General features: G+C 43.4%; 2 protein-coding genes across 3 annotated transcripts; one reads left to right on the top strand and one right to left on the bottom strand.

Moving 5' to 3' along the window:
• The first annotated feature begins 15,398 nt into the window (after window positions 1-15,398).
• CHORDC1 (cysteine and histidine rich domain containing 1) lies at window positions 15,399-90,645 on the top strand. The gene is made up of 11 exons (XM_030200167.1): window positions 15,399-15,723; window positions 21,275-21,324; window positions 28,201-28,257; window positions 47,421-47,578; window positions 52,208-52,308; window positions 61,119-61,174; window positions 63,023-63,093; window positions 66,622-66,727; window positions 78,841-78,960; window positions 80,785-80,847; window positions 89,819-90,645. Exons 1-11 carry the CDS (start codon window positions 15,660-15,662, stop codon window positions 89,972-89,974), a joined length of 1,002 nt encoding a protein of 333 aa, XP_030056027.1. The 5' UTR covers window positions 15,399-15,659; the 3' UTR covers window positions 89,975-90,645.
• Window positions 90,646-101,316: 10,671 nt separating this feature from the next.
• On the bottom strand, window positions 101,317-229,381 carry LOC115468446 (N-acetylated-alpha-linked acidic dipeptidase 2-like). 2 transcript variants are annotated; one of them, XM_030200165.1, is made up of 20 exons: window positions 229,261-229,381; window positions 212,387-212,517; window positions 204,600-204,711; window positions 178,898-179,084; window positions 174,294-174,395; window positions 169,352-169,477; window positions 166,643-166,829; window positions 164,944-165,037; window positions 158,941-159,039; window positions 155,513-155,598; window positions 149,959-150,078; window positions 142,305-142,387; window positions 132,556-132,619; window positions 127,022-127,089; window positions 123,534-123,625; window positions 118,033-118,123; window positions 116,490-116,754; window positions 112,261-112,342; window positions 107,957-108,049; window positions 101,317-102,093 (listed from the first exon to the last, which is right to left on the bottom strand). In XM_030200165.1, the coding sequence occupies exons 1-20, from the start codon at window positions 229,311-229,313 to the stop codon at window positions 101,904-101,906; spliced, it is 2,325 nt and encodes a 774-aa protein (XP_030056025.1). In that variant the 5' UTR covers window positions 229,314-229,381; the 3' UTR covers window positions 101,317-101,903. The 2 variants fall into 2 exon arrangements, with proteins under 2 accessions (XP_030056025.1, XP_030056024.1); XM_030200164.1 differs by lacking the exon at window positions 229,261-229,381 and having other exon boundaries at window positions 212,387-212,677.
• Window positions 229,382-257,402: the final 28,021 nt, after the last annotated feature.

Below are 257,402 nucleotides of genomic sequence, written 5' to 3'. Positions count from 1 at the left end.
TGAGGCCTCACGAGCAAAAGAAATCCACAGCCATGTCCACCGCTAGTAGGAAGACTGACTGGAGTTGGTCCCTCCATTTCCTGCTGCTCCATCTCATTATAGAAGCGCTTCACAAGTGTATTCATTATTCATGTGTGGCATTTCCTGATACTGATCTCACAAGTTCAGCATTGGTAAGTGCCACCTGCAAATACTACTACTACTACTACTACTACTACTACTTAACATTTCTAGAGCACTACTAGGGTTACGCAGCGCTGTACAAATTAACGAATAAGGACGGTCCCTGCTCAGAAGAGCTTACAAGCTAAAGGACGAAATGTCAAGTTGGGGTAGTTGAGATTTCCTGAGAAGAGGTGTAGTGATTAGGTGCCAAAGGCGACATTGAAGAGGTGGGCTTTGAGCAATGATTTGAAGATGGGTAGGGAGGGGGCCCGGCGTATGGGCTCAGGGAGTTTGTTCCAAGCATGGGGTGAGGCGAGGCAGAAAGGGCGAAGCCTAAGAGTTGGCGGTGGTGGAGAAGGGTACTGAAAGGAGGGATTTGTCTTGAGAGCGGAGGTTACGGGTAGGGACGTAAGGGGAGATGAGGGTAGAGAGGTAAGGAGGGGCTGCAGATCAAATATTCAAATATTGAATATTCAAATATTCAAATATTGAATATACTCACTTTCTGGCCCTCTAGACGCAAAGATAGAGCTATGGGGAGTAGAGGGATTAGCTCCTTCAGGCTAGTTAATATGAGAGGGACAAACTTTTAAAAGAGAGGTTGGTTAAGAGGTGGTAGGGAGGGAAGCAGGGGAAGTGGAGAAGCCAGGGAGAGATGCTGGGCAAGGGAGAGGAAACAGCAAGGGGAGGATGCTGAGGCAGGGAAGGAATTGAAGAGGTAGGGGACATATACTATGGGAGGGGGCAAGGCGTAGGGAAACGTTGTGGAGGAAGGGTGGACAGGCAACGACAATTTCTGGGAAATGGTGAGAGAGAGTTTCAGAGGGAATCGATGCTGGAAAATAGAGAGACAGAGGAAATGGGTGCTGGAAATGGAAGCAAGGGGCAGATGGGGGACGGAAGGTAGAGAGTAAGGAAAAAAAAAAAGAGAAGAAAACCTCAAACAACAGTCACAATACAGAACTAAAAATAAAAGAAGTGGGTAGACCAATGAAATTCCAAACCAGTGATTTATTAAAAGCAATAAAAAAAAGACTCAACGCAGTCTGCGTTTCAGCGCACAATACAACAGTGTCAAAAGAATAAGCTAACAATTGTGTCAAGTCAATCAGCACCGATAATTGCTAATTAACAATTATTGACACTGACATTAATTAGAATTCACATGCGCAACTGTGTAAGCATATTCTATAAAAAAAATTCTAAGGAACCTACTTGACAAAGGGGTGTGGCAATGGGCATGGAATGGGCGGGTCATAGGAATTTCTAAAAACTATGGGGTCTTTTACTAAGGCACGCTAGCATTTTTATAATGCACTAAAATTTGGGCGCGCTAAAAGTTAGAGATCACCGTATATTCCTACGGACGTCTCTAACATTTAGCGCTCCCTAAATATTAGCATATGCTAAAAACGCTAGCGCACCTTAGTAAAAAGAGGCCCTATGTGTGTTGTTGTAGAGTCCACCCAGTCCACCCCTAATTTAGGCATAGGAATTTACACTAAGTTTTACTTGGCATAACTGCCTGCAACTAAATTTAGGGCCCTGTTTACTAAGGCATGTTAGCATTTTTTTTTTATTTATAAGAATTCAAATTTACAAGCAATAAAATAACTTGCCAGAAATACAGAGAAAGTAATACACAAGAATTATTTCAATCAGGTAATTCTATACTCTTCCTTAGACCACAAAATAGGGAGAGTGAAACAAGACAAGGAGATCAATTAAACAACAGTAAACAGAAAAAAAAAACGTGGTATTAACCTGATTATCCCCAGTTATTATTTATCTGAATCATTATTCCACATTGATCATCTGGTTGGCTTCTTCAAACCCAAAACGGCATGTATTCAATTTATTTAATTGGAAACATACTTATTGTGCAATATTAGTAAAAAGTAATACACCTAATTTCATTTTTTCTCTTTTAAAACCAGAAATTATTTAACAATGCGAACACTTGAGTCTCTAATCCAATTCCCACTGACTAAAATAATCCCTGTTTCACAGGCTTCACTCCTTTTGAATTAATATTACTTAAGTAATAATTTATAGGCGTGTTAGCATTTTTAACTCGCCTACAATTAGCACGTGCGCTGTGTAGGCACCTATAGGGATATTGTAGGCACATACACAGTTAACATGCGTACATAGTTAACATGCGCTAAAGGCTATAACACGGCTTAGTAAACAAGGCCCTTAGTCACGCAGACAAGCTCTAGGCATATTCTATAAACCATGCCCAGGATTGTTTATAGAATACACTTAGGCATTTTATTTTTGGGGGGAGGCGCTGATTATTTAGGTGTGATATATAAAATGTAGCCCTATATGCCATTATTTTTGCTTAAATTATTTTTACCTCTGGGTGGGTCCAGGGGGGTGAGGAGACTCTCGTTGGTGCCTGAGGGTAGGGGCTGCTTGAGATGTGGTCCCACCACAGGTGCTCATGCTCTGGAGCAGCGGAGTTGTTTCTGGAGCTGCGGAAGTCCCCACCAATTGGTCTCGAGGCTCAGGCAGAGCTGGGACCTTTCTTAAAGCTGCCCCCTACAAAAATCAAGCCTTCTGCAGCTCCAAAAACTAGTCTGCTGCTCTGGAGTACCCACACCCGTGGCAGGACCGTGGCTCATGTGAGCACCAATGGGATTCTCCTCACCCCCACCAGAGGTAAAAAAATAGATAACCTTGGATTACACTTTTGACAGTTCCTCTGTGTACATCCATATGCTGATAGTTTGTTTGTCTAGGGTGCACCAATATGGCAGCTGCATGAGGGAGATGGCTTCAACTTGTTGATTCTAATAAATACAGGGCTTTTTTGAGGGGGTACTTGGGGGTACTGAGTACTGGCACCTTTTCCATTGTCTTCTAACATTGACCCATGGTCCCTAAGTTTTAATGAAAGAGCTCAGGCTCTACACACCAGTTCTGCCTTGTCATAGATTCTGTGACTGGTTGCAGGGAGCCTGGCTATTGTGGGGTGGGTCCCTCAGTGATCACCCCCATCCCTGAAGGATGGTCTGGCATTTGAGTACCGGCACCTTTTTTGCACTGAATAAATATAACTAAATTGTTTAATGTGCAGGGACTTCCATCATGTCTTTTACCTTTATAAGTATCCCAGGCAGCTATGGTCTTATATACAATGCAATAGCAACCATATGTACTTATGCCAATTCTTTCACACGATATAATAATGTCAGTTCAACAGATGTATATATAATTCTCAGTAGGATCCTCAGAGTTCACAGCATCAGTGTTGCTTAAACTGGATTGTGCCAGAGCAACAATGTGCAAATCTTCATTGATCCAATTCATTTAAAGTCATTCTTCTATCCATTTGTAGCTTTTGTTATTTTTACTTAAAAATCAAACAGCTTTCACCACTTTCAAATTTTAATAGACATATAATGAAATAGTGCCACTTAACTTGCAGCTGATTTCAAGTCTGTAAGAACTTGAAGATTTGCACATTGTTGCTGTGGCATAATCCAGTTTAAGCAACGTCGATGCTGTGAACTCTGAGGATCCTACTAGGAATTATATATACATCTGTTGAATTGATGCTAGTATATCATGTGAAAGAATTGGTATAAGTACATATGGTTGCTATTGCATTGTATGTAAGAACATAGCTGCCTGGGATACTTATAAAGGTTCAACTTTTTGATGTCATGCCATCCCTTCTCATAAAACCTCCTTGACTGGAAGCATTGCAGGCAGCAGAGCCAGCTCCCGCAGTCATGTCAGCAGCAGCCCCGCTGTCTCATTGAGCACAGGAGTTGAAAGCCAGCCTTCACAGTGATGTCAGCAGCAGTCCCACTGTCTGATTGGGCACAGGAGTTGAGTGCTGGGACTAGGGAAGTGCATCTGGATAAACCACACCCCCTGCCAGCTGAAACCAGGTTGGGAGCATTTTACTAAGCTGCGTAGGTGCCCACGTGCGCCCAACATGTGTCAATTTGGAGTTACCGCCCAGCTACCGCGTGGCCCTTGCGGTAATTTCATTTTTTACATGCATCCGCTACGTGCGCTGGAAAATAATTTTTATTTTCTTGTTCATGGCAGAAACCGGGCGGTGATTGTCATTCTACGTGCATAGACGACACGGTTAATGCGTGAGAGCTTACCGAAAAGTCAATGGCTGGAAGTAAAGTCTCAGACCCAAAATGGATGCATGCCAATTTAGATTTTGCCGCATGTCCATTTTTGCCACAAATTTTTTTTAAAGGCCTTTTTTACCAGTGTGCTAAAAAAATGGATCTGCGCGCATCTAAAACACACGCCTACACTAGCGCAGCTCATTTTTCAGTGCACCTTAGTAAAAGGACCCCTGAGTTTGGAGACTGCAGACAATGAGAACCAGTGAAGTGGATGATGTCAAGGGACAAAGGCCAAGATTCTATATATCACACCTAAAAAAATCAGCGCCAAGAAATATATACCTAGGCGTATTCTATAAAGTATGCCTAAATTTAGGCATACCTTATAGAATAAATAAAGTTAGGCATACTTTATAAATAAAATAATCCTAAATTTCTGTGCAGTTTATAGAATACACCTACACTTAAAATAAGCCTAAATTTCCACTCGGTTTATAGAATACACCGAGCACCTGTCCGCGTGACTAAATTTAGTTGCAGGCAGTTACGTCAAGTAAAAACTTGGTGTAAATGCCGACACCTAAATTAGGCACTTACCGTATGTATTCTATAACAATGCGCATAAGTTTTAGAAATGTCCATGATTCTCCCATTACAAGCCCATGGCCACACGCCCTTTGACTTAGAATATATGCACATCACATTACAGAATACATTTGTGTGCATAAATTCTAATTAATGCCAGCTAATGTCAATAATTTTTTATTAATTGGCAATTATCGGTACTGATTGGCTTGTTAACTAATTAAGATGTGTGCACAAATCCAGAATATGACCGGATTTGCGCACGCAACTTACATCACGCTATATAGAATCTGTGGGTAAATGTGCAGCAGTGGTCATTGATGAGCAGTGTGAATCTCTTTTGAAGCCATTGAAACAACTAATTTGCAAAGTTTGTTTTTGTTACATTTGTACCCCACGCTTTCCCACGCATGGCAGGCTCAATGCGGCTTACATGGGGCAATGGAGGGTTAAGTGACTTGCCCAGAGTCACAAGGAGCTGCCTGTGCCTGAAGTGGTAATTGAACTCAGTTCCTCAGGACCAAAGACCACCACCCTAACCACTAGGCCACTCCTCCACTGTTGCTACTATTGGAGATTCTACATGGAATGTTGCTATTCCACTAGCAACATTCCATGTAGAAGTCGGTCCTTGCAGATCACCAATGTGGCCGCGCAGGCTTCTGCTTCTGTGAGTCTGACGTCCTGCACGTACGTGCAGGACGTCAGACTCACAGAAACAGAAGCCTGCGCAGCCTTCTACATGGAATGTTGCTAGTGGAATAGCAACATTCCATGTAGAATCTCCAATAGTAGCAACATTCCACCTAGAATCTCCAATAGTATCTATTTTATTTTTGTTACATTTGTACCCTGCGCTTTCCCACTCATGGCAGGCTCAATGCGGCTTACATGGGGCAATGGAGGGTTAAGTGACTTGCCCAGAGTCACAAGGAGCTGCCTGTGCCTGAAGTGGGAATCGAACTCAGTTCTTCAGTTTCCTAGGACCAAAGTCCACCACCCTAACCACTAGGCCACTCCTCCACTGTTGCTACTACTTGACATTCTACATGGATCACCAATGTGGCTGCGCAGGCTTCTGCTTCTGTGAGTCTGACGTCCTGCACGTACGTGCAGGACGTCAGACTCACAGAAACAGAAGCCTGCGCAGCCTTCTACATGGAATGTTGCTAGTGGAATAGCAACATTCCATGTAGAATCTCCAATAGTAGCAACATTCCATGTAGAATCTCCAATAGTATCTATTTTATTTTTGTTACATTTGTACCCCGCGCTTTCCCACTCATGGCAGGCTCAATGCGGCTTACATGGGGCAATGGAGGGTTAAGTGACTTGCCCAGAGTCACAAGGAGCTGCCTGTGCCTGAAGTGGGAATCGAACTCAGTTCCTCAGTTCCCCAGGACCAAAGTCCACCACCTTAACCACTAGGCTCATCATCTACACTGTAGTTTTGCAAGCTGTAAGGTCTTTGCTCCTATACCTAAATAACTTGTCTGATGATGGAATAAAGAAAATGTTGTCAGATACAGTGAAATCTGTGACTGACAGTTTTTCTTGTCTTTTTGAAGCTGATTTTCTTACTGTTGCGATTCGCATTGACCCAAGGTTTATAATACAGGCAATAACTGATGACCTAAAACAAATGGAAGCAAAATTGAATTTTTTTTTTTCATTTATTCTTCCAAATCATCACATGTCAGATAAGCAGGACAACCAGGATTTGACTGAAGACAAAGCTGCTGAACCTCCCAGTAAAAAAACAGAAGTTTCTTCTGCTGATTTTGACTTCTGGGCTGCAAGGGACTGCTCTAATTCTCAAGTGTGCTATGATGATGGCACAAGTTCAGTTCACCCCTTTCTGAGACTGAAACTAAAATCAACAAATTCATTGCAGAACCCTGCTTACCTCGGACTGAAAGCAGGTCCTCTCTAGTGGTATAACTTACTCTTAAAATCAGTTTGAGGAAACATAATCAAAAATATGTTTGACTCTAACCAAGGAAAAGTCAGCAGCTTAACCCTCACAAATAGTCTTGCATTTTCTGGGCTGCATTATGAAAATGTCATTCCTGCAATCTTCAGGGCTTCCATCCTTTTCCTGCTACTGATTTTATTTACATATCATTATACTAAGGAAATTGAAAAGAGAACTCGCTCCTGCACACCTACCTTGATGTCTGCTAGTTTTTCCATGTTTCTCTGATGAGTTCATGGTCCATTCCATGCATTTATGCATTCAGACATCCTGATATATTTAAAATAACTATGAGATGGCAGCAAACACAATTCTCATTTATTTGATATGGATGAAAACCTTGGCCTGTATATTTTTTGCACAAAGTCATATTCACTAGATACTTACCTGAGGAGATAAAAAGCCCTATTAAAAAAAAAAAAGGAGAGGAGAATTGAGATGTCTAGGTCATGATGTGTTCAGTTCCCCCTGTATTTTATAAAAGGCTCTGCTAAACATGGAGCCTTTTGTAAAATATGTATACGGATGTACAGGAATGAATATACATTTGCCTTCATGTCCAGTAGGAGCAGCAATTTAAAAATGCTGCACGTGAGAGTCCTGCTCTCCCAATTGTGCTTCAGCTTTTACAGTCACTGTTTCCATCAGCATCAACCCTTCCCCCCCCACCCCTATACATACACACCCTTACAACATCAAAAACCCCTCCATCCCCAATCTCCCCCTGCCCGAGTGTATTGCCCTCTCTCTCAGTCCCACCCCTAGCACCAAGTGGTTGCTTTCCTAATTACCAAAGGTGGCTGCAGGAATGATCTCTGGATGCTGTTGCCTCATGGACACTGGCATTCAATATGGTGCTGGTCAACCTCTAGTTATAGTACTGTGAAACTACTGCTAGGATTGCTGGTATCATTTTGAACCCCAGCCCCCACTGGGTAGGGCAGTCTGGGGATATCTCCTGTCCCTGTCATTGGCCACCAGGGAAATCCTCAGGGCAGGTGCAAAAGCCCACTGGTAAATATTTTCATATAGATGTGTTTTCCCGTTGTAAAATGAGAAATTTACATCTGTGTGTGGGGATTGCCCAAGCCAGATCTTGATCGCACCTTCTAGAAAACTGCATTCCAGATAATTACATGCATAAACAGCAGCATTATAAAATTGCTATTTGCACACATATGCAATCTACACATGTAAATGTTGCTATTTACACATGCAGGGGTGAGGTTATCAACGTGAGCTACTATTAAAATGTGTTATTTTACCACTGGTCCATTTTATGCAATGAGACCTAGGGGTTCTTTTACTGAGGTGCACCGAAAAATGGCCTGTACTGTTGTAGACGCATGCATTAGACGCATGCAGGTCCATTTTTCTGCGCACCTGCAAAAAAGGCCTTTTTTTTTTTTTTTGCTGAAAATGGACATGCAGCAAAATGAAAATTGGCACGTGTCCATTTTGGGCCTGAGACCTTACCACCACCCATTCACTTAGCGGTAAAGTCTCACGTGTTAACCGGGCAGTAATCGTCAGTTTGCGTACAATGCCGATTACCGCCCGGTTAGCATCATGCGCAGGAAAATAAAATATATTTTCTAGTGCGCGTACTGGATGCACATAAAAAATGAAATTGCTGCCCGGGCCATGCGGTAGCCAGGCGGCAATTCCAAATTGCAACGCGTTGGGTGCGCGTGGGCACCTATGTGGCTTAGCAAAAGGGTCCCCTAGTTACTAATAACTGGGGTTAACAGTAAAATAACACATCTTAATGGTAGCCCACATTGATAACTTCCCCCGTCTACTGTCTAGGTGGCAAAGGCTCATGCGCTATTCCTGTGCTAATCGGTTAGCGAGCAGCGATACACCTGTGCTAACCGATTAGTGCAGAACACACCTACTCTCTGCCCCCAGTGCTAAAAAATAGATTCTATTTTTTAGTGCGTGGGTAGCACGTACCAATTCCAAAACTACCATGGGATGCCTGATCTCCACAGATCTCCACAGGTCAAAAATGATGTGTTAGAACTTCATCAGAGCAAATCAGATTCAGAAGTTAAAAGAATCTGACGGCAGTTTCCCATCTGAGGAGAAATTTATTATACAGCAACTGTCAATGGACATCACCATGATAGCTGGAAGCGTCAAGGTTGTACTGCTGCTGAAGAGAACAGCTTTTGCTAAAAAACAACAGTGATAACTGAATTGCTCAGAATCTCAGATCACCCTGTTCTTTGCCTATTCTTTCTTGGTTTTCTTCTTAAGGGGCTCATTTTCGAAAGAGAAAAACATTCAAAGAGTGTCATATAAAGCACCATTTGGACGTTCTTCCTCTCAAAGCGTTCAAATTGGTATTTTCAAAACCTATTTCGCAGACGTTTATTCAATTTCTCTGCAGTGCGTCCAAATCACAAGGGGAGCATGTCGGGGGCACTGTATGTTTTATACCCATAATGGAACAAAAAAAATGTCTAGGACTGAAACTTCAACATTTTGGTGTAGATCTGTTTTCAGAACAAATAAGGTACAAAAAGGTGCCTTAAATAGCCAGATGACCACTGGAGGAAATCAGGGATGACCCCTCGTTACTCCCCATAGTAGTCACTGGCCCCTTCTCCTACTCCCCAAAAATGTGAATAAAAATAGTCTGTATGACAACCTCAGATGTTATAGCCAGGTCCATTACAACAGCATTCAGATCCCTAGAGTAGTCTAATGCAGTGCACTGTAGACAGGTGGACCCAGGCCCATACCTCCCCCTACCTGTTACACTTGTGGTGGAAACTATGAGCCCTCCAAAACTAACTAAAAACCCACTGTACCCATATATAGGTGTCCGCTTTACCCATAAGGGCTATTGTAGTGGTGTACAGTTGGGTTTTGGGTGGGTTTTAGAGGGTTCAGCAGACAAGGGAGCAACGGTGAGGTGTGTACCTGGGAGCATTTATTTGAAGTCCAGTGCAGTGCCCCTAGGGGGTCCCATTGCTCTCTTGGCACATCTGGGGAACCAGTCTGCTAAAAATACTGGCCCCTCCTACATCCCAATGGCTTGATTTTCTGCATTTTTAACTTGTGCATTTTTTTCCGAAAATATCCTAAAAAGATAAACACACAAAGCACAAAACCTTGTTTGAAACGGTATTTTTGAAGAAGAAGATGGACACTTTTCTTTTTTCAAAAATGGGTATTTTTCCTATTTGGATTTTGGCTATTTAGCGTAAAACGTCAAAAGTCTGAGTTAGATGCACTATCAAAAATACCCCTTCACGTCTCATTTCTGTTTGCTCACCAATGGCCCAAAATCTCATTTCTTTTTTTTCTCTCTCCAAAGGCCAGAAAATCAAAAGCAAGAATGCAGGTGGCTTTAGGGGCCCTTTTACTAAAATGCATTAATAGCATGGGACTTTCCCACACACTAAGCCTATTTTTAAGGCTTTTTTTCTTTCCTTATTTTTTGCAGGTCTCATGCTAATTTTTACACTAGCACAAGAGACCTACAAAAATATTAACATGGGAGGCACTAAGGGTAGAATTCTATAAATGGTGCTCAAAAATTGGCACTGGTAAAAATCGCAATGCCATAAAGGGCACTCTGGGATGAGGCCCTTTATAGAATAGTACTCACAGCTGATTCCCACACCTAAAGTTTAGTGCTGGTATTTACCCCAACTGAAATCTGGTTTAAATGTCGGTGTCCAGCTCATGGTATTTTGGTGCATAAATAGCGATATTCTATAACACTACGCACAAATGTTTAGAACACCTTGACCTGTTCATGCCCCACCCACTGACCCTTTTGGGGTGTGTGCTATGGGATTTAGGCACCCAGTGTTACAGAATAGCTAATCCAAATTAGCCCCAATTTACTTCAATATAACAGGTTGTTGTCCTGGACAGTTTTGCCTTCGTGATAGTGTTGTACAGTTTAAAAAAATTGTTGAAGACTAAGTTTTTTGTGGTTGCGTTTTTTTTTTTTTTTTTACTATTTTGCTGCTGTTGTGGGGAATTTGTTGTAGCGTATTCTGCCATGTATTGTCCGGTGCTATGATGTGTAATGGATTATGAATGTATTATTGGAAACCACTTAGTTTTAGGTGGTCTATAAATTTTTAAATAAATAAATAAATAAATAATGCCAATTGATAGTTAATGGTTCATTAACCAATTTAGTTAGCACACGCTAATTGGAATGCACTAGCTGGTAACCACAGACATGCCCATTCCCCACCCATGGCATACCTCCTTCCAAAAAATAATTTCAAATATTCATTAGCATGCACTTAGCATGCAGAAAATGCAAAATTTCCACAAAATGCTTTAGTGCAATTTGTGGTAAGCATTTTCCCACATGCTAAGCCTGTGTTAGGAGAGATATGATGGAGGTTGATAAAATACTGAGTGGAGTGAAACGGGTGGACGTGAGTCGCTTGTTTATTCTCTCCAAAAATACTAGGACTAGGGGGCACGCAAAGAAGCTACTAAATAGTAAATTTAAAACAAACTGGAGAAAATATTTCTTCACTCAATGTTTAATTAAACTCTGGAATTCATTGCTACTACAACTACTACTTATCATTTCTATAGTGCTACTAGACGTACGCAGCGCTGTATTGCCAGAGAATGTGGTAAAAGCAGTTAGTTTAGCAGGGCTTAAAGAGGTTTGGATAATTTCCTAAAAGAAAAGTCCACAAGCCATTATTAAGATGGACTTGGAACAATCCACTGCTTATTCCTAGGGATAACGAAGGTTCCTGGATGCTCCTCATTACATATATAAGAGATATAAGATAAGTTATTTTGACAATTGATCAAGTGGTAGTTTAAATAGTTTCCTTCCTACCATTATAAGTGTGTGCCCTAAGTACCTTTTATATGAATATTTATTTTCACTAAAATTTGGATGGAGGGGGTGGTCAATGATTAAAGACTGCTATGGCTGATAGACAAGAGTATTTTGTCATAACACACAGCCAAATCATTATCTATGAGACATCCCCAAAATTCATGTAATATTGTACTGTGTGACACTCACTTTTCTATTTTTCTACTTTTTGCATATGTTTGCTGAGTTTTGATAACTTAACAAGTAGAACGCCTAATTCGTTTTGACAGTATTCCTAGGATAAGCAACATAAAATGTATTGGACAGAAAAAATATTTATTATACCTGAATATACCTGCTTCAATAACTTGCAAGCGGTATATACTAAATTAAGGGGCCTTTTTACTAAAGGATGTTAAGCCATAAGAGCATAAGAACATAAGTGTTGCCATACTGGGACAGATTGAAGGTCCATCAAGCCCAGTATCCTGTTTCCAACAGTGGCCAATCCAGGTCAGAAGTACCTGGCAAGATCCCAGAACAGTAAAACAGACTTTATGCTGCTTATCAAGTCTGTTTTACTGTTCTGGGATCTTGCCAGGTACTTCTGACCTGGATTGGCCACTGTTGGAAACAGGATACTGGGCTTGATGGACCTTCAATCTGTCCCAGTATGGCAACACTTATGTTCTTATGCTCTTATGGCTTAACATCCTTTAGTAAAAAGGCCCCTTAATTTAGTATATACCGCTTGCAAGTTATTGAAGCAGGTATATTCAGGTATAATAAATATTTTTTCTGTCCCTGGAGGCTTGCAGTCTTAAGGGTATGTATGTTTTCTAAAGGGAGTTACTCCCTTAACGTGTGTTAACAGTGTTACCACATAAGTGCGTTAAGGTGTTGTACAGTAATATACCTGTTAGCACGCACGTTCGGAAACTTTTCTGGGAGGGGTGATGTGGGGTGAATATCCACAGTTAGCGGCTAGCCACTAAGGAGGAGATTCTATATGTGGCGCCTAAACAATTGGCGCTGAAATCAGTGCCAACTGAGGGGTTCTTTTACTAAGGTGTGCTGAAAAATGGCCTGTGCTGGTGTAAACATGTGTCTTGGAAGCACGCAGATCCATTTTTCAGTGCACCTGCAAAAAAGGCCTTTTTCTTTTGCTGAAAATGGACGTGTAGCAAAATAAAAATTGGCGCTCATCCATTTTGGGTCTGAGACCTAACCGCCAGTCATTGACTTAGCAGTAAGGTCACTCACGTTAACCATGTGGTAATTGTCTACACACGTCAAGTCAGAGTTACCACTTGATTTTTGCCGTGTACCAGAAAATAAAATAATTTCCAGGCACGTGTAGCGGACGCGCGTCAAAAATGAAATTACCCAAACTGACACACATTGGGCATGCGTAGGTCCTTGCGTAGCTTAGTAAAAGGGACCCTAAGTGTATTCTATAATCAGCACCTAGATTTAGGCGCCGATTATAGAATACGCTTAGTTAATATTTCAGCACCTAAATCTGCAAGCACCCATTTACACCAATGAAAACTTGGTGTAAATTTCTGCATGCAGATTTAGGCGCACTAGGCCATATTCTATAACTGGGCATATAAATTTTGAAGCACCCATTTCCCCACCCATAACCGTGCCTCTTTTTTCCTGCACACATTAGAAGTTTGGCGCATATCTTTACAGAATACTCTTAGGGACTTGTGCACCTAAATTCTAATCAGTGCCAATTAGTGCTCATTGCTTGTTAAGTGCTGATATTAGTGCTCATTTGCTTGTTAAACCAATTAAGTTACGCATGGTGTTATAGAATCCGCGCCAATTTCGGTGCCTAAATCTAAGTGCACTATATAGAATCTGAGGGTAACTGGCTATATCACATTAAATAGCTGGTTAGGAGCGGATATGCAGCGCCAAACCGGCTATATTTAGTGGGTTAAAATAAGCTGCATAATTAGCAGGTTTTACTCCTGACGGAATTCTGCATGACTGTGGAGTTCAGAATTCACGATATCGCTGCAGAATGCTGCTCACCCGCCCTGGTAGTGTAGTGGCCTCAGGGGCAGGAAAGAACCCCACTCTCTACTGCCACTGCTCTCTGACTTATGCCATGCTTTTTCAAAATGGCCACCAAGACTTGAAGCAGTAATCTCGTGAGATTACTATTTGAAGTCTCGGCAGCCATTTGGAAAAAACATGGCACCAACAAGAGAGTGGTGGCAGTGGGGCAGGAAAGAGTGGGCAGGCCTTTGCGGCCGAAACACAATTCGTGTCGAGTCCATTTTACTTTGAATAAAGCATCTAATGTGAACTTTTTAGTCCATTGGACACTTTTTTCTGCATTATCCTTCGTGTCACCCCCGCTGTGTTTGCTCATCTGGTTTTATTTGTGCGGAGGACTTTTGTTCTTATTAAACAGTATTTAACCAGCTAACAGCTAATTTTCAGCAGAAGATTACTGCTGAATTTTTGCAGTTAGCGCATAGGGCTAGATGTCTTGATGGGTGAGAGTCGTGAGACAGGTCAGATTAGCGGCCTGAAATTTGACTGGTGAAGAGGAGGCGGGGGCATGAAGGTTCGCCTAGGACACGCAATACTGTTGCACGCATAAGTAAGATTGTCCAGATTCGCCATTTGATTGGGGTGAAATCGGGGATATATTGATTCTGTTTAAAAAAAAACAACTGATTTGTAAACGAGACTTATAGTCTACAGCCAGGTAGGAACTCAACCTCAAGCACTTAAAAGGTAACTTGAAAGGAGGTTTGATAAACAGGAGTGGAAGTGAGCCTATCTAGTCCACTGTAAGCAAGGAAGCCAATTAGGACAATCTAAGTTTCCCCTTCCCAGCGCAGCCGTCATCCCCATTCACTCAAAAAAAGCAAGTAAACCTATGAGCTGATGCATCCAACTTGCCGTTCTTTATTGTTGGTAGCATTTTTAGTTAATCTCGTTTATATTTTCAAACATGCCAGCTTGTGCAGCACACGGATGTACACAGAGGAAGTATAATAACGGCATAACTTTTCATAGGTACAGTAGTAATTTGTTATAGAAGAGATTTGCAAGGCTGCAACAATGTGGTCTTCAGTCCACACATTCACGTCACACTACTGCCTTGAGCAGGACACCCGGCGCGACAGTCAGTTTGGGCAGTCGGTGCTGCAGAATCTGTTCAGGGTTTAGAATCCAACTGCAGCCCCCTAGACACTTTTTTTTTGTTCTGTTCCAGGCCTACACCCCTTCCCGTGCACTCCGCTCCATGGATAAATCCTTCTTATCTGTTCCCTTCTCCACTACTGCCAACTCCAGACTTCGCGCCTTCTGTCTCGCTGCACCCTACGCCTGGAATAAACTTCCTGAGCCCCTACGTCTTGCCCCATCCTTGGCCACCTTTAAATCTAGACTGAAAGCCCACCTCTTTAACATTGCTTTAGACTCGTAACCACTCGCCTCCACCTACCCTCCTCTCTTCCTTCCCGTCCACATTAATTGATTTGATTTGCTTACTTTATTTATTTTTTGTCTATTAGATTGTAAGCTCTTTGAGCAGGGACTGTCTTTCTTCTATGTTTGTGCAGCGCTGCGTATGCCTTGTAGCGCTATAGAAATGCTAAATAGTAGTAGTAGTTATAAATCTTAATCAGTGGTCAGCAGTTTCAGCCTTCTGACGTCACCATCTCCAGTCTATTAAAACCCGAGCTCTCCTTAAACTTGGTACTTGACAGCCGATCCCATTTCAGCTCGCGCTGTTCGATGACGTAGACAGCTCAGTAGAAGTAGAAGAAGAATCTGATGCTTGGCGAAATTTCCCGAAAGCCGCCGGCGGTTTCCGGAAGAGGCAGGGCAAGCTCGGACGGGGCGCTCCGCTCACTCTTCTTCTGTCTGCATTGCTTCGGTTCCTTCCAGGCTGGAAGTCTTGGGTGCTCCGTAGGCATCTGGGGTAGACGTCGTCGCACTCGGGCGCGGATTCTGCCGGGCTGCTGTTGCTTCTTTCATTATGTCCCTGCTGTGTTATAACAAGGGCTGCGGGCAGCGCTTCGATCTGGACAAAAATGCGGATGGTGAGGATCTAGGGCACAGCTCTGAAGAGAACGGGCATTACAGGCGTAGGAAACAGTTGTGTAGTTATAAGACTCTGTAGACGCCGAGATGTGAGGGTAAATCAAATGGGCAAATCCTTAAGGCAGCAGGAGTGGCCGGAATAGATGGGCCTCTTGTCCTCCTTATCTACTGTCATTTTGTTTGTTCCGTATGAGTGACTGGGATTAGGAATTTCTATATTTGTTCATGAATATCCTGGGGGGGGGAGGGGGTTGCTGTGATCAAAATATGATCAACGCAAATATATGTATCCTTCGACCTATTATTACATCTCACAGGTTACTAAAGAATGTTAAAGGTGCGTTAGGTCCCGTTGCATAAGATGAGGCGTGAAGTAAAGACACATGGTAATGAACGATCCTGTGCTGTAAATATGATTGTATTTACCAGTGAATCTATCGATTAGAGGGAAAAGGATGATCTCTGTCAGGCTGTGGAATGGGTTGCTGGTGGCCCTCATCGAGGCTATTACCATGGGTTGCAAAAGTTTGGGCATGAAGTCATTAGAGTAGTACACAACTAGATTTGGGAAAGCAAGGCTATCCCTGGAAATGAGCTATAAGAAACACCAGGCACTTGTGATCTAGACTGGCCACTGGATGGGCATCAGTTACACCCCAGGTAGTGGTTTGCCAAAAAAGTTGGGAACTGCAAGGTTATGTCAAAGAACTATTTTTACACACTATAGTAAATTGGACCGTGAGACAGTTTTTTGAATTTAGGATCCAGCCTTAATATCTTTCAAGCCCATTGTTGAAACTTCCCTTCCTACTACAAATCATTTCTATAGTGCTACCAGTCGTATGCCGCCTTCCTGTAGTTATTTTAGGGTCTTATTCAGATTGTTGGCCAGTCTGTGGTAATAAGGCCTTAACAGTGCTGCACAGTGCCAGCAGCGTATGCTGGTGATACCTGTTCCTGAGTCAATTACTTTTGTTCCACATATCACCGTGGCCCAGGTTCTGATCAGTTCTTTACCGTTTTCTTGTTCAGTCTCCCACCTCCCAGTCTTGAACTCCTTACTCTGTAATAAGCCAACCGGCCACCTTGCTTTCTTTTAGACAGTGAGCTTGATGTGCCTACCCTTCTTAATACTACTCTTCTGTTGCTAGCACCAAAGAAATTAAGGGGTCCTTTTGAAAAGGTGTGCTGAAAAATGGCCTGCGGTAGTGTAGGCTCAGGTTTTGGGCGCACACAGAATCATTTTTCAGCACACCTGTAAAAAAGGCCTTTTTTTTTCTGCCGAAAATGGACGTGCGGCAGAATCAAAATTGCCGCACGTTTTGGGTCTGAGACCTCGCTGCCAGCCATAGACTTAGTAGTAAAGAATTTGGGTGATGGTGACCTACGTGTGTCATATGCCACTTGGCATGCATCCCAAAAAAACCAAAACTATGTATATTTTTCAGACGCGTGTAGTGGACGTGCACCAAAAAAGAAATTACCGCAAGAGCCATGCGGTGGTCAGGTGGTAACCCAATTTTGGCGCACGTTGGGCACGCATAGACTCTTACGTGGCTTAGTAAAAGGATCCCTAAAGTTATACATTTGCCTGCACAGCTCTTGGGTACGAACTCGAGTTCTTGTTTTGATCTCAATTCATGCTGACCAGCACTGGATTTCCTGACCTGTGCACCTTAAAGTTAATGAGAATGTAGATGTAAAGATCACTTAAGTAGTCAAATTAGGGGCGCACAATCCTGGATGCCAAGGTTGAATTTTTAGACAACACGGGGGTTTTGTGGAGCCTTTTATTATGTAGAATGACTTTTTTCAGTTGCTGTGTGCTCTGCTGAAATTGCCCCAGGATCCCCAAAAAGTAGCTTAGCTACAGGATGGCAAGTACTTTCCCTCAACAATTGCTATCTCAGCCTTGTGCTGTCACCTCTACCCTATCTGTTTTATGTTTCTGCTGCTTCCTCCCTTTCTACTCCATTATGGGGACATCCACCATTTCAAACTTGGGACTCTGTGCATATGGAATTGCAGTGCAATTCAAATATGGCAGTGACAGGAAAACAGTCCAGACATCCTGTGTACCACCCTTTTCGGCAAATCCAAAGTACCATTTTGCACTTCCTGAGAAGTGTAAGGCAGACTCTCCAACTCTCTTCTGATAATCGGAAAACTCAATTATTGAGTGCATCACTTTGGCTTTATATTTCCTCTGCGCTGAGGGTTGGAGATGACGCAGCAAGTAAAGAATAGTTGATAATAGGAAGCAAGGGAAGTAAGACTAGAGAATGGCAAAGGCTAGATAAGGAGGGTAATAAAGTGAGAGGATAGCAAAAGACATACTCTTCATTTGAAAGAAGCAAAGCATCTAGAGTAGTGGAATAAGGTAATTAAAATATAAAAGTGAAATGAAGAACAAAAGAAAAATCAAATGCACAAAGTTGTTGGCAATATTTTGATTTTAAATTGAAAATATTTGATTGTAATATCTCTATATATAAAAGGCACCACCAACGTTCTAAATGAAGCCTCCAGCCAGAAGTGTGAAGGGGGAGAGATATCCGGTTTCCCCATGAGTGTCTGCCCCGCCCTCGCTCTCTGTGTAACACAAACAGTGAAGGAAAACACAGCAAAGCACGAAATCAAATCGCTCTCTCTGTAACAGTGAAGGACTCAGAGGGGGGAGGGGAGAGAGGGCAGAAGCCCTCACTATCTGTAACACAAACACAGCAGGAAACTTAACACTGAAGGACTCGACTCCGAGGGGGGAGGGGACAGAGAGGACAAGACAGCACAGGGGAAGGGAGAGAGGGCAGAGGGCAGGGACACACACACTCCCACATGCACACAGAAGAAAACCTTGCAAGCCCCCGTTTTATTTGCATCAGAAACGGGGCTTTTTTTTACTAGTTACCAATAAGCTACTTTGGTATCTCAAAAATTAAAACTCCTTGAAGTTAATACTCAAAACTGTAGTGGAATTGTCTAAGCCTTGCTGCAGCATTTATGTCTGTGTTGCTACAGGAAATGTAGAACCAAGTGTGGTGGTCTTTGGAATTGAGGGGAATGAAGAATTTTGTCAGTTCCTAAGTTTAACTTGAGCAATGCACCTTAGTAATTAAAACACAAAAATGTGATCTTTGAGATTGATAGCACATCTGCTATGTACTATAATCTTAATCAAAGTGCTTTGCCTTGTCTTTGTGTTCTTGATTGTGTGCAGAAATTTGTAACTGGTTTATCTTGCTCTAAATGGTGCGTATATATATATATATATATACACGCACATGGTGTCTGGAAAAAAAAAACAAGATCCCAACATTTTTCCAAATAACCCAAAAATATCCCATTGCAGCAGAAGTTTCTGCCTAAAATTCGAGACATTTGAGATGGAGCTCCAGTGCATCGAGCTAGTAAAACAGGTGGTCTCTTAAAACCACAGAATTCATTGAACCAACAGCTCAGTGGCGTCAAAGACTTCATCAGTGTGTCAAGGCTGAAGGAGGACATAGTAAAAACATTTTTTAGGTATATTAAAAGCAAGAAGCCGGCAAAAGAATCAGTTGGACCGCTAGATGACCAAGGGGTAAAAGGGGCACTCAGGGAAGATAAAGCCATAGCAGAGAGATTAAGTGAATTCTTTGCTTCGCTGTTCACTGAGGAAGATTTGGGAGAGATACCAGTGCCAGAAATGGTATTCAAAGCTGACGAATCAGAGAAACTGATTGAAATCTCTATAAACCTAGAAGATGTAATGGCGCAATTTGACAAATTGAAGAGTAGCAAGTCACCTGGACAAGATGGTATTCATCCCAGAGTACTGATAGAACTGAAAAAACTATTGTTAATAATATGTAATTTATCCTTAAAATTGAGCGTGGTACGGAAGATTGGAGGGTGGCCAGCGTAATACCGATTTTTTTTTTTTTTTTAAAGGTTCCAGAGGAGATCTGGGAAATTATAGACTGGTGAGTCTGACGTCGGTGCCGGGCAAAATGGTAGAGACTATTAGAACAAAATTACAGAGCATATTCAAAAGCATGAATTAATGAGACAAAGCCAACATGGATTTAGTGAAGGGAAATCTTGCCTCACCAATCTTACATTTCTTTGAAGGGGTGAACAAACATGTGGATAAAGGTGAGCCGGTTGATATTGTGTATCTGGATTTTCAGAACGCATTTGACAAAGTACCTCATGAAAGACTCCAGAGAAAATTGGAGAGTCTTGGGATAGGAGGTATTGTCCTATTGTGGATTAAAAATTGGTTAAAAGATAGAGAGTAGGGTTAAATGGTCAGTATTCTCAATGGAGAAGGGTAAATAGTGGGGTTCCCCAGTGGTCAGTGCTGGGACTACTGCTTTTTAAACTATTTATAAATGATCTAGAGATGGGAGTAGCTAGTGAGGTAATTAAATTTGCTGATGACAAGAAGTTGTTCAAAGTGTTGTTAAATCACAAGAGGATAGTGAAAAATTACAAGAGAACCTTATGAGAGTGGGAGACTAAATATCATCTGCCATTTGGATGCCCAATGTGAGCAAGTGCAAAGTGATGCATGTGGGAAAGAGGAACCCGAACTGTAGCTAAGTAATGCAAGATTCCACATTAGGAGTCACTGACCAGGAAAAGGATCTAGGTGTCATCGTTGATGATACATTGAAACCCTCTGCTCAGTGTGCGACAGCAGCTAAGAAAGCAAATAGAATGTTAGATATTTATTAGGAAAGGAATGGAAAACAAAAATGAGGATGCTATAATGCCTTTGTATGGCTACATGGTGCAACCGCACCTCGAATATTGTATGCAATTCTGGTCCACCGGATCTCAAAAAAGATATAGTGGAATTAGAAAAGGTACACAGAAGGGTGACGAAAATAATAAAGGGGATGGGACAACTTCCCTATGAGGAAAGGCTAAAGCGGCTAGGGCTCTTCAGCTTGGAGAAGACAGCTAAAGAGAGCTATGATAGAGGTCTGTAAAATAATGAGTGGAACGGGTTGATGTGACTACAAAGTAGTAAATTTAAAACGAATTGAAGAAAATATTTCTTCACTCAACGTGTAATTGAACACTGGAATTCTTTGCTAGAGAATTTAGTAAAAGAACTTAGCTTAGTGGGGTTTTTAAAAAGGTTTGGATAGCTTCCTAAAAGAAAAGTCCATAAGCCATTATTAAAATGGACTTGGGGAGGAAATCCACTGCTTATTCCTAGGATAAGCAACATAAAATGTATTGTACTGTTTTGGGATCTTGCCAGGTCATTGTAACCTGGGTTGGCTACTGTTGGAAACAGGATGCAGGGCTTAATGAACCTTTGGTCTATCCCAGTGTGGCAATACTTACGTTATTATGACACTTTCAGCGTAAATCATGAATCTATACTAATGTATTTTCAAAGGTCATACTAAATGTTTTTAAACAAAGTATTTTGAAACTATGTAAGGGATCCCGTTTTTTTCTGGACACCGTGTCTATTTTTAATTGCAGCTAGTTTCTCCTGTATAATTTTTCATAGTAAATTAACTGAAGAACTGTTTTTTTGTCTTTTTCCAGATGCCTGCACCTATCATCCAGGTGTTCCAGTTTTTCACGATGCACTAAAGGTGTGTATAGAGAGAGCCTTGTTTAGGTCTTCGACTGGATTTAAAGCTTCTCTATAGAGGCTGACCAAAACGGAAACTTACCACCTGGTTTCTGCCAAAACTGAAAATGTAAGGTTTGTTGTGTGAATGTGAACCAGTGAGGCTCACTGAGGATTGTCAAACCCCACAGGAGACTATTACCCTCCAGTCCCCTGCGAGCACAGGCTGAGAATTGGGAGATCCATTTTAACAAGGACTTCTCAACAACAGTGCCGTAGTGAGGGTGGCTGACACCCGGGGTGGGTCGCCGCTGCGCACCCCCCCCCCCCGGGTGCAGCACGGTGCACCCCCCCCTCCGGCGAGCACCCTTCCCCCCCCCCCCCAGAGCGCATTGTTACTTTAGAAGCGAGGGGCGGGCGGGAGGGCCGATCCGCCCCCGAGTCCACGTCGCTGGGAGCTGCGTCGGCTCCATTGGTTCCTTGCTCTCTCTGCCCCGGAACAGGAAGTAACCTGTTCCGGGGCAGAGGGAGCAAGGAACCAACGGAGACGACACCCCCCCCCCCCCAGCGGCGTGTACCCGGGGCAGACCGCCCCCTCCCCCTTCCTACGCCACTGCTCAACAAGTCTGGCATGTTTAGTTTCCCAAGTCAATCAGATGTAGTTAAATATCTTCTGAGACAGGAACTTTGTGAGCATGTGCTTAAAAGATGATTACCAGCTTTTTATGCTAACCCAAACTTTGCACAAGAGAAAACATTGACTTAGTTACAAAACTGATTAAGGATAAGCATGATGTAGATTCTTACTAAAACAAGATAAGAGTCCAGACACTGGACTACACTGCAGCCGTTATACCAGCCTGATACGTGGTCCAGAACTTAAAAAAAAAAAAAAAAGCCCATTGATGTTACTGAATAGAAGGACTATATGCTCTGAAAAATAATTTCTCAAATATATAAACTTCTCTTCGTTGTAATTTCAATTCTCTACTAACACTATAAGCTGACCAGTACTTGTGTTAGAAAGGAACGGTTCCTTTCTCAAAGAATCTAGCTTCTGCACACCACAAGTTTGATTAAAATGCCACATCTTCCTCATATCCAGCAGAGCCTGGAAATTCTTTAGAATCATCTAAATGGTATCTAAACCAGAATATATATAATAATTTAAATAACCTCATGTTCAGTTCTCTTTAAATTAGTTACCTTATTTTCTAACTCCTCTTACTCTTACCTATCTATATGTTAACCATCTCTGTGACCTGATGTGCAACTTTTTTTAGTCGCCTTACTTTCTAACTCTTCTTACTGTTACCTGTCTATGAGCCCTGTTTACTAAGCCACGCGGTAGGTGTGTAAACTTTTTAGCACATGCTAAAAATTAGCGCTCACTGATGCTAGAGACACCCATAGGAATATAATGGGTGTCGCTATCGTTAGCATGCGCTAAAAAGTTAGCATGCCTACAGCACAGCTTAGTAAACAGGGCCCTGAATGTTCCATCTTTGCTTATACTCTACACTGCCAATTAAAATGTTCTGTTATGTATTGTTGACTTTGTAAGTAGTATACGATGCCATATTTTGTATTGTTGAATATTTTTGCTGCTGTAATTGTTTATTGCTCATGTTTAATTTATTCTTACAATACAGCACCTTGACTGAATTCCTTCAAAAAGGTGGTAAATAAATCCTAATAATTAATAAAATATATTTTAACTCCAAGCAAAATAGCCTTCATACACTTCAAACATGGACCTCTGCTAATAAAAACTGAAACTAAAAGCCTCCGTGCCTTTACAATGGCTGACTTTGTGGCACATTTGGAATGACAGCTGATCTTATATCTCCATATAAAGAGGCTAATTCCTAAAGAGCTTATCCCAGATTTACAGTCTTAAATTCCTGCTAAACCTTTGTATCAAGAGCATTTATTTGGTGCATACTGTTTACATCAGAATGCAAGATCATACCTGCATTAGTTGCAATCGCATTATACAAAAAGGAATGCAAAGAGTAGCCCCTTCCTCCCCCCAGACTACCTTACAATTCCTGGTAGTCTAGTGGTGTAATCAGGGATGGAGTGAACCCCAGTTGCTCTTGCACATGGTCAGCTGTACTCTCAAAGTGGCTGTTGTGATCTCTTGCGGCAGTCTTATGAGATTGCCACTAGAGATCTTGGTGATCATTTTGAGTGCAGGGCCAACATGGTCAGGAGCGATTGGGGATTACTCCAGCCCTTATTACACCCCTAGACCATAGAACCCACGAGCGAGAAACGGTGATTAGAAATTCAGTAAATTATGATTTCTACAAACACGCTTAGAGGCTCATTTTCAAAGCACTTAGCCTCCCAAAGTTCCATAGAAACCTATGGAACTTAGCCTCCCAAAGTGCTTTGAAAATATGCCTCTTAGTGTTATCACTGTGGCTGAAATGTACCAAACATATATGGAGAAAATGCTGGAGTAGTGCTGTGGTCTTACAACTGGATTTCCCCTGAAGCAGCTAGGTGAAACAGGGTTTCCCTGTTGAGATGTAATGCGACTGGCTATGCTATATGCAAGTGTAGAAGACTGGTGATTCTTTGACATTTTGGAAGGGACAATTTGAAGAAGTGTCGTTTATATCTTGGATTCCTGTTGGACTGCTGGTGTTTTTCACTGTGCTTTATTTGTTTTTGAGAGGAGTTTTTTTCCTTGACCTATGATGGGTGTTTTCCTTTAGCTCTATAGAATTGTGAGGAGCTAAGATATGTTCAGTGAGGTCTTTTTTTTTTTTTTTTTGCCCTCCACTTTTCAGCCAGCGTGATAACACTAAGCATATTTGTAGAAACTATAACTTTGAATTACACATCTAGACTGCCAGGGATTGTAAGATAGGCCCAGGGGTATATCCATAGTTAGGCGGCTGGGGGAGAAAGGGGGGGAGAGAGGCAACTCCTGTTCAGAGGGGGCAGGGAGGGAGACACAGGACAAAAGCACAAATTTTCGGCTTCCACTGAAAACACATGGTTAGTTTTCAGCAGAAACAAAACCATGGCCGTAGCCTTTTGGCTGAAACCAAAACCAGGCCAGTTTCAGCACTGAAACCGAATTCGATTGGCCTTCGTTTCAGAAAGTTGAAGTAGATATTTTATTCACCTAACAGTTCTTTAAAAAAAGATGTTTTATGTGTATATGTGTTAAATATATATTTGGTTGGTGGTATGTGTATGTGGTGTAATATTGGTAATATAGAATATCTGGAACAGAGTTCAATGTTTAAAGGTCTGTTATTTTCAGGGAGTGGAGGAGTAGCCTTGATGGTTAGTGCAGTGGGCTAAGAACCTGGGTAACTGGGCTTAATTCTCACTGCAGCTCCTTGTGACCCTGGTCAAGTCACTTAACCCTCCATTGACCAGGTACAAAAACAGATTATGAGCCCAGTAGGGACAGAGTAAATACCTGCATAGAATATGTAAACTGCTTTGGTTTACCACCGAAAAGGCGATATATCAAGTCCATAACTCATAACCCTTCATCCTTTCCTTTTGAAATTTCAGTGGAGTACAAAATCATAATACTTGAAAGATCATGTTACTTGAGCAAGCAGGGAAGGATGACCTCAACTCTCTGTTTAGAAGCAGTTTTGAATAAATCCCATAAGAGATTGAAACTGTTTAATCTAACTTGGTACCTGTTTTAGTGGAAAAGGAGGCCACACATTTCACAGCTGTCTGTCAGGACTTTATCTGAGCAGTTCTGAACTAGAAATGGATGGAAATTGGATGAGTCCTACTAGAGGTTAATCGATTTGAACATCCTGAACTGTACAATATCTCTGTTGCAAGAAGAGATTGGGAGATGTTCGTAACAATAGATTTATCTTCCTTCATTGGAAGAAACATTGTTTATTTGAGAGAGTTTCTGGAGTTTTATAAGTAGATCATGTGGTCCTCTCGTTTACCTTTTTTTTTTTTTTCCTTTTTCCAAAAGGCGGCAGTGGCGATCCCCATAGGTTGCCCTGCTGCCAGCACCGACCTCTTCTCCCTATAGTCACCCGCCTCTTGACATAACTTCCTGTTTCCTTAGAGGCATCGTGGCAGGGCAGCCTGTGGGGAATCACTGTTGCCTTTGGGAAAAGAAAAAAAATAAGGTAAACACAGGGAAGAGGGTTGAAGAGGGAAGGGGGGAGAGATGCCAGACTGGTGGGGGCGGCATCATTTCATCCCTGCGGCATATTGCCTTGGGCCGCCTCTGGCAATCTGCATATCATCATTCAAATTGTGGAAGCTTCCTTTGTCCAGTGTATATTCACAAGCGTAGATTGAGCTAGGAACTATTCTAGCTGAAATAAATGACCTGTCTTATGTTCTCAGCTTTTGACGTATTCAGTACTTCTTGGAAGATTTCAGCTTTTACTGTTGCCACTAGAGATCTTGCATGGTTTGTTTATCCAGCCTGTAAATTCTTCTCAAATTTTTTGCTTTTCAATCCTTTGTATTTAACTTGCCTATGCATGAGGTCTGCCTCCTTGCACCATCAGCTGTTCAGCTATCTATATTCCTAATGATCAAATTCCCAGTTGCAGTGGCAGTCCAAATCCTTTCCTTCTGTGTGTGTGTTCCTGGAGACGCATTCTGGATGCGGGAGGTTAGTGCATCACCTTGAGACCAGGCTGTAGTTGCAGAATCACTTGCTATAGAATACCTTCCACCAAGGTGGTGATTTTTTTCAGGCAGTCTTTTCCCTTCCAGGACGGCACAGGAACTGCCGGAGTGGAGATGGGATCATGGGACTACTATACCATAATTCTTGGAAAGGGGTGGGAAGGTGTTTCTCTATTATACCCCTCTGTCTCCCTAAGTTCTTATGGATCTGCCAGTGTAGCCTCCAGAAATCTGACTTTTTCTGTGAAAACTAAGAGCTTTTTCACCAAGATAACTTTACGTTTCCAAGTATTCTTCCATTTTCTTCAAGATGCTCTGTATTCAGACAGGCAACCAAGTTACGTGAGGAAGACTGAGGATGAGACGGGGTTGGGGAAGAAAGCTAGACCAGAAAGTTGTAGGTAAAGAAGCAATTTCTTCAAGTACATCTTTATATGCTGTAGGGGGTGGGGGATAACTTTATGAAATCAGTTACTAAACAAACTGTATCAGATCTCGAAGGAAGAATCCAAGGTTTAATGGAGTGGAGGAGTAGCCTAGTGGTTAGTGCAGTGGACTTTGCTCCTGGGGAACTGAGTTCAATTCCCACTGCAGCTCCTTGTGACTCTGGGCAAGTCACTTAACCCTCCATTGCCCCTGGTACAAAATAAGTACCTGAATATATGTAAACCGCTTTGAATGTAGTTGCAAAAACCTCAGAAAGGCGGTATATCAAGTCCCGTTTCCCCTTCCTTCCCTCTTATCACACACATTTTTATGTAGCTTCTATATTTTACATAGAAGTTGGTTGCTATTTTCTAAGAAACTTTGTCAAGGTCGGGTCTATGTGATCATATCAGCAGGTATCCTACAAACGGTAGATACACAAGTTATTGGTAGACAGCTTTGGGAGCATTATTTGGGCTTCCTGTTTTGTAAGGGGGAATATTCATGTTAACATTGTGCTGGTCTGTCTATCTTGAACTGGTATTTGTACTTTACCAGAGAATATGCATCGTCCTTTTTAAGGTTGGTAGCTTTTTTTTTTTTAGAAAATAAAATTTCTTGCTTCTGTTTTTTACTTCCATAATCTAGCATGAGTTTACCCTTTTCGGGGGTTGTTCTTTGCCATTTTCTCTTGGTTAATGAGAAGTAGTAATTGGCCTTTTATCAAGTGTAGTCATTTGTACTCTGACTCATCAGTGTCTGGAAAGTGCTGTAGACATGCTGACTGTGCACAAGTTACATGGACCAAATTTGTGTTCTTACTGAGTTGCTGTTTTCAGAATGAAAATCAAATAAGTAACGTAAGTTTTTAATCTAGTCTTCAAGGGTCCTCCCCCAACCCCCTTAAAAGAAACACATATGATTTCAGTTGTTTAAAGTCCCCAGCTGGAATGGTTCTTGATCTGTTTTTGAACAAAACTGTTTTATGTGAAGAAGCACCATCTCTAGTGTACATTAAGAGGACAGCTGACTTTTTGGGTTTGGCTATGGCGCCAAAACCAGTCCAGAATCCTTTTTTTTTTTTTCTGCCTGGTTTTGGTTTCAGCTGAAAGGATATTTTTAATTTTTTGGCCATGTTTTTGGTTTCAGCTGAAAATTTGTGCTTTGTCCTGTAAATCTCTCCCCCCCCCCCCCAACCTCTAGGTCACCCTGGTGGGCTAGGTGTTTAATTGGGACGGGGGGGGGGGGGGGGGCGCTACTCTGATTGCAAGTTAATGCACTTATGATTTTGCACAATATTATATGCTAAGTAGAATGCTCCAAATAAATGCTTTTGGTACAAAATTTTAGCGAGAAGTTAAGTCTGTGAATTTGGAATAAGCGCCTTAGAAATTTAGCCTCTGTGGAATTATGACATCAGCTGTTACTCAGAGTGTGGCGTAAAGTCAACCACTGTGAAAACACTGTAGCTTTTAGTTTTTCCACAGCTGCGGTCCATGTGTGTGGAGGTAAAATGTGGTCTTTCCTTATTTTAAATGTATTCTGGTTTGGACACTGGGATTAGTAGAGGGATGCAGACTGCAGGCTCTGACAGTCCCCTGCACCATTCGCTGGTTCACATTCACACAACCAGTTTTCGTTTTCAGCTGAAACCAGGTGGTGGTTTTTCAGTCAAAAGCTTTCGGACAGTTTCAGTTTTAGCCGAAACTGAAAGTTTGTCTCTGGTTTATGTATTTCTGATTTCTTGTTTCCATATATTTGAACAGAGGAAGATAACAGGTTATCTGACATACCATTCACATTTTTTATTTTTAATTTGTAGGGCTGGTCATGTTGTAAGAGAAGAACAACAGATTTTTCTGATTTCTTAAGTATTGTGGTAAGTATATATATTTCACAGATTGGATTGCTATATATGTGTAAAAAATATTCTACCTTGGTTCCTTTTTTTGTGGACAGGAGTGATTAACTGAGCAGTTTATTTGTTGTTTAATTTTGCTGTGGGGGTTAAGAGATAAGACCCCCTTGCAGCTGCCATCTCCTTTCATTGGCTTCATAGGGTTCTCAGTGTGCTCTCATCTTATTGTAAACGTTAAGTTTTGCTGTCTGCCAACTGCTAGGATGTTTGTCTTTTATACCAGTATTTCCCAAATTGTGCGCCGTGGCAAACTCATAGGGGTGCCTGCCGCGGGGCAGATGAGAGTTACGCCGAGCGCTGGAACAATTGGTGAGGTATTATTCATCTTCCTTTCTCCACCCCTGCCTGCCCACCCGCTCGCTCACAGCATGCTGCTGGCAGCGATGTAAGCACTGCCTTTGTCCTGCCCCCGAAGCCCTCTTTGTACAGCATTCCACCTACGTGGAAAGAGGAGATGGCTTCTGGGGCAGGCTGAAGTCAGCGCTTAGCTTTTAGAGTGATTCATGAGGAGGTGTGCATTTTTCACATTCAACCTTGGCTGGAGGGACACTGCTGGTTCTTGTGTTTTAGATTTGAAGGCTTGACTGTTGTGTTTGATTTAATGGACTACACTGACAGTGAGTACAGGAGCTCCCTGAAAGCTTCGTTTTCTCCAGTTACAATGTCTGTGTGAGTGGGATTTGTCAGTAGTGCAGCTGTTTTGTGTGGATGTTGATAGACGGATAGGTACTATGAGGAAACAATTACCATGAGCTGAAAATTAAATTTGAAGTGTGATTGGTGAGATTGAGAGTGGTGATGGGTGAGGTATATGTTGAACTATGGCATAAGATTGGTTCTGCTTAATGGGGATCCACTCATTTTGGATTTTGGGATACGAGAGGAGAGGTAGAAAGGAAAGTGCACATTTTGAAACATGACATTCTCGCTGAGCAGTGTGAGGAGAGGACAGCGGGAGGGTTGGTGAGGAAGGGGGTGGGGTGGGAAGGCATTTATTGTTCGGTTCTTAGAGGCTGACAACCTCTGAGGTAGAGGGTGGAGTCTGGGCACATTGCACCATTTGGAAGACGTAACCTTTAGAGAAATGCTGTTCTAAGTCTGATAATACATAGATGCTGGGGAGGGGTGGGGGTGCGGAGACCTGTGTGGCTGGGGAGGGAGGGGGTGCCATGAAAAATTGCTCAGAAACTAAGGGTGCCGTGAACCAAAAAAGTTTGGGAACCACAGTTTTGTTACTGTTCCTTTCAAATTTGGGTTATACTTTTTCTTATTTAGATACTAACATGAGCCCCCCACCCCCCCACCCCCTAAAAAGCAGTTCCAACAGTACTGGGATGGAATTCCAAATATCACCAAAATAGACTTCAGTTGCATAAATGCTGTCTCTTAACTCTGCAGATACAGAAAGTTTTTTTTTTTTTTTCATTGTACAGTTTAATGCTTTTATGTTAGAAGATCACGAAATGAGAAATGCTCGAAGGCTCTTTGCTTTCTGTACTCTAATTTCAAATGAGTGGAGGAGTGGCCTAGTGGTTAGGGTGGTAGACTGGTCCTGAGGAACTGAGTTTGATTCCCACTTCAGGCACAGGCAGCTCCTTGTGACTCTGGGCAAGTCACTTAACCCTCCATTGCCCCATGTAAGCCACAGTGAGCCTGCCATGAGTGGGAAAGCGCAGGGTACAAATGTAACAAAAATAAAATAGATACTATTGGAGATTCTACATGGAATGTTGCTAGTCCACTAGCAACATTCCATGTAGAAGGCTGCGCAGGCTTCTGTTTCTGCGAGTCTGACGTCCTGCACGTACGTGCAGGACGTCAGACTCACAGAAGCAGAAGCCTGCGCGGCCACATTGGTTATCTGCAAGGGCCGACTTCTACATGGAATGTTGCTATTCCACTAGCAACATTCCATGTAGAATCTCAGATAGTAGCAACAGTGGAGGAGTGACCTAGTGGTTAGGGTGGTGGACTTTGGTCCTGGGGAACTGAGGAACTGAGTTTGATTCCCACTTCAGGCACAGGCAGCTCCTTGTGACTCTGGGCAAGTCACTTAACCCTCCATTGCCCCATGTAAGCCACATTGAGCCTGCCATGAGTGGGAAAGCGCGGGGTACAAATGTAACAAAAAAAAAATACTGGATTTTACTGAACCTTTTGCAGCTATCTCTCATGGATATGCTGAAACTCGAGATGAGGGCTGTCCAGGACATAATTGGAAACCACTCCCCTATGGCATTTCTTTGGAGTATGAAGTAGTCAAGACCAGGATATGGGCCTTTCTGGTGAGAGGCACAGTGAGAGGGCCTATTTTTTGACCATGCTGAGAACCCGTTGTCCATTATGGCCCCAGAGGTCAGACGTCAGCTTTGGCTTTGGTCTGGTTCTCTGGGTTCCTTTTTCTGATCCCGAGTCCACTTAGGGGCAGTGGGTTTGTAGCACAATAATACAACACACAAGTGTCTTGTCAAAAGTTATTTTATCTAGAAATAGGCTTACAGCACTTCTTGTGTCTCATGGTCTGTCCGTCTCTCTGATTCAGTGTGTGTATCTTTCAGTGACTAAGGGGGGGGGGGGGGTATGGGGATGTGTTTCTGAAGGTGTGTTTGTGTCCTTCTCTTTGTCCCTCTCTAGGTTCTAGACAATCAAAACCTCAATCCATACATATATGCAGATGATGTCACGATCTACATCCCGTTCAAACGCGATCTAAAGGAAATCACCAACGAGATTAACCTAAGCTTCCAAATCTTGCACTCCTGGGCGGACGCATTTCAGTTAAAACTCAATGCAGAAAAAACACAATGTCTTATACTCACCTCACAACATAACACAAGTAAATTCTCCACAATAACCACCCCAAACTTTTCCCTTCCCGTCTCAAACACTCTGAAAATTCTTGGAGTTACCATTGATCGTAATCTCACACTTGAAAACCATGTGAAGAATACAACTAAGAAAATGTTCCACTCCATGTGGAAACTCAAGAGTAAAATCTTTCTTCCCAAGGGCTATTTTTCAAAATTTGGTACAGTCAATGTACTGAGCCACCTGGACTACTGCAATGCACTTTACGTTGGCTGTAAAGAACAGATCAAGAAACTTCAAACTGCCCAGAATTCTGCAGCCAGACTTATATTTGGAAAATCAAAATACGAAAGTGCAAAGCCCCTAAGAGAGAAATTACACTGGCTCCCACTTAAAGAACGTATCGCGTTCAAGATATGCACGATTGTTCATAAAATTATTTACGGAGACGCTCCATCATATATGCTTGACCTTGTGGACCTCCCACCCAGAAATGCTAAAAGATCTTCCCGCACTTTTCTTAATCTACATTTCCCTAGTTGCAAAGGACTAAAATACAGACTAACACATGTGTCCAGCTTCTCCTACATGAGCACGCAGTTGTGGAATGCACTACCAACTCACTTGAAAACGATTAACGTAATAACTAACTTTCGCAAATCGTTGAAAACCTACCTCTTCAACAAAGCCTACCACGAGAATCAATAACTAATCCACAACACACCACCACATCCTCTCTTATTCTGATTGTCTTATCTCCATAATTGCTTGATTAGATCGACTTGTTAGCCTTGATATCTTTGTAACACCAATTATATCTTTTGTACCCTGACATGGTGATGCCATAACAGGTCTTTGTAAGCCACATTGAGCCTGCAAATAGGTGGGACAATGTGGTATACAAGTGCAATAAATAAATAACTAACTGAATTTTTTTCCCACGTACTGGCCTGTATTATAATTTGGTTAGTTTTACCAAGGAGGTGTGAATTCCTGTGAAGTCGGAGTTTATGGAGATCGTGGTATTTCTTTGATTGAATTTCCTGAGCACTGATTCTGACACCCATGAACTGGTTGCGTGTTATTTTTTTTTTTCTTTTTCCCTTGAAGAAAAAGATGTATAGGGTAAGGCAAGATGTATATTCTGTAAAGAAACCCAGTGATTGGAGAGAAGAATCCAAAAGGAATTTGGTTTGGTTCTGCAGTTGCAATCTGCTTTGGTGGTTCTCTCTCCTGTTGAGGCTTAGCAAAGGATCACATCTGGGCTTGCTGTATGGTTGTCTGTTGAAGGGAACAAAACTTCTTCAGTAGTATAAACGTCTGTGGCAGTAGGTTGTGTTTGCTTATATTAGAGCAGTGCTGCTTAACCCTTTTCTTGTGACACACCTAGCCTGTTGGGTTTTTAAGATTGTATGAATATCTATGAAAGAGTTTGAATGCTACAGGTATCCAAAAATACAGATATATTGTGTTGAAATTCTTTCAACAAATCCCAATAAAATTTACATGTCCCAATAAATGTATATACAGAGAAACAAAAATTAGAGAAACAAAAATTATAGAATTTTTTCTTTTTATTCAACTGCCATTTGGATGACAGAGCTATGCAAGAATATTACATAGGAAGCAAGTATAGGAACAATCTCATCAAATACAGAGATGAAGTTGCCTGTTAAGAAGTTGCTTGCTAATACAATTGTCTCCTTTCTTATATGCACATAATTCTGGCATCATCACACATTCCTTGCATTTTATTTAGCTCGTTACTAGTTTATCTCAAACCTTCTGGCGTCTAACTTTCTCTCCCCTTTTTTTCCCTTCTGCAGTACTATCAGACACCTGTTTCACATGTCTTGCCAACCTCTGTTCTTACTTTCATCTCATGGTCATGCTGTAGACATCCTGTTACTCTACTCCCTTCTTTCTCAGGACTCTCAGCACATTCTTTATAAAGGTTATTATAATGTCAGATTTTCAGTGTCAGCTATTCCAGCTGCACTTCTGGAGTCCATTTTATATTTGTGACTCCATTTTGTCAGTTTTAATATATACAATTGTGACCCTTAAAACCCAAGCAGTAGCTAGTGAGATCTGATATACGAGAACTACTCCAGTGCTGCTTATGCTTCTGGGAAACCCTTTGCCAAGCCTTTTTTTTTTTTTTGCGGCAACCCGTTTCTTCTACATAGGTTCCATTGGAATAGTAAGTTTTCCCAAACTTGTAGCTCTTTGGCCTTTTCCTATAATTACGTTACCAACCGAGAGTTCACCTTGGAAGACACTGTCAATCTGAATGGGTAGAGCCACTTAAACCAAATAGCCTGCTGCTATAGCTGTGACTTCTTTGAATGCCCACTGTCTCTGTAGCGTGACCGGAGCCAAATCCACAAAGGCTGTTACCTTTCTACACAAAAGCCTTTGATGCTCCCATTTGCACTTCCACTTTCTCCTTGATAGTGTAATTAGACAAACAATTACAATGTCCTTCAGCCAATTGGTTTTTTTTTTTTTTTTTTGAGGAGTTGGTGGTCATGGTCTACTTTAATAGTAAGGTTTTCCATATCTGTGTCACCTTTGCCAAGTAAAGTCTTATAATCGATAGTGACTTAGTACAATCCTCGAACTTGGACTTTCAGGTTCGCCTCTAATCCATAGATTATTTTGCCACATTCTGTGGCATCCTGGAGCTGCTTCATATCCTTCAGTTGCCGGCCATAATCCAAAACCACTTCCACAGTTTCCTCCGTGCACATGTCAGCTTCTACTCTTACGCTCAGTTCTTGTATGTCGGCATGCAACTCATCAACTAGTTCAGTAATCTCCCCTTTAACTCCTGCAATGACTAATTTTTAAATCATTAAACCATCTCTTGAGTTCTTCACGGGATGTTGTTAACAGAGACTTTTATATCTTGGGATGCTGACTCTGAGATTGCCTCTATCCGATCAGCAGAATCTTTCTGAGATTTGACTTAGCCACCATAGTGCCATGATCCTCTCGTGCTTTGAATTTGACACTGCATACTCAAAAGATATTTTTGGTACCTGAGTTTCTGAAATAATTATATATTCCCAGCCATTTTTCTCCTAGTTGCCATCGCCAATCGATGCACTGATAAAAAGCCACTACCGCAAGTCACTAAGGATGACTGCTTGATGGGAGCAGATTATACAAATAAGGGATCTAAGGTGGAAGGAGCTTGCAGCTCAGACATCTATCATGGTGGGTGACATCACTTCCTTTCCCATTCTCTCTAGGCTTCAGGCTTATGCTTCATTTCCGTTCACCCAAACTAACTACATTGTTTTCAAGATCAACATCTCAGGCAGTGTTTCGGTCTCTCGTCAGTTCCCAAGGTCTTTACCAAATGCCTAGCATTTGTATGCCATACCTCAACCAACTAGGCCCAGATCAATTAAAAATAGTAGAAACTGCAATTTATACCTCTGTGGAGACTTTATAGTCTCTAGGGTTCTTAGAGGGGGATAATCGAACGGGGACACCCATCTCTGAGGACGGGGGTGTGAAGGGGCGGGACAGACTGTATTATCGAAAAAGGTGTGGGCGGCCATCTTTTCTTTCGATAATACGGTTGGTGCCGGCCAAATGCCTAGGATTTGGGTGGATTTGAGATGGTCGGCATCGGTTTTCAGCGATTAATGGAAACCGAAGCTGGCCATCTCAAAAACGACCAAATCCAAGCCCTTTGGTCGTGGGAGGGGCCAGGATTCATAGTGCACTGGTCCCCCTTACATGCCAGCACACCAGCCGGGCACCCTAGGAGGCACTTTTAAAAATAAAAAAAAAAAACATTAAAATACCTCCCAGGTGCATAGCTCCCTTACCTTGGGTGCTGAGCCCCCAAAACTCACCCCCCACAACTGTACACCATTAGCACTTATGGGTGAAGTGGGGCACCTAGATGTGGGTGCAGTGGGTTTGGGGGGGGTTTTGGAGGCTCCCATTTACCAGAACAAGTGGAACAGGTACGGGGGGGGGGGGGGGGGCCTTGGTCCACGTACCTGAAGCGCACTGCATCCACTAAAACTGCTCCAGGGACCTGGATACTGCTGTCATGGAGCTGAGTATGACATTTCAGGCTGGCATAGAGACTGGCAAAAAAATGTTTTTAAAGTTCGTTTTTTTTGGGGGGGGGGGGGTCATCTGGGCACTTTTGTGGGACTTGGACCTAAAAAAAAAAGGGTCCAAAAAAAAGGATCAAATTCTTGCTAGGGCCGCCCTTCTTTTTTCCATTATCGGCCGAGGGCGCCCGTCTCTTAAGCACACCCCTGTCCCGCCTTCGCTACCCTTCCGACACGCCCCCGGGAACTTTGTTCATCCCCGCGACGGACTGCAGTTGGGGGCGCCCAAAATCGGCTTTCGATTATACCGATTTGGGCGCCCGCGAGAGAAGGGCGGCCATCTCCCGATTTGGGTCGGAAGATGGACGTCCTTCTCTTTCGAAAATGAGCCTGTTATTCAACCAGCAGAAGTTACAGCCATTACATTATATTACACATTAGTCTTGTATTTCTCAAAAGCCTTCACAGTTCACTGCGGATCACAAGACTAAAGACCAAGACACTTTGGGCGTTTACAGTTTGAGTATAGTAAGTTAAAAAAAAATTCAACCAGCATATTTCTTAAAGAGAAATGTTTTCAATTGTTTTCTAAAAGCTAAATAGTCCTTAGATGATCTGATTATTGTAGGAAGCGACTTCCAAACTGAAGCAGCCTTATACGATAAGTATGAAGCCAGCTGTTTCCTAAGTTTAATCATAGCCATAGAAAGAAATCTCAAAACTATCTGGACCCTATCTAATTGTTCACCAAAGAGATAAACTCAGCCAAATATAATGGAAGATCCCCATACAATGCCCTAAAAACTATAGTGTATAATTTAAAATGAGACCTAGTGGCTACTGGTAACCAATAAAATTTAGCAAGGTAAGGAGAGATATGCTGTTCCCTACTCAGAGAAAAAATAACTCTAACTGCAAGATTTGAATCGTCTGAAGCTTTTTTAGGACCTCATTCATGTAACCAACGTAAACTATGTTACTATAATCCAACACAAACCCAGCAATTCATTGGGGCTTGAACAGATACAGTAAAAGGTAAGGCATTCTTTCCACTTTCTCTCTGATTATCTGTCTGTCGTGTCTCTTAGGAACATACTCGGACTGTTAAGTCGCATAGCTGTAACAGTTCATGTTCTCCCATTGGCAAGCTTGTGTATGTGTTCTTTTCAATGGACCCTTAAGATTTTGGTTAACGACTCTTGTTCCATCGATCTCCACAAGATTCAAGGTAGATCAACAACTCAGTCTTGGTGTGCAATGGTGTTAAAGCTCCTCCAATTTGTATTAAGTGTTTATCTTCCAGTTCCTCCATACTAGCCATAACCACAGATGCTTCCAGCATGAGGTAGGGAGGACATGTGCAACATGTTTGAACCCAGGGGCTTTGTCCACAAGAAGTCATTGTGGCACGTAAAACAAACATTCAAGAATCACCTCAGAGATCAAAGTTTCTCATCAGGACAAACAACCGGGTAACAATATTTTTATATAATTGGGGAGACTTAGAAAATATGGCATCTCTCTCTCTGTAAATGGCTACTTTCATGCTACCTATTTGCCAGGGGTGCAAACAGTTGAAGATTTATCTATTCAAAAAACGTGTGTTAGGGAACGAGGAACAATGAATATAGCACCCAATGTCATTTGTTTCTTGAATTACTTCAACCTAAAATGTCTTTTTCTGTTTGTGATGAAACGCCTAGCCACCCACTTGGGGTTACCCCACGGCCACTCAAGAGGGTCTATCCCCAGCACAGCTCAGGTCTGCCTGCACTTGCTGCTTGTGCTCTACACTAGCACCCTCCTCCCACCGACTGGGTCACAACTGCCTCTGGGCAAGTCTCCTGCTCTCAAATTATCCCCAGTGATTTCTAGGTTACGGAGGCCACACTCCTAGTGGTCCCTCAGTTCCTAGAAAGCACTCACAGACCCAATACACAAACCACCAGGATTCTTCATCAGTCCAGACAGGCAGAACGAACAAACAATAGTGTTTGTTCTCATAAAAGAATATTGAACAGTGGAACAAAAATGTGCAAATAGCAAACAGTAACAAGTAATTGAAAAATGGATCTCTAACTAAACATCTATATACTGTCTAAACAGTACCTGTGAAGATCAGGACATATAATTGCTCACAGAGCCTTAGCAAAGAGATCTGTTGCCCTCTTCTTTCAGGCTAAGACTGAAGCAACAGCCAGCCACTGCTGGGTAATTTTTTTTAAATTCCAAGCCAATCAAAGCCCAGAACAGTCAAGTTTCCAATAAAAACTGGTTATATCACTACAGGCGCTTCCTATTTCTGTGTGCCAAATCAAAGAAAGAGAAGTCAGTCCTCTGTAACCTCTTTAAGCATAAACATGCACCATCTGGTGGCCAAACAGGAGACATACACTTCAGACACATTTTTTTTTTTTTCACTTTAAATGTTTTTATTTAGCAGGCTGGTAAAGCATACACATCTTAATACTTATAAACCACTACAACTGTTCAGGATTTAACACAAAGTCATCCCATCTTTTCCCCACAATTTTAGCAACTATAACCCAATAACTGTCCAAACATGCAAACTCCAATCTTCATATCCGCTATCAACTAGAAAGGGCAATCCTCCCCCCCTCCCTTCCCTTTACATATAATGCTTTTATCCAGACTTTTTGCAACTCCTTTTACCCCCTCCCTCCCCTCTACCCCCCCCCTCCTCCCTTTATGATTGAATTGTCTCTACCCACTTTTTAAGCTGAGCCCATCCCCTCCTACGCCTCAGCTCCCCATCCCTACGATATGCTGTGAGTCTCTCCATCATTATGAGTTGTTCCAGCTTCCCCCTCCACTCGCCCATGGAAGGGGGGTTAATGTCTCTCCACTTCCTTGCGACCAGGCACTTAGCTGCCGCCAGACCCCAACGAACTAATTTACTCCGTTCCCAAGATTTTCTGTCATTATGTAATCCAAGTAAGCACACCCGTGGGCTACACACCATGGAGTCTCCGGTCATTTTTACCATTGCAGTAATCACCGCCACCCAAAAAGGCAGCAGTCTCTCACAGGACCACCAAATATGCAGAAAGGTACCCCTATCTCGTCCGCACCTCCAGCATCGGTCAGAAGCAGCAGGATACATTTTCTTAATCCTCTCCGGGGTGTAATACCACCGTGAGAGTACCTTATACGCATTTTCTTGCACCAATGCACATGTTGAGGCCTGCTGCACCTCTCTGCATATCTTTTCCCACTCCTGATCATTAAATTTACAATTTAGATCTGTTTCCCACGCCCCCTGAAAGCGAAATGGTGTTGGATCACTCCCTCTGATAAATTTATAAAGTACCGATATAGCTCTGGGTACCCTCTGTAGCATTCCCCATAGGTTCTCCAAACTCTCCTTTTCCTGTGTATCAGTCCCTCTCCATCCCATGGCGCCCATGAATAACTTAACTTGTATATAGGCAAAAATATCGCCCTCTGGAAGCCCATATTGTTGTTGCAAGTCCACAAAGCTTCTAATTTTACCTCCCTTCATCAGGTCCCGGAAACTCAAGAGGCCCAGTTGGCTCCACCTCCGAAAGACCCTATTATCCCTCCCTGCTCCAAATCTCGGCTCCCAACAAATACTCGCTCTAGTAGATACCCCCTCTCCTTGTCCCCATTGTCGCCTAAACTCTTCCCAAATCTGCAATAGATGTTTAAAGAATGGGTTATCTACCCCCTTCAACCTATCTCCCAATCCTTCTGAGGTCCACAGTAGTGAGTTTAACCGCCGCCCTGGAGAATACTCCTGCTCCACCTGGGCCACTGGTTTTAATTGATTCCGCTCCCATTCCAATATCATTTTAACCTGTGCAGCCTGATAATACCATTCTAGCTTTGGTACTGCTCTTCCCCCTTTATCTACTTCCCCCCACAACACTTTCCCTGCTAACCGGGGGGGTTTCCCCTCCCAGACGAACTGTAGAATTTGACGTTGTAGTCGTCTCAGCGTTCTCTTGGGCACCATCATCGGTAGGCATTGGAACAAAAACAATAGCTTTGGCAAGGTATTCATTTTAATGACCGCCATACGCCCCCACCAGGACAACCAAATACCCTTCCATTGAGATAATTCCATTTGAATGCGGCCAAATAGCTTCCCGTAATTAAGAGCAAAGAGTTGGTTTAGATCTTTAGGAATAAGCACCCCCAGATATCTAATGTAATTTCTTGACCATTTAAAAGCAAACCTACTTAACAATCTATTTTCCTCTTGCTGTGACACCGAGATCCCCAAAACTTCACATTTGTCTTTGTTAACCCGCAAACCAGCATATCTGCCAAACTCTCTCAACGTCTCCTCCACCACCTCTAGTGTCCTTTCTGGGTGCGTCACATAGAGAAGCAAATCGTCGGCATATAAAGCCACACAATGCTCCTTTTTTCCCACTCTAATGCCCCTAAACTCCGGATGGGTGCGTATCATCTCGGCCAGAGGTTCTACATAAATGGCAAACAGTAGTGGCGACAGGGGGCAACCCTGCCTAGTTCCCCTTTCTATCTTAAAAAATGCTGTATGCTGGCCATTTACCTGCACACAGGCCACTGGCGCTCTATAAAGGGCTGCTATCCACCTACCAAAATTTTCACCAATGCCCATGCGCCGCATTACTTCCCTCAAAAATTCCCACTCAACCCTGTCAAACGCTTTCTCGGCGTCTATCGCCAACATCAGGGCTCCCGGGTGCCGCTGTTGTGCCTCCCACTGCAAATGCAAGGTACGTCGCACATTGTCCCCCACTTGTCGGCCTGGTATAAACCCCGACTGATCCTCCCCTATAAGCCCCGGCAAGACCCGTCCCAGTCTGTTTGCCAGCACCTTGGCTACTATCTTAACGTCCACGTTTAGCAGAGAGATGGGACGATACGACCCGCAGTCAGCGGGATCTTTACCTGGTTTCAATATCAGAGAGATCCCTGCCGCCATCATTGAAGTCGGCAACTCTCCTCCCTCCATTACCCCGTTCCCTAGTCGGACCAACTGAGGACCTAGTTCTTCTACATAACATTTAAAAAACCGCGCCGGGAAGCCATCTAGCCCAGGAGCCTTACCATTAGGAAGATTCCTAATTACCCCCTTCACCTCCCCCCATCGGATCGGCTCCTCCAATCGTGCTTGTGTCGCCGTATCGATATGTCCCAACTGAATCCGATCCAAAAATGCTCCCACTCCTCCCTTATCTATTTCCCTCTCCGCTGTATACAATCGTTCATAAAATAATCTGAAGCTTTCTGCTATATCTTTATCATTATAATACCACCCACCTTTACCATCCTTCAATTTTTGGATAAGAGCTTTCATTCTCCTTGCTTGCAGCCTACGCGCCAGTAATCCACTCGGTTTATTCGCAAACTCAAATGTTCTCTGTTTTAACTTAGTTTGCATGTACTCCATATCTATCATTTGCAGTTGTGTTAGCTCCCCCCGCACCTTTTTGATCTCCACGCCTAACTTATTGTTAGGCCGTCGTTTATGTTGCTTCTCCAATTGCCCAAGACGTGTAAGTAATTCCAATGTTTTCCGTCCCCTCTCCCTTTTTTTCCGAGCTCCCCATTTTATAAAGACTCCTCTAACTACCGCTTTCATAGCATCCCATAGACACCCATCCGTTACCTCCCCATTATCATTAAGCTGATAAAATTCCTTTATAGCTCCCCGTACCTCTTCTCTCACTGTGTCATCACCCAATAGTGTTTCATTTAATCTCCAATGTCCTCCCCTTCTTCTACCCTCCAACCCCTTCAGCCTTATCCAAACCGCCGCATGGTCGGAGATCTGACATGGCTCTATCTCTGCCTCCTCCAACAGGTGCCAGTTATTGCGGTGTACCCAAATACTATCTAAGCGAGCGTATGATTGAGCAGCATGTGAATAATGCGTATAGTTTCTTTGAGTTCCATGCAGCAACCTCCATCCGTCTACCACCTCACACCCCTTCAAGAAAGATAGTAGTGCTTTACGCCCCGATCTTTCTGCCCCACCCCTCCCCTTGGAGTGATCCAATTCCACATCTGGGGCTATATTAAAGTCCCCGCCTATTATTACTTGACCTTTAAGAAACCCATGTAGCTCTTCCTTCAGCTTTTCAAAGAATTGCTTCTGACCATCGTTTGGGGCATAAATATTGACAACTGTAATTTCTTTATCCTGTAGCAGCCCCCGAAAGCCCACACAACGGCCACCTGAGTCTCTAAACTCCTCCTGTATGCGCAACCCACAGGTGTGCCTCACCAAAATAGCTACCCCTCCAGCCTTTCTAGGTTCCCGTCCCTGGTGTGTCAAAGTGATCCTGTAGGATCTATGCCTCAACAAGTGCACATCTCTCGGTCTGAGATGCGTCTCTTGTAATAGAATCACATCCCATTTTAGCCTGTTCAGCTCTTTAAATACCCGACATCTCTTCCCTTGATGGTTGAGACCATTTATGTTCCACGTCCCCACTGTTAATCCTCCCCTCCCCCGATCCACCCTCCCTACCCCCCTTCCCTTTGCTGATCCCTGATTCGAAAGACCAGCCAGGATAGGAAATTAAACACACTATACCAGAGCTTTGATCCCCTACTTCGTTCCAAAAAACTCCCCCTGTTCCCCTTCCCTCCCAACTCACAAACCCTCCCGTTGCCCTCCCATTTTCCCAACTCCTCGGTATAGCTATCTCTTTCACCACAAGAGGGGCATACCTCTACCCTCCTCCCTCCTGCCCTCTTGTATACAACAACATTAAGCAGTCTTTATGCTCTATTGTCTCAATCTGGGGCTCCGGCCCAACTTATCGGTCCTCTCTGTGCCAGACCGCACATTAAGCCTGGATACCCCAGAACTCCAACGACCTCCTCTCCATACATCTCTTCTTCCATTGACTTCAATTCTAATTTTTAATTTTTAACAGTTAGCTCAGATATACTTCAGACACATTTAAGACTGGAAAATATGCAATACGTTTTACAGGCTGAAAACACACTCTTGAAATGTCTCGAGCCTAAAATGTAACAATGTATTTGATCACTTGATGTAAGTTGCGCTGAACTTAATATTTATTTATTTAACACATTTAGACCCCACATTTTCCCACTTAGTTGCAGGCTCAGTGTGGCTTACACAATACCGTAGAGGCAGGCTCCAGTTCGGTAAAATACAAATACACAATATAGTAGTAGGCATAAAAGAAACATAAATAAAAGCAACAAAGAAATAAAGAAGGGGTGGTGAAAAAAGTCCAATACGGTCCATAGTATTGCTGTGTCGCAGGAAGTAGAAAGTTAATATGGGAATGCTTGCAACTAATAAGTATAACATTTTCAGCTGGCTGACAATCTCAGCAGAAAACTAGACCCACATGAGTGGTCTCTCTGTGGCAATGAAAAGTTTTCAGTGTTGGGGATGTCCAAGAGTAGATCTGTTTGTACTGTAACAGAAGAAGATGCCTATCCATACGCTGTTTTGCTCTGGATGCTTTCCTCATTCTGTTGAACAATGGCTTCTTTGTTTTTTCTTCAAGACTCCTAATTTTCAAGGTCATTCAGAAGGTTACAACACCTTAGCCTACAAAATTCTCATAGACCCTTATTGGCTATTGCATCCGTGGGTCCCATGCCTATTAGATTTAGCACAGGATGAACCCAGTCATAAAGAAATAGTTCATGAACATATCGGAGAATGTATTTTTTTCAGTATAAGGCCCACTTCTGTGGAATTCACGCTTGCGTCCCCAGACATCCTTAACTCAAAATAGACGTGAAAACCCATCTTTTTTTTAAGATGCATAAGGCATTAAACTGTGTGAGTCCTGCAGGGCATTAGAGTCCCCTTGTGTGTATTCTTCCCCTTTCTTTTCTATCAAACTGATTCTGCTCTTCTTTACTTCACTATGATGCGTTATTCAGACATTTTCCCTCTAACTTTTTTTTTAAATTTGTTAAGAATGTAAACCGCCTAGAAGGCAAAGATGTAGAGCTGGGTAAAAAGTGTGAAATAAACTTGGAAGTTTCACACAACAGCAGGGATATCTCATGCATCGGATATTCCTTATGTCTCACTGCATGGATATTGAAAGGACACTAGTTGATTCTTTGCTAGTAATGTAGCAGAAAAGACATTGTCACTGGTGTAAGGACCAGGGGTATTAATCTATTAATATCTTCACCAGCTATTCTTTTTGCAGTACTTCATGGATCTCGGATCAAGGCCTAAAATAGAACTCGGTGTGATTTCATCTCTGTGCAGCTGGCTGTTTGTCATAAATGCATTCAAGGTCAACTGATTCCTCTCATCCTTTAGTTTCTAAATTCATCCAAAGACTCCTTTAATACAAGACTTGCAGTTTTCTCACGAGCAAGCATGCCTTGCTGTGTTTAATCAGTTGAATCTAATTATCAATTCAGTTTGGTCAAGATCAGAAGCCATTCAGTGTGATATATGCAATAATGGGGGAGGGGGGATTTTTCCACATCACTGTAGTATCCTTCTTGGTATCGGAGAAAACAGTGAACTTATAGCAGATGTTTTTCAAGGTCGGCAAGGTACATGCTCTCGCATAATCTCCCTTCTCCCCTGTTCTTAAGCAGCTGGTAGACTACCTCAACAGTGCTCCCTACATCTCAACCAGACTGGGTTTATACCTAACTGAAACGACATCATTTCTTATATCCGTCACCATCTTGATCAGGCTAAATCTGGCCTTCTATCTCTTGATCTCACTGTTGCTGCTTTTGATTGATTGATCATTCACTCCTTACTACTACTACTACTACTACTTGACATTTCTAAAGCGCTACTAGGGTTACACAGCGCTGTACAATTTAACATAGAAGGACAGTCCCTGCTCAAAGGAGCTTACAATCTAAAGGACAAATGTACAGTCAGTCAAATAGGGGCAGTCTAGATTTCCTGAAAGGTATAAAGGTTAGGTGCCGAAAGCAACATTGAAGAGGTGGGCTTTGAGCAAGGATTTGAAGATGGGTAGGGAGGGGGCTTAGGCGTAAGGGCTCAGGAAGTTTATTCCAAGCATAGGGTGAGGCGAGGCAGAATGAGTGGAGCCTGGAGTTGGCGGTGGTGGAGAAGGGTACTGAGAGGAGGGATTTGTCCTGTGAGCGGAGGTTACGGGCGGGAACGTAAGGGGAAATTAGGGTAGAGAGGCTCTTTCATATAGGTGTACAAGATACTGCATTTGCCTGGTTCTTTTCTTTTCTCTCTGACCGGGTCTATATGGTCTGCAACAACCTTTCTACCTCTGTGCCCTTCTCTTTAGTTTCTGGATTACTGTAAAGGATCTATTCTCTGTCCTAAACTTTTTAACATCTTGGCACCATTGCGTTTACTCATATTCAGTCCCTGGATTTCACGGCTGTCGTGTATGCTGGTGACATTCAGGTTCTCGGTACTATAGACCCCCCCCCCCACATACACACACACTTATACTTCACAAATAACCTCTTATCAATCAGAAACTCACCCAGATTATATCATGGTTCGAAACCAACAAACTTCTTCTCAACCCAGCAAATCTCGGGTAGTCCTCTTCACCAAAGTCCCTCAGAACATCCGTATTACTTTGTTCTGTTCCTATCCCTCTATTAGACAGCACAAGTATTCTTGTAATCTTCATAGATAGTGCTTACCTTCACACCTCAAATATCCGTAGTCGTAAGGCACACGTTCCATAAACTCAGGATGATACTGTAGGATAAATCACAGATAATAAATTACCTGTGTCCAGGTTCCCCTAAGCAGAACTATCTGCAAGCAAATAATCCTGAATTAGGTCTAGGGGTGGGAACCTTGGAACCTAGCCAAATACTTCCGTTAGAAAGAACTGTAGCTGAGACTGTAGGCTGAGATATATATATATTAGATTTATTATAGTATGTCAGGTAAGAAAATAGAGCTAAGGTATACAAAATAGAACTCTGCAAGCTTTGGCTGATTACAAAATTACTGGCTGATAAAAATTACACTCATACGTCACACTACGAACACTAATTCTTACTGGTTACCAGGTAAAATTACACCACTGATCAGTCACACTATGTTACGAGGTAGTACAGTTATTAGCAGCTTCTCCTAATCACAAGTACGACAGCACCAGCCTTCTGCTCAGGTAAATACCACTAACTAGCCCCCGACTAGTAGGAAATGAATCACCGTGTTTCTCACCAGGCCTAGACCTCAGGGTCGTTTCTCTCGGGAGCTGGCACGGGACACCTCACAGACTCAAGCTGGATTCACAGCGAGTCTCAGTCGCAGCTGGAAGGGAACTCTGCAGCAGATAAGGAGGTCACAGGTCACGCAGGGCAGGTACAGCTGAACCACGATACTTTCCTCCAGATACACAGTTCATCAGTTGGTGGACCTTATTAGGTCTCACTGGTCTTCTTTTCACCTCCACCTTCTTCCAAGGCTTCTTACTAACTCTTCTTTGTTCCCGCTCTCCCCGTACCTCTTGGTCCGGTGGCTGCAGGAACCAAACTGGATCTTCCTTGGTTCCCTGCGTGGCAAGAACAGTTCGTTGTTCTTGACCTTCAAGTTGTTACATTTTGGTATGCATTTTCTGTTTCTCACCCGCCTTGCTGGAGCCAGCCTCTCAGGGAGATAAGGGGGGCCTGGTTTGCCCACAGCATGTCCTTGGTGTTGAGCTTCTGCTGGAATTTTTCACAAGCTGCAAAGCTGTTACTTGCTGACACAGAGATGTGTGGGTCAGAGTTTACAGTCTCCATTTGCTGTCATAGGATTATACAGGCCAAGGCCCGCAAGGTGAGACACACAGGGAAATACTCCTACAATACGTTCTGTTCAGTCCCTATTTCATCCCTCCGCTTTGAACGCTCTTATTCATTTGTCATCAGCCACCTGGACTACTGTAATGCCCTGTTCAAGGGGATTAGAATGCAGGATCTCATGCACCTTCACTTCATCCAAAATACAGCCATCAAAGTCCACCAGGCACAGGAAATATGATTACGTTATGCCTCTGCTGAAGGAAGCAAATTGATTGCCCGTCTCATGTTGCGCTGCCTACAAACTCCTCCTTGTCTTTAAGAGTCAGCACTGCGGTGAACCGTTTTTTTCTCTATAATCTCTTAATCCTTGCTGCCCCTATAGAGCGCTGCAGTCTTCACAGCTTCACCAACTTGTATATTCTGTTTTTGAGGTATTGTCTATAATTCCACCAGGCACGCTATCTCTTCTGTCCAGGGACCAGAACTTTGGAGCAACTTGCGGCGTCACCTTGGGCAGTAATCATAGTTACTATTACTACTAATCATTTCTATAGCGCTACTAGACATACGCAGCGCTGTACACATTATATGCAGGTACTTTTTGTCCCTAGAGGGCTCACAATCTAAGGTTTTTTTTTTTGTACTGGGGGCAATGGAGGGTTAAATGATTTGCCCGAGATCACAAGGAGCTGCAGTGGGAATTGAACCCAGGTTGCCAGGATCAAAGCCCACTGCTCTAACCATTGGGCCATTCCTACAACAGTTAAGTCTTTTCTTTTTACTGAAGCTTATACCTGAGACCAGACCCTGCGAGTTGAGAAATAGGATTGCACAACTGTACTAATGACTTTCCTCTCCCCCCCCCCTTTCTCTCAATATTGCAGTTCTCCCCTTTTTCCCCTTTGCATTCGTGTCTCATGTCACCCCCCCCCCCTTTTGTTTTTCTCTATCTTAGTCTGTAAGCCATCTTGACACCTATGTAATGGGCGGATCGTAAATAATTTGAATAAATTTGAAACTTGATTCTATTAGCTAGAAACGTGACTGGCAGGATCCTGCATGACAGCAGCAGGTGGGAAGTCGCGCGCATGCACAGTGCAATGCTCTAACACTCTATTGAAGCTGGAGAGATTTCTCACACAGGGTTCTGTTGGATGACACCTACATGTGAGAATATAGTATTCTCCCAGGATAGCAGGATATATGGAGACTTATTTTCAAAGCAATTAGACTTAAAGTTCCATATTAACCTATGGAACTCTGTGAGTCTATGTGCTTTAAAAATGAGCCCCATATTCTCACCCCTGCTACCAGTAACTTCGTTGCAGTCCGTGGTATGCTGAAGTTTGTTTTGATTTGTTTATACATTCAGGTTAATTACTTGTAGCATACAGCTATTGTAAATGTATCCAGCTTGATGTTACAGATTTGTCAAATATTGCATGGAATGCATAAGTTAAGGTATAAAAAGTGATCTTGTCTTGGCAGGGCTGTACCAAAGGAAAGCACAGTAACGAAAAACCACCTGAGCCAGTCAAACCGGAAGTGAAGACATCTGACAAAACAGATTTAGCAGACTTGAAACCTAGATTCGAGGAGCATATAATTCAAACACCAAAGCCTATGGAAACAATTAAAAGACCAAGGTATGTATGCAATGCTAAATCAATGCATTTCAACTATTTCTTCATCTGCCAGACCAGTCCAGACATGCAAGTTATGTACCCCCAACCATCAGATGGAGGCAGAGAATAAGTTCTGTCCAGGCTCGAGCCTCTGCTGTAATAGGTTGTAGGGGGTACATGCCTATGCCACAAATAACAGGTGCTTTACGGAGTTTGCCAGCTTGTGCCTGAAGTATTGTGAATACCTATTTTCAATTCTGCAGTGCCTTCACCCATTGGGTTTTGAAAACGAGCCTCCTTGAGCTCCAGTGAGGTGAGAAATTTGCCTGACTGGACTGAGGCTTTTTTTTAGAACAAAGAGTCTCCATGCAGAAGTGTAGCACTCTGAGAGACCTCACCCCCTCTGAAATCCAGAACTGGCCAAAGAGTCTTCTTTGGGATGACAAAATACATAGAATATCGACCCTTGCCCTTCTCTGGCACAGGAATGGGCTGAATGGCCCCCAGTTGCCTTAAAGAGGCTAAGGTAGTTAGCACTGCCTGACTGTTTGCAGAGCTGCCACAAGGGGACAGCATGAAAAGATCTGCGAGTAGCTCCTCCTCCTCATGCTAAGGAGGTCCATGTGGCGGACCTAGGTTAGAGTTGGAGACCTCTGATTCAGCTTTACGGAGGATGTAGTATTTCCCCTTGAGGGATCCATTTTTGCAATCTGGTTCTTTGTCCAGAGAAATTAGGTGGAGGCATAACCTTCACTTCTTGGAGAAGACAGACCAGTTCTGGCTTATTTAAGGGGATATATATAGAGAGAGGGGGGCTCCCCTGCAGCTGCGTGAGGGCTATATTTCTCAGAGGAAAGCATGTGAGACCCTTCTCTGAGTGGTTTGGCCTTCTCTTTTTGATCTTATACAGGGGGCTGTGAACTCCATTCTTCTTGGGCTTTGCAGTTTGACATCTCCATAAGTTTACCTTTAGAATATACTGTACTGTTTTCTTCCTGAATTCAGGCCCGTCTCATTTGTCTATAGGTAAGTCAGGTGAGGTTGGGGACTGCCGTGCTCAAGTTGGATGTAAGCCTATCTTGTTTTCTAGGATCTTCTAAATTTTGGGTAGGCTTCTTTGGCTATTGATGGATCCCTGAAAATAATATATTTTGGTTTTGAAGGAGTCAGAAGTACCAAAGGGCCATCAAGCCGCCTGAGAGGGATGGAAGTCTTGTAGATAAGTTGAATGATAATGGCAGGACAGGGGCCTTGCCTCATTTCATTCCATCTCTAAGCACTTAAAGCTTGGGAGAGTTTCACCATGGGCACAAGACAGCTGTCATGGCTTCCTTTCATGCTGTCTAACTGGAGCTTGAGTACATAAGTATTGCCATACCAGAACAGAGCAAAGGTCCATCAAGCCCAGCATCCTGTTTCCAACAGTGGCCAATCCAGGTCACACATACCCCAAAAAGTGCAAAACATTTTATGCTGCTTATCCCAGAAATAGTGGATTTTCCCCAAGTCCAATTTATTAATGGTCTATGGACTTTTTCTTTGGGGAGCCGTCCAATCCTTTTTTAAACTCTGCTAAGCTAACCGCCTTTACTACTTTTTCTGGCAACGAATTACAGAGTTGAATTACACGTTGAGTGAAGAAACATTTTCTCATATTCGTTTTAAATTTACTACTTTGTAGCTTCATCACGTGCCCCCTAGTCCTAGTATTTTTGGAAAGGGTAAACAGATGCTTCACGTCTACCCGTTCAACTCCACTCATTATTTTATAGACCTCTATCATATCTCCCCTCAGCCATCTTTTCTCCAAGTTGAAGAGCCCCAGCCGCTTTAGCCTTTCCTCATAGGGAAGTTGTCTCATCCCCTTTATTATTTTTGTTGTCTTTCTCTGCACCTTTTCTAATTCCACTGTATGTTTTTTGAGATGCAGTGACCAGAATTGAACATGATATTCGAGGCGCGGTTGCACCATGGAGCAATACAAAGGCATTATAGTGTCTTTTTTTTGTTTTCCATTCCTTTCCTAATAATACCTGCTCCTTCACACTTGTCTGGCATGGACATAGGGAAGGAAAAATTTAAGTATTAATTCTATGTTTGTGCAGCGCTGCGTATGCCTTGTAGCGCTATAGAAATGCTAAATAGTAGTAGTAATTCACTTGAGTCCTGCCAGACCAGTCCACAGGCCACCCAGGGAAGTCCTAGAAGTTGAATTAAAAAAAAATGAGTGTTGCCCATTCTGAAATACTTGGGATTAATTTTAGCCTTGTTTTTGAGTCTTTTCCTCTGTTACTAACTAAACAGAGATCTTTCTGGTTGCATCAGGTTTTGATGATGATCTGGAAGTTTGAACAAAAACAGTTTTGTCATTAGTGGAGTCATTATATCTTAGGTTCTGAGCTTTGACATAGTTGAAGAATGGAAGGCAGCACCAACCCCCAATAAGAGGAATGAAGTCAGCTTCTAAGTCCCCCTTTCTCTCCCCACATCTGCTGCCATATAATGGTAGGGAGACATAAACAACTAGTGTGGCAAAACTTAAGGAAGGAAATTAACAGCTAAGTTTAAATTTCACTAGCTTTGCTATCGTGGAGCTGTACATGGCATTTCATAAGGATGTTGGGTCCTTGATACAGAAATTTTAATTATCTTGAATCTTAGTGTGTGTAACCCCCCCCCCCCCCCCCCCATAACTGATGTTGAACATTAGAAAGACCTTTTTTTTATATATAATTTCCATTTTTCTCACACCTTTTTCAGTGGTAGCTCAAGGTGAGTTACATACAGGTACACTGGATATTTCTCTGTCCCAGGAGGGCTCACAATCTAAGTTTGTACCTGAGGCAATGGAGGGTTAAGTGACTTGCCCAAGATCACAAGGAGCAGCAGTGGGATTTGAACCGGCCACCTCTGGATTGCAGGACCGGTGCTCTAACCACTAGGAGTGCCTCCACTAGCAATATTCCATGTAGAAGCTTGCCCTTGCAGATCAGCAATTCGGCCACGCAGGCTTCTGTTTCTGTGAGTCTGACGTCCTGCACGCACGTGCAGGACGTCAGACTCACAGAAACAGAAGCCTGCGCAGCCACGTTGCTAGTGGAATAGCAACATTAACATTCCATGTAGAATCTCCAATAGTAGCAACAGAATTTCAAATAGTAGCAACATTCCATGTAGAATCACAAATAATAACAACATTCCATGTAGAATCTTCAATATTTATTTAGATTTTGCTCACACCTTTTTCAGTAGTAGCTCAAGGTGCGTTACATTCAGGTACACTGGATATTTCTCTGTCCCAGGAGGGCTCACAATCTAAGTTTGTACCTGAGGCAATGGAGGGTTAAGTGACTTGCCCAAGATCACAAGGAGCAGCAGCGGGATTTGAACCGGCCACCTCTGGATTGCAAGACCGGTGCTCTAACCACTAGGCCACTCCTCCACTCCATTGTACTTTGAGAAAATTGAGCTCTTTATTCAACTTTTTTTCTAGTCCTAGGAGGTCTTTTGGACACTGGTCTTACCATGAGTCTTCAGATTTTGTGGTATATTTTGATCTGTATATATGATTTCAGTTGTGAAACTTAAGACTTTACTAGCCTAATTCAAGCAATAATAATATTTAGACCACTGCAGTAATCTTCTTCTTTTTTTTTTTTTTTTTTGGAAGTCCTTGATTAGTTGCAACTGTTAACAAAATATGCAGCCAGAATTTTGTCTGGGTCAGGCAATGAAATCACATTTGCCCAAATGTAAAACGATACAAATAATTGTTAGTAAAATTCATGAACTGAAAGTAGTCCGTAATACCTTAAGTCCCTGATGGCGAACCTATGACACGCGTGTCAGCACTGACACGCGCAGCCATTTTCGATGACACGCGGTGCCGCCGCAGTGTGGTCCGCCCTCCCTCCTCGCTCCCGGAAACTAACCTTAAAGCCTCCTTTCACGTCACAGCAGCAGGGCAGGCCACTCCTTCCTTCTGTGTCCTGACCTCACCTGATGTAACGTCCGCGAGGGCGGAGCACAGAAGGAAGGAGGAGAGGTCTGCCCTGCTGGTGCTTGCTGCAACGTGAAAGGAGGCTTTAAGGTTAGTTCCGGGCCCGGTAGCGGGTGGAGGGGGGGGCCTGGCGACCTTGGGTGGGCAGCGATCTCGGGTAGGGGGGGCCCTGGGGCGGTCCTAGTAGCAGTGATTTTTCTTGAAGTGACACACCACCCGAGTTATGCTTGGTTTTTTGGTGAACTTTGACACACCAAGCTCAAAAGGTTGCCCATCACTGCCTTAAGTTGTTCTTTGAGTATGGGCTAACTTATTTGAGAGAAGGTCTGCCCAAATGTTTCTGGTATTGCCTTGTGCTCAGTCTATAATGTACAGCTGGCACTTCCTCCTAGAGATGTGAAGTTAAATTTTAGCAGTGAACCAGGAATGTTAAACTGTTAATATGTTTTCAAGAGTTATTTATTTGATATAAATGAGTTGTGTGGGGTTTATTTTTTTTTTTTCTCTGTGAGGCGGGGGAGGGAGTTTATGGGGGTTAATGATTTTCTTCCAATTTTTATAATATGCTTTGAAAGCCATTTTAGCAGTGAAGTGTGAAAAGTGACTTAATACATTCTTTACATTTTTAATCTTTTTTTTTTTTCTAATAGCTCAGATGAACCAATGATAAGATTACAGTTAAAAGTTTCAACATCTCTGAAACAAGCATTAGACCGACTGAAATTACCTGCTGAAAATGAAAAAGAAAAAGGTATCTGTTATTGCCTTTTCATTTTCACATATAATCCCTTCTCCAAACACTTTCTCCCTGATAAGGAACCAGGTTGAAGCTTGAAGGGCCTGGAAAATTTGTTGAAGGCTGGATGGCATCATAAGATCAAGACTTGGGCTGTTTACTTATCTGTCAGCCTTATTGCATATGCTCCTATTTTTTTTTTTTTGTTTCACTCTTGTCAATTGTGAGGATGGAATTTTTAATTCCTCTACAGATGTTTTCATTGGAGGTCATACTACTTTAATTTGTTTAATACATTTGATATCTTTGTGCTCAGCCTTGCAGTCAGTGTTCTGAAAATGTGAATAATTCCAAAATGTAATTGAGAGAGCTCCTGTTGGTTCTTTGTACTAGGGTAGGATAGGTTTTGTTCACCCGTAGCACAGCTCAGAAAAGTCTTGGGACAAAAATCCTAACTTGGTAGGCAGGTTTTCCCTAGTCTAACAAGAGGAAATGAAGAGACCTGGATGGAGGAGGAGTAGTTGATGGGGGGAGTGTGTTTTTTTATTTGGGGGGGGGAAGAGGGGAGATGGGTTTTTCTTTGGCAAAAAAGTTAGCAAACCTAACATCTGCCCCACTATGCTCTTTTCATGCCCCTCCCTTGTCCCACCCTCATGTCATTGCCCAAGTCCCTTGTCATGCCTACTGTTGTACCCTTCTCCTGCCCCTGCACAACCAACTGTCCACACTAGGGTTGGCATCTCAAAGGAAAAAACTGCCATGTATACATTCATTCTATGATTATTTCACAAACTGGTGGCTCTTTGCAAGGCATTGTATGAAATAATCATTTTCCCCGTGGTGGTTGTGATTCTGACACCTGAATTTATTTGCAGAGGGGGTATAGAGCAAGGCTTGGCATTCAGCTCTTTTGAAGGTTCAGGTAGTGGCTTTTTTTGTGCTTCCAGGGTAAGATCTTGGTGTCATCCTGGTGACGCAGTTGGATATGATGCAAAGGTGTGAGCAAATCCAAATAAAATAAATATTTTGCATGGCCTATTCTCCTGCAGTAGAACCTGAATTTGGTCCTGAATGTTATTCGGGGCTCCATTGAGCCTGAGATGGTGAAGGATCTTACTGTGAAGACAGTGTGTTTTGGGGGTGCATATTGAAGAGGGTTATTGTTAACGCATTTTTTTCCATGATTCACCGAAAACCAGATCCAGGAATATATTTTGCTTCTCTGTGTAAAATACTTTATTCCTTTTTTATATGAACTGTCCTTTTCTCATCTACAGCCTACTAGTAGAAAAGCCACTCAAACATCTACCGTGTTTCCCCGAAAATAGGACATCCTCCGAAAATAAGACCTAGTAGAGGTCTTGCTGCAATTTGAAAATATAAGGCCTCCCCCGAAAATAAGACCTAGCAGGGGAGGCCTTATTTTTTGGGGAAACATCGGGGTCACCCCCCCACCCGAGATCGGCGGCTCCCCCCGCCCTCAGTCGCTCCCGGAACTAACCTTTTAAACGCTTCCTTTCACCTTCGCACTCGCTGCAAGCAGCAGGGCAGGCCACTCCTTCCTTCCGTGTCCCACCCTCGCCTGACGTTACGTTACGTCAGGCGAGGGCGGGACACGGAAGGAAGGAGTGGCCTGCCCTGCTGCGAGTGCGAAGATGAATGGTGAAAGGAAGCGTTTAAGAGGTTAGTTCCGGGAGCGATCGAGGGGGGGGGGGGGGAGCCGGCGATCTTGGGGGGGGGGGCGACCTCAGATGGGGGGGGGGGGGGGCGACCCGATGTTTCCCCGAAAAATAAGGCCTAGCGGGTCTTGGGGAGCAAAAATTAATATAAGATAGTGTCTTATTTTCGGGGAAACACGGTAATATTCCAGATTGCTGTTTGTTTCATCATCTTACATAAAAAAAAAAAAATAGTGAAACAAAAAACAACTGTTGGGGAGGAGGAAGGTTGGTGAGAGGACATTGAATATAGCCAGTTAGTATTCAAGCTGATAGTTGGACTTTGCCCCAATATCATGATCCAACAATATGTAATACCACACCATGCAGCAAAACGTAATAATAGAAATTCACAGTAACTTATAAAATAAAGAAGACCTCAGATAATGAAGTCAACTCTCAGTACAGTAACTTCTATAAAAACTCCTTCAAACCATCATAGGTTTGTACGTGGATCTTGGGATCAAAAGGCGTTTGACAAAGTACCTCATGAAAGACTCCAGAAGAAATTGTCATAGGATAAGAAGTAGTGTCCTACTATGGATTAAAAACTGGTTAAAATATAGAAAACAGAGAGTAGGGTTAAATTGTTAGTATATTCAATGGAGAAGGGGTAGATAGTGGGGTTCTCCAGGGGTCTGTTCTGGGACTGCTGCGTTTTAACATATTTATAAATGACCTAGAGATGGGAGTAACTAGTAAGGTAATTAAATATGCTGATGACACAGTTAAAAGCTCTTAAATCACAAGAAGATTGTGAAAAATTACAAGAGGCGCTTACGAGGCTGGGCATCTGTATTGCAGATGACGTTTAATGTGAGCAAGTGCAAAGTGATGCTTGTGGGGAAAGAGGAACCCAAATTATAGTTATGTAATGCAAGGTTCCACATTAGGAGTCACCAACCAGGAAAGGGATCTAGGCGTCATCGTTGATGATGCATTGAAACCCTCTGTTCAGTGTGCAGCGGCTAAGAAAGCAAGTAGAATGTTAGGTTTTAGGAATGAAATGGAAAACAAAAATGAGGATGTTATGCCTTTGTATCGCTCCATGGTGCGACTGCAACTCAAATATTATGTTAAATTCTGGTGACCGCATCTCAAAAAAGATATAGTGGAATTAGAAAAGGTACAGAGAAGGGTGATGAAAATGATAGAGGATGGGACTCCTTCCCTATGAGGAAAGGCTAAAGCAACTAGGGCTCTTCAGCTTGGAGAAAAGACAGCTGAGGGAAGATATGACAGGAGGTCTATAAAATAATGAGTGTAGTGGAACGGGTAGACATGAATCGCTTGTTTACTCTCCAAGAATACTAGTACTAGGGGGCATGCAATGAAGCTATAAAGTAGCAGATTTAAAACCAATCTGAGAAAATATTTCTTCACTCAAGTGTATTTAAACTCTGGAATTCGTGCCAGAGAATGTAATAAAAGCAGCTTAGCAGGGTTTAAAAAAGGGACTTGGGGAAAATCCACTGCCTATTTCTAGGATAAGCAGCATAAAATGTACTGTTTTGAGATCTTGCCAGGTACTTGTGACCTGGATTGGCCACTGTTGGAAACAGAATGCTGGGCTTGATGGACCTTCGATCTGCCCCAGTATGGCAATACTTATGTACTTGGAAATGATAAGTAGTAGTAGTACTTATGACACGTGCCCATTGTGGTTAAGAGTATTTCCTGAATATATGATTTGGTGATTAATGGACTTTTTAAAATGTTCTTGGATCAGGACATAGACCCCACTACTTTTTTAAAACCAGATTTTGATTAAGCCTTTGCTTATGGAAAGTAAGAGATGTATTAAACTGTGTAAATTATAGACCTTTTCAAATCTTATTGGAAACTTTAAAGTTATTAGCTACAACCTTTATGAACAATTTTTTTTTTTTTTTTGGCTATTACACAATGAGGGGCATAATCGAACGCGAACGCCCATGTGTAAAAACGTCCATCTCCGGAGACGGCTCCGCGAAGAGGCGGAGCGAACCGTAAAATCGAAACGAGATGGCCGTCCATCTTCGGTTTCGATTATACGGTTCGGCCCGCTGAAATCCCATCATTTGTGTCGACTCTAGAGATAGACGACACAAATGGTGAGATCGCTGGACCTAGAGATGGCCGTCCGCGGTTTTCAGCGATAATCGAAACCGCTGCCGGCCATCTCAAAAACGGACCTAATCCAAGCCATTTGGTCGTGGGAGGGGCCAGCATTCGTAGTGCACTGGTCCCCCTGAGATGCCTCTATGCCAGCCTCAAATATCATACCTAGCTCCATGACAGCAGTATGCAGGTCCCAGGAGCAAATTTAGTTTAGTTGGTGCTGAGCGGGATGCATGCAGAGAGCAAAAATCGGAAGAAAAAAAACCATGCAAGTGCAGTCAGGGACGTCCAAATTAAAACAATAGTAATAGTGGGATTTGAACCAGCCACCTTCTGATTACAAGACCTTTGCTCTAACCACTGCACCACTTATTCAGCTGCCTAGACCTCCTTCCCTTTCCCTTAAGTCCCTCCAAGTTTCTGTCAGCCAATCACAGCTCGTTTAGCTGACACCGATGTCAGGTAAATGAGCTGTGATTGGCTGACAGAAACTTGGGGGGACTTAATGGAAAGGGAAGGAACGTCTAAGCAACTGAATAAGTGGTGCAGTGGTTAGAGCACAAGTCTTGTAATCAGAAGGTGGCTGGTTTGAATCCCCCTATTACTGTTGTTTTAATTTGGACGTCCCTGACTGCACTTGCATGGGTTTTTTTTTTGGACGTTCCTGACTGCACTTGCATGGTTTTTTTTTTCTTCCGATTTTTGCTCTCTGCATGGGTCCCGCGCAGCACCAACTAAACTAAAATTGCTCGGGGGACCTGCATACTGCTGTCATGGAGCTAGGTATGGTATTTGAGGCTGACATAGAGGCTGGAAAAAATATTTAAACAGTTTGTTTTTTAGGGTGGGAGGTGGTTAGTGACCACTGGGGGAGACAGGGGAGATCATCCCCGATTCCCTCCGGTGGTCATCTGGTCAGTTTGGGCACTTTTTGGAAGCTTGGTCGTGAAAAAAACAGGACCAACTTTGTGTGGACTAAATGCTCGTCGGGGACGTCTTGCTTCTTTCCATTATCAGGCGCGGAGTTCCATCTGTTAACCACGCCCCAGAACGCCCCTGTCCCGCCTTCGCTACCGTTCGGCCACGCCCCCGAGAATTTCGCCCGTCCCCGTGACGGAAAGCAGTTGGGGCCGTCCAAATTCAGCTTTCGATTATACCTGTTTTTGAGACTGATGTCCATCTCCCGATTTGTGTCGGAAGATGGGAGTCTGTCTCTTTCGAAAATAAGCTGGAATGGGATTTAGGACAAATTACAGTACAGAATCAGTTGTAGTAACAATTTTTGTAGAGAAAAAAAGCTCATATAAAGGGACTGTGTCTTTTTTGGCTCAGTATACTTGTAGCTTTGGATCTTGATAATTTTACTAGTCGACTTGACCTACATCTGTGGGAATATTAGAGAGAGTCTTAAATTGGTTTGTGGATGTGCTTACAAATAGAGAGGAATACATCAGTCTTGTATTATACACTGAAATTCCTCAGGATCTCACTTATCTGCTATGCTTTTCAATACCTATTTGCAATCTTTATTAATGGAAAGTTCAGCATCGTATGCCAGTTATGTTCGAATAATTGTTATTCAGATCTTCTGTTCCACAAATACTAAAATTAGTTCATTATGAATTAACGATAGAAGAACTGGAACCAATAGTCCAGGAAGTTATAATCTGCAAATCTCAACTGTTCTAAATCTAACTAATATATATTTACTAAATATCAAAAACAGAAGAATTATAAACAATTGTCCAGACTGCTACCATGTAATATCTTCAGTTAGGTAACTTTTAAGTAATATCTATTAAATAAAAAAGGTTTTGAGAGCCTTTCGAAAAACCAAGTAATTAGTAAGCATAAGAATCTCCAGAAGTAGCAAATTCCATATCGAATCAGCTTGATAATGAAGAGGAAACCAAATACTTTTTGCGTTTCGGTCTACCTAATCGAAGGGTAACATAACATCTGATCACAAATTTTACCCACAGTACTGTTGTTTAAAATTTAATCGTTACCTAAATACATTGATGCTGCTCTGTGCAAAATTTTAATAATAATGGTACATAATTTGAACTGTACCCTGGTATCTACAGGGAACCATTATAATTCTTTAAGTAAGAGTAGCAACCTACAGACCGATTCAATCGGCCATGCTGCAGTGTTCTGAAATAAGTTGTCAACTCTGAATAAGTTGTAAACGTTTAATCAGAGTCTTCAAACAACCATTTATACTGATGAAGCCTTCTCTAGAAAAGTCATGTGGTGAACTTGTACAGTGTATGGAGATGCTATCTGGTTGGAGGGCCGACAATTTTTTTTTTTTCATCCTTAAAGCAAACCTTTTGGTGGATAGTGACTAGTAAGGTCGAATATTTATGTCAAGGACCAATAATGGGAAATTTTGGTCCATTTAGATCCGTGTTTTTTTTTTTTCAATTGGGTTCGCCGATGACACAAAATTATTCAGGGTCGTCAAGTCGCAGGAGGAATGTGAACGATTACAGGAGGACCTTGCGAGACTGGGAGAATGGGCGTGCAAGTGGCAGATGAAGTTCAATGTTGACAAGTGCAAAGTGATGCATGTGGGTAAGAGGAACCCGAATTATAGCTACGTCTTGCAAGGTTCCGCGTTAGGAGTTACGGATCAAGAAAGGGATCTGGGTGTCGTCGTCGATGATACGCTGAAACCTTCTGCTCAGTGTGCTGCTGCGGCTAGGAAAGCGAATAGAATGTTGGGTGTTATTAAGAAGGGTATGGAGTCCAGGTGTGTGGATGTTATAATGCCGTTGTATCGCTCCATGGTGCGACCGCACCTGGAGTATTGTGTTCAGTACTGGTCTCCGTATCTCAAAAAAGATATAGTAGAATTGGAAAAGGTACAGCGAAGGGCGACGAAAATGATAGTGGGGATGGGACGACTTTCCTATGAAGAGAGGCTGAGAAGGCTAGGGCTTTTCAGCTTGGAGAAGAGACGGCTGAGGGGAGATATGATAGAAGTGTATAAAATAATGAGTGGAATGGATCGGGTGGATGTGAAGCGACTGTTCACGCTATCCAAAAATACTAGGACTAGAGGGCATGAGTTGAAGCTACAGTGTGGTAAATTTAAAACGAATCGGAGAAAATTTTTCTTCACCCAACGTGTAATTAGACTCTGGAATTCATTGCCGGAGAACGTGGTACGGGCGGTTAGCTTGACGGAGTTTAAAAAGGGGTTAGATAGATTCCTAAAGGACAAGTCCATAGACCGCTATTAAATGGACTGGAAAAATTCCTCATTTTTAGGTATAACTTGTCTGGAATGTTTTTACGTTTGGGGAGCGTGCCAGGTGCCCTTGACCTGGATTGGCCACTGTCGGTGACAGGATGCTGGGCTAGATGGACCTTTGGTCTTTCCCAGTATGGCACTACTTATGTACTTATGTACTTATGTTGTTAGCAATACCCTGTATGTTGCAGGGCTGGGGCAAATATGGCAGAAGCTCTGAAGGGAGAACAGTAGCAGGAAGCACACCCAGTGGCAGAAGATGCAGCTAAGCAAGCCTCAATATTATTTTCTTTAACTTGCTGTGAGCCACTCTCCTTCTAGGTTGTTGACAACCATGCTTACCCAACTTTTATTTCTGGTGCTCACCAGAAGCGAAAGCTGGTAAGTGTGGTTTGCTGCTGGCAACCCGTGGAATGAGCACAGCAGAGGTCCGTTTACTTTTTTAGCTTGCCTTCCCCAAAGGAACAGAGGAAAACCCCTGAGGGGAAAAGTAACCTGTAGTGCCATTGGCCAAAAACACCCTTAGTGCTTAATGCTCTGTTCCCTGATTGGCCCTGCAGCCAAAGCCCTAGCTCAGAATGTACTAGAACTCCGTTGTCTCAGAGTTGGGGAGTTTGGAGGGAGTAGACCTCTGCACTGAGGCTCTGTTAATTCCTGTGAGCTTCTATTCCTAATCTCAGGTACTACTTGGGTAGTTAACTTTTTTTTTTTTACTTTAATACCAAGTCCTTGTTGTTTTACCTGTTTACCACTTTTACCGTTCACTTACTTTTTTTATAATGAACCTATTAGTTTGTTAGCGCTGTCCTGGACTGACTAAGAATCCTGGCAGTTTGTGTTCTTGGTCTGAGTGGTTTTCTGGGAACAGTGGGACCCCTAGGATTGTGGCCTCAGTGTCCCTAGAAGCCACCTGGGAAATAACTTGTGGGTGGGAGACTTACCCAGAGGCAAGCAGGACCCAGCAGGTAGGTGGAGGGTATGCCAGTGTAGGCGCAGGTGCAGATGGGCCTGGTCAGTGCTGGGTAGGACCCTCCATGTGGCCACAAGGTTAGCCCTAGGTGGGTGCTAGGGGTAGCACTCAGGCATTACATGACACCAAATGTTAATTGACAATCTCTAACTGGTGGTATAATTGTCAGCTAGTGGATCTTGAAAGGTAGAGACTTATATGAATGGAATGTTTTGTCAAGGACATGATATGAGAGAAGTTGTATTTTTTTTTTAACAAAGTAAAGCTGTGGCTATTTTTCTTATTGAATTTTTTGAAGTGAGATTTAAAGACTGGGTACCTAATATTAAACATAATCTTACTAACATTTCATTTCAAACTTACTCATTTGAGTAGATATCTGTAGTCTGGTTTCTGGCATTCCTGGATAGAAATTGACTAATTTTTGATTTGTTCAAACCTAATAGTAATCCCATCTTCAAAGATCCTGTATAAATATATAACTTTTTAGCCAATTGCTTAGTTTAGTTCTTAAACCTTTTAAGTCCATTTGTATGCTTTAAATGTTTTTATCTTCCAATTCCACCAGTTTCCTAAGAAGCCATGTACATATATCTCGCTTCCACCCCTGCCCCAAAATTTTGCTTTTTCTGTTTTTTTTTTTAATTCTACTTACATTGCAAAGCCCTCTTAAAAAAAAAAAATGGAAGTGTCTTAGCTTTTCTGTTTCAGCATTTCTTTATACTTTCATCTGTTAGAGTACAACATATTGACTAAACATTAATTTTTGCAGAAGAAGATGATGATGAGATCAAGGTTGGGACTTTGTGTAAAAATGGAGGCTGTTCAAAAGTAAGTGGCTTTGTATTGAAGTTTTCTTGTAATTCAGTATGTGTTAATACTACAGTAATCTTGTCAGAAATCCAAATTATTAACCCACTGTCATACTATTTTATATTCTGTTTAGCTTTCCTAGTAACTAGTATGCTTATGGCTTAGACATAGCAGGTTTTATGACCCGCCAAAGTTAGCTCCCTGATTGAACCAATATACCTTCATAGAACTGTGACCTGACCTAGAAAATAGTACTTAGTAACGACAACTAAATTTTGATTCTTCATCTCAATACATTAATATAAAATGCATGTGATACAACACTTTGTTGTTGTAACTGTTTTATTTTGAGTTTACCTTTTTTTACAAATGGTCCTGTCGGAAGCAGACTTTCTGCTTAGAATGCAATATCCTTACAAACAATTTTTAGTAAGGCTGTTTTCCAAGGGCAAATTGGTTGCATAAGCAGGTAGCATTCAATATTGGCATAGACAAGGATTTATTTGTTTGTTTGTTTGTTACATTTGTATCCCACATTTTCCCCACCTATTTGCAGGCTCAATGTGGCTTACATAGTGCCGGAAAGGCGTTTGCCGTTTACTACTACTACTACTACTTAGCATTTCTATAGCGCTGCTAGGGTTACGCAGCGCTGTACAAGTTTAGCATGGGGAAGGACAGTCCCTGCTCCAGAGAGCTTACAATCTAAAGGTTACAAACTATGTAGTCAGTGTAGGTAACTTACAACTTAGGTAGTCAATGTAGGTAGCTTACAATCTAAAGGTTATAAGCTATGTAGTCAGTGGAGGTGACATGAATGGGGAAGGTGGTTAGGCGCCAAAAGCAAGGGAGAAGAGATGGGCTTTGAGTAAGGACTTGAAGATGGGCAGGGAGGGTGCATGGCGTATGGGCTCGGGAAGTCTGTTCCAGGCATAAGGTGATGCGAGGCAGAAGGGGCGGAGTATGGAGTTAGCGGTGGTAGAGAAGGGTACAGATAGTAGTGATTTGTCCTGAGAGCAGAGGTTACGGGTGGGAACATATGGGGAGAGGAGGTTAGAGAGGTAATGGGGGGCTGCAGATTGAGTGCACTTGAAGGTCAATAGGAGAAGCTTGAACTGTATACGGTAGCGGATCGGGAGCCAGTGAAGCGACTTGAGGAGAGGGGTGATATGAGAGTATCGATTCACGCGGTAGATAAGACGTGCGGCGGAATTTTGAACAGATTGAACAAATGTGATGTTGTGATAAGATGAAGTTTAAGTGGCACAGTCACAGTAATAGTCGTAAAGTGGGAGAGTAGTGTTGTGTTCGTACATGCTTCGGTCTTCTTGTGTAGCCAAGGTCTCAGATAATTTTGGAAAGGCATGTTGGCAGTTTTATCCTGGTTCAGTACAAGAGGAAATGCCTTTCTTTATTTTTACTGTTGCTGTAGTGCATGCTGAGTTGACTGCGTGTGGTTCCCAAGTCAATGGAGAGCACCACCTACATCAGCTACACATATGGGTTTTATCGTTTATTCATTTTTACTGTCCCATTACTTATTGCAAACAAATCAGAACAGTTGACATACAAACAATAAATGACATAAATCAAATTAACTAAAAAATGTAAAATAGGAACGCCATAAAATATAGGAAAGAACAAACATCATCAAATGACGCTGTTTGTGTGGATGATTACCCTGCTATTTTCATAAGACTTGTTGGTGCATTATTAAAACTATAAATTTTAGTCATAAAATGTGACTCTTATTGAGATGAGGTCATGTTTGTGTAATTTGTTTTAATTGGTAAGTTCATATAATGGTCAATAATTGGTAAAGATACTTTGGACATCTAGTTTCTTTTTCTTTTTTTTTCCCCCCAGTCTTTTTCAGGTCCACAAAGTAATGACGATGTGTGCCTGTTCCATTCAGGTGTGCCTATTTTCCATGAAGGGTAGGTAATACTTGTCTTTGCTTACAAAATGACTTTTTATTGTTCTTTTTCACTTACTAATTTAGACATTTTTACTTTTTTCCAACACAACTTAATTTTTACCACCTCGTTTTGTTTTCTTTTTTAACTTTTGTATGATGACTTGTACTACCAATCATATTCAGTCTGTAAACCACTTAGACATTTTACTGTGATTTGCAGTATACTAAAATAAGCTGAACTTGAACTTCATGCAGGTTGAGCTAATTCCCAGAACGAGAGCACAGATCTGCTGCAGTTAGGTTGGGGGGGGGGGGGGGGGGGGGTGAGACTGTCAGACCCAAAGCTTTAGTTGAGCAAAGGTTAACACCGAGGTTATTCTTCATCAATGGTGATGGCTGAATCTGTCACCAAAAACTGGTTCTGGGAGCCAGCCCTACAGCTACCCAACCACTTCCGGGAATTGGCTTGAGCCGCATCGGCTGCGCCTCAGATTCCTTTTGCTTCTTATAAGAACACTAGTAAAAAAGGTCCGTTTCTGACACAAATGAAACGGGCATAAGCAAGGTTTTTCTCGGAGTGTGTATGTTTGTGAGAGTGACTGTGTGTGAGAGAGAGAGTGAATGTGCAAGTGTGTGGTGTGTGTGTGTGTGTGTGTGAGAGAGAGAGAGTGAATGTGCAAGTGTGTGGTGTGTGTGTGTGTGTGTGAGAGAGAGAGAGTGAATGTGCAAGTGTGTGGTGTGTGTGTGTGTGTGTGAGAGAGAGAGAGAGAGTGAGTCTGGGTGCGAGTGTGTGTGTGAGAATGAGAGTGTGTGCAAGTACGTATGTGAGACAGTGTGAGAGAGAGAGAGTGTGTTTCACACAGATACAGTGTGTGCGAGAGAGTGTGTGTGAGACACAGACTCTCTGTGAGACTGTGTATGAGACCAAGAGAGTGTGTGAGCGATTGTGTGACACATAGAGAGTGAATGTGATACAGTGTGAGACATAGAGTGTGTGAGAGACAGTGTGTGAGAGTGAGTGACAGAGAGAAAGACATTGACTGTGAGAGAGAGAGTGTGTGTGTGACAGAGATACCTCCCCCCCTCTCTGGTGTCAGGCCCCCCTCCCTCCCTCTTTCTGGTGTCAGCCCCCCCCCCCCCCTCTCTTTCTGGTGTCTGAGCGTTACTGTGCAGGACGCTGAGCTCTGGCTGTGCTTCAAGGAACTGACCAATCCTATTTAATAGAATGCACCTCCAACATTCTGAAGCCGAGAAACCTCGTGTGGTTGGTCACTTCTGCTTGTGACGAACCCGGAAGTAAGTGATGTCAATTCAGGAGACGGATACAGAGAGCAGGAATGCCTCAGCCATGCAGTCAGCTTCAGAATGTTGGAGGTGCGTTTTATTATATAGGATAAGAAAAGCCATACTGGGTCAAACCGATGGTCCATCTAGCCCAGTATCCTGTTTTCCAACAGTAGCCAATCCAGGTCACAAGTACTTGGCAGAAACCCAACAGTAGCAAGATTTCATGTACAGATCCCAGGGCAAGCAGTGGCTTCCCTCATGGCTATCTCAGTAACAGTGGTTGGAAGATGAACATAGCAGTATACAAGCTGCTGCCATAGATGTCTTGGAGCTGATTGTAAACTGCATGCACAGACCGCTGACCTACCTGCTGGAACTGGGGGGTGAGCAGCAGCTCCTGTTGGTTTGTGGCCAGGATCATTTGTCTCTTGCAAGCTTGTGGGAGCAGCCACCATTGTGTCCGCATGACCTCAGCAGACCTCAGTAATGTGAGTTCAGGTGGTGACTGGCAGATCTTTTTTTTGTATGTTTTGAACATAAAAAAGAGGTGATCCAGTATCCTGGAGGGGTTTTCTACCCCATCTGGTTTGTTACCCAGGCCATCTGACGGGTGGCTGGAATCCTGGGTTGTACGCGGCAGGCAGTTTGGGAATCCTGCTCCCTCCCCCCCTCAGTAGCCTATAGTTTGAGCCTTCTGGCAATATCATGTATTTATGTTGAGGGCCAGAGTGCCTTTTCATGAGGGCTTCTTGTTCAGGAACATCTGCTATCTTCATGGTAGTCGCAGGGAGAAAGAGAGGCTGACATTTCCCAAACTCCAGATTTTGCAGGTGTCGTGGCAGAAATTACTTTCCTCCGCCATAGATGGGGAGGAAGCAGAATGCCCCTTCCCCTCGGGACTCAGAACTTCCACTGTGGGATCTTGGGGCAGCCAACAAATGCCCTACTCTTGGTGAGAGTTGCCCTTCTGCCACCCCCTATTTGCTTCTGAAGGTTTGTGGCTAAGTTGTCGCTCCAATCCCAGAAGCTAGTGGGGTTGGGATTGGTCTCTGTAATGGGCTACTAATCTTTGTCACCATGGCTAGGACTAGCTGAGTCAGCAATCATGACTTTTATACTCTGGAAAGTGGCCACTTCCTGTTTCAAAGGGCTAAAGTACAAGGCTGGAGCATACAGAATAGCCTTTCACTGGGAAAAGAACAACTCAGCAGAGTTTTAAGCGGGTATTTGGCACGAGAGGCCTACAGGTTCTGTGGTTGGTAAGGGAGGAGTGAAGGATTGAGAGCTGAATGTCTGTGTGCCATGGGTAAGAGGGGGAAGCAGCACAATTACTTGGGTGTCTGACGCGGGGGAGGAGGGACAAGACCTGGATATCTGTGCCATGGTGGGGGGAGGGTTAAGAGGAGAGAGAGCTGGGTGTCTGTGGCAGGGTGAGAGGTGGTATGAAGCAGTTAGTGACATGTAACTGACAGTTGCTAGTGACCATGAGACGTAGGAAGGGGTACAAAGGTTTCATTGATCAGTTAGAGGTGCTGGAAACAAAAAAAAGGGTTTAAGAAGCCCTGTTTTAGACGGTATACATTTGTTTTCTTAAATTTTATTTACTGGCATTGTAAACTCTCAGATGTCCTACGATGGGTGTTATATTAAATTAGTGAACCTTTAAAACATGAACTGCTTCTCCCATAAAAATTCATTGGATCATTTCGGGGGTTGTTTTTTTTTTTGGGGGGGGTGCTTTTTCTGTGGAACCCCCATTCTTATCTGGGTGATTTTTGAACTCCAATGTCTATCCCTTCACTAGGTTTTCCTCTATGCCAGATTCACATTTTGTTTTTTGGAATTTATTTTGCCCCCAGACAGAGAAATGGATGCTTGTTGATGCCTTTGTTTATAATCTAACATCCTGTTAGGATGGAAAGAATAAAGAATACAAAAATGTATTTTCACTGTTTGATGGCGCTTCACTGGAGCTCGGCAAATTACCTGAGCGGTCTTGTTTGACCAACGACGTTGCACAGAAGTTGTGTATTTTCCTTTGACGGGGAGTTGTATCCCCTGCTTCCGTATCTTGATAACTAACCTAGACCCCTGAGGCAGGCGTTCACGCCGAAACACGGCCCGTGTTGGGTCTGATCTCAATAAAGGACTCCTGTTGTCTCAGTCTTGAAGGCCCAGTTGTGCTCTTTGTTCTGTGTGAGAAATATTGAAATATGGAACAGTTCTTTGACAGGTCTCTTTTTCTTCTCACAATTAAAAGGATGAAGTATTGGAGCTGCTGTAAGAGAAAAACATCAGATTTTAACACCTTTTTGTCTCAAGAAGGCTGTACAAAAGGGTCACATGAGTGGACTAAAAAAGATGCTGTAAGTAGTTATAGCAGTTTGGTTAATCTGTTATCAAGCATGGTATGGGATTGTGCTGTTTTAATTTTGTTTCTTACTTTACAACTAAGCTTAAAAGGTAATTTATCTCAGGATATTATATTGGAATGTAGGTGCTATACAGGCAGATGACCAGATACAGCATGTAACAGGTGGCATTATCTTGAATAATTGTTAGTAACCACCTCTTATCCCCAGAAGAACTCCTCTCCTTTTCTGTTTTAAAACTGTAATTGAATAGTTTTGTGGATCATTCTGGGGCTGTCATGCTTCTATGAATATATTAGGCAGAAAAAAGTATCTCTAGAGGTGTCTCTGAGTACTTGATGTGTAGTTGCTGTCATTCTGTCATGGAGGTGGGTAGAAAACTTTGACGAATGCACTGCTGTCCATAATCTCTTTAAAATTGAACTCTTAAATTATTTTTAAAATGTATTTGACAGTGATTGGCATGGGAGTAGGAGTTAGCAGAGTAGCTTGGTATGAAGGCTAGAATATTGCTGCATACTTAGCCAGATTTGACCAAAATTGGAAAAGTATGATGTCTTCAGCATGTAATTTTGATATTTCTCAGAGTATAAGATTTCCTTATCCCACCAGACTGGTTCACATGCTTGGTTTTGCTCTGTCCTTCCGACAGGTGCAGGCTGAAAACTACTGAGTTGTGATAGAAACATGAAGGCAGATGATAACATGTGGCTTATCCAGTCTTCCCATCCATACTATCTACTATCCCTTCCTCTCTTTTAGAGGTCCTATGCCAGTGGTTTCCCAAAGCTGTACTGGGAAAACCCCAGCCAGTCGGCTTTTCAGCTTATCAGCAAGTCCCAACAGATCAATCCAGTGACTTGTGGGTTATGTCCTTCTACCAGCAGGTGGAGATAGAGAACTTCAGAAGTTTACTACATGTGGTCATGTGCAGTCACCTTAACTTCAGTATTGTCAATACCAAAGCAGTGGAAGACAAAAGAGGAAGTCCTCTCCTGCCTGCATAAAGCCCATGTAAGCTCCTCAACTGCTCCTTCGGGAAGGTAACAGAAGGTTTCCTTTATGTTTTGTTTTGCCTTTTTTTTTTTAAAAGCCAAAAATCAAATGAAGGAATCCTGCTGAAACTGAGGCAACTAGAAGAAAACATTCAACCCAGAACAACAAAGGGCAGGCCCCTGGATTGATCTGTTGGGACTAATGGAAAGAAAATTATCAGGTAAGAACTAATTTTACCTTCCATAGTGTCTCACAGATCAATCCACGGCAGGATAGAGGACCCAGTGGCCGAACTGCAAAGGGCAGCCATGGAACCCAGATGGAACACGGAAAAGGAAGTCAACTGCACTCTGGAAGAAAGCACTGCCACCCGCAACGGGAGAGACTGTCCAATACAGAGGCCTACTGAAGAAATTGCCTCTCTCACTGCGGCTCTTGAAGCCAGAACCCCTTTCTTGTGACCAGCCAGAGGACAACATGAGGGTATGCCAGGAGGCATTTCTGCTCAGTAGATCAGGAATCTGATGATCTTACTGCAGTGTGGTTGTTTCGTAAGGAGTCGCCACCTTCCTATATACCTAAGGCTCTCCAGGTTCTGAATATGTCTGCTTCTGATCCTGCCACCGCTACATCTGCTAATCTTAAAATGGTGAGCACAAGACCACTACAGTCTTCAGCAGTGCATAAGGCTATGTAGGAAGTCACTTCTGCTCAGTGGGTCATCCCAGGCACTGCCCCACTATGCAGAGGCATAGCTAGGTGGGGTGCAAGGGGAGCAGCTGCTCCCCTAAAAGGATTTTGAATAAAATGGCACTTATGCAGAACAGGTCTTCAGCTTCACACTGATGCCTATTTTACAAAAGGTCTGCTTCTCCTAACATCAAAACCGCTATGCCTACATCTGCAAATCTAAAAATGGTGAACTTTCCTATGGTCCCGAATAAAGCAAGAAGCAAAGAGTTGACCAACAGAACTCGCTGGTCACTTCCAAATAGTATAGGAGTATATGGTGAACATCCAAGAAGCAGGAGGAGAAAAGGGTGGAATGGGCTGGAAGGCAGAAACCACCGTATGCAGAAAAGACAGGACTGTGTGCTTGTCACCAGTAGAAATCCAGAGGATCTCAAACGGATGAAGTCGGATGTTCTGAGAACCTGACTGGATTGCTAAAGAAAACTAGGCTGCCCAGGGCGATAGCCCTGGTGTCGTAAAGATAGGGGCAAGCCTGACCCGACTGAAAAGAACTTGTAGACATGTCCTCAGGAAGACGCTGAGTCTATAAGTCACCCAGGTCTGCCACTAACTTTATGGAGTCCTGAAACAATACTTGCCCTGAAAAGTGAGCTGAACCAGCCATCGTTAGAAGCTGTATTCACCACTCAGTAGCGCAACCACATCAAATGACAGGCTGTGACCGCCAAAAACATCTGTTTGATGCCTGAAACAAATCATAGAAGAAAACTGGCAATTAAGCCAGCCTCGAATCTACATCTGGCAATTGAGGAAGCAGTCGACTGCCTGCCTTCTGGAAGGGATCCGAAATCTGTTGCTGCCAGGCTACGGCACACCCTGCAGATAGCCACCTCCAGGGAGAGAAAACTGAAATATCAGCAGAAAACTGTTGAAATCATCCATTGAGACTAAGTTGGCTTGAAGGGAACCATAGAGATGGGGACCAAAGCAGAGAAGGAACCCTTGAAGTGGTCTGATACAGACTCAGACCCAAGGGGAAATGTCCAAGAAAGAGAACCTTGTGCCCATTACTTGAACCTATTTCCATATCTTGGACCTGGACCTGGTAGGGAAAGTAAAACCTTACTTGGGTTGGCATCTGTTGCTGAGGAGCAAAAGAAAGAAAGGACTTCCCAAGCCTATATGGAACAGCACTCCCCGATAAGCCAAGATTTGTGAGGGAAACAACTGACTCTTGGTGACACTGATTACCAATCCTAAGGACTGAAGACAAGTAGGTATCTTGGATGAAGTTTGCAGAGTCTCTTGATAGAGCCGCAAATCAGTCAGTCACAAGGTATGGATGAACCTGCAACCCATCCTCACGAAGGAAAGCTGCTACTTCCACCATGACCTTGCAAAAATGTCCTTGGCAACATGGAAAGGCTGAATGACATGGTCATAAATTGCTAAGATCCCTTTGCAGCAAGAAGCACTGGGAATATGAAAGTAAGTTTCCTTGAGGTTCAGGGAGGCTAGAAACTCTCCCCACCAGACAGAACTATTACAGCAAGGTTCCCATTTTGAAAGTTGAACCGTAAACACCCTAGACTCTTATGATGTCCAAACTCAGCTGGAAGGAAGCTCCCTGGTTGGAACTACAAAGCAAAGGGAACAACTTTCCATTCCCCAATTGCAACTAGGGACAGAATCAACTGTGCCTAAAGGAAGAAACGGTGGCAAGGTGGCAAGAACTGCCTGACAGTGTTTGAGCTTGCATGTAGACTCCAAGAAACATCTGTAGTGAAGTCCAGGTTGTAACTGTGTGATAGAAAAACTAAGACACATTTGAGCTGAGGTAATCTTGGTCCACTCCTCCTGAAACCAATACAGAAGTCCTGCCTGAGGAGTGAACTGAGACTCCATCATTGGAAGATGCAGCAGGCATAGGTTGACCTGGAGTTGAAACAGAGCTCATTCTACCAGCAGCCAGGTGGCTTGTTGTAGTGGAAGTGGAAACCCTGAAAGTGGTTTTCCTGGCCCCACAAAACCTACGACAAAACCAAGCAGTTTAAAAACCATCCTTAAACTCGTCCCCTGGCAATCTACGAGACTTGGAAGTCCCTCAGGTCTTTACCCAACTGCCCTAGATCTTCTACAGCCCCAAGATTACTTCCAAAAGGCAGGTTGCCAAATGTGATTTGAAAGCCATATCAGTGGCCTGATGCCTAAGCCGGTGCTAACTTCTTACAGATGGGGACAAGAATTGGCTGGTGTGACTGTGCACTATAACTACTGCGCACTGGAGCAGATAAGTGCGGCTGAGAACCAGAGACAGATGGCGTAGCAGAATATGGCCAAGCACCATTGCGCTCTACAGATTGCAAGCTGCAGTGGGTCGTGAAGCAGCACCCCTAGAGCTCTGTGCTTACTCTCAGCTGATTGCAACAACTATTAAGTTACCTGTATACTTAAATAGCTCCTGGACCACTTCTCCTGAAATGTAGGTACCCCATACCATGAAAAGATGCCAAAAATACCATAGAAGCAATTAGAGGTACCGGGTACGCTGCAGATACTGGGGTAGCTAAGGCTAATATGCAAAGGTGTGGCCAGTATCAGTGTGCAAAGAGAGAAAGAAGGGCAATTTTGAATACAGTAGAGTTCTGATAACTGTTCCAGTCATGCAAGAACTGCTTTGCCAGGCAAGCAGTAAGACATAATGAAATAAAATATGCCCCACTGGAAACCTAGCTGAGCCCACAGTTTCTAATAGGATGGATAAAACCAGTCTTGAACTGTAACCTTCAGGCTGATAGGCCAGCCACCGTCCTGAATAAAACTAGTTTTATGTAAACAGTGCACACAGGGTAAATGCCACCAGGGCAGCACAGAGGGTGCAGGATTACCATGGAAACCTGAGAGGCCTGCACTAGCCTCAAAATGTAACATTTCTCACAGAAACATGAAGTCAACAGCCCTAAGCCTGACTAACTAAACAAACTGTACTGCCATGCTCTGAGAAAGGGAAAGAGTGAAAAACCTAGAGTAGGATCCCTAATCCTGATCCCTTTCTCCCTTCCATTAATGATGTACACACACCCTGAACCTCCTCAAAGAGGGTCCAGAAATATTCTTTGTGTATATAACCTAGTGAAGCACAGGCATCTCAACCAGAAGACTTTCAGATAACCAGTACTTTCCAAGCTGCAGCTTAAGGCTCTCGCTGCCACAGAACAGCTGCTAGGACCTCGCCTTTGAAAAGTTGTGGGACACTCAAAGCTGTGGGAGACCTGAGGACTCCCACAGGAGTCTGCAAGCCACCCCAGGCCTCCTTCCTCAGAAGTCCTTAAATACCAAATATGAAGATATTGGGAGTGGTCCATCCCAGTTCCCCAGTCACATTTCTGAAAAGCCTACATATAAAATGACCTGAATCGCAAGCAGATCAGGCCCCAGGGGAGCGCTGGGGCTTCAGCATTGCCATGTGAAGTGGCAAGAAAGATGTCACCCTCAAGCGCGCATGCACACCCAAGAAAACAACTAACCTGCGCCCACCAAAATGAGCTGGGAGGGAAGGAGCACACCGCTCCACGGAGTTGGGCTGTACAGTGGATCTCCAGCACGGGAAATTGCAGCAGCCCAGTGGCTCCCACACTGGGAGCCGCTTTTACTCTGCCTCACCGATGCAGGTAAGATAATGACTGCTCATCCCCTCAGGAATCGCTGTCGCGTGCCAAGTCAGTCCTCACACCATTCAGTCGGTACTGCAAACTGGCATGAGCTTGCCGTGCTGGACAAATCAAATTGAGGAGATTTTTTTTTTTTTCTAAAGGCAGGAGAGGACGCCGGAGGAACCTCAGACTCCTTTTAAAGTCAGGAGAGTGAGAACCACAAATCCCAGTCAGGCAGAGAGGAGGGGTTGATGGGGGAGGAAGGGAGGGACCAGGCCAAGAGCCAATCAATCCAGAGCTGCACAGATATGACCATCCACCTGCTACATAGAGAGAATACTGAAGTTAGGTTACTTCACATGACCACATAAAGTAAACCTCTGAAGTTCTCTATCTCTACCTGCTGGTAGAGGGTCATAACCCACAAGTCTCTGGATTGATCTGTGGGACGCTCTGGGATCATGAGCTAGATCTGCGTGCACTGTCTCCATGAATATTCTTTGTGGATATCCTTAAAACCTGATTGGCTGGGGTTCCCCCAGAACAGGTTTTGGAGCCACTGTCCTATGCACTTATCCCAGGCTCTCTTGAATTGAGATACAGGTTTTATTACCACTACCTGGAGGCCCTTCCATATATTTACCGCCTTTCCGTTAAGTTTTTCTTTAGGGTACTCCTAAGTCTGTCCCCTTTCACTTTCATATTCCTCCATTCTAAAGCTTCCTTTCAATTGAGGTATTTGCTTGTTATGCATTTATGTCACAGAGGTATTTAAACATCTCTATCGTATCTCCCCTTTCCCACTTTTCTTCAGAAGTATGCATATTGAGGTCTTTAAGTCTGTTCCCATACATTTATGAAGGTGACCATTTTAGTAGTCGCCTTCTGGACTGACTCCATTCTGTTTAAGTCTCTGATGAAAACCCTTCAAAAATATATAAACAGAGGTATTATTGCCTCTTTTTTTTTTTTTGCTGGCCATTCCTTTCCCTATGCACACAAGCATCCTTCTGGCTTTTGCTGTTGCCTTTTCTATCTGTTAGATCGCCTCAAGATCACATACAATCCTACCCAGATTCCACTCTTTTGGGCACAGAAGTGCTTCACCTCCAAACTGTACCACTCCCTTGGTTTTTGTAGCTCAAATGCTTTTTTTAAATATTAAATCGTAGTTGCCAGGTCCTCGACCCCTCTTCAAGCTTTGCTGGGTCTCTCCACTTATTATCCAGACCATCAGATTTGCAAATTTTGATATTTGCAAAGAGGCAAACCTTAACCAGATAGTCCTTTCCAATATTGCTCACAAAAATATTAAAGAACAGATTATTGCAGCACAAAAGTTATAATGTCCCACTACCCTTGTCACTTTCCATTAACTTGATCCTACACCAGATAGTTATTTTTTATTTATAAGTCACAATGGGACTCATTTTCAAAGCACTTAGACTTACAAAGTTCCATAGGTTACCGTGGAACTTTGTAAGTCCAAGTGCTTTGAAAATACGCCTCTATGCATATCTGTCAAAGGCTTTGTGAGTACACGACATCTGCCTCAAACTAACTCTGGTCAACCAGTCAAAGAAATTAATCAGATTGTCTGTCAAGACTTAACTCTAGTAAAGCCATGCTGCTTCGAGTCCTACAGTCCATTGGATTCCAGAAACTTCACTGGCTTAGAAGCGTTTCCATTAATTTAATTACCACAGATCAGACTAACCAGCATGTAGTTCCCAGCTTCATCCTTGCTTCTACTTTTGTGGTGAGGGACCACATCTGTCCTTCTCCAGTCTTCAAAGACCACTCCCGGCTCTAGAGAAGTATTGAAATGGTCAGAGGGTGGAATTGCCAGAACTTCCCTTAGTTCTTTAGTACCCTTGAATGTTATGCCATTCTGCCCCATCACTTTGTCCACCTTCAGTGAAGCTAGCTCCTCGTGAACACAATCCTCTGAAAATCGTTCAGTATCTACCACACTTAACATTTCTTATTTGTTCTCATCTTCTTGACCCTTTATCTGTGAACACAGAACAGAAATATTTGTCAGGCAATTTCACCGTCTCCTTATCTTCTACATATTCTTCCTCTTCACCCTTGATTCTCACAATGCCACTTTTGCACTTCTTGCTATCACCAAATCTAAAGTCTTGTCCCCCACCCCCAAACCAGAACCGTTATCACTTCTAGCTTAGACTACTGCAACCTGCTTCTCGCAGGTCTCCCACTAAGCCATCTCTCTCCCCTTCAATCTGTTCAAAACTCTGCTGCACAACTCGTATTCCACCAGTGTCACTATGCTCATATTAGCCCTCTCCTCTTCATTGGCTCCCTATCCATTTCTGAATACAATTTAAACTCCTCTTAGCAAGTGCATTCACTTTGCAGCTCCTCAGTACCTCTCCACTTTCCCTACACTCCTCCCCGGGAACTCCATTGGGTAAATCTCTTATCTGTATCCTTCTCCTCCACTTTGAACTCCAGACTCCATTCCTTTTATCTTGCTGCATCATATGCCTGGAATAGACTTCCTGAATCAGTACGTCAAGCTCCAGCTCTGGCTGTCTTCGAAGTTCAAACTAGGCTAAAAGCCCACCTTTTTGAGGCTGCTTTTAACACCTATTCACTTGTTCAATACCCATGTCTATTTTATAATTCCCACCTTAAGTAATTCCCTTATCCCTTATTTGTCCTGGGTTTTTTTTTATTAGATTGTAAGCTCTGTCGAGCAGGGATTGTCTCTTCATGTTCAGGTGTACAGCACTGCGTACGCCTAGTAGCACTATAAAAATAAGTAGAGGCTTATAAGTGAGGCTGCTTTTAACTCCTATTCACTTGTTCAGTACCCATGTCTATTTTATAATTCCCACCTTAAGTAATTCCCTTATCCCTTCTTTGTCCTGGGTTTTTTTTTTATTAGATTGTAAGCTTTGTCGAGCAGGGATTGTCTCTTCATGTTCAAGTGTACAGCACTTTGTACGGCTAGTAGCACTATAAAAATAAGTGGAAGTAGTAGTACTTTTAAGAACCAACGCGGCCTTCTTTTTCTCTTATTTTTGTTCCTTACAAAAGGGTTTTGTTGTCTTTTAAAATAGGTCATTTAAGTTTTGGCAACTGCCTGACTTCTTCCCCAGATGTTCCCATCCAGCTAACAGCTCGTAAGGTGTTCCCCCATATCAAGTTAGTTTATCTGAAGACTAGAACCTTCACTTTTGAACAAACTCGCTCCACATCTGTCATAATTTTGAACCACACCATCTGGTGATCACTGGATTCCAGATCACCCACTATAACATCAGAAACTTCCATTTGTAAGCACTAAGTCCAATATGGTGCCATTCCCCATGGGTTACTTTACCAATTGATGGAAGAGTTTTCCATGTAGAGAATTGAGGATCTCCTTCTAGACAACCTCGCAAAAGGGATGTCCCAATCAACATCCGGGCATATTAAAATCACCTAGTAGTAGTACTTCCCCTTTCATAGCTGTAGTTTTGAATGTCTTCAATTAACTTTCTGTCCACTACTTCAGCCTATGAATGAGGACTGTATACTACACTGTCCATTTCCTCTCTTCAGATTAACCCACAGTGCTTCTTCCTTACTCTGTAGGTCCTGCAATTCTGTTGCTTTAATGTTAACTTTTAACACTTAAGATGTTATCACTTAAGAGCCCTGTACAACCCCATGGCAAGTTAGAATTTCTTAGTCTTCCAGCGGTTGCTGCTAGGAATGAGCCTCCTCGGTTGTCTACCTCCCTGCTGGCAGTGACAGATCCTTCTCAAACTTTTTTTGACTGAACTTAGTTTCGTGTTGCTTGGAACCTTTTGTACAGGCAGAGATTTAGCTTCTACTTTTGCTTTACCTAATGTCCCTGCTGCTTCTCTCCTATTATAGTTAAGTGGCCCTCGTTGAAAAAGGTAGATCAGAATAATTGGGCTTTCTGTAGCCTCAGGAGTGGAGGAGAAGCTAAATTTAAATTCAGCGGAGCAGTAGTCTGGGCTAGAGGAGGACATTCCCTCTCTGAGGGAGATGAAGCTCACCTTCAGGGGATCCTCCTTTGGTAATTATTTTGGTAAGGAAGACTTGTGCACAAAAACTTGCACTAGTTGGATGCATGTCAAAGTACCTGAAGAGTACAGAGGCAATAAGGAAATCGGATAAGCTGCCTTTTCAGTGGAGCCCATAAAGGGGAAGCTACCATAAAAGGGAGATTTGTTTGATGGGTTAAAGAGGCTATTACTTCTGTGTAAATTCTTCATGGTCATCCAGTTCCAGAAGTTTTGAAAGCTCGTTTTACAAGAGCTCAGTCTGCTTCTCCTTAGTTCCTCCTCACAAAATTTGCAGAGCGACAACCTGGAAATTATTCCATGTACACAACATAGAGCCTTTCGAAATACAGAATAAATAAGTAAATATGTAAACAAACAGAACTGGAAGCTCGGAGAACACATGCAGTACAACATTAGAAATAGAAATGCAAGGCAGCAGAGGACTCAGTTCCAACCAGCTCCCAGTCAAAGCAAGGGATAAGCTTTTGACTGGCTCTGTGAGAAAATAGTCTCAATAAAAGTAATTGTCCAGACAAAATAGAAGCCTGAGTTAGAGTTTCAGACTGTTGGTAGGTGCTTATATTTGCCTTACTTGACAACTTCCAAAATACTATCTTGACCAACAGGTTAATATGAGCTTCCAGTGATAATATAGGATCCAAAGTTATTCCTAGTACCTTCAAGGTAGACTCAGCTAGATATCAGAGGTGGTGGGGAGCTGTGAAGCTCTGGGCCCACCTCAGAGGGACTGCTAATCAACCCCCCATACCTCCAAGAAGTGGTGACAACAGAGTGCATGCTTCACTGGGTGAGATGATGCTGTCAAGGCAGCATTGTGGCATGAGTCACAAGAGCTCCCCGCCCCTGCTCTCAAGAACAAGCCGCCCTGAAATAGCAGCACTAAAACCATCTTACTTAGCACTTCTCAGGCTGCCCAGCATCAGGCTGACTGCAGGGAAGATCAAAGAATAGAAATCCATGAATTTGGTGCAGACCAGCCTCATTAAGGCTGGCCAGCACCATGCAGACCACAGGGATGGAGTAAGAATTTAGAAACCCACCAGAAGGCTCCATTTTTCTCAGGAAGTCATTGTCTGTTGCTTAGTCACCAAAAAAGCAGGTACTACCACCATTGCAGCTTATAGCTATAACAGCACCAGCTCCCAGTATGGTACAGGAGGGCCTTCACATTGGGCTTGTGTATCTATTCTGAAAAGGCTTCCCTAAGTTAGAAGAGAGCTCCACATATTGAGTTAATCAGGAGACATCATTTAATGTGGCTGCATTAACCGTGCTGTATGCAGAGAACCTATTGTAGGTAAGCAACTCCTGCTTGCTCTACCTTTCACACACCCATAGCTCTCTGTCTTAATCTTCCTCCCTAGTGACACAATGACACCCCACCCCCTCTACCAATGCTGATTAGCACAAGAGAATGTGTGGCTGAGTGACTGTACGTTGAGCCATATCTTCCTGTTCTACTGCGTGTGGTGGATTGCTGAATTAGAACTGTGCAAGACACCATACAACCTCATGTTCCAAATTCAACAGTTGGAGCCAGGTGGTAAGGAGGTAGAGGAGGACATAGTCCGGTGTGTAGATGTTCTGCTTTTCTTCTGTGATCAGTTCGGGGGTTGGGGGCAGAGGAAATGAGGGTAAGCTTGGTTGCTTAGGGTGTGCATCACATAGGGAGGGAAACCATGTGAATTATTGCTGCCTCCTATTCCCTGTGTAGAATTCTGTGCAAATTCTGCACTGAGCATTGGTACCGGATTCCTGAAGGAGGAAACTACACACTGCATGTATCATGGAGTTACTAGAAGGTGATCTAAGCTATTTTTAGAGGATTATGACAGCCAAGTCGAATTTGAATCTCTGGCAGGAAGTGCCTACCTTCTTTGGAAGAGTTACCCTATCAGTTTTTAGCACACTTATTGTAGAAGCCAATGTCAAATCTGTACCTATGATTTGGCCACTGAAAATGACCAGAAAGACTGAAATTCCTCCTGTATTAAGCAGGGACTTAGCCAGACTTCAGCGGGAAGGGGGGGGGGGGGGGTCCAGAGCCCGAGATGAGGGGGCACATTTTAGCCCCGCCACCACCACCACCAACGGCTTTGATCTCCCCCCCACACCCCCCCCGCCACCGCCTACCTTTGCTGGCGGGGGACCCCAACACCCGCCAGCCGAGATCCTCTTCCTCCGGTGGAAGGCTTTGTTCTGTTTCTGTGAGTCTGACGTCCTTCACATACGTGCAGGACATCAGACTCACAGAAACAGAACAAAGCCTTGTGCCGGAAGAAGAGGACCTCGGCTGGCGGGGGTTGGGGTCCCCCGCCAGCAAAGGTAGGTGATGGCGGGTTAGCGGCGGGAGGGGGGGTCGAGAGGGTCATCGGCAGGGGGGTCCGGGGCCAAATCTACCCGGGCCCCACGTAGCTACGCCACTGGTATTAAGATAACTAAAATCAGGATAAATGAATCCCTGAGGACTTTCATTCCAGTTTTTCTTTCTCATTTTTATTAGTTATGAGATGATTCAATACAGTTACGGCTTTCAAGTATTTCTTTAATTTTCATTTGATTTATTATTAAGCTACTTAAAAAAAAATACATTTAGTCCCTTTTATTTTGTTGTACAGGCGTGTTTATATTTTTAAATCATGATAGTTGCAAAATGTTTGGTACACTAAACAGTTTCTCTAATTCTAATGAATTGCAGGAGAAAAAGGTTGTTCCATGCAGGCATGACTGGCATCAAACTGGAGGTGGCATAACTATCTCAATTTATGCCAAAAATTCTGTTCCAGAACTCAGCTATGTGGAAGCAAATAGCACAGTAGTGAGTATAATTGTTATTTCTAAATTACTTTTCTACATATTTTTGTCAAAAACTAAAGTAGGATTGCAACAAATCAAATACAGTGGACATTTCCATTGACTAGCAGGATTGCATTAATATCACACCACTTGTGTGCCTGTCACCTATCACATTGTACAACTGCTTGGACCAGGACACAAAGCAATAGTGCCTTTGAAGCTGGACTGTCCAGTCTGTCTTTGAGATGTATCAACTCTTGACATTTTTCATTGTGGATGCACCTGTATATGACTTAGATGTGACCTTGAGAGTTACCTGCTTGTTTTTCCTAATTCAGTCCTGCTTGACAGAGGTGAACAACAATGTGTGTGTGTGTTTTCCCCTAACAGGTGTATTTTATAGACAAGAGGATTGATCATGCAAACAATCCTTCCCACCTCCCTGAGGGTTGCTTTAGATTTTTAGCTTTGTAACTAAGGAGCTGATGGAGAATGCACGTGTGGGAAGGATGACACATGTTCAGAACTCTTAATACCAAGTTCTACATTCACTATGTAGTTCGACTGCCTTTGTTGAAGATCAGGATAGTACACTGGTGGTAGCCTATGAAGGTCTGGAAGAATCAGTGTAGCTAGAAGTGGACGCAAACTTCGTGGATGCCTCAGATGACCTCTGGTATCTGCATAGATCATACGTACAGTGGTGTCAGCCCATCATTAGTTATGGCTATGAAATGGTGGAATAGATTGGCTAATAATATGCACCCAGTTACCCTTCATAGGCAAATGGGAGAAACTGATAAAGGCCCTTGGGGAGTCTAATTTAAATCATGGCTTGACTTTTTTGCCAAGCCTACAATCCGACATAGGGCTGTCTTGCTGCTAACACCACTGTTCCTTTTTTAGTCTGTTTGCTTCTTCCCACTTTCATTTTCTTGTATCCATACCTTCCTCTATTTTCTTTCTCCTTGTAATCCCTTCCTAGCTTCTTACCCTTCCTAGGGTGACTGTGCCTGCATGAATGACTATTCTTTCCTGTTTTATACTGTAGTTCCTGTTCCTGCTTTTAATATTTTGTAATTTTGTTGTTGTAAACTGCCTTGATCTGCCAGTTAGTTAAAGTAGTATAACAAATCTGTTCTAAATCAGGCTCTCAGATTGCTAAAGGACAAATCCTGAAGCTGCTGGTGCCCTACACCAGATTCCAAACAATATCCAGAAAGCTACCGCAGGCCAACAGATCTGTTTTGTATTTTTTTTTCGTCATGTTGAAAGTGTAGAGTGTATTGTGTAGGTCAGTGGAATAAAGTACTACTTAATGTATTTTAAATTATTTTTTAGACTGCAGAACATGAAAAATATACAAGGGTGTGAGGGCTTGCAAGTCACTGTACCTAGAGAAAAAGTAGGTGCAAATTATCTGAGGATACTTTTTTCTTGGGAATATTCAAAGTGAAAACCATTAAAATTGGTACAAAGACCATGGGTCAACGGTACCCACAGATTTTGCAGCAGTGTGGATAATTTACCCTCTGAGTATTGCGAGTGTATTTCAGATAAGTGTATTGTGTTTATATGGTATATTAGAATCCTGCTTGGATGTTAGTTTCCTTATAAATGGCACCTAGTGGTATAAATTAATTGTGTTAACAGACATTGACATGTTCTGATAATCAAAGTATCTGTACAGGGTGACTGTTTAAGAATTTTCAATAGTAAGTTATTTTTTTCATTCTGGTACCATTTATACATCTTAAATCTATATGCCATATATTTTTGTATGTTGGATTGCTGCATTTAACTGTAGATAATTTCACATTTTTAATAAGTTCTAATTTTTTTCCAGCTCAGTATCCATATTATATTTGAGGGAGAAAAGGAATTTCACCAAAAAGTAAATTTGTGGGGGGTAAGTATATTACTGTTTTAAAACCCAGTTTTGCTTGTGTTCTTCACTCTATATATCCTTGTGGGTGGAGGAATAACGTAGTGGTTAGTGCAGCGGACTTCAATCCTAGGCAACTGGGATCTATTCCCACTGCAGCTCCTTGTGACTCTGGGCAAGTCACTTAACCCTCCATTGCCCCAGGTAAACTGCTTTGAGTGTAGTTGCAAAAACCACAGAAAGGAGGTATATAAGTCCCAATTTCCCTTTCCTTTTACTGAAGACAATTATTTCATGCCTGAAGTCAGAATTGAGGCCTGGATTCCCATCTAAACATCCATCAACTATTAAGGACACCGTTTGAAACAGCAGTCACATGGAGACATAGCTCCAGGAAATAGTTAAACAGCTTTGCATCTTTAGATATCATTGTTTTCATTCCTTTATTTTTTTCCAGTTTTAATACAATAAAAATGTAGACTTTCATCTGAAGGATTCTTTTTGATCTACTACTGTGTTGTCACAGGTTTTATTTGTCCTTTGGTCTTCCGACTGCATCCCCTTGCCATTGAGATTCCTTTGTAATAGTCCCATGTATGTATGAATTGTTTGAAGAGAGGTTCACCAGCAACACAAGTGGGTTTACCTGATTGTGTGATACAGAGCAGAACAAGATATTGAGAGATTGCTACAGGAGATGGTTTTACGCACAACAATAAGGCTGCTATTGGCCTGCAGCTTATCTGTTTCCTTTTTTCTCTAAGGGCAAGCAGGATAGCAAGCCCTCACAGCATGGGTGACATCACCAAAGGAGCCCGGCAGAGGAAATGCTACTCCATCTTGGAGTGTCTAGAAGCTCTTGAGTAGACTCACTGTGTGTGTGTGTGTGTGTGTGTGTGTGTGTGTGTGTGTGCCACTTCCAGCTGTTGCTGTCCCATGGGACTGTTTTGTCCTCCCTTATCTGTGGAACTGACAGGATGAGCATCATCCATACACTTTAGAATTAAAATGTGTAAGTTTCTTTAAGTGTCCTTGTCAACCTAGTTAAGAACATATGGGTGTCAGACCAGTGAATGGGAGAGACTCTTAAAATAGTCCCTGTAATTTACCCTTTTAATGACACGGTGCAGACTGATAGTATTTTCTGGTCTCCAGCGAATGGTGACAGTACATCATACAGGTTCTAGACTGGTTATCTGAGCTAACATGCATCTGTGGAGAAAGTTTCAGCTAGAAGAAAGAAAACGTATAGGAAATACTTGGACAGGTCCAAATCGCTTTCTCTCACTCTCAAGGAGGGGAGTCTTGGGGTTGAGGTGCCTCTTCAAGATGGACAGAAGGTGGCCTGGGGCCAGCTCCTGGACCAGTTGGAGAGCTGGTTTTCTGTGGAGCTCAGGGAGCACTGATCTGAAATAATTAGAGCTTGATGGGAATACCTAGAGGTCTCCGGGTTCCTCCCCCCCTCCAAACGATCTTGTCAGCTTGAATATGTTAGAATAACAAGTGTATCTTTGTGTATTGTTGATTTGATTTTATTACTTTATGGTCTACTTAGCACTGTGGCATTTAAAACAGTTTACAATGATACAATAAGTACTAAAACAATTAACGATACAGTTTCAATGAGTTTTAAAAAATTACAATACATAAGAGAATATGTAATACGGTCTACAACAGCAGTAATCTCCACAACTGTTGAATATCAAAATCTTACAAGAGGGATAGTGGCACGAGAGATACTTGTTGGACTGTTACTTTTAATACATTTTCTGAAGTGTTTGAGCACTATTGTGGTTTTCGTGAAGGGAACACGTATTTAACTATAAAAAAAAGAATAAAAATCCACGGAGAGGCTCTGATTGAGATGCTCAACCACCCAACGAGATGCACAGATGTTGGGCAAATTCTCGTGTTATAGGGTGAGTTAATACTCTGAGAGCCCTCCAAAAATTAATAATCATTTAAGGAGTACTTTATCAAACAATAGTTTAAAAGAGCAGTCCTTCTTTAATAGTACTCCTGTATCCACCAGCCTGGTCTCTTGGTTGAAGTGTAGTTATTTGATAAGCAGCTAGGCATAACGTTGGGATTACTTTTGTTATAAGTACATAAGTACATAAGTAGTGCCATACTGGGAAAGACCAAAGGTCCATCTAGCCCAGCATCCTGTCACCGACAGTGGCCAATCCAGGTCAAGGGCACCTGGCACGCTCCCCAAACGTAAAAACATTCCAGACAAGTTATACCTAAAAATGCGGAATTTTTCCAAGTCCATTTAATAGCGGTCTATGGACTTGTCCTTTAGGAATCTATCTAACCCCTTTTTAAACTCCGTCAAGCTAACCGCCCGTACCACGTTCTCCGGCAACGAATTCCAGAGTCTAATTACACGTTGGGTGAAGAAAAATTTTCTCCGATTCGTTTTAAATTTACCACACTGTAGCTTCAACTCATGCCCTCTAGTCCTAGTATTTTTGGATAGCGTGAACAGTTGCTTATATTGGAATACCAAATTTCAGCATTCAGTTCCTTAACTTTGCTGAAAGAGCCAAGTTTTCACAGCTTTACTAAAATTTAACTGTTAGCTTGCCCGGTCAAACTGTATACTCTATTTCAAAGCACTGAGCAGGTGCAAAAAAAAACAAAACACCTTTTGAGTTGTAGATAGTTTTTTAGCAACACGCAATGGTGGCAATTCCAATAAAAATTGCTGAGAAGAATGCAAAGTTATTTGAAGGAATATATTTGTTTGCTTCAGAGAAATCCACATTCCCATATGAAAAGCCTTATGATGACTAAATTTAAGTAATGGATAGAGGACTTCTGTATTCAATCCTCCTAATAGAAGCTCAAGAGCTATTGCTTCATTGAGAGAGCCAGATATTTTGATTCAGCAGACGGGCGGTTAGCTTGACGGAGTTTAAAAAGGGGTTAGATAGATTCCTAAAGGACAAGTCCATAGACCGCTATTAAATGGACTTGGAAAAATTCCGCATTTTTAGGTATAACTTGTCTGGAATGTTTTTACGTTTGGGGAGCGTGCCAGGTGCCCTTGACCTGGATTGGCCACTGTCGGTGACAGGATGCTGGGCTAGATGGACCTTTGGTCTTTCCCAGTATGGCACTACGTATGTACTTATGTACTTATGTACGTCAAGCTTAGCTGCCATAGGAGAAATATTTGAAATTTAAGTAAATCCAAATGAGGAACCAAATCACTGTTCCTATTCTGTGCCTTTTTTTAAAGTAAAGAAGCACCAGCACATTTTGCTGCTTCAGAGACACTTCTCTTCTCTTGTAGAAGTGGTGTTTGTCACAGTGAGTTTGTCTTCACCGGTCTCTTCTGTCACTGTGGAAAAAGAAGCATTCATTTTGGGATTTTTCCCACCAGGGTCTATCTTGTGGGCAGCAACCATGGCCACCTTTTCTGCCGCCTCCTTTCCCCTTGCAGAGTGTGAACCAGGTTTTCTCTTGCGTGACCAGTCTGGGATATGGCCAGCTACCATTTCCTTCTCACACAGGTGGGTTATATTTTCGGGAAGCGCCCTGAGGTTAAATGATGGACAACAGTGGAACCTATTTACTAATTTTTTTATTTGGCAACTCGGTGTAACTGCAAGCTCTTGCGGACGGTGTCCTTGGCTTATTGGCTGGCTGTTTTTAGGGAAGTTATTGAGAGAGCAATTTGACTTTACAGCACCATTTGATACACTAGAGTAGACCATAACATTCCATAGTGATAACACAAGTAGATAGCACAGTTTCTCAGCAGAAATCGTGAGCACAGTAATGTCTGGGGATGTGTTATCCAGAAGTCCCTCTTGGATTCGGGCAGTAAAGACTGGACAATGCACGCTCTGGCACAGGCAATAAATCCATTATATTGTAGCTAACAAAGATCAGTACAAAAGTAAGCTAGCAAAAATATAATTCTCTGTCAACAAATCACAATAGATCTGATCTGGTAAAAAGCACTAAATTTCTGAGTTACAATTGTTTTTTCCCTTGGAGACAACTATGCACTACATATCAGCAAATGCAAATTCTGACTTCAGACATGCCAAGATTGCTCTCACTTCCCTGTCACCTTATAAAGATTTCTCTCACTAATCCCAAAATAAGTGTCTCAACACTCACACTGAAGGTCCCCCGTGACCCAGATGAACTGGAGTTCTCTTCTCTTATCTCAGCTGTAGCAGCTTTTCCCACTGTGAGCAAAATCTGCCTCAGCAGTAGGGTCCAGAATGCAAGAAAAGCTTCTCTCAGTCAGGAAGGTTAGACTTCATCAGTATATGGTCCCAGGTACCATAAAAATCCCCCCCTCATGTGCCTTCAGTCTCCTCTCTGTGGATGGACAGTCTTACTCAGAGACTGGGATCTTAGGTATTCTGATGGGGCACAGAATCTAGTGGATCCAGTCAGGTGCACGCCTTCTGAAACTTCTCAGAGTAACTGTGTGATGACAAACAGGACAAGAACAGTATCTCTCTGACAAGCCGTGACTGAGTCTTCACTGCCCCAGTTTGGTGTCCTGACAGTGAACAATAATGATAATATTCAGGCAGGCAGTGTCCTTGCTGGAACAGCATATCTTCACAAATTGCATTGCATAGAATTTTGTGGCAGAAGCCATGTTGGTATGGCTCATAGCAAGAGTGAACATGTAGCCTCGCCTCCTCCCCCTCCCAAAAAAAAAAGTGACCCTGGAAGCACTCCTAAAATTTCTTGGTTATTATAGATAACTAGTAAAAAAGGCCCGTTTCGTACAGAAATGAAACGGGCGCTAGCAAAGTTTTCCTCGGAGTGTGTATGTTTGAGAGAGTGAGTGTGTGACAGAGAGTGAATGTGCGCGCGTGTGTGTGTGTGTGTGTGACAGAGGGAGAGTGAGACTGGGTGCGAGTGTGTGTGTGAGAATGAGAGTATGTGCCAGGGTCTCCCCTCCCCCCCCCCCCCGGTCTGTGTTGCAGTTGCAGGGGGGATTCCCCCCTCCCTCCCAGTTCCAGGGGGGTTCCCCCCGTCCCTTTTTCCCAGTTGCAGGGTCCCCCCTCCCAGTTGCAGGGTCTGTCTGTGTCCCCTCTCCTTTTGTCCTCAATTTAAAAACGACAATGTGAAGCAGCAGCTCCTAGGTTTGCTTGTTTGTGAGTGTATAGCAATGACGGCTGCGTGGGGGAGTTGAAACAGAGATTAACCAATGGGCTTCCTTCCTTACCGTACAGTTGCTTGGGTCACTTCCACTCCTGTGTATTAAACGTCCTGAAGCATGTCATAGGTTTGCTTCTTTTGTTTTCAGTGAATGGGATGACGGCTGTGCTGGAGTCCTAGCCAGTGCTGTTTCCTCCCCCCCTCCCCCCACTTCCGAGTCGCCAGTGGTCCTCGACCCCGAGCCCTCACCCGCCTCCTGCACATTGGACACTCGCCGCAGCCATTTGCTCGCCGTGTTGCCGCCCTCCCTCTTCGTCCTGTGCGAGAGTGTGAACCTGGCCTCTCTCCTGCTTTCGGCTACTGATTGGCTCCTTGAATGTGCTCCGCCCTGAACGTCATTACGTTTGACGCGAGGGCGGGGCCCACATCTGCTGCTACAGAGCTTCGAACAAACGAACTGGCTTCATTGACGTCAGTGGTCAATGGAACGTTGAGAGTGCTTTTTATATCCAGATGGGGCGTGGCCTAGGGCGCAGATGGGCGTGGCTGAGTGCGGGAGTCCGAATAGCCTAGGTCAGGAGCCACAGTTGGAGAGAGGTGAGCTTCAGAACGTCTGAGGGGGATTCAGAATGTCTGAGGGGGATTTTATTTATATAGATGTATTAAACTGGCTAAGAGAGTTTCTGCCCTATAGATATTATAAGGTGAAACTGCCAGATGGACACTCTACTGAATGGAAGTCCCTGTGTGGGGTACCTCGGAGGTTCTTCACTCTCTCACATATTGTTTAATATATACATGATGTCATTTTGCTCTGGTTTCTTAGCAGTAGATACTAAATTTTATTCCTGTGCTGACGATATTTTACTACCAGTTGAAGATGATTTACAATCAACTCTTCCAAGAATCTTAAAATGTATTAATCTGAGAGGCAAAGTATTGTACATGGTTTTACACTTAAACTGCTTTGGCTAAATTGCAAAGAAAGTTACTCCCTGAAGAATTATCCTTTCCTGATAGTTCAACTTTCAGCGAGAGTTTTTCTAAAGTTTTAGGAGCTTTTAGACCCAATATTTTCATTGCAGCAACTAGAACAATTTTCTTGAAACTGTTTACTTCAAAATAGTGGCTCTCTATTTACAGAAAAACACTTTCCTATTCTAGTTCAGCCTACCATTTTGTCTTACCAAGATTATTGTAATGGCATTTATTGCTCTCCCTCTGTTAAACAGCTTTCAAGGCTGCAGGTTTTAAGAAATACTGGAGCCAAAATATTTGGTCTAAAAAAAATTTGATAGAGCCTCTCATTCTTTGGCTAAACTACATTGGTCGCTGATTTAATGCCCGTATTATCTTCAAATTGGCATGCCAGGTATTTAGAATGTTTGCAGGCTTATGTCCAGAATATTTGGGTTACATCTTCCTTCCATTGTTTCCCAATATATATTGAGCTGGAGAATCACATCATCTACATTCCTTCGTTACAAGCATAAGATATGAAAACATTTTAGTCTCGTATCAAGTGGTCCAGGTTTAGTGTTTTTACCTACTGAATTCAGATCAATGTCTTCGTAAATGGCATTTCATAAAAATTTGAAAACGTATTTGTTTGGAAAATATTTTATCACAGTCATTCACATGCCTGCTTTATTTGTTGCAGTCTCTTGTTTTATTTAATATTTATCTTTCTGTAATCTGCTTTGAACCTATTTGGAGGTTAGCAGAATACAAGTACTTCATCATATATCATATAGCCTCTCCTTACTGGGTGGACTGGCTTTTGCCATTTCTGCTGTTGGTAGTTTGCTTCCTGTAAGCTGTATTAGGAGGCAGAACTATAGTTTCAAATTGCAATTGTTTGCAGGCACAAATTTGAGAGACCACTATCTATCTATTTCTTAATTCTGCTCAAGGGTAGATCCTTACTCATGAGGGTTCACCTTTAGATTTCATTGCTAGGACAGTATTCGGAGTAGGGTCTTTTAGCTGGGCTTCTGTACCTTGGATAGGACACTGTACTAGAGTACACAGTTTTTTACGCCGTAGATTTCATGTTTTTTTCTTTTTTTTTTTTTTAATATATGGAATGCAAAGATAATTAACAGTAATACACTTATGAAAGTGGCATACAAGGCCACAAATTATTGGGGGAATAAAAGCAGTTGTTAACAAGGAGCTATAAATACATAAAAAAACTAGAAGCAAATCTAGCTTGGAGTACAGCTAGTGCAGTTTCAAATCAACTATTACCTATCTAACATTACTTGGAGCAATTATAGGTGGAGGACTGTTTTGAATTGGTGGAAGCCTCTGCTGGTATCTTACCTGCCAAGAACATAAAGAGCTGTGATGATTCAAAATACACATGCTTATTTTCATGATATTTGATAAGCATTTACAAGGATACTCATAGGCCTTATTTGCAAAACCCTGGGATGAAGCAGAAGAAACAGCTGTTTGTTTGGGGTTTTTTTTGCATGGAAAAGCTACATCAGGAAATACTCGTATTTTCAGACTGCAAAACTGTGTTTTTATGGGGGGGATCCTTAAGATTTTATCTCTCTGTCTCTAGACTCAAGGTAACTATTAGAGGGGACTGCTTACAGCTCTGTAGAAGTCTCTAGAAAACCTGTTGGTCCCTTATTTTCTGTTTTCCACTACCGGATCCATTAGGCTACCCTGGTATATAATAATTTTTTTTATTGTAGATGGATGATCACTCTCTCTTAGCTTCAAGATTTTTAGGAAATATTTCCTTAACATTTCTTTCTACGAGATCTTAGGGACCTTAGGAAAGTTTATACATTTTTCTTCTCAAGACATTTTTAATTAAAGCCAAATTCTGTTGGAAAACAGATTCCACTTGGGATACAGTTTTCTGCATAACTACTTTCCATCAAGTCTAATTACTGCTGATGAGAGTTTAAAGAAAAATCCCGATTTTGCAAAGCCTGAGAATAAAATTGTGAAGCCGAAGGTTTACCCAAACTCCTCTGTTGCAGTCCAAATTGATGAGAGACCCTGCAGAGAAAAGGGGGGGAAAAAAACCTGGTACAGCATGCACTCCATGCTCTCAATCTCAGACAGGAAACTCCCTGTTCTCCCTCCTGGAGGGTGGAAATCCTTCCACCCTCTGAGGGCCCATCCTTTTGCAGGGTATTTGGTGCTAGGTCTACTCCCAGTGCACCAAACACTGAGGCCACATCCAGCGCTGCCCCTGTAGCTCTTTCCATTGCCAGGTTCAATGGGGGCTGCCACTCTCCTGGACTAAGAGGTGTCTCAAGAGCTCTGTACTTTACTGCTAAAGAAGTGTGTCCAAGTAGAGCTTTGTTCTATGACATCACCCATATGTGAGGATTTTGTAGCCTGCTGTCCTTGGAGAAGACCTGCTTACAGGTAAGTAGCTGTATTTTCTTAGTGGCTCATGGTATTGAAACTTCAGCCACAGCAAGAGAGACGACCTTCAGATCTTTAGATGGTAGCCTGTGGTCCTCTTTAGTTATTTTTTGTTTGTTTTTTAGTTTTAACCTCAATGTTTTGATAATTGGGTTACATTCTGCAGAATTTTCATTGAAGTACAGTATCAATTGTTAGCTAAATTGCTATGCTTTGTTGATGACCTTATGGTTTGCTCTTAGTGAGCTTGGCTGGATGAGTGCTTCGTGGTAGAACGACTGTCTTCAACGTTTTCCATTTGTAGACTGATGGCAGGCGAATGGAGCCGCAAATTTATAGCCCTGTCCAAACAGATAATCAACTATCCTTTTTTTATTAGCACTCTGCATTTTTTCTGTTGATCTTGATATGATGAACTCTCACTAAAGTTGTTGGACGTATCTTCATTTTTTTTCAGGTTATTGATGTAAAAAAGAGTTATGTAAGTATGACTGCTACCAAGATTGAGATCACAATGAAGAAAGCTGAACCCATGTCATGGGCAAGACTGGCGCTACCATTGCCTATACCAGAGCTAGAGCAAAAAGAAGCTACAGTTAATGATCAAGAATAAGATTCTAACGATGCTGCCCTTGATGATACTTTTTTATAGGTTTGTAATGAATGGTAGCATGATGTAAAGGTTTGATATCTATAGGATGTAGTGTTATACAGAATTCTGTTTGGATCTACTGCTCATAAATATGGCATTCTATATAGCAGAGTGGCATTTTATTTCAGGGACCTTAAGTAAATATTGGACATTTCCACCACCACTTTTTAAAATGGTTATTTATTTAAATGTGCTTACATGTAAAACATTGCAACTTAATGTAGAGTTTTGTTTGTTTTAAACTACATATGTTGTCTGATTTGAATATTCATCCAGTTTGTGCCCTATTTCCAAATATTATTAAGAAGAAAAAAATAAATTAGCTTTAGATATGTCCTTGTTTCCAGATATTAAGAGAAAAAATGCAGTTACATTTTAGATTGAATCCCTCATGTACCTGTAGTTGTTCCTATTGTTCTTTCTGTTCAGATGTATTCCCATTATCATAGGAGCACCAGAGCACTTAAAATTGAGTGTAGATCTTTTGTGTTAGATTAACACCCTAAAAAGATAAGTGGGCATATTGCGATGTTAACATTCAAGGTGTCTCCTACTACATGTAGTTAGTGATCTGTGATAATACTGTGTTAAAAAAAAAAAATCAGGAATAAAGGTATAAAGGTTTTGCTAAATACCTCGTATGTGTGGGTATTTTTGTTTTAACATCTATATAAATAAAATCCCCCCTCAGACGTTCTGAAGCTCACTCCATCTGTCCTGAACTCCTGTCCTGGTAGGCTAGGCTATTCGGACTACTCACTCTCAGTCTCAGCCACGCCCATCTGGGCCGTAGGCCACGCCCCATCTGCACATAAAAAGCACCCTCGACGTTCTAAAGCACACTCTGAGGCTTCAACAGTTCATATGTTCGAAGCTCTGTAACCATTTTTTAAGCACACTACATCTCTGCCCCGCCCTGACCTATCAGAGAAGGGAGGAGTGTCACAGCTGCACCGCTCTGACCTATTAAAGGGAACTGAAACAGGAAAAGGGAGGAGCGTCACACCGAATGACGGACCTATCAGAGGGAAGTCAAATAGAAGAAGGGAGGAGCGTCAGAGGCCAAGGGGACGGCCGTATGTACGTCTCATAGGTTTCCTTGCTTTCTTTTCAGTGTATTGCAGCTGCAGCCACTTAGGTAAGTCTAGCAAGCCTGTCAGCTACTGAATACAGAAAGCAAAAGATAGCATGTGGGAACTTGCTCCATTTTGTTCTCTGGAATGCAGTGATTATTATACAAATGGTCTTGCTTTCATTATTTTGGTAGGGGCTGCCTTCATGACTGTCCACAGTCATGGACACCTGACAGGGGGGACAGGGAAGGACATTCACTGTCTCACATAAGCACTCGCACACACTCATTCTCACATACACACACGCTCTCTCTGTCACACACACACACTTGCACATTCTCACTCTCACACAGTCACTCTCACAGACACTCTCTCAAACATACACACTCCGCGCAAAACCTTGCTAGCGCCCGTTTCATTTCAGCCAGAAATGGGCCTTTTTTACTAGTTGTTTCATAAAACCCCTACGGGGAAAAACTACACTGGCTCCCTATCAAAGAACGCATCGCTTTCAAAATCTGAACCCTAGTCCATAAAATAATCTTGGGAGAAGTCCCGAGCTACATGATAGACCTCATAGACCTACCAACCAGAAACATATCCGAATCTTCACGGACATATCTAAATCTCCACTACCCAAGTTGCAAAGGACTTATCAACTTACGCATCCAGTTTCTCCTATATAAGCACACAACTGTGGAACGCACTACCGAAAGCTGTGAAAACATCATATGGTCATTTAAACTTCCGGAAATCACTAAAAACTAACTTGTTTCAAAAGGCATACCCTACCGATCCAACTTAAATGCTCAAACTCTGCAACACACCAAAACCAAAGTACATAATGGTCATTACACAACCCTTCCGCCTTATGATACCCTAATAAGACTTCCACGAGAACCTATCCTACCACAACATCATTTTGTATTTTGTGCGCACCGGAGTCTGCGAGCACCTCTCCGGTACTATGTAAGCCACATTGAGCCTGCAAATAGGTGGGAAAATGGGGGATACAAATGCAACAAATAAATAAATGTATCTGAGTCATAGAGCCAACTTGAACAAAAAAAAATGAATTGAAGTTTGTAAATTCAACATAGTATCCCTTCCTGAACACAGTGAAAGTTGCTCATTAGGTATACCCAAGCACCCACATAAGCAATGACCTGAGTGTTGGTTTTCCTGAGATTTTACTGTGATGTCTGCATTCTGTTGGTCACTATCTTACACTTTTCTTCCCCTATCCAGAATTTGCCATTTGTGATATTTTTTGTCCATCAGGAAAAAGTCTTGAAACTTGTGGTACTACTGGAACTAGCCAAACATTTCTAGTAAAGCAAGCATGCTGCCTACCAGGGTTTCCCTAGTGGGTTGTTAGGGCCCTGGATGCTCCAACCCAATGGGTGCTGAGGTTCAAGATGCTTCCAGTTGACTCCTAATTCTGGACTTGCAGTACTTCTGCTATGAGAACTGCACAAGACTACAGCTAGGCATTAGCCAGTGCCATTTTGAACCCTGGTGCCCATAGGGAAGGAACATCCAGAGATCACTCCTTCCCCCATGTGTACCCACCAGGGAAACTCCTGGGAGGTTTCAGGAATGGGACCAGGAGATGAGGAACCAGGGGGGTTGTTAAGGGAGAAGGATTGAGGGGTCTTTTTGGTGTTGGGAGTAGTTATTTTTAAAAGCTGCGGACATGCACGTGTGGCAAACACAACACTTTTTTGTCTTTTGTTCTCTACATGTAGCTTTTTAAAATTGCTGTTCCTGCTGGACATGCCACATTTGGCAGAACCTTTTATAAAATAAAAAATTGTGCATGTCCCAACCTTGATGTCTCAATTCCCAAATAGGCGTTCATATGTCACTGTGTAGTCGTTAAGAGACAGTTTCTTGCCTCAAAAACTCCAGTTCCATCTGTAATAAGCTTTTTACCTGTTGCCATTTCCCTTATACAAATAACCATTATTGGCCTGGTGTTGCAGCCAAAGCTAAGAGAGCAGACATTGTATTTTGGGGTTTTACCAAGTTGTCAATTTCTTGTAAAGGATAAAAAAACAAAATGGATGTATGTATCCATTGACTTAAATAGAGTTGCTAACATTCGTCTGTGGTCTAGCACTTCCATGTTGAAACCAGGCTTCGCAAAAAATCGTCAATGAAAACAAAACAGCGAAGATGACTCGAAAATAGGAAGGACAACGTATCGAGTTGATATCCAGATAAAAACAAATTTATTAGTAGCTAGATAAATATCACTAAAATCAGAAAAAAGTAAAAAATGATAATATAATAAGAAGGTCGGTGAGTGAGACTCGACAAAGCTGTGTTTCGGCCTATCAGGCCTGCATCAGGAGTCTATCAAAAAACAACATATCTTTTAAAATTCTATGTGTAATTAACCTGGACAACAAATGTGACTGTAAAAACATATACAGACAGTAAGTTGACAGAGGCTCATTTTCAAAGCACATAGACTTACAAAGTTACATGGTAACCTATGTAATTTTGTAAGTCTATGTGCTTTGAAAATGAACACCATAGTGTACTTATGTATAATAAAATCAATGACATAAATATATCATATAGAGGTGTTATATAAAAACTGTAAATAAAACATGAAATTAGATCTATAAAGATCTAATATATGTAGAGCCGTATTGGGCTTTAAAGATGAAAATTGAAATGGTAAACCATTAATAACCATAAATAATAAAAATGATAAAAATATATGATAGGAATAGATAATAATGATCATCATAAAATCAATAGTAATAAATAAACCATACCTACCAAAAGAACATAAAATGGGATATTATCTATTCCTATCATATATTTTTGTCAACTTACTGTCTATGTCCTTCCTATTTCTGAGCACACCTATTCAATGGCTATATCAAAAATCAAATCTTCAACAGTCCCACTGTCATACAAATGCAGAACGGTATATTAGGTTATGGGATCCAACTTCTTACTCATATATTCTTTCAGACAACAACAGCTTCAACGTCACACATTCCCTCTTCTTCATATTAACACAACTACATTAATTTCTTAGGATACCTCAGTAACGTCTACTGCCAACACTATATTAATATGGCAGTATCAATGGCGCAAACTTCGTCATCGGTACACCCGACTAATATAAGTGAACTTTTCTTTTCGTTCTTATATCTAATAATGAAACATCTCAACAATCAGATCCAGGGGCTCTGCTGCCCGACATGCATGTTTTGCTCCAATAGGAGCTGTCTCAAGGACCTCCCCTGCAAACAAAAGCAAGAAAGCAGGCAAAAAATTCTCTCCTTGCTCCCAAAAATCATCCTCAACATCTTCAGAAGCAAAGAGCATTTGAAAAAACAATTTTACCCCATTCTCTTACCTACGATCTAATCTAGCGCCAGCTCTGACAATTAAATTCTCATTCAAAGATGGCGCCAGCGTTTTTTCACCCTCCTTAAATATCCTTCCTCATCATCGATGACGTTTTAGTACCACCCCCTGACTCCTATTGGACGAAGGAAAATCTCTGGCACCATCTTTGAATGAGAATTTGTCAGAGCTGGCGCTAGATTAGATCGTAGGTAAGAGAATGGGGTAAAATTGTTTTTTCAAATGCTCTTTGCTGCTGAAGTTGTTGAGGGTGATTTTTGGGAGCAAGGAGAGAATTTTTTGCCTGCTTTCTTGCTTTTGTTTGCAGGGGAGGTCCTTGAGACAGCTCCTATTGGAGCGAAACATGCATGTCGGGCAGCAGAGCCCCTGGATCTGATTGTTGAGATGTTTCATTATTAGATATAAGAACGAAAAGAAAAGTTCACTTATAATATACTAGTCGGGTGTACCGATGACGAAGTTTGCGTCATTGATACTGCCATATTAATATAGTGTTGGCAGTAGACGTTACTGAGGTATCCTAAGAAATGAATGTAGTTGTGTTAATATGAAGAAGAGGGAATGTGTGACGTTGAAGCTGTTGTCTGAAAGAATATATGAGTAAGAAGTTGGATCCCATAACCTAATATACAGTTCTTCCTATTTTTGAGTCATCTTCGCTGTTTTCATTCATGAACCATATCCTTCCCACAATACTTTGCTATTCTAATCCTGAATGTTAGTACCTACCTGGCATTCCCATTACAAGAGTAAGTATATGTATTTTGCCGTGCTTGACCTAATGCTGGCTCGTTACCCATGTGCTGTGGTGGTGTTCTCTTCGTAACGAATGGGCAACAAAAAGTCATGTCAACTATTTAAATTCAGAGGTTTAAAAGAAAATCAAAATAGTATTTATATACTTAAGGGTTCATTACCTAAGTATCAGGCCATTGATAATACAACTTCCATTCCAAAATCCTGTGCCAGTCCCATGAGTCTTAGAATTAAGGCATAATTTCAAATCCCCTTAATATGTTAAAACTGAAGTCTCTACCTCAGACACCTGAGAAGCCACCATTCCATTACAAAATGTTCAAGCCACTATTTTGTTACTCTTTATTATTTATTTTTTCATTATTTAAGGTAGTATGGGTCAGAGCCTTTTGCAACCAGAGTATTTTGAGTATTCCTTGGATACGAGAATAAAGCAATACAATAATGGCTATTATGTACTGACAGTTACAGCTTTAAAATATCTATCTACCATCTGTTTCCTTTGATCTCAAGCCCTTTTACTAAGTGGCGGTAAGCACTGATGCATGCTTATTGCAACAGGCATCCTGCAGTAACATAGTAAGTGACGGCAGATAAAGACCTGAAAGGTCCATCTGGTCTGCCCAAGCATAAAGACACAATTTACTCCCCCCCCCCACCCTTCAGCAGTTCTCTCTCCCAAAGGCCTCAAAACGCTCTTCCCTTGAAGAGGTTGACAGGCTACCAATCCACAGCAGTGCAGAGAGTAGGTATGCCCCGCACTAATTGGGTAGTAGGAGTAAATTGTCAGGCACTGTCCGCTTAGCGCATTTCTTGGCACATCCTTGTTCATGTAGTTCCCAAAGTTTAAAATCCTTTCAAAGTCTGCATGAATCAAGTGATGAAATAATTGCCAGCTGTCGATTTAAAGAAATCTGGTCGGTCTGTTCTGCTGACATTGTAGATTTGTGATCACTTTTCTTTTTTTTTTTTGTAAACCTCACACATGTTCTCACTTAGTGACCCCCTCCCCCAAACACTCATACATGATGATCTCTCACTTCAGTTCATCTCCCCGACACTGTTCAAATGCAGGAAAACAAATCTGTGTGCCTCTGAGAACTGTGCAGTTTATCCAAAGTAATACTCTTCACATAAGTTGTTTTTTTTTTGTATGCTGGCATTTCACTTTTGTTAACTTCAATAAAAAAACAAAAAAAAAAGTGGTACAAATTCAAAAGTGTTGAATTTATCACTGCGGCTGGCATTTTCACAAAATCCCTTTATGTGGAAAAACTCAGGGTTACCATCTAAGTCTCTTAAGATTCTACTGTTCTGAAAGAGCATCTAAGAACATAACCATAGCCATACTGGATCAGACCAATGGTCTATCTAGTCCAGTATCCTGCTTCCAGCAGTGGCTCAGTCCAGGTCACAAGTACCCGGCAGAAACCCATTTAGCACCATTCCATGCTACCAATCCCAGGGCAAGCAGTGGCTTCCCCCCCCCCCCCCCCCCCCCCCCCCATGTCCATCTCAATAACAGACTATGGACTTTTCCTCCAGGAACTTGTTCAACCCTTTTTTTTTTTTTTAAGCCAGATACACTAACTGCTAATATCTCATCCTCCGGCAATGAGATCCAGAACTTAGCTATTCTTTGATTGAAAAAAATAGTTCCTCCTGTTTGTTTTTTTTAAAGTATTTCCATGCAATTTCATTGAATGTTCCCTGGTCTTTGTACTTTCTGAATGAGTGAAAAATCAATTTACTTCTACCTGCTCCACCACTCAGCTGTCTCTTTTCCAAGCTGAAGAGCCCTAACCTTTTTAGCCTTTCCTTATATGGGAGCAGTTGCATCCCCCTCTATCATTTTGGTTGCTCTTTGAATTCTAATTCCGCTATATCTTTTTTTTGAGATACAGTGACAAGAATTGAACACCCATGGAGCGATACAGAGGCATTGATCATATTTTTGGTCTTATTTTGCATCCCCCTCCTAATAATTCCTAGCATGCTGTTTGCCTTTTTGGCCATCACTGCACACTGGGCAGAAGATTTCAGTGTATTGTCTATAATGACACCTAGGTCTTTTTCTTCAGTGCTGACTCCTAAAGTGGACCCTAGCATCAGATAACTGATTCAGATTATTCTTCCCAATGTGCATCACTTTGCATTTGTCTATATTTCATCTGCCATTTGGATATGAAATGAGGCTGAAGGGGGGCAGACTCAAGAAAAATGTCAGGAAGTATTTTTCCACAGAGAGAGAGTGGTGGATACTTGGAATGCCCTCCCACGGGAGGTGGTGGGGATGAAAACGGTAACAGAATTCAAAAATGCCTGGGATAAATATAAAGGAATCCTGTTCAGAAGGAATGGATCCTCAGAAGCTTAGCAGAGATTGGGTGGCAGCACCGGTGGTTGGGAGGCAGGACTAGGGCTGGGCAGACTTCTACAGTCTGTGCCCTGAAAATGGCATCTACAAATCAAGGTCAGGTATACATATAAAATAGCAAATATGAGTGGAGGAGTGGCCTAGTGGTTAGGGTGGTGGACTTTGGTCCTGAGGAACTGAGTTCGATTCCCACCTCAGGCACAGGCAGCTCCTTGTGACTCTGGGCAAGTCACTTAACCCTCCATTGCCCCAATGTAAGCCGCAATGAGTGGGAAAGCGCGGGGTACAAATGTAAAATAAATAAATAAAATAAAAATAAAAAATCTTGTTGGGAAGACTGGATGGACCATACAGGTCTTTCTCTGCCTTCATCTACTATGTTACTATGTATTTGGATGCCCAGTGGTCTTCCTCCAATTTTTCACAATACACATGTGTTTTGACAACTTTGAATAGTTTCATGTCATCTGCAAATTTAATCACCTCACTCATCGTTTCGATTTCCAGATCGTTTATAAATATAGGTTAAATAGCACCGGTTTCAGTAGAGATCCCTGTGGTACCCCACTCTTTGCCCCCCTCCAGTGAGAAAAATGTCCGTTGAACTCCCTTCTGTTTTCTGTCAAATAACCAATGTTTAATCCACAGAAGGACATTGCCTCCTATCCCATGACTCCTTAATTTTCTCAGGAGTCTCTCATGGGATACTTTGAAGCTTTCTGAAAGTCTAGACACACTACAGCAACCGGCTCATCTTTATTGACATGTTTAGTCACATCTTCAAAGAAGGATGTGGTTAGCATATCTGGGTTTATAAAAGGTTTGGACAAGTTCCTGGAGGAAAAGTCCATAGTCTCTTAATGAGATGGACATGGGGGGGGAAGCCACTGCTTGCTTGTCCCAGAACTGCTAGTATGGAATGTTGCTACTAACTGGGGTTCTGCTAGGCACTTGAAACCTGGATTGGCCACTTTTGGAAGAAGGATACTGGGCTAGATGGACCATCAGTCTGACCTAGTATGGCTATTCTTATGTTTAGCTGTGCAGTCGACAGTCATAACATCTAACATGCAGTGCCAACCCATGTGCAAGTTGTCACAGTCGGCTACCCCTTTCCCTGCCCATGTCACACCCAACTCTTGCCTCCACCAGCGTTGGGCAGCTATGTGTGATTTTTACTGTGGGCTGTTAGTAATGTGCACTAAAACCCATGTTAGCTGCTTAATGTAGCTTAATAAAAGAGGCCTTAAAATAATAATTATAATTATCTGTATTACTACTACTACTTATCATTTCCAAAGTGCTACTAGACGTACGTAGCGCTGAACATTTGAACATGAAGATACAGTCCCTGCTATTGATGCTGGGAATTGACAGAACCTTTTCAGTACAATTGACTTTCCATTCAACAAAATTGCCCCAAATCTATATACTATATCATAAAAGAGAATGGACTGGTGAGCAGGAATGTTTTATTAGGATGCTGGGGCACAATATTAAATCTAGTATGATGTAATTATACGGTCAATACCAGCCCAAGATCACTCGTACTATTTAGAGGTGTCAGATGCTAAGTAAAAAGATGCTACGTCACTTAACCCTCCATTGCCTCAGGTACGAACTTAGGGGGTCTTTTACTAAAGCTTAGTTCGAGTTATCTGCAACAGGGCCCATTTTATTCCTCTTGGCCCTGCTGCAGATAACTCAAGCTAAACTTTAGTAAAAGACCCCCTTAGATTGTGAGCCCTCAAGGGACAGGAAAATACTCAGTGTACTTGAATGTAAGTCAACTTGAGTTACTACTGAAAAAGGTGTGAGGAAATAAAATCCATATAAAAGAAGAAAATGGTTTACATTACTTGTGGTACCTGAACTTGGGTTTTGGGGACACAGGGTAGATTCTATATATGGTGCCTGAAAAATCTGTACAGACAAAAAAAAAAAAATACTCCTAGGCATATTCTCTAAAGTATACGTAACTTTTAGAGAATAGGCTTAAATTTCCATGGAATATATAGAATACGCTGAGTGCCTCTCCATGTGCCCAAATTTGGTCACGTTCATTTAGGCCATGTTTTACTTGGTGTAAATCCTGAGGCCTAAATTAGGCGCAGAGCGGGTGTATTCTATAATGTGCATAGATTTTAGAAAGGCCCGGCCCATGGCCACACCCCCTTTTCAACTATGTGACTTAGAATTTATGTGCACCATGTTACAGAATACACTTAGCGAGTTGTGCATGTAAATCTTAATGCCAATTAGTGCAGATAATTGCTTAATATCCAATCGCCAGTGCTTATTAGCTAGTTAACCAATTAAGTTACACGCATTATTATAGAATAAATGTTGATTTCCATGAGAAAATTAAGGCAGGATATATAGAATTTTGGGGATTGGGGTAATTTTGTAACAGGACCTCTATGCTAAATAGTCCAAGAAGGTGCTTGTTTTATCCAGCTTTATAAAAGCAACATGGGCACCTAGAACCAGACTCAGCAGAGCACTAATTCCTACTTTGAAATTTGTACCTCCTTCAAAGATGGTGCAAATGTTGTGCATGTTTTTATAATATATACATTGTACATCACAACTGTGCCTTTGTTCCACCTAAACTATCCTCCCCCCCCCCCCCCCACGCTCCATTTTAATAATATACAAATTAAGGACTATTTCATCAGTAACATTCAGAACCTGGTTCCTGCTACAGCTGCTTGTGAGCTTGGGCAAGTCACCTGGGCCTTCTTTTACAAAGCTGTGCTAGTGATTCCCGCGTGGCAAATGCGAGGAAGCCCATAGCGATTGAAAGGGCTTCCTCTAATTTGCCACACTGAAAATTGGTAGCGCGGCTTTGTAAAAGAGGCCCTCGATTCTCAATATGCCTCAGGTACAAACTAGTCAAAAAAAAAGCATATACGAGGGGAAAGAAGGCTACTCCACAATAAAAATGTCCAAAATGATGTAGGAGTGATACCCCGCGGCAACCAAAATCATGTCACAATTATTAAGGAAATATCTAATGAATTCACTTTATTATTCTCATAAGCAAAAAAAAAAAACACAAAACTTTTAATGATATACTTTTTAAAACTCTTACATTTTTAAAAAATCTTTTTCACAAATTTATAAAAAGGACAAAGAGACATCAGATGGCCAACCAGGCACGCTATTGGACAATGCAGGTTTAAGTGACTTGCCCAAGGTCACAAGGAGCTGCCGCAGGTTTGGGCCCTCCCATTCGTAGCCTATTGCTCTAATCTTTAGGCAACTGCTCTGCCACACAGCTTCAGGTATGAACTTAAAATATAAGGGCCTGATCGTCAAAGGATTTACGCTCCTAACTTTGAGGGTTATGCTTTTAGATAAAAACTAAGGGCTCCTTTTACTAAGCAGCGTTACACAGGAAGCACTGCTGCGCTAGCGCAGCGGCTCCGCGGTACTTCACACCCCTAGCACGCCATTATTTCCGGCGCTACAAAATGTATTCATTTTTGTAGTGCCGGAGTGTATCCGGCAATAATCGGGCAGTGCCGCACGCTGCCTGGTTACCACCAGGTTAATGCAGGAGCCCTTACCTGCCACCTCAATGGGTGGCAGCAAGGGCCCCCCCCCCTCCCCCCGAAATGGCTGCCTGGAAAATTCTTTACTTGTCGCACAGCCATTTCCTGCAGGAAGGCGAAACTTCCCTTTTACCAGCTGCGGTAAAAGGGGGCCTCGGTCCACATGTAAAACATGCGCAGACGCCAGCGTTGGCCCCCTTTTGCCGCAGCTTGGTAAAAGGCGGCCCTAAGGCAATTATATGTATTTGGAATGGGAGCAGGGAGAAGGAATACTCTTATGTTCATGAGAAAAGCTGGTTCACTAAATAATAATAATAATGGGATACTGGATTTGGCAGACCACTTCATCATACCAGGTATCGCTTTAGAGAGCAACACAGCTTGAAATCTTGAGTTGGAAACATGTTCATTAACAGGGTTGAATGCAAATTTGCTGATGCCGTCCTTTGCTCAATAGGATTTGAACATACTTCCTCTTCAGGTCTGTTGATTTCATTCTCTTATCATGATTGAGCTTAATAAAATGACTGCTGTATAAATTAAATCTGTTAACATGGAGAGATAAGGTAGTAATGTTAAAAAGTCATTTTCACACCTAGGTGGCAGTGTCTATGAATAAAATTGCTCTTATCAAATGTATCATTTCTCAAATTAAGTTGAATTGTCTGCTTTTTCTCATTGTATTAATTTGCCCGCTATCACATGTAGGGAGCAATACTGCTTGTCATACTACATTAGGCTACTTCCGTCAAGGTCCCTGCTGCTGCTTGCACGGTGAAGGTTGCAATGGAGATCTGCTGCTTCACTTCTTCCCAGGCCGCCTTCTGGTCTGCTTTGTTTTCAATATCAAACATGGCATCGTAGATCCCAGGGAAAGATTCTCCTGCATACTTGTTGTGGCTACTTGGAGCAAAGATGATGTGCCTGTGGATAGAAACGTTTTTGTTTAGAGAAGCACAATCGACACATGGATGCTGTAACCACAACGCACGCTCTGTGCCAGGGACCAGCATTTTAGGCTAAGAAGCAGGGAGTTCAGGGCTTCAAATCCCACTTATGTGACTTGCACAAGCCATTGACCTTCCACAGCCTCAGGTATGGTAGGGTAGTTCCCCTGCATACAAGCACCAAGCTGTGAACAACTTATGGGTGCTTCCACAAGCTTGGTGGTTTCCATGGGGGTAGTGGCATAGCTACAGGTGAGCCTGGGTTGGCACAGGCCCACCCATTCATGCCTCAGGCCTACCCAGTGGCAGCACCACACTGCTCTCTCCCCTCTTTCCTCCGCAGTATCTTGGCATCTGTGCTTCTGTTTTTTAACCCCATCCTTCCCCGTTGTACCATACAGGTATCTTCGGCACCTTCAGCAATTCATTCTTACTGCTTGCGCCAGCCTCGCAGGCTTCCATCTGCCACGTTCCATCAGACAGGAAAGAGGTAATGAAGTCAGTGAGGGCGGGACACGGGTACGCGGCAGATGATAGCCCACAGGATCGGCGCAAACAGTGAGAATGACTCACTACAGGCGCTGAGGATACCTGTATGGTACACTGGGGAAGGGTGGGGTTAAGAGAGAAGAAACAAGTGATGGGACGCCCAGGAGTGTGGTAGGTGAAAAAAAACCTGTATTTTTAAAAATATCTCTGGAAAGGTATTGGGGGGGGGGGGGGGGGGGGGCAATCCAAGTTACTATTGGGCCCATCCAAAATACTGAGTCTAGCTATACCTCTGCCATGGGATCATCAGCAGGGTAGGTTGCTAGTGTTGTCTGTAGTCATTCAAAGGAAATGGAGGTTTAAGTGACTTGCCCAAGGTCACAAGGAGCTGCCATAGGTTTGAGGCCCTCTGATTGCTACCCTACTGCTCTAACCCTTAGGCAACTCCTCCTCCCCCCTCCCAGCTTCAGGTATGACGTTAAAATATAAGGGCCTGATCTTCTTAGGATTTATGCTCCGAGGGTTATGTTTTTAGATTGGTCTCTGAAAAATTTATTAGGGCTGGGTATCTAAATTTATACTTGAAATTTCACTAAACTTATGTTTAGGAGCATAAAAAGTTAGGGGCAATGGGCTGAAAATTGCAGTTAACTGCAGGTCTGTATACCCAGATATTCAATGCTGGAGCCCAGACATGGTCTGACATTGAATAATGGGATAAAGCCAGCTGCGACCTAAACACTCTGACTGCCGCTGGCTGCATATTGACTGAAATGTATTGATCTATTCCATAAAGTTCTTCACTTTGCAATAGCTATTCTTTGAACTAATCATTTATCTTGTCTCAAGATGAAATAAATCAGTTTCTTGTATCTGGGAAATGTAGACATGGTAAAAATAAACAAACCAATAATTGATCAGATATTCACAGGTATTTACTAAGTTGTGATAGGCGGTGTAGTGTTTATTATGTGCTATTTTTCAAAAATGTCACAACTTGGTGGGTGGTGGTGGTGAGTACAGATCACATAAGGGAGAAAAAGCTACAGGTGACAAAACAACTTTGGTTCAGTGAGAGGAAAAAACAGATAATTAAGGAGAGGTCTTTAAGCACCACTGCAGAAGTAGCCATGAAAGTAGCTGACATATTTCTAGGGACTGCACCATACAGGGCCCACTACTAAGGGTAAAATTTACTAAGTCTTTTCTTTTTCTCCGAACTACACATTGGAAAACAAAACCTTAGTAAATCGAAGCCAAATTTGTTTTGAGGAAAGTCTTGACTTATGTGTTAATGAACGGCCTAATGCACTGGTTCCCAAATAGATTCAGCTTTGTAATGAGGCTGTCTGTCATGATATTGAGGGAGTGCTGAAATTATTCTGGCCAATATTCAGGCTGTACCAGTTAAATGCTGACTGTCCTAGGCAGATTTAGTCCCAGATATTCAATGCTGGGCTATGTCCGTGCACTGGCGTTGAATTTTGAGGACTACATAAATTTGAGGAAGCCGCTGGGGCTTATGCACATGCTGGCTGATATTTAGCTGGGCTCCACCTAAAACACGTATCTGGGTTCCGGCTGAATATCGGCCGGGACCCACATAAGGTGCACTCAGCTCCAATGAATCCTCCTCCCTCCCACCCTGCATGTATTTTTAAATGGCCTGAAACTCCTGCCCACCCAATAGCCCCCACCCCAGGCCTACCAGTAAATAACTGGTGGTCCAGTGGGGTCCTACGGGCAGGAATGATGTCCACTTGCTCCTGCCTGTCATGGCAGCCAGTGTAACATGGCTTCTATGACCTCTAGTGGCAGCCTTGCAATATACCATGAAAATCTATGTAGAAAACCTTCCATACTATGGGTCCCTGCTGCACATAACTCAAGCTAAGCTTTAGTAAAAGACCCCCATATGAGCAGTAACTCGTAAGCAGTGCTTTTTTTGTACAAAAAAAGGTGCCGGTACTCATTATGGACAGGCTCCACCCCTATGATAGCCACACCCACATTAGCCACACCCCTTATACCAGCCATGGCGCATATAAACAGACATCACTGAAAATATTATACTAGTATAGGAGAAAAAAATAACATGATTTTTTCCATTATAAATAATTTCTGTAATCTGTTACAGCTCCAGTATACCCAGTGCAAAATAAGACAGCAGATGTAAATTCTCAAATTGGACATATTTCAAACACTAAAATGAAAATAAAATGATTTTTTCTACCTTTGTTGTCTGGTGACTTTGTTTTTCTATCCATATTGGGCCCAGTCTCTGATTCTGCTGCTATTTGTTCCCTTAACTCCGTTTCCAGGGCTTCCTTTCCATTTATTTCTTTACTTTCCTCCTTTCTTCTTCATTTCTTGCCATACATCCATAAGTAAAAGCTGGGTCCTCCTCCATGGAATTGACTGGAGGAGGTATGTGGATCCAGCTTTTGCCTATTTTCTCCATCCATGTGCAGTTTTTCTCCTCTCTTCCCTTTCCCTCATCTCCATCCATGTGCATCTTCTTTTTTCTTTCCTCCCCTCCATCCATGTCCAGCACTTCTCCTCTCTCCTCCCCTCCATCCATGTCCAGCATTTCTCCTCTCTTCCCTCCCCTGTATCCATATAAAGCAATAATTCTCTCCCCTCTTCTCCATCCAAGTCCAGCATTTCTCCTCTCTCCCCGCCAACCCCTCTATCCATCCATGTCCAGCAATTCTCCTCTATCTCCTGCTCTCCTCTCCATCCATTTCCAGCATTTCTCCTCTCTTCCCTGCCCTCCCATCCGTGTGCATCTCCTTCCTCTCTCCCCTCCATCCATGTCCAGCATGTCTCCTCTCTCCCCTGCCCTCCCCTCCCATGTCCAGCAATTCTCCTCTGTCCCCTGTCCTCCCCTGCCATCCATGTCCAGCGATTCTCCTCTCTCCCCTTCCCTCCCCTCTCATCCATGTCCAATGATTCTCCTCTCTCCCCTGCCCTACCCTTCCATCCATGTCAAGCGAACCTGTCTTCCATGACCTCCCCTCCCATCCATGTCCAGTATGTCTCCTCCTACCCTTCCCCTCCCATCCATGCCCAGTGATTCTTCTCTGCCCCGTCCTCCCCTGCCATCCATGTCCAGCGATTCTCTGCCCCTGCCCTCCCCTCCCATCCATGTTCAGCAATTCTTTCTTCCCTGCCCTCCCCTCCCATCCATGTCCAGCGATTCTCTTCCCTGCCCTCCCCTCCCATCCATGTCCAGCGATTCTCTTCTCTCCCCTCCATGTCCTGCAATTCTCTTATCCCTGCCCTCCCCTCCCATCAATGTCCAGCAATTCTATCTTCCCTGCCCTCCCTCCCATTGACGTCCCACGATTCTCCTCTCTCCCCTGCCCTCCCTTCTCCCATTTGCAGCGATTCTTCTTCCCCCAGCCCATCCTCCTCCACTGCCTGCCAGCGTCGTACTTAGCAGCGCGAACGGTGCAGTGATTGAGAGAAGCTGGCAGCGTTGGAGCTTCCCTGTGCGAGTACCACCAATGCGGAAACAGGAAGTTGAAACAACGTAGGCGGGACTCACAGAGGGAAGGTCCGACGCTGCCAGCCTCTCTCAATCGCTGCCTGCACCGTCCGCGCTGCCAAGTCCAACGTAGTAGTAAGTAAGGGAGTGAGAGGAAGGGTGCAGGACTTGCTGGGGGGAAAAAAGGTGCTGGTACGCCGTACTGGTGCATACCGGCACAAAAAAAGCACTGCTCGTAAGACACAAAAAGAAGTATATTCATGAGCATGCATTCCATTTACTACTACTATTTAGCATTTCTATAGCGCTACAAGGCGTACGCAGCGCTGCACAAACATAGAAGAAAGATAGTCCCTGCTCAAAGAGCTTACAATCTAATATTGGGCACCTAAAACTTTAAAGTGTATGTAAATCACTTGTATGCAAGTACACTTAAAAATCTGCATACAAACTATTAGCACATTTTTAAGTTACATAAGAACATAAGCCTTGCTATAGTGGGACACACCAAAGTTTCATCAAGCCCAGTATCCTGTTTCCAACAGTGGCCAATCCAGGTCACAAGTACCTGGTAAGATCCCAAAGAGGAATACAGATTTTATGCTGCTTATCCTAGAAATAAGCAGTGGATTTTCTCAAGTCCATCTTAATAATGGTTTATGGACTTTTCTTTTATGAAATTATCCAAACCTTTTTTTAAACCCTGCTAAGATAACTGCTTTCACCACATTCTCTTGCAGTGAATTCCAGAGTTTACACATTGAGTATTTTCTCCAGTTTGTTTTAAATTTACTACTTGGTGGCTTTACTGCTTGACTCCTAGTTCAGTTCAACTATATAAAATATACCTCAATTTTTTAAAAATAAGTGGCCTAGTGGTTAGGGTGGTGGACTTTGGTCCTAGGAAACTGAGGAACTGAGTTTGATTCCCACTTCAGGCACAGGCAGCTCCTTGTGACTCTGGGCAAGTCACTTAACCCTCCATTGCCCCATGTAAGCTGCATTGAGCCTGCCATGAGTGGGAAAGCGCAGGGTACAAATGTAATAAAAAATAAATAAAAACTCACTCCCTGTCCCTCCCCAACTCCCCAGCCAAGGGATGCCCAGGCCAACCCAATTGCTGCTCAGAAAACATCATGACTTGCATATTTGTTTCCCCAGCTAAGAGGGAATGTTGGGCATGAGGCATTTCCTCTCTGGCCCCTGCTCCCTGCACTCCTTTGCCATTCTTCCACCAAACTTAAAAAAAAGAATAAATATCTTGGCTGTCATGAATCCCCAAGTCCCACTAGCTGGAGACATCGTCAGCCCAAATCCCTGAGCCGTCAGTGGCCTTTGTCCCAACCCATCAACGATGGCATCTGACTCATGCTCAGTTCTTCCACATGCCTGACAGTTGAGCAAACATGGATTATGGCCACTGACTGCCATTATGTTCTAATGGCTCAGTGGTTAGAGCTGATGATGTCACCAGCTGGTGAGGCTTGAGGATCCTCACTACCCAACAGTCTACTAAGATTGCTGGTTCCTTCTACAGCCCAATAGCTTGATTTTGTGCATTTTGTACATGGACTTTTTTTGAAAATGGACCAAAAAGATAAATGCAGAGCACAAAATCATCTAACGTGACCATTAAAAACAAAAATAGACATTTTGCTGTTTTGAAAATGTCTATATACGGATCTGGGACGTCATATCGAAAATACCCCTCACTAGGTACTGTCATTGGAATATTTTTACTGCTATAATTGTTTATTGCCTGTGTTTGACTTCTTCTTGCCTTCAGTGAATTTCTTCAAAAAGGCAGTAAATAAATCGTAATAAATAAATTAAATAAAAATAAATAACAATGCCATCTTACCTATAGAATTTTCTACCCGGTAAACCAAGAGGATCAATAAAAGCTCTCTCCACAAACATCAGCTGGTCATTCATGATTCGTACTGCAAGTGGACTGCAGTAGAAGAAAAATAAACAGGCGTTCTTTTTCCATTACAAAGTCAAGGGAAACGTATCAGCATGAAAGAAGGAAATAAAGCTCTGAAAAAATAGTTATACTGGAAAACATAAGTGTACAGCATGTTCATTTTTTTTATTAGTTCTGCCTTTGATGTCTACATTATACACTTTTACAACTTAACCCTCCAGCATTTGCTAAATGACCTTTTTTTTTTTTTTTTTTAATCTTCAGAGCAACCTTTGAGGATCTGAAGGATCTACCTGTGGTGTCCAATACCTGCTGCTTTCAAAGACAATATATTGTGGAGAAAATATGAAAGGAATGTATTGTAGTTGAAGGAAACCTCAAGGCTGTTCTCTGTTTTATATATAGCTCCAGAACTTTGGGTATGAAAATTTTTGACTCTAATTTATTCCAGCATCCAAGAATCAATTTTGACCTGGTTTGAATACAGGTTTATTTTATTTTTTTAGACCTGAATTTACCTACATTTGATCAGAATCATGCAAATATTGCAAGTCTCCTTCTTCAATGTATAACTATTCCTGATTTTAAAAAAAAAAAGCATATCTGTGAATATACTCATCTAAAGTAAGTGAACAAGAGCTAAACAGACAAACGTGAACCTCTCTGGGAAAACAGGACCAAAGTCACTGGACTTTCGTCATGTTTTCTCAAAGGCGGTCACAAATATGAAGATTTAAATTGAGCCATGATTGATCTGGATTTGATTGATATGAGTTATCAACACTAAACTGATTGCAATTTTCTATCTCTTCCTCCTCCCTTCAGTTTCTTATTGAGTTCAAATTTAATCTAAACTAGTTTATCAATCCTGGGTTTCAATGTATGAAAACCAAATATGACAACACCAAGGAGAGGATCCAACAAAGACCACCAAGTTAGTGCAAATGCTTTAGGTGAGAAGTTACCAATGTCAAGGGCTACCATTAAGATATGTTATTTTACTGTTAACTCCAGTTATTAGTAACTAGGTGGGGGTCTCTGCGTTAAATGCTGAGACGTCCATGGGAATATAATGGGCATCTCAGCATTTAGTGCCAGCTGAGTTTTAGCATGAGCTAAAAATGCCAGCGCACATTAGTAAAAGACATGCTTGGTCAGATTGCATAAATGGGCCGTGTTCTAAAATAGAACGCGATAGCGGTAAAATAACACAGTTTAATGGTTGCCCATGTTGATAACTAAGCCCTTAATTGTCTTATAAAATCAAATTACCCAACATGGCCATGTTTTGAGTTCTTTTTATTAGGTGCACAACACTCTTGAAGTGTCAATGTAAATAGTCCAATTGTCACTGTATTGGACAATCAGAAACATGACGGCAGATAAGGGTCAAGTGGCCCATCAAGTCTGCCCATCCTTGGTAACCACTAACGCTTCCTTCTTAAGGGATCCCACATGCCTGTCCCACGCTTTCTTAAATTCTGACACAGTCCTTGCCTCCACGACCTCCACTGGGAGGCCATTCCACGCATCCACCACCTTTTCTGTGAAAGAGTGCTTTCTTAGAACCTTCCTAAGCCTATTAACTCTTAACTTCATCATATGCCCCCTCATTCCAGAATTTTCCTTCATTTGAAAAAGGCTCACCTCCTGTATATTAATGCCACTGAGGTATTTAAACGTATCTATCATATCCCCTCTCTCCAACCTCTCTTCCATCATATACGTATTGAGTTTCCTAAGCCTGTCCCTATATGTTTTATGACCGAGACTGTTTACCAATTGTGTAGCCACCCTTGGACCAACTCCATCCTGTTTATATCCTTCTGTAGATGCAGTCTCCAGAATTGCACACAGTACTTTAAATGGGGCTTCACCACCAGAGACTTATATAAGGGAAGGGAAAGGGCAATGGGACTTGATATACTGCCTTTCTGAGGTTTTTTTGGAAACTACATTCAAAGCAGTTTACATATATTCAGGGGCAATGGAGGGTTAAGTGACTTGCCCAGAGTCACAAGGAACTGCAGTGGGAATCAAACTCAGTTCCCCAGGATCAAAGTCCACTGCACTAACCACTAGGCTACTCCTCCATAAGGGCATGATCACCTCTTTTTTTTTTCTCCTGCTGGTCATCTTTCTTGTTATGCAGTCAAGCATCCTTCCTGCTTTGACAGTCGCTTTTTCTACCTGTTTGGAGACCTTAAGGTCATCGGGCACAATCACCCCCAAGACCCGCTCTTCTTTCATACATAGAAGCACTTCACCCCCTATATTATACCGCTCCCCTGGATTCTTGTAACCCAAGTGCATGACCCTGCATTTCTTAGCATTAAATCTTAGTTGCCAATTAATCAGACCATTCTTCAAGCTTTGTTAAATCCTTCCTCATGCCATCCACATGAGGATAATGCCATGTACCACATAAAGTCTACAAACAATTTGTATTATGCTTAGATGATAACCATACACCCAAGCTATCAATGTACTGGTTTCACATTCAACTAATTATTAACCCTACAGTTGTCGGTGTCACTTGTTCTTGGGAGAGGGGATGCTTTGGCTACTACTAATTTGTTTGGTCACCGGTCCCTTTAACACGTGGCTCTGGAGCACTGAGTTGCGGCTTACGAGCCTGATGCAAGCCAACATCATTCTGTCAGCTTGGGACTATGGTGCATTATTCATTTATGGCAGGAGTCGGCAACCTGGGATGCTGCAAGTTGGCGACACCAGTTGTAATTCAAGGTGTAGTAAAAGCCCACCTTGATACCTTCTCGCCTTATTTGGCTGCAGGAGTATGGCTGTCTACCAGAATATATTGTCCTTTAAAAGGTACAAGCCAGGGCACGTTTACATGTTGCCACAGAAGCATTACATTTTCTTAGCTGCAGTGATGTGAGCACTAAAAATAAGCGTGCGCTAAACGCTAGAGACACCAATATATTCCTATGGGCGTCTCTAACGTTTAGCGCATGCTAATCATTAGTGCACACTAAAAACGCTAGTGTGTCTTTGTAAACGACCCCCATACTGATCATGTAAATGTGAGCCCCTAGATTATAGAATTGCCTTTCATATATCAACTAATTTCAAAGCGCTTAAAGAGCGCTCTTACTTGGGTCTTTCCCATACTCTACGGCTATTTTAGCACAGCTGGAAAATGGTTGATTTTTTCAATTTTCCAAATTAATGGCCATGTACTAATGTTTTACTAAGGAATCACTATGCCCATTAGGTTTATAACATATTATCAGTAAAACTATATCTGTGAATAATACACAACTGAATACAAGTTTACTGTTTGTAAATTTCTCCTTCAAACCATCAGAGTTAGACCCAAATTTAATTAGTAATCACCATAAAATTTGTGTATGGTAATATTGAGTTGAAAAAATATATATACCATCTGACTTATGAGGAGAAGAGAAGAACCCTATTACCATACACAAATTGTTGCCATTAGTGTTTGGGAAATGTAGAAGTGGGAAATAAAGGCCAGCTAGACAAACCTCTACATTTCCCTTTGTTTTTTCCATGGGATTTTTTCCTGTTCAGCTACCGTTGGGTGCCATTATTGAACGTTTTACCTTGTCCTGTTCTGATATACCTGTTATGAATTATTTATTTATTTACTTCTACTTCACTTGATCTTTTATTTTTTACATCTAATGTACTTGATATTTTCTTTATACCTTAATTGTAACACCTCTTTATATTTATCATTCCGTTAATGGTGATCGCCATTGTGGCATAATGTAAGCCACATTGAGCCTGCAAATAGGTGGGGAAAATGTGGGATACAAATGCAGCAAATAAATAAATAAATAAAGACATGACCCCGCTGTGGAAAAATAAAAATGATTTTTTTTAGCGTGTGGTTTCTACACGCACATTGAACAATTACTGCGGGATGCCTCAGCGTGTCCAGCAATAAACCTTTCTCAGTTGTGTTATGCATGCAAAAGTGCTTACCACATCTTAGCAAAAGGAACCCTAACTAAGCTGTTATTAATGTAAGCAGTTTACGCCTATGTTTACTAAGCGGTGCTATGGACAGGTTAGCATTTTTAATGCACATAAATGGTTTACACGCGTTAAACGCTAACTTGCCCATAGAAATGTATAGGCATGTTAGCGTTTAATGTGCCTTAAATTTACAGGCGCGTTAAAAATGCTAACGCACCTTAGTAAGCATACCCCTTAATGACTTAGCAGTCATAATTGTTTTTGCTTACTTGCTGATATCAAGTTGCGCAAGTCTTCTGTGAAAATCAGCAGCAGCCTCTGTAAAATTTTGTACAGCAGAAAACAGAGAATCTATAAAGAAAAGAAACAAAAAGAAAAAAACTGCATTAATATATTAGAGAACTTTGGGGCCCTTTTAGCAAGCTGCGGTAAAGCTACTGCAGGCTTGGTACGTGGCAATTTGGCCCTACCACTGGGCTATGTGGGAGTCCGGCAGTAGTGCCAACTCCCGCGTGGCATTTTAGCACTGGGGGCTTACCTGGCGGTAATCAGGCAGCACCGGGTTAGCACAGGAGTCCTTAACGCCTCCTAAATAAGGGCTCCCCTCAGAAATGACCATGCAGCAATGATACACTTACTGAACTGGCAGCTAAGAAAAAGCACTAGGAGCCTTTAAAATTGGGAAACAGGAGTAGCCTGGTGGTTTGATCCTGGGGAACTGAATTCAATTCCCACTGCAGCTCCTTGTGACTGTGGGCAAGTAACCTAACACTCCATTGCCCCTGGTACAAAATAAGTACCTGAATATATGTAAACTGCTCTGAATGTAGTTGCAAAAACCTCAGAAAGGCAGTATATCAAGTCCCACTTCCCTTTCCCTTTAATCATATAACTTCAGCACCAATCTTTCTTTAATGACCCCGGCGTGGGCCGTGTTTCGGCAACAGTGCCAGCATCAGGGGTCAATACAGTTAGTCCTATTTTGGAAAAAGCAGCTAAAAAGCTTGATGCACAAAAACAGAAACCTGTCCACACATAGTGCAGACTAAATGATTCTTCATGCTCAACACAATCGGAGCAAAACAGTCCTTCGCATTCTGAATACAGATCAAATTGCAAGGTGTTTCTTGTTTTGCTTTTATAAATTTTTGTTTCAAGGCAAGTTTGCTAATTAAGAGTTGGCTGTGGCTGTTCCAAATACAAAAGCCCATTCATGATACACCATCCAACCCTTCCCAATGACATCCTGCAGCCTCCCCTAGGGCATCATTTGACCCTACCTTGACCCCTTCCAATCCTTCCGGCACCAACATTAGGCAATGTATCACCACCCCTAACACACACATGAAAGAGGTAGTCGATCCCTCCTAGTACTTACTTGGGTTATCTTTGTTAATATAATGTTGGGGTAGAAGTGGTCCCCCTTCACTCCCAGCCCCATTTCACTAAAGCAAAGGTAGCTGGACTGGAAGACCAGGAGTTAGAGTCTTGGAAGCAGAAGACTTTCAAGTATTGCTTCCAGCCACATAGGAACAGATGAAGTATGCGAAGACACCCCAAACCTGAGGGTCATGCCAGTTACAAAGTTTTTCAGATTGCACAGAAACGGGCTATTCTCTTCTAACAAAGGTATAACCCAGGATAAGATTTTTCCTTTGAGAAGGAGACAATAAAGCCCATCTGAGCCTCGTCTGTCAGAAATTCCTGAGGGTGTTGCAGGAACCATTGGAAACATTTCATTAGTAAACTCTGCAATGCTAGAGATACCAAACCCACTTCCAGGAGGGAGACTTTTTGTCCAATCCTGGATTTGAATTTATACCGGTATACATGGCAGACCTCATAGACTTATCAGAAATACAAAAAGGTCAACACGCACGTACCTAAACCTCCACTGCCCAAGCTGCAAAGGACTAAAATATAAATCAACCTATGCATCCAGCTTCTCCTACATAAGCACACAACTATGGAATGCACTACCAAATGTCACGAAAACAATGAATGAACTAACAAACTTCCGGAAATCATTAAAAACCAACTTGTTCAAAAAGGAATACCATAATGATCCAACTTAAACACCTGAACACTGCAACACAACGAAATTTATACCAGAAATGGACAAAACTTAACTCTTCCTCCTTGATTACCTATCTACTCTGTCACTCATGAACTCTAACGCAATAACACAATGTATTTCTTATATCGGAATTGGCGATCGCCATCATGATACTATGTAAGCCACATTGAGCCTGCAAATAGGTGGGAAAATGTGGGATACAAATGCAACAAATAAATAAAATAAATAAAAATACCACAAATCCATATTGGATTTATAGTCCTTAATTCCACCCATTGAAATTTATGCTTCATGTCTCTTAATGTATCATGAAAAGGTTCTCAGAAACCTAGGATTGGCCTGAAATCTTCCTTTTTGAACTGGGTAACTTGGCAGCTCTGTTGCTGTGGGTACTCAAATTTAGGTCAGTCTTTCAATACCTTTAGTTTGGCGGCTTTATTTTGTCCCTAGCAGGGACTCCTGAGACTTGATTACTAGACTAGAACCAGACTAAAACTAGGATTACTCAAGGTAAGTCTTAGAGGCCCTTTTACAAAGGCACGTGAGGGCTAATACACGGGTAGTGCACGCCAAATCGGCACTACCACTGAGGTAGTGTGTGAGCTCGGTGGTATTTCCGAGTTTGGCAAGCACTGAATCCTGCGGCAGAAAATATTTTTTCTATTTTCTACCACGGGGTGTGTTCCTGGCGGTAACTGGCAGAGTGGTCTCGTCGGCGCACGCTACATGGTTTCCGCACGGGTAGTGCGTGAGCCCTTACCACTAAGCAAGAAAGGCAGACTCACTCATGTAGGGGGATGGGAGTAGTGGAGACCTGCAGCTCTGGCTTCCAGAACACAGAACACAGGATTCATGACAGACCTCATAGATCTACCAACCAGAAACAGACTTGGATCAGCACGATCATATCTAAACCTACATTACCCAAACTGTAAAGGGCTAAAATACAAAACAAACTTATGCATCTAGCTTCTCCTACATAAGCGCACAACTATGGAATGGACTCACGTATGCAGTGAAAACAATACATGCCCACCTAACCTTCAGGAAATCATTAAAAACCCACCTCTTCAAAAAAGCTTATCCTACCGATCCAACATAAATCCTCACACCCAGCAACACAACATAATCAATGTTCGTACTGGACAATTTATTTTCCTCTTTCCCCTCGACCCCATGATGCCTGATTCATCTGACCTCAACACAATCTTGTATTTGTTATCAACCGAAATGGCAAACGCCTTTACGGTACTCTGTAAGCTACATTGAGCCTGCAAATAGGTGGGAAAATGTGGGTTACAAATGTAACAAATAAATAAATAAATAAATAAAATAAGTCAATGGTTGGCGGTAAGGGCTCAGGCTGCAAATAGGCGCATGCTAGTTTTAATTTTTGTGCACGCCCGTTTCCCGGCCCATTAAAAAATGGCCTTTTTAGGCGGTGGCGTGGAAAAAACCATAGCTGCCGGAACTACTAGCAGTCTTGGGAAAATTGAATTCTATTCAGTTGATGTCTAAACTTACCGCAATGCGTAAAGGACAAATAGCTCAGCACCAGCAGATTTGGGACTTATGCGAATACAGACTCATCAGACATACAGATTGCTAGCAGGGAAGGGTAGAGAGGGAGGGAAGGAGGGGGAGGGAGGATGGGGTTCGCAATCGAACTTTTTGGTTGTAAAAGTTGAAGTTTAATGCAGTTGTAACAAGTTATATCAACCAAATGATGGGAATGTATGCTTTGTTTTTGGCAATGTATGGTACTGAAAATGCATAAATAAAAATTTTTTTTTAAAAATTGCCTTTTTCCCAGCTGTGGTAAAAAGTGGCCCAGTGCGCACTGAAGAGACGTACTCACATTACCGCAGGCCACTTTTTATCGTGGCTTTGTAAAAGAAAACCTTAATGTCACAGTACCTCCAAGAAGTGCGAGAAACAAGGATTACTGAAAGCAAAAAAACTTAACGAGATGCGTGAAACCTGAGCCCTCAAGAAGTAAGGCAAAAAATAAAAACAACAACAACCCAGGAACCAAACAGAGGACTGGAGAAGATAACAACATCGAAGCAGCAAGGGACACGCCCAGAGCTGTGGCAGAAATGCTCCTGCCTGATGGCTATGAACAATGGAAAAAAAAATCTAAAATTTAATGACACTGCAAAGAAACCTGATATTTCCAATTTTTTCTCGTCATTTTGTGTTAGAAATGATATGAAAGGATAACACAAATATGATTGACATTTCCTAGGTTCTTTCAAAGGAATGCACATCCCTACTATATATAAAGGAGTTATTGAAATTGGAAACTGTTAAGGTTATACACTGTTGTTTGATAAAAGCATTTGTCTTCATTTTTCCAAGTAAATTTCCATCAATGAACATAAGCATGACTAACTAGGCAGCTATGCAGCTGCTACTCACCAAAAGATACATCGTAAATCTTCAGCTGTGCTTCATGTTTCTTGGCCAAATTGTAGATGCTACTGGCATAATTTTTTAGGGCTTCTCCATAATCCTGACAATTGAATGGTATAATTGCGGAGTTGGCAAGTTCATAAACTAGTCCCCCTCTTACTTGAGCAACTGCATGCTGTTTCTTAAAAGAAGGATCATAAAAGCGTTCTACAAGCTCAAAGGTCTCATAAACTGTGTGATAAACTGGGTAGTTGCTGTACTTGTCCGTTTTCTGAGCAAGAAAGAAACAAATAAGCAAGTAAATATTTGAAATGAAATGAGTTAGTGAAACAGATTAAAAATCATATCAATTTCAGACAATTAAAAAAAAAATGTATCGATCTGTATATAGAAAGAGTTGTAAGAACTTAACAGAAAGAATGCCAGGTCAGACATTTTGTCTACTCAGCTCAGCATCCTTTCTCTGACACTGCCCAGTTTTGATCATTATGAAGTATCTGATGCAGTGGTGTAGCTACGTGGAGCCACGGGGGCCTGGGCCCTCCTAGATTTGGCCCTGGACCCCCCTGCCGATGACCCTCTCGACCCCCCCTCCCACCACCAACCCTCCCCCACTGTCGCCTACCTTTGCTGGCGGGGGACCCCAACCCCTGCAGGCCGAGGTCCTCTTCTTCCGGTGCAAGGCTTTGTTCTGTTTCTGTGAGTCTGACGTCAGACTCACAGAAACAGAACGAAGCCTTGCGCTGAAAGAAGAGGACCTCGGCCTGCGGGGTTAGGGTCCCCCGCCAGCAAAGGTAGGTGACGGAGGCGGCGGGGGAGGGTTGGTGGCGGGAGGGGGGGTTGAGAGGGTTGTCGGCGGGGGGGGGGGGGGGGTCAAAGTTGTTGGTGGTGGTGGTGGCAGCGGGAGGGGGTCGGCAATGGCGAGGTGTTCGGCGGCGCCGGGGGGGGGGGGGAGGCTAAAATGTGCCCCCTCAACTCAGGCTCTGGACCCCCTCCCACTGAAGTCTGGCTACGCCCCTGATCTCAAAGGATCCTATGGAAAGATTAATTCCCTGCTGCACATGCCCAGTAGTAAGAGGTGGCAATCCCAATATTTACTCAACTAATAATCGTCATCCAGAAAATTGTCCAAGCTGATTTTAAACCCATCCCTACTACTAGCCCCAATCAAAACTTTTGTCACCAAATCCAAATAAATAAATAAATAGTGTATTGATGGAAAAGCTAATTTCTTAAATTTGTTTTAAATCTGCTACCCGTGGGCACCAACTTTTCAAAATGATTTGGGGGGGAGGAGGGGAGTGCTAAACACAGCATAAATTATGCCTCCCTGGACACAATAAAAGAAATTTGCTTAATATTTTGTGTGCTTAGTACTCACTGCACCCACAAAGCTTGCATCTATGATGTATTTATTGGTTTTCCCCACTTTGTGCCTATAAGAAAAATGTGTGGCCATTCATGTACATTTCATCAGTCAGCTTTGTCAAAAGTCACAAGGCAGTGTACTGTCTGAAAGTCAAATAAAATGTATCCCTTAATGACCTACCGCATTTTTGGTATAGCGTGCTCTTCCAGATGCAATACCCAGTCGCTGGAAATAGGCTTCAAAATCACTGCCTGATCCCAACTTGTTTATTCTATATGTTGGAAAGAAGTTAATAAAAAAGAAATAGAGAAGAGAATAGAGAAGGATTATGAAAACACAGTAACCCCTGGACCTATGTTTGGTCCTTATTGATGCTTTTAGAGAGCAGAAAAGGCTACATCAGTATAAGAAACATTAGAAAACTTCTGACTGAGCTATTAGACTGCTTCGTGATTAAACTTGTATATTTTCACCTTATGGAAAGTCATGGGAGTTGGCCCACACTGTTATCTATTAAATCTATTAGAGTCCATTGGAATGAAATTGGAAAAAAGAAATCAGGAAAAAGACGTGTTTTGAGGTGTTTCTTGCCACGTTGAACTACAGAATTCAATTGTTGAAGCACATTGTGGTACTTGTCTGCGGGGCCGCAGAGAGGGGGGGGGGGGGGGCAAGGGTGACAAAATTCCCCGGGCTCGGGCCTCCAAGGGGGCCCGGAGCCGCAGTCCCATCCGCCCTCCGTCGTCGACCATCTGCCACCGGGCCAGGTCCCCTGCATTGAAATCACAGCACCTCTCACCTCCGTGTGAAAGCGCTGCAGGCAGCAGGGCAGCAGATCGCCTCCCTTCGGGCCTCTTTCCCTCCCTGTGTCCCGTCCTCATTTGACATAACGTCTGCGAGGGCGGGACACAAGGAGGGAAGGAGGGCCGAAGGGAGGCGATCTGCTGCCCTGCTGCCTGCAGCGCTTTAACACGGAGGTGAGAGGCGCTGTGATTTCAATGTAGGGGGCCCTGCCCGGTGGCAGACGGAGGGGGGCGGGTGGAGGGGGGGGGAACATGGAGGCGGTGGCCTCATAGGGGTGTGGCGGGGGCAGGGGCCCAATCTCGGTGGCCCTGCTTGTCTGGTCTATTGCAGTTTTGACAGTGCTTAGACATCACCTAATGACTGAAGCAGCAGGCTGAAAACTAGGGAAACCAAGGATCAAATTCTATTGTTATGCCTCGTGACCTCAACAGGGATGGACTGACAGTGATCAGGGCCCCCGGGCAGTATGGGTCATTGGGCCCACCCTGGCCACTGCCCCCCCCCCCCCACACACACACACTTCAACCCCCCTACCGCTGCAGCTGCCGTTCCCCCTCCGACACATTACAGTCCCCCATGCCTTAGTGGGCCCCTCCCCTACCTATTTTAGTTGTGTTGATTAATGACCCTAAATGCGTGTGACCACATGGTCTGTAAATGTCACTGACTGCCATTTATGTGTGTAAACTTGGTGCTATTCTATAAAATATGTGGCAAAATCACTTACCACCAGATTTATGTATGATCCTGAGATGAGCGCACAACATAATCGGTTAACGAGCTATTAAGCAATAATTGGATGCTAACAATCAATTACTGTCATTAATTAGCACCAATTAGAAGTTGCATATGCCTCTTCCCACGCATGAGACTATAACGCTGAGTGCCCAAATCCCACTGCACACAACCCAAAAGAGGGTGTGGCCATCAGAGGGGCATGGGTGGGTCGGAGTGTTCCAATAATTTGGGCGCAGTGCTATAGAATACTGGGATACATACCCAACTTGCTCGCCAGGATTTATACCAGAGTTCAGCTGGCACAATTCATCAGAATCCAAAGTTGGGCATGGGAATTGGCACTATTTATTAGTTACATTTGTATCCCACATTTTCCCACCTATTTACAGGCTCAATGTGGCTTACATCGTACCGTAGTGCGTTCGCCAGTTCAGGAATGAACAAATACAAGGTGTTATTGTGGTAGAATAAGGTTCATGTAAGGTAGGTATAATGGGGAACTTAGGGAGGAAGAGGGAAATTGGGTGTATCCATTCCGATCTTTGGTTTTGTTGTGTTGCAGGTACTCAGGCTTTTATGTTGGGTCGGTGGGATATGCCTTTCTGAACAGGTTTGTTTTTAGTTCTTTCCAGAAATGTAGGTGGTCGTACATTGTTTTTACTATTTTTGGCAGTGCGTTCCATAGTTGTGCGCTTAAATAGGAAAAGTTGGATGCATACGTTAATTTGTATTTGAGTCCTTTGCTGCTTGGGTAGTGAAGATTTAGGTATGTTCATGCTGATCTTGTTGCGTTTCTGGTTGGCAAGTCTATGAGGTCTGTCATGTATCCCGGGGCTTCGCCGGAAATAATTTTATGAACCAGGCTGCAGATTTTAAAAGCAATATGTTCTTTCATTGGGAGCCAGTGCAGTTTTTCTCGGAGGGGTTTGGTGCTTTCAAAGCGTGTTTTTCCAAATATAAGCCTAGCTGCTGTGTTTTGAGCGGTCTGAAGTTTCTTTATAATTTGTTCTTGGCAGCCCGCATAGATTCCATTGCAGTAGTCTACATGGTTCAGTACCATTGATTGTATCAAGCTGCGGAATATTTCCCTCAGGAAGAATGGTTTCACACATTTAAGTTTCCACATTGAGTGAAACATTTTCTTCATGGTAGATTTTGCTTGGTTCTCTAGTGAGAAGTTCCGGTCGATTATTACTCCGAGAATTTTCAGGCTGTCTGCGATAGGAAGGTTATAACCTGGGGTGTTTATGTTTGTGGGTTTGTATGTGTTGTATTTGGATGAGATGATGAGACAGTGTGTTTTTTCTGTGTGTTGAGTTTTAATTGGAATGTGTTTGCCCATGAGGCCATGATGTTCAGACTGAGCTTGATTTCATTGGTGATTTCTGACAGATCACGTTTGTAGGAGATATATATTGTGACGTCATCAGCATATATGAATGGGTTAAGGCCTTGAATGGATAAGGACTATGCACGATTCTATAAAGAACACTCGTCCCGGAGTGCCATTTACTAAATCCAGTCCCTAGTGCATAGGTGTTAGAGGTTGTAAACATGGGCACAGTATGGGCAGGTCACGGGAGTGTCTATGAGATATCCACGTAACCTATAGAAGTTTAAAGACTTTATTGCAGTACAACCACACTGTGCCCGATGCGGCTATATTTCACCTTCAAAGGCTGCATCATCAGGGGCAACGACTAGAGGGGGATGAACAAATGAACACTTCCCTCTTTGTTCTGGTGCAATGAAGTTGTTAAACCTTTACTCCAGTCCACATTCAGTGGACTGCTCTTTCTTCTGCTGATCTAAGCAGTGCAGATCCCTGCCTCCACTTTGATCCCGTAACTTACAGAATATTGTAAGTTACCCACACTTCAGGGCACACTTACACACCAACCTTTACATTTTCCATTAACTTGGCCTAATTGTTGGTGCCCACCTTTAGGCACACCAATGCCACCTTGCGCTGGTATTCTATATCGGTGTTTTGATGCCAAGGTACTGTTACAGATTTGACATTCAGCTTATGGCACTGGAATGCAAAAATCTTGACACCAATTTATAGAATTTCCACCTCCATATCCACCTCCAAAGTGCCCCACTCTGGATCAGCTGCCATTAATGCAAAAAAAAACAAAAAAGGAAAATCAGCTATTTTCGCCTTAGTGCATGGGAAAAACCCACATATTGGCATACTAAGGCCACTTTATATCGCGATTTAGAAAAATAACCCCTTAGCACCTTATGATATATTATTATTATTATTACATTTGTACTCCGCGCTTTCCCACTCGAAGCAGGTTCAATGCGGCTTACATAGTAATTGGGATTACAGAGTATTGATAGAGAAAATATAAGTTAAGTATAGCTGAATAACAAAAAAGATAGGTAGAGAAGGGCAAGGGAGAAGGGAGTAGGAGAGGTATAAGCAAGGGTAGGTGAGCGCTGGAGTAGGGGTAGAGGAGGCGGGAGGGGGATGGGATACGGGATAAGCAAAGGGAATTTTGGTGGGAGAAGTAGTCTAGGACATTGTCGCTGTTTCGTGGATATATGTTGGGTTATAGGGTTCATAGGATTAGTTTGGGTCATTATGATAGGCTTGCTTGAACAGATGGGTTTTTACTGATTTCCGGAAGGGTAGATAGTCACTGATTGATCGGATAGGTCTGGGGAGGGCATTCCAGAGTTGGCTGCCTAAGAAGGAGAAATTGGATCCATAATAGGTTTTGTATCTGAGTCCTTTGCAATTGGGGTAATGTAGGTTGAGGGAAGTTCGTGAAGATTCAGACATGTTTCTGGTGGGAAGGTCTATCAAATTAAACATATAGCCTGGAGATTCGCCGTGGATGTGATAAGAAACCAGACTTTTTGAAAAAATGGGGTTTAAGGATAGCTTTAATTTTCAATGTTTTTATTGATGGTAAAGTCATCGTAACAATCAGCATTCCCAATGTATTAAATGTTTGGGATAGTGTGATATAACCACAAATTCAAACAGCCTTCAAAAATTGTCTCTATTACCTGCGGCAGCTAAGAAATTTCTCTCCATATACTGAAAAGATGAGTCCGACCACAGTGGTCCATGCCACAATAACATCACAACTAGACTACTGTAATGCCCTGTACACTGGCCAAACCAAAAAGAGTTTGTATCAGCTGCAACTAATTCAGAATGCTGCAGAATGACTGATAGAAGGCTGCAGGTGGTGTGACCACATCAGACCCTTCTTGCAAAAGCTACACTGGCTATCATTACCTTACAGGGGCAACATTTAAAACTCTATGTTTGATTTTCAAGGTCTTCAGACAAAATGGGCCAGAGTACTTAAAGAATAAGTTAGCCCTTTACACATCTTTCAGACCTTTAAGGTCCTCTCAAGGATCATCAATCACTATCTGTACCCTCGTCAAAAGAAACTGTTTGATGTGATACCCACCAGCGAGCCTTCTCTGGAGTAGCCCCCATGCTCTGGAATTTACTCCCAGAGGGGCTCCGTGTAACTCAAGACTACCTCCACTTCTGGAAGCAGGTGAAAGACTGGCTCTTCTCCCAAGCCTTTAATACATAGGGTGACTGACTATACACTCATTCTGAACCTGGACTAGCTTGCTACACACACTAACTTAGAACAGTTCTTTATCGCTTGCTTAACTATACAACAAACTTGCCTTGATTTTAGCTAACCATCAAATTATCCCAACTGACTCTGTACCACGCATCTTGTTCCCATTATATATTTGCTCTTGGTCTCTCAGCTATATGGTAATCCGTACTGTAGAAAATCTTTAGCATCATATCTATATTAGTTAAATGTTATGCATGCTTATTAGGTGTATCATTAGTATTATGCTAGCATTGTATTATATCTCTGGTAAATGTTAAATGTGTATATTTTTATACTGTTTCATGGTAGTTCTATTATTAGGTTTCAATTTACTGTTTTTAAGTTTACCTCATTTTTTCTATTTATGTCTATTCTTGGTTACCTGCTGTACATCGCCTTGGGTTAATAAATCCCAATAAATAAATAAATATTGTAAAATGAGATAAAAATGTTAACTACTACTAATCACTTGCAGTATATGACTTATTCCATGACAGAAAGTACATATATGAAAGAAAGACTGATACATACCTAGGGAAGTTTTTGTTCTCTTTAGAAGGGTCTTTATCAAGCCAGCTATCATATAGGGATTTTCCCACATAGTCTTCATCTGGACTGGAGATCTGGAGGAAAGAAGCACGGTCTCCTTGACTGAAAATTATCTATCTATCTAAACACACACACAGTTACACAGTGGTGTGCTGGTAAATATTTAATAACAGGCCTCTCTCCCAAAAACAAACAAACAAAAAAACTACTCATAGACATGAACGTAAATGTATTATACATTCTATTGGTAGAAATGATAATCACTGGCAACAACCAATTTACAAATAATATTAAAACATATAATATTCTTTACTGTAAATTCCAAATGGCCAATTGATTTTTGCAAAATGTTTTGGTTGATATTTGCCTCACTCTTATACCCGTAGCCAACCTAATGCTATTCATCCCAATCTGCTAATTCTTTTCACAATAAAGTTATTGACATTAAATCTGACATATGATTTTTAAGAAGAATATTGCGTCCCTAGGAGAGCCTATGCCTATATCACATAAAACTAAAGCTACTATCTTTCTAGTCACCTGCTCTTTATGCATATATACCCCCCACAAAGTTTTCAAACAGCCATTTTCCACATGGAAAACACATATGTAAAATGCTTTGTAAAAATTACAAGTATAGGCTTCTACATCCTTGTATTATTATCCTCTATTTCATATATTATGGAGCCATTTTACTAAGCAGTGTAAGCGTCTATGTGCGCCCAACGCATGCCAAAATGGAGTTACCGCCCAGCTACTGCATTGCTCTTGTGGTAATTTCATTTTTGGCGTGTGTCCGATTTGCGCCAAGTGGCACTTGACACACGTAGGTTATTACCACCCGATTACCACGTGACCCTTTACTGCTAGGTCAATGGCTGGTGGTAAGGTCTGAGACCCAAAATAGATGCACGGCAATTCTCATTTTGCTGCACACCCATTTTCAGCAAAAAATTTTAAAAGGACTTTTTTTACAAGTGCACTGAAAAACGATTCTGCACACGCCCAAAACACGCGTTTACACTACCGCAGACCATTTTTCAGTGCGCCTTTGTAAAAGGGCCCCTAAGTTTATTAAAATTCTTAATATATCTTTACGGCTAAAAAAAGATCGCAATGAATTTCAAACTACACACTCCATGGACAAGCACACTAATTTAGCTGAAGAGATGATTACCTTTGCATCAGCAATATGTTAAAACAGAAGTTCAACTCTAAAATATCTAATGCACATGTTGGACCTTTTGGAAATCACTTTTGCTGAACATAATTATAGACAAGTGGTTTTCAACACTATCCTCCAGTCACACCTAGTTAGGTTTTCAGAATACCCACAATGACTAATCATGACATAAATGTGAATACAATGGAGGTAGTGCATTTAAAATTATCTCATGCATAGGATTTACCCGGACATGTCTTCTTTTTGAGGACATGTCTGGGCGACCAGGCAGGTTTTGCCAGTCCGCCCGCCCATTTGTCCAGATTTCTGGACGGGTGGGTGGGCGGCGGACCTATCCTAGCCTCCCCTTCCCTTACTTACTATCTACTGCCCTGGTGGTCTAGTGACCTCTTCGGGACAGGGAAGAGCCCCCTCTTTCCTGCCCGGAGCGCTGCCCTTACCCTGCATCCTGTTGTTGTGTGACGGTCTCGGGATTCAAAATGGCCACCGAGAGTTCAAGCGGCCTTGCGAGACTTCAACTCTCGGCAGCCATTTTGAATCCCGAGACCGTCACAGCAACAGGATGCAGGGCAAGGGCAGCGCTCAGGGCAGGAAAGGGGGGGCTCTTTCCTGCCCTGACGAGGTCACTAGACCACCAGGGCAGTATATAGTAAGGGGAGGGGAGGGGAATAGGTGACCCGGGGGAGGGGAGGTGACGGGGAGGGGAGGGAAATATGTGACCCGGGGGGAAGGGAACATGAGACAGGGGGCGGGATGAGAGCGAGAAAGGGTGGGGCGAAGATGCGAAAGGGTACATGGTGTAGGCAGGGCAGGGGGCATGACATGTGTCCTCTTTTTCAGAGGACAAAATATGGTAACCCTACTCATGCATATGCATTGTGGATATCCTGGAAACCTGTCTGACTGGGTGTGTTCCGAGAGCTAGGTTGAGAACCCCTACTATATGCTGAGTTAAGCACAATCTGTACGTAGGATTCAGGCAGCTCAGAGACGGGGATAATAAGCTGCAACTTGGTGTTGTATTGCCCCACATGAGGATAATTTTGGAAAGTGAACAATAACATTTATGTGCTAAATATGTATGTAAATGATTAGAATAAGACATAAATTCCACCTAAGTACTATTCTGCAAATAGGTGAACAACTTATATAAGTAGTATAAGTTACATACCCTTTTGTCAAAGCTAATTTGCATATTTTTGACAGGTGGCCATGCCCACTTCTGGTTGATCAATCAGAATTGTGGATCCGCCCTAGCTGCACCCATTCTCTGCTCATGCCCCACACCTTTGATGATATCACCAGATGTGATATCATAGCCCCACCCAAGTCCTACTCCTTTTGCATAATCCCACCCCAAATCCTACCCCTTTTTTGCATAGCCTTGACTCTTTCTGTGACATCACAGGAAGTGATGTCATAACTCCACCCAGGCCATGCCCCTTTTTCAAGATGACGGCAAGTAGTGGACACCCCTATGGGCACTACAGTACTCACCACCATCTTGGATGAGTCATGCGATGAGAAGTGATATCAGTTGTTGCATCAATCATCAGACACTGCCCCCTGCAGTCTTGGAGGAGCGTGCACAGTTTATTTTTCGCAACCCTTAAACTGTTTTTTTATTATTATTTATTTTTTAAATTACAGGGCATTTATTCAGTGCACATTTAGGAGGTCTTTTACTAAGGTGCACTAGCATTTTTAGCTCATGCTAAAAATCAGCTAGCACTAAACACTAGCACACCTTAGTAAAAGACTGATGTGATAAAAGCAGTTAGTGTAGAAGGGTTTAAAAATAAGGTTTGGACAAGTTCCTGGAGGAAAAGTCCATAAACCATTACTAAAGTGGACTTGGGAGAAAGCAGCATTGAATCTATCTGTGGCCTGGATTGGCTGGAGTTAGAAAAGGATATTGGGCTGGATGGACTCCTCCTCGTCGGACCCAGTATGGCAGTTCTCATGTTCTAAAGCTAGAACAGATCCCAGTGTTCATGTCTCACAATTAAGAGCAGCTAGTGTAAAATAGCTGCAATGAAGGTGATGTTTTTTCTTCTGCTTGGTCCAAGGTCTATATGAAATGACTCAAAAAGTGTATTTCTCTTATACATACTAAAACAGATACTGAGTCTCCCATAGCTTATTTGTTTTCCTCCCAAGTACAGAGTGCCTGAACACATTCTGACTTTCCAGAGTTCTTATCCCCTGCAGGCCTTTTATTATATGCATTGAGTGAGGTAACTAAGATTATCCACAGCTAAATATATTAAAATAATTGACATTATACCTCTTTTGTTAGATTATATACCAATCTATACAGCAGCGGTGTGCAATCAACTCTTAAAGTATAGTTACCTGTAAAACACAGAAAGATACTTGAATTAGCACACTTTTAAACTGTACCACCAAGACTCTCTCTCTCTCTCTCACTGCTTGTCATTCAATCACCAGCATGTCTGACTGTGACCTTGTTACAAGTCAATCATGAGGTATGCTGCAGAATTTATAGGAATCTGATAGGAGCTGATAATGCGCAGGGCCGCCGAGAGGGGGGAACGGGGGGGGGGGGGGGGGGGGGGGGGGGGGATAAAAGTCCCCGGGCCCGGGAACTACACTTCTCCTTTCTTCCTCAAAATGTACCACCTGTTCCTCTGATCCCATTCCCACCCACCTTCTTAATGCCATCTCTCCTGCTCTTATCCTTTTATCTGTCACATTCTCAACCTCTCACTTTCCACTGCGACTGTCCCTGCTGCCTTTAAACATGCTGTGGTCACACCTCTCCTTAAGAAGCCTTCACTTGACCCTACTTGTCCCTCGAATTACCGACGCATCTCCCTCCTTCCTTTTCTCTCCAAATTACTTGAGCGTGCTTGTTCACCGCTGCTGCCTTGATTTTCTCTCCTCACATGCTATTCTTGACCCACTACAATCTGGTTTTCGCCCTCTCCACTCAACCGAAACTGCGCTTACTAAAGTCTCCAATGACCTATTACTGGCTAAATCCAGAGGTCAATATTCCATCCTCATTCTTCTTGATCTTTCCGCTGCTTTTGACACTGTCGATCACAGCATACTTCTCGATACCCTGTCCTCACTTGGATTCCAGGGCTCTGTCCTTTCCTGGTTCTCTTCCTACCTCTCCCTCCGCACCTTTAGTGTTCACTCTGGTGGATCCTCTTCTACTTCTATCCCTGTGCCTGTCGGCGTACCTCAGGGTTCTGTTCTTGGTCCCCTCCTCTTTTCTATCTACACTCCTTCCCTTGGCTCATTAATCTCATCCCATGGCTTTTCCTACCATCTCTATGCTGATGACTCCCAAATCTACCTTTCTACTCCTGATATCTCACCTTGCATCCAAACCAAAGTTTCAGCGTGCTTGTCTGACATTGCTGTCTGGATGTCTCAACGCCACCTGAAATTAAATATGACCAAAACCGAGCTTCTCATTTTCCCCCCCCAAACCCACCTCCCCGCTCCCCCCGTTTTCTATTTCTGTTGATGGCTCTCTCATTCTCCCTGTCTCCTCAGCTCGAAACCTTGGGGTCATCTTTGACTCTTCTCTCTCCTTCTCTGCTCATATCCAGCAGATTGCCAAGACCTGTCGTTTCTTTCTTTACAACATCCGTAAAATCCGCCCCTTTCTTTCCAAGCACTCTACCAAAACCCTCATCCACACCCTTGTCACCTCTCGTTTAGCACTACTGCAATCTGCTTCTTGCTGGCCTCCCACTTAGTCACCTCTCCCCTCTCCAGTCGGTTCAAAACTCTGCTGCCCGTCTCATCTTCCACCAGGGTCGCTTTACTCATACTACCCCTCTCCTCAAGACCCTTCACTGGCTCCCTATCCGTTTTCGCATCCTGTTCAAACTTCTTCTACTAACCTATAAATGTATTCACTCTGCTGCTCCCCAGTATCTCTCCACACTCGTCCTTCCCTACACCCCTTCCCGTGCACTCCGCTCCATGGATAAATCCTTCTTATCTGTTCCCTTCTCCACTACTGCCAACTCCAGACTTCGCGCCTTCTGTCTCGCTGCACCCTATGACTGGAATAAACTTCCTGAGCCCCTACGTCTCGCCCCATCCTTGGCCAACTTTAAATCTAGACTGAAAGCCCACCTCTTTAACATTGCTTTTGACTCGTAACCACTTGTAACCACTCGCCTCCACCTACCCTCCTCTCTTCCTTCCCGTTCACATTAATTGATTTGATTTGCTTACTTTATTTATTTTTTGTCTATTAGATTGTAAGCTCTTTGAGCAGGGACTGTCTTTCTTCTATGTTTGTGCAGCGCTGCGTATGCCTTGTAGCGCTATAGAAATGCTAAATAGTAGTAGTAGTAGTAGTCTCCTGATGAAGTGATAAGGAAACACGGCCAAGTGTTGGGACCAAAGACAGTTTGGATATTCGTTTGTTGGAGCGTGTGAAAATATTATCCAGATGATGCCCGACATCAAGATTATTGAATAAAGTGGTGATATTTCTCAGCAGTTGGACACTTTACTGCTGGATGCAAAGAATTTGGAATACGTCAAGTTACACTTGAGGTTATAAGACTTTTGCAGTTTATACACACACGTGGTTTGGTGTGTATACTCATTGCAGCTGTGATTGGAACTTTCTTTAAGGGAAAGAGAAATTGTTGGACATCATTTGAGTTGATTTCAAAGAGTTGTGTTGGTTGGAATAAATATGTAAATGTATATTGTATAATGCATATGTGATTAAATAGGTTGGTAAAATAAATGTAAAAATTATATTAGTCATATGATATGGAGAATTAATGCTAATAGGACTAATTAGTGTAGATTTACCCCATAAGTTTGTATTAGCCATGACAACAAAAGGGAGGGGAATACCCCAAGCAAAATCAATTTTTCCCTAAATGATAGAGGAAACAAAATGAAAATTTTATGGCTTCTCATCCCTAATGTTAAACAATTAGGGCACTGTTTACTAAGGTGCATTAGTGTTTTTAGCGTGCCTACACTTAGCAAGCACGCTAACCATGTAGGCGCCTAAAGGGATATTGTAGGCTTGTACATGGTTAACGCGCCTATAACACTGCTTAGGAAACAGGGCCCTAAGTCTGAGATGCATTCTACCCATGAACTCAATCAAGTCGTTCCATAAAAATATTGGAAAAAGCTTCCTGAGCCCTTACGCCAAGCCTCCTCCTTACCCATCTTCAAATCCTTGCTCAAAGCCCACCTCTTCAATGTTGCTTTCGGCACCTAACCTTTTATACCTTTCAGGAAATCTAGACTGCCCCTATTTGACTGACTGTACATTTGTCCTTTAGATTGTAAGCTCCTTTGAGCAGGGACTGTCCTTCTATGTTGAAATTGTACAGCACTGCATAACCCTAGTAGAGCTTTAGAAATGTCAAGTAGTAGTAGTAGTAATCTAAGCACACATCAAACTAATTTAGCTGTTGACTCAAATCGGGTCTTTGAGTTCTTGTGGTCTGTTGGCACCGAGTTGCAGTATTCTGGTACCAGTCAGGCTACCCCATGGCCATCTACCCAGGATGGCAGAGAACCAATAAGAAAACAAACAAAATCAAATCTGGATAAAGAGTAATATCTAATTGTTCTCTATATCTGAATTTTCCGTTTAATCAATTTTTGAAAATATGGAAGTTCGCACAAACATATTATAAGAGATGCAATTAAGCTGTTTCTGTGCAAGGAACGAAATGTATTCAGCACTATTAGCAAATTTTCTGTTGATATATCGGGGTCCTTTTACAAACGCTAAAAAGTGGCCTGCAGTACTTTTAGCAGGTGATTTTTCCAGCACACTCAGGCCAGCTTTTAGTGCGTCTGCCAAAAAGCTGAATTTCTGTTTACGGCAATAATGGCCAGGTGCTAAGTCCAAAATGAGCACCTGGCCACTTACTGCGTGAGCCCTTACCGCCTCCTATTAACTTGGAAGGGCTCACGCGCTAACCTCATGGTAATCGGGCAGCACATGGCAATGTGGCTGTTCTGCCGATTACTGCCAGTAACGTGCACCTGGTAGAAAATTATTTTCTAACTAGTAAAAAAGCCCCGTTTCTGATGCAAATGAAACGGGGGCTAGCAATGTTTTCTTCTGTGTGCATGTGGGAGTGTGTGTGTCCCTGCCCTCTGGCCTCTCTCCCCTCCCCCCTCTGAGTCCTTCACTGTTACAGAGCCAGCGATTTGATTTCGTGCTCTGCTGTTTTCCTTCACTGACTGTGCTACAGAGAGGGCGGGGCAGACACTCATAGGGAAACCGGATATCTCGCCCCCTTCACACTTCCGGCTGGAGGCTTCATAGAACGTTGGTGTTGCCTTTTATATAGAGAGATGCGGGAAATTGCACGTGCCAACTTCGAAACTACCGCCGGGCTCCTGCGCTGCCCCAGCGGTAGGGCCGATTTAGCGCATGTTATCCATGCAGTAGCCCTATTGCACCTTTGTAAAAGGGCCCCTTAACGATGAGCATTTTTCTTCTACATAATTCTGATTATTTTATGTAGTTGAATGAAGATCTTTCTATCAAGAACATTACAAAAAAAGTACTATCAAACTCTTAATCCATGATAGTCACATAAGGGTCCTTTTAATAGGGTGCACTGAAAAATGGCCTGGGGTAATGTAGACACGTGTTTTGGGTGCACGCAGAATTATTTTTTTAGCGCACCTGCAAAAGAAATGCCTTTTTTGCCGAAAATGGACATGCAGCCAAATGAAAATTGCTGCGCGTCCATTTTGGGTCTGAGACCTTACCGCAAGCCATTGACCTAGTGGTAAGGTCTCACGTGGTAACCGGGCGCTAATGGTCAAATTCCACTTGACACGCGTAGCAGCTGAGCGTCAGAACGTGCATAGCGGATGTGCGCCAAAATTGAAATTACCGTAAGGGTCACAATTTGCACACGTTGGGCACGTGTAGCGCCTATGCGGCTAGTAAAAGTGCCCCATAGACAGTGTTAGTTTTCATAGGAAAACTAAACATAGCTGTGTGATAACCTTTTTAGGGGTCGTGGCTGAGGGTAGTGTTTCAATGTTACTTTTAAAACTGAGGCTAATTTTCATTAAATAAAGTTCAAAAGGGATCCCAAAAGTACACCAAACACGTTATTTTCTATGGAATCCAATAGATCTTCAATAAATAACTTGTTTCAAAACCACAGAATCTTCAATATGATACTTTCACTTTCACATAATTTTGGTGACCTCAGCAGTGCTCATTGCTCAAGAAATGCATGTAGCAATGTAATTAGCACCAACCTCTTCATCGGTTCAGCCGATTATTACATTTTTTGCAAGAGGTTTAGTCCCGGATAATAATAGCAGAGCTGGAGCTAAGGGAGACTTAAGGGGAATGTCCTTGAGACAGCTCGCACCTGAACGAAACATGCATGTCGGACAACAGAGCCCCTGGGTCTAATATGAAAAGATAAGTAAAATAATTAGCAAAATATATATAAAAATTTCCAAAAATTTTATAATTGGGTGAACCGATGAAGAGGTTGGTGCTAATTACATTGCTACTTGCATATCTTGAGCAATGAGCACCGCTGAGGTCACCAAAATTATGTTAAAGTGAAAGTATCATATCGAAGATTCTGTGGTTTTGAAACAAGTTATTTATTGAAGATCTATTGGATTCCATAGAAAATAACTTTTAAAACTGAAACAGAGTTTCAGAAATGTTGATGGAATAAATTATAAGCGAGTACACTTTAGTAAAAGCTTATATTATTATTAACCACGTATGCTTTACAAAGGTAAGTGGCTCTGAACTGCCTGGACAAAATGACTGTTGTGATTTTCAGGGCAACTTACCCTCTATGGAAGAATCAGCATTGATGTAAGCCACGCCCCGTTCATGCAGCACTTTGGAATTCTCCTACAGTAGGAAGACAAGATAAAGACATAGTAACATAGTAAATGACAGCAGAAAAAGACCTGCATGGTCCATCCAGTCTGCCCAACAAGACAAACTCATATGTGCTACTTTTTGTGTATACCCTACTTTGATTTGTACCGGTCCTCTTCAGGGCACAGACCGTATAAGTCTGCCCAGCACTATCCTCGCCTCCCACCACCGGCTGGCTCTGCCACCCAATCTCGGCTAAGCTCCTTAGGATCCATTCCTTCTGAATAGGATTCCTTTATGTTTATCCCACGCGATATGGAAATTCACTTTGCAGAATCACATTATAAATCTAGCAAAGTAACATCACTCTAGGTGAAATTAAGTGGGTGAGTACTGCAGTTTTACCTAATAAAAGGGTCCTTTTACTAAGGTGCACTGAAAAATGGCCTGCAATAGTGCAGACGTGTGTTTTGGGTGCACATAGAATCACTTTTTAGCGCACCTGTTAAAAAATGCCTTTTAAAAATTTCATGCGGCAAAATCAAAATTGCTGTGCGTCCATTTTGGGTCTGATACCTTACCATCAGCCATTGAGCTAGCGGTAAAGTCTCACATGATAACCGGGCGGTAATGACCTATGCGCATGAAATGCCACTTGACGCGCGTAGCTGATGTGCGCCAGAAAATAAAAAAATATTTTTAGGACGCGTGTAGCAGATGCACACCAAAAATGAAATTACCGCAAGGGCAACACGGTAGCCAGGTGGTAACTCAGAATTGGTGCACATTGGGTGCATGTATGCGCTTACGCGGCTTAGTAAAAGGGCCCCATAACTTCTTGGTTTATGATTTTCAAAAAATAAAAAAGAACAATTCAACAATTCATGCTGGTTATTTGTGTGGTTGTAGGAGAGGCATTATCTATTTCTTTATTCCAAAATTAATTTTTCCAGCTAAATCAGATGGAAACATCTAATTTAATTCAGTATTTATATCCTGAAACTGGGCGGTTCAAAAACATAATCAAACACATAAAAATTATGAATACATAAAGCAAAATCCTATATAATAAAACGCACCTCCAACATTCTGAAGCTGACTGCATGGCTGAGGCATTCCTGTTCTCTGTATCCATCTCCTGAATTGACATCATGTACTTCCGGGTTCGTCACAAGCAGAAGTGACCAACCACAGGAGGTTTCTCAGCTTCAGAATGTTGGAGGTGCATTCTATTCAAATAGGATTGGTTAGTTCCTTGAAGCACAGCCAGAGCTCAGCGTCCTGCACAGTAACGCTCAGACACCAGAAAGAGAGGGGGGGAGGGGCTGACACCAGAGAGAGGGAGGGAGGGGGGCCATGACACCAGAGAGGGGGGGAGGTATCTCTGTCACACACACACTCTCTCTCTCACACACACTGTATCTGTGTCTCACATATGCACTTGCACACACTCTCATTCTCACACACACACTCTCTCTCTCTCACAGACACACTTGCACCCAGACTCACTCTCTCTCTCTTTCACACACACACACTCGCACATTCACTCTCTCTCTCTCTCTCTCTCTCTCTCTCACACACAGTCACTCTCACATACACTCTTCTCAAACATACACACTCCGAGGAAAACCTTGCTAGCGCCCGTTTCATTTGTGTCAGAAACGGGCCTTTTTTACTAGTAAAATTATAAAACCATAAACATGTAAGCTATTTTTTTTTTAAATAAAAAGCTTTACATTTCACAGATGTCCCAATGAATATTCTGTATTCTTCATCAGATAAGATCGAAGAAGAGATATATTGATACTCTGGCTCGTAAGACATTTGAAAGTTTCCCTGGTTCTTAAATGAACTGATGACTGCAACTCTATTTTAGCAAGTGTACTAAACTGGTTCAGCTTCTTCAAAACACAGCAGTCTATTTGATTAATGATGCCTGCCATTGTCACCCAGGCCCAGAGTTAAGAGTCCGTCTGTATGTCAAAATTGGTAAAAATTACCGATTCGGAAATACATAGGGATTCCCTAAGCGAATTGCATGCATATGAGCTGCTCCCTGCTTTTGCGAACAGAGCTCATTTGCATGCAATAGGGGGAAGCCAGTCGGTCAACTAAGCATGTGCAGAGCAGCCAATCGCTAAGCATGGCTGTTCTGCGCATGCTCAGACATCTTTCATACATGTAGACAAGCTGTGTGTATGAAAGAAAGGTTCATATCCTTTTTTTTTCTGCTGGATCTCACCTTCAGCCACCTGCAGCACAAGGAACGGATTGGCTACAACACCAGAGAAGTAGCAGATTTTCTGTTGAGCTTGACTTGGGTTTCCACAGGTTGTTTAGAAATCTGACACTCCCTTGCCTTCTCCCCTAATAACCAGCAGTTCTTCACTCTGCACATGGATCCCTTCTGATCAGCCTGCAATCCCTGCTGCAGGATGTCCAGGGCTGAAGTCAGGAGAGGATGGCTTCTTTTAAAAAAACGTTCTCCCACAAGGCTGTGATTCTTCCCTCCACTGTGTTTCAGTTGCGCTTGTACACAGCTTTCAGCAAAAAAGCTGCCTGTATGAAAGCCGGCTTTTTTTTTTCTGCTGGGGACGGGGGGGGGGGGGGGGGTGTGCTTCCAGACTGTGCCAACTTTAATATTTATTTGCATTATTGGAACTTGCTCAGATGGGCTGTGATTCTCTCCTCCACCCTGGAATTTCTTCCCTCTGCGTCATTCTCATAGTACCAGCAGCTCCTGACCATCCGTTAAATTTTCCACGCTAAAGGTAGGGGCTGCTTCTGTGAATCGCTTGTAAAACGGCTGTGCATCACTTTGCATGCACATTTGTATAGTAATTAGCTCATTATAATAGGTTTGCATTCCATTTTCGTTAGCTGCTACTGTGATAGGAAAAGAGCTCGAAGAACCTTTTTGTGCATGTCTCGCTGTACTCCTTGCTCGCTAAACTGGCTAGAACCAGTTTAAAAACCACATTGCTGGCTCATTAGGTTTTGTGCATCTGGGCCCCAGTCAAAGAAATCAGTCAGATTCATTTGGCATATTGGCACATGTTGCAATTCACTCTCTTTTCCTTCAGTAACATCTCTATAATCTTTCCCATCATTGAGGTAAGACTTACCAGCCAGTATTCATTGAGCATTTCTGCTTTTCACTCATCACACCTCAGCATCTTTCGAGTCTTGAAATTCCACCTCTGGCTCTCCTCTTTTCTCCAATATGCCTGAGAAATGTCTTGACAACTCATTTTATATCTTGCCATTTTTACTTTTATCCATGCTTTAGCTATCGTGATTTCTGACCTGTTGAGCGAAAAGGTACCAAAAGTGGGTATGTGACTTATTCGTACCATAAGATAGAGGCATATCAACTGCAAAATCCTGCAAAATTTCAGCCTTGGGTATGGGCTAATTATGTCTTTAAAAAATGAGAAACTTTTATCAATTAAAAAAAAGTATGTTTTCCAGAAAAACACATTTGAAAAAATAGCAAACTTAAAACATCTATATCTCCGTAAGCCATAGAAAGTTACAGATAAAATTTTGACCCTACAGTACACAAAACTTTTAAAAATGAAAGTTGCCCAAATGTACTCCTCTAAACTTTTATAGCCTTTATTTCTGTTATTTGTAACCTTACTTTTGGCACCTTTTCCCTCAGAGGGTCACATTTCTTTTCTTGACTCTCTCAGCTTTATGTTGTATGTTTGTTTGTCTTCCTCTTTTTGTTAGCTTCTGTATTTTGTGAACGCTATCTTTTTTGCCTTGACCTTTGCTGCTACTTCTTCGGAGAACTATTCATGTTTCCTTTTTCTCTTCTGTTTAATTTACTTTCTTACGTAAAGATTCGTATTCCTTTTTATAGCTCCTTTCAGTTTAGCCCACGGTATTATTTATTTATTGAAGTATACCTCACATTTTCCAACCTGGTGGTTGGTTCGATGTGGCTTACAATTAGCTTAGTAGAAAACAGTTTACATAATACAACCAATGTGGTGTGAACAGTATTGTTCAGTCAGAAAAGTCCAGTTAGATCATTCATGTTCGAGTTGGGAGTGATGTCCTGTATGCCGTTGTGCTAGGCGATGTCATCTGAGAGGAGAGATTTGAATAGGTGTGGTTTCAGGTGTTTCCTGAATTGTTGGTTATTAGTTTAATGTTTTTTTGATAAGGAATTCCAGATTTTGGTGCAGACGTAGGAACAGCTTGTTGCGTATGTGCTTTTGTATTTCAGGCCTTGACAATTGAGGAAGTGGAGCGTTAGGCATGTTCTCACGTTCTTTATTGCATTTATTGTGGTGGTAGGGTGATTAGGTTAGACATGTGTACCGGGGAGAGGCCGAAGATTATTCTGAAAGCCAATGTACCGATCTTGAAGGATATGCATGCTTTGATGTGTAGCCAGTGTAGGTTTTGAAGTAGAGATCTTGCGCTTTCTAAACGTTTTTTGCCAAAGTCTTGCTGCTGTATTTTGTGCAGTTTGTAATTTGTTTAAGATTTGTCTTCACTCAACGTGTAATTAAACTCTGGAACTTGTTGCCAGTGAATGTGGTAAAGGCGGTTAGCTTAGCGGAGTTTAAAAAAGGTTTGGACGGCTTCCTAAAGGAAAAGTCCATAGACCGTTATTAAATGGACTTGGGGAAAATCCACTATTTCTGGGATAAGCAGTATAGGTTTCTATGGAACTTTGAAAATATGCCTCTTGGTCTTTCCCAGTATGGCAATACTTATGTACTTATGTCCCTTGCATCCTGCTAAAATTCTGTTACAATAATCTGTATGGGCAAGGACCATGGATTGGACGAGGGAGCGGAAGACTGACTGTGGGAAGTAGTTTCTTAGTGGTTTGAGTTTCCACATTGTTTGGAACATTTTCTTTGTAGTGTTTGTTACCTGTTTGCCAAAGGATAGTTCGCGATCAACGGTGATTCCTAGTATCTTAAGTTCGTTTGCTATGGGGAGAGTACTGGGTGTGACTGACCATGTCGAATTGTAGTAGGAGGATGTTTCCTTTTGAGATTTCTTGTTGGAATTTTGCTAATATTGTGATTATTACCGTTTCTGTGCTGTGCTGAGACCTGAATCCTGATTGCGATTCATGTAGTATGGAAAACTTGTTAAGGTATTCAGCTAGCTGTTTGGCTATGATGCCTTCCATTATTTTAGTCATTAGGGGTATGGATGCTATTGGTCTGTAGTTTGAGGTATCATTAATATTTTTTTTCTGTCTTTTGGGATTGACGTGAGTAGTATGTTGCCCTTTTCTTCTGGGAATTGGTCTTCTTGGAACATGAAGTTTAGGTAGGAGGTTAGCTGATCAATAAAACAGTCTGGGGAGCTTTCATAATGTACTTGGGACAGCTGTCTTGTGTGCAGTCAAGAATCTTCTTATCGTATGTGCTACCGTCTCTTTGATAAGATGGACGAAGGTCGTCCAAGTTCTGTCTGGTGGTGATTCCTCTCAGGGGTAATCGAGTTCATCTATTAGGTCTTTCAGGTTGGTGTTGGTTTGTGGTAAGCTCTTCCTTGTTGATGATTTTCTCTTCAAAGTATCTAGCCATTTCTTGTGCTGGTAGGGAATCTTCCCTTATATCCTCTCATCCTGCTAGCTCCTACTTCAGAAGTTTTTGCTAAATTCAACTTTAACCTATTTTTCTGCATCCACATGCTAATACATTTCAAACAGTTAGATAACAGAGATACTGCAACATCAAATAAATGAGAGATAGGTAGCAACAGTCTAAGAAAAATGAATGATCTCTTGTTCTTGGATAAGATCTCCCAGAGTGCAGAGATGTCATTTGTGGCCCATCCCAAACAGTGAGACGTATCACCCCGATTAGTGAGACAGAAGGCCAATGAGTAAGGTGTATAAACTTAACATGGTCGTGAAGAGACCAAAGCCCACGAAAGTGATGCTGGCTATTTTTATTGATGAGTAATACCTTCACCTGCACCTAAAAATGGATTTCTGCTTCATGGGTGACATGATACATATTTTAAACTTAATTATTTCAAGCACTTTCCAACACTAAATCACATACGCATCTATGAAAACAATTCAACTATTTAAATTTCTCTCAAGAGGTAATGTCTCATAATTTAAACCTGATCACAGACATCTGCTATAAATACAACCACCTCAATACACTTCATATCCTGTATAACTATTTAAAACCATGTCATCTTAGTAAGGCCAATACAATCGCTCCACGGCAAACACTTGCCCAAAAACACACCCAGAAACTTACTGTACCATGACGGCAATAACTCCCAGGACTCAAAGAGCAACAACCTATTATGCATGAAAAGGCACCATTGTGAATATTACACTGGGCCTTAAAACACCGTATACCACCTAGTCAAAAAGCAAAACAAACAGAACTACAACAAGCTCTGTACACAGAACCTACAGAATACGACATCTTGGTCACAAACACAAAACACAGACAACTCAACAAATGTGAGACAAAGACCACAGATCATTACTAGAGATGTGAAGGCAAAAAAACTGAACTGGAACCTCAAGTATTGCATATACAGCAATACTAGAGAAATAGAAACTAAAATAAAAAAATATATCAGAAATTGGTCATTCTCAACATTTTTAATCTGCTACACCTTTTTCCCAGAGATGGTCACAAATAGGACAGAACATACAGTCACACCTTAATAGCTGCCAGACTGGTCATCAAATAAGCAATTCAAAGCACACTTTATCAAAACAACATACAAAAGTACATGATCACAGCAGTGGCGTTCCTAGGGGGGCTGGCACCCGGGGCGGATCGCCGATTCGCCCCGCCCCCCCCCGGGTGCAGCACCCCCCCCCCGGCGAAAGGACACCCCTGCGAAGGAACCCCCCCCCCCTCCAGGTGCATGCCGCCGGGGGAGGGGGCCGCGCGCGCCTCTCCTCCGTTGTTCCATGCTTCTTCTCTGCCCCGGAACAGGAAGTAACCTGTTCCGGGTCAGAGAAGAAGCATGGAACAACGGAGGGCAGGCACGCTCGGCACCCCCCCCCCCCCCCCCGGCGGCGTGCACCCGGGGCGGACCGCCCCCACCGCCACCCCCCACCCCCCCTAGGAACGCCAGTGGATCACAGGAGGATTCCATAACAGCATTTAAAATGAACAGAAAAGGATTCAGGAGATCTTATTCAGAAATTTTTACTTACAGTTTAAAAATCTCCGATATGCATAATTTAAAGAAAAATGTAGAGTTATTATGTGAACTGGTCATTTCTAAATAAATAAAACATTCTAAAGTGAACGTTGTTCATGCAGATGGAACAGTCACTTCTTATGGATGTACAGGGTGTTCATACGCTGAAGCTGGGATATAGTCAACATTTCCACGCTACAGTATTGATTTCTTCCCCCTCACTCCCTTTACTGTCTGCTTAAGCTACTTTGGTTTGTATTTTTAACTTCCAGGAAAGAAGATATTTCACAACGCTAGACATGTTTGTATCCTGAATCACATACACAGCATAAAACACCCAGAATTAATCTTTATTTCACCCTGTTCTTTTTACAGCATGTACTTTCATTTTCTCTCAGTAGAACAACAATAAAACCCTTTTAAAGATATTAGAGTGGCATTTGGAAAAACAAAATACCGTATTTTTCGGACTATAAGACGCACCTAGGTTTTAGAGGAGGGAAATAGGAAAAAAAAATCTTGCTTTTTCCCTCCTCTAAAACCTAGGTGCTCTGGTGCATCTTGTCCGAATCCCTCCCTCCGAGTTCGGGATCGCCCTCCCCCCGGCCCTGTCACCACTTCTCCCTACTCACGTGATCTTCCCTGGTGGTCTAGTGACGTCGGGGCAGGAAAGAGCCTCCTCTTTCCTGCCCAGCGCGCTGCTCTCCATCCTCCTGTATGCATTGCTGCCTGACGGTCTCGGCAAGATTCAAAATGGCCGCCGAGAATTGAAGTCTCGGCAGCCATTTTGAATCTCGCCGAGACCGTCACAGGCAGCATACAGGAGGATGCAGAGCAGCGCGCTGGGCAGGAAAGAGGGGGCTCTTTCCTGCCCCGACGTCACTAGACCACCAGGGAAGATCGCGTGAGTAGGGAGAAGTGGTGACAGGGCCGGGGGGAGGGCGATCCCGAACTCGGAGGGAGGGAGCGCGATCCCGAACTCGGAGGGAGGGAGGGAAATCTCTACCTTCGGACTATAAGACGCACCCCCCATTTTCCTCCCAAATTTGGGGGGAAAAAGTTAGTCTTATAGTCCGAAAAATACGGTATGTTTGCTCAGGCCAGGGTGGGCAGAACCAATATGAAATCAAAGCTGAGGTTTAACATGATTAAAAAAAAATAAAAATAATAAGAGAAGTTTTGCTGAGCTCACTAATAAAGGTTCTCGTGGAGGGGCATAATCGAAAGGGGCGCCCAAGTTTTCCTGAGGACGTGCTCGCGGGACGTCTCGGCAAAGGGGCGGGGAAGCCCGTATTATCGAAACAAGATGGGTGTCCATCTTTTGTTTTGATAATATGGTCGGGAATGCCCAAATCGTGAAATTTAGGTGTACCTTAGAGATGGTCGTCCTTAGAGATGGTAGTCCCCGATTTTGTGCCATAATGGAAACCGAGGACGCCCATCTCAGAAATGACCAAATGCAAGCCATTTGGTCATGGGAGGAGCCAGCATTCGTAGTGCACTGGTCCCCCTGACATGCCAGGACACCAACTGGGCACCTTAGGAGGCACTGCAGTGGACTTCAGAAATTGCTCCCAGGTGCATAGCTCCCTTACCTTGGGTGCTGAGCCCCCTAACCCCCCCCCCCCCCCCACACACACACAGAAAACCCACTACCCACAACTGTACAACACTATGTGGGTACAGTGGGTTTTGAAAGGCTCACATTTACCACCAAGAATGTAACAGGTAGGGGGGGATGGGCCTGGGTACGCCTGCCTGAAGTGCACCGCACCCACTAAAACTGCTCCAGGGACCTGCATACTGCTGTCATGGAGCTGGGCATGACATTTGAGGCTGGCATAGAGGCTGGCAAAAAATATTTAAAAAGTTTTGTTTTAGGGTGGGAGAGGGTTAGTGACCACCGGGGGAGTAAGGAGAGGTCATCCCCGATTCTCTCCGGTGGTCATCTGGTCAGTTCGGGCACCTTTTTGAGGCTTGGTCGTAAGAAAAAATGGACCAAGTAAAGTCGCCCAAGTGCTCGTCAGGGACGCCCTTCTTTTTTCCATTATCGCTCGAGGATGCCCATGTGTTAGGCATGCCCCAGTCCCGCCTTCGCTATGCTTCTGACATGCCCCCATGAACTTTGGTCATCCCCGCGACGGGAAGCAGTTGAGGACGCCAAAAATCGGCTTTCGATTATGCCGATTTGGGCAACCCTGGGAGAAGGACGCCCATCTCCCGATTTCTGTCAAAAGATGAGCGCCCTTCTCTTTCGAAAATAAGCCTGATAGTGTGCTTATGATGACACCTATGTTTTTCTAATGCCACCAGCGATAGCTGTTTGAAACAGGGTTACTATCTCGTAAAGTAGATTTTTTTTATCTACTTTAGCATACTGAGTCAAAATGCTAAACAAATGTATTATTGTTAATCAAACTGAAATTGTAATTTGTTAATGGTGCATTTTAAGTGGCATATGTCCTGGACTATTGAGTTTTTTGAATATGGCTATGTATGGTGCAAGCTGCCGCTGCAGAACTTGAACATAGAGACTTTGTTCTTTATTTACCTCAGCCCACTCTGTGGAACCTAATAAACCAAATTCTTCAGCATCCCAGCTTGCAAAAATAATTGTTCTTCTAGGCCTCCAACCTGCAAGTACATATTTAAGGTTAACAATCAAAGTGCAAGTGTCAAAATGGCAGAAGTAGGGTTACCATATTTGCCCTAAGGAAAAAAACAGGACACATGACATGCCCCCTGTCACACCCCTGCCCCACTCCCTGTCATACCCTGCCCCACCCCACCCTATCACACCCTGCCCCACCCCTGTCACTTTGACCCCCCCCCCCCCTCCAAATAAATCCAGATTCTCTCTCTCTCCCCATGTATATCCACTCCCCACTTTTCGATTCACTACCCCTTCCCTCCTTTCCTGTACCTTATTTTAGTGCCCTGGTGGTCTAGTGGCCTCTTCGGGGCAGGAAAGAGCCCCCTCTTTCCTGCCTGGCATGGCTGTAGACCTCTCTTGTTCCCCGCGCCAATTCAAAATGGCTGCTGAGAGTTCAAGCAATGACCTTTCAAGACTTCTGTGGAAGTCTCACAAGGCCACCGCTGAACTCTTGGCAGCCATTTTGAAGTGGCACTGTGAGTAAGACAGTCTGCAGATGCGCCAGGCAAGAAAGAGGGGTCTCTTTCCTGCTCCAAAGAGATCACTAGACCATCATGGCACTACACTAAGGTAAAGGGGGGGAGGAAGAATAGAACACCCTGAGGCCCGCCTGTCCGTCTGCCTGCCCGTTTGTCCGCAAATATGGACAAACAGACAGACTGGCAAAACCAGCCTGGGTACCTGGTCATGTCCTCAAAAAGAGGACATGTCCAGGTAAAAACAGATGTATGGTAACCCTAGGCCGCAGGAGCAAATAAAGATCACTCCTGCCCCTACTAAATTTGCCTGCTTTTTGAGAACTTGGGCCCAGTGCTTTTTTATTTTAGAAGATGATGAAGCTTCACACAAGGAAGGGCTTATCCACTTTGGCAGGGAACAGGGTGGTTGTAGACTGGTGTCAGATGAATTAGCTGAAGATAAATCCTGAAAAGTCAGAGGTTCAATATGTAGGGGAGCTGACATGGGGCCTTCATATCAAGTCTTGATGTCTTGCAGTGCTGTTGTCTCTCTGACAGGGTGCCAGCCAACAAGTTTTAAGCAAGTTTCAGTGAAATGGACGGATAATATCTAATTTTAGAATGCAAAATTTCTTGCCTCATTGACTTTAATGAAATCAAATGAAACAAATGGTTTGTAATTCGAAAAAAAACTGAATGTGTGATTCATGAAAAAACAAATTGAACTGATAACATTTTTCTGTGCACATCTCCTTGAGCTGTTTGTAGACAAGGTAATATATAAACTGTTTTAAATATAACAAACTTTAAACAGCATTTTTGATTAGGTAAGCATGCGTTTAACCGCGTGAAAAGGTCAGAAAGTTTTTCTCTCCCCTTAACTACTATTTAAACCCATAAAGTATTTGAATATCATCTACTCTGCAGTGGCGTAGCTAGGTGGGGCGCCAGGGGAGCGGCCCCCAAACGGAATTCTGCCGGCGCCAGCGCCTATTGTTTTTCATCATGTTGCACTGAAAATGTGCGCCGGCACCGGGGAAAGTCAGCTCTCGCTGCCCCCACACCGTCAACCTGGCTCCGCTTCTGCTACTCTGTTCCTCCTTTACCTGTTTTCCTCTGAGGTATTTTTATTTCAACATTTCTTTTCCAGTGATTAATCTATTTGCAGTAAAATAATTCTCAATTTATGAGCAATTTTCAAGCTGTTCACACTGGAACACGCCCTGCAGTTTATTTTGTACTCATGGGCTTCATATCAATTTTCAAAGGGAAAGCATGCAAGTACTTTCACTTTCAAACTTGTTGGGAGTATAAAGCATCTGTGATCACGTGCATTTCCTGAAGATACATTTTCTTCTTAAAATAATATAATCTGCCCGATTAAGGAGCCCTTTTACTAAGGCACGTGAGGCGCCTATGCGCCCCGGGTGGTAATTCCATTCTTGATGCGCGTCCAAAACACGCGATAGAAAATATTTTCTGTTTTGTACCATGTGGCGCTTACCTGGCGGTAATCGGCAGTTTAAGCGTGCTGACGATTACTGCCCAGTTAGAACGTGAGACCTTACTGCTAACTCAATGGATGGCGGCAAGGTCTCAGGGGCCTGGGTGGTAATTCCATTCTTGACACGCGTCCAAAACATGCGACAGAAAATATTTTGTATTTTGTACCGCGTGGTGCTTACCCGGCGGTAATCGGCAGTTTACGCGTGCTGACGATTACCAGCCAGTTAGCGCATCAGACCTTACCGCTAACTCAATGGATGGCGTAAGGTCTCAGGCCAAAAATGGACGAGCACGTCCATTTTTGGCCACAAAAAAGGCCTTTTTTGCCAAGCGCACTGAAAAATGGACCTGAGTGTGTCCAAAACACGTGCCTACACCAGTGCAGGCCATTTTTTGGTATGCCTTAGTAAAAAGGCCCCTAAATTGCTTATGTCTGCCTAAGTACTGATATTCAGCGGTACGTTCTGGAGAGTGCTGCTGAATATCACCACAAGCTGCCCCTGCACTGTCCGCTAAATGCCGGAGCATTCTGTGGGCAGAGCTTGGGCAAAGCCTGGGAGGTGCCAGGACTTAACTGGTTAGTGGCCATATTCAGAGCACTAACTGGTTAACTAAACGGCTAAAGTTAGGATAGTAAAAAGGATTCCTAACTAGTCACAGAGGTAACCGACCACCAGCCTGAATCCTCCGGGCAGTGCCTGAGGGATTGTAGAAGCCCCCCATCCCGATCCCTTCTCCCAAAGCAACAAATTGACCCAGGCCGATCTCCTATGCTCACCACTATCTGCTGTTATGCATGTCCCAGCCGATATTCAGCCAGGTCTTATGCAGGCCTTGGCTGAATATCATCTGTGACCCGCATAAACTCTGGTGGCCATTGCAGTTTCAATTAGTCCCAGATGTTGAATGCCAGTACTTAGACATAACTTGGTATTGAATATCTGGGCCTAATTCTGCTGTGGCGGTCAGCAATTTAAAAAAAGTGTCAACTGCTGTAGTGGGTAGTTTTTAATCATGACGAAAACCACCCCCAACCCCTGAAAATGCTGCCATCTAAATGTGGCTATAACTGCAAGCATTGTTCAAGAATGTGTATACTTTATTAGGGATGTGCAGAAGGAAAAAATAGAGTTCATTTCTGATTTATTTGTCCTGTTGTAATAATTTGGGGATTTTTTAAAAATTTGTTTCACACATTCATATTAATAAATAAATTATAACTGATTTTTTTTTTTAGGTCACAACTTGATTTAACGCACATTGATTCTTGGGTTAACTTTGAGAACACTAACTCCTTCATTTTATAACTTGGAGCCTATCATTAGGCACCAAGAGCAACTGGATCAGACTCTTCAAAAACAGACCAGGGACGCTCGATATGCAGTTTTGACTTTTATTAATGACTCTTAATGATGACTCGACATGGTACCATGTTTCAGCACAGACGTGCCTGCCTCAGGAGTCTCTGATTGATATAGATAGAAAATCACAATGCCATTTCTACTTACTTTTAACTCTCTCTTCATACAATCTGTAATTTTCAGCTTTTTCCGGCATTGGTAGACAGCACAAGTTTATCCAATCCTCAAATGGTCTTTTTTAAGACCCTTATTGTAGCACTCTAGCCTTCGAAGACAGGCTTTACTGTGAGTTTCACCACTGTGATTTTTGAAGAGTCTAATCCAGTTCCCACTCCTGTTTTTTGCTGCGTGATTTCCCGTGGAACAATGGTGTTCTTTCCACCTATGAGAATTTTCTGCATTTACCCAAAGTTAGACGCCATTAGGATCCATGCTAAGTGCCAATTCTATAAAGGTCGCTTAGGAACAGGTTCTATATACGGCGCCTAAAAAATCCATATGGATCGAAGCATATTCTATAAAATTTAGGCGTGTTATAAAGAATATGTTTAGAAAATAATGGAGCGCCTAAATCTATGCATGTTCATTTATGCTGATAAAAACCTGGTGTAAATCCGTGCATGTAGATATAGGAGCATTGATCCGTATTCTGTAATTATGCGTGGAAGTTTTGGAACGCCCACTAAACGACCATAAATATGCCCCTTTTAAGCTATACACGTTTATTTTGACCTTTGTAATTTAGGCACAGTTATTTATAGAATTTGCTTAGCAATTTCTGCACATAAATTGCAATTACTGCCAATTAGTGCTCATTATTGCTTGTTACGTGCTGTTAAAAACGCTGATTAACTTGTTCCGCCAATTAAGATTTGCAGGTATCTCCGTGCAGAATCTAGGAGCCATATACAGAATCCGGGGGTTAGCACTAAGGAACTATTATAGAATGGCACTTAAAGTGAATTCCCATGCCCAAAGCTGGGTACAAGGACTTACACCTGCTGAAACCCTGTGAAAATCCTCACACCCGCAAATCAAAGTATTGTGCCTATTTCTGGGAACACCCCGACCCCTCCATAGCCCTCCCATGGCCATGCACCCGTTTGAGTTGCGCACTATGAAATTTATTATTATTATTTGTAGCATTTGTATCCCACTTTTTCCCACCAATTTGCAGGCTCAATGTGGCTAACATTATGTCGTAATGGCGATCGCCATTTCTGGGAAGAGAATTACAAATGGTATTGCATTAAGGCGCATACATACATGGTAAAGTAGAATACAATATGGTATTGCACAAAGGTTCCTGAGTGATAGAGTAAATTATAACATAAGTTAGATAATCAATTATAGAGAGTTCATTTCCGACATGAGAAATAAAGTGGTAGTGCGTATTGCGTAACTTTCATTAGTAGCAATGAGGTTAAACAGTCAAGTAAGAGAGTTCGGTTTTGTCTGGTTCATGTAAAGTCTAATTGTTTAGTATTTAGGATGGATCGTTGTGGTATGCCTTCTTGAATAGGTCAGTTTTCAGTAGCTTTCAGAAGATTGTTAGGTCGTGCATTGTTTTTATGGCCCTCGGTAGAGCGTTCCATAGTCGCGTTCATATGTAGGAGAAGCTGGATACATATGTGGATTTATATTTAAGTCCTTTGCAACTGGGGTAGTGGAGACTGAGGAATGTGCGTGCTGATCTTTTTGTGTTCCTAGTAGGTAGGTCTATGAGGTCTGACATATAGATCGGGGCTTCCCCGTGAACGATTTTGTGGACCAGGGTGCAAACTTTGAACGCAATTCGTTCTTTTAGTGGGAGCCAGTGTAGTTTTTCTCACAGGGGTTTGGCGCTTTCGTATTTTGTTTTTCCAAATATGAGTCTGGCTGCTGTGTTTTGGGCAGTTTGAAGCTTCTTAATGATTTGTTCTTTGCATCCAGCATAGATGGCATTGCAGTAATCTAGGTGGCTTACCACCATTGATTGATTTAGGAATGCATGTTACAGAATAATGACTAGGGCAGGTGTGCGTGAAAATCAAAATTGGTACCAATTAAGTGTGAGTTAACTCCAATTCACCGCAATAAGTGATTGTTGCCACCTCATTGACTAATTAGTTTGCGAACGTGTCTGGGATCCATGGACAAATCTGGGTGACCTATTTAGAATCCGGAGGCAAGTGTGCACATAGTTAAGTGCATAAGCATCGCCATGCTGGGACAGACCAGCACCCTGTCACCGACAGCGGCCAAAAGAACAAGCAATTTGTCCCGCCCATCCTAGAAATACCATTAGAACGGTAGAATTATGTACATCAGAGGCACCTATAATTGGCATTTATGCGAGTGTTAGGCGCTGTTCTATAAACAATGTGTCAAATTCACTTAGCATGTAGCAGCGAGGAGTCATATACATGGGCAGAGTATGGGCGGCCCAAGAAAACAAGTAGACAGGCGACTTACAAAATCCAGCATGGAGTGCAAAAAGAAGCAAATCGGCACAAATAAAATTTCATAAACAGCCCAATTTATTCAACACTAAAATAAAAATTAATTAATTAATACAAAACTTTATTTATTTATTTATTTATGATTTTCGCGGTGAATAAATTAGACTGTTTATGAAATTTTATTTGTGGCGATTTGCTTCTTTTTGTACTCCGTGCAAAGTATGAGCGGGCCATGAGCGTGTCACCAAGCAATGCATATAACTTATAGAATACCGTTTCACGTATTGCATAGTGCACTTAGGCGCCAACTTACACAAGGTACTGGGCTACTGTTAGCAGGAACGCCTACATTTTGGTGTGCTAATACATCTTTGTGGTGTAGATATAGACTTAGGCTACTATTCTTAATGGAATCTGAGCCCCAGATGCTGTTATAGAATTAGCGCTCAGCACGTTGCATCTAGGCATCAAATTTGTGATGCCCAGTTACAGAATTGTCCCCATATGCTTTATAGTATTCTAAAAGGTACGCTTGTGAGTCCTGCCTATGCCCCACCCACTCTCTGCCCATGCGTACAGCCTCTTGCACATACATACTCTGCGAGATACGCACATATTAAGAGAATAGCGCTTAGGCAGAAAGTTGGAATTTATATGTATACATGATAGTACTCTAAACATTTAGGAGGGAAGTTATCAATGTGGGATACCATTAACATGCTATTTTATTAGTAACTAGATTTCATTGCAGAAAATGGGACCTGTGCTAAAATAGCATGAGTTAGTTGTACAATAACATGTCTTAACAGTCAGGTGCGTAGCCAGACTTCGGCGGGAGGGGGGTCCAGAGCCCGAGGTGAGGGGGCACATTTTAGCACCCCCCACCCCCAGCGCCGCCAACGCCCCCTGTCGCCACCACTAACAACAACGTTGACCCCCCCCCCGACGACGACCCTCTCGCCCCCCCCTGCCACCAACCCTCCCCTGCCATCGCCTACCTTTGCTGGCGGGGGACCCCAACCCCCCGCCAGCCGAGGTCCTCTTCTTCCTTCGTTCTGTTTCTGAGTCTGGCGTCCTGCAAAGGTAGGCGACGGTGACGGCGGGTTGCGGTGGGAAGGGGGTCGAGAAGGTCGTCGGCAGGGGGGGTCCAAGACCAAATCTACGGGAGCCCAGGCCCCCGTGGCCCCACATAGCTATGCCCCTGTTAACGATAGCCTGGTTAATCTCTGGGCAGCTCCTGAGAGGTTTCAGCTGCTCCCCTCCCCTCCCCTGGTCCTGATCCTCCCTCTTGAAGCAACAGCTCAGCCTGGACCAATTTCCCCCACCCCACCCCTGTGAGTCCCAATGGCCCTACCTTTGCAACTTCCTGTTGATCTAGGGGGAATAAGAGTAGGAGCAATGCCCACTAACTCCTATCCAGTACAGTTGCATTGTCGAAATGGGGCAAGACTGCTACTAGAGGTTGCAATAACCATTTTGATGAGGCAGCTACATAAGGCAGGAATGAGTGGGCATTGCTCCTGCCTGTATTCCCCCTACACCATGAGGGGCCTGCAAAAGTAGGCTCAAGCTGAGCTGTTGCTCTAGGAGGGGGGGAGAGAGGGGCTGACCTAAGTTATTGGTAACCAGGTCTAACTGCATAAAATGGGACCTATGCTAAGATAGCATGAGTTAGTGATAAAACAACATCCTAATGGCAGCCCCTGATGTATGTAACACATGCATCTATGTTAGTGCGTGTTTTATAGACTTACCCCCTTAATGCACCGGTTATCATTTACTGTACCTTCTTTTAACATTGTACCAAAACTTCGTGCAATCTCTTGGAGAACAGCTGCCCCAGATGTTGGATCAATACCACCAAATACCCAGGAATCTCGATGACCTCCCAAAATGATGTATCTATCTGGAGGCAAATGGTGCATGCATTTTCAGGAAAAAAATATGCTTTAAAACTTTAGCTTAAGAGTACTCAATCAATGGCTACAGTAGATGATCTGATTCAATTTTAAAATTCTTTAGTCCTGCTGCAATAGTGCAAGGAGACCTATTCTAGTCTTGTAAAGCAAGTTTTAAGGGTTCTTTTACTAAGCTGTGGTAAAACGTGGCCTAAGCACATCCTTGCATAGGTTTTTCACTCATACTAAGACCTTTTTTAACTATAGCAGTAAAAATGGCCTTTGTCTTTTTTGTATTAATGGCCACGTGCTAATGTTCTACTATCTGGGCTGCTATAGTGTAATTTTCATAGGCTCAGAATCCAATAGCCACAATTATTTCTTAAAGACAGGGCTGCCAGATGGGAAGAAACTTCCCTAGCCCAACTTGCGCTCAAAGGGAGCCCAAAAATAGCCCAAGCTGCCCAACTCCCCTCCTGGCTTGCTCACCAATGTACTCTGCCTCTGTCCTCCGGCGTGGTCACGTGCTCACTCTCGTCTCCTCTCGCTACTCCTCTCAGTGCTGCTCCAGTCCAGTCCAGTCCAGTTTCCAGCATGAAGTGATGAGTCATCATCATCAGCTGATGACCTCATCACCCACCTCACCGTCTGTTGGTCAAATTTGGAGCCGGAATGAGGCCTCAGAGATAAACCGAGCTTCATTCCAGCTCCAAATTTAACCAAAAGGGTGGGCACTGAGCACTAGAGACAGAGCCAACCAGCGTGGACCATGCGGTCGCCGGACCATCTCAAAGCCGCCTAGAAAATCGCAACCTACAACTTGGGAAAAGTGCCCACGGCCAACTAGAAAAAGCCACCCAACCCTGCGGAAAAAACGAAGAGTTGGTATATTTGATATTGATGGAGATTCTATATATGGTGCCTAAAAGATCAGTGCTGAAATCAGTGCCAACTAAGCATATTCTATAATCGGTGCCTTGATTTAGGCGCTGATTATAAAATATGTTTAGTTGATATTTCAGCGCCTAAATCTAATATCCTCATCCATTTACACCAATGAAAACATGGCGTAAATCCAGCACGTAGATTTAGGTTCACTGGGCCATATTCTATAACTAGGCGCATAAATTTCAGAACACCCACGAAATGCCCATTTCCCCGCCCATAACCATGCCCCTTTTGACCTGCGCACATTAGAAGTTCAGCACACATCATTACAGAATACGCTTAGTGAGTTATGCACCTAAATTTTAATCAGTGCCAATTAGTGCTCATTATTGCTTGTTAAATGCTGTTATCAATGCTCAGATTGTTAAGCTTGTTAAATTACGTGCATTGTTATAGAATCTGCGCCAATTGTGTTGCAGATCTCTAGGTATACTATATGGAATATGGGGGATTATGCTTAAATCTGAAAAAAGAAAATGTTTTAAAAACCTCAGAGGGGTTATCAGATGGAACAGTATCCAGCTTATAATCGAACGAGAAAAACGCCCAAGTTCCGACCTAAATCGGGAGATGGGCGTTTATCTCACAAAAACGAATAACGCGGTATAATCAAAAGCCGAATTTGGGTCGCTTTCAACTGCACTCCGTCGCGGATGCGGACAAAGTGGACGGGGGCGTGTCGAAGGCGTGTCGAAGGCGGAACTGGGGCGTGGTTATCACCCGAACAGAGATGGGCGCCCTTCGCCGATAATGGATGCGTTTGTAGCTAGAATTTAGGGCACTTTTCCTGGACCCTGTTTTTTCACGAATAAGGCCCCAAAAAGTGCCCTAAATGACCAGATTACCCCCAGAGGGAATCGGGGATGACCTCCCCTGACTCCCCCAGTGGTCACTAACCCCCTCCCACCACAAAAAAATGATGTTTCACAACTTTTTATTTTCACCCTCAAATGTCATACCCTCCTCCCAGGCAGCAGTATGCAGGTCCCTGGAGCAGTTGTTAGGGGGTGCAGTGGACGTCAGGCAGGTGGACCCAGGCCCATCCCCCCTACCTGTTACAATTGTGCTGCTTAATGCTTATTAGTCGTCCAACCCCCCCAAACCCACTGTACCCACATGTAGGTGCCCCCCTTCACCCCTTAGGGCTATAGTAATGGTGTAGACTTGTGGGCAGTGGGTTTTGAGGGGGATTTGGGGGGCTCAACACACAATGGAAGGGTGCTATGCACCTGGGAGCTCTTTTACCTGTTTTTTTATTTTTGTAAAAGTGCCCCCTAGGGTGCCCGGTTGGTGTCCTGGCATGTGAGGGGGACCAGTGCACTACGAATCCTGGCCCCTCCCACGAACAAATGCCTTGGAGTTATTCGTTTTTGAGCTGGGCGCTTTCATTTTCCGTTATCGCTGAAAAGCAAAAACGCCCAGCTCACACATTGGCGAATAAAACATGGGCGTCTATTTTTTTCGTAAATACAGTTTGGTCCGCCCCTTCACGGACCCGTTCTCGGAGATTAACGCCCATGGAGATAGGCGTTTCTGTTCCATTATGCCCCTCCACATCTTTCGTCCATGAAGATAATTACTCCCAATTTGTCACTGGTCTTATTTTTTGTAATTTTTTATTATGATTCTTTTATCTTTCAAATATTGTTAAATTCTTCAATAAATCTTTAATATATATAAACACTTTTATCTGAAGACAGGCACTTATCTTAATGGTGTCGGCTAAGTGCCTCTCTTCAGATAAAAGTGTTTATATATATTACAGATTTATTGACGAATTTAACAATATTTGAAAAATAAAAGAATCATAATGAAAAGTAACAAAAAATAAGACCAGTGATGATTTGGGAGTATTATCTTCATGGACAAAAGATATACTGTTCCACCTGACAACCCCACTGAGATCTTTAAAACGTTTATTTTTTTCAGATTTAAGCATAATATACGTAAGTTTGTCTTTAGGAAATCATTGTGGTATGTGCTAATTTTTGCATTAGCACGTGGCCATTAAAAGTTTTACCATGTGAGCACTTACCGTCACCCACTTTGTAGGCAGTAAGGGCTCACGTGATATTCCTTCACTAACAAGTTAGCACGTGACAACCCTTATTTTATCATCCTCACTTTAATATTCCCTTACCTCTTATTTGTCCTGTTTGTCTGTCCTGATTAGATTGTAAGCTCTGTCAAGCAGGGACTGTCTCTTCATGTTCAAGTGTATAGCGCTGCGTACGTCTAGTAGCGCTATAGAAATGATAAGTAGTAGTAGCTCGCTAAAAGGGAAGTACTGCCAGGCTACTGCAGCAGCCCGGCGGTAGTTCTCACCCCCAGCAGGCGTCATATCAAGTATTACAAAAATATTTTTATTTTTGTAGCGCCGGTGTGTACCCAGCGGTAACCGGACAGTGCCGCACGGTGCTAGTTACCACTGGGTTAGCGTGGGAGCCCTTACCGCCATCTCAATAGGTGATGGTTAGAGCTCCCCCCCCCCCTCAAAAAAATGGCCGTGTAGCAAGTGCTTCACTTGCCACACGGCCATTTCCTGAAAAAAAGAAAGCCCTGCCTTTTACCCGCTGTGGTAAGGGGGCCTTGGCACGCATCAAAAACACACACTGACGCCAGCACAGGCCCCCTTTTGCCGCAGCTTCATAAAAGGGGCCCTAATTGATTACTGCAGGAATGTCCACTCTCTGCTGCTAACATGCCCCCTCCCAAAAATATTTTTAGTGCATGTTTAGTACACTAATTTGGCAGTTATCGCAGGATGCCTTAGTGTGTCCCACGGTATGCCATTTTAAGCTGCCCTAGGCAAGCATTAATGCCTGATGCAGCATATTAAAAGGGCCCCTTACACATGAAAAAATGGCTATTATATGATTCAGTGTAAAGATAACATTTGTTTATATCTGAAAATTATGAAGACAAACTTAATCCAATCAAGCTTAACTGCTTGTATAGAAAAGTAACATAAGGGAAAAAAAACGATCATAGTAAATAGAACACATCATATACTCAAGTCCACAATATAGAAGGATTATCAGCTAATGAAAACAAAAGAAAAACAAAGGAAAATTTATGATAAAAGGGGAAAGAAAAACGGGTTAGAGCAAGTGGTTCCCAAATGTGGTCCTGGGGGCACCCCAGCCAGTCAAGTTTTCAGTTATCCATAATGCATATTCATGAGATATATTTGCATGCAGTGGAGGCAGGGTATGCAAATCTCTCTCATGAATATTCATTGTGGGTATCTGAAGATCCGACTGGCTGGTGTGCCTCCAGGACCAGTTTTGAGAACCACTGGGTTAGGGCTTTACCGCAAACAATTGAGTCAGTACTTCCAGAAGGTATAACAACACTCTCACTCGCTGGACTATGCGCAACCAAGATCACACCTACTTTTAAGCAATCTCCTCCGGATTCTATATATGGCGCCCACATTTGTGCACGCTGCCAAGGTACACACAAAAATTAATTGAATAACGAGCTCAAAACCATCAATAATTGGGTGCTAACAACCATTCACTGAAATTAATTGGCACCAGGGGCGTAGCTAGGTGGGGCCACGCGGGGCATGGGCCCCTGCAGATTTAGCCCTGGCCCCCCCTTCTTTCACCCCCCCCTGCCGCCGACCCTCCCACGCCACATTCGACCTCTCCCTCCCACCGCTGCCAACCCTACCCCACCGCCACCTTCGGGTACCTTTGCTGGCGGGGCTCCCCAACCCCCGCCAGCCAAAGTCCCCTTCAGCGCCGTTCTCCGGCGCGTTGCTGATCTGGATTCTGTTTCTGTGAGTCCTGACGTCCAGGACGTGGGAACGTGCAGGACATCAGGACTCACAGAAACAGAATCCAGATCAGCAAACGCGCTGGACTCGGAGACTGGCGCTGAAGGGGACTTCGGCTGGCGGGGGTTGGGGACCCCCGCCAGCAAAGGTACCTGGCAGTGGTGGGGGAGGTTTGGTGGCGGCGGGAGGGGGGACCAAAAGGGACAGGGGAGGAGCGGCACCTGGCAGGTCCAAAAGTGGCGGGGAGTCGGCGGCGCTGGGGTGGGGGGACTAAAATGTGCCCCCTCACCTTGGGCTCTGGACCCCCCTCCAGCCGAAGTCTGGCTATGCCCCTGATTGGCACCCATAAGATTTTGCACATGTATCTGCCTATCCGCTTTTCTATAAGGCAATGTGCCTAACTCCCATTGCGCATATCTCAAAAGGGGGCGTGGCCATGGGAGGAGTATGGACATTCCAAAAAGGTTGTGCGCATAGTTACAGAATACTGGGTCGGCCGGCTAACTTGGGTGCCAGCATTTACACCATGTTTCATCAGAAGTACATCTGGTGCTTACGGTTGGGTGTGGGAATCAGCGCTAAGTCCAATTCTATAAAGAGCAGACACCCTTTATAGAATTTGAGCTCTCCCGTGGTCATTCTAAGAATCTACCTGGGCAAACCTGAAGAAGGATGTTCCTAGCTAAAGCTTTAAATACAGCCAAACTCACCGGGTTCCACTGCTCCTCTGATTGACCCAATAACATTGTAAATTCTTGTCACTTTATTGTTGGTGTGGATGTGCATTCTGACTTTTCTGTAATAGTAAAACATATCAAAAGGTAATACCTCACAAGTGCTGGATCACGAATCTCAAAGAACAAAGCAGCCTACCATAGGTGTCATGTACCTACCTGCTTTGTTGGGAAGGGAATTGGGACTTGATATACTGCCTTTCTGTGAGTTTTGCAAGCACATTCAAAATGGTTTTTATATTGCATATACAGGTACTTATTTGCACCTAGGGCAATGGAGGGTTAAGTGACTTGCCCAGAGTCATAAGGAGCTGCCTGTGCCTGCAGTGGGAATCAAACCCAGTTCCCCAGGACCAAAGTCCACCACTCTAACCACTAGGCCACTCCTTAACATTCTATGTAGAAGCCTGCCCTTGCAGCCGCGCAGGCTTCTGTTTCTGTGAGTCTGACGTCCTGCACATACGTGCAGGACGTCAGACTCACAGAAACAGAAGCCTGCGCGGCTGCAAGGGCAGGCTTCTACATGGAATGTTGCTGGTGGAATAGCAACATTAACATTCCATGTAGAATCTCAAATAGTAGCAACAGAATCTCCAATAGTAGCAACATTCCATCTAGAATCTCCAATAGTAGCAACATTCCATGTTGTTGTTACATTTGTACCCCACGCTTTCCCACTCATAGCAGGCTCAATGCAGCTTACATATTATATACAGGTACTTATTTGTACCTGGGGCAACGGAGGGTTAAGTGACTTGCCCAGAGTCACAAGGAGCTGCCTGTGCCTGCAGTGGGAATCAAACCCAGTTCCCCAGGACCAAAGTCCACCACTCTAACCACTAGGCCACTCCTTAACATTCTATGTAGAAGCCTGCCCTTGCAGCAGCGCAGGATTCTGTTTCTGTGAGTCTGACGTCCTGCACATACGTGCAGGACGTCAGACTCACAGAAACAGAAGCCTGCGCTGCTGCAAGGGCAGGCTTCTACATGGAATGTTGCTGGTGGAATAGCAACATTAACATTCCATGTAGAATCTCAAATTGTAGCAACAGAATCTCCAATAGTAGCAACATTCCATGTTGTTGTTACATTTGTACCCCACGCTTTCCCACTCATAGCAGGTTCAATGCGGCTTACATATTATATACAGGTACTTATTTGTACCTAGGGCAATGGAGGGTTAAGTGACTTGCCCAGAGTCATATTGGGACACTTTTTTGAGGCTTGGTCCTAAAAATAAATGGACCAAGTGAAGCCGGCCAAATACTCGTCAGAGCCGGCCTTCTTTTTTCCATTATCGGCCGAAGTCAGCCATCTCGTAACCACGACCCCGTCCCACCTTCCGTACCCTGCCGAGTGCCGACATGCCCCCTTTAACTTTGGCCAGCTCTGCGACGGAAAGCAGTTGGAGCCGGCCAAAATCGGCTTTCGATTATACCGATTTGGCCGGGTTTAGGAGATGGCCGGTCATCTCCCGATTTGTTTCGGAAGATGGCCGGCCATCTCCTTCGAAAATAAGCAGGAGAATCACCCAAAACGGTGCTGGTATATTGTTTATGCAGTGGCCAGGTGCCTGAACATCACTCCCTTATATTCCTGAGAGTATACTGTAAACTCAAACTGAAGGATTGTCTCTCAATTATTTTATGAGCTGTGTAATAGAAATTTAATACAAAAATCACAACAGCTAGTTATGTGGAATACACTACCAACAAATCTGAAGACAATTAACGAAATCACTAACTTTCGTAAATCTCTGAAAACCTACCTCTTCAACAAAGCCTACCACGAGAATACTTAGCCTAACTAGAACACCTCACTACATCACCCCTACATCGAATGACGCCTTTCTATAAATGTCTGCTTAGCTCTTCTCTAATATCCTTGATCTCTTTATAACACCAACTGTACCTTTTACCCTGGTATGGCGACGCCATATCAGGTCTTGGTTAGCCACATTGAGCCTGCAAATAGGTGGGAAAATGTGGGCTACAAGTGCAATAAATAAATTAATTAATTAACCAGTGAAACTAGAGATTTATTGAACAAGTTTAGGGTGTTAAGTCAGCATATAACAGTCGAGAGATCAACATCCAGAGCACCTACCATCCACATGTACAAACCAGAATGACTTTTCAATTTTCAAAAACTAAAGAGGAAAATAATAAACTATGGGCACCTTTTACCAAGCTGCGGCAAAAGGGGGCCTGTGCTGGCATCAGCGTGTGTTTTTGATGTGCGCCGTCCCCCCTTTAAAGCAGCGGATAAAAGATAGGTCTTTCTTTTTTTAAAGAAATGGCCATGCGGCAAGTGAAGCATTCAGGGGGGAGCCCTTACCACCACCCACTGAAGTGGCGGTAAGGGCTCCCACGCTAACCCAGCAGTAACCGGGCAGCATGCAACAGTGCCCGAATACCGCCCGGTACATAAATATTGCCACACTGGGACAGACCAGAGGTCCATCAAGCCCAGCATCCTGTTTCCAACAGTGGCCAATCCAGGTCACATGTACCTGGCAAGATCCCAGAAAAGCTCAATACATTTTATGCTGCTTATCCTAGAAATAGCAGTGGATTTTTCCCAAGTCAATTTAAAAACGGTCTATGGACTTTTCCTTTAGGAAGCCGTCCAGACCTTTTTAAAACCCTGCTAAGCTAACCGCCTTTACCACATTCTCTGACAACAAATTCCAGAGTTTAATTAAACGTTGAGTGAAGAAAAGTTTCTCCGATTCGTATTAAATATACTACTTTGTAGCTTCATCGCATGCCCCCTAGTCCTAGTATTTTTGGAAAGCGTAAACAGATGCTTTATGTCTACCCGTTCAACTCCACTCATTATTTTATAGACCTCTATCATATCTCCCCTCAGCCGTCTGTTCTCCAAGCTAAAGAGCTCTAGATGCTTCAGCCTTTCCTCAAGGGGAAGTCGTCCCATCCCCTTTATCATTTTTGTCACCCTTCTCTGTACTTTTTTAATTCCACTATATCTTTTCTGAGATGCAGTGGCACACCGGCACTACCAAAATAAATATATTTTTGTAGCGCCAGCTATGATGACACGCTGGCAGTGGGAAGTACCACCGGGGTGCTGTGGTAGCCCAGAAGTACTTCATTTTTAGTAAAAGGGACCCTATAAGCACAAAATCAAAAGATTTTTTTGAATAAGGAAAGTCAGTGTTTTCCTCACCAAATCAGGGACAACTATATTAATGCCTAGGTTTACTAAGCGGCGCTATGGGTGTGCTAGCGTTTTTAATGCATGTAAATGGTTTACGTACTTTAAACGCCAAAGTGCCCATAGAAATGTATAGGCGCATTAGCGTTTAACGTGCCTTAAATTTACAGGCGCGTTAAAAGCGCTAATGCACCTTAGCAAACATACCCCTAGGTGTTCAAACTGACCTTGAAGAAAAATTCTCCAAATACCCAGGCCCAATATTATAGGATACATTGAGATTTCCCTTCCATGTGTCATCTGGTGGAGCAGGTCCTTTCATGTACCTGTTGAGAAAAACAGTTATGTGTTAATACAGAACACATCAAATTACAGAAATATAAACAAAGCGTTGCATAAAACCCCAAATTATATGCATACCTTACAACAGTACGAACAGTTCTGCCCCCTGAATAAAAAAAATATCTATTATTATTCATGAATAACAATCAGGGGCCTAATATTCAAAACAATATAAACAGCCAGGACAGCCTGTATGGGGCTAAGTGGGCATTTTTAGTCCACTGAAAATGCCCGGTTAGCACCCAAGCTGAAACTGCTTATCTTGTGGGAATTCTGGGGGCACAGTCAGTTAACCAGTGAAGTGCCAACCAGGGGCGTAGCCAAACTTCGGCGGGAGGGGGGGTCCAAAGTCCGAGGGCACATTTTAGCACCCCCCCCCCCGCCGCCACCAACAACTTTGACCCCCCCCCCCTACTGACGACCCTCTCGACCCCCCTCCCGCCGCAACCCTCCCCCGTCGTCACCTACCTTTGATAGCGGGAGACCCCAACCCCCGCCAGCCGAGGTCCTCTTCTTCCGGCACAAGGCTTCGTTCTGTATCTGTGAGTCTGACATCCTGCACTTTGTACGAAGCCTTGCGCCGGAAGAAGAGGACCTCGGCTGGCAGGGGTTGGGATCCCCGCCAGCAAAGGTAGCGGACGGCGACAGCAACAGGGGAGGGTTGGCGGCGGGAGGGGGGTCGAGAGGTTCGTCAGCAGGGGGGTCCAGGGCCAAATCTACGGGGGCCCAGGCCCCCGTGGCCCCACATAGCTACGCCACAGATGCCAACATTCAGCACTTAACCAGTTAAAATAAGCACAGAAATAGGACTGCTTTTTAATGTGATCCTATCTTAAGGTCCCTTTTACAAGGCGAAGTAGGGTTATCGCACGGGTAGCATGAATCAGACTGGCCCTACCGTCACGGTAGCACAGGAGCATGGCGACAGTTCTGAAGTTGGCGCGCACAGTTTCCCCATGGTAGAAAATCATTTTCTATTTTCTGCTGTGGAGGCAGTCCGGTGGTGATTGGCAGTATGGCCATATTGCCGTGCAATGCCCGATTACCATGAGGTTAGTGCGTGAGCCCTAACCACCTACTAAATAGGTGGAAGTAAATACCCTTGCACTAATTTTAATATTACTGCACGGCAATCTACTGCCCCTTGCTTTTAACTCCTAACCCTTATTCACTTGTTCAGAACCTTTATTTTATCATCCTCACTTTAATATTCTCTTATCTCTTGTTTGTCCTGTTTGTCTGTCCTAATTAGATTGTAAGCTCTGTCGAGCAGGGACTGTCTCTTCATGTTCAAGTGTACAGCGCTGCGTACGTCTAGTAGCGCTATAGAAATGATAAGTAGTAGTAGTCTTTGGGATTCCGGAATCTTGCTACTCTGGGATTCTGCACAGAATCTTGCTACTCTTTGTCCTTATCCCTTATTTGTCTTGTTTGTCTGTCCTAATTAGATTGTAAGCTCTGTCGAGCAGGGACTGTCTCTTCATGTTCAAGTGTACAGCGCTGCGTACATCTAGTAGCGCTTTAGAAATTATAAGTAGTAGTAGTACTGCCCCATTTTTAAAAGAGGCCTTTTTTCTGCCATGGTACACGGGGCCCTTTCATGTACCAAATGAAAGGGCCACTGATTTCATGTACCAAAACTAGCACAGACCACTTTTTTTTTTTTTTTTAATTTATGTATTTATTAACATTTTCCAATATTTTACAAGACAATCCGCTTGTTCAGGAAAAGTATCTAGTAATCTACAAAATATGTAAAAAAAAGAATAATAATACATGCAGGAAAAAAAAAAAAAGTGAAGCTTGAGCTTCACATTAACAGGAAAACTATACTCAAGTCCATACATGTGATCCAAGATTTCAGGAAAATACTGGAGACAAATTATCTAAAGGTTTATCAAAAAAGAAAAAAAGAAATTATACAAATACTGTTAAGTAGAGCAAACACTTATAATTAACGCTTATCCATTTTCACTGAGGTTATGAGTGAAGATACATGAGACGGCTCTGTAAATACATATTTTTTCTCCTTAAACCTTATTATACACTTGCAGGGGTATCTTAAAAAGAAGGTACCCCCCAAGTGTAAAACTTCAGGCCTAAGGAGCAGGAATTGTTTCCTTCGTCGTCGAGTCTCCTTAGAGACATCAGGAAAAAGTAAAACTTTTAAACCCCAAAAGGGTTTATCTTTATTTCGGAAAAACAAACGAAAGATCCAATTCTTGTCTGGTAATAATGCAACTGTAGCCACCAATGTAGCCGCAGTTGCTAGTTCGGTATCAGAAGTCTCAAGCAAGAGAGAGACATTAATCGGAGCTTCGGGTTGAGAGGTTCCTTTCCCAGGAATATAATAAACCATAGTCATTGATGGCAAATTCTGTTCGGAAATTAGTAAATTTTCACGCATATAGCGTTTCAGCATATCCATAGGAGTAACATTTTGAAGTCTAGGAAAATTGATAAATCTTAGGTTATGATTTTTAGTGTAATTATCAAAGGTTTCCATTTTATCTCTAAGACTCGTCAAATCTTTCATCATAGTAGGTTGTAGCGTTTCAAGCTTCATAATTCTCTGATCCAAATTAGCAAATTTCCCATTCAAGTCTTTAATCTGTTCCTCTTGTACCCCCAAATTACTTTCCAGAGATTTAACTTTAGGCTGAAGGTCATTTATCTGCTTAAGGAAAACTTGTCCTAGATTGGAAACCAAGTCCCACAAAGCTTCTAATGTCACATCTTTTGGTCTAGTCATAAATTCTTTAGGTAGTTCAAACCTTACAGGCTGGTCTCGGTCCTCACTCTGCCCCTCTGCTTCTCTCCCCTCAGTTTGCAGCGTTTCCACGGGCAAACTGCTCTCCAGTCCCACCTCTGTAGTAAGGGAGGCTTCGATTCGGCAATCTTCTGGGCCCCTAACCTCTACGGGAGTGGACCCCGTCGAATCCAAGAGGAAAGAGCTGGCGCCAATCGGCTGGGGAGGAGGAGTGCGTTCAGCGGGGCTAAGGGTCACTTCAAAGCCAGAGAGCGCCGAAGTCTCCGTTTCGCCGGCGCGCACCTCTGGAAGCGAACCGCCGTCACGGTGAACTCCCTGCGATCTCAAATATCGATCCATCGGACCAGGTAATGAGGGAGTTAGCGGGGAAGCCCTACCCGCTAATCTCCCTCTTCGTTTCGGCATTTTTTGGAAGCGTGAGTCGCAGCGACCTAACAGCTTGCGGCCATCTTGGATCCCCCCTACCAAACATATAACAGACCACTTTTTACCACTGCTTAGTAAAAGGGTTCCTTAATATGGTTTGCCTTAGCTGATTAAGGGGTTCTTTTACTAAGCTGTGGGGAAAAGGGCTCTGCGGTAGCGGTAGGGGCCATTTTTCCCACGCACCAGGGCCCTTTTTTCCACAGCCGGTAGAAGCCCCCCCCCCCCCTCCAAAAAAAATAGCCATTGAGGTGGCAATAAGGGCTCCCACACTAACCCAGCGGTAACCGGGCAGCATTCGGTGATGCCCAATCCCCGCCAGGTTACCGCCGCGCTAACCATTTCTGGGGGTTTTCTTTTTCCCTCGGAAATGGCACGTGCTCGGGGCAGGACTACTGCTAGCGGCCCCTAACTGCTGAAAATTGCATCTAACTGGCTATGGTTTTGCTGGCTCCATAATCCCAGAAATTCAATGTTATGATTCCTTATCTTGTTATAATTGTGTTTCACTTAATTGGCTGAACCCTTGCCCTAAGGTACAAGAAAATATGAAAACTCAATTTAAATTCCTGCCACACTATGGGAATTCATAGAATTGTAATGCACTCAGGGTTTAATGGATAGATACTTACATTTTGACATGTGTGTGAAAAAATCTGAAGCAACAGTACCCAGTAGGAATGGGCTATTGTTTGCAATGTCATATCCAACATCATTGTAAAACAAACGAAAACAAGTAGGAAAAAACATGTCATTTTGGGCCAGATTTTATATATGGCGCCTAAAAAATCTGCGTGGTAAACATTTCTGCCTAAGCGTATTCTATAAGCGGTGCTTACATTTAGGTGCGGTTTATAGAAAACGTTTAGTTGATATTCCAGCACCTAAAACTACACACGTCCATTTACGCCAATGAAAATGAGGCATAAATTCCCGTGCGTAAGTTTATGCACATTGTGCCATATTCTATAACTGCCTGTGTAAATTTCAGAACGCCCATGAAATGTCCATTTCCCCGCCCATAACCACTCCCCTTTTGCCTTATTAGAAGTTAGGTGCAGTGCGTTATAGAATACGCTTAGCGAGTTGTGCTCGTGAATTCTAACTATTGCCAATTAGTGCTCATTATTACTTGTTACGTGCTGATAAAAACACTGATTAGCTTGTTAAGGCAATTAAGTTATGCGCAAAGTTATAGAATACGCCTGGATTTCCATGCGGATCTCTAGGTGCGCTATATAGAATCCGGCAGTTTGTGTTTTGCTTGCTGTTAATAGTCCACGCTATCCCTTAGATCCTATATATGGTTCCCAGATTTGTGTGCCCAAATGTGTGCACATGCCTGAGATATGGTCGCAAATTAATTGAATAAGGAGCTCAGAAGCATCAATAATTAGGTGTCAACAACCAATTAATAATTGGCACCAGTTTAAATCTGCATGTGCATCTGGCTGCATGCTAGTCTATAACGTTGGACACCTACTTCCCATAGCATGGATCTCAAAAGGGGGCGTGGCCATGGGAGGGGCATAGACATGTCAGGGGACTTCCAATAAGCTGCATGCGTAATTATAGAATACTGGCTCAGAGCCCCTAACTTGAGGGCAAATTCTATAAGTGGCACCTAAAAATCATCGCTGAAAACTTTACACGCTGAGTGCTATTTTATAAAGCGTATGGGTCCTTTATAGAATAGCGCTTAGGGCATAATTTAGGCGCCGACATTTACACGTGCTAAAAATAGGTGTACATACCGGTTCCTAAATTAGTCACAATTTGCGTGCGTGAAATTTTGGAATGCCCCCTAGCCACACACCCCAAAATTTACATCCATTAGGATTTACGCTCAGATTGTTATAGAATACAATTTGAGTATAAATCCTAATTAAGTCCAATAAATAGTTGTTAGCAGTTAATTACTGGAGCTGATTGGTGTGTTAAGCAATTAAGTTGCGCGTGCAAATCAGCTATGCATTGATTTGTCTGTGAAACTTTAGTCACCATTTACAGAATCCGGGGCATGTTTCAGCAGGTGTAAGTCTTGCATCCAAAGTTAGGGTGTTGGAATTGGCACTAATTGCCGGATTCTATACAGCGCATCTAAGGTTCTGCGCCAAAATATAAGTATATTCCATAACAACATGTGTAACTTAATTGGCTTAACAAGCTAACCAGCGTTCATAACAGCCTTCCCACCCCACCCCATCCCCCCACCTCCGAGGCCTAGGTAGGTCCTGTTGACCCTACCTGTCTCCCTGGTGATTCTAGTGAGGTTGTTGGGGGTAGGAGTGAAGCCCCCTTTCTCCTGCCCCTTGCAGCTGCACTTGTAAAATGGCTGCTGTGACCTCTCACAGCAGATTGCAGATATGAAGTACCACGAGCTGCCATGAGAGGTCGCAGCGGCCATTCTGCACGGAACCCTCTCACCCCAATGAAGAAGCCTCACACTCACAGCTTACAATACACCCAAAAAGCCCACTCTCCCATGCAGCAAGTGAGAAGCAAAGGAAAGCGACTGGTTAGCCGATGATGCCATTTGGGAATACAGCGTCAGCAGAGCAGGAATGCCAGGAGATTAATCCTGTACCATTAGGACCCAGGAGCTCGTGAGGGTACGTGGAGACACAGGGAGGTGGGGGTGTTTCAGACTTTAACTTAATCTGCTTTATTAACATTAAACCTTTAATCTACATACCGCAAGAAAACCTCTGCATCATGATATCCAATTGGATGGACTGGAATGCTAGGAATACCCACACCTTCATCAGCATCGTATCTAAAGGTATACTCTGCAGAAGAAAGAACATAATTTCAGTGTGAGAGGAAAATAAGCAGTGCACTAATATATGAAAATGCCAGTGGTTATGTTGCCATAGTAACACAGTGGATGGCGGCAGAAAAGATTAGAAGAGCCTCACCCGGTCTGCTCAGTTATCCCAGTCCACATTGCCAAGAACAGATCCCAGCTGCCAGGGTGAAAACCTACAAAACACCTTTTTTATTGAAGACAGTCTTTACTGACTAGGGATGGGCAGCGAGAAAATGTTTATTTGTTGCTATTTCCAGAAATGTTCATTTTGTTAGGTTTTTAAAAAAAATGTTGTTATGAGGGCAGTGTTGTTAAAAAGTTCGTGCTCTTCTGAAAGAGCGCACACTTGCCCCCGGATTCTATAAATGGCGCTGAAGGATCCAAGATGCGCGCACAACTAAATCGCTATACGAGCCATTAAATATGAACTAACTAGCCTCAACAACTAATGTTCAAGTTAATTGGCATTAATTTGGATTTGTGCACACATCTTCCTATAACACCGAGCACCTACATCCTATAGCGCAGAACCCCATCCCTCCCTGCTGTTCCTTACAAGCATCCCCGGATTGGTGCCTGCATTTTTAGCAATTATTGCTGCCTGTGCCGACCCTGCAGGCTTCCATCGGCCGGGTCCCGTCAGACAGGAAATGATGAAAGCAAGGGTGGGACCCGGCCGACAGAAGCCTGCAGGGCCGGCGCAGGCAGCAATAAATGAACCACTGCAGGCACCAGGGATGCCTGTAAGGTACACCAGGGAGGGACGGGGTTCAGCAACAAGCGGGCAGATGCTGGGATGCTGCAGTGAAGGAGAGATGTTGATGTGGGGTGCTGCCGCTGGGGGGGGGGCCTGAGTCAAGGATGGGTGGTCATGTGCCCACTTAGGCCCACCCGTAACTACGCCACTGCTGGTCACATTTATTCAATGAGACCTAGTTACTAATAGGATTAACAGTAAAATAACCTGTTTTAAACGTAGCCCACATTGATAACTTTCCCTATTTGTGTACATTTGACCTCATGAGTGCCAGCTCTCCTTGCTTTTTATTTTTCTTGTGCCATTCTCTTCTTTTTTTAAAGCTGGCTTAAGATTTGGGTCAAGGGTCACTTGCATGCATTTGAAACTGGCTGAAGACAATTCACGTCAAGGTTCCCTTCTCCACTACTGCCAACTCCAGACTTCGCGCCTTCTGTCTCGCTGCACCCTACGCCTGGAATAAACTTCCTGAGCCCCTACGTCTTGCCCCATCCTTGGCCACCTTTAAATCTAGACTGAAAGCCCACCTCTTTAACATTGCTTTTGACTCGTAACCACTTGTAACCACTCGCCTCCACCTACCCTCCTCTCTTCCTTCCCGTTCACATTAATTGATTTGATTTGCTTGCTTTATTTTTTGTCTATTAGATTGTAAGCTCTTTGAGCAGGGACTGTCTTTCTTCTATGTTTGTGCAGCGCTGCATATGCCTTGTAGCGCTATAGAAATGCTAAATAGTAGTAGTAGTAGTAGTAGTAATAGTCTGCAGGGTCTATCAAACAGTCAGAATCTCTTTAATTTAAAAAAAGGTATTGAGCACTGTCGGTCACCTTTTGCGGGGTATCCTGGAGTAAGAGGGTCTCCTGCACCATTCAGATTTAGCACATTACCACGCTGGGCTCCTCCTCCAGGAAGGTTCCAGCCATCTGGATAGGGATCTACCCCAGGGGCACAGTAATCACTGGGGTCTGAATACAGGATTATCCCTTTTGCCCCAGCATGAATGGCATTCTTAACCTAAAACAGATTACATGACATTACATTTCTTATTTCTTATCTTCAGCCTATACAGCAAAATTCAAGGCAGATTCCATAAAACGAAACCACAAATATAATTCTGGAAGCACACAGAAGAACACGTAAATACTTAAATACAAGCAATGGTATAATAATCCTGGTCTGAACAGAATCAGATAGGACTTGTTTTAAGATAACAATTTTAATCTCTGCTTTTTAACATGAATAAAGAGAAATATCCTATTGGGGAAAGTGTTTACTAGGGATGTACACAGACTCTTCAAGCATCTCTGTCAGTTTGTTTCGGACATTTGTTTTACAAACATTTTGCACCAAGTGAAAAAAACAATAGGGAAAAAAGGATGATCACATATAAAAAGATGTAAATTCCTAAGGGGCCCTTTTACTAGGGAGCGCCTAAAAGTGGCCTGTGCTGGGATAGGCGCGTGTTTTGGACGCTGCACTGGTCCATTTCCTCAGCGCGCCTGGGAAAAAAAAACATGTTTTAATGCACCGGAAAATGGACGTGCGGCAAAATGAAAACCAGTGTGCGTCCCGTTTTCAGCCTGAGACCTTACCGCCACCCACTGACTTAGCGGTAAGGTCTCACGCGCTAACCGGGCAATAAGCATCCAACGAGCATCAACTGCCGATTACCGCCGGGTAAGCGCCACAGAGTAGAAAATAGAAAATATTTCCTACTGCCTGTTTTGGGTGCGTGCAAAAGCTGGAATTAGCACGTGGGGCACGCGGTAAAGGGCAGTAGTGCCAATCTGATGCACGCTGGACGCACGTAGGCGCCTAAGTTACAAGTAATAAATAAATATGCATAAACTACTCTGTAAAAATTCAGGTAATCAAATGAATTCTTCAAAAACTAAATGCAAATATCATCAGCCCTTAACTGCATAAGATAATCGCAAAAAATGAGCTGCATAATAAGCAGATATTGTTATGCACTTAACGGCCAACATATAATTGGATATTCAATGCCGATGCTGGGACATTTATTATTTATTTATTGCATTTGTATCCCACATTTTCCCACCTCTTTGCAGGCTCAATGTGGCTTACAATACATCATGAATAGTGGAAATATATTAGAAAATAGACATTTAGTATTACAGAAGGATCATGGTCTAGCATTGAATATCCAGGAATACAGCCAGCAGCAGACATAAAAACGCTGACTGAATATCGCATGACATGTGCATACAAAGCCCTACCATAGGTAAAACTAGCCCCGTCTAATCACTGTGACATGGAAAAATGCCTGTCATTATTGCAAAATTTGAAAATGTAAAATATTTGGACTATAGAGGGCACTGTATGGTGCCCATCTAAGCAAATGCCTTTCTCTCTATATAATATTTGCATTTTGTGTCTGTTTCTAGTGTGTCATTTTATGTGATTCTTTTCTATATGTTTTATTCTAGAACTATGGATAGTGTGGTTTAGAACATTTTATATAAAATAAGAGGTCCTTTTACTAAGGTGCGCTGAAAAATGGCCTGCGGTAGTGTAGGTGCGTGTTTTGGTCACGCGTGGAATTATTTTTCAGCGCACCTACAAAAAATGCCTTTTAGAAAATTTTTTGCTGAAAATAGACGTGCGGCAAAATGGAAATTGCCGCGCGTCCATTTTGGGTCTGAGACCTTATCGCCAGCCACTGCCCTAGTGGTCACTGGGCGGCAGTGGCGTAGCAAGAGGGGGGGGGGGGCGGTCCGCCCCGGGTGTCAGCTCAAGGGGGGTGCTCCCTGCCAGCTCCTCCCCCCCCCCGGACCCAGTGCCTACCCTCAGCTCCGTCCAACCAGCTCCCGCACCCTACCTTTAAAGAAATCTCGGAAGCCGTGGCGAGACGCAGCGCCTCGTGCCTGCATGTAAAAGAAGTGTGGATCGTCTCATTGGGCCTTCCCTCACTCTGTCTGTCCCGCCCTCCACTGACGCAACTTCCTATTTCCGCAAGGGCGGGACAGACAGAGTGAGGGAAGGCTCGATGAGACGATCCACACTTCTTTTACATGCAGGCGCGAGGCGTTGTGCCTCGCCTCGGCTTCTGAGATTTCTTTAAAGGTAGGGTGCGGGAGCTGGTTGGACGGAGTTGAGGAGGGTAGGCACTGGGTCGGGGGAGGGGGATGTCATCGTGCTGCACCCAGGGAGGGGGGGGGTGCAACGACGAACCACCCCGGGTGGCAGACCCCCTTGCTACGCCACTGCCAGGCGGTAATGACCTACACGCGCCAAATTCCACTTGGCGCGCATCCGATATGCGTGGCAGAAAATAAAATTTTTCAACCGTGTGCCAAAAATGAAATTACTGCAAGATCCATGCAGTAGCCATTTTGGCATGCGTTAGGCGCACGTAGCCACTTACGCGACTTAGTGAAAGGGCCCTTAAGTAAATGGTGCATCTGGAGGATCACAGATTAACCGTGAAGTGAATAATCTGCGTGCAGAAAAGCTACAGATCCCTGAACTCATATTTCTCCAGGAATCCCAATAAAACAGATGAAATACATTACTTTGTTTCCTCTGAAGATTTTTCCATATCTGGCAATGACAATCTTTCCAGAACAGTTGATGCCCATCACCCGCTCCAGCTGAAAAAAGTCTTCTGTACGGGCGTAATTCACATACACAATGTCTCCCTGTGGGGAAGGAAGTAACATTGTACGTAAGAGTCTGCTACACACAGACAGAAATTTCAAAAGGCGCCAGCATGCGATGACCATTCTGAGCAATTTCATTTAGCAAGTCTTAGCCAGGACGATCGTTTGATGTTATGATTTGATGTTCATTATCTGAAAACCTTTGAATGTGGTCATTCTCCGTACTGGATTATAAAGCTTATGCTACACGTTACAGGGGTACTGACAGCCCAGAGGCTCTGTGATAGTGGTGCATACAGCCAGGTACAGGGCCGCCGGTTCATTTTCTGGACCGAGCCTTCTGTATTTGTATTTATAGCCCCTGATAAAGGGAAGGGGAGAGCGGTAGTTGTAATCACTGTTAAGGATGACACCTGGTGGCTGGATTTAGACCCCATAAAAGGAGAAAGATTCTATAAAAAATTGATGTGGAAATCAGTGTTGACTAAGGGGGTCCTTTTACTAAGGCGTGCTGAAAAATGGCCTGTGCTAGTGTAGACGTGTGTTTTGGATGCGTGCAGTTCCATTTTTCAGCATGCCTGTAAAAAAGGCCTTTTTTGGGGTGGGGGGGGGGGGGGCTGAAAATGGACGTGCGGCAAAATAAAAATTGGTGCATGTCCATTTTGGGCCTGACACCTTACCGCTACCCATGGACTTAGCAGTAAGGTCTCATGTGTTATCTGGGCTGTAATCATCAGCATACACCGCCAATTACCACCCAGTTAGCGCCGCGTGGTAGAAAATAAAACATGTTTTTCATCGTGCGTACTGGCACACGCATAGAAAATGGAATTTTTGATCGGGGCACATGGCAGCCAGGCGGCAGTCCCAAATTGACGTGAGTTGGACGCGCACAGGCGCCTACGCAACTTTGTAAAAGGACCCCTCGATGTATTCTATAAGTGGCTCCTAGATTTAGGCACGGTATATAGAATATGCTTAGTTGATATCCCAGTGCCTAAAACTATGCACCTGCACTTACACCAACGAAAATGTGGCATAAATTGCGGCATGTAGATTTAGGCGCACTAGGTGATATTCTATAGCTACGGGCGTAAAATTTGGAACATCCATGAAATGCCCATTTCTCAGTCTATAACACGTCCCTTTTTGCCTGCGTGCATTAGAAGTTGAGCAAGCTGCATTACAGATTGCGCTTAGCGAGCTGTGCATGTAAATTCAAATTACTGGCAATTAGCGCTCATTATTGCTTGTTAAGACCTGTTATCAATTAGCTTGTGAAGCCAGTTAAGTTATGCGCATTGTTGCAGAATACACTTGGACTTCGGCACAGATCTCTAGGCGTGCTATATATTGTCTGGGGGAAAATGGGTTCTAGAACGAGCCCTGTTGTATGGGGCTTGATCTTAGGACCATTGCTACAATGCCAGACTGCTAACAGCAGATCGCTGCATCTATTAAAATAGAAGAGAGTCCTCAGACAGTTGTAAATGAAGGCTCGTGGTCCCCAAATGCCTGCAATTGTGGGAGGAAAGAGAAGAAAGGGGCAATTATCAGGTTCAAAAAAGGGGAGTGTCTCTTAGGGGTCCTTTTACACAGCTGCAGCAAACAGTGGCCTTAGCACACCCCTACGCAAGCCTTTCACGCATGCAAAGGTCACTTTCTACCATCACCAGAATATGGCCGGTTTTCTATTTTCGGCATTAATGGCCACACGCTAATGTTACAAAATACCACAAAAAGAGGAAAGAGCACAAAAGTCCCAAGGAAGGAGCAAAGCAAAAACACAAGGCGTGGGAACTAGAACAGGCTTCTTCCGAAACAGACTCAGGACTTCTCAGTGTGAAATTAAAGTACACTGAGGGAGTCCCGAGTCTGTTTCAGAAGGGCCCGATCCAGTTCCCACTCCTTGTGTTTTTGCTTTTCACACGCTAATTCTGCCACTAGCACGTGAAGCCTTATTTCCATGCATTTTGTAGGCGGTATGAACTCACGTGCTAATCACATGCAAGGCAATGTGGCTCCACCCCCAAACACACCTCCTTTGCCAAAATATAAAATGTATTTTTAGCACATGAGCAGCACGTGCATATCGGGATTTTATCACAGGATGCCTCGGCATGCTCCATGGCAAGTCCTACTGCTAACCACACCCTGGTAAAAGGAGCCTTTAAAATATCTGTTAGCAGTATACCTTTGCATCCTTAGATCTTTCATTTTGATAAAGCTTAATACCTGGATATAATTAATATTGAACATGGTGGAAACCTTTCTTATGTATCTATTTTCAAGTTTTTCCAACTTTGACAGTATTGAAAATGATCACAACTTATTGGTTTAAAGTCAATTTCATCAGGATATGTGGTAAACTCATACTCTACATATCTCCAATTAGTATATTTATGCAGAAGATATACTGCAAGGAAGGCGCACAGACAGAGGGACAATGGCGTAGCCAGACCCAGTATTTTGGATGGGCCCAGAGCTAACTTAGATGGGCCCTTCCACGGCACGACATTTCACAGCCCCCCCACATCAACATCTATCCTCCACGGCATCCCAGCATCTGCCTGCCTGCCGCTAAACCCTGTCCCTCCCTGGGGTACCTTACAGACGTCCCTGGCACCTGCAGTGATTCAATTATTGCTGCCTGGGCTGGCTCTGCAGGTTTCCATCGGCCGGGTCCTGCCAGACAGGAAATGATGAAAATGAGGACGGGACCCTGCCAATGGAAACCGCAGGGCTCTTTCAGGCAGCAATAACTGAATCACTGCAGGCGACGGGGACACCTGTAAGGTACACCAGGGAGGGACGGGGTCCAGTGAAGGGTGGACAGATGCCAGGACGCCGCAGAGGAGGAGAGATGTTGATGTGGGGTGCCACCGCTGGGTGGGCATGAGCCACAAATGGGTACTACTACTACTACTTAACATTTCTAGAGCGCTACTAGGGTTACGCAGCGCTGTACAAATTAATAACTAAGGATGGTCCCTGCTCAGAAGAGCGGGTAGGCCTGTGCCCACCCATAGCTATGCCTCTGCAGAGAGATTAAATCACTGCTGTAGCACCTTCAAGTCTTGGTTGAAAAATGTTATAAAGTCAACGGTAAAGAAAACTGCTGGAAATAGTTCTAACACAATGACGTGGTAACACTTCCTGCAAGATGTCTGAAAAGATGAACCATGACTATGTAGCATTATATTCTGGTTTTGCATCAGTGGTACCACTTTAAAGGAATCCTGTTCAGAAGGAATGGATCCTCAGAAGCTTAGCCGAGATTGGGTGGCAGAGCCGGTGGGGGGAGGCGGGGCTGGTGGTTGGGAGGCGGGGCTAGTGCTGGGCAAGACTTCTACGGTCTGTGCCCTGAAAATGGCAGATACTAATCAAGGTAAGGTATACACAAAAAGTAGCACATATGAGTTTATCTTGCTGGGCAGACTGGATGGACCGTGCAGGTCTTTTTCTGCCATCATCTACTATGTTACCATACTATGTAACTCCTGTGTTAACATTCTAACATGGAAAATGCAGGTTATTCAGTAATCAGTCCCTCTGGAAACAAAAAAACCAATGCACATTTGGCTTGTTAACTTGTAACACACCTTTGTGACTAGGGGAGTTAGTGTCTTCTAAATTGATTTATTTTATATATTAATCTCTAAAACTTCTGAGCATAAAGAGCCCCATTAACACGATAAACTCTGCAGAACACATATTCTTACCCTATATAGAAAATCTGCCATATAGAAAAGAAGCACCAATATCCAGGACTCAGACAACATGCCTACCTTTAAAAGGCAGTACCTTAGAATACCAATATACCTATGCTGGAAAAACAGAACCAGCCAGATAGTTGCAGATTCCTACACAGATACTAAACACTTCTATCACTCCAGCAGAAAACTGATAGAGCAGAATAAGCAACCACAAACTAGAAACAGGAACTTCAAGAAGTCTGAATGCAATGCCACACTAGAAAAACTTAAATGTATTTACTTCTGTATTGAACATAAGAACATAAGTGTTCCCATACTGGGATAGACCGAAGGTCCATCAAGCCTAGTAACCTGTTTCCAACAGTGGCCAATCCAGATCACAAGCACCTGAAACCAGAACAATAGAACATAAGAACATGGGAATAACCATACTGGGTCAGGCTAATGGTCCATCTAGCCCAGTATCCTGCTTCCAAAAGTGGCCACTCTAGGTCACAAGTACGTGGCAGAAACCCAAATAGCAGCAACATTCCAGAACCCCAAACAGTAGCAAGATTCTGGAATCCCAAAAAGTAACAAGATTCCATGCAGAATCCCACACAGTAATAACATTCCATGCTACTAATCTCAGGGAAGGCAGTGGCTTCCCCCATATCCATCTAAACGTATCAGGGTTGCACATTTGAAAAGTTGACATATTTCAGTCACTTAATTGAAAATAAAATATATTTTGCCTTAGTTGCCTGGGCATTTTAGTTTATTAATCCACTTGGCCCTAGCCTCTCCTTTCAACTTCTCTTGTGGAAGGTTTATCTACAGTGTAAGTTATTTTCCAAGGTCTTGATCTGTATTTCTTCTTCTGTCTTCCTTTCCTCTCTATATCTGTCTCTGACATTGATCATTCCCATTCATCATTTTTCTCTATTTCTCTCTTGACCCCTATATGGAGGCTTCATTTTTATAGGTTGGCATTGGATCACAGCATCATAGCTTGTAAATCTCGGATGACCTAGTTCTGGCAGTAACTTGTACATTATTGAATACTGTAGTCTACGTTGTTTGAAATATCCATATTTTCTGCATGGAACAAATAAGGAATATCAGTTACGAGAAGAATCATAGTGATTCATTTGTTTTACCTCTGGGACTCCTTGTGCTGAAAAAGCATTATACGGGGGCACCATATTTGTAACAGTTTCATATCCTTGAGGTGGCGGTTCAGATAAAGAAGTGTTGTAAATCTAAAACATAATTCAGGTTGAATATTTGTTATTTATTTATTCATTTACTTGGTGCTCGTAGTGATTTACAATACAAATATAAAAATGATAAAACTTACCATGTACATAGTCATAAAGGGCTTCTTTTACAAAGCTGTGCTAGAGATTCCCATGTAGCAAACGAGAGGAAGCCCATAGGAACTGCATGGGCTTCCTCTCATTTACCGGAATCGGAAGTGTGGCTTTGTAAAAGAGGTTCATAGTTAGCAATATGGCATAAACTGACCGAACCTAATGGCAATATAATAATTTAAAATTCCCTTCCTACAAACATCCCATGTAAGTAAATCATAATAGCTGAGGTAAAGAATATAATCCCTATAAAAATTCCTTAACCGCTGAGGGGCCTTTTTCTAAGCTGTGGGGGGGTTTACCATACAGTAGATAGCAGCTGTTTCCTGCATCAAAAAGGTATCCGCTACAGTAAGAATCCTCCGCTAGCTGCCTAAAGCAGGAATGGGCCGGATCTGGGCATGGCAGGGGCAGATGGAGGTGTGACCTGCTGTGACAACTAGCATGCAGGTCAGAATCGAGGACTACCTGTCATATCTGCCGATAGCACAGCTGAACTTACCACCACCTCAAGAGAAGGTGGTAAGAGCAGATGGGTGACCCCCTAGATGTACTACCACGAGTCTACTGCTAGGGCAGGAGCCATTTTGAAGGAGGCACTGACCCAGGTGTCAGCAGGTGGCTACAATGCGGTATGGCCAGATCCTCCAGTAGATCCTGGTGATGGGGATGGTGGGTGGGGGAAGGTAGAGCACGGAGGGCAAGGTTTCTGAGGAGGCAGGCCTTTTATGGAGAGAAGTTGTTGGACTAGGAGGTCGGTGGGCTTGACTGGTGGGGGTCAGGGGACTTGTGTAGAGAAGGAACTTGCAAGGGGGAGTCTGACTCAGGGAGACCAGGAAGGGGGGATTGTGTTGGAAGGTTGGGTGTGCCGCTGTAGCTCGTTGCTCCATTATTTATTTCTTTGTCTAGTAGTGCCTGATACCATGGGTGCTCCTATGCTGTCTGTCACTGCATGTAATGCAATGGCTCTGTGGTAACCTTCCGCCCTGTGCATTAAATTCAGGACAGATGTAGGGCACCCCCTGCATGTATCGTACAGGCTTTGTACTTATCACACTACTGCACTTTTAGTAAAAGAGTCCCCAAGCCAAGGTGCCCTTTCTAAATAATAGCCATTTGGTAAATGTACTTCAGAAGCAAACCCCAAAGTTTAGGAGCAATTATTCAATATGAATTGTCACTTCTTTGCACCGGATGGGTCATGGTTCTCTCTGGTACTGCTAGTAGTCCCCTTTTCAAGGACCTCTTCTTTTGGCCAGGCACCTACCAAGAAAGTATGGGTGTAATTTGTTTTAAAACTAATGGTAAAATATGATGAATGAGGCCTTTTTTTTTTGGTTTTGTTCCTTCAAGTGAACCAAACGTTTACATGATCTGTTTTATTTGTTTTCAGCTGTAATATAGTCTGTGAACCCAAGAAAATAGTGTCTCTCTCTGCTTGGCCAGACACAGCGGAGCCATGTTGGGAAGGAACAATATAGAAGCAGGAGTTACATCTACAATCATGCTGCAACTTTCTGACAAGCAGCCAAACAAGCCTAATCCAGACTTACTTATTATTCCAAATAACCTGGCTGATTATGTCAGCAGGAAACTGAATCGACAAGCACAGAAGACCAAAAATCCTCCGCACAGGATAATACAAGCAAGCAAACACAGTGAAGGTGATACAAAGGATGATATAAAAACATCCAACATACTCAAAGAGTTCACATCAGAAGTTTAATTCAACTATATATGCAATGGACTAGCGCGGCTTAGTAAACAAGGGGGTTAGACTGCAAGTTCTCTGGGGACAGGGAAATAAATAGCTGCTCTACCTGAACGTAAATCATCTTGCACTACCAATGAGAAGGGTGTGAGCTAACTATAGATACACATAAACCCCTAAATTCTATAAATGGTACAAAAATTGCACACATGCCCAATTTGCATGTACAATTTAATAGTAGAACAAGCCAATTAGTGTCGATAATCGGGCCCTAACACAGGGGTAGCCCAAGGCAAGATGTTGCCTGAGGCAGGACCAAGATGCCACCACCCCTGCCCCCCAGACTGAGATGCTGCCCCCCCCCCCCCCCATTCATCCACCCCGTTCTAGAGTTTACCTTCTTTTCTTCAGGTTCCAAAAGCCGGCGGCAGCAGGCGCAATTCCCATGTGCTGCTCTGCCACCAGCACCGGCCTCTTCTCTACTGTGGCCGCCTCTGAGGAAACAGGAAGTTACATCAGAGAGGCGGCCACAATAAAATCAAGAGGCGGGTACCGGTGGCAGGGCACCATATGGCTTTTGGAACTTGAAGAAGGTAAACTCCGGAATGGCCTGGAGGAAAGAAGGGGGAGATGCCGTTCCCAAAAGAGTGCCACCTGAGGCCACCGCCTCAGGTGGCTTAATGGTTGGGCCACCCCTGCCCTAACAATCAGTCATCGGTGCTAATTGGCTTCAATTTAAATTTGCGTCTGCATATTTACGCAACCGGATCCACACGTAAAATGTATGCGTGGCTCCAAAAAGGGGGTGAGGGCGGATCAGGGTTGTTCCTGCAATTTATGCACATTGTTATAGAATAAGGGGAATCTGCGCCTAATTTAGGCATGAGGATTTACACCAGGGTTCAGCTGGTATTAATACTCACACCTAGAGTTTGTCACGGATCTTGGCACTAACCAATAGTCCATAAACAGCGCCATTTGTAGAATTTCTTCCAAAATATCTGTTCAGAGTCTATCTAGCACTGAGTGGATAAAGTGGAATGCGCCCAGCACTCTTTTTATCTGGGTATATTTCATGTACGCTACACCTTGTCCCCTCAAAATTTAGTCACTTGGGGGTAATTTTAGAAAGGTTTTTCCATGCATAAAATTACCCGTAAAGGGCCAGATTCTATATAAGGTACCTAAAAAATCTGTGCGCCTAAGCGTATTCCATAAACAGCACCTAGATTTTGGTGCAGTATATAGAATATGCTTAGTTGATATCCCAGCGCCTAAAACTATATGCCTCCATTTACACTAACAAAAATATAGATATATGCACACTGGGCCATATTCTATAACTAAGTGTATACATTTTGGAACTCTCATGAAATGCCCATATTCCCACCCATAACCATGCCCCTTTTGAACTGCGCACATTAGAATTTAGGTGCAGTTCATTACAGAATATGCTTAGCAGGTTGTGTGTGTAAATTATAATTATTGCCAATTAATGCTCATTAGGTGTTGTTATCAATGCTGATTAGCTTGTTAAGCCAATTAGGTTATGTGATGTTATGGAATACACTTAAATTTCAACACAGAATGATGGGCATGCTATATAGAATCTGGCAGAAAGTTGGTTTTATTTATTTATTATTTAGATTTTGCTTTTTCAGTAGTCGCTCAAGGTGAGTTACATTCAGGTACTCTGGATATTTCTCTGTCCCAGGAGGTCTCACAATCTGAGTTTGTACCTGAGGCAATGGAGGGTTAAGTGACTTGCCCAAAGATCACAAGGAGCAGCAGTGGGATTTGAACCGGCCACCTCTGGATTACAATACTGGTTCTCTAACCACTAGGCCAATTCTCCACTTTATGTGTGGAAAATACCCTATATAAAATTGCTTGGACTTTTACCTATGTAGGGGTTTCCCAGGGTCACAGACTTGGTGGAATGGACACAGAATTGGAATGTATGTGCATATTTTTAAAATATGTGGGTACACACGCAAAGTACACCAGCTTCTGAGCAGATGTGAATGCATTGGTGACATTTGCACACTATCGAAGAAAAATACCGGAAGTCTATTTTATAAAAGCTCATTGGCGTCTATGCTGTCTTTCTAAAAAAGGCTTAAAATGGATGTTTTTATGCTTCTTGGATATCTCATTAAATCACATTCCCTCTTAAGTGGGGGGGGGGGGGGTAGGAGCGGGAAGGATATACTTTTAAACTTGAAAATGCATCCAGCTAACTCCACAGGGGGGCCTTTTACCAAACTGCATAAAAAGTGGCCTTAGCTCATCTTTATTTGGGTCATTCCAGCATGCTAAGGCCATTTTTTCCACAGGGGCAAAATGGCCGACATTTCCATTTTCAGTATTAACGGCCAGGAACTAATTTTCCCATTAGTGCGTGAGCCCCTACCACCACCTATTTTGTAGGAGGTAAGAGCTCACAAAAATGTTATTTTTTAGCACATGGGTAGCACATGCTGATCCCAAGATTACCGTAGGACACCTGAGCACACTCCGCAATACGGCATTCTTTGCTGCTGCTTACCACAATTTAGTAAAAGGAGTCCTCATTTGCCAAATATTTTGGTTATTGACTTCTAGATTTACTAAAACTGATGAGTAGTGTGAATTTCATCTCACTACTGAATGGACCACAGTACCAGAGCAGTAACTTTACCTCATTCCCATGTTCATCAACGATTGAGATATAGTTGGGGTTGCTTTCATTGGGATAGGACAAGAGGACATCATAATGAACCAACTCAGCTGAATCCAATCCAAATTCCTTCCACTGAGCTTGGATTTGCTTTGCAAGGAGAAGATTCTGTTCTGTCCCTGCCAAATGAGGCAATCTTGTGAAATTCCTACAATAAGACAAGAACACATGGGTAAACTCAGCTTTCTCTATGTAGTAATGTGATGGTCACTGAACAATCACATTGCTCTAACTTCAATTCACCAGAACAGGGGTAGGAAAATCCTATTCTTGAAAACCATCTTTAGATCTTTAGGATATCAACAATGGAGGCACTGATCACAATGATATTGAGTGTGCCATCTTGAAAACCCAACCAGCTTTCAGTGTTTAAGGCCCCAAATTTATTTATTTTATTTATTTATTGCATTTGTATCCCACATTTTCCCACCTATTTGCAGGCTCAATGTGGCTTACATAGTAACCGTGATGGCGATTGCCAGTTTCGGTATAGCAGATACCGAGTGACAATGTAGAAGGTTCGTGTAGAATAAACACATCAGGGAATAAGGAGGAAGGGTTGAGTTGTGATCAATTCAAATCTTAGTTTCATTGTGTTGTGGGATCGAGGCATTTAAGTTGGGTCATCAGGGTATGCCTTTTTGAACAAGTAAGTTTTTAGTGATTTCCGAAAGTTTGATAGGTCGTGCGTTGTTTTCAAGGTGATTGGTAGTGCGCTTCATAGTTGCGTGCTTATAAAGGAGAAGCTGGATGCATAGGTTGATTTGTATTTAATTCTTTTGCAGCTTGGGTGGTGTAGGTTTAGGTATGTGCGTGTTGATCTTGTGGTGTTTCTGGCTAGAAGGTCAATGAGGTCTGTCAAGTATCCCGGGGTCTCACCATAGATGATTTTATGCACTAGAGTACAGATTTTGAAGGCAATCCGTTCTTTGATCGGGAGTCAATGTAGTTTTTCACGTAAGGGTTTGGCGCTTTCGTATTTCGTTTTTCCAAAAGTCAGTCTGGCTGCGGTGTTTTGAGCGGTTTGGAGTTTCTTTATGATTTGTTCTTTACATCCCGCGTGCCTTTCTCTGCCCTGGACAACCTCATCACTACTATCAAAGTTCAGGTCGGAGTGGAGAATGAAGAGCAAATGGAACTGGGAAGCAACACTAGGGACTACTAATAACCCCTTTCTGTTATAATCAGAGTACGACAGAAAGCAGCAAGACAGCTTTTACTACCATAGTCCAATGTAATAAGGTACACCAGGGACACACCTCATCAGTTATATCAACATCATTTACCTTATTGCCAACAGCACACCTTCTTCCCATGTTCCTACAACTGATGAAAGATGCCCCTGCTGTACTTTTCAAAGATGGTAAATTACATGGAACTGCGACAGTAACAGCTGGATTTCCTGTGGCTGAAAATCCATTTCTTGCCAGAGTAAAGTATGGTATTACAAGACAGAGTGGTGACCTAAATAAAAAGGCAAGCAACAACTTAGCACGAATAACTCTCAAACCTGTGCGCTGTTAAAGACCATTAAATCAAATAACAAAATGGCATATCCCGTGGTATTTTGCAATATGTTTTCTGGCTACATTTTTTTGCTATATGAAAGGAAGGGTTTCTTTAAAGTTAAGAAAAACTTTAAACGTTATTTCAGTGTGCCTTTATTGCTCCGTGTTTAATGGGACACTCAGGTTTTCTCAGCTGACTGGCTGTTTTTTTCTACTGGAAGCAAATGAAGAAATTTAAAGAACTTTTTGTAGAAATGTAGTTTATCCCGTCGCATAACTGCAGTACAAAGATTAACATCCCACAATTTCGTGTTCCCTTCGGCTCAGAAATAGAATGCAGGAGACCCATTTAATCCTCTGACCCGAATATGTGTCTTCGGGGCATTCCTAAATGAGAAACCAGTATATCTGAAATTCATGCATCTTCTTTTAAAGCAATAAGGTGAAATTATACTAGAAATCTAGAATTAGCATTTCAGTGTTTGATGATAAAGAAAAAAACCTCCATGCATTTCTTTTCTGTTTGACCTAGGTTAATTGGGAATGCCCCAATATTGTTCTGCTCATTTTGCTGTGTAATTATGGGGGAAAGAAGTTATCCTTTGCCAGCAAGCAGGAGTACAAACTTTCGAGCATTTTCAGTGAATCACCTAGGAGACCTTTTTACTAAGGCATGGGAGAGCTAATGCGCGGGTAGCATGTTCCAAATCGGTGCTACCGCCAGGCTAGCACATGCGCCCAGCAGGGCCACTGAGAGGGGGGGCAGGGGAGGGCAAAATTCCCCGGGCCCGGCCTCCCAGGGGGACCCGGTGCCAGGGTCTCTCTCTCTCTCCTGCTCCTGACGGGACCAGGTGATCGCGTCCTGACAGGAGTAGGCGAGAGGGGGCTTTGGGCCAGGGCCTCTGGTTTGGCTGGCGGGAGTCCCCCCAGGCCCCGCCAGCAGAAGAGGTCTTTCTCAAGCGCTGCTCTTCACTCTCTGCCGCATTGCCTGCCAAGTGGCTGCTTTTCCCCTCAGGCCGCTCATGCTCGGTTTTGAAACTGAGCACGCACGATGTGAGAGAAAAAGCAGCTGTAGGGGCATGGTAGGAAATGAGGTGATGGAGTGAAGAGCACCGCAGCACTGGAGGAAGACTTCTTCTGCTGGCGAGGCCTCAGGATCCCCGCCAGCCAAGGTATTTGGAGTTGCGGAAGGGAGGGGATGGCAGCAGCGGTGATCCTTGGGGAAGCAATGGAGGTGATCCTGGGGGGGGTGGGCGGCAGCAGCGATGATCCTGAGGGGGGCGGTGGCCCTGCCCTGGGCCCAGCTCAGTCTCTTGGCGGCCCTGGCACCCAGTGGTAATTCTGAGTTGCCAAATCCCGCAGTAGAAAATAATTTTCTATTTTCTACCACAGGGAGTGTTCCCTGCGGTAATCAGCAGTTGGCTGGGTAGCGTCTGAGCCCTTATCGCTAGGTCAATGGGTGGTGGTAAGTTTTAATTTCAGTGCACACCCATTTCCCAGTCCATTAAAAAAAAACCTTTTTCCCAGCCACAGTAAAAAAAAAATGGCCCAGCGCACGTCCAAAACGCACGCCCACAGTACTGCACGGCTTATTAAAAAGGACCCCCTAGTAAATAAGACCTTCTCAAATGAAAGCGGTAAAAGAATGCAATGTTACTTCCAGAAGTTTATACCACTGTCTGTGTTTTTTTCTTTACAAAAAATAAAATTAGAGCCCTTCCAAATTTGAATGATTGGAATTTTTTCTCTTACATGGGTTTTGGGCGCGCGCCGATCCATTTTTCAGCGCGCCAGTAAAAAAAGGTCATTTTTAAATTTTTGCCGAAAATGAACGTGCAACAAAATCAAAATTGCCGCATGTCCATTTTGGGTCTGCGACCTTACCACCAGCCATTGACCTAATGGTAAAGTCTCATGCGGTAACTGGGCGGTAATGACCTGCGTGTGTCCAATAAGCACGTCCGAAAATAAAAATTATTTTTTGGCCGCATGTATTGGATGTGTGCCAAAAATGAAATTACCGCAAAAGCCACACGGTAGTCGGGCGGCAACTCCTTTTTGGTGCACGTTGGGTGCACATAGACCCTTACGCAGCTTAGTAAAAGGGCCCCTTATATCCCACAAGAGGAAGAAATGGTGGGGGCACTTCATTGGACTTCATAAAATGATGCAATTGTACAAAAAACAGTATGGGCTGTTAATCCACCTTCTGTAAACTAATACCTCAAAAACTGAAAAACAGCCAAACACAATCTCAAAGGGTTGTGTAAATTGAACATACAGCAATAACAAGCAAGTGGGAAATACCCTCAGAAACCAAGGTCTCCACCACGGTCTGACCACCAAGACACTGATATCTATATAAGATTTTTGTGTCTGTGATCTAGTCTCTTTCATGAGTGTTGGTTCTATTATGAACAGTCTTAATTGCAAACCAGGGGCATATCTGAACTGCGGCGGTAGGGGGGGCCAGGGCCAGAGTGAGGGGGCACATTATAGCCCCCCCCCCCCGCCGCCGCCATTGCCGATCCCCCTCCCCCCAGCCGCTGCCATTGCCAATCTCCGTTGTTGTCACCTACCTTCGCTGGCGGGGGACCCCAACCCCCGCCAGCCGAGGTCCGCGTCCTCCTGCCGCTGCCGTTAAAAGAATTCCGTCAGCTGGCGGGGGACCCCCAACCCCCGCCAGCCAAGCCGAGGTCCTTTCATTTCTTCTTCCAGTAAAGCTGGCGCCGAAAGTTTCTTCTGAGTCTGACGTCGCTGCACGTTGTACGTGCAGGACGTCAGACTCAGAAACAGAATCTGTTTCTGAGTCTGACGTCCTGCACGTACAACGTGCAGCGACGTCAGACTCAGAAGAAACTTTCGGCGCCAGCTTTACTGGAAGAAGAAATGAAAGGACCTCGGCTTGGCTGGCGGGGGTTGGGGGTCCCCCGCCAGCTGACGGAATTCTTTTAACGGCAGCCGGCAGGAGGACGCGGACCTCGGCTGGCGGGGGTTGGGGTCCCCCGCCAGCGAAGGTAGGTGACAACAACGGAGGGGGAGGGTTGGTAGGGGGGTCCAGGGCCCTGAGGCCCCACGCAGATACGCCCCTGTTGCAAACAGGTGGGAAAATTCACCCCATATTCCTCTGTTTTGAATTCAGCACTGAGGAAGAATACAGGGCTTAAACTGTACATGTATCACTCCTTTATATTTTACTGCTTGTATTATGTTTTCACAGTTGTGATTCAGTATCATTCCTCTACCATCGTGGTTAACCTACAGTGGGGGAAATAAGTATTTGATCCCTTGCTGATTTTGTAAGTTTGCCCACTGACAAAGACATGAGCAGCCCATAATTGAAGGGTAGGTTATTGGTAACAGTGAGAGATAGCACATCACAAATTAAATCCGGAAAATCACATTGTGGAAAGTATATGAATTTATTTGCATTCTGCAGAGGGAAATAAGTATTTGATCCCCCACCAACCAGTAAGAGATCTGGCCCCTACAGACCAGGTAGATGCTCCAAATCAACTCGTTACCTGCATGACAGACAGCTGTCGGCAATGGTCACCTGTATGAAAGACACCTGTCCACAGACTCAGTGAATCAGTCAGACTCTAACCTCTACAAAATGGCCAAGAGCAAGGAGCTGTCTAAGGATGTCAGGGACAAGATCATACACCTGCACAAGGCTGGAATGGGCTACAAAACCATCAGTAAGACGCTGGGCGAGAAGGAGACAACTGTTGGTGCCATAGTAAGAAAATGGAAGAAGTACAAAATGACTGTCAATCGACAAAGATCTGGGGCTCCACGCAAAATCTCACCTCGTGGGGTATCCTTGATCATGAGGAAGGTTAGAAATCAGCCTACAACTACAAGGGGGGAACTTGTCAATGATCTCAAGGCAGCTGGGACCACTGTCACCACGAAAACCATTGGTAACACATTACGACATAACGGATTGCAATCCTGCAGTGCCCGCAAGGTCCCCCTGCTCCGGAAGGCACATGTGACGGCCCATCTGAAGTTTGCCAGTGAACACCTGGATGATGCCGAGAGTGATTGGGAGAAGGTGCTGTGGTCAGATGAGACAAAAATTGAGCTCTTTGGCATGAACTCAACTCGCCGTGTTTGGAGGAAGAGAAATGCTGCCTATGACCCAAAGAACACCGTCCCCACTGTCAAGCATGGAGGTGGAAATGTTATGTTTTGGGGGTGTTTCTCTGCTAAGGGCACAGGACTACTTCACCGCATCAATGGGAGAATGGATGGGGCCATGTACCGTACAATTCTGAGTGACAACCTCCTTCCCTCCGCCAGGGCCTTAAAAATGGGTCGTGGCTGGGTCTTCCAGCACGACAATGACCCAAAACATACAGCCAAGGCAACAAAGGAGTGGCTCAGGAAGAAGCACATTAGGGTCATGGAGTGGCCTAGCCAGTCACCAGACCTTAATCCCATTGAAAACTTATGGAGGGAGCTGAAGCTGCGAGTTGCCAAGCGACAGCCCAGAACTCTTAATGATTTAGAGATGATCTGCAAAGAGGAGTGGACCAAAATTCCTCCTGACATGTGTGCAAACCTCATCATCAACTACAGAAGACGTCTGACCGCTGTGCTTGCCAACAAGGGTTTTGCCACCAAGTATTAGGTCTTGTTTGCCAGAGGGATTAAATACTTATTTCCCTCTGCAGAATGCAAATAAATTCATATACTTTCCACAATGTGATTTTCCGGATTTAATTTGTGATGTGCTATCTCTCACTGTTACCAATAACCTACCCTTCAATTATGGGCTGCTCATGTCTTTGTCAGTGGGCAAACTTACAAAATCAGCAAGGGATCAAATACTTATTTCCCCCACTGTATATCAAGTTTTTAAAATATATATATTTTTTATTTATTTATTTTGTTGACACAACTGTCCCCACCATCTTTGAGTCGGTTCTAGACAGTTTTCTTGATTGCTTAACCATCTAATTCGGTTAGCTACTAATAGCATTACACTACGATTTGAGGACCTGTGGAGGGGCATTTTCGAAAAGGACGTCCAAGTTTTGATGAGGATGTCCTCGCAAAACATCCCGATCCACGTATTTTTGAAACAAGATGGTCGTCCATCTTTCATTTCGATAATACGGTCAGGGATGTCCAAATCCTGAAATTTGGTTGTCCCTAGATTTGGTCATCCCTAGACTTGGTCGTTTCTGATTTTCGGCGATAATCGAAACCAAGGACGTCCATGTCAGAAACGACCAAATGCAAGCCATTTGGTCGTGGGAGGAGCCAGCATTTCTAGTGCACTGGTCCCCCTCACATGCCAGGACACCAACCGGGCACTGCAGTGGACTTCAGAAATTGCTCCCAGGTGCATAGCTCCCTTACCTTAGGTGCTGAGCCCCCAAAACCCACTCCCCACAACTGTACAACACTACCCTAGCCCTTATGGGTGAAGGGGGCACCTACATGTGGGTACAGTGAGTTTGTGATGGGTTTTGGAGGGCTCTCTGTTTCCTCCACAAACGTAACAAGTAGGGGGGGATGGGCCTGATTCCCTCCAGTGGTCACCTGGTCATTTAGGGCACCTTTTTGTGCCTTATTCATTCTGAAAACAGGTCTAGACCAAAATGTCTTGGTTTTAGTCCTGGACGTTATTGTTTTGCTCCATTATGGCTGTAAAACGTCCACATTTTAGGCATGTCCTAATCCCACCTTCGAAACACCCCCGACATGCCCTCTTGTCTTTCGAATGCACTGCAGATGAATTGCATAAACATCTAAGAACAGATTTTGAAAATACTGATTTGGTTGTTTTTGTGGCACGCTTTAAACGTTTTTCTCTTTCAGAAATGAGCCCCATAGGCACTTTGTTATAAAATTACCCTTAAAAGCTCTCTAGACTTGTAATGACTTGTTTTAAGCACTAGAGTATATCATTTTACAGCCTAGGGAATTAAAAGCACTTAAATGGTCAGCACATGTGCTGGCCCCTCAAGGACTTTAAAATATCAAGTAGATCATTTCTAATATGACACTGCAGCTGCTATGTACTAGACATACATAATACCAGGGCCACCGAGGTGGAGGGCAAGATTCCCTAGGCCCGACCTCCAAGGAGGGCCTGGCGCTAGCCATAGAAAAGCCACTTTTTTTTTTTTTAGTGATGCTGGAGCCAAGCTGACAGCCTCGCTCAGTCAGATTCTACATCGTTCCCTCCCTTCTAACCCCCCCCCCCCCCCCCCGCCCTCTGGTCCTCTACTTGCCTCAAAGTCATTGGCTGCCAAGGAGCAGCAATTGAGAGAGACAGTTTGTGACGCTAAGTGGAGAGTAGAACGGACTGCATAGGCGTGCGCATCCACTACATAGGCATGAATGACTGCTGAAAAACAGGCGCTGGCACCATCAGGTCCATATGGGGGAGAAGTCGCTCCCCTGACACCCCACCTAGCTGTGCCTCTGCTTCCTGCCATGTCCCGCCTGTGCGGAATCAGGAAGTTAATTCATAGGAGGCAGAAGGTGGCAGGATGAAGAACCCGTGGCCAGAAGAGCACGCTCTCTCTTTATCACTGCCAACCAATCACTTTAATTTTGACTGATGGTGTGGCAGGGAGAACGGAGCAGTGGCAGCAGGGGCAGAGGGTGGCGGTGGAGACCTTAAGATTGATCCAGGCTCGGCTTTGCCTCTCGGTGGCCCTGCACAATACTGCGGTGGGTTCCATTTATAGAACAGTGCTTAGCGCCGGAATGCTTGCGCAATTTTGGGCGGAGGATTTACACCAACTGAAACCTGATGTAAGCCCTTGCTCCTAAATTAGGCGTAGATCTATCCATGGCCACACCCCCTTTTTGGATCTGCACGGAAAATTTTACGTGCGCATCTTTACAGAATCCTGACTAGGATGTTTCCAATTAGCGCCAAGAATTGATTGTTAGTGCACAATTAATTGACTCGTTCAATTAGATTGCATACGCAGTTTGGCATGTACCCAAATTTGTGCGCACAATTTTGAGTGCCATATATAAAATTTGGGGGATATTACTTAGTTGTTAGCATTAATGGCTGTAGAGATGCATGAAGAAATCTCTCTTTAAAAAAAAAGTCTACAACCACTAAGAGGTACCTAAAGAGGATGAAAATGCACAAAATAAAATCATGGTTGAGCTGAATCTTGGAGAAGAATAAAATGACCACATGATGGCACCTTCACCTAAGAAGTATGTATGAACCAACACACTGTATATGTCTGTGTAAAGATGAGCTAGAAAGACCCCTGGACAAAATGAAGTAAGACAGTACAGGAGCTCATTTTCGTAAGAAGTTATTAGCCAATGAAGTGCAACTAGATTATTGCACATAAAAAATATCACAAAAAATTTTCTAACCTTGTAAGAAAGACGTCAACCCTGGAAAAGACAGCCTTTACTTTTCCTTCCTCTCTATCCCAGATTGATCTTCCACAGCAGTGTTTCCAAAGACCGATCCTGGAGCACCCCTTGCCAGTCAGGTTTTCAGGATATCTACCATGAATATGCATTAAAGATATTTGCATATAATGGAGGCAGTATATGCAAATCAAGTTCATGCATATTCATTGTGGATATCCTGAAAGCCTGACTGGCAAGGGGTACTCCAGGATCGGACTTTGGAAACACTGTTCTACAGTATGCGTCATTTTAACACTTAACAGTAAAAATTAACAATACAACAAAAACATATACCCTGTTTCCCCAAAAATAAGACATCCCCTGAAAATAAGACCTAGTAGAGGTTTTGCTGAATTGCTAAATATAAGGCCTCCCCCGAAAGTAAGACCTAGCTCCAAATTGTATCTTCCACCTTCCGCCCCCCAGGCTGAGCCCGCCCTCAACTCCCCGACATATTACCTTCCATTCCGTTCCGGACACGCCGCCCTGCGTTTAAAGCTCAGCTATTATTTTAAGTCGCTGCGGCAGCTCGAGTCCAGTCTCTCCCGTCAGTGTCCCGCCTTCCTCTGATGAGGTATTTCCTGTTTCCGTGAGGGCGGGACATTGAAGGGAAAGGCTGAAGTCAAGCCACCGCTGCCCTTCCCCACAGACTTCGGCAGCCTCCTGACATCTTTAAAACTGGGTGAGTGTCCCAACAGAAGGTACATGGGGGGAAGGGGGAGAAGGGGGTATTAGGAACCCTAAGGACTAAGCTTACTTAGAATGCTGTACTTATCTTACGGGAGGTAAATGGAGATTCTGTGCACTGTATTGCTCAGTCTCCTTCTTTTTCGTTGTAGGGGGATTGTTGTGCCGACTCATGTTTCACCAAGCTGTATCAAGGCTTCCCCTTAATTTACTTAATGCTGATGTCTTGTCCTGTTGCTGTGAAATTAAAAAGGCTGCTGAAATTCTAGGAAGCTACTGCTAAAAGTTGCAGTGGCCATTTTCTCTAAGAAGCTGCAATTTTACTGTAGTAGGGTATTTTGAACAGCTTGTAGCCTCTGCAGCTGATATTGAGGTAAGCCTTGGAGTAAAGAACTGCAATAATCCAATCATGTTACCCTGTTTCCCCGAAAATAAGACCTTGCGCATCTTTGGGAGCAAAAATTAATATAAGACACTGTCTTATTTTCGGGGAAACAGGGTAAATACCTGTGATTTAAACCCATGACAAAAGACAATATACAGCATTCTATATAACACCATATCAAATATAAGAGAACTCAATCTGTGCCAAACAAAATGTAAAAAATAAATAAAATAATTCAAAAACACCTGAAATCTGGCACCTAACTCAGCGGCTGATGTTCAGTTTCTCTTCACATCTAAACGCCAACCTCTAACCTGAACCAAATACAAAACAACCACATAGAGCCCTAAAATGTGCTCCTTGAAGAAGAAGGGTTACCTTCGAAAGCTAATCAAAAGATTTATTGTTAGTCCAATAAACAAGGTATCATCTTATTTTCTTTTCTATGTTTTGATTTATTTCTATTTATTCCCTTTAAAAGTGGACTAACACGGCTACCACACCACTCCTTGAAGCTGAAATGTAATTCTAGGCTGTTATGTTATTACCTATATTTTATTGTGAAATGTTATTTTTATACCACTATGATCTAGTCTGAGTACAAACATAGTAAAGTGAAATATAAATCAAACTAAACTCTAGTAAGCATGCTGCCAGGTTTCTACTACTACTACTATTTAACATTTTTATAGCGCTACAAGGCGTACGCAGCGCTGCACAAACATAGAAGAAAGACAGTCCCTGATCAAAGAGCTTACAATCTAATAGACAAAAAATAAAGTAAGCAAATCAAATCAATTAATGTGTACAGGAAGGAGGAGAGGAGGGTAGATGGAGGCGAGTGGTTACAAGTGGTTACGAATCTTGCATGGAATCTTGTCACTCTTTAGGATTCCAGAATCTTGCAATTCTTTGGGGTTCTACATGGAATGTTGATACTCCTTGAGATTACTACTACTACTACTATTTAGCATTTCTATAGCGCTACAAGGCGTACGCAGCGCTGCACAAACATAGAAGAAAGACAGTCCCTGCTCAAAGAGCTTACAATCTAATAGACAAAAAATAAAGTAAGCAAATCAAATCAATTTCTGCTTCAAACTTGCTACTTTCTATGTTGACCAGCTATCCTTTCAGTTTTGGCTAGCCAGGCTGCTTCTCATCACTCAGATGCTGCAGATGATGGAGGAGGAGGTCCAGCAGAGGCAGTCAGAGGATCTTCAATCCTTCACCCCCCCCCCCCCCCCCCCCCACCACCGCCAGAAGAACCCAGTCCCCTTCCTTTCTGTGAAGGAAAAAATGAATTGGCTAAGAGGGATGTTTTTACTTTTGTTTAAAAAGAATAATACAATCTTGCATCTGAGATTACCAGTCCATTCATGTTTTAATCAGATACATGAACAACCCCATTTTAGTACAGATCAGAAAAGAGATGTCCCAGTCATGACACTTTAAATTTGCAATGTATTTCACAAACAGACCAGTGAACATCGAGTTTTTTGTAAAATACCTATAAATCCGCAGCGAGTAAAAGGGAAGTCTCGCTGCCCTGCAGGAAATGGCCGTGCGGCAAGTAAAGCACTTGCCACGCAGCCATTTTGGGGGGAACCCTTACCGCCACCCACTGAGGTGGTGGTAAGGGCTCCCACGTTAACACGGCAGTAACCAGGCAGTGTGGCACTGCCCGATTACTGCCGGGTACATTCCGGTGCTACAAAAATAAATATATTTTTGTTGCACCGAAAATGATGGCGCGTTAGGGGTGGGAAATAACGCTGGGCTGCTACAGTAGCCCAGCGGTACTTCCTGTTTAGCGAGCGGTAAGCCTGCATCGGGCTTACCGCTGCTTAGTAAAAGGCTCCAAGGAGAGCCAATTAAGGTGCTGGGCTCCAAAACTCCATCTTTTACTTTTTGTGGTGGTTTTGAATCCCAGAAATCTTGAGCACTACGCACTATTCTATAAAGGGAATGTGCCATTTATAGAATAACATTTGGTGCAGATCCCCTGGCTACATTTTGGGTGCCGTACCTATGCCCCCTAAAATCAGGTGTAAATGCTGGAGCCAAACTCAGGTGTGCTCTGGGCGAAGTCTGTAAATCCGCATGCAACTTTTTGGAATGCCCAGCCAAGCCACTGGCCACACCCCCTTTTCAGATAGGTGCTATTGAAGTGAGACGTAAGGCTTTATAGAATAACAATTGGTAAGATGCTCAAGCAAATGAGATGGAGCAGTAGCCTAGTGGTTAGTGTAGTGGGCTGGGGTGCTGGGTTCAATATTTCGCAACCTGGTACAATCCATGGTACTAAGCCATCTAGATTACTGTAATGGAATTTATGCGGGATGTAAAGAACAAACCATAAAGAAACTCCAAACTGCTCAAAACACAGCAGCCAGGCTTATATTCGGAAAAACAAGATTCAAAAGCGCCAAACCTCTACGAGAAAAACTACACTGGCTCCCAATCAAAGAACGTATTGCGTTCAAAATCTGCACCCTGGTTCACAAAATCATCTACGGCAATGCCCCGGGATACATGGCAGACCTCATAGACCTACCAACCAGAAACACAACAAGATCAACACGAACATACCTAAATCTCCACCACCCAAGCTGCAAAAGACTCAGATACAAATCAACCTATGCATCCAGCTTCTCTTATATAAGCACGCAACTATGGAATGCACTACCAATAGCCGTGAAAACAACATACGACCACCTAAACTTCCGAAAACTCCTAAAAACTAACCTGTTCGAAAAGGCATAACCTAACGATCCAACCTAAATGCCTTAACCCCGCAACACAACAATATAAAAGTTTGTACTGGACATAACCCAACTCTTCCTTCTTATGACCCCTAATGTGTCTATCACACTATTCACTACTCAACCATAACTTCACTTTGTATTGTCCCTACCAGTATTGGCGATCATCTCTACTGCACTATGTAAGCCAACTTGAGCCTGCAAATAGGTGGGGAAATGTGGGATACAAATATAACAAATAAATAAATAAATATAGGGCCAGAATCTATATACGGTGCCTAAAAAATCCATGCAAAAAAATTTCTACCTAAGCATATTCTATAACCAGTGCCTACATTTAGGTGCAGTATATAGAATATGCTTAGTTGATATCCCAACGCCTAAAACTACATGCGTCCATTTACACCAATGAAAACGTGGAGTGAATCCCAGCATGTAAATTTACGTGCACTGGGCCATAATCTGTAACTACGTGCATAAATTTTAGAAAACCCACGAACCGCCCATTTCCCTCACCCATAACCATGCCCCTTTTGAAACTGCATGCTTTAGAATTTAGGCGCAGCTCATTACAGAATATGATTAGCGAGTTATGCGTATAAATTCTAATTATTGCCAATTAGTCTTTATTCAAGCAAATCCCGACGTGGCTGTTGACGGTGGCACTGTAAAATCACAGCCTGTCTTTTCTGGTTTCCTAATGAGAACTGTCATCTTGGAAGTTTAGTGTCATTACCAAGGCAAAGGCTGTGAAACCCCGATTAGTTGTTTATGTTAACCCTTGATGCAAAACGTGGCCACCTCGGGATGTGCTTGAACAAAGACTTGTTTTGGACTTTACAGTGTTTGTCTGGGTTGTGTTCTGTTTTGCTGTTGCAAACATCTTGTGCCTTGTTTTTCTTTGCTAAGTGTTATGCAGCAGCCTGGTTTGGAGTATGCGTATAGCTGCTGAAATAAAAACTAGGAGTAAGTATTCTGCCAGTGACAGTGGGCATTTTGCTGATTGCTGCCGATGTTATTCCTGGATATTCAGGGACCCTTTTACTAAGGCGCGTAGACGCCTATGCGCATCCAATGCGCATCAAATTGGAACTTCCGCCCGGCTACAACATGCTCTGGGCGGTAATTTCACTTTTGAGGCGCGTACAAAACACGCGGTAGAAAATATTTTCTACCACGTGGTGCTTCCCGGCAGTAAGCAGCAGTTTATGCGCACTGATGCTTACCGCCCGGTTAGCACATGAGAACTTACCGCTAAGTCAACAGGTGGTGGTAAGGCCTCAGGACAAAAATGGACGCACACTCGTTTTAATTTTGCCGTAGGTCCATTTTCAGCCACAAAAAAGCGCCTTTTTTTCCAGGCGCGCTGAGAAATGGGCCTGCGTGCATCCAAAACACGTGCCTACACTAGCGCAGGTCACTTTTCAGCATGCCTTAGGAAAAGGGCCCCTCAATGCTGGACAATGCCCGCTTTTGGCACTGAGTATCCGGTTTATGCAGCGCCGGCTAAGAAATGGCAGCTTATGTCGATATTCAGCACTTAACCGGCTATGGGACAACACATCAAGACAGGATTGACTTTTAAGTGGTCCTATTTATGCGGTTAATCTAGCCGGTTAAGTGCTGACTCTCCCCCCCCCCCCCCCCCCAAATAGCCGGCTTTCACTTAGGTACCATGGGCGTAGCCAGACAACAGATTTTGGGTGGGTCTAGGCAAAGAGTGGGTGGGCACCAAGTGTTCTCCCCCTCCCCCCAAAAAATATCTAAGCTGGTGGGAAAATGCTTCTCTCCACCTTGGCACTCTGCAGCAGGCATGCGCTGAAAACAGAGCATTCGCAGGTGCCAGTATCGTGGAGAGCAGCATTTTCGTTACCATCAGGGGGAAGTCTTCAGCTGGTAGAGCTTGGAATCCCCATCAGCTATTGTGAAACATGTGCTACTGTTGGGTGGGCCTCAGCCCTAAGTGGGTGGGCCCTGGCCCACCCAGGCCCACCTGTGGCTATGCCACTGTTGGGTACTAACTGCTAATTTTTGGCAGCGATAAATAGTTAACTGCTGCTGAAAATGAGAGAATAGCCCCAAACATGTGATTTCACCGGTCAACGGCCTTTTCTGGATACATAAATTGTTTTGAATATCGACCAGTAGGAAAAAAAAAGAATAAAAATAAAAGATCCAGATTAATAAAACTTTAAACTCCAAAACTTGACATTAGTAGCCAGCATTAGCAGAGAAAAGGTTTATGGCAAAATTCCTTCTGAAATAAATGAATATTTAAAAGGGAGAAAGATACCAGCCTCAGGCACTGGAACAGGAAAAGCCTGTCTTTATAAATGACTGGTTTAATGATCTGTAAGCAAAAACAAAAGAGCATTGTATACATTTACGTATAGGCTGAAAAGAACAATAGAAACAAAGCAAGAAAAACCTTACAGATAAAGAAAAGACAAGTGCAAACAACAAAATAAATGTAAATCTAAAGCACTGGATGATATCAGTTGCTGTCAAGTTCTCAGATCTTTCTTTGAAAATTCCAGACAAACAAAAAGGGTTCTGTTTCCTAATTATTGTGGACAAAGGCAAAACATTTCAGACAACCTTAAGTAAAAGGGCACTAGAGTGTTAACAGGACCATATGAATTACATCAGAAACACTAGGCAGCTAGAAAAACAAGCCCTGGAAAATGACTAAAGTATCAAAAACCTTGAAAGCTGAACACTGAATCTAGGAATGCTGTTCTATTTCATTGCTCAGTCTCCCAATTTCGTAAAGTTCTCTTACAATTTTTCACAATCCTCTTTCGATGTAACAACTTTGAGTAACTTTGTGTCATCACCAAATTCAATTTCCTCACTAGTTATTCCCATCTTTAGATCATTTATAAATATGTTAAAAAGCAGGGGTCCCAACACAGACCCCTTTGGAACCCCACTATCTACCCTTCTCCATTGAGAATACTGACCATTTAACCCTACTCTATGATGTCTATCTTTCAAGCAGTTTTTAGTCCACAGTAGGACATTACCTTTATCCTTAGGAAACACATTTTCTTGTTCTTCTACTGAATTTTTCCAATGCAATATTAAAAAGATAGCTAAAAAGTCCATCATTCATAGAGGGGACGCAAACTCTTTATTTCCAACTGTTTACTGCAGGTAAGTAAAGGCGAGAAACTTGCTGCATGAAGATCATTGAAACCAGAGTGGGGCAGAGTCTGTATGAATTTATTGCCTCAGTTCAGCAGCCTCTGACAGGGTGGGCTGCTAATTTGCTTGAATGATCTCCCACCACGGCAGAAGAAAAAATGGCTAAAGATGTAAAGAGAGGTGACAAGACCTTTTTCAGATATATTGGAGAAAGGAGAAGAGATAGGAATGGAATTGCGTGACTGAAAGATAATGAGAATGGCTATATGGAGAGTGATGGAGATAAAGCGAACGTGCTAAACAATTATTTCTCTTCGGTGTTCATGGAGGAAAATTCTGGAAAAGGACTGCGGTTGGCTGCTGAGGGAACGTCTGGGAATGGAGTGGATACTGCGCCGTTTACAGAAGAAAGAGCTTATAAACAGCTGGAGAATCTGAAGGTGAACAAAGCTATGGGGCTGGATGGGATACATCTCAGGATACTGAAGGAGCTCAGAGAGGTCCTGGCAGGACCTCTTAAAGATTTATTTAATAGGTCTTTAGAGACGGGAGAGGTTCTGTGAGATTGGAGACGAGCAGATGTGGTCTGTCTTCACAAAAGTGGAGACAGGGAAGAAGTGGGAAATTACAGACCGGTATGTCTCACATCGGTGGTAAGAAAAATAATGGAGTCGCTGCTGAAAGAAAGGATAGTTAACTTTCTAGAAACCAACAGGTTACAGGACCCGAGGCAACATGGCTTTACCAAAGGAAAATCCTGCCAAATGAATCTTATTGACTTTTTTTGACTGGGTGACCAAAGAACTGGATGAGGGACACACGCTAGATGTAATCTACTTGGACTTCAGCAAAGCCTTTGATACGGTCCCCCACAGAAGACTCGTGAATAAGCTGAAAGGGTTGAACTTAGGACCGTAAATGGTGAACTGGATAAGAAACTGGTTGATCGACAGGTGGCAGAGGACGGTAGTAAATGGAATCCGCTCGGAGGAAAGGAAGGTGAGCAGTGGAGTTCCTCAAGAGTCGGTGCTGGGGCCTATTCTGTTTAATATATTTGTGGGAGATATTGCTGAAGGGTTGGAAGGAAAGGTGTGCCTTTTTGCGGATGACACGAAAATAGCCAATAGAGTGGATACCCTGGAGGGAGTAGAAACGATGAGAAGGGATCTCCGAAAGTTAGAAGAATGGTCAAGGGTCTGGCAGTTAAAATTTAATAGGATATTCACGTAATACCAGAGTAACATACACATAATCACAGTAGTATTTTGATGATACAGTATATATTTTGTTGTATTTTATTATGCAGTGCTCAGTCAGTGTTGTTGTGCCTATATCGTAAGCCACGAGAGCTAATCAGCACTTCAACTTTAGAACATCACGGCACTGACCTGCCTCCATTCTCCACCCCTGATGAATGCTGTTAATTATAAAACAAGGACTGGTGGTAATGTTCACTTATCTTAAGTCCATAATATTTTCGGTATGGAAAAGATGAGCGGCCAGGTCCTCGTGATGTTGTGCTGCTCTCTATATACGTGTCCAGTGCTCTGTGGTTTAAAAACAATACTGAAGATCGAGCGTCTCTCTCAGCATCTCTCTCAACGTGAGACCTTGTTTCACCGAGACCGGCGTCCTCAGGGGATCAGATGTTGCATATTCTTATGAACTTTGCTCTTCAGATTTAGTTATCAGCTTGCTAGAAGGATGGAATCAACGCAGGGCTTAGCAGCAGCCGGAGAATAGCCTGGGTTCAGACAAGGGTCAGGTCAGGCAGCAGGCAGAGAGTATCCGAGTTCAGGCAATGGTCAGCACCGAGGTAGACAGCAATGAAAATAGTAGAGAAACACACCAGAGCACACAGCAAACCTACCGAAGTAGAAGCCGAAGCAGTGAAGTGGAGAGAAGAAGCTCCTGAAATAGCCCCCACCATCAGGAGCAGAAGAAATCAGCTGGCAAGGAGAGCCTCCCGTTGGCTGGTCTGCCTGGAGGAGGAGGAGTCTGTCTGCGAGGGTCTAATCCGGCCGAGCAGGAGTTGAGGCGGAACAGCAGCGCTCCAGGATCGCGCAGGCCAGCAGGGCACACAGCAACAGACACCCCGGACGTGAACCTCATTCCCACGCCGCCACAGGCCCCCCGACGCAAACCCTCACGCCCCGAAGAAGAGGGCTGGAGCAACCCTCGGAGCGCCGGCCCTGCCAAAATGGCCGGCGCTACCCTCCAGATGACCAGGCCACGCTCGGAGCGCCGGGCCCGCCAAGACGGCCGGCACTCCACCTGGTACTAGACAGTTAAACTATAGTACCGGGCAGAACCTAGGGGATAATTAACCCCATATTGTTTCACATTAGAGATGGCCGCCATTGGTCTTTGCCGATAATGGAAACTAATGGCGGCCATCTCAAACCCGGCCAAATCCAAGCCATTTGGTCGTGGGAGGAGCCAGCATTTATAGTGCAGTGGTCCCCCTCACATGCCAGGACACCAACCGGGCACCCTAGGGGGCACTGCAGTGGACTTCACAAATTGATCCCAGGTGCACAGCTCCCTTACCTTAGGTGCTCGGCCCCCCAAAACCCCCAAACCCACTACCCACAACTGTACAACACTACCATAGCCCTTAAATGGTAACGGGGAGCACCTACATGTGGGTACAGTGGGTATCGGGTGGGTTTTGGAGGGCTCCCATTAATCACCACAAGTGTAACAGGTAGGGGGGATGGGCCTGGGTTCACCTGCCTGAAGTGCACTGCAGTACCCACTAAAAACTGCTCCAGGGACAATATCAACCGGCTCACCTTTACCCACATTTGTTCACCCCTTCAAAGAAACGTACTAGATTAGTGAGGCAAGATTTCCCTTCACTAGACATACCCACACCTCTTGTTCTTTCCCCACCACATGCCTGACTTGCTTCAGAGATCCCCATCTCCATGGCACCCCCCCCCCCCAGCTTGCTCCATGGACCCCCACCCTAGCTGGCTTAAGCAACTTCCTACTCCTGTGGCATACTCCTTCCATCTTGCTCCAGCGATCCTCTCCCCAGCTTGCTCAAGCAACCTCTATCCCATGGCACCCTTGTGGCACACCCTTTCCAGCTTGCTCCAGTGATTCTCCACCTTATTCCAGTAGCCCCCTAGCCCCGTGGCATGCACCCCTATATTTCTCCAATGACCCCCATAGCACACACACATTCAGCTTTCTCCAGCAACCCCCTCCCATTTGCTCCAGTGACTCTTATCCCCATGACACACTCAAAACCCAGAAGGCTTCAGTGATAAACCCTCCCCTTTTGATCCAGCATCTCCTACCTCTATGGAAAATCACATCCTGCTTTCTCCAGCAACCCCTACTCACCTCAAGGCATACATCCAGGGCAGACAAAGACACAGCCAAGCTCGGGGCGGAACCCCCCCCCCCCCCCCCCACACACACACACACACTCATGCAGCTGCTCCCTCCCCCTTACCTTTTTGCCTCTGCCTCCAAGGGGGGGAGGCCCCCCCCCCGGGCTCAGCAAGCTGGTAAGCCTCTTCCTTCCTGCCTGCCTGCTCCCACGGTCTGTCCTCTCCTGCTCCTGTCTGTTCCGGGAGTCAGGACCTGGATGATTGCATTAACACGATATCACGCTAATGCAATCATCTGGGTCCTGGCCAGCACGCAGGGAATTTTGGCTGGACCCAGAGCCAGGCCCAGGGAATCCCCCCCCCCCCCCCCTCGGTGGCCCTCCTTGTTCTAGTGACTCCTAACCCTGTAGCTCACCTTCCTCGGTTTAATCCAGCTATTCCTTCCTTCTTCCACCCTCCCTATCTCAGTCTGCTGCTCTTTCCTCCCTTTCCTGATCATAGTGGCAAGAGAAGGAAGCGAATTGGTTACACATCAAGCTGCATCTCCCAGGGGTGTGGCCAGACCTTGTGGTGGGAGGGGGCCAGAGCCCAAGGAGGGGGGAACATTTTGGTCTGCCTCCCCACCGCCTCTGCCCCCCCCTCCACTCTCCCCTTTCACCTTGCCGCTCCCCACCTACTGCCACAGAAATTCCTTAACTGGCGGGGGTCACCAACCCCCGCCAGCTGAAGCGTTGTCTAGCGCCAATCTCGCATTACCTGCCGTGCTCTGTCTTCCCCTCATGTCACATCCTGCACGCTCCTTATAGTGAAATTCAGTTTCACTAAAAGGAGCATGCCGGGCGTGAGGGGAAGACACAGCAGTGCAGGCAGAAACCGGCGCTGGACAACGCTTCAGCTGGTGGGGGTTAGGGACCCCCGCCAGAAAAACCAGAGGCACAGGCCCCTGTGGCCCCACGTAGCTACGCCACTGCATCTTCCTCCTCCTTTGCCATCCTGTGAGCGTGACTATTCATTTAAACCACACAGCCCCATAGTTTATTTGAACTACACAGCTTTGGGTGGCAGAGGAAGAGGACGTGGCCTGATACACAGTCTTTCACCTCCTCCTCTTGCTGCTGTGATCTGTGTGGTGAAGTGAGGAGGGATAGAGGAGATCCACCGACACCGGTGCTTGCATAGAATTGTGGACAGCAAATGCAGAATTCTGAGCAGGTGGGAAATTCTGCACAAATTTTGCATTGTGCAGATGCCCCCGGGAGTAACAGATCTCAACAGAACCAACTACTACCCAAAGTATCCTGGTCCATAATTATTGAAAGGCACAGAGATCACATTGATTATAGAGTCTCATTAGTTTCTGAGAGATATACTATGAGCTATTTCACATGCTATGTTTCCTGGAAATCTCCATGGGGAAAAACTGTCAATGCAATTAAAATTAGGATAAGTTTCTTTACAACTAGTTTATTGCCTGAAATCAAATTTCTTCTGTAGTTTGTCTGACTTATTGCTCAATTAATATTAAAGCTCTATTAAACTGATTTAATAAAACTTTTCTTCCAGTCTGTGTCTGCTAGAGATGTGCGTTTATGAGCATGTACTTGCTTCATTAGTGTACCTTATAAAATCAATTTATCTATTTTATGCATTTGATTTGATTACATGCCTAATAAAATAATCTCCAGGCATAGCACAGTACACAAAATAAGATCAACCATCACCCCTCTATTCTTCAATCTAAAAATAAAATAATATCCAATTGAAATTAATTATGATCTCTAACTAAACTAAATCACTATTAACTAAAATCGCTCACTACCAATCTAAAAATTAAATAACAATTAAATGAAATAAAATCAATTTAACCCCATGGAACTAAATAAAATTTACAGGTCTGAATCCCACCTAAAAGGACTAGGTTCAGTTTGCAAAAAAGAATGTTTAAAAAAAACACCACCAGACGATTCATAAGTGCATAAGAACATAAGTATTGCCATACTGGGACAGACCAAAGGTTCATCCAGCCCAGCATCCTGTTTCCAACAGCGGCCAATCCAGGTCACAAATACCTGGCAAGATCCCAAAAAAGTACAATACATTTTATGCTGCTTTTCCCAGAAATAAGCAGTGGATTTTCCCCAAGTCCATTTTAATAATGGTCTATAGACTTTTCCTTTAAGAACTACTACTACTATTTAACATTTCTAAAGCGCTACCAGGGTTACGCAGCGCTGTACAATTCAAACATAGAAGGACAGTCCCTGCTCAAGGAGCTTACAATCTAAAAGACAGGTGTACAATCTAGAGACAAGTGACCGATCAAAGACAAGTGTAGAGTCCGACTAATAGGGCATACTATATTTCACGGACGGTTAGGTGCCGAAAGCAGCATTGAAGAGGTGAGCTTTAAGCAGAGATTTGAAGATGGGTAGGGAGGGGGCTTGGCGTAGCGGATGAGGAACATTGTTCCAGGCATAGGGTGAGGCAAGGCAGAATGAGCGGAGCCTGGAGTTGGCAGTGGTGGAGAAGGGAACTGAAAGGAGGGATTTGTCGTGGGAGCGGAGGTTACGGGCGGGAACATAGGGGGAGATGAGGGTAGAGAGGTAGTGAGGAGCAGTAGACCGGGTGCATTTGTAGGTAAGGAGGAGAATCTTGAATTGAATGCGGTATCTGATCGGAAGCCAGTGAAGTGACTTGAGGAGAGGGGTGATGTGAGTGTATCGGTTCTGGCGGAATATGAGACATGCGGCAGCGTTCTGGACGGATTGAAGGGGGGATAGATGGCTAAGTGGGAGGCCGGTGAGGAGCAAGTTGCAGTAGTCAAAGCGAGAGGTAATGAGAGCTTGGACGAGAGTTCGTGTGGTGTGCTCAGATAGGAAAGGGCGAATTTTGCTGATGTTGAAGAGGAAGAAGCGAGAGGTCTTGGCAGTCTGTTGGATATGGGCAGAGAAGGAGAGGGAGGAGTCGAAGATGACTCCGAGGTTGCGGGCAGATGGGACGGGGAGGATGAGGGTGTTATCAACTGAGATAGAGAGTGGAGGAAGAGGAGAGGTGGGTTTGGGTGGAAAGACGAGGAGCTCGGTTTTGGCCATGTTTAGCTTCAGGTGGCGGTTGGACATCCAGGCAGCAATGTCAGATAAGCAGGCCGATACCTTGGCCTGGGTCTCCGTGGTGATGTCTGGTGTGGAGAGATATAGAAGCCGTGCAAACCTTTTTAAAACTCTGCTAAGCTAACCACCTTTACCACATTCTCTGGCAACGAATTCCAGAGTTTAATTAAACGTTGAGTGAAGAAAAATTTTTCTCTGATTTATTTTAAATTTACTACTTTGTAGCTTCATTGCATGCCCCCTAGTCCTAGTATTTTTGGAAAGAGTAATCAGATGCTTCACGTCTACCCGTTCCACTCCACTCATTATTTTATAGACCTCTATCATATCTCCCCTCAACCGTCTTTTCTCCAAGCTGAAGAGCCCTGACCGCTTTAACCTTTCCTCATAGGGAAGCTGTCCCATCCCCTTTATCATTTTCATCGCCCTTCTCTGCACCTTTTCTAATTCCACTATATCTTTTTTGAGATGTGGCGACTGGAATTGAACACAATATTCGAGGTGCGGTCACACCATGGAGCGATACAAAGGCATTATAACATCCTCATTTTTGTTTTCCATTCCTTTCCTAATAATACCTAATATACTATTTGCTTTCTTAGCTGCCACCGCACACTGAGCAGAGGGTTTCAACGTATCATCAACAATGACGCCTAGATCCCTTTCCTGGGCGGTGACTCCTAACGTGGAACCTTGCATGACGTAGCTATAATTCGGGTTCCTCTTTCCCACATGCATCACTTTGCACTTGCTCATATTAAACATCATCTGCCATTTAGATGCCCAGTCTCCCAGTCTCGTAAGGTCCTCTTGTAATTTTATAACACAGCTGCTGATATGCATGAATGCATTACACTTGCAAATGTTTAGAATAATAACATATATGTGTGTATGTGCACACCCATGGACATATATGTCAATATTCTGCCTAAGCGCTATTCTGTAAATATTCACACATCTTGGATAGTGTGAATTTGTAAGGGGGCAAACTACACAGGGGAGCAGTGTGAGCATGGTTTATAGTATAAGTTATACATGGCATTTTTTTCTACATTTGCTTTTTTCCAATTGTGTTCATCCCAGTCTCTAGTTTCTGCTTTCCTCATCTTCTCTTAACTCTCCTGCCAGGATTTCCTGTCCGTTTGTCATTTTTCTCTCCTCCTTTTCCTTTCAGCTTTCTTCAATTTATTATTCTCTCTTACTAGTCAGTCCTCAATTTCCCTCTTTTCATTGTGTCTAGCTACAGCTTGCCACCTCTTTCACTCACCCAGCTCTCCTATTTCACTTCCTTCTATTCCACCAGGATCTCACTAACTCTATCCTTTCCCCTCATCTAGAATCGGTCCTCTTTCTCCACCCCCCCCCCCCCCCAGTCCAGCATGTGCTCACTTTCTCTCTCCACTTCCATCCAGCATCTTCCCCTCATTCTCCTCACCCCCTCTCTCCACCCCACTTCCATCCTGCATCTGCCCCCACTCTGTCCTCTTCCGTCTAGCATTTGTCCCCTCTCTCCACACCACTTCCTATGGTCTGCACCCCATCTCTCTATCCCACTTCCATCCAGTGTCTGCCCCCCACTCTCTTCACCTCACTTCCATCCAGTGTCTGTCCCTTCTTTCTCCCTACTCCACTTCAATCCAGCGTCTGCCCCCTCTCTCTACATCCCACTTCCATCCAGCGTCTGCCCCCCTCCCCACCCCACTTCCATCCAGAATTGGCCCTCCTCTCTCTCTCTCCACCCCACTTCCATCCATTCCAGCATCTGTCCTTCCTCTCCTCTCTACTTACATTCAGCTTCTCATCTCTCCACTTCCATCAGCATCTGCCCCCTGGCACCCCCACTGCTATTGCTGCTTTTTCGAACCAGCAGCAGTAGCAACAAACCAAAATACAGCAGTCGTGGGACCTTCCAGTACATACCTGAGCCTGCCGGCTCTGCACAGAACAAAACGTGACGTCGGAAGAGGAAAGACCGGCAGCCGCTGGTATGTGCAGGAAGGTCCCACGACTGCTGTATTTTGGTTTTTCGCTGCTGCTGCTGCTGGTTCAGTTGCATACTGGCAGGCCCCCGTTCCCCCCCAAAGCAAACCTGCCAACAGGGGGCTGGAGGTCCGGCGGACCTCCGGTCCCCCCCAACGACCCCCCCAACGACCCCCCCCCCAGGTTCAGGGAGGACTGGAGATTCGGTGGGTCTCCAGCCCCCCCAAACCCCCAGAAAATGGTCCCTGGTGGTCCAGTGGTCGCCGGCCAACCCCCCCTCCCAGCGAGCGATGGGGGAGGGGGGCTGGAGGTCCGGCAGACCTCCAGCCCACCCCAACTTCCCCCCCCCCCCCCCCCCCCAGCGTTCTCTGTCGAATCCCTGGTGGTCCAGCTTAAAAAAAAATACCCTCCCAGCCCCTCTACCTTTTAGTTTTGGCTTCCGATCAGATACCGCATACTATTCAAGCTTCTCCTTCTTACCTACAAATGCACTCATTACCTCATTACCTCATTACCTCTCTACCCTCATCTCCCCTTACGTTCCCACCCGAAACCTCTGCTCACAGGACAAATCCCTCCTCTCAGTACCCTTCTCCACCACCCCCAACTCCAGACTCCCCCCTTTCTGCCTGGCCTCACCCTATGCCTGGAATAAACTTCCTGAGCCAGTACACCAAGCCCCCTCCTTACCCATCTTCAAATCTTTACTCAAAGCCCACCTCTTCAATGTTGCTTTCAGCACCAAACCTTTATACCTATTCAGGAAATCTAGACTGCCCAATTTGACTGCCCCTATTTGTCTGTCTGTACATTTGTCCTTTAGATTGTAAGCTCCTTGAGCAGGGACCGTCCTTCTATGTTAAACTGTACAGCGCTGCGTAACCCTAGTAGCGCTTTAGAAATGTTAAGTAGTAGTAGTAGTAGTAATAACGTTCTTAGTGATCTTTTTCATAGAATACAGTGGTACAGTGTATGTACTAACATAGTAAAAGATAGCAAAAAATAACATCTTACCCATCTGATAAAGCTTTAATACTTCTTTGCCCTCTCTGAAGGCCCACCCTTACAGATACATTTTAACAGAGGTGGTTACTATACAAATCTACTTGAATACTATAATGAATAATTCTTATGCTTTCATTTTTGTTTAATTAACCATAGAAAAAAAACATTAACCAAGGCAACCCGTTTGCGGGACACACAGAGTCCTCAGGAGGGAAACATTAGGGAAACTGGAATATTTAGAGCAAGAAAGGAGAGAGCAGATGAAGGCCCGAGTAAAGTTACAGGTACCGCACAGGTTTCCAATTAAGACAGGCCTTACCGGAGGAAGTGTCTGATGTTTTCTGCCTTCATTTCAGACAAAAGCTGATTTCTCACATTCTTATTATCAGCAAGTGCAGACGCTTTCCCTTCAGTGGATTTTGCAAACCATCCTGAAACCCATTCGGAAAAAGTTTTAAGCAATAATAGCTGCTTCTAATTTGTCTCCACATTATCCTTTAGCCTTGACTGATCTAAGGAACGCAAAACCCCACTTTTAAACTGGCTACAGGAAATGACAATCAGACATTGCAGAAGTGGCAGTGGGTAAAAGGCAGAGATGCAGAATGAGATTTTATTTCCATTTTTTTTGCTCACACCTTTTTCAGTAGTAGCTCAAGATGGAAAATTGTCTTCATGGAAAAACAAATATTAGTTTGAGGGGGGGAGGGAGGGAAGGGAGGCCTTTTAGCCGTGGTTTTTGTGAGGAAAGAAGTCACTGTTTATAAAGGGATTAAAACATTCCCAGCCAGCCCAACTGAGGATTATTGGTTTGTGTGTATGTTAAGTGTGATCTTTTTCTACTGTTTTTGGGAACACAGATAAAAACTAAAGACACATTGCATGGGAACTCTTTCATCCTTCCTCCTTTCAACCCCCTCCCTAAGCCAACACAGAAACATGCCAAAAATCAAGAATAGCATTTTATGAAACCTGCAGAAGATACAAATAACAAGAACAAAGCAGTACCATATCACTTATTGTATCTGCCAAAAAATTTATTAGATATTAGATTAAGCTCATGCCCACTGTACCTAAATGTAGCTCACCTTGAGCTACTACACAAATAAAGTAAATATTCCTCCCTATGCTTGGTCTGCAGGCCTGGCCTGCAAGCACTCAGAACTGCTGTCTTCAGCATAAGTTTCATTTCTCTCTACTGAGGCCTGTATACAGAGTGCATGAGGCTTGATTATCAGTAAATAGCAAATATTGTTATGTACTTCTTCTAAATCACATGAGGAGAAAAACACATGAGGAACTGAAGCTATGCGGCCCATGTATGGCTGGGAAAAACTTGATATGACCTTGATGGTGAGACTGAGGACCCTCCAAAGGAGGAGATGTTCCCCTCCACGGATAAGTGTTTAGAGAAGAAGCAGCCAAGTGTTTCATGCAACTTGTTTGCTGTTGCTGCATGATGTGATCACGCTTTACAGATAAGGCATTAGCTAATGAACACGAGGTGTGCATCTGAACAGAAGCAGGAGAGAATGGTAGAATAAAGCAAATGGCCATTTTTGTATACTGAGAAAAAGTAACAGAATGTAACCACATATGTGTCATCGATGTGTGTTTTTTTTTCCTAGCAAAAAAGGGTGCCGGTACTCAAATGCTAGGCCACCCTTCAGGAGTGGGGTGATCACTGATGGACCCACCCCACAATGGCCAGGCCCCCTGCAACCAGTCACAGAATCTATGACAAGGCAGAATTGGTGTGTTGAGCCTGAGCTCTTTCATTAAAACTTGGGGTCCATAGGTGAATTTTAGCAGACAATGGAAAAAGTGCCGATACTCAGTACCCCCTCAAAAAAAGTCCTGTGTGTAATGAAAGAAACCAGGAAATTCCCTTATATGTACAATAAGTTAGAATAAGAGAAATCACATGTTTTAGAAGAAATTAAACTTATAACAGTATATAAGTACAGAATGAGAAAGCCAATCTGAGTAGCCTTATAGCTCAGCCTGAACGTCTTGTTGGCTGTGTGCCAACTCTGCTCGAGAGGGATAATCACTTTTGTATTGGCTTAGAGAAATACCAATAAAGATTTTATTTGGTTGCGCCTAAACTAAGTCTCGATTGTCTCTCTTATTCCAGCTGAGGAGTTTACCTCTGAGGGATGAAGTGTTTCCCCTCCTAAGGGGCAAAGGAGGGTAAACAAAGGCATGAGCTTAATCCAATATCTCATACTTTTTATGGCTCATGCTTTATTCAGTAGTAGCTCAAGGTGAGCTACATTCAGGCACAGTGGGCACAAGCTTAATCCAATATCTAATATTTTTTCATCAAGGAAAGCTCCTCTTTTGATTTTTTTTAAACTGAAGTGTCAGATTTCCGATTTGAGGTGTGCAAGTGGACATAACATGGTCCCCTTCCCTTCCTGACCCCATTCACTGTCCCCATTCACTTCTGATCTGTCCCCTCCCATTCCCACAGTGGTAGTAAAGACTTTTTTTGTCTCCATCCTCGTGGAGATCTGTGGGCTTCCTGTTGTCCCCCTCTCTGCGCACACCTCTACACTTAACTCTCCATTGCCTTATGTGCAAAGTTAGATAGTGATAACAACCAATTAACAGGACTAATTCACAATAATTAGAATTTACGCTCATATCATATTCTATGCGCATGTACCAGCGTTCTCTTGCCGGTTGGGAGGTTGAGAGAGCAGTTCCTACTGCAGATTAATGTTCCCCTGACGAAGCAAGATAAGCGAAACATGCCAGCATGTCGGGAACTAGAATAGCTGGAAGGGAACCATTATTTTAACCACAGCCTTATCAGTTTTTTTCACCACTCACACTGGGCTGCCACCGAACGTCACGGCACCCACAGCCATCTCTATAGAAGATAACTGATCTAACTGAGTACAGTTGATGTAGTAGATTAAGATGTGGTAGTTTAGTTAGAATCACTTTATTTAATAGATATAAGGGAGGTAGGTGGTTTTGGTGCTATGATGGCTGATGGGGTATGACACAAATTCAGAACTGCCAGTCAGTTCAAGTGGCAACCCAGTTACTGAGCAACATTTAGCATAAAAGTGTTTTTTTTTTAAAGTGATGATAGAATTTCTGGTTTCTGGATTGTATTAATACTAATTTATTGAGAAACCGATAAGTGTGTATACCCCAGAGGATTTGATAAAGTTAAAATTGAATGCCAAGAAGTGTAGAGTGATGCACTTGGGGTGCGAAAACCCAAAAGAGAGATACCAGATAGGAGGGGAGAGATTAGTAAACTCGACTCAGGAAAGAGACCTTGGGGTGTTGGTGTCTGAGGATCTAAAGGTGAAGAAGCAATGTGACAAGGCGATGGCCGTGGCCAGAAGGATGCTAGGCTGCGTAGAGAGGAGCATAACCAGCAGAAGAAAGGAGGTGTTGATGCCCCTCTACAAGTTTTGGTGAGGCCCCACTTGAAGTATTGTATTCAGTTTTGGAGGCCGTATCTTGCTAAAGATGTAAAAAGACTGGAAGCTGTGCAAAGAAAACTCACAAAAATGGTACGGGACTTGCATTGCAAACCATAAGAGGAGAGACTTGCTGACCTGAACATGTATACCTTGGAGGAAAGGAGAAACAGGGGTAATATGATACAGATGTTCAAATATTTGAAAGATATTAATCCGCAAATGAACCTTTTCTGGAGACGGGAAGGTGGTAGAACTAGAGGACATAAATTGAGGTTGAAGGGGGGCGGACTCAGGACTAATGTCAGGAAGTATTTTTTTCACAGAGAGGTTGGTGGATATGTGGAATGCCCTCCCATGGGAGGTGGTGGAGATGAAAACGGTAATTGAATTCAAACACGCGTGGGATAAACACAAAGGAATCCTGTTTAGTAGGAATGGTTCCGTAGAATCTTAGCAAAGATAGGGTAGTGACACTGGTAATTGAGAAACAAAACGGGAGCTGGGCAGACTTCTACGGTCTGTGCCCTGAGAAAGGCAAGGACAAAGCAAACTCGGGTATACATATAAAGTATCGCATACCATGTAAAATGAGTTTATCTTGTTGGGCAGACTGGATGGACCATACAGGTCTTTATCTGCCGTCATTTACTATGTTACTAGCAGGCTTATTTTCGAAAGAGAAGGGCGCCCATCTTTCGACACAAATCGCAAGATGGGCATCTTTCTCCCAGGGTCGCCCAAATCGGCATAACCGAAAGCCGATTTTGGGCGTCCTCAACTGCTTTCCATCACGGGGATGACCAAAGTTCATGGGGGTGTGTCGGAAGCATAGCGAAGGCGGGACTGGGGCGTGCTTAACACATGGGTGTCCTCGGCCGATAATGGAAAAAAGAAGGGCGTCACTGACGAGCCCTTGGACGACTTTACCTGGTCCATTTTTTCTTGCGACCAAGCCTCAAAAAAGTGCCTGAACTGACCAGATGACCACCGGAGGGAATTGGGGATGACCTCCCCTTACTCCCCCAGTGGTCACTAACCCCCTCCCACCCTAAAAAAAACCATTTAAAATATTTTTGCCAGCCTCTATGCCAGCCTCAAATGTCATACCCAGCTCCCTGACAGCAGTATGTAGGTCCCTGGAGCAGATTTAGTGGGTGCAGTACACTTCAGGCAGGCGGACCCAGGCCCATCCCCCCTTACCTGTTACACTTGTGGTGGTAAATGTGAGCCCTTCAAAACCCACCACAAACCCACTGTACCCACACGTAGGTGCCCCCCTTCACCCCTTAGGGCTATGGTAGTGGTGTACAGTTGTGGGTAGTGGTTTTTTTTTTTGGGGGGGTTGGGGGGGCTCAGCACCCAAGGAAAGGGAGCTATGCACCTGGAAGCAATTTCTGAAGTCCACTGCAGTGTCCCCTAGGGTGCCCGGTTGGTGTCCTGACATGTCAGGTGGACCAGTGCACTACGAATGCTGTCTCCTCCCACGACCAAATAGCTTGGATTTGGTTGTTTCTGAGATGGTCATCCTTGGTTTCCATTATCACTGAAAACGGGGGACGACCATCTCTAAGGACGACCTAAATATTGAGATTTGAGTGTCCACGACCGTATTATCGAAACAAAAGATGGACGCCCATCTTGTTTCGATAATACGGGTTTCCCCGCCCCTTCGCGAGGACGTCCTGCGAGGACGTCCTCAGGAAAACATGGGCGCCCCATTCGATTATGCCCCTCCACATGTCATAAAAAAGGAGGTTTGCTGTTATTACAATCTATAAATGACAAGATACTACTTGCTGACCTGAAAGGTATTTGATGTATTATATCTCAACAACTGATTTGCATGTAATTTAGATGCGGTCATTGTCTGTTTTGTGATTATTTTATTTGTATTCATGTTTTATTTATTTATATTTATTTGTTTTTATTGATACCCCTGACGAAGATTATATCTGTCAAAACACAGGCCTTGTTGGGTTTATTTTGAACTGGTCTTCTGAACATTTTGGTTGGCTTCCTCCATTCTTTGGTTTGTTTTGTGTGACCATACAGGATTAAATTCCATTATTCCAAGCATTAATGAGGCCGACATTCAGTCGGGTTGCCTCCCACGGTCAGCACTGAGACTGTATAATCAATGCCGGGCCGTTTCGGGTGATGGCATTGAATATCTGGTTTATTTTTGGCCACTTCCAACTTAACCAGCCAAGCCGATATTCAGAGCTGGCCAGTTAAGTTGGAACCAGCCAGAGAGAGGCCTGCTATTGACGTGGCCAAATTTGGCCGACAAACTTAGCCAGCGATGCACCGAAAATCAGTGATATGATAACCAGCTATCTGCTAGGCACTAACTGGCAATATTCAGTAGGACCACAGACACAAAAGAGAGGGTAAAACAGCATACAAAATAATACAGAAACAAAAAAGCAACACTGGGCCTTCAGGATTGAGATGATCAAAGTCTCTTGTTTATTTACGGATAGACCCGACACAGGCTGTTTCGGTGCACTGGTGCCTGCCTCAGGGGTCAGCTAATCCTGATCAAAAAATTGTAGGTGGTACTGTCACAGTGTAGCACCTTTGATATGGAATCGAGTCTCAATTGCTCCGAGAGCGTAATCAGCATACGACAATGCTGTCAGTCTAAAAAAAACCGCCAAATAGCAATTGAGACTCTATTTTTTGATCAGGATTAGCTGACCCCTGAGGCAGGCACCAGTGCGCCGAAACACGGCCCGTGTCAGGTCTATCCATCAGTTAATGAACAAGAGACTTTGATCATCTCAATCCTGAAGGCCCAGTGTTGCTTTTTTGTTTCTTCAATATTCAGCAGGAGACAGCTGTTTATCTCCTGTTGAATATCACCATATAACCAGCTAAGTACCATTTAATTGGCCAGGTGCCATTCCTGGCAGGCTAAATGGGTTTGAATATTAGGGGGAATGTGCAAAATGGCTATGGAAATGCCAGCACCTCATTTATATAATTTTCCCTTAAATAACTCCAAAAGAAAAATACATAGGTGTTTGGCTTTTTCCAAAGGCATGGAGGCTCTGCTGTGAGAGGTTACAAAGGTGAAAGGAGACAGACTCATAAGGGAATATTTCTTTGTAGACAGGGTAGTGGACTCATGCAACAGCCCTACGGTGGAGGTGCTGGAAAAGAGAACAATATCAGAAAATAAGAAAGCATAGGGGTGTTTTTCAGTGGCACAGCTGCGGGGGTCCTTGGGGGGGGCCCAGGCCTCCTCCCACTTTGGGCTGAGGCTCCCTCCAAACCTGCAGCACCTGTCAAACGGCTGGTGGGGATGCTGAAGCCCTGCCAGCCAAAGATATTTGCTGCCGAGCTGCTCCCCTCTTCCTCATGCTGCTACAGTAAGGATCAAGCCAGCGGCATGCCTTCAGTCATCAATGCTGGGATTCCTCGCGCATTTTCAGTTCACTCAAGAACTAAGTATGCACGAGGAATCCTGGCACCGGCGGCTGAAGGCACGCTGCCAGCCTGCTCTATACTGGCTGGCAGGGCTTTAGCATCCCCACCACCAGCAAATGTAATATTTTTAATGCAGGGGTGGGAGACAAAATGCATTGCCTCCCCAGTCCACCCTTGCCCCCCCCCCCCCCCAAAATTGGAGGGTTGGCTATGCCAAATGGGGAAAAATTTTCCCCACCCAAAATCAGCCCTAAACTCGCCCAAAGTCAAGCCCCGCCTCCAACGTCATCAACCCGCCTCCAATATCATCAACCCCGCCCCTGACGTCACCTCTGACATCATTAACCCCACCCCAGATGTCAACCCCGCCCCGGAAAAGCTTCTATTGGACCAAATTGGACCAATAGAAGCCCCAGAAAAGTGCCCAAACCCGCACAGCTGCAGCGAAAAAGAAGCCCAATTTCCCAGAGCCCGCAGCCTTTGAAAATTTCCCCCATCCTCTCTTAAAAACCAGCCCAATTGGGTGGGAAACCGACCCATCTGGCAACTTTCACTCAAGCCTTGCTGAGGGAGGAGGAGTTTGGATGGTTTGGGTGGGCAGACTGAATAAGCAACATGTTTTTTTCTGTCATCATTTTCTCTGTTTCTATAATCCTAGGCACTCCAATTCAATTGGATTCATTGTAGTTGGAGTGAAACTTCACAGACTATTGTCTCCATAATGTACAAATAGAAGCAACTGCAGATTCTACATAAAACAGATTAAATGGTAATTGAATTATCTAAAACTTGTTAACAGTCCTCTGCTAGGATTAATTAACCATTAGGGATGTGCAAACTAATGCGAAACCAAAGAGAACCAGGTGGTTTTCTGTTTTGGATTCCTGGAGCAGAGATGCAGACTTACCTAGAGTCTGCAGGAGAAATGGCAGATTTTTTATTTACGTTGTAAACAGTGCCGTCTCACCCTCAAGTCATTCTCCCAGGCTCTCGCTTATTAAACGCAACTAGGACACTTCCTGCAGGTTCGCCCTTCTACAGGCTGCTCAGAACCATATGCAGAACTGCAGGACTGTGCTGCAATACTCATTTCTGCCTTTGCCCTTTCAGCCAAATCCAGCCGCCTGGGAAGCATGTCACGAGACAGTGTGAAGCTAGCCTAGCTGCCCAAAGAGTAATTTTGTATGCTGCACAGAAACAGAAAAAGGTCATGTTTTGAACTTACCAATGAGAAATCCAATAAGGAAAACGAGGACCACAAGCAGGGTCAAAGCCAACCAGCTCCTCCGAAACCCCTTCTTCCTTGACATTTTGCTGGCCCTGGTCTTGCTGTCAGGTTTTCTGCTGGCACTGTCTCTGCTCATGTATAGAAAACATTGTGTTACTGGGCTAGTACTGAAAGCTGTGTGTACAAGCAAGGAAAGGAACATGACCAGGAAACTCAACACCTTACAGCTCAGTTCCCACCCCCTGAGGAAACCGGATGCCTCCTCGTCTTGAAAACTCCTAGCTTTCTTTCAACTGTGCACAAAACTTTCCTGACACGTTCTGGCAAATCATGAGCAAGTCTTACAATAGTCACCGTATGTGTGGTTGTAAAAACATAAAGAAAAGAATGGCAGGTTGTCTACTGGTAAACAATGCTTATCCCCCTCCCACCCCCTCATTAACCATTAAAGGACTGCTGTGATAAGCAGTACACAAGAACAAGATGCTGAGATTTAGCACAAACATCCTATGCCCAAATTTGCAACTAATGCAGAAATTTTCATAGATCAGTTGTGCCATAGCTTAATTTAATAATACGCTGATAATTGCTATTAATGAGCAATAATAGGCTATAATTGGACTTAATTGGTGGGTAATTAGTAGTTATGCATGTAATTGCCCTTAGTCACTATTCTATAAGTTGCATGCTCAAATTTCAGAGGGTGTAACTTTGAGGGAGCATGGACCTGGGAGGGGTATGAGTGAGTTGGAGTCATGTCAGGCAGATATGAGCACAGGTTATAAAATACTAGCATTTATACATCTTACTGCCTACAGTTAGGCCAGAGTTGCCAATACTGTGGTTTTCCAGCAGGATTGGGTGGCTTTTTTTTGTTGTCGTTGGCCATGGGCACTTTTTACCAGTCGCAGATTGCAACTTTTGGCACAGTTTTGGGGCATTCCAGTGGCCATGCTCTGGAGTTGGAAGTCTTATAAAGTTCTGGGGGTGTTTCAGATTGCTCACAATTTGGTCCCATGGGGACCAAGAACCCTGTGTGTGATGACCATTTAGGTGAGCACCCAACCAACCATGGAAGCATCTGTAGTGAGGGCCCTGTGATGCTGAGGGGGCTGAAAGAGAAGACCCCCAGGTGAGATTCTGGGATACCATCTGGCTTTGTGGATGAAATTCACCGCCATTAACACACCAACTGTAAACCTTCCTAATTCAGAAACCCTAAAAATTCTTGGAGTCACCATTGATCGACACCTAACACTAGAGAACCACGCGAAAAACACAACCAAGAAGATGTTCCACTCAATGTGGAAATTAAAAAGAATAAGGCCTTTCTTCCCAAGGAGTGTTTTCCGCAACCTGGTACAATCAATAGTGCTCAGTCATTTAGACTATTGTAACGCACTATATGCCAGCTGCAAAGAACAAATAATCAAGAAACTTCAAACAGCCCAGAACACTGCAGCTAGACTCATATTTGGCAAAACAAAATTTGAAAGTGCTAAGCCCTTACGAGAAAAATTACACTGGCTCCCACTTAAGGAACGCATCACGTTCAAAATATGCTCACTAGTTCACAAAATTATCCATGGTGACGCACCAGTTTACATGTCAGACCTGATAGACCTACCACCTAGGAATGCCAAAAGATCATCCCGCACATTCCTTGATTTGCACTTCCCCAACTGTAAAGGTATGAAATACAAACTAATGCATGTGTCAAACTTTACCTACCTGAGCACACAATTATGGAACGCATTGCCGCGCAGCTTGAAATCGATCTACGAAAGAACGAACTTCTGCATACTATAATTGGCAGAAAAAGACCTGCACGGTCCACCCAGTCTGCCCGACAAGATAAACTCACATGGAATAAACTTCCTGAGCCCCTACGTCTTGCCCCATCCTTGGCCACCTTTAAATCTAGACTGAAAGCCCACCTCTTTAACATTGCTTTTGACTCGTAGCCACTCGCCTCCACCTACCCTCCTCTCTTCCTTCCCGTTCACATTAATTGATTTGATTACTTTATTTATTTTTTGTCTATTAGATTGTAAGCTCTTTGAGCAGGGACTGTCTTTCTTCTATGTTTGTGCAGCGCTGCATACGCCTTGTAGCGCTATAGAAATGCTAAATAGTAGTAGTAGTAGTAGTAGTAGTAGCATACTACTGAAGACCCATCTCTTTAATAAAGCGTACCACAAAGATCAACCAATGTGAATATGCACAACTCGCCCCTTTATATTCAGAACTGTTTCATAATATCTGCTTGTATACTATTACTTTGTTTTATTATCATCATGCTGACCAAGATCCTTCTGTAATACTAAATGTTTATTTTCTAAAATTCATCCACCACTCATGATGTATTGTAAGCCACTTTGAGCCTGCAAAGAGGTGGGAAAATGTGGGATACAAATGCAACAAATAAATAAATAAATAAATAAATCACCAAAATGGGAGAATATTATGCCTGCTTGTCCTGCGGACAGAACCACGGAAGTCATGATTCAAATCCCACTGTTGCTCATCGAGAACTTAGACAAATCACTGAAACTTCCATTGCTCTGTCTCTATGTCAAATTTGGAACCAGAATGAGGCTTGGTCCATTTCTAACCTCATTCCAGCTCCAAATTTAACCAATAGGAGGTGAGGTGAATGATGAGGTCATCACGCTGGTCTGCTTTTAAACACTGGCTTCTCTTGTGGCTAGTGTGACCCCGTTCCCCTGTTCCTCAGCTAGTTCTGAGGAGAACACTCTGCCCCCCGCTCCTCTGGTAGCTGTTCTTTGCTACTTTTGGTTGTGAACTGCGCCTGTAAATTTTCCGACATCTGGCAACTCTGAGGTGCAAAATTTACACCAGCCATTGAGCACAGCCATCATTGTAGAATTCACAGTTAGTGCACATCATCCCAGTGCTTAAATTTCAGTGATGTTTTGAGAATAGGTGGAAGAAGCCTTTTAATTCCAATACAGTAATGACATGAAAATTGCCGCGGTGTTAACATGCCAGAGTTAATTGGGCATAAGATGTTTCCCTTCCTGTCAGTATGCGAGTAGAAATTGGCTTACACTGACAAGGGAAAAAAAAAAACAAGTCCAGCCCAGAATTCCAAGAACTTCCACTCTAAAAACATTACTCTGGTGGGCTAGTACCTCCCCACCCACCATCCCCACTCCAAACCCTGCATCCAGAGCCAGTGGAAGGTACCCTAGGCAAACCTTCAGCTTCCCTCACCCCCATTGACTTTGATGCTCCAAGCAACCTAGCAACCCTCCAAGATTTTAACAATTGAACTCGAGTCATGATTATCCCAACAGCATTGCTCCCAGAACAAGCCTATAAAAACAACTACATTTTAAACTTTCTTCAGTAAATATAAGGTTATCAATAGAAATCAAACAAAATAAAACATGGAAAAGAAAATAAGATGATACCTTTTTTATTGGACATAACTTAATACATTTCTTGATTAGCTTTCGAAGGTTGCCCTTCTTATTCAGATCGAAAATAAGCAAATGTGCTAGCTGACAGTGTATATAAGTGAAAACATTCAAGCATTACTATGACAGTCTGACAGGGTGGGAGGAGGGGGGTGGGTAGGAAGTATGCATGGGGACATCAAAGCATATCATTGATATTCTAACAGGATGGGTGTGGATAGGTGAGGGGAGGGGTGATCAACAGAGACATACAGCTTTATGGTTTATAATGGGCTAATAAGGGAAATTTCCAAAAGCTATTTACAATGGCAAATGGACTATTTAGAAACTGTCTAGTCTTCCTACTGTTGCTACTTATCATTTCTATAGCTGCAGGCAAAAGTATACACTTCTCTGAGTTTGTGTGGCTGTCAAAACTATTGTTTGGCTTTGAAAATAACTGTTCTTTGCTGCCACCCACAAGCTGGTGCCCTAGGCAACCACCAGTAGTTTGCCTAATGGTTGGGGATGGAACTCCTCTCATATAAGGAGAGGCTAAAGAGATTAGGCCTCTTCTGCTTGGAAAAGAGATGGCTGAGGGGGGATATGATTGAGGTCTATAAAATCCTGAGTGGTGTAGAACAGGCAAAAGTGAATCGATTATTGTACTCTTTCAAAAAGTACAAAGACCAGTGAACACTCAATGAAGTTAAGTTACATGGAAATAGTTTTAAACAAATAGGAGGAAATATTTTTTTTACTCAGTGAATAGTTATGCTCTGGAACTCATTGCTGGAGGATGTGGTAACAGTGGTTAGTGTATCTGGGTTTAATAAAGGTTTGCAGGAAAAGTTCATAGACTGCTAGTGAGACAGACATGGGGGAAGCCACTGCTTGCTCTGGGATTGGTAGCATGGTAGGTTGCTACTGTTTCAGTTTCTGCCATGTACTTGTGACCTGATACTGGGCTAGATGGACTATTGGTCTGACCTAGTATGGCTATATATATATATATATTTTTGTTGTTACATTTGTACCCTGTGCTTTCCCACTCATGGCAGGCTCAATGCGGCTTAAATGGGGCAATGGAGGGTTAAGTCACTTGCCCAGAGTCACAAGGAGCTGCCTGTGCCAGGAATTGAACTCAGTTCCTCAGTTCCCCAGGACCAAAGTCCACCCCCCTAACCACTAGGCCACTCCTCCACTCCACATCTTATGTTCTTATGGACCTACATCCATCAAATATTATTTTGACAGCACAGTGAGCCCCAGATACCCCAAATCCCCCATCTTGCTGTCATGTATGTGAGGCGAAGACTCGAACCTGCGCTCTGCTGGGCAGCCGAGTAACCCTGAGGCTTCACCTGTGATGACCACCGTTCCCCGAGGGTTGAGCTCCCAGGTGCAGGCAGCCGACAGGACTTCCGGATGCAGGCGGGGGTCAGACGGCCGCAGGCAGAGAGAAATCTGGGTTCAAGCAGTGGTCAGAGGCAGGCAGCAGGCAGAGAGTATCTGGGTTCAGGCAATGGTCAGCACCGAGGTAGTCAGCAACGAAGATAGTAGAGAAACACACCAGAGCACACAGCAAACCTACCGAAGTGGAAGCCGAAGCAGAGAAGTGAGGGGAAGATGCTCCAGAAATAGCCCCCACCATCAGGAGCCACAGAATCAGCTGAGACAGAGAGCCCTCCATTGGATGATCCGCCAGAGGGGGCGGAGTCCGGCAGTGAACTCCAATCCTGTCGTGGCAGGAGGCGGGGCAAACACAGCCACGCTCCAGGACTGTGCAGGCTGGCAGACAGCGGTGTCACAGCATGAGGGATCCCAGATGCGAACCCCGCACCCCGAAGAAAGACCTGGGGAAACCCTTGGAGCACTGGCTCAGTTAAGATGGCTGGCGCTCTACTCCCGACGGCCAGACCCGCCCGAAGCGCCAGGCCAGCCCAGCCGCGTGCGTGGCCTAGCAAGGAGAAGAGCGAGGTGGGGAACACCGCCGCGGGAGTAGGACCCGATGGGACAGAGCGGAGCGAGGTGAGGAGGAGCGTGACACTTGCTCCCTTCAAACAATGGTTCTCAGCCCAGTTCTCAGGTCACACCTAACCCATACGGTTTTCTGGATACCCGTATTGAACATGAGATAGATTTGCAAACAATATTGTTAGTGCAAGCACATTTAGCTCACGCATATTCATTGCGGATATCCTGAAACTCTGACTGGCTGGATGTGTCCTGAGTAGAGAATGACATGGAGACAAAGTTTGTTCCCATCCTCACCCCATCCCCATGGGATCTGTCTCTGTCCCCGCCCGGTCCACGCGGGTTCTGTTTCTGCCCCGACCCTGCAGGCTCTGATCTTATCTGCAGAGGCTTCGAACACTTATTTTATATTTAAATCTTTTTTATTAAAGTATAAAAAGGAACAATATTCTGAGCGACTGTTGTTTATAAATCACAAACAGAAAGTAATAATATAACAACGAGCAACTATAATAACCCCATCCACCACCACCATTTACCCTTCCAACCCCAACAATAGCTGGCTTCTACTACCCCAAGGAGCTGTAATCCACCCTGTTAAAATGTCCAGGATTATAAAATACAACCCCCTCTGTATATCCTAGTGGGGGAGAAATATGCCCTACGAAGCACTGTTATGATTTTTTTAAATCTGTGGATGAATAATAAGTCATTACCTGCAGAAATATGACCACATAAATAGAATTCCTATCTCTATGCGGTTCTTCATAGCCAGTGCTGAATATTGCACTTAACTGGCTATATTTTTACTGGCTCTGTATACCCGAAAATTCAATGCCAGAGTCAGGATATGGCCCAGCTTTGAATTTCTGGAGATAACGTTGGCAGCGATCAGCAAACTTCAGATCACTGCTGGCTGAATATAAGGCCCTTAGATAGGCAGAAAGTCCAGGAGGGCCAGTAGGAGGCACTCTTTTGTTTTTAAAGGGATTGGGGATAAGCAAGGTAAGCATGGCAAGGCTGCCAAGGTTTGAAGGGCACTGGGCAGGAAAGGAGCCCCCTGCCATGCTTACCTTTCTTAACATGGTGGTGCAGGTCTGGCCTGAACCCTGATGGGCCCCTCACTTTCCAACAGGAAGTCATCTGAGGAGGTAGGACACAGCTGTGCTGGTCCGGAGCATGGGTCTGTAGTGGAAGGCCCTCCATTGAACTGATTTGTTGGTACAGGGTGTGGGGAGGAGTTGAGAGGTCAGGACTTTATTATGAAGGACCGGGAGGTGGGGATGGGTCCACAGGTCCTTCCTTTCTTTTAAAACGATTGGGGAAGTATATGTGAGAGGGGAGGGGGGATATATATATATATATATATATATATATATATATATATATATATATATATATATATATTTAATTTTGGTGGCCTGAGCCTTTTAAAAATAGCAGGTCAAAGTTTGGGTCTGTTACCTTTGTATCGCTGCAGTGGGGAACACATGATATTCCAGCGGCAGCAACCAAAACAAACTTTACAGCTGGATTATAGGTTAGTGTGAATCCCATGTAAACATTTCTCTACTGTAGAATAGTAAGCAAACATACCGTTTTACCAGGGGCGTAGCCAGACGCCCAATTTTGGGTGGGCCTGGGTCCAAGATGGGTGGGCAGAAGAACCCCGCCCCGTCCCACAGGTGATTTGGTCTCTTCTTCGATCACCTGCATGCCATATGGTCTCTCAAACATCCCCCCTCTCCCGCATGCCTTTTAAATAGCAGATTTTCACTGGCAGCGAGCAGCAACTAATACACACCGCTCATGTTGGCCCCACAGCCTTCCCACTGATGTAACTTCCTGTTTCCGCATACGCAGGAATACGTCAGAGGGAAGGCTGTGGGGTTGGTGCGAGCAGTATGTATCAGTCACTGCTTGCTGCAGGTGAAGACCTGCTGTTTACAAGGTATGCAGGAGGGACAGTTGTTGGGAGTTTTCCGCTGGTGGGGCTTGGGAGTCCCTGCCAGCCACATCATAGGTTGTGGCTACTGGGTAGGCCTGGGCCCAAAGTGGGTGGGCTACGCCATTGCGTTTTACCATGGCTTAGTAAATAGGGGTCGTAAGTCTTTTGAGGTACCTACTGTACCTGAATTTACATTGCTTTGAGCTTTCAATGAAAAGGCGTAAGCCAAATCCAAATAAATAAACTACAAATGCCACTCAAGTTCTTTCATATAATGAAACTGAGTTGCACTGTATTTTCATTAATTAAAGGTTTAGCCCATTCTCCGCCAACAGTGTTGTAACCTAAAATAGAAAGCTATCTGTAGCATGCTAGGCAGCTTATCCTGCTCTGTAAGTTGATTACTGCCCACGCAGTGTCAATGAAAAACTCAGCAGCCAGCTTTTCACCTCCTACCTGAAGTTGCATAATCGTCAGGAAAGACAGTGATAGACATTTGACTTGCCGTGGGGCAACAGCCTTGTGCCAGTGCTAATTTTCCTCCAAAATAACACACTAATTTCTAAGAGGAGGACAACTCTACTATCACCACAAAAACTGTACCGTTAGGACTAAATATTGTGTGTGTCCGTCCTGTTGGTCAACACACAGAGGAGTTTTGTAATACTAGTGCTGATTTTTTTGACAGGGAAATGGCAAGTCGCCAGCTTGGAACCTTCTAGAAATGCAGCACATTGCTTTCTTTTCCCTGCAGCAGCTGTAATGAAAGGCAGAGGCCGCCACTGACCTGACCTGTACCTTTCTATCAATGAGTCCTGTCCTGCAGTATTTGAAAACCACAACAAAAGCACCTTTTAAAGTTTTTACTAACATGTATCGAGCAGTTAGGGCTAGATTCTATATATGGCGACTAAAATCTAGGTGTATCTGATTTACACCTAGCGGTATTCTATAAGCCACGTTCACGGTCTCTCTGTAATTCACCTGAACAGTGTGCTAGTGATTCCATTGTTTTTGCATATTCTTTCAAAAATTCCAATGCCACATGACTAAATTTCATGAGACCCAGATTTTCACACATTTTAACTAGCTTATCACTCAACTTAAGCAGTATAGCTACTGCATCATATAGAAACATAGAAGCCTGACGGTAGATAAAGGCCATATGACCCATCCAGTCTGCCCATCCTCTGTAACCCCTAATTCTTCCTGTTCCTAAGCGATCCCACATGCTTATCCCATGCCTTTTCAAATTCTGGAACAGTCCTAGGCTCCACCGCCTCCACCACCCTTTCTGTGAAATAGTACTTCCTTAGGTTACTCCTAAGCTTATTACCTCTTAACTTCATCATAAGCCCCCTCATTCCAGAGCTCTCCTTCATTTGAAAAAGGCTCTCTTCCTGTACATAAATGCCCTTGAGATATTTAAATGTTTCTATCATGTCTCCTCTCTCCCTCCTCTCTTCCAGTGTATACATGTTGAGGTTCATAAGCCTGTCCCTGTAATTTTTGCATTCAAGACTGCTTACTAATTTCGTAGCCTCCCTCTGGACCGACTCCATCCTGTTTATCTCTTTCCGTAGGTGCGGTCTCCAGAACTGCATGCAGTACTCCAAATGAGGCCTTACCAGAGACTTATACAACGGCACTATCACCTCCTTTTTCCTGCTGGTCATGCCTCTCTTTATGCACCCAAGCATCCTTGTGGCTTTGGCCGTTGCTTTTTCTACCTGTTTGAAAGCTTTAAGGCCGTCAGACACAATTACCCCCAAGTTCTGCTCTTCCTTCGCACACTGAAGCACCTATACTGTACTGTTCCCTTGGATTTTTGTAACCCAAGTGCATGACCCTGCATTTTTTGGGATTAAACCTTAGTTGTCAAATATCGGTCCATTCCTCTAGCTTCGCTATGTCCTTCCTCATGTCATTCACACCCTCCAGGGTGTCCACCCTGTTGCAGAGTTTAGTATCATCCGCAAAGAGACAAACCTTACCAGACAGCCCTTCCGCAATATCGCTCACAAAGACGTTAATGTTGAATTCCATGTAGTTGGTCATGGTAAGACGATTGATTCATCTGTTCAAATATCAGATATTGTATCTGATGATTTGGTGCTTTGAATTGCAACATTCCATAATGCTTGACATTTTCCAAATGCAATGTGATGCTAGTTACCAACTTTTGTTGGATCAGCATCTGTTATCGCTACAAGGTTCAACATATGACACACACACACCTGCCATGTCTTGATAACTGTGTCATGCTAACATTAGCATAGGCCCCAGTGCTATCACTGCCGACAGCAGACAAGTTTAGCAACCCACTGATGTCAATCAGGGATAGTTGCTCAGTATCACTGACATCTTTATTACAACTATGGTCATCGTCATCAGAATCTACCTTCATGTACTCTTTAAATGCTTTTTAAAGTTGCTTGTGTTGTCTGTAACTGTACTCACAATTTTACTTATATCCAGGTCAGACTTCTCATGAACACTACTGACAATTCTTGCAATGAGATCAAACTTATGGCTTTCTTTAAATCAGTCGTACTTGGCACTACTAACTCTCCCTTTAAGAGCCCTTCAACTGTAACTACTCTCCTAACAAGGCTCATATATGGTTTTAACCTCCACCTTAACCATATATCATATAGAAATCATTCATATGTTTTTTATGTTTTTTATCGCCTCAGCAGTGCACATGACCAACTTCACTCTTTTATTGGACATTCAATAGCACCCGAATCCTCACTGGTGATAATATTACTGGTGATAATATTTTATTAAACTGTTTCTTCATTTACTTATTTAACTGTTCATTTTACTTTTTAAAGATCTTAGCAGGAGGAAATCCAGAAAGAAAACATTGCGAGGCTGGTACTAAGAACGGCTAAGGGGGAGCCCTTGACACAGCCTTTTAGGGCGAAACATGCATGTCGGGCATTGTTGAACCCCTGGTCTGACCGTTCAGTGCAAGTTAAGTATTGCTTATAAGTAACTTAGAGATTAAAAAGTAAAATGAACCGTTAAATAAGTAAATGAAGAAACAGTTTAATAAAATATTATCGCCAGTGAGGATTTGGGTGCTGTTGAATGTCCAATAAAAGAGTGAAGTTGGTCATGTGCACTGCTGAGGCGATAAAAAACATAAAAAAACATATGAATGATTTCTATATGTTATATGGTTAAGGTGGAGGTTAAAACCATATATGCGCCTTGTTAGGGGAGTAGTTTCTTTAAATCAGTGACATGCGATGGCTGCAGAATGCCTGTTCAAACAAAGTGGTCATGCCCAAGTAGCTTTTCCTATTAGTGGACCAGATGGCAGAGGTTGTGCATACATAATCAGCATCTGCTAGCCTCCTGCTTAAGCTTATTAATCATGTTGCTATAAGTGCTTGCAATATACCCTGACAATGGCTTTTAACTCATCATAGTTCTGTTAGGAGCTAAGCCACTTATGAAGTCTACAAATTACTTTTTCTCGACAGTGCTAAGTGGGTTCTACATATTGTAATATCAACTGATCAACATGAGACTGTGCCACTGCTCCATCTCTCAAAATGTTTTCTAAATCTAGGCCACTAGCTACACTTTCTTCAGGTCAGGAGATCTGGAAACTGCCACACGTAGACCAATTGCTCCATCATCTCTCCATTAGCTTCTGACTGTGTCATTTGCAGGATAGAAGAACAGAAGAATAGCCATACTGGGTCAGACCAACAGGCTTTTTTTTCGAAAGACAAGGATGCCCATCTTTCGACACAAATTGGAAGGTGGGCGTCCTTCTCACAAGGTCGCCCAAATCGGCGTAATCGAAAACCGATTTTGGGCATCCCCAACTGCTTTCCGTCACGGGGACGACCAAAGTTCACGGGGGCGTGGTGGAGGTGTAGTGAAGGCGGGACCGGGGCGTGCCTAACACATGGGTGTCCTCGACCGATAATGGAAAAAAGAAGGGCGTCCCTGACAAACACTTGGATGACTTTACCTGGTCCTTTTTTTCTTACGACCAAGCCTCAAAAAGGTGCCCTAAATGACCAGATGACCACCGGAGGGAATCGGGGATGACCTCCCCTTACTCTCCCAGTGATCATTAACCCCCTCCCACGCTCAAAACTTTTTTTTCCAGCCTCTATGCCAGCCTCAAATATCATACCCAGCTCCATGACAGCAATATGCAGGTCCCTGGAGCAGTTTTAGTGGGTACTGCAGTGCACCTCAGGCAGGCGGACCCAGGCCCACCCCCCCACCTGTTACACTCGTGATGGTAAATGTGAGCCCTTCAAAACGCATCAGAAACCCACTGTACCCAAATGTAGGTGCCCTCCTTCACCCATAAGGGCTATGGTAGTGGTGTACAGTTGTGGGGAGTGGGGTTTGTGGGGCTCAGCACCCAAGGTAAGGGAGCTATGCACCTGGGAGCAATTTGTGAAGTCCACTGCAGTGCCCCCTAGGGTGCCCGGTTGGTGTCTTGGCATGTCAAGGGGACCCCAGTGCACTACAAATGCTGGCTCCTCCCACAACCAAATGGCTTGGATTTGGTCAATTCTGAGATGGGCGTCCTTAGTTTCCATTATTGACGACCATCTCTAAGGACGACCATCTCTAAGGTTGACCTAAATTTCACGATTTGGGCGTCCCCGACCGTATTATCGAAATGAAAGATGGACGCCCATCTTGTTTCAATAATACAGGTTTCCCCGCCCCTTCGCCAGGACGTCCTGCGAGGACGTCCTCAGGAAAACTCGGGCGCCCCTTTCGATTATGCCCCTCTGTGTATCCTAAAGTGTATGTAAATATAGCGAGTATCTCAGGCACCACGTTCAGTTCTTAAGCGTCATGACAGCCTGGTGCCCGGTATTTATTGAACTCTTAGTTAATGCAGATTTGAAGCATGAGTCGTGGAGGGGTATAATAGAAAGGGGCGCCCAAGTTTTCCTGAGGACATCCTCACAGGACGTCCTGGTGAAGGGGCGGGGAAACCCGTATTATCGAAACAAGATGGATGTCCATCTTTTGTTTCGATAATACAGTCAGGGACGCCCAAATCTTGACATTTAGGTCGTCCGTAGAGATGGTCGTACTTAGAATTGGTCGTTTCTGATTTTCAATGATAATGGAAACTAAGGATGCCCATCTCAGAAACGACCAAATGCAAGCCCTTTGGTCGTGGGAGGAGCCAGCATTCGTAGTGCACTGGTCCCCCTGACATGGCAGGACACCAGTCGGGCACCCTAGGGGGCACTGCAGTGGACTAACTGATGCACTAACTGAACAGAAAAAGCCCTTCTCTTACCAATCCCTTAGCGATTCGGAAAGGAACGGGCATGCATGAAGGAAATCGCATGCAAATGAGCTGCTCACTCTTAGCTCATTTGCACATGATTTCCTTCCTAAGGTGGGGAAGCAATGCAGAGCATTGGCTGCTCTACGCATGCCAAAGACGGCTTCATACATACAGACAAGCTGCTTGTATAATAGCCGTCTACAATCTTAGAAAAATACAAGTCCAGGGGCTCGTCAGGGACGTCTTTTTTTTTTTTTTTAGAGTATGGGTGAAGGACGTCCTTTGCTATGCCTCTGTCCCTACAACGGCAGTTGAAGGATGTCCAAAATGTAGATGTTTCAGCGAGAAGGATGTCCATGCCTTTGACACCCCTTTTATTTATTTGGATTACAAATAGCAGTAGTGAGATTTGAACCAGCCACCTCTGGATTGCAAGACCAGTGCTCTAACCACTAGGCCACTCCTCCACTCCACTCCCTTGAAATTTGGCTGTCCCTGTGTATGTGTGTGGGGGGGCAGTTTAGGACGTCCAAAATGTTTGAAAGAAGGACGTCCATGCCTTCACTATGCCTCCGCTGACACACACACATACCCCCCCCCCCTCAGGGACCTGCACACTGCTGCGATGGACCTGAGTATGACATTTCATTTTAAAGTTGTTTTTTTGGGTGGGAGGTGGTTAGTGACCACTGGGGGAGTCAGGGGAGGTCATCCCCGATTCCCTCCAGTGGTCATCTGGTCAGTTCGGGCACCTTTTTGAGGCTTGGTCATAAGAAATAATGGACCAAGTAAAATCGCCCAAGTGCTCTTCAGGAACGCCCTTCTTTTTTTCCATTATCGCTCGAGGACGCCCATCTGTTAGGCACGCCCCAGTCCCGCCTTCACTATGCCTCCGACATGCCCCTGGGAACATTGGTCGTCCCTGCGACGAGAAGCAGTTGGGGACACCCAAAATTGGCTTTCGATTATGCCAATTTGGGTGACCCTGAGAGAAGGACGCCCATCTCTTTCAAAAATAAACCTGATAGTGTCATTAGAGGACAGGTGATAAAGACTGAAAGGGCCCATCCAGTCTATTCAGTAAGGTGGATAGGATTGAAGCAAAGGTACAGAAATCAGCTTTGTGCAAGAGTCAATTAGTGTGTCATGGCCACAGCTGGCAAAGGGAAGGAGAATGTAAACAAGGTAATTTATCCCTCCCAGAATTTAATTTGCTTAGCATTTCTACAGTCACCTGCAAATTCTACAGCCACTTCAATTCTCATAATCCCCTCAAATGAATGGACAGAAGAAAGCTTTGCTGTTTCAGGAAAAATGCAAAAATAGTAACAACAATATGTAACACAGAAGTAATAACTAGGGTTACAGTCTGAGTCAGGTTAATCATGGTTTTTTCCTTTTGCATCTATGGACCTGCAGTTCAAATTCTTGTAGGAAAGACAGGATTAAAGTCTGACTTGAATTTGACTTTATAGTACAGGTAACAATTTCTATGACATTTCCCCAGGCTGTTTTATCTGCTTCACACCCATCCCTCCCCTCTTTCTTAATCTAGGTAAATTTAGTACCTGGTTGACTCTTCCCACAGGAAACGTGACACATTACTGTAAATTCTCCCCTCCCTCCTCTGTCAAAGAAGCTCTGAAATTTGTGTACTCCTCTCTCTCTCTCTCTCTCTCTCTCTCTCTCTCTCTCTCTTGGAGAAACACAGGAGGCTCTACTCAGCCGATGATGGTCAGCATTTTTTGCAAGTCCACTACATTTTGTGGCAATAAACTGTAAGTTTGCCTGTGTTCCCAAAAGCCTGCAAAATACCCGGTGGTTAGGTGCATAGAGTTTTATGTCTGATTAGCAGATAGCCTATATGTAACCACGTGGAGAGGGGTCATCCCAAGTGGTCAGATAATTCTTTGCACAGGACTGCTGGAAGAGGCATGGCCAATCAGGTGTAGCAGTGTGGCATCTCATCTTCTGTCATGTTTCTAGAAGATTCTTTTCCTCTCATCTGCTTCATCCTCTGAACATCTCCTTCTGGCACCAACGATTTTGAACACAGTCTTCAGGAAGGGAGAGGATTTTGTTTTAGCTCACACCTTTTTCAGTAGGACCTCAAGGTGAGTTACATTCCAGTACAATGTAATACCATCAGAGTTCAAACACCATGCAAGAATTCCAAGTCTAGCCCAAAATGTTCTTATTTCCAATTGTTTTTATTACCAAACATTTTTTTTTATAATTCAATATCCTTATATCAAAACATTAAAATATAGGGGCCCTTTTACTAAGCCGCGTAGGCCCCTACGCATGCCCAATGCACGTCAATTCAGAGTTACTGCCCTGCTACCGCGTGGCCCAGGCGGAAATTTCATTTTTTAGGTTCATCTGCTATGTGCACTGGAAAATAATTGTTATTTTCCGACACGCGGTGGAAACCAGGCGGTAATTGTCATTCTATGCACGTAGACCATTACTGCTCAGCTAACGTGTGAGACCTTACCGATAAGTTAATGGGTGGTGGTAAGGTCTCAGGCCCAAAATGGATGTGAGCCAATTTTTATTTTGCTGCATGTCCATTTTTGGCCAAAAAGAACGGTCTTTTTTGCAGGTACGCTGAAAAGTGGACCTGCACACATCCAATACATGCATCTACACCAGCGCGGGCCATTTTTCAGCGCATGTTAGTAAAAGGACCCCCATATTCTTCCATTCTAAATGAGTTGCAACTTCCTTTTGTATATTGATTCTCATAAAGAATGAGAAAAGAAGAAAACATTTGTTTCATACATTTTTGTAAGAAATAGAATGAAGATGGAAGAATATACTTTAATGTTTTGATATAAAGTTTTGACTGGACTTGGAATTCTTGCACGGAGTTTGAACTCTGATGGTTTCACATTGAAGTTATTGGGTTCATCGTCATTCCTTATTGGATTTTGTATCATTACATTCCGGTACGCTAGGTATTTCCCTGTGTCCAGAGACGTTACAATATTCTGCCCATGGCGGTAATCAGCTGGTAGGCCGCTTCCAGCTGTGGACTGAACCAACTTCTGATATTCAACCCTGGCTCTGAATATCTGGGTACGTCCACTGACCCAGAGGTTGAACCAGACACCAGCCGATATTCAGACCTGTGCCCAGCTAACTCCGTGCATAAAGTTAGGATACCTGTTTTGCACAGGAGGTGAGTCTCTTTCAATTGAAAGGAAGCTCTGGAACGAGGGGGCATATGATGAAGGTGAAAGGGAATAGACTCAGAAGTAACCCGAAAAGATATTTGTTCACGGAAAGGGCGGTGAATTCATGGAATGGCCTCCTGCTGGAAGTGGTGGAGATGAAAACAGTATGTGAATTCAAGAGAGCTTGGGAGAAGTATATAGGATCACTAAGGGAGTGATAGGGAGAGTAGATGGTATGGATAGGCCTTATGGTCTTTATCTGCCTACATTTTTCTCTTTTCTATATTTATAAAAGGCTTGGACAAATTCCTAAAGGTGAAGTCCATAAACTGTTATTAAGGTACACCCACTGCTTATCCCTGGGAATAAGTATCATTGAATAGTATTGCAATTTGGGATTCTGCCAGGCACTTGTCACCTGGACTGGCCACTGTTAGGAACAGGATATTAGACTACATAGCAATTATTATGTTCTTAATTAAAATATGTGAGGTTAGCACCCCTGCAAATTGACCTAGACATTTGTATTTGCTCTCATCAGTGGATGCATTTTTAATGCTAATACGACACTTCAGAAAATGTCTTAAAGGTAATTCTTAAAACTTAACAGTTGAGCTGCAGAACATTGTTCATTTGCTACATTTGCTGAAATTTTCAGAAAGAAAAGGTTTTGAAATATGAGCCCTTAATTATAACAAGGAGGCCTGTACAGTGAAAACATAGCTGCACAAATGTAACCGGGCCAACTCTTGAGGATGTAATTATAAAATAATTAAATGTATAAAATGAATAAAAATGTAACGGGGGATGAATTATTTACCACCTACGCTGTTCATCAGTCACTTTAGGAGAAGCAGTCTGTTTTAAAGAGTCAGAGTTTTTAGAGCCAGCAAGGGTTTATACTGGAAAATACAGCCAAGAGGAAGTCGGTTAATTATTACATACTATAATTTGATTGCTAGTTCAGGACCAAGCAGATCCATTCATATTCTTCCTAGTAAATAACAACATGTGAAATTCAAAGTACTAGAGAATGAAAGGAAAGATGTTACCTTGCAAATAGTTGTTGACGATGCCTTAAAGTTTCCATATCATAATCATCCATACTGATGCTATACGAAGCTTCTTCGTTTCACTGGTTGAGCCCGTTCTTGTCCTTTCGATTCAGGTAAATATTTGTGGCATTGTGAAGTGGCTCTCTGCTGGAAAGAGACAGTTTTTATAATTGCTAAGGTGTGTTCGCTATTTATTTATATCTCAAAAGAACTCAAGCCTCCTGATTGCTCTCTTACTGGGTGTTAGAGTTATTTTGATACATGCCAATAAGTTATACTTGTTTGGTAATTAACCTTAATATGAACAACTTAGCTAGTATTTACATTTTTAAATATCTTTTAAATATTAATGTTTCATGTGCAGCAGAAAAAAAATGTGTTGTTTGAGTATGCTATAATTTTCATTAACCATCAACCATAAATGAATGAGATCAGCACCCTCCTACCATAATTCCTAGCCCATGGGACCACTGTTCCCTCGAAGCTGAGCTAGAGTCCTCCAATTATATTGCTGCCAGTGGGATATGGTGCTTCAATATTGGGTTTTGAAACAAAAAAAGTGAGGAAAAACCAAGTGAGGATACCAAAAAAAAACTTTATTGTATTAAACATTTTAATTGTATTAAAACATTACGACCCGACACGGCTGTGTTTCGGCCCTAAGGCCTACCTCAGGGGTCTTGAACAATCTCAGATGATCTAGTGTATGAACATACACTGGTGAAATTTTACTTGAACGAAAACTTCTTTGGTCAATAATGCGAGGACAATGGCAAGATCCGTCTCAAAAGGTCAGGAACTGGTAGTCTGTCCTCCAGTGCTCGGCCTCGCTCTAGAACACTGGTTCTGAATATTGGGTTTACAATCTCTAGAGACAGGCAGGTTCACTGGAGTCCTGCAGAGCTTGCCTGTCTCTCTGCCTGTCCTTCACTATTGAAAATGTAATAGTGAAACAGCACCTCCCACTGGCAGGGCTGTAGGCGGAGGACTTCCGCTCAGATTAGAGGGAATAGTGCATGGAACCTGGGTTGTGGATATGGGTAAGGAGGAGCCTGGGAAATGGATAGGTTGAACAGGAAAAAGTCCAATTGTTTAGCATCTGCACGGTTGGAGTTCAATATGAGTTTAACTTTATAAAGGCATTTTCATGCATATGTAATAATCCAAATGCACAGAACAAAAAGGAAGAAACCCCTCTACGTATAGACGCAGCAGTAAAGCAAGGTAGTCGGGATGGATCAAAAGCACTCTGCAGCCAGTAGGGTAAAGAAAAAAAAACAGAGTCTTTATTGAGCACCTCGGTTGTCGACAGACCCGACACGGGACAGTGTTTCAGCAGAAGTACCACCTCCCTCAGGGGTCACAACAACTGTTTAGCAGCGCTAATGCTGCTCTCCAGACGATGCAGACAGATATACAAAAACTGCACAGAGAAACGACTGGTACCAAACGAGTATCCTCATTAAAAAGTATCAGCATGCCATACTCCAGACTTACAGCGTGTCAAATGCCGGGTAGAAAAAAAGGTGTTTATCATGCTGTAAGTCTGGAGTATGACACCTGAGGCAGGTGGTACTCCTGCCAAAACACGGCCCCCGTGCCGGGTCTGTTGGCAACAGGTAGCTATCACTTCTCTCTTCTATCCACTGAATTAACTGAATTTGCTGTAATGCACTGGTAACAGGTGTTATCAACTTCACTTAAAGTGCTTATCAATGTGTAAATTTTTATTTTTATTTATTTGCTGCATTTGTATCCCACATTTTCCCACCTCTTTGCAGGCTCAATGTGGCTTACATTATGCCGCAATGACAATCGTCATTAACGGTGTGAGAAGAGCAAAGTATTGATACAATTAATACAATTAAGGTACATTAGAAAAAAATTAAGGTACAATAGAAAAAAAAATTAAAATGTGCAAACATCTGCATTAAAAATCTAACCCTATTGGGGAAGGGGGGGAAGGTACTAAGGTTCTGTTTTGTTACTATTTGTGGATTAGACTGCCATGAAGAAACAACATCTGCGGTCTGATCTCTTGCAGTGAATTTATGGCGGGGTGGGTAGGAAGAGGGTGGTGGTGGGGGGTAAGGATGAAACTTGAAAAATTACCATGCTGTATTGTTATATTTTGTAAATATGATAGCAGGAGCAAATAAAGTTTGCAAAAGAAATTGGAATGACTAGCTAATGCACATTAGGCCATTTGAGGAAGAACAGTGTAGCAATACATAGCTCTGTGGCCTGATATTGCAGACAATGAATGCCACTGGCTCCATATGAAAAAGAACCTCTTTTTTTCAGTAACTCACATTGAAGGTCATTTATAAAGGTGTTTTATGCATATGAATGCCAGTATCACATGTCTAAAATGGCTCTTACAAAATCAATTTCCATGTTGGGATAACAGGCTATACCTAAATATTATAGTTTGTTCAAAATTCAAAGAGAGCCATAATATTCGTTTTCCTGAAAATGTGAATTTTTAAATAAGTGGAACTTCAAATCTCCTGATAGGGGAAATCACTACGATTATAACAACCTCTAGCACACGTGGAGGGGCATAATCGAACGGGGCGCCCAAGTTGTCATGAGGGCGTCCTCGCAGGACGGCCCCCGTAAAGGGGCGGGGCAACCCATATTATCGAAACAAGATGGGTGCCCATCTTTCGTTTTGATAATACGGTCGGGGACGCCCAAATCATGAAATTTAGGTCGACCTTAGAAATGGTTGTCCTTAGGTCATTTTTGAGATGGTTGTCCCCGGTTTTCGGCGATAATGGAAACCAAGGATGCCCATCTCAAAAAGGACCAAATCCAAGTTATTTGGTCATGGGAGGAGCCACCATTCATAGTGCACTGGTCCCCCTGACATGCCAGGACACCAACCGGGCACCCTAGGGGGCACTGCAGTGGACTTCACAAATTGCTCCCAGGTACAAGGCTCCCTTACCGTCAGTGCTGAGCCCTCTAAACCCTCTCAAAACCCACTCCCCACAACTGTACACCACTACCATAGCCCTGAGGGGTGAAGGGGGGCACCTACATGTGGGTACAGTGGGTTTGGGGGGGGTGTTGGAGGGCTCAACATTTACCACCACAAGTGTAACAGGTAGGGGGGGAATAGGCCTGGGTCCGCCTGCCTGACGTGCACTGCAGTACCCACTAAAAACTGCTCCAGGGACCTGCATACTGCTATGATGGAGCTGGGTATGACATTTGAGGCTGGCATAGAGGCTGGAAAAAATATTTTTAAAAAATTTGGGGGTGGGTGGGAGGGGGTTGGTGACCACTGGGGGAGTAAGGGGAGGTCATCCCCAATTCCCTCCGGTGGTCATCTGGTCAGTTCGGGCACCTTTTCGAGGCTTGGTCGTGAAAAAAAAAGGACCAAGTAAAGTCGGCCAAATGCTCGTCAGGGACGCCCTTCTTTTTTCCATTATCAGCTGAGGACGCCCATCTCTAAATCACGCCCAAATCCCGCCTTCAGTGCGGTGCCAATATGCCTCCGTGAATTTTGGTCATCCCCGCGATGGAAAGCAGTTGAGGACGCCCAAAATCGGCTTTTGTTTGTGCCGATTTGGGCAACCCTGAGAGAAGGATGCCCATCTCCCGATTTGTGTCGGAAGATGGGTGTCCTTCTCTTTCGAAAATTCACCTGATAGGGAAAAAAAAACAAATCTGTGTAAAAATAACTTCAAACTATTTGGAGAAAAAGGAAAGAATCAAAAGAATTATCTTGGAATTTGGTTGATGGGCAGTACACAGCACAGTGACGGCACATGTGGGAGTAACAGGAGACATTGGAGAGTGACACTGGTGGATTATAAAGAGCAGCGCTGCTGTTTGTCAGATAAGTGCACATATTTCCACCAGTGGCTTTTGTAATAAACTGGCATGCCTTTTTCAGCATTTCTTTAATCAATTTGGGGCCCTTTTACTAAGCCGCGTAAGCCTCTACGTGCACCCAATATGCAGCAAAATGGAGTTACCGCCCAGCTACCATAATTTCATTTTTGGTGCGCATCCGAAAAATAATTTTTATTTTCGAACACGTGTATCAGACACGCCAAGTGGCATTGGACGCACGTAGATCATTACCCGGTTACCGCATGAGACTTTACTGCTAGGCTAGGTCAATGGCTGACGATAAGGTCTCAGACCCAAAATGGATGCGTGACAATTTTCATTTTGCTGCACATCCATTTTTGGCAAAATGTTTTAAAAAGGCATTTTTTACAGGTGCCCTGAAAAATGATTCTGCGCGTGCCCAAAACACACATCTACACTACCGCAGGCCATTTTTTAGCACACCTTTGTAAAAGGACCCCTTTGTGAGGTTGTTTGATTTTTTTTTATATAGAGACATATTTATTCGTTTGATCCTGTTTTTTGTACAAGTATTTGTGGAGATTTTTTGCAATCAGATGTTTTTCTCCATGCAGTTTTTTTTACACTGGTTCATTTCTTCCCCTTGTAGAAACCAATGATAAGAAAGGACTCCTATGTGTGCTAGAGGGTGGTCTAAACTTAGAGATTTCCCCTAGCAGGAGTTTTGAAGTTTCAGCTATTTAAAATTTCACATTTTCGGGAAAACAGACATTACGGCTCTATTTGAATTTTGAGCAAACTATAATATTTAGGTATAGTCTTATAAAATCAATCCATGCATACAAGTATGTGTGATGTCAAGAACATGCACGACTCTGGAGTAGGCGTGTTCAAGGATAGGTTCTGGTTGGAGCATAGCAGAGATGTGATTTATGTTTTTTAATAAAATATACACGATCACACATATTGGATGCACATATATACATAACAGCTTGGGAGCTGGTAAAAATGTACACAGTTTCATTATAGCTGTGATTGCTGTAGCTTTTGTGAGGCACTTTTATTAAGACACGTAGAGCGCCATTCTAGAAAGGCAACTCAAATTGGTCTATAGATGTTCAAATTGGAGTGTCTCAAGTTTCACTAGTACCTTAAAATAGGATCTGTCAACATAGAGCCAGTTCTAAAATTTGAGGTGAAAATGGACATTCATATGCCCGTGACATGCAGCATGAGCATCCATTGTAGAAAAACAGATATTGAAAATATCAACAGGGCAACACAGGAACATAAACCTCTGTGGCAGCATATGAACTTCTATGTATGTTACGAAATGGCAACATAGATGTTTATATGCTGGAACATAAACAGCTATGTCATTGTCAGACATTTTAGAAATGTATAGGCACCTAGGTATCTGTATAAAATAGGTTTCAGATAGACACCTACTTGGCATTCAAACCTAAATGACTTGCTGGAAATGTATTTTGCATATATATATAACACTTTGATTACTGCATATATAACAATGAGCAATAATCTACAATACATTGGCAGACACCTTCTTGTCCATGGTTTTATATATCACAGGGGTGGGCAAGCTTGGTCCTTGAGGGTCGCAACCCAGTCAGGTTTTTAGGATTTCCCCAATGAATATGCATGAGGAACATTAGTCAGCAGAAGGTGTCTGGCCAAATGTAAGGGGTTTCATCCTTGACGAAGCAGTTGCGAAACATGGGTCATGTCGGACAATATACCCCTGAGCTGACAACAAAGATAAGTGAATAAATTCACTATTCCAAGAACGTTTTACAATTTTGATCTACATATATATATATATATATATATATATATATATATATATATATATATATTTTTATTTATTTAAAAGACTAATTACGATGCCGGTGCATAAGTCTTGATGGTACAAGTCACTTCCACCAAGCGGCACAACTAAGGTCTTCACATTTGAAAACCTGAATGGGTTGCGGCTTTTGAGGACCAAAGGTTTCCCACTCCTGATATAATACTAAAGTATATTTTCTCTCATTTTAGGCTTTTATAAATACATTCTTATAGAATAGTACCCAAGGCAAGATAGCATGAGGCATGAATTTCATATATGCAACAGCACTGCTGAATGGAAGTTTTTCATGTCATTCTACATCAGGGATGTCCAACCTTGGTCCTCAAGGGCCGCAATCCAGTTGGATTTTTCATGATTTCCCCAATGAATATTCAAGAGATCTATTTGCATGGTATGCAAATAAATCTCATGCATATTCATTGGGGGAAATCCTGAATGCCTAACCTGGTGAGGGCTGCGGTTGGACAACCCTATTTGACATCGTAGCTTATAAACAGACCCTGGGACATATAGAATGAACTTAAGAGTGATGCACAACTATTGTAAAGACACGACATAATTCAGCATGCCTTGAAACTGAAATAAGAAAGAAACCCATGCAGAAAACACGATAAAACAAGAAATAGTGATACAAACCCATGAATGGAATCCGTCAGCTGCTTGCACCGGACTCACTGTGACTAACCAGACTCTAGAGAAAACATGACACTTTTACATGGCTGACTGGTGAACTGAGAAAAGTCGTACAGTAAATGATCAAGTATCAGAGACATTTTTGTACAGGCTGTCCTGTGCTTGTACTTTATCAGTAAAGATGTCACAGAGTAACTTTGTGCCCATGTCCACTGCTTGTCCACTGTGTCAGTGGTGATGTCACAAGCTATTATCTGAGTTTTGCCAAAATGGGAAATCAAAATGTTTCACTTATTTATAAAAAAAAAATATGTGCAGCAGTTTCCTTGCACAGGCTTACATTTCTTGACAGCTGTTGTCCTTGCATCCTTGTATTTATTGCGTTCAGTTTCATGTCATGGCCATAACAGAAATGTCATAAAAACAAACAAACAAACAAAATCAAATTTTAAAAACTAGGGTAGCCTTACAGGACAGCAGTATATATATATATACTAGCCGTTAAGCCCGTAAAAACGGGCGAGATTTCCAGCTACCCTCCTCGCCGCCGCTCCCTCCCCCCTCCATGCCGGGCCCCCTGCACTGACCTGACAGCGCCTCTCACCTCCGTGTGAAAGCGCTGCAGGCAGCAGCAGATCGCTCTGCTGCTGCCTGCAGCGCTTCCACACGGAGGTGAGAGGCGCTGTCAGGTCATCGCAGGAGGCCCGATGCGGAGCAGGGCGGGAGCGGCGGCGGGGATGGGGGGAGGGTGGAGGTTGGTGCGCGTGATGTTCGTTTCCAGGCGGCAGCGTCCGACAGTGACTCCGACTCCGTTTCCCTCTCTGTTCCGCCCTCTGACGTCATCACGTCTTGACGCGAGGGCGAAACAGAGAGGGAAGTCTCTGCTGCGCATTTGCAGGTGAGTCGGTCGCTTGCCATTTATATGTTTGATATATGAAAGAATGAATTAAGAAATAAAGTTTGGTAATGCATACCAGCTTTTGTAGTCAATAGGGTCTCTAGAATTCTAAAGCCTCACAGCATGCTAAAAAAAACCCTCAGAAGTCCTTCCATTTCTCATGCTTTATACATTATATTATTTAGTGTTTCTTGGGAGTTTTCATAAACTTCCTTTGTAACAACTGTGTGTCTAGCTCTGTGTGGGAAGGGCAGTTTTCATAGCCATTTGCTCTAATAAATAGCTATTTGTGTAGATAAAACTGGGCATACTGAAAATTGTCTTTCCTGGAAGGGTGAACAGTCCTTTGAATATTTAGTCAGGCCTGGTGTTAGGTGGGTGCAACAAGGGAAGTTGTCCTAGGGCCTGGACCCCTGTGCCACAGGGGATCCCAAGCTGACAGAAGTAGAATGAAGTATAACTTGCTCCCAGGCTTTGGGGCTCCCTCTGAAATGTTTGCCCTGGACCCAGGCATGTCTAATACCAACCCTACTTTTAGGCAAACTGTGAAGTGGCACCCTTAGACGTTTCTTTAGGTCGGAGGAGGAAAGTGACACATGAAGATAGTACACAAACATGAAAATGTTAGCTTCCGTCCCCAAATATTTTCACAAAAGAGCATGTGCAAAACATGCGAGTGTTTTTAACACTCATATGTTATGCTAATTTTCAGAAAGAGACTGCTCTCTGATTCTTTTTGAAAATTAGCCTGAAGCAGCGGTTCCCAAACCTCTAGTCCTGGAGGCACACCAGCAGTCAGGTTTTCAGGATATCCACAATGAATATTCATGAAAGAGATTTGCATGCAGTGGAGACAGTGCATGCAGATCTCTCTTATGAATATTTATTGTGGATATCCTGAAAACCTGACTGGCTGGGGTGCCTCCAGGATCCAGTTTGAGAACCATTGGCCTAAAGTACAGGGGCTGAAAGCAGTGTGAAAATCACCCCCGTAGAGTAGACACATTACTCTGAACAGGAGAACAGCCTGGAGGAACTTTTTCTGTGTGATCAGAATTGCGTATTCTATAACATAGGCCACGTAAATTCTACTGGGTGGATCCTGAACGGGGGCGTGGCTATGGGTGGAGCATGGACGGGTTGTGGGCATTCTTAAAATTTACATAAAATGTTATAGAATGACCTACTCTGTGCCTAAAATTAGCCATGGACATTTACACCAGATTTTCATTGGCGCAATTTGCTGTGCCAAAATTCTAGCCTTGTGGACGGGTTTAGGCGTATTCTGTAAACCGCGCTTAACTTTAGGCACAGCTTATAGAATACCCCTACGTGTGTTTTCGATCGGTGCCAAATTTTTAGGCACATGTCTCAATTGTTTAATGAGCCACTTAGTCATGGTAATTGGCCAATAATGATCAATTATCAAAACTAATTGGGCATAATTCGGATTTACGCACATGCTTTGCTAGCCATATTCTGTAAACCACGGCACACGTAAATTACAATGGTCATGAGCAGAGTGTGGGTGTGCCAGGCCTATCAATGAAATCTATGCACACGATTATAGAATTTGGGCCAGCGCATGTAGATGCAGACACAGGCATTCATGTCAGCTTTTCACTAACATACATGGCTGCACCTAAATCTGCATGCTTCCACCCAACCTAAGCATATTCTATAAGCTGCATCTGAATTTAGGTGCATCTAATCGAACATGCCTAGGCATCTCTGTTGGATGCGCCTAGATTCTAGGAGCCATACATAGAATGTAGCCCTAAAGGGGCACTTGTAGAACTGGGTACCTCCATTTCGGTACCCTGAGGCCGCATGGTATATGGACCCTATTCCGTAACAGAATCTAGTCACCTAGATTCCATTATAAAATGCTAGTGTACTCGGTTTCGGTGCACTTAAACATTTAGACACCGACAGCTCCACCAGCTATAGAGCCAGCATGAGTGAAGATGCCTAAATGTGGCAGGGACATGCGTAACATACAATATGGTGCTCATTTGCATAGCAGATGGACGTCTCAAAATGACCTAAAAAAATGTCCATCTGCCAAAAATGTCCAAATCGTGATTTTCAAAAGGCAGAATTTTGACGTCCTACACTGCAGTTCAACCAAATAGCGAGGTGGCTTGTTGTGTGTGTGTGTTTAGGGTGGGTCTAGGGAGGGCCCAAATTTAGGACATTCAACAGCAATACTTGAAAGGGAAGAAACGTCCAAATGAAAAAAAAAAGGTGTCCTAAGTTAGACCTGTTTCAATAATGTCCAGGGTATAAAAAGGTGCCCTGATTGAGTAACTGACCACTAGAGGGAGTAAGGCATGACCGTCTTTAATCCCTCAGGGGTCCTTTTACTAAGCCGTGGTAAAAAGTGGCCTGCAGTAGTGCATAGTAACATAGTAAATGACGGCAGATAAAGACCTGAACGGTCCATCCAGTCTGCTCAACAAGATAAACTCATTTTACATGGTATGTTTTTTAAAAAACCTTTTTGGGTGGGAGGGGGTTGGTGATCACTGGGGGAGTAAGGAAAGGTGATCCCTGATTCCCTCCAGTGGTCATCTGGTCAATTGGGGCACTTTTTTGAGGCTTGGTCATAAAAATAAATGGACCAAGTGAAGCCGGCGAAATGCTTGTCAGAGCCTGGACCAAGTGAAGCCGGCGAAATGCTTGTCAGAGCCGGCCATCTTTTTTCCATTATCGGCCAAAGCCAGCCATCTCATAACCACGCCCCCATCCCGCCTTCCATACCCTTCCAAAATGCCCCCTTGAACTTTCGCCGGCTCTGCGACGGAAAGCAGTTGGAGCCGGCCAAAATCGGCTTTCCATTATACCGATTTGGCTGGCTTCAGGAGATGATTTGTGTCGGAAGATGGCCGGCGATCTCTTTCGAAAATAAGCTGGTTGGAAACCTGAGTCTGGGGAAAATCCAACCGTCTCAGCTCGGCAGCAAGAGACCCAAGATAGAAGTGTTATGATAGGTGGATATATGGCACAAAAAGGAGTTCACCTCACAGATCTTCTGGTCTGGGAGAAAAGAAGTCCCTCCTCCTAGAAGGCCAATGCAGGATGGGTGGAACAGTGGGGGGGGGGGGGGGGGGGGGGGGGGTGCTAGCACCATCTTTCCCAGTTGGTTGATGGTGTTGGATGATCCTGGGAGGCTACATGGTACATGTTGGATGGTTACATGGTGAGTGAGGTGGTAGAGAATGGAGGCAAGGAGCTGGTCCAAGGGTGAGTGGATGCCTAACAATGAGTGGTACTGAGTTTTGAAGGGTCAATGGTTTGAGAATGTACAATAGGATGTAACATTGGGTAAATAAAGCTGCAGCCTATGTCATTCCATTGAGGTTATTGTACTGCTGCACTACTGTTGTTAAATTTATGTTAACTGTAGGTTCTCAGATTAGTATAGAGAGGTCTCATGATAGATACAGTAACCTATATTATTGTAAGGTTTCTATAGTCCCTCCTGATAACTATTTGCATGTGTTATTCAACAAGATTATATTGGTAAGGATCAACAATTTCTATGTTAGCATCGTCAGCATATCTTTACAGCACAAAGGCATCTCTTATCAAAAGCTCACAGATCACTGCAATTATAAATTTAGATCAAAATTGTTCTGACCTGTCCTAAACATTGGAAGGGCGTAACAGCAATTTATAATGAATTATGACTTTGCTCACCAGTTTTTTTTAATGTAATCATTTCCCTGCTGTTAGAACGAATTTACTCAAGCGGCTGATGGGCGCATTGGTACCCCTTCCAATGGCATACCAGGACAAGGTTTTAACTAGGTGCCTTCTGCCCAGACTAATTGATCTGATCCTAAATGGAAGGTGAAACACAAGTGTATGGCATAATATGCTACATTACATACATTAACAATACACAATAAAACATTCTAATAGCATAGGGTATAAGCAAAGATGGAACCTATAGATAAGACAGAGTAACAAGAGTAAGAAAATAAGGGGACTAACTTAAAGAAACTTGCACATGAGGTAAGAAAGGTGCTTGAAAATGATCTTAGCTAGGTTAGGATGTGCAGCTAGTGTCGCTCCGTGTGTGAGTGTGACTAACAAGTTAGGAATGCTATTCCAGGCATATGGTGTAGCAAGACTGAGTGTGGATTTCGAAGGAGAACATACATACATAAGAACGACTTGTTCAATGAATGAAGGCCATGAGGATTGGAGTAGGAGGAAATAAGAGAAGAGAGGTAATAAGGACTTTGTGGAGAAAACTGGGGGTAGATACTGAGAGGGGGTTTACGCAGGCAAGAGAGATGGGGTAGTCTGTGGGTGGAGTTGGAGAGGAGCCAGCATAGCTAACTGGGCAGATAGGACCGCACAAGGGCTATGCAAGATGCCAGCACCTGCATAACTCCCGGGTCTATGGCTGACCTGGATATTCAATGCCCAGACGCAACCTGGGTTAGATTCAGCCCACGGAAGCTTTAAAACTACTGACTGCAATAGGCTAAATATTGGGGGTGGGTGTTTTCATTCTTGTCAGTTTGGCTACAGTACTGAGATCATGCTGACTATCCTTCTCACTGAAATCCATAGCTTTGTGGATGCTGACAAAGTAGCTATGATCATTTCTCTGGATCTCATGTCAGCTTTTGAGTTGGACATCCACCAGCTTCTTCCAACCTGGCTCAATGAGATTGGCCTTAGGGGCTGAGTCCTAGATTGGTTCCATTCTTTCCTTCAAAATTCTTTTTATGTATCTACTGGCTCTTCCACCTCTCCTGCCTGTCTGCTCTTCTATCACCCTTTCTGTTTAATATCTTCTTCTTCCTACTGGCCAGCCTAGTCAGGATCTCAGCATTAGCACTTTTTGCTACACAGATGACATCTTGCTGTGTTCCCACCCAGATCCTTATTCTCCTCATCTTCCCTCCATTAATTGTTGCCTTACCAATGTCACGGATATTTAGACAGAAATTGGCATGTATTTCATCATCAGTGCAACATTCATTTAAGGATCAAAAAAAGACCATATTTCAGCTACAGTTTAAAAGATTAAGCAGTGTGGTACACATACAAATATAATGAACTCAGTACATTTATAGGAAATAATTCACATATGTGTGCATAGGCACCTGCCTCACATTGCAAAATATTTTTTCAAAGGCTTTGTTGGAATCTGTCCAGTGCACCCACATGTCAGATAATGAAGTGATATAATCCTTAGTGTATTTCAAAGTGTGTGTCTTTTTTCTTTTTTTTACTTGGAGGAAAAGCCTCACGTATCGTGATGTACCTCCTGGATTTGCAGTTATACTGTCATACGTTTACGGAGTGCTCACTTGCATCATTGGCATAAAACCTCCAGTGTGTTTATTTTAATTAATTCTGTCACGTAACCATCGAAACTGAAGAAGGACCCGAAACTCTGGCCACAGTTGGTCGTGGACAGTACCAGACTGCATGACTGCCAAAATAAGTTAAATCATTTAAACAATAGACTTGACTCAGAATTAGAGCGGTTATGATTCATGACAGAATTAATTAAAATAAGCACACTGGAAGTTTTTATGCCAATGATGCATGTGAGCACTCCGTAAACGTATGACAGTATAACTGCAAATCCCGGAGGTACATCACGATACGTGAGGCTTTTCCTCCAAGTGAAAAAAAAAGAAAAAAAGACACACACTTTGAAATACACTAAGGATTATATCAGATTGACGTATGGAGTATAAGTATCCTTCAGTTTGCTCATTCTGAGATTTAGATAATGAAGTGAGACACTGCTGAATTTTCCATTGCTTTGGGACCACAGCATTTGCCTTCCACTAAGCTTTGGGCTTTGGATAATGGCTAGGATGGGGTTAGCAAATGATTTCACTTTTATGCAATCTGCTTGAATATTTGCAATCTGTTTCCTTGCTACAGTGCAGAGATAAGTGATCATTAGGATGATCACTCGTTTGCCTATGGTGGCTATAATTTTCCATCTGGTCATTTGGTTTTGTGCCTTTTGATAGATGTAGCTACTTGAATTTTCTGAAAAACTTGTCACTATTTGCTAGATTTAATTGTATGGGTGATGGTGTCTGCGGATCTTAAAGCAACAAAACAGTGTGACAAGCTAGTGGCCATAGCCAGAAGGATCCTAGGCTGCATCAAGAGAGGCATAACAAGCAGAAGAAAGAAGGTATTGATACCCCTGTACAAGTCGTTGGTAAGGCCCCACCTAGAATATTGTGTTTAGTTTTGGACAGTGCATATTTTCTAGCAAAAAAGGTGCAGGTACTCAAATGCTAAGCCGCCCTTCAGGGGTGGGGTGATCACTGAGGGATCCACCTCACAATAGCCAGGTCCTCTGCAACCAGTTACAGAATCTATGACAAGGCAGAATTGGTATGTAGAGCCTGAGCTCCTTCATTAAAACTTGGGGTCCATGGGTCAATTTTAGCAGACAATGGAAAAGGTGCCGGTACTCAGTACCCCCAAGTACCCCCTCAAAAAAAGCCCTGGTTTTGAAGGCCATATCTTGTTCCAAAGGTACAAAGACTAGAGGACACTCAAGGAAATTAAATGGAAATACTTTTAAAACAAATAGGAGGAAATATTTTTTTCACTCAACGAATAGTTAAGCTCTGGAACTTTTTGCCAGAGGATGTAACAACAGCTGTTAGCACATCTGGGTTTAAAAAAATGTTTGGACAAGTTCCTATTGTGACACTGAAGGCCCAGTGTTTGGTTTTTTCTGTTTCTGTTTATATTAGTATGCTTTTTACCCTCTCTTCTGAGACTTGGGAGTAATGTCAGGAAATTCTTTTGCCTGGAGAGGGTGGTTGATGCCTGGAATGCCCTCCCGAGGGAGGTGGTAGAGACAAAAACAGTGACAGAATTCAAAACAGCATGGGGTGAACAGAGAGGATCCCTATTAGATGGTACAGATAAAAAAACCCTTTAAATTGCTGCATGTGCATGGATGTGTGAGTGACGCTTGGATGGCGACTCTGGCTCTGAAGAACTAAGGTGGTGCCGGGCAGATTTTGTAGGTCTGTGTTCTGTATAAGGCAATCCAGTTTAGGATGGGCTGGAAAGGTGTTCAATGGCAACTACAGTAGCCCGGAACCGAGGACAGTGCAGGGCAGACTTTTACGATCTGGGTCCTGCAAATGACAGGATGGATTCAGATAGGCTGGAGTGGGTTTTGAAGGCAACTCCAGTAGTTGGAACATAAGGACATAGTCGGGCGGATTTCTATGGTCTATGTCCCAGAAACATCAAAGAAAGACCATGATCAAGTATATAATATCACGTTCATTGTTGATTTAATCATGAGTTGTTAATGAGTGTGACTGTTGGGCAGACTGGATGGCGCATTCAGGTCTTTATCTGCTGTCACTATGTTTTATGTTTATATTTTTTCGTTCTCTATTTTAACATTCACACCAAGAGAGGTAGATAATTTGAACATTACTAATTACTAATGGCACAATCAGACATTCATTGAATAACTGCTTTCACTCTAGGGGCCCTGTTTACTAAGCAGCGATATAGGTGCGTTAACATTTTTAATGCGCGTTAACCATGTATGCGCATTAACCATGTACGTGCCCACAATATCCCTATAGGCGCCTACATGGTTAGCATGCGTGCTAAGTGTTGGCACCCTAAAAACAGTAATGCACCTTAGTAAACAGGTCCTTGGTTTTTAGGGCTAGATTCTATATATGGTAACTAAAAAATTGGCGCAGATAAAAACCCACTTAAGTGGGAAAAATCCACAATTCCAGGAATAACATGTATAGAATGTTTGTACGTTTGGGAAGCTCGCCAGGTGCCCTTGGCCTGGATGGGCCGCTGTCGTGGACAGGATGCTGGGCTCGATGGACCCTTGGTCTTTTCCTAGTGTGGCATTACTTATGTACTTATGTACTTAAGTGGTATTCTATAAGCCATGTCTAAAGTTCGGAGCAGAGGAGAGAGGTAGCACGTGAATTTCTACGTCCCCTTTTTTTGCACCATGCATACATTTTAGGTGCAGATCTAGGAAATTACAGACTGGTAAACCCGGCATCAGTGTTGGGCAAAATAGGGGAAACTATTACAAAGAATAAAATAACGGAACACATAGATAAACATGGTTTAATGGGACAGAGTCAGAATGGATTCAGCCAAGGTAAGTCTTGGCTCACCAATTTGCCTCGTTTCTTTGAAGGTGTGAATAAACCATGTGGATAAAGGTGAGCCAGTTGATGTAGTGTATCTAGATTTTCAGAAAGCTTTTGACAAAGCTCCTCATGAGAGACTCCTGAGAAAATTAAGAGTCGTGGGATAGGAGGCAATGTTCTGTTGTGGATTAGGAATTGGTTATTGGACAGAAAACAGAAGGTAGGGTTAAATGGCCATTTCTCTGAATGGAGGAGGTGAATAGTGGAGTGCAACAGGGATTTGTAGTGGGATTAGTACCATTTATTATATTTTTAAATGATCCGGAAATCGGAACAAGTGAGGTGATTAAATTTGAGGATGACACAAAACTATTCAAAGGTGTTAAAACACATGCGGACTATAAATATTTGCAGGAAGACCTTAGGAAATTGGAAAACTGGGCATCCAAATGGTAGATGAATTTTAATGTGGACAAAAGCAAAGTAATGCACATTGGAAAGAATAATTCGAATCATAGTTACCTGATGCTAGGGTCCAACTTGGGCATCAGTACCCCCCAAAAAAAGATCTGTGTCATTATAGATAATATACTGAAATCTTCTGCCAAGTGTGTGGTGGCGGCCAAAAAAGCAAACAGAATGCTAGGAATTATTAGGAAAGGTATGGTAAATAAGATCAAGAGGACTATAATGCCTCAGTATCACTCGATGGTGTGACTTCATTTTGAGTATTGCGTTCAGTTTTGGTCACCTTATCTCAAAAACGATATAGCGGAATTAGAAAAAGTTCAAAGAGTGACCAAAATGATAAAGGGGATGAAACTCCTCTCATATGAGGAAAGACTAAATAGTTTAGGGCTCTTCAGCTTGGAAAAGAGACGGATGAGGGGAGATATGATTGAGTTCTACAAAATTCTGAGTGGTGTAGAACGAGTAACATAGTAACATAGTAGATGACGGCAGAAAAAGACCAGCACGGTCCATCCAGTCTGCCCAACAAGATAACTCATATGTGCTACTTTTTGTGTATACCCTAATTTGATTTGTACCTGTGCTCTTCAGGGCACAGACCGTATAAGTCTGCCCAGCACTATCCCCGCCTCCCAACCACCAGCCCCGCCTCCCAACCACCAGCTCTGGCACAGACCGTATAAGTCTGCCCAGAACTATCCTCGCCTCCCAACCACCAGCCCTGCCTCTCAACCACCGGCTCTGGCACAGACCGTACAAGTCTGTCCAGCACTATCCCCGCCTCCCAACCACCAGTCCCGCTTCCCACCACCGGCTCTGGCACAGACCATATAAGTCTGCCCAGCACTATCCCCGCCTCCCAACCACCAGCCCCGCCTCCCGATCTTGACTAAGCTCCTGAGGATCCATTCCTTCGGCACAGGATTCCTTTATGCTTATCCCACGCATGTTTGAATTCCATTACCGTTTTCATTTCCACCACCTCCCGCGGGTAGAAGTGAATTGATTTTTTTACTCTATCAAAAAGTACAAAGACTAGGGGCACTCAATGAAGTTACATGGAAATACTTTAAAAAGAAATAGGAGGAAATATTTGTTCAGACAACAAATAGTTAAGCTCTGAAACTCGTAGCCGTAGGATGTGGTAGCATCTGGGTTTATAAAAGGTTTGGACAAGTTCCTGGAGGAAAAGTCCATAGTCTGCTATTGAGATAGAGATGGGAAGCCACTCCCTGGGATTGGTATTATTATTTGTTGCATTTGTATCCCACCTTATCCCACCTCTTAGCATGGAATGTTGCTACTACTTGGGTTTCTGCCAAGTACTTGTGACTTGGATTGGCCACTGTTTTAAACTGAACTAGATGGACTGTTGATCTGACCCAGGATGGCTATTCTTATGTTCTTATGATTCAGATTTTATTTTCTTAAAATTGAGGTCTCAGATATTTAAGTGGTAGATCTATATGTTCTGACAATATTTTATAGAATTCTTCACTATACTCATTCATCCAAACACGTTAAAATATTTGTGTTCTCTTATAGGTCAATTTCATTTGTAACAAAAGAACAGTTCAGTAATTTTTCTGGACTATTGATGTGAAAAAGAGTTTGGAAGGCACTCTCTCTCTCTTCCCCGTTGTCAAATTCTCTGTGGTATGACTGACTATAAAAATCTCAAAAGACTTGATTAATCTGAGTTCTGGACACCCTGTTATCATATTGTCTTTGATCACTCTTATAAATCTTGTACATGATAACCTCTAATCAATTTAGCTAAAAATTGTCCTGATTTATTCCATACATACATATTTATAACAAACTAATGAGGCTCGACCTCACAGATGTAATAAATCATTGAAAAGCTGAGAGAATGGACCAAGTACTACACCTATGTGAGAAGTGAGCAAATAAAGGTTTTTTTTTTCCCTGTTTCACCCTTTGTTTTTTTTTTTTTTTTTTTGTTACATTTGTACCCTGCACTTTCCCACTCATGGCAGGCTCAATGTGGCTTACATGGGGCAATAAAGGGTTAAGTGACTTGCCCAGAGTCACAAGGAGCTGCCTGTGCCTGAAGTGGGAATCAAACTCAGTTCCTCAGGACCAAAGTCCACCACCCTAACCACTAGGCCACTCCTCCACTGTTGCTACTGTTTGAGATTCTACATGGAATGTTGCTATTCCACTAGCAACATTCCATGTAGAATCTCCAATAGTAGCAACATTCCATGTAGAATCTCCAAGAGTATCTATTTTATTTTTGTTACATCTGTACCCTGCGCTTTCCCACTCATGGCAGGCTCAATGTGGCTTACATGGGGCAATAAAGGGTTAAGTGACTTGCCCAGAGTCACAAAGAGCTGCCTGTGCTGGGAACTGAACTCAGTTCCTCAAGAACAAAGTTCACCACCCTAACCACTAAGCCACTCCTCCAATCCAGTTCCAGTGCAATTATAATAATGTTTCAACTTGTTACAGAGTTATCGGAAATAATTTCCCCTCTAAAGCACAGCTTTGGCCATTTGCCAAATCAAAACAGGATTTTGCATATGTGGCCGTTATTTCCATCAATGTCTTTTGCCATTTAGAAATCAGAAACTCATTAAAACATTTCTGTAAAACATTAATGAAGGACTCAGATTAAATTTCACCATTGATCTCCTCTAAATATTGACCCAAGGGGATGGGATGAACAGGGTCTGATACAAAAAAAGAACTATTTTTTTGCTGCTTCAGTTATTACAGCCACAACTTATGTCTAAAATGCTACCAGACCACATACAGACTCCCATAAAAGAGACAGTCCTTGCTGTGTGAAGAAGTGGTCAAGAGGTAAAAACACTCTCAAAAAGATTTTATTCCAGATACTAATTTTTTTTTTCCAGAGAAGGAACATGACACACCTTCTCAAGAAATCTGTTTCCAGGAAGTGACACAGCAAGATTTAGGGGGGTAGTTATCAAACTGTGGGGCCCTTTTACTAAGCTGCGGTGCAATTATGCACGTAACTACACATTAGTACCATTTAGCACCAATTAACGACACTTAATGCTAATTGGCTGCTAATTTAACAATTAAGTTAGTCATGCAACTAGCACTATTCTATAAGTTGTGTGCCCAAATTTTCACGCTATTTGGAAATTTATTTATTAGAATTTATTTACCGCCTTTTGAAGGAATTCACTCAAGGCGGTGTACGCAGTAAGAATAGATCAAACATGAACAATTGGCAATTACAACAGTAAAAATATTCAAATAACAATATAAAGTATGGCATGGGGGGCATAATTGAAAGTGGGCGCCCATCTCTGTGGCCATCTTTTTTTCGATAGTACGGCTTGTGTGGGGCAAATGCCTAGGATTTGGGCGTTTTTGAGCTGGGCGCTATCGGTTTTCAGCGATAATGGAAACAGAAGGTGGCCAGCTCAAAAACGAACAAATCCAAGGCATTGGGTTGTGGGAGGGGCCAGGATTTGTAGTGCACTGGTCCCCCTCACATGCCAGGACACCAAGTGGGCACCCTAAGGGGCACTTTTACAAATTAAAAAAAAAATTTAAAATAGCTCCCAGGTGCATAGCACCCTTCCCTTGTGTGCTGAGCCCCCCAAATCCCCTCCAAAACCCACTGCCCACAAGTCTACACCATTACCATAGCCCTAAGGGGTGCAGGGGGCACCTACATGTGGGTACAGTGGGTTTTGGTTTTTTTTTTTGGAGGGCTTAACATTAACCAGCACAAGTGGAACAGGTAGGGGAGGATGGGCCTGGGTCCGCCTGCCTGACGTCCACTGCACCCACTAACAACTGCTCCAGGGACCTGCATACTGCTGTCAGGGAGCTGGGTATGACATTTGAGGCTCGCATACAGGCTGTCAAAAAAAGTTTTTAAAGTTATTTTTTGTGGTGGGAGGGGGTTAGTGACCACTGGGGGAGTCAGGGGAGGTCATCCCCGATTCCCTCCGGTGGTCATCTGGCCAGTTGGGGCACTTTTTTGGGACTTGGGTCGTGAAAAAAAAGGGTCCAGCAAAAGAGACTCAAATTCTCGCTTCTTCTGCCCTTTTTTTTTGATTATCGGCCGAAGGCGCCCATCTCTCCTCGGCCGATAAACACGCCTCAGTCCCGCCTTCACCACGCCTCCGACACACCCCGTCAACTTTGTTCATTCCCGCGACGGAGAAGACGCCCAAAATTGGCTTTCGATTATACCGATTTGGGCGCCTTTACGAGATGGGCGCCCATCTCCCGATTTGGGTCGAAATATTGGCGTCCATCACTTTCAAAAATAAGGCCGATGGTATACTACTTACAATGTCAACACAATACGTAATAGAACATTTTGGTTAACCAACTTTATAGAGTCCAGGGGTGCGTGGGTAGCTATCCGGATAAAGTTAGAACAGCAAAAAGCTGTCTTAGCTTTATCTGGGTAGCTATATGGTATCAGTCTGAATATCACCAATACCCAGTTAAGTGCCAGTGACTGTTTTTATAAGTGGATAGTCATCACCAGTATCCAAATATGGGCTGGTGCTGAACATCTGGGCATAAAAATCCCATGAAGGCTGGCTTTTAAAAAACAGCTGAGCACTGGGATAAATATTTTTGCCTACAGCATTTATTTGCATTCTAGTGCTTCTCTTTGCCCTCCCTTCTTTAAATGCATAAAAAGTTTGAGCAAACTGGGAATTTAAAAGTATAGTGTAGGCAAACACCTTTGTTTATCTACATAAAGAAGAAAAACTTCCTATAATCTTGAAATTAGAAATGGTTAATGTATTCATATTAACTGTTGTTTTTGAAAGGTGGAGCAGAGCTGGGCGCTCAGAATTGCTTATTTTCCAACAAAGATTTTAACAGCGCCACCTGATGGCTGGAGCTGGGAATGCTGTGGTACATCTCTGAGGGAAGTTCCAACTGTTGCTGAACAGTGATACCTACTGATTGGTAGAAAGGTGCAATAGCAGCAGACTTTGAAAGGAATCACACAGTCTGCATTTCTCAGCCATACTTTTGTCACCATAATAACTGGGCTAGCTATAGCAAAGATTGGGACTGATAACCCAGATGAATGCCTCTTATAACAAATCAAAGTGAGTGAGGACATTATAATGCCATTGTATAGGTCCATAGTGTGACCGCACCTCAATATTGTCTTTAATTCTGGTCACCGCATCTCAAAAAAGATATAGTGGAATTAGAAAAGGTACAGAGAAGGGCGACAAAAATGATAAAGGGAATGGGATGACTTCCCTATGAGGAAAGGCTGAAGCGGCTAGGGCTCTTCAGCTTGGAGAAAAGATGGCTGAGGGGACATATGATAGAGGTCTATAAAATAATGAGTAGAGTGGAATGGGTAGATGTGAATTGTTTGTTTACTCTTTCAAAAATTACTAGGACTAGGGGGCATGTGATGAAGCTACAAAGTAGTATATTTAATACGAATCAGAGAAACTGTTCTTCACTCAACGTATAATTAAACTCTGGAATTTGTTGCCAGAGAATGTGGTAAAGGCGGTTAGCTTAGCAGGGTTTAAAAAAGGTCTGGCCGGCTTCCTAAAGGAAAAGTCCATGGACCATTATTAAATTGACTTTGGGAAAATCCACTGCTTATTTCTGGGATAAGCAGCATAAAATGTATTGAACTTATTTGGGCTCTTGCCAGGTATTTGTGACCTGGATTGGCCACTTTGGAGACAGAATGCTGGTGGGTTTGATGGACCTTTAGTCTGTCCCAGTGTGGCAATACTTATGTGCTTGTGAGTCTGGATTCATTTCTGAATGGGCTGGAAATCCAAGGATGAGGAGATTCTTTTTAAAAAAACAGCTTTCCAAATAAATTTGCCTATCATTATTCAGCTTGACCAACTCAAGCAGAATTAATCCCAGATAGTCAATACCATGTCTGTCTGGGCACAGGCATTGAATATCCAGGGCTAATGGGCATTGAACATCCAAGGGCTAATTTTTAATGCACAAGCTTCTGGAGCTTATACAGGTTTCAACTGATACCAGCCATGCGGTTGCCACTAGAGGTCACACAGTCATTTTGAGGAGGCAGCTACGTCAGGCAGGAGTAAGTGGGTCCACTGTGATCCTGTGTGTGTGTGTGTGTGGGGGGGGGGGGGGGGGGAGGGTACTTGATGTTTCAGGGCTGAGAGGGAGGCAGGGGGTTCTTGGTATTCCAGGTGGGAGAACATAAGAACATAAGCATTGCCATACTGGGATAGACCGAAGGTCCATCAAGCCCAGTATTCTGTTCCACAGTGGCAAATCCAGGTCGAAGCACCTGGCAAGATCCCAAAAGAATAAAACAGATTTTTTTTTTGCTGCTTATCCTAGAAATAAGCAGTACATTTTCTCAAGTCCATCTTAATAATGGCTTATAGACATTTCTTTAAGGAAATTGTCTAAATCTTTTTAAAATCCTGTAAAAGCTAACTGCTTTTAACTCATTCTCTGGCAGTGAAGTCCAGAGTTTAACTACACATTGAGTGAAGAAATATTTTCTCCAATTTGTTTAAAATTTACTACTTAGTAGCTTCATTGTGTATCTGTAGGGGTATTTACCTGAGATCTCACCTTTGCTGGTCTTGGCCTATACAAGCCTGAACCATTCTTATAACACTATGGATTCTACAGCCTGTGACCTGAATACATCTGTAACTATCAGAATCCAGCTTTCTTGCAAAGGAAAATTGCTGCTGAGCATTGCAAGATTACTTCATCCATGGACATATTCTTTGTTGCCAATTAGCCGTTATCTCCTGGGAAGATTGTGGGAGAGAAACACAGGGCTCCAGGAGTATCTGAGCAAACAAGGACTTGGCATGCCATCTATAACAAAGGATCGCTTCTTGACCATGAAGCTGGCTGGACATTATGTCATCGTATGTGATTGGTCCATAGGTATCAGGGCCGTGCCGACACGGTAAGTGAGGTAAGCATGGCAGGAGGGCGCCATCCTCTGGGGGGCGCCCCGCCGCACCATGCTTACCTCGCCCTCTTCTCCCCAGATCCTTGTCCTTTTTTTTTGTTTAAATTTACCTCTCCGGTGCGTGGCAGCGTAGCATTAGTGAGGAGGCAGCGCTCCCCCGCCCCGACGTGTCAGTCTCTTCCCTTCGCTCGGTTCCGCCTTCTTCTGACGTCAGAAATGACGTCAGAAGAAGGCGGGACACTGAACGAAGGGAAGAAGACACGTTGGGGCGGGGGAGCGCCGCCTCCTTCTCACTAATGCTACGCTGCCGTGCGCCGGAGAGGTAAATTTAAACAAAAAGGAAAAGGATCTGGGGAGAAGAGGGCGGGTAGTGTAGCGATCATTTTCGGGGGGGGGGGCACGCCGGCGGGGCCAACTGCAGGGGGGCGCCGGAGACCCTAGGTACGGCCCTGATAGGTATCATCTGACGCTTGGATACCAAAGGTTTGGACTGAAGAAAGTTCAGTGAGTTAGAAGGAGAACACCAAGAAGAGAAAACCACGGGAGGATATGCAGGTGAACAGAAAGCTCGGAAGAGCCAAAGACTGATTTTCCTAACACCAGTGACCTGCGTGCCTTGTAACCAACTGACAAGGCCTGCTCAGCCACAACATCAGGCCTTATCTAAGACTGTACCATTTGCATCCAGATTTCAACTCTTGGACCTATTCCTGGACTGGGAGGCTCGCTGAGGTTGTCAGCTAGAGACTCTGAGTAAAAATTTGCTTATCTACCCTTGGGAGTCTGTGTCAGATGCAGTGGCGTAGCCAAAGGTGGGCCTGGGTGGGCCAGGGCCCACCCACTTAGGGCTCAGGCCCACCCAACAGTAGCACAGATTTAGTGGTAGCTGGTGGAGATCTCAAGCTCTACCAGCTGAAGACTTCCCCCTGATGGTAACAAAAATGCTACTCTCCATGCTACCGGCACCTGTACATGCTCAGTTTTCAGGGCATGCCTGCTGCAGACTGCCAAGGTGGAAAGAAGCGTTTTCTCACCAGCTGAGATATTTTTTGGGTTGGGGGGGGGGGGGGAGAACACTTGGTGCCCACCCAGTTCTTGCCTAGGTCCACCCAAAATCTATTTTCTAGCTACGCCCCTGGTCAGACAGCAAGGTGAGATATCAGGATATATTACCTATGGTCGGGGATAATTAGTCCTTAGATAGGTTTACGTCAGGACTTCTGGTCTGTGTATTCAGCTGATCACTGTATTTTGTATAAGACGTGTAATAAGTGCTTATAAGAATTATTAGGAATTCAGGATTGTACTGGGTTGTGTAATCACTCCTTTAGTTAGTGTGTTTATATATATATTTTTTTCTTTACATAATAATATATATTCCATCTGTGGCATTGTTCATTTCTCCATCACTGTTAATTTTTCATTGGGATACAGAGGTACACCCCTAGACACGAGTCCAGAGTATTGCTATATGGTAATGTTCTCTGATATATATAGGTACCTCTAGCTATGACTACATACCCCCTAGTATTTTTCTAAAGAGTGAAAAAGTGATTCATGTCTACCTGTTCCACTCCATTCAGTAATTTACAGATCTCTGTCAGTTACATAGTAACATACATAGGACCATAGTAGATGACAGCAGAAAAAGACCTGCACGGTCCATCCAGTCTGCCCAACAAGATAAACTCACATGTTCTACTTTTTGTGTATACCTTACCTTGATTTGTACCTGTCCTTTTCCGGGCACAGACCATATAAGTCTGCCCAGCACCATCTCCACCTCCCGCCACCGGTTCTGCCACCCAATCTTGGCTAAGTTCCTTAGGATCCATTCCTTCTGAACAGGATTCCTTTATGTTTATCCCATGCATGTTTGAATTCCGTTACCGTTTTCGTTTCCACCACCTCCTGTGGGAGGGCATTCCAAGCATCCACTACTCTCTCCGTGAAAAAATACTTCCTGACATTTTTCTTGAGTCTGCCCCCCTTCAATCTCATTTCATGTCCTACTGCCTTCGCATATCCTGAAAAGGTTCGTTTGCAGATTAATACCTTTCAAATATTTGAACGTCTGTATCATATCACCCCTGTTTCTCCTTTCCTCCAGGGTATACATGTTCAGGTCATCAAGTCTCTCCTCATACGTCTTGTAACGCAAATCCCTTACCATTCTCGTAGCTTTTCTTTGCACCGCTTCAATTCTTTTTACATCCTTAGCAAGGTACGGCCTCCAAAACTGAACACAATACTCCAGGTGGGGCCTCACCAACGACTTATACAGGGGCATCAACACCCCCTTTCTTTCTGCTGGTCACACCTCTCTCTATACAGCCTAACAACCTTCTAGCTACGGCCACCGCCTTGTCACACTGTTTCGTCGCCTTCAAATCCTCAGATACTATCACCCCAAGATCAGTTCTCCCATCAGCCATGTCTTCTCCAGGCTGAAGATCCCTAGCCTCTTTAGTGCTTGCTCATAGAGAAGTTGTCCCATCCCTTCTATAATTTTTGTTGTCCTGCTCTGTACCTTTTCAATTCCACTATATCTTTTTTGAGATGTAGTGACCAGAATTGCACATATTTGAGGGTCAATCACACCATGGAGCGATTTAAAGGCACTGCAATTGTTCTCAGTTTTGTTCTCTATTCCTTTTCTAATAATACCTAACATTGTATTTGCTTTCTTAGCCACTACTGCACACTGAACATAGGGTTTCATTTTATCATCAATGATGAAACCTAGATCCTTTTCTGAGGTGATGACTTCTAATGTTGAACCTTATATCACATAGCTATAGTTTGGGTTCCTCTTTCCTACATGCACCACTTTGCACTTGCTCACATTAAATGTCATCTGCCATTTGGTTGCCCAGTGTTGCAATTTTTCACAATCCTCTTATGATTTCACAACTTTGAATAACTTTGAGTCATCAGCAAATTTAATCACCTCACTTATTATTCCCGTTTCTAGATCATTCATAAATAAGTTAAAAAGCAGCGGTCCCAGCACAGACCCCTGAGGAACCCCTCTATCTAGCCTTCTCCATTGAGAATATTAACAGGGGAGATCCTGGGGAGGGGGTTCCATGTTCTACTGAGGAGTGGAAGGGAGAGAGGATTGGAAGGAGGGGGTAGGGATTTTCCAGGAGTTGGGAGGGGGATCAGCACTCTTCAGGCTGGGACCCAAAAGTTATGAGCATGCCAGCCGTCACCCACATATGACCAAAGTTAGGAATGCTACTTATGTGGTCCTATTTGGTCATTTAGCTATGCAGGCACCTGCACTTAATATTGTTGGCAACCACATAGCAGCAGCTCCTTCCCGAATCTGCCTCTGGAAAGCCCCTCTCTAGCATACTTACAAAATGGCCGCTCACAGTTGATCGTTAATGGCACTGCCCAGTTAAGTCAAAGCAAACTAAAAGAGGCAGTGATCTACAAACCAGCAGTGTAGCAAAATAAAAGAGCAGACCAGCAGTCTGAAGAACAACGTGGTTTAGTAAAAGAACAGATGCCCGATGTGGCCATGTTTCGCCCAAAGGTTGCGTCAGGAGTAACGTTGTGACTACTGTGCTAGCAATGACATGTCTGGGTGTATATCTGATAGTAGTCACAATGTAGTTTGATTATCACTTATCACACATAGAACTATGTTTTATATGAATACTGTCGTTTTATCTGTGTAATGATCTTGCATGTATGTTTTCCACCTTTTTATGCAATTTATTTTAGATTGCACGACTTCATGTTCAATAATTAGTTGTTTTCCTATGTTCTTTTTAGTTGTTATGTGCATGATTTTATAGTTTGGCTTTGATTGATGATTTATTTTTTTTATTTGTATGATTTTAATTTATTTATATGTTTAGTTTCATTGTGGCTATATTGGGTGTCTGTTATTTTAATAAATTGCATTGTTCTTGCTGGTCTGCTCTTTGTTTTTCTACACTGCCCAGTTAAGTGCCACTACCGGCACGCACAGTGTGATTCAAGTGGGCAGGAGTCTCTGAACTGTGGTGAAATCGGCATCTTTACCCCATTGTGAGGTACAGGACCAGCAAAAACTATTAGGCACAAATAAGAGATCACCTAGGGCAGCAGCTGCACTCAAAGCAAAACAATATATTCTGTTAGCCACACAGAAGGGTCGGCAGTTTTAAAATAGCCCATTTACATAGATAATGCCTTCATTGTTTGTTTTTATGTGATATACTGTATAGCATGATGACTTGGGGAAGGAGACGGCAGATTTGGAGTTTTAAAGTTAATTGAACGGTTATGTAAGACTGAAAGTTCACGTAGGTTGCCTAATACGATTGCTCTGATGCTGTTATCTTTCATTGCCCTGATGCTTGCATAAGATAGTAGCAAGAATTCCTTTTGAACACAAACTAATCAAAAGCAGCAACAAATAATCTGTGAAAGAGGCAAGTGGCCCTTTCAGTGTTCTGTTTCTAGGTACTAATTTGCCTATGCATAGCCTTATTCACATATCTATAAAAATAAGCAATTTTGAGCACCATATATCGAATTAGAGGGGGAATTTGAGATATAAGCTGCTCTTTGCCTCGTCGTTCAGCTACGCATGCCCCTGTTTCTGGAACGCTCTACCATCACCGTTAAAGGAGACAGCCGAACACAGCCTATTCAAGAAATCTCTAGAGACTTACCTGTGTAATCGTTCTTACTCCACTCCTGCTTGATCCCCTGCATTCCCTTATTTCTCTCCCCTGTTGACCCCCTCTCTTCCCCTCCTCTACTCTTTACTCCATCTTGCATATGACTTATTGTATTGTACTCTTCCTTCAACGTTGTAAGCCACATAGAGCCTGCCTTGGTGGGATTATGTGGGATATAAATGTTAATAAATAAAAATAAATAAATAAATATGTTTCAACTATGTTTTGAATGAACAAAATAATGCTGCACATCAAGATAGCACTTTTTTCAAAGTCATTTCTATGCATAAAACATAGAAAAACACAGGCAGATAAAGACCATACGGCCTATCCAGTCTGCCCATCCATTGCCAACTACTGTCCCTATCTCTCCCTTAGAGATCCTGTGTGTTTGTCCCAAGCTCTCTTAAATTCAGATACTTTTTCATCTCCACCACTTCCACAGGGAATACGTTCCACAAATTCATCAACTCTTCCATGAAGAAGTATTTCCTCAAGTTACTTCTGAGTCTATCTTATCTAATCTAATCACAGAGCTTAATCACAGGATCCCTAAAAAGGTTCAATGCGACTTACAAAAAAGAGATGCCCAGACAATAATGGTGAAGGACAATAAGTTACAACAACACATGATGTGTCAAACTACTTACTCATTTAGATCAAATAAATA

Source organism: Microcaecilia unicolor, chromosome 4 (assembly GCF_901765095.1).
Source record: "Microcaecilia unicolor chromosome 4, aMicUni1.1, whole genome shotgun sequence".
Classification (NCBI taxonomy): Eukaryota; Metazoa; Chordata; class Amphibia; order Gymnophiona; family Siphonopidae; genus Microcaecilia; species Microcaecilia unicolor.
The sequence above is the reverse complement of the archived record's forward strand: the minus strand, read 5'-3'. Positions and strand labels throughout refer to the sequence as shown.

Coding starts and splice junctions, on each gene's coding strand:
- CHORDC1 (XM_030200167.1), top strand. CDS start 15,660: ATGTCCCTGCTGTGTTATAACAAGGGCTGCGGGCAGCGCTTCGATCTG. Junction 21,325..28,200: donor TTTTTCACGATGCACTAAAG/GTGTGTATAGAG, acceptor TTTAATTTGTAG/GGCTGGTCATGTTGTAAGAG. Junction 28,258..47,420: donor CTGATTTCTTAAGTATTGTG/GTAAGTATATAT, acceptor TTGTCTTGGCAG/GGCTGTACCAAAGGAAAGCA.
- LOC115468446 (XM_030200164.1), bottom strand. CDS start 212,591: ATGTTCCTTTCCTTGCTTGTACACACAGCTTTCAGTACTAGCCCAGTA. Junction 132,620..142,304: donor GTTCCACAGAGTGGGCTGAG/GTAAATAAAGAA, acceptor TTCCTACTGTAG/GAGAATTCCAAAGTGCTGCA. Junction 127,090..132,555: donor TGCTGATTCTTCCATAGAGG/GTAAGTTGCCCT, acceptor TGTGTTTTACAG/GTAACTATACTTTAAGAGTT.